This window comes from Lonchura striata, chromosome Z (genome assembly GCF_046129695.1).
Source record: "Lonchura striata isolate bLonStr1 chromosome Z, bLonStr1.mat, whole genome shotgun sequence".
NCBI classification, from domain to species: Eukaryota; Metazoa; Chordata; class Aves; order Passeriformes; family Estrildidae; genus Lonchura; species Lonchura striata.
The window spans coordinates 69,885,261-70,173,618 of NC_134642.1; the positions used below are offsets into that span (position 1 = coordinate 69,885,261).

At 37.2% G+C, this 288,358-nt stretch overlaps 1 protein-coding gene and 2 long non-coding RNA genes across 5 annotated transcripts; 2 read left to right on the forward strand and 1 right to left on the reverse strand.

Annotated features, from left to right (window-relative positions):
* Nucleotides 1–20,153: 20,153 nt before the first annotated feature.
* On the reverse strand, nucleotides 20,154–149,366 carry RORB (RAR related orphan receptor B). The gene is made up of 10 exons (XM_021541521.2): nucleotides 149,158–149,366; nucleotides 59,060–59,145; nucleotides 54,639–54,780; nucleotides 51,244–51,645; nucleotides 36,856–36,977; nucleotides 35,470–35,602; nucleotides 33,169–33,276; nucleotides 31,976–32,086; nucleotides 27,962–28,074; nucleotides 20,154–27,498 (listed from the first exon to the last, which is right to left on the reverse strand). The coding sequence occupies exons 1-10, from the start codon at nucleotides 149,162–149,164 to the stop codon at nucleotides 27,346–27,348; spliced, it is 1,377 nt and encodes a 458-aa protein (XP_021397196.1). The 5' UTR covers nucleotides 149,165–149,366; the 3' UTR covers nucleotides 20,154–27,345.
* Nucleotides 149,367–149,769: 403 nt separating this feature from the next.
* LOC110476507 (uncharacterized) lies at nucleotides 149,770–189,639 on the forward strand. Of its 3 annotated transcripts, XR_002466427.3 has the most exons (5): nucleotides 149,770–150,039; nucleotides 158,735–158,904; nucleotides 160,034–160,149; nucleotides 167,473–167,723; nucleotides 186,805–189,639. It is a non-coding gene; the product is annotated as an uncharacterized LOC110476507 (long non-coding RNA). The 3 variants fall into 3 exon arrangements; XR_002466428.3 differs by lacking the exon at nucleotides 158,735–158,904; XR_013341620.1 differs by lacking the exons at nucleotides 158,735–158,904; nucleotides 160,034–160,149.
* A 67,674-nt stretch (nucleotides 189,640–257,313) lies between these two features.
* On the forward strand, nucleotides 257,314–263,588 carry LOC144248205 (uncharacterized). Its single transcript, XR_013341600.1, has 3 exons — nucleotides 257,314–257,361; nucleotides 257,964–258,028; nucleotides 263,483–263,588. It is a non-coding gene; the product is annotated as an uncharacterized LOC144248205 (long non-coding RNA).
* The last annotated feature ends 24,770 nt before the right edge of the window (nucleotides 263,589–288,358 follow it).

The following is a 288,358-nucleotide window of genomic DNA, read 5'->3' on the forward strand; positions in this document are numbered from 1 at the left end:
AATATTATACACAAAAAATAAACTCTAGGCCAGGCTGGGCCTGAGCACCTTTCATTTCCTTACAAGTTTTGAAGGCATGCACAAATCATTCTTCAGATGACCTTTTCTTGGCAATGCTCCTATTTCCTGCACGAGTGGGTGGCTCCTGCATTCATAGCAACATTTGTGAGAATTCTTATGATGTAGAGCAAGCTCAGATAGATTAATCTTATTTCTTCTTGCCAGTATCTGTCAAGGCAAATACTATATTACAGTATGAAATTGGGGATCCTTGCAAGATACTAATCTGTGTTAAAATGTAGTTTATTTAATTTTGTAGCTATTTAATTTTGTTCAGCGTGAAATATTAAGTGGATGAAACAAGAGAGAGGCATTTCAAATTGTTCCATTGTATATATTTATCCTTGCACTAATTTTTCCAAGTGTGGAGACACTAAGCTGAAGAAGTCCAGTAATTCTGCTGGCTGATAAATTATGCATCACCTTTCTTTTTGCATTGTTGGGAGTGATGATTCACATTTTACTAAACTGTAAACTTAAGTGTATGATTAAAGACCTTCCTCTCCCCCCATTTTTAGTTCAGTAATAAATTATCTTGAAAATAATTAAAAAATATATTTATTTTGAGGTCTTTCTTACTACAAATTCTGTACATTTTTAAAATTGTCTTTTGGTTTCTAAATACTGTCCTTGGATTGAAACACATGCCTACTGAAGACATGAAAAAAACCCCAACAGCCTTTTAAGGTGACAGCAGTAATCACCACTCACACTGAAACTTGGGTTCATGTGAAATGAAAGTTGTGGAAGTAAGGTCCTTTCTCCAGCTGCTTGACAGCTAGAGTGGAAGAGGAAAGCATGTGTGTCAAACGAAACCATAGAAGTTTCTGATTATTAGCATCAATATATGTTTATGCTGAAAAGCACATACAGATTTCTTTTATAATTCTGATGGGTTCAGGGAAAAAAATCCCTGTTTACTTTGTTCAAATAAATCAGGCAGTAAAGTTTTGAGAGAACAAAACAAAACAAAAAAAATCCAACAGAGTATTTATAAGCTCATTTTTTAATGTGAGCTCAAAAGAAGTTTACTTAGGAGTTCAGTTGGGATTATCCACAGCAAAATGGTTTTTTTGGCATCTGCTGTACTGGAGATATAGCTGAACATATGAAAAATATTCAGAAATTGAAAACTCCATACTCAGGAAGGGTTTTTCCTTTTATTCAAAGTTATGGTGCACTTGGTGTTATTAATTTATTGTTAGTGCAATAAAATCAAAAGGGATATTACACCTGTATTTTCTAGAAATGAATTTGTATTTGTTGTAGTTTTGTCACTCTATTTCATATTATTGCTAAAGAATAAAAGAACACTTTCATATTTCTGTTCTTGATAGGTATAAAATGAAATAACATTTCTGAGCACTAAGGGAAAAAGGTGCAACATACAGATAATATTTTAATCCTTAATCTCAAAGTAATAAACATCTATTCTATATCATGTGGTTTCCAGCTCCTCTTTTGTTTTAGTTCTGGAGTATTAGTTTCTATTACTGTAGTTAATATACTTACAGCAAGAATACTTCTACATCTGTCTCATAAGTCAAATCTTAATTTACAGAAGAAGAAAGTAGGTATTTTAATTTACTTATTAGTTGTTCAAAGTAAAGTCTGGGGTTATTTTATTTTTAGTTGAGGTGTGTATTCAATTCTTAGAAGGCTTGGTAAATCTAATCACCACTGCAGATTTTAGAAATATAGATGTCATTACTTTAATATGAAAGTCTTGTTTTTTACTGTAATTTTAGTTCTCTGATATGAAAAGCCTGTATAGCCACAAGTGTAAACAGGGAGCTGACATAAACAGTTTTCAAATCTGCTACCTTTTATATCTGTTTTCTGTTCTTAGGATATTGATGCAAGTCACTTTTAGATGAAAAATGTTCCCAGAGATAAAGAAAAAACCTGTCTGGATTGACCTGGGCCTTCTCATTAACTGTGGTCACACCAGAGTAGTCAGTGCTTCCATTATTGCTAGATCATTTGCAAGATCTGTTATGCTTTTCAGCTTTTCTTTACTGTCTTTGTCATACATTGGCTTATCCTGGAAGAGAGTTTGACCTCCCAGTTCATGGTAACTATTCCTGGGTAAGAAAAATTTCAGACTAAAATTGGCAAAAACTATTTTCCTCTTTGATATTGAAGAGCATGTAAACAGTTATAGTGCTCTGTCCATTTGCTTCCACAGCATTGGTTCTGTTTACAGAACAGAAAATAAACTGGTGCTTTAAAATACCCTAGGTACTTTTAAAAGTGCTTAAGGTTCAAGAAGAAAAATCAGAGAAAAGTTCTGCAAGAAAGGAGTAACTTTGTTGCCTAAAGGAAGTCTGGCTATGTTCTTCCTGTCAAAGATTTAGGTAAATGGCTAAACCCTTCCATTTCTCAGGTTGCTATTGAAAATAGTATGATTTAGGTTTGACACTTTGCAGGCAGCCCAACCTAAGCATAACTGGTGGAAGGGAGGAGGAGATGAAAGAGGAGGAGGACAGAGACGAGGAAGAGGAGGGGAGGCTAAGGCACAGAGAGCAGTCTGACTTCTAAGCCCTTCTCCTGCTGTTTTTCCTGACTGAACTCTTGTCCCACAGAGATACTGCCAATGTCATCTTGTTTCTGTGGTCTGTAGTGTGAAGCAGTAATGTGTACTAAAATGCTTTTACTAGTGTAGTCAGGGTGGCCTGGTTTCAACAGGTATCTCACCTGATGATGAAAAAAGAGATGATTCTCCTCAGATGATCCCTGCTATGACATTTGAAGTGTTAACGTGCCCTCTGAAGACATCTGAGCAGGAAACAGTCAGGTCAGCAACTTATAAGGAGAGCAAGGGTGGTCCAGGGTGGTCAGCTAGGAACGGCCACATATTCCTGCTGTTCTACTAAATGGATATAAGACTGGCCTCAAGTGACTGTAAGGAAATGTGGTCTTGGTTAACTTCAGGTGACCCCTGCATATTAAAGGAGCCCAGGCTGACCCTCAATGATTACCTGGTGTAGCTAATTGGAATTAATTAATTGATATCAGATGACAATCTGCGGGTTAATTTGTTCTGAATAGGACTCCAAACAACTTGTTGAATGAAAACAAGGACCAGTGTGACCTCAGGAAATTTAGTGTGTAAAGCTAACCCCAGGCATTGACTTTAGATGGCCTTAAGCAGATCACCAGCTATGATATTGCCCCAAGGTGACCTCTTTTAACCAATTTGTTAGCATCTTGACCTCAGATGAGGTCAACATTTGAGCCTTGGGCTCAAAAATCAAGCCAATTGGACCTTACAGTGACTCCCTTAAGTTATTTAAACTCATAGTTGCTTGAATTGACCTGTGCCATGACTGTGAGAGTTGACTTTGTATGACCCTGCAGTAAGAGGTCCATCTTTAATTGAACTCAGATGACCTCAGACAGGAATTAAAGATTGTGATTGACCTTCTGGCACCAAATGAGGTGCAGGTTGATGTTAAATGAGAAACCAAACAGTTAATTGGATCTGAGGTTTACTTGAATGACTTCTGGGCACTGAGCAAAGGCTGTACTGATCTCACAGGAACCCCAATAGGGTCTCTGGTTGACCTCAAATGAATCCTGATTGCTTAACTGGATACCAAACAGACATTAAATATTTGCCCCTCCTCCAAAGGAGAGAAGTAGTGACTTTAAAGGACCTCTGTGACATTCAAATGTATGTCAAGTGTCAAGTCTGTGAAGGTCTCTGTATGTCAGGTTGACTTCAGATGATCCTAGGCTCCAAACAAGAGCCTAGATGACCTCAAACAGCACCTTGCATATACCTGGGTCTCATGATGGTGCCAGATAAACCCTATTTGACAGGTTACCTGACCCCTCAGGTTCACCTCAGATGACCCTACAAAAGTTATTTAGCCCACAAGTTGATCCGAAATGACCTTCCTGAGAAGTAATCATAGGCCAGGTGTTTGATTCTCATTTAACCTCTACTGACCCCAAGCAGTTACCTGGATCTCACGCTCATCTCAAATGATCTTTAGAGTCTAACTGTACTACAAGTTGTTTTCCAGTGACTTTTTAGGTGTAAATGGGGCTGATAATTTGCCTAAGTGACCTCCTCTTGGAAGTTAACAAGCAGAGTTACCTATCTCAAACACTGTTAAGGCCACAGAAAGAAGTAATTTGTGACAGAAAGGTGCTACTTCTAGGATGTGCTGGCAGTAGCACATCCTGGCTAATGCATCTAGACAAATTTTCCTCAGAGTGATAGACTGTGTGGAAAAAAGCAACTGGTCATACGTGATCATGTCACCAATCAAACAAAGATCATGTCTGGGACAAGTTATGGGACAGACGCCATCTGCAACCATCCACAAGCTCCCCAAATATGCCTCTGTGGATCCTGGAACTCGGGCAGTATAAAGGCAGTACTGTTTGGGTGTTAGGTCCTAGGGGGAGGTCAACAAGGCTTGAGAAGAAGGATGTATCACTGACAGTGGATAAAAAAAATTACAGAATTAATGGGTCTAAAGGCATTTGTCAGAACTCCCAAGATAAAGAAGAAACTAATAAAGCCAACTTGGCTACTGTGCTGAATCAGCTCACAGAACACCAAAACAAGAAACCCACTGACTTAAGAGAAAGAAGAGAAAGATTGAGCATGTCGACTAATTAGCATAAGAAGTAAGGAAATAATTTAATAACTAGAAGATAAAATACTGTTTAATACAAGAAGTGTGTAGCTCGCTGTCAATAAGAATTGATTCCTTTGTTTGCTAAAATGTATAAATAGTGAAAAGATTTGACAATCCTTGGCAGACCTTGTATACCCAGGATCCCTTCCTGTACAGAACATACCAACAGAAGAACAAATTGGGTAACCTGCTCCACCACTGAGAAGCTGAGGGTGAAGATGGACCACTGGGGTACTGCTGGATCCACAGGTGGTGACTATATTCTTTTACTATCTCTCTCCTTGCTTCTTTTGCTCATTTTCCTACTCACTTAATATTACCAAATAAGGTCAGTGTTAAAACAGCATTTGGTCTAGTTTGCACCCTAATTTGAGCAAAGTCATCTCTCACTCATCAGATTATAACACCTCCAAATAGGTAAGTGGCTCTCATGCTGATGTTAATTGGCCTCAATTGGCTCTCATGCTGATGTCAATTAGCCTTTTTGGTTGCAAATGCCTGAAATTACCTCTGGTGATCTGAATGGATCTCAGGTTCACTTCAATTGACTCCTGTGCGCCACAGAAGGACTTTGTTAATTTCAAATTTTCACCTTGTCAACTGTTTGTGTAAGAAATTAACATCAGATGACCCTGGAGAAAATATGTGGGATGTTTTCACGTTGAATTGATAATCTGGTGGATCTCAGACTACCCCAGTCAAATTCACTGGATTGACTAGACTTTAGATGCTTATGTGATTTATTGTATATATTATTGTCTCTGAGTTTAACCTGAGATGACCCCTTATCAGGCAATGGGAATGAGCTGACCATTAATGATGTTTGTGCACTAATTACATTTCTCATTGACCTCAGATGGTCCTTGTAGACCAAATGACACCCAGGACAATACTTGGCTTTTTGACTAAAAACTAGAATCACAGATACTTTATTTTTTTTCATTTAAAACATCAGGTTACTTCCTGCAAAACTGCTTCTAATCCAGCCTGTACAGCTGCATAGAATTAAGTCCATCCCTCCCATGCACAGGACTTGGATTTTGTCTCACTTAGCATTGCTTCTGCTCATCCTTTTCAGTTTTGTGTCTGTCAAATAGCTGATGCATCATCTGCTTATCCTGATTTGCTACCCTTCAATAACTCAAGGGTAAGAGCACAGTCTTGCCCTATCATGATGGCTGTCTGTCTTTAATTTCACTTTATTTTGGACACATTTCCTAATAGCTCTAGATCCCAACTTATGTACTTCCCCGGTGAAGTCAGGTGAGGCCATGTGGCTGGGCCTGGGACCTATGGACCTGAGGCAAACTGGGGCTTCAGCTGAATTTAAACAACCCCTGAACAACAAAGAAGGAGAGTGGTTTTCTGCAAAGGTCTACGGCGTGTCAAATTGAGGCCAATTTACTTTGGGCCAACTAAACATGGACAGCACTTAAACTAAGAGAACCTCTGACTGGTAAATTGTAGTATTCTTTCCTATATTGTATTTAAGAAGAAAGAGAGCACTCCTGCTGGGCATATGTGCTGATTTTGGCTCTATTTAGCTCAATTTCCTTCACAGTGGCTAGTGTGGGGTTTTGTTTTGGATATGTGCAGAACACAGTGTTGATAATATGGAGATGTTTTTTTGTCATTGATAAGCAGGGCTTATGCAGAGTCTTTTCTGCTTCTTGTACTGTCATACTGGCTATTAAGGTACATGAGAATTTGGGATGAGACACAGCTGGGAAAGGTGACTCCTACTGACCATAGGGATGTTCCATCCCATATGACATTACACTAAGTATGTAAAGTGGAGGGGAGAAAAGAAATAAGGCAGGAATGTTTGGAGCAATGACATATGTCTTCCCAAGTCACAGTTACCTGTGATGGAGCCCTGCTCTACTGAGTGTGATCTGACTGTCCATGGGAAGTAGCAAATTAATTCCTTGTTTTGCTTTGCCTAAATATGTGGCTTATGCTTTCCCTATTAAGCTATCTCTATTTCAAGCCACAAGTTTTCTAACTTACTCTTCTGATTCTCTTCCTCATTGCACTGGTGGGGGAAGGAGTGAGTGATTCTGTGGGGCTCAGTTGCTGGTTTAGACCATGACATCACAGATCTTGTCACCAAAAACAGAAAAATAAACTCCCTGACCAGTTTGTTAGATTAGAAAATATACATTATTCAAAGCTGGCATATGTGAGAATCACTCCACAAAACACATACATCAGTCATCAAAACGGTTTATACTTTTTAGCAAACGAAGGAATTGGTGTTCATTGGCTTACAGGTTATGTAGTTCTCTTCATTATTTAGTATTCTATCTTCTGTTGCTTATTCATTTCTCACTTCTCATGACCATTAGTCCACCTCTTCAGTCCTCTTATCTTTTTCTTAGGCAGGGACAGTCTCATGATTGTTGGTTTCTTCATCTCTAGTTTCTGTAACATGACTTTGTAGTTTATAAATTCAGCATGCTTGGCGTCCCGGTGTCAACAGGAGCAGGCATGATTTCCTTTGTCTCTCCTGAGCTCTCCCTGAAATTTCTTTTGGCTGTTTAATTGGGATTGCTATCTTCCTGTCCATACCTGCTAAAAGTGCTATAATTCCCATTACAATAAGATTGTTACTGTTTTCTTGACCAAACTAAACCTAAACTCTCTCTTAGGGGCAGTGGCAGAATGACCCATTGACTCCCATAAAACAGAAAATCATCTACTATAGAAAAGAAAATCCTTATATTCAATATTCCAAGTGTCACCAAGATACTAAACAATACATGAATGAATGCTTTACTTTGGCAAATATCAAACATTCTCTCTGTCCTTTATAGAATGGTGTATCTCAAACAGAATCCTTATCCTTGGTAGTTCTGCTGCTTACGTGACCTTCTTTTTGTCGAGCCCTGTCCTGGCTAAGGAAAAAAGGGGCAGAATCTTCTAGCAACATCTGTTCAATATTACCCACATCATTGCTGGTGGTGTAGTTTCGGCAAGACAAAGATGGGGCCAACTAAAAGTTTGCCATTTTTCCTAGCTGAGTCTGGAGAGTGTGGGACCAGGAGCAGAACCACTCAGCTGCTGGGCACCAGGAGACAGCCCTGCTGCACTGGGACAGCAGCAGTGCCAGCCCTGGAGACCCCCAGGCACTGCTGCTCCAAACTGCAGAGACCTGCTTGGAGAATTCAGACTGGCCACAGCACTGGGACAGAGCTGCCACACCAGGAGAGCCACAGAGGAGCAAAAAACCCCAGCTGGAGCAGAAGCAGCTGAGTGGACACTACTGAACACAGCTGCAAACAGTGGGCTGGAGAAATCTGCAGTAGGCAACATGGCTCAGATAATCTAAGCTCCCAAGGGGGTAATTTTGTACTAGTTATTTGCTGATTTGATTTTTTTGTTGTTGTGGATTTTTTTTTTTTTAATGGGGAGATGGGGAGCAAAATTTAGGGTGAACATACTTTTGAGGTTAAAACACCCTTTCTCTTTTGCATATTGTTGTTGGTTTCTTTTTTGCTGTTAGTACTCCTGTCGTTATTATGATTTTCAGTAAATTATTGTTCTAAGTTTATAATCTCTCCTAGTGTTCTTCCTTCATGAGAAGGGACAGGGGAAAGGGAACAGCTTGAGTGCTTACTCTTCCAGATGGGTTTTAAAGCACTACAGACCCCTAAAATCTTAAAGGAGCAGCAGACACAGTCCCTTCCAGACCATGAGGGTAACCTGCATGCTTCAGGAAACCTGCTTTAATTAACTAACAAATACCCTAGTAACAAATGGGAGTGCCCATCCTTCAATAATTTCATGAACCTCCCACATCTCATTCCTTCTTTCTTTTTTGTCATCTTTCCTACTCTAAAATTGTTGTAGATAAGACAAGGATCAGACTGGGCTCTTTCTGCATTTAAATCAGGAATAATGAATAGTGCCCTCTGTATGCTGCTGAAAAACATTAAAAATATGATGTGCTCTTCATCACAGGTTGCATTTCAATCCTGAGGGAGGCAACTGCTACACTCAGACATTAATGGTAGGACAAAGTGATTAGATTGCCTTCTGCTGCTATCTCTGTTCTGGAAAGGTAGACAAGCTAAACAGCCACCTCTATATTGAAATAATACAGAGGGTAAAAAAATCCAGTTTCAATCAGAAAATTATACTGATATTGATATTACGAGCATCTGGCAAAGCTTAACCTCTTCATTTGACTCTTCATTTGAGTGCTAAGCCTTTTTGTACTGCTTTTTCAGGATCAGGAACATAGTTGCACTTGGTTTCCAAATATATGAGTTTGGACGTGAACTATGAGAAAACGGGATTACTCTCTTTTTGCAAATCTTATATCCTGTAGTTTCTTGCCACTACATCCACCCAGCACTATTTACAGAATCAGTTATTCCAATAACATGAGTTTAGATTCTTTTTTGTTTTCTTATAAATAGGCAGACTCAATGGCACAGAAAAAAGAAAAGAAGAAAGAGAAAAAAAAAAAACAGGAAAAAAATCCTGTCACAATTGGTTTTGGAGACTATATGCATGTTAGATTAGATTAGGAAATTAGTTTATCAACTGCAAATTTGGCAACTCTCTTTTGCTACATTTGAGTACAAAGCCCTTCTTCACAGATTAATCCACCTACCTTTCCATGGAGAGCAAGAAATTCTGTGGCTCAAGGGCTTGTGTAAAAAGAAACTGTGGAAAGGGAAATATGAGTTTATAAAGACTCTCCTGACTCTCTTCTCCTCAGAAAATATAGGATCAAGGCTACAGAAGAGACATCCAATTGTATCCTGCAGCATCCATGAAGAAGAAGAAGAAATAAGAAATGATAGACTGAGCTGGTACCAGCTTTCCAGTTAAGACATTGTAAAATCAGCTACTTTTAACAAGGGTATATGTTAATTGGAAAAAAAAAAAAAAAAAAAAAAGGAAAATCAAACAAACCTCCCCACAATACCACCTGTACCTATGCCTCAAAATCAGGACAACCCCAGAAGTCCTTATAGATGTTTAGATGTTTATTATCCAATTGTGGAAAAGACAAAAAAAAAAAAAAATACTAAGAAAACAAATTGTGTGGGAGTAGAAAGGTGAGAATCTTTTATTTGTAATCCTGCAACATTAGGAAGCACAGCTAGCTCCACCTGAACCCGAACCCTTCTTATCCTGTAAGTCTGGTGTTTTATACAGGGACATACAAAAGTAAAATTTTTGATGTGGTGACAAAATTTTTGTACTGGCATAAGGATTCAAGCATTCATATTTTCATTAAGATTACTGCAGCAAACTTCAAATAGGGCTAGAGAGGTGTGTTTTTTTGGAGCAGCTGAAGTTTATTGCTTGGCTAGTGAGCTCTGAAATGTGATGTATAATACACAAAATAAATCCCCTTTAAAGAGCAGTTGCTACTTTGAAAAGTCTATTTTCTTTTATTTTTTAGAACTACATCTGTTACCAGAGCATGTCTGAAGCTGAGGATTCAGACACGATAGTTAAGGGAAGTTTAGATGCCCTGTGAGGACATGCCTGCAGTTTGAATCTAGCCTGAGGTCCCAGAAGAACTGAGATTTTGACAGCCTTCTTGATTTTGGTAGTTCCCTCCAGGGCCTCTGACTGTCACAGCCTAGCAACCGCCTCTCAGTAATTCTTGATGTTTGGAATTATTACACTCCTTCTCTCTCCTTGGAAAATCAGAGCTTCCCTACAGACAGATTGCAAAATGGATTATGGAATTGCATGAAGCCTGTTCTAAACATTGTTAGTCTTTTCAATTTTCCAAGCTCAATCTTATGCAAAAATGGCTTCTATGCACAATGCTCTTTGAATCCATGTAATGAAGAAAGAACTCTAGACGATGACTCATTTAAAAGATGCACCATTTATTAGATATTGTATTCTATTTATTCTTCTATCTTGAATTTGCAGTTCTCTACTTCATTACCTAGTGTGAATTCCAAAAATGCAGACACTAACTAGGTATTTCCAGCACTGTGTCCTCTGTTCAAATTATTAGATAAAAGGAAAAATATATTTCCATCTCTTGCTGTTCTAGACCATGCTGAATTGGAACATCTCATGAAACATCCCATCTCTTTTTTTGTTTATCTCAGTACTGAATTCCAGTTCTCACCTATATGTTGAAGTCAGGTTAGTGAAAGTATTATGGCACTGAGCTCCCATGCTGACTCTATGATAGCTTTTCCTTGAATTTCTCCATTATTTGAACAGCTCTGTTTACCAAACCTATTATCCTTCCCCCTTGGTTTTCAAGCTGAGAAAGCAAAAGCAACTACATTAATGGCTCACAGATTGATAATTAACAATTTACATGTCCCTTGTAAGGCTGGTAATCAAAAGAACTGCTTTTGGACAGTGAAAGTACTGGAGAGAAGGAAGTGGGAGTCAACTTATGTGGTTAAGTTGTAGTGCTTCATTAATCACAATCTATCTTTTATCGCATTGCTCAAAGCCAAATCCATTCTGTTTCTTGGGAATGAGTTAGATTAAAATCAAGTGCTCTCAATGCATCTTTGACATCTGGCCTAGCAGCTGGCTATCACTAATACTGCTCTTTAAAAATGTCAGGAGCCACATTTACTGTGACCATTCTAGTCCTTCTGATTTAAGCTGCTGTAGAGGGCAATGAATTACCTTAAAGGAGCTCCTCTGGAAAGTCCTAAGTTTTATGCTGGATCCCCTGCCAGCCTCACTACTTCATGAGTATGAACAATCATACAATTGAACTGATTTGACTTTGCTGCTCCTGGAGTTTCATTGCTTTTAACCTTGGGATGTAATGATGGTAATGCCATGCTAAGTGCCTCTCCTACCTGGGTTTGACTGCTCAAGTAGGGCACCCATTCTTGTTAGCTGAAAACGGCACTGATTTGCAGTGAGAGGGGAAATAGATTGAGTATGATTAATACCACTATGAATGCAACTTATTTTCCTGCAAGACTTTTGAAGGTGGTAGTCCTCCAGACATATTTATTTCTTCATTAATTGTAAGCTCGTGCCCAAAAAGGGCTTGGATTTCACAACCCATCTCCCCTAATAACATCAGCCTAAAGCCCCTACTCCCTCCTTTCCCCAGGCAGACTTGAATATGCAATGCATTAAATCTGGGGGCAATTGTTCTTCTCTAATGAAGGTGCAGAGGGAGGAAAATTTTGCTTTTCCTAGCAGTGAAAGGCAAAGAAATTAGAGTTGGTTAGTGAAACTGTCCATACTACAACTGGGAATACAAATTAGAGTCCTCAGCTTTCCATATATTATGTTTCCTACCTTATTTCTTAGATGTTTTCCAGTGCCTCCTCATGTTACCTGCTTTGACTCTGACTTGGAAAGAAGCTAGGAAATGCAATGAAGTTTGAGAGTCTTTATTATGATTTGGCCATTCTCAGATTGAAGGTTTTTAACAGAGGCACCAACTTCCTCCATAGATGTTGTGTCTGAAGAGGCCATTGTTTGGATCCACAGGAACCAGTTATTATGACCTGCTTTTCAGCAGAACTACTGCTCATTGGCTATCTGGGGCATCTGCAAGGACATTATATACTCTGGAAGGGGCTTCTCTTGACACAGTGCAACCTAAAACCTCAGGTCTTTCCTACAAAATCTCAGTGTGAGAGATGATGAGGTCTTTGTTTTATTTGTCATCCTGTGAAACATAGGTTAAGATCCAGGTATTAACATTTTTTGAGATGTCTCTGCCTGAATGAAAGTGCAAATGAGACATATGCCAAAGTCAACAGGATTTATATTTAGCAATGAGTGTGAGGTAAGAGAAGGAGACATAGAAAGGGGGAGAGAAGCAGAGTCACCAAATAAGTCACCACTACATGGATTCTGATGGTATCAGTCCCGATCCATCTGGGTTGGGGGAAACCCAAGAAACACAGAGTCCACCAGGTTTACATTAGTTCACAGTCAGGTGAAAAAGTTGAGGTGTCTCCTGTGGAGCAGGGAGTCTTACACTAGATTATGTTAATGCCTTGGATCATGGGACACTTCAGGAACCTTTAATGGTTTATGACATCTTCAAAGATGTTACAGCTGCCTCTTGCATCAGCAAAGTTGAGTCAATTATGGCTCCTTAGCAGGGATGAACACCTTCAGGCTACGTGTGAATACTAGAAAACCACAATTTGTCATGGAATAGAATGGATCTGTTCAGTGTGAAGCACTCCTATCTCCACTGCTTTGCTGGACACAGATGAAATACACATTTTTACTAGGAATTGAGAGTAATGTGTCAGCAACCTTCTGTGTTGCAATGCTGCTCCATACTGAAAGGAACAGCAGGTCAGAGATTCCAGTTCAACACATTACTGGAAACAGAATCTCTTGGAAAAAAGCCTTAAATACTCTGGCAAAAGCTTTTAATGCCCCAAATTCAGCTAACAGAGACTAGCCATTAGTTCAAGTGGTTCAACTATATCTATATTGATATTGCTTTGGAGCAGGCACTTGATGGGCACATTTTGGTTCACACTAAGTAGTAAATAATGAGTTGTATACAGTCAAATGACTGAAGAAGTTTAAACAGAACATATTTCAGTTGTCTTCTGTGATGTGTACCGATTCCTTCCATAAAAGACATACTTTTTTCTTTTAAGTGTAATGAAAAAATGCATAATATTTTTATTATTTTCTTTTGCTTTCCAAGGCACTATTGCTCATAAGAAAACTTTGGCCACAGAATTTTGATTACTAGATTAAATACTAATTGCATTTTAATTTTTTTTTTACTATTTACACTTTTACTAGTTTCAGTCACAAAAGCTCTCAGGAGCTTTTTTTGTGCAAATGTCTTGCTTAGCGGTCTTAAGTTCAAAATCTCTAAAAGTGCAAAGCGTATTTCTATTGCACTCATTGAATGTTGTCAAATTTAAAGAAAATGATCACATTTAGATTTCCTTTTGCAGACACAGATTTCTAAATCTATTGATTCAGTTCACTAGTGTGCAAAAGACAGGATACCTCTGCTTTGCTAGTGTTTGGAGAAGGTGTCAATGGTGAATATTTTAGAACAGCTGGATATCCTTCAGTATGCAGCACTGAAGGCTAGGAGTGAGGACTTTAAATCCTGATTTGTGAACAGCCATAGCTTCTCAGCATATTGTTTCAGTGAAATTACAGGACTGCTGAATTTTCCCTTAATGATGTAAAGGTTACAGTTCTGATTAACCAGCACAGAACAAGTCACTCTGAGACACTGGAACAATTGCTGTTCTCAGAGAGAAGAGTGGATTTCATTAATAATCCAGATGGAAGCAAGAGAATGAGGTAGTAATTGCCAAGACAATAGGTGTTCATGTGATAACATCTGAAAATCTTAAAATAAAGATGAAATCAGCACTTATTCTGCAAAGTTGACAAGAAATTGCCAAATATAGATGCAGATGTCAAATTATCTGTTTGCCTAGAAATAAGTAATCCATTATCAGAGTCAGCATCCCTAAAATACAGTGTTTAAACTTGGCAATGTTGTCATTTCCTAGTGGGCCTCTCAATTATCTACAGAAAGGTATTTTGATTTAGTTTTTGGATGTAAAATACAAATTCCTTAAGGCAGTATTTTTCTGCACAAATTTTGGCTGCTAAAATGCAAAGTTGCATGGGTAGCTACACTCACACAGTTACTTAAGCACACATCTTTGTTTTCATGGAGGAGGTAGTGATTTCTTTTCATATGGCATAAGTTAAAAAAGCACACACAAGCTAATACCACTGACTTTCCAAGATGTAATTCGATGACCTTCCATTTGATGTAACAGTGCTCCTAAAATGCATTGCTGCAAGAAAAATTGGGAGAGGGGTGGAAATTACAAGCCCAGTAAATGACTGACCTAATTTCTAAGCCAACAATAAATTTTTTATTGGTAGAGGAATACCAAGCATGTATTTGCTGAAACTGTTAGATGTGTGATATGCTGTCACAAAGCATCGAAGGATTCTTGTCTGTGTCAATCACTGAGTCATTCCGAGGAGCCACACAAAGCTGATCAACTACAATTGCTATTTTAGGGATGCTATCTTTGTAACTGAATACATTTTTGAATGACAAAATACAAAAAACACACTAGGATAGAGGATGCAATTTTTAAAGCCCTCTGATAAGGCTTCTTTTACTACTCTGAGGGAACTCCAGACTAATTCAGAATTTTCTCAAATCTGCTGTTGATTAATTAGTGGAACTGGAAACACGTTACACAACACTTAATTAGGACTGAGCTGAACCTGCTGATCAAGGAAGTGCTTTCTTAAGTTTCATAATGCATTTACTGTTGTGAGGATTTTGAAGTCAATTCAAAGCAACTATTTCCAAACCACTGATAGTGTCCAATCTGTTTACTTTCACACACCCAAAATTCCAGTCATTCATATTAAATATGAATGTTGTGCACCTACACTTTCTATGGACATCTGAACACCAGCACACAGCTATACTGGAGTGGCCACAGGTTATTCCAAATGCCCATGTAATGGAGAAAGCCAGCAGGAAAAGGTCATGTGAGACATCCAAGAGCAATGCAAACAGGACCAGTGCACCTCTCTGGCCAACTGAATTGAGCCCTTACAGGTAGAATGTGCAGGTGAAGGTCTTGCCAAGATCATAGCATACTTTCAATGCACATCTGTAGGGGAAGGTAATATTTTTAATAGACTGTCCACTATAATTGGAATAGAAGCCTTAGGACTAACTGAAGCTCTTACGTCTCCTATAAATTCACTTCTCTCATATATACACTTCTCATATGCAGACCATTAAAACCACAATTAAACTCCTGCAGGCATAGGAAGTTAAACAGACATTTTTCAGAAATGGAAGCATGACCTTTAACACCAATATTACAGCTACACCTCTGCACCAGAACAAGTCAGAGTTTGTCTTCCCAAAACATTCTGCAATCCAAAGGACTTTGCCAAGACGTACTGGGTATGAGGATGGGAAGTGAGATTAACAATTAAGCAGTAAGAAGGAAGAGAGGCAGAAAAATTGTTTACCCAGATTTTGATTTACTGAGTACAAATACTGGAGATGTTGATCACGCTTCACAAGACAGTTTGTGTTACAAAGATGTTGCCTGGAAGTGCATGGTAAGTATACCTCTATGATACATCATGATCCAGGAGGCTGAATTTGCATGGGTTTGTAATTGAACACCTGTAAGTATGTAATTTTTCTGGGACTGACAACTATAAGTATTTAATGTGTTTTGTGTAATGCATTTCACTTTTGTCTTTCTAGAAAGCCTATAATCATCCATCTACCCTCAAGAACCTGCAATGAGAAAAATGTATAAAATAGTTCTTTCTTGTAGGAGATCTGTTGTAGGCCTGCACACACTGAAATATTAAATTACATTTAACCAGCATAATAGTGTAGTAAGTTATGCCTTATAAGATTCTATGTAACTGTGTCTTAAAATAATGTGTAAATGCTGCACTCCATTTACTTCATATGGCTAGTAAACTCTTCAGCTTCATCATATCTGAAATATATATGTTTATATATGAACATATGAACCACACTTGTCTGAAATTTTTTCAAATGTGAAACCTCCAAATGAGCCTTAAATATGTGGGGCTTAAAAATCAAATAAAGCTAAGCTGCACTTGCATTATCTCATAACCCAAACTCATTTACTTGGTGCTGTCACATGTAAAAGGGAGATTTGCCCAAGCCCTCAGGATGTGATCAGCTGTCAGGGCCCCAGGAAAGCCTCAGCCCTGGTGCCTGGCCAGTCTGTCAGCATCCTGCTGCAGGGACCCTGCCCTGGGCATTCGGGGGCTCAGGACGTGGCTCAGGGTCGCTCCTGCTCCTGCAGCCGCGCATCCTCACCCGCTGCTGGCTGGCAGAAGCTGAGTGAGGGCGGCTGTACCCTGAGGCGGGCGGCCAGGGCAGCCCCTGAGATAACCTGGGGCTGGGCACCTGTGTCAGTGACTTTCCCCACAGCTGCTGACACGGGGGCAGGACAGCTCCCCTTCTCTCTCCTGGTTTTAAGCTGCTGGGAGGGTTATCAGCTGGGCAGGACACTGACTTCCCACTTCTCAAGAGTTTTGACAGAGCCTGGCTGTGGTGTCTCCACTGCACCCTGCATTTAGACCCAGAGATCGATTGTGTTGTATCTGGAGGTTGGATATGCTGACTGCATTCCACCCAGGAGCAGCAAGAATATTTTCCCCTGTAATTTCTGTATTGTTATCTTTATAGTCTCAGTCACTTTCCCACAGATGTGAAAAATATTTAAACGTAGCTGGCTTTAAGCATAGACACTGCATTAAGCCTGCTGAGGTCAGCACACTAATAAACATGCGCTTAACAGTTTGCAAAATGAGGCCTTTTGATGTTTTTAAATTTACTTCTGATTTAAATTTAGGGTCCTAGAAATGTAAAGTTAGTATCATTAAAAGGTACTGTTTACAGCCTTGCCAGCTAGACATAAACAGACTTAAAAATATTTGACATATTTACCATTTTAAATACAGTATCTTCTTTAAAATAAAGTAACCCTCTGTTATACTGCTGCACAGTTTGCTGTCACGCAATTGTTTCTATGTTGTTTCACTTTTCTACTAGCTGAAGCTTTCCCCCAAATAAACAGAGAAATAAATCAGTAAGTGTAGCAATTTCCATATTCAAAAGTCACAGCTGTAACTTAAAATGCAAAACAAAGCCACTTTACTATCAGTTGATGTTGCAACATCAATACCTAATGATGTTGCAACATCATACCTAATTCTCCTGGTTAGGAAAACCCCCGAAGTTAAGTGCAGGCACCTGATCATAGAATCTTAGAACAGTTATGGCTGGAAGGAGATTGCGAAGTTGGTCTAGTTAAAACTCTCCTGTTGTGGGTAGGGACACATGATATTAAGGATTATTTTCTCTTTTGGTAAAGCACACACTATACCTTTTTCTGACAGATAAATGTAATTTAAAGGGACAGGAAAAAAAAAAAGCCTAAACCAACACCCACAACAGAATTTCTTTTCTTTTTTTTTTTTTTTTTAATTTTGCATTAAAGAAAGAAACTTCATCAACATTGATTGTCATTTACAGAAAACATTCAAAAATCATGTGTGCATTATTATGAAATGCTAACAGTGTTTAACTAATAATTTACAGATCATGAAATAAGACAAAGATCTATTACATTCTAAAGTAATATAGAACCTTTTCATTTGACATGGATGCTGGTCCTACAAGATTCATGATAAAAAAAAAACCCTCAGTGGTCACTTTCTAAATGAATCAGGCTGTCTTTTTACTCACATACACATAAATCAGGTCAATTCTATTAAACAAGGGAGAAAGATCAGAAGAGAATTGCAGATGTAAAAATGCTGGATGAACTCCTGGCACTGTTGAAACCAGTGGAGTGTTTGCCACTAGTTTCAATGGAGCCAGACTTTTACCCAGTACATCATGATTCATTTGCAGTTCTGCTTTTTGCATCTACAAGCCAGTTAAGATACATGACAGTTATTACACAATTAGGCTTATTAAATAATAATAATAAAAAAATCACTGTTGACTCTGTGAGGCATTTGATTTTAGAAAGGAACTTTTATTTGTCTTTTGAGAGTGATTAATTTTTAGTGTTACTCATTATTTTATTAGATTGTTTATTATCATACTTCTTGACAGGCAATGTAACTCTTGTGTGTTACCAACAGTGGTAAACATGCTTACCAAATAAAAAACAGCACACCCCTAAAATTAAAATTAAACTGATTTACAACAATATAACTACAGCCAAGCACCAAATAGCTCAGGGCTTGGATCCTGGATCCTTAACATCTTATTTCACTCTAACAAAATGAACTGGAAATAGGATAAAAACATTAGATATTTGAAAGTGGGAAGTATATGAAAAATCATTTCTTCTCATAATCCTAAAAGCATTTTCAGGGATATTCCAAAAATATTAGAAAGCTTCATTTAAATCTAAATATCTATCTTAATTAGGTTTTTATTTTTTTTTTTATAAATTGGTAATCACAAAATACTAGCCATTAAAGTCACATTTGGATGCCAGAATAGCATCTAAGTACTTTCCTAATTATTTATGCTCCTGCCTGCATTACATTACAGCTGTTGATAAACTGGACATAGTTTCTTTTTTCCATTATGATCTTTAAAATGTGCATTTGGTGAAGATCAGTTATGGCTTCAGATTACAGCTAATAAGTGACCTGACCTCAAATCTGAATAAGAAATTAAAGGCATACAAAAATATTTTGCTCATTGGAAAGAGAGAAATGTTTCTATTAATATAAGTAATGTCAGAAGGATTCATAAAAGCCATATGCTGTAAGGAAGCATTATTTGCTCGAACAACTTTTCTTGAAATCAGTCAAATGCAGTCTGCAGGAATTATTATAATACTCACTTTACAGACTTGCTGGGATCATGTTTCACTGACAATCTGGCATTTTTTTCCCAATTATGTACAGAAGCATACACTAAATATCAACAGCTGGTCAAAAGGCCTTATCTATTACAATCAGTTTCCATAAAAACTGAAGAGTACATTACACTTACAGGAAACAAGTACATAATTTGCTCTTTGATGTTTTTTCTCTTTAAAAAAAAGCCAACATTACAAAGTCTTATGTTTAAACAGAGACATAGAAAAAATCAGTGTATTCACTGTCCCAAGTTATTTACAGCAAAAATTACAGAGACAGCATACATAGTATCAGACCTTTCACAAGCATATATTAAAAGTAATTACATATGAAAAAATATTTTATTTGTCTTCTACATTTCTACAATACATACTCAGGTTTTTTTCTTCTTGTTTTGTTTGTTTAGTTTTTAAGTAACTTCTTTAGTGTTAATCAAATGAGGCAGAGAGTGCAGTTGTAAAATAAGGGATTTTTTTTGCTGTTATTATTCCTATATTCATTATATCATCCATTCATTACAACTGAAGTAATTAGTTTAACATGGGAATTATATAGATTAGCATAAATCTCAAAATACCCAATGCATTTGATTTAGCTGAGTGTTGGTAACAGCTTAGAGTTCAGTTGTGCTTTATTTGTTGCCACAAGTACAATCACAGAGCCACTCCCAAAAGTGTACTAGAGATCACATGGCAGTCACACAAGAGGCAAAGACTATCATGGCTAGTTTACTGGCTATGCTACTCAGTGGCTTTTTAAAAATAAGTGCACAAAAAATCCCCATATACTGCATGAGAATGTGTGGTCCACACTCTATAGGGTTAAATGATTATTAGCTTTTTTTACTAACAACAAAACACCTTTTTTGCCTGATTCTGACATTGAAGTGACACATTAAAAAATCCACAAATGTAGTGCATCTGAATCTGAATCCCCAAAGTCAACAGCCTAATGTAGTTACTTTGACTTAATTAAGCTGTGTGTCTAATCAAGACAAGTATAAGTGCTTTTTTTTTTTTTTTTTTTTTCCAAATAAGCTGGTTTTATCTGAAACAGTTGTCAAGGTAAAGCTTGTTCTTTCCTGTTCTTGGTGCTTAACCATCTGCTCCTGCTTGTATTTTAATGCAGTTGCATTCCTGTTGCCCAAATAGCGGGCCAATATGTTCCTAATATTGAAAACTAGAAGCCATTTTTTTTTCAATATCTCCAGACAGAGTCATATATTGAATATACTTTACTGCTGTTCATGTATAGTTATAAACAAGGACCTCAGCATTTTCTTGAAGCACAAAAAGTTTTCTCAACAGCAGTATCTTCATTCAAAATTAGCAGCTATATCCAACAAATGAAAAAAAATATGCAAAATCACAATATCTACATTAGTTGATTTTTTTCTTTATGTTATTGTACAGAAGACCACGTGCAAAGCAAACAATTTCTGCAAGTACAGTTACAAAGAAACAATTACAATTTACTTATTGCTGCTATATCCAACGCTGTTTTCTTTCACTTTCCCTGTGTGCTGTGCTTGAATTGCGAGGACGATGAAATTATGCAAATGTAGTACATCATGTTACTGAACTCACTGTCAGCAGTATTATTCTCGCTGCCTGCAGTAACACCCAGGAAATACTCCTTTCCCGGAGCATTTTGTTTATTGCCTTATCATCTCAACAGAAATGCAACGCAAAGATCATCTGGAGGACACACACACAGCTGCCCCTGGACATTCAGCCTGACTTTTGAGGAGAGTTACTGATTTGTGAGCTACCACTGTGGAAGTTTTAGGCCTCTTCTTTTCACAATGACTCTTGTCTGCAGACTGAATACACAAGGGGCTTTTAGAGCTGCAAACAGCTGCTGGGATGATAACTTAGTGGGGCATTGTCACACAGTCATGCAGGGACAACACATGCAGGAACGATGCATGCAGGTACAATACAGCTAAGTGAGAGCATGAAGGAGAGGAGGAAGGAGCTTCCTTTCTACCATCTGGGTAGAGCTTCCCTTGCAGGTTGCAAGTACTGGTCAACTTTGAGAAAGAACGAAGATGAGTCCTTTACTACTCCAAGCCTCATTCACTAGGAGTTAGGAGTAAAAGGAAAAGGAAAGAGAGGCTAGATCCTCTGACCATAAGACTGAATCTTTTAATGGGAAGCTATCACGGTAAGAAGAACTTCAGTCATATGGACATGGCTCCTAGCAACCTGAAGGATTAAAATAAAAATTGCAATGGGACCCTTGGCAAAGAATATGATGGTGAAGATTCTGATGCATAGGGATGCTCTGCACCTCCTGAAGCTGTCCATCAGTCTTCTAGGTGGAGGGAGTCAAAAACCTCACATACTCACTGTGGTGACACAGTGAGCAATGATCATATTCAGAGCTGAAGAAAACCTCTTGGTTCAAGACATGCATTAACTTAATGACTGGCAATGTAATCCACTGCAATTTATCCTTCTGTGTGCATTCTTGTAATGACAGAAAATCTGTGGTGTAAACCTACAGATAAGCACATTTCAAAACTCTAGGAAGTGAGAGTACTTTTCACTGGTACAATATAACGTGGGGTAATGTTTTCTTGGTGTGAGAAAGGGACTAATCATACCATGGAGAAGTATTGCTACAGAGTCGTGGGCTAGCTATGATTTTGTGCATCCCTGAGAGAAAATGGTAGCTGTTAGCCACTTGCTCATGTTTACTTGTTCTTCACAGTCACTTCTCCATGTCCTAGCTCAGTGCTCTTGTCATTGTTAACAAGAATCACTTATTCCATGTCTTCATCTTTCCTCTTACATGCCTGCAGCAAGTCTGAATATGAGGTCATGTTAATGGTACATAAAGTGGGTACTTTGAAACTTTGTCTAAATTCAGTAGCTCATACAAAGCTTGCTTACATTTTGTTCCCAAAAGAACCTTAACATCATGAGAGTGATGGGTCAGTAGAACTCTGCTGACTGTGGAACAACAGGCAAAGTCTAACGGATCAAGCTGAGGAAATACTGACAGTGAATTCAGTTTATAGCAATGTTGCTTCTAATCATTGGCTTGAAAGCCTTGTCTGGGTCATGTTCATTTGGGCAGCTCAAGCCTTGCCCTTCAAAGCCTCTAACATTCTTTACCATATTATCACTGTTATATTTATAATTACTTTCAGTAATGAAACATCCCTGAGTGGCATAGAGTGCAACGTTTGCATCAAGCAGTGATTGTCATTTACGAAGTGTGAAACTTAAAGAGTAAAGATGAGGACAGGGCCTCCAGCACACTGTTCCTCATGGATGTCAGAGATAGGTTTTAGTTTCTAGAGTGGAGACAGAAGGTGCTGGGACAGGCTAGTAGGTGTAAATGCACTACTATTTTATGGCCAGGGAAAAGCAAACTGTTTTTTCTCAGGGTTCCATTTCATATAACCCAAGACATAGTGAATTTGACAAAAAAAAAAGTCTTTTGTGTTTCAGTTTGATCTTATGTGCTATATTCCTGGGATGTTCAAAAGACAATGACTGAAAATAGGAACCACCTTCCGGGCTGGACCTTAGATCTTCTGGAAACAGCACAGTCAATGCAGAGTTGGGAGGGAGGAGAAGGAATGGGGGAGCCTGAACATCTTTCAAATGACGTTTGAAGCACAGCTTCAGAGGGGTGGAAAAGTCAAGAGGGAAAGGAGCCATCAGCTCCACATCTCTAACTAAGCTGCCTGCCCAGTTTGTGAGGCTGCTGCAATCTTAGAGAAGTTCATACAGCCTTGTAGAGGGAGGCCAAGAGGCTAGCACACAGGAGCATCTTTGCATCCCCTTTGTGTAGAAGTTGTTATATCAGAAATCCTGCAAACTGTCCCAAAGGGAACCACACGACTACGCAAGCTGCCACTGTAAAACTGAACAAAGGAAATCGCATAACAAAGCTCATTTTCATGGGCAGCTCTGGTAGCTGCTCCACCTCAGCACCATAACTTGGCACAGGTATTGAAACAGCACTGGTGCTCAAGGTGCAACAGGAAAATAAACTGACCCCTGTGAAACTGGGCTGAAATGAACAACACAGAGCATGAACTTAAAGCATTTAGTAGAGTATCATCTGCCTTCTGCTCAACAGAGCTCAAAAGGGACCTCTTAATGCCAAGGGCCCCCAGTCTTGCTACCAGTTGAGCACCTTCTTGGCTGAAATGCCTCAATTTTTAGTGACTCTAGTTAGAGCTGAGTGTCTGACAACTTGCAGAATCAATTCATTAATGCTGTTCATTCACAAGCCAATCAAAACCTGTATGTTGCTTTTGGAAACAAGTTTCCCCAACTGAGGTGCCTCCTACTACCACGTTTCTTTTCTAGCAATTTCCATTAGAAGGAAATATGAATCTTAGAATTAATTCTTTATAAAAAGAGCAGACAAGAGTGATATTTACAACAAAATGAAGTCTTTGTGGTAGTATAATGAACACTGTACATCTGCTTCCTCAATGCCAAGGGCAATTTAGCATAATATAGTTGAATTACTGGAGAGCAATGCTAGAAGTAATAGATTTAATACATGCTTTAAATATGTTTTTGTTACAGGTTCCAGGTTAATCAATCATTAAAAAGATGTGTCTTATTTGAAAAGTTTGTCACTAAAAAAATCAACAAACATATCCAGTTACTACTGAAAGAAGATGTGACAAATTTAGTTTTAGATACTTATTTGAAAAGCTTCTATCATTTGAAAAGGTTCTACCATGGACTACTAAAAGCCAAAAAAAACGAAAATGAAGAACTAGTGGTGTGAATTATGAAGCTATTTACTAATCTTAATTCTATTTTATCCTCAAAAGTCAATGGATAACTTGAATATGTGATGTCCAATATCAATAATTTGAAATTATGATTCTAAGAGACTATGTCAGCAAAAGCAATACCAAAAATCCAGCCTGTGGCATGGGATCATTATATGTTGTTCTACACTCAGTCAATGAAGGGCAACAGAGGTACTGTACCTATGTGGCCAAGCCCAAATGACAGAAAATTAAACAAAATCTAATTGCAGTTACCACAGCACATTTCCATAAATAAATAATTTTTGAAAATGAATTTTCATTTTCCAAGTAAGCAAGACTACTATCTGCTCAAATCCTTTACTAATAATAACAAAAATTTGTATCAATGACAATGAAGATCTTGTATGGTGGGTATTAGAAGTTTTAGGATAAAAGCGAAGAATCCACTTTTATTTCTAAACTGGATATTTCTACCTTAGTGGTGTCTCACAAGTTACTTAACCTTTTTACTTTCATTTCCACATCTTTAAAATGTGATAATAATTATTACTGATTGGAAGTGATCTAAGAATAGTTCTTTACAGACTAAAGGCCTTGCAGGTAATGATTAGCCATTTTCACTGGTGACCTCTATTTAGTTATCTTGCCTGAGAAGTAATTCAAAAATCCCAAGAAGTGATTAGCTTATTAGAGAAGAAAACAACACTTTCAGGATGCAACACACAATTGTGAAGGTCTATTTATAAACATGACAAACCTCTTTAATAAGCAGCACTATGAACAGTATTATTTATTACTTATTCTATATTTCTATGGGTTGGCTAAATATATACTTTTGATATACTGCAAATGAATTTATAAAATATTTCAAACAGTATGTGTGTGTTCTTATGTTGGGAAATGAAGAAAAACACGAATCCCCTGCAATTAAAACAGCACTTCTAGAGTTCAGTGTAACTCAATTTTTCCCCCGATAAAACTTACATAAATAGTATGTAGACATTGCGTTTTGATATAAACATCAAATTTGGGATATTTTTCTTGGATTTGCCATACAAGAAGGGCTGCAAACAGGTATCTCACCTTATAAAGCAATGTCAGTTTTACAGTTAGAGTGGTATAAAGAAGCATCAAGAGAAATGCTTTATTACATTAATTGAAGACATTTTAAGATAGTCTCTAGAGAAATGTGCTCTGAATTTGGAGCAGAAAAGGTAACTTTAGTAACTGCTGTTCTATAGCATTAAGCAATTTTGAAGAGTATGTCACATTTGCAACAAAATTCTCACAACTAAATTTGCTGGACAGATTTTTTTCTAAGTTGCAATGGATCTGCACAGAAATATTTATTAGCTGAGCATTTCTAATTACTCTTGTAGCTGCTCTGGCATTGCTAAAACAGAACAAAAAAATTGTGATATTCTCTAGACTTGATTCTGCCACAAAATATGTATGCAAACTTGCAAACTGACTGATGGAAGGCAAGGGAGAGCTCCTCAAAGTACTTGAAATAGCCTGTGAATTATCTGCTCATGCAGAAAAGAAAAGCTTGAGACCAGAGCTGCACAAGGAATTAAGTTATCACTACAACAGATCAATTTTCTTCACCCACCCCAGGGCCCACCTGTGGGCTCCCTGTGACACTGCCCCTCCATGAGCCTGGCAAATGGGCAGGTCCTTTGTGCTTCCCCTTGCCTTGCCTCAGATTGCACTGGCTTCTGCACTGGTTTGAAATAAATAAACACATCTGCTTGTGATCCTGCCTTCACTTCCTTTCTTCTCTACTGCCTGCTTCTTCTGATTTCTGCTCTATGCCCTTCGCTGTCATCCCAGGAGGAGACTGTTCTGAAAAAGTTCACAATGGGTAAAAGTGGATATAGAGATGTAACAGAAATTGAATCCCTCTTTCATAGCTAAAACATCTGTGTTTTGTACTACTGGCAGAATGCAGATACATTAATAATTGCTGATTAAACTTAATTAATTCACAATACTAAGTCCATGGCAGCCTTCCGCTCCCCTCTGTGTTTGCCTTTGGTTTTGCAAGGAAATGCACATACAGTCAATTCAGAGACAGACAAAAAGAACGCTCCAATCCTGTGCTCCACTCCTGAAATGCATCTAAAATAAATCCTATATATGCATATATATATACAGTAATATACATACAGATATATACATACATATATGCATGTGTTTAAAACATACACAGATGTATGAGTGTAATGGAAACCATCAGTCCCATCTAGATGATGACTATCAGAAACAGTGACAATTACACTGTTGTTTGTAGTAACCACAGACTTCACTCACTTTTGACTTTCTTCCTCCTTCCCTCCTTTCCTTCCTCTTCAGAGTTACATTTTAGGCTTGCCATGGTTTTCACTGAGCTTACCACCTATCTTTCTAATGAGTTCAGCAAAAAACTGAAGCTACTTTTCAAAGCAGTATATATAAAACAAAATCATGTATGAAATCACAAAAATGTACATATGGGATTGTCTACATTTTTACTCCATGTTTCAGATACTTTACTGAGATCAGGTCCTATTATCTTCACTTTTAAATATGTTCTATCCCTGTAACAGTGAGAAAAAAAAAAAAAAATCCCAATCCTATTCCTCTTTTCACTAAAACCATCCAGACAAGGCTTTTGCACCATTGATACATTCCTGGTGTTAGATTTACACACAGTACACATGCATTACATTACATACATGTCAGAAGTGATCCTGTCATTACACATTGGCAGCTGACAATTTAACTCTGGCAAAGCAAATTTTGATTGCCCAAAGTAATCTAATACATTGCTTGGAGAGTAAGAAATACATGACAGCTGGGTTGAGCATCCTTTAAATGTAGGCATGTGATTTTAAATTATAGCATGTATGCATATAAAGCATACATACATATATACATACATACACATATATATGTGTATATATATGTGAATGTGTGTATCTTCCATATCTGCACCATAATTTCCAAGACAGCTACAAATTTCCACATGCATTAAACTATCTAAAAACATAGAACTAGGCAGTCTAATACGTGGAATTTTCTTAAATTATATTTTAACAATAAACAGCAAGAGTAATACTGCAAAGTACTGCTCTATTATCATGTATATCTACAATAAAATTCTAGGAACAGTTGTCTCCCAAAACATCCCCCAGTAAAAGTAAATTAAAAAAAAAAGTAAAACCCAGTGTCCTATATTTGTATATTCATTGTCAGTTCAAAAATGAAAAAAAAAAAAAAAAAGGAAAAGTAAACAAAAGAGCAAAAAGACATCCCCACTCAGAGTTGCATATTTACATTCTTCAAACTGTAGCGGTGAAAAATAATTCTATTAAGTGCAGGACATTCCTAGTGTTGCAGTAGTGACATTTTAAATAATTTCTTCATGAAAACATTTCTCTTTGTCTTACTAGTGATGCATTCCATGACTACGTGAAAATTCTATTATCCCCTTCACTTGCAGCCAGTTGAATCTGGATTGAAAAGCTCCTTGTATAATGGAGGAAACAGTGTGTTCACTATGTCTGGATGAGATTGCTTAAATACCTGCAGTTTCTCTCCATGCAAGTTGCAAAGTGCAGTAATTGTTGGTATCTTGGCTATTAACTGTAAGACATTGAAACAAACAAAAAAAAAAGGAAGAAGGTGGAAGCATATTTTGTATAAATTACACTTTCCAAAATGAACTATGTTAGCATCTTGCTGAGTAAGTGAAAGTGATACTCTAAGCTCCATCAAAACCCATCCACAGGAATAGACATTGTTTTTACTGTAAGAGCCTATAAACAGTTGCCCCCAAAGTTTTAACTAAGTGCCAAAAATGCATGAAACAAGGAACAGCCTCAATGAGCACATTTTTAAGGCAGTCACATTCTTTATAGGGTATGAATTAAAATTACTGGGATATTGAGTAAGAGGCAACAGGGACAAGAGTCAGATAAGCCTGACTTGGCAAGAACACAGTTCATTTCTTTTAGCTTACATTAATGTGACAATACTTACAGAAATGGCTGCAGAAAGAGAAGAGTCGTGCTTGAGGACTGCTTGGTATTTTGTTTAAAGAACTTACCTTTGTCAATGTCTCCTCGTCGAGGTGGTTCTTCTGAATAACATGCTGAAGTGCAAAGTAAATCTTTTCCTGAAGCTTCTGGACTTTCCTTGGCTCTATTAACCAGGCTCGATCTGAAAAAAAGAAAAACAAAAGTTAAAGAATGCACAGATGTAAGGCATGCGCATGGTACACGCAGGTATTGTGCTGGCAAGTATCCACAGGAATAATAAATCTCATGAGGAAAGACAGTCTTTCAGAGGCAAAGTGTCTTAACCCCTTAAAGGATCACCTGAACATTTAATTAACACATATAAAAAATACAGGAACACAGTGTTGGCTCTGCATCTATTTGTTTAAAACAGGATGCTAGGCATAAAGATGGGAACATAGCTCAACATTTTATTAATTTCTGTTGGTACAATCAGTGTTCTAATTTCATATTGGCTAGGTGATAAACATGTCATGTCATCTTAGTGTCTTAATACATAAATAATAAACTTACTGATCAAAACAGTTATTTGAAAATAAGATCTTGAATAATATAATTATTCGAACATTAATATATCTCATTATTTACTAGGCTAATATTTTGAGAAAAATATATTCTAAATAAAAATAAAAATGCTTTCTTCATGAGAATTTTTTTTCAATAATTCAAAAGAATAGTAAAGTGCAAGTTTCTCATTATTTAAAAATGTTCTCTTAAACAACACAAAATACAAGATTATCTGGAAGAATAACAGCTACACAGTTGTTTTTAAACCTATATGGCTTCTACTGGACTCAAACCCCACTTGCAGGAGGTTGTCCTTACGATCTGTATTTTCACAAGTCATAGGTTCTGGAGACAAACACACAGAAAGAGAAGTAGCAGAATCCAAGACAATCCAAACCCATTAATGCAGTGTGCTTGCAGCACCACAAAACCTTCTGTTTTCCCACACTGCAACTATTTTTTTCTCCCTCAATCCAGACCAATTCTTGGCTATAGATTTTAGCTTTCATATGGGAAATAGGAAGACTTCTTTTATCACAGGCCTGAATCTTCATGTATAAATTGAAAAATTCAGGAAAAACCCCTTTCACTTTTCTTTCACCTATTCCCCATCACTAAAATAAGTCACACGAATTAAGTTAACCACTTCAAAGAACACACATGCCACATAGGCTGGAATTGAGCAACATTTCATCAGAGGAGTAGAACAATTCTGCCATTTGTCTGACTGTCTCTAGGGAGGGGTGTATGAAGAGTTGATTTTCAAGTACTGGGAAAAGGGACAAAAACAAACCTCAGCTACTTAACAGATGATCAGGAAAAGAGAACAATATTTTGTAAATGTTAGAGAACTGTGCTCCCCAAAGGTAAACCAAGGGATCTGGTGCCATCAGTGGCCCTAGAAATACAATTACCTGAGAACACATCCACTTTCTACACAATAAGCACATAGTAATATTTAGACATCAGAGGTTAGGTGCCAAACTTTATGTTATAGCAAAACCTAGTCTTTAAGTAGTGTTAAATTAATGTCTATTGAGGCAGACTGGAGTTAGAATGATTTACCATAGAGACCAATCCCTAAAGGCTTACCTTTCTGTAATAAGAATAAGGTTAAAAATAGACTGAGGTGGCTGAAGGACAGGTTTGTCACTCGCCTGACATGAAGCATGCTGTATATTACACAAGAGTTTTTAAATTCATTACAAGAGCTAGGTAAACCTTTTTAATGGATGCTAAGTTTGTCTTCCAAAATGTGGTTTCTGCCACCTGAACAGCAACTGTAAATTTGGCTGGAATTTTAGAGGTAACTCTAGCTATATTCACAGAAGTGCAGGAGAAAGACAATAGATCATTGACCACTTTTAAAGGACCTAAGAAGCAGTGATTCAATAGTGTATTTTTCCTCTTGAGTTTTGAACTTGTCCATCTTCAAAGAGTATACTGTCCACTAGGCAGTATACAAAACAGTGTACAAAAGAAGATGAGAGGCAGCTCACAAACAGAAGAGATCTGCTTTTTCCAAAAGGAAGATGGGAAGAAGGAAAATGCCAAGTGAAAGTCTCAGGAGAGGGACTGGCACAAAGGAGCAGCCATGTTCCTGTCTTACCACATGCCTCTTTTGTACATTTGAAGGTGGAGATGCCTCTGTAGCCTTTACTGGATTTGTGAAACATTCAGCTTTTGAAATCCCAGATCAAGCTAGAGAATAACCTTGAAGCAGCATGGTTACATCCATCATGAAATGGAAAATCTAGATTTGTGCTGGATCAGATGGAAAATGGACGTGACACTGGCCTTTGCAATCTTTGCAAAACTACTGATGAATATTACTCATAGATGTTCTCAGGTCCCCTTACTCCTAGTGGACTGCTCTGGTTTCTATAAGAGGCCTAAACACTGAGATGAAAGCTGCAAGAATCACCTTTCAGGTTGTGACTTCTGCAGGAAAGAAACCTGAATATGAGTACTTCCTATACGGAATCTTTGTATGCTTGCATTAGTCAATGAAAGGACTGGTGCAGGGATTTCTGTGAAGCAGTGCTTAATTTTTAAATTTTTGAATTTGTTCCCATGATGAAACTCTTTATTGTGAAGAAACCAGGATATCAAGTGTGGAAGAAAGTATTTCTTTCTCTATTGTTTACTGTTACTGTTTTTGTAAGAAAATAAATGGCACATTTCAGCATCAGTTCATCCTGGACTATTTTCTCTGTCTTCTCACCCTCAAACATAGCAGCCCTGATGAAAGAGGAGTTATTTAGGGTTTTTTGTTTTGTTTTGTTTTGTTTTTTTTTAGCTAAAGCAATAGGAGATATTGTGTATCCTCTGGCTTGCAAACTACAGGGACATATGCAGAACTGCAGAAATTAATCAGAATTTTGGTTCTACCTAATTTTTCCAGCAGCTAACACCCTCTGCCACCCACCCAGCTTTGGTCTTTTCAGACTGAGAGAGGAATGATGGGCAGAGACCCATTGGGACATTACAAGTCTGCTGCCCAGAGAAACTCAGGATATCTGGGGGGGGGTAGTGCAGGGGCAGTTCTCATGCCTGCACACAGTTGGGACACCTTTGAGGTGGAAATTGCCAGTGTTTGGAGGGCTGCAGCATTTTGGCATAACCCCATGAAGAGTCACTGGCTTAACTATTTCACTTCTGAGCAGACGGTGGCAAGAACTGCTCAAAGTAGAAAAAAAAGAGTAGAGTCCTTTCAGTAGGTGTTGTTAATGATGAGAATTAATGTGTTGACACCATCTGTGATAGTCTAATTCTGACTAACATAATCTCAAACACAGATGTGCAAAAGCGCAAGGTGACCTAGAAGTCTTCAGCAGAAAAAGTTTGAAAAATCACGGTGTGTTTTTTTGTAAGGCTATTTAAGACGTTAGCCTTAGATGAAAATGTGTGTCTACATTCCCTGAGGCATATTTAAAAAACCCACACTAAACTGTGAGCTTGTATACTAGATCTACCTTCTGAGTCAACTTAATCACAAAACAGACCTATCCTCTGTGGTCAGCCAGCCATCACTCCCTTAAATGCACTCTTGCCTATGTAGAGTTATGATATATGAACACATGAAAAAGAGCATATCACACTTCTAATCACTACCTCTCAGCTGGACCTAAGTTCAGACAGGACTGCTCGCCAATTTTTACTGTTTGCATTCTCATTCTCAAGAAAAAAGCCCATCATAGTTATAGACTATATAACCTACTCAGGGTGGTGACTTTTTGCTCCCAGAAAAAGGTGAGAAATATGCACATTTTGAGTAACATGGTTCTTTTTACATGGCCAGCCTGCGTTTGTTGTCTGCACAATCCTGCTCCACGTTTGTTACACTTTGGATCAATCTCCAGTATATGTAATTCCTGATGGTATATTTGGGTAATTCAGGCATTCTTCCACTGTTAATACATTGCTTAACACATTGCTTAACATTATTTGATGCAGCTTATACAGCTATTCAGGTGTGCAGAAATAGAGGCGGATAAATAGTGAAAAAAAAACCAGTGTTTGGAATGAAAACTTACCTGGTGATATCAGAACAGCAGACGAAAACAAGGCAATCTCCTCCTCAGTCAGCTGTAAGGAACATAAATTCTTTGCAAAGTCAAATGCTTCATTTACCAGATCATCAGAACCTGCAGACCAAAGAGGACAAAACCAATGCTAAAAATCAGCTCTTCAACCAGCAGGGATTGTTTTGGTGTCAGAAAAAGTTGTTACTGAATTTCTGTACTGCTAAAGCAAGTGCTATTTATTAACTGTTACAATTCCACCTAACCTGAAAATGGCACTAAAATGTACTCTGAAACAAAAAAAAAAAATCAAGAATTAGGGTCAAGTACAAAAATTGCATAGACATCTTAGAAGAGAATACTCTTTTCCCTTGCTCTGAGGCAAGAGGTGGTATTTCTAAACAAATATTAAATCTAAGGAGGTGGAAGACAAGCCCTAAATAACTTTCATATATAATGTCACTAATTAACAGTACAAATGTTTATGAAAATTTGCAAAAGCATCATAAAGATAAAAAAATGAATCCAACAATACACATTCACAAATGCTTTAAACTTGTAAAGAAGTTATTTATGACACACACTAAGAAAAAAAAATGTATATGATATGATACTTGAAGGCAATTTCTCTCTTTGAGTTTGGTCTTGAATCAATTTCTGATAATATCAGTCTGATGAATGCCCAAAACATAAACACTTCACTATTAATATTTCAGGTAGCACTAAATATCATGTTGAGAAACCAAGTAATTTTTTCAGTACATGAATCTAAATGAGCTTACTTAAAAGTTTCAGGCGAAGCAGTATTTTCAGCAAGTTGCACCAGTTCATTATTTCAGACTCCTCATTACTGGGGCTAAAATTGCCTTCTGCAGGACACAAGTAGTGGGAGGGATTTGATACCTCAAGTGTAACAGTAGAGATAAACAGCTTGGTTCCTGCCATAAACTCATGGTTCATCAAAACAGAAGGCAAGAAATTTGGAAAACCCTTGATGTTCTCTTTTATTAGAGAAAAACACCTATAATTGCTAGCAGCTAACGGAGTCACCTCTTTTTTTCTTTTTCTGTTCCAACCTAGGCATTTGGAGACTTGGGGATTCAACATTTACTGGAGATTTCCACTGTGGATCACAATTCTTGTAAAGACAAATTTCTTGCAATGTGGCGCAATGCAGTTGGTTGGAAAAAAGAAGAGCAACATACCCAAAGCTTTAAACATTTGCATCCCTCCATACTTTCCTTCAAACAGAACAGTATTGTTAAGTGGGTTGAAGGCACGGCACATTCTCACCAAAACCACTTCCAAGCAGCCTAGCAGACAGACAAAAGAGTAAAGGTAACAGGTATTATTGCCTAACATCAGAGCACAGGAATCTCAAGAAGATATTTACTAAGCCATCAGTCATTAAAAACACTAGAAGGGACAGGCACTCTTTGAAGACATCTAGATTATACATCTGTGAATGCAAGAAAAAATATTTCTGCCTGCTTTGAGTATAGAAAGGGGTCATTTCTGGTCCAGTTTAATCACCTTTTCTATAGGCTGACTGTTTCATCTTTTGCAGAAAATTAGCAGCCTGGACTGAATCTGAATTTAGATCTTGGGCAAGTAATTTCAGTTTGAAATAATTTATCCTGAAAAATAGGCATTTACTGTAACTCATTTTTAATAATTAAACTTTTTTTTTAATAACAAAAATCAGCTTTGTTCAAGGCATATAAAAATCCCAGCTTATTTTGGCTGGACATGGAGAACATCACAAAGCACTTTTAGAAAGAATGTACAAGTTAAAGCACATCTAAGAGCACCCATAAAATACATTTTTCTTCTTGGTTGTTTTTATTTTTCTTTTTTACTGGTTGTTGAACAGAGAAAGAGACATTTATTTTTTACTCCTTATTTCCTAACTGCAAAAATATGCAGTAAGAAAAGCAGAAGAAAGAATTTTAAGATCTCTTAACTAAATCTAGATCTCCTGTAAGATGAACCTTGAATTTGAGGATTCTTCCATAGATATGCTTTTGAGAGAAAAGTCCTCATTTTCTAACTCCTGGTCAGCATTAACAGCAAAAGAGAAAATAAAACCTGACATATTTTTATATGCTACAGGTAAACAATGTTTTCCAACAGTAGAGTGAACTAAATCTTTTCCTGAAGGTGCACTTGTGTTGTTAGCTTTGCCAGTCAAATGAAATTTTCTGGGGGTGCACTGGCATCTGCAGAAAATTCAAAATTAGTATGAGATTTAAAAAAAAAAATTGTGCTATAACTCCCTTTTTCTAGGAGGTTGCCTGTGTGATCCCTGTGTCTCTGCATCATTTCCCTTTGCAGCAGTGCCTATTGCCAGAGCCCAGTCCCTCACCAAGACACAGTCATGGTGCTCGTAAAGCTAATGTTGTGGGTTTGATTCCACTATGGGCCACTTAGGAGCTGGACTCAATGATCCTTGTTGGATCCCTTTCACCTCAGAATAGTTGTTCCTTCCACCAGTGGTTTTGCCACTGAGGCCAGCTCAGTTTGTTGGAGTACGGTGTTAATATTGCCAGGGTTGTGGGTTTGATCTCTGTTTGGGCCATTCACTGAAAATCTGGTCTCAATATCCATGTGGATCCCTTCCAATACAGAATAGTCTGTGATTTCTGTACCTGGAGTGCTAAATCATGCTTTCAGACCTAGTGAAGAGATTTCTCTTCAGATAGAAGCACTTAAGTTTTAACAAGCTGCCTTACACGGCACCCTACCTTTTACACATGGAGAGAGCAAGAAACTGATATGACAGGGCAAACGTAGTTAATTACCAGTCATGGTTCTTGTGGTTCACTTAATCATGCCATTCTGTCTTCCTGGGCTTGGCAGTATTACTGCACAGTCACAATAAATCTTGTCAGGATTCTTTAGAAGGACAGAAATTACTGAGTCCCTTGATATGAAAGGAAAACCTTTTTCCCCATGCCCTTATGCACACACATGCAAACCTGGCATGCAGAGAGAGCATGGCTGGAGTACACTGCTGTAATCTGCTCTCATTTATTCTGAAACCAACTGGCACCAGCAGGAATTTTCCCTCTTGTGCATTGGCTGTAGAGTATTTCTGTAGTCTCATTAAAAAGATTAAAGATGACCACAGAGGCAGGCCCCAGTGAGCCTGCCTTCATTTCATTAATGACAAGTGGGGATTTTGCAGTGTGGAAAATGACTGATTTGACCAGCTCAATTTGCAGGCTCCTTCCACCACATGTCAGGTTGGAGACTGCAGTTTTTGCAATGGTTGTGTGTGTGTTTGTGTGTGTGTACTTAATAATCACAACTGACTGTAGAGAGAAGGTGATCGGAAGGCAGTAACATCATTAATGTGGAAAAATACAGCAAGGTTAATATACTTAATGCAACAGACAGGAATTAGGGATCCTTCAAAATTAAAATGATTTGCAAGAAAAGACAGGAGAGCACATTTCTAGGGTGATGGGTGCTAAACTAGTCTCAAGCCTCTGGTGTTTACCCACCTGACTTAAGAAGGAGAATTTGGTCATTCTGGCAGAGCTCCATGAAGCCTGTTATGCGCTTTGCAAACTCCACCACATACTGGATAGCATGGGTGATCTGAATGGCACACTGCTGCCACAGAGCTTCTCTTGTCTTCCAGGAAAACACACATGGAAAAGCAAAGCGGTGAGCAAGCAGGTACATCAGTGCATTAAGTTCTTCAGGTGGCCTTGCAGACAGCAGCATTCCTCACACTCCAACCCCATACCCAGGCAGAGCTAGCAGCATCTTTTTTTCTCTAGGTACCCAACACTTCTCAAAAGAAGGTTATTTTCACAAGCCATTGTCCCACTCACCTGAACTCTGGCATTGCCTCTTCAAAGGAGCAGAATGCACTGACCAGTGTTAAAATGTGGTTGTAATGCTGGCTTTTGTGCAGGACAGACTAATAGTGGCACAAAAAATGTACAGATTCCACAGTACTCTTAGACAATGGCACAATGCTATTAATAGATTCAACAGAGTATTTTTCCTAGTTTGAAACTTAAAACATATAATTGAAGTATCTGAATACAGATTGCATAAAAATTTTGACTTACTGATAATCATTTTCCTTGGACACACGTGTGTAAATATAAATGGATGTTCCTGGCTTCATGCCACATCTCTGCAAACTGTGGTGTGGTTTTTATTCCTGCTAATACTGCATAGCCCCATAGATTACAATGAACAAGCTGGAATCTTGCCTGTGTCTTACATAACTAACTAATATTCCAACTGAAGTCTGACAAAAGACTCATCACTAATGAAGCCAGTGCAAGAGGCACAGAGGTTTCTGATGACTGTACTATGTGTGAGGATGTGCCAGGGGAAAACAGACTGAACTTGACCTGAGAATTGCAGAAGCAGGACAAAAATGTAGTGTAATGATATTGGTTTTCCACCCAGTATTAAAAATCTTCAATTTAAGAAGTATTTTCAGTTTATTATTATCTACTGTCATGACAGGTGTTTGTTATTCACATAAAAAACAGATGTGTTTTCAAAATTATAAGGAAACAAGGTTATGTTGTCTAATTTTCTTAAAATCCTTACAACAGAGGACCCAAAAATAATCACATTGAAGTAACTGAATTTGTGCATGAGGTTTAGATCTGAGGTTTGGATCAAGCAAAGAAACTGGATTCCATGACCATACCTAAGCTTTAACACTACAAACAGCCCAATATCCTGGAAAGTTGTTGCTTCTTTTTATGGATGTCACTGCTCTGCTTTCAGTAACCAGTTCCCCAAAGATAGTGAAAAGTGTATTTTGACCTGTATGACACTCATCAGTGTATTCTTGCCAAACAAATTACTCTGTTAAGAATTTCAAGCAGAAGAAAAAGCATATTACAGGATTGTACCTTGCTCTGGTAAACCTTTATTTCTTCATATGTGTGGGTCTGCCACGCTAGTTGATGTAATTCCTCCATTGTATATTGACATGTCTCCAAATGAGACTTAATGATATTCTGTGCTATTCGATCTGTGAAAAGAATAAAAAACAACTTACATGAAATAGTGAACAGTGATCTGCAAAAGCAAAGTGCTGAAAACAATGGGGTTGTTGTAAAATGCACATTTAAGAAAATGAATATTTTCTTTTCAATGCTACCGTTTTAATTTTTTTTTAATTTGGAACTTGACTATTGCAATATGTTTCAGTATTCAGCCTAAAGTCAAGTGATCTTGATAAACAGTGGATCTGCAGGTGAAAATAACAATTATTTTTGTGAAACTATACAGAACCTTCATTCTGAACTTGATTTAATATGTTTAAATAAATTTCATTTGGAGACCCTGTTTACCTAATTGCTTTTGTCTGTGACAAACATATGCAGTAACTGGTAGACTCTTCTAGCCTGGAGAAGAGAAGGAACACTGTTGTTGTTAGCAACCCAGCAGGGAACCTGTTCAGACTTTAGGCCACAACCTCTTCATGAAGGCAGTTTCTCCCCTCCTACTGTGTGTAGGTGTTTGCTTTCTTTCCTCATTGTCCATTTCTTTCTAGCTCTACTAAAAGAACTAATCTGCTGAACTCAGTGGACAGCATGTTTCAGAACTGCCAGGTCTCTAAGAAATTGACTGACTGCTTGAACTTTGCATTATCTTGGCATGACTCATAGAAAAAGAGGAAACAGATCTCTTTTTTCTCAAGTTAATTTTAAGATAGATCATTTTCTGATTGAATTTGATGAGCAAGAACATGGAGACTGGTTTTAGCAAGGGGTGAAAGCTAAAAGTAGTATCTTGGGGTTTAGAAGGAAAGATGGAGGACATAAATCTCACACATAGCACTAAGCTACCTTAAAGTTGTCCTGAAACTGCAGCCTTAGAAATTACGTCACAACATGGAATGCAGGACACAAGCAGAAAATGAAGCATTCAGTGTTGCCCTGGAAACCTATGAAACTGTGAGTAAACTTCTTAGACAAGTATTTTAAAGCAGACCTTTGCCCTTAAAGCCACTTGAATGGATTGAAAAAATTTTCACAAAAACTTCCAATATGAATTAATTAGCATTAGGAGTTGAAATGTGATAAAACAGGTTACTGAAAACTGATAATTTCCTATTTTGTAACTTTGTGACTTAAACATCTAATGCAGCTCATTGCTTCAGCCTGGAAACTTTGCCTAAGCCAACAAAGGAACAAAGTTGAAGCCACAAAAGTGAACTGAAGCACTTGCAGCAGAACAAGCAGGGATCTGGAGCCTGGAGTTACAAAATAAATCTGCTTATGTGGCCAAGTACTGACTGAACTTAGCAACAAGCTCAGCCAGCACGAAGGGAAGTTGAAAAAAGAATGCAGAAGTGCATTTTTCCTGTAAACACTGCTAGAGGAGTGTTTACAGTGAAAGACAGTGCTATTCACAGTTAATAAACTGAGAGTCAGTAGAAAGGTGCTGAAGATAAAAAAGTTGCAGATTTGCATAGGAAATATAAAACCTGCTTAACTGAATTTGTGCAGGTATCCATTTATAGGTCAACACTATCTTTAGGCTTCCTAATGGAAGAATTGAGCCCAGCCTAAAGATAACTAAGAATGGGTATTGACAAAGTGATCTACCCATGGTTCTTTTATGGAAAGTTAGATGGACATCTGAACCTTTGATGGTAAGGTGTTGCATTTTATAATAAAAATCTTGAAGATAAATGGGCATCTCTCTTACAATAAATGTCTCACATGATATAATATTATTGTGTAGACAGATTTCTAATCAGATAAAGTGACCTGATGTCAACAATCCGAAAACAAGATGTTTTGATTTCATTGACTTCAAAATATATTTGATTAGCAGTTCTACATGACTGCAAAGATCCTCAGCTCCCCTCCATTTCCTAGCATTTATGTATTTACCTGAGGAATGAAGAGCTGAGAAACTCAGCAGGGCTTTCTAGGGATGGCATCCTGTGTTTTATCCCATGCACCTTTTCCTTATGCACTTATGCTTATGTTGAGCTGACATTAAAAGCCATTTAGATGTGCAAAGGCCTGGGGCAATTGCAGCAAGCAGCATCCAAAGAGGAATCAGGTGCAAGACAGACTTGAGACTCTTGTGCTGCAGGCTAGGCAAGGTTGAGTGTGTGAGGGGAAGGGTACACTGGGTCTCTCAGGAGAAGGGAACTGCTCATTCAGAGCAAGCAGAGGAGGCTTATTGCTTAACCTTTGTGCAGGAGTCCCTGGAAGGAGCTTCATGCAGATATAGCCTACAGCTGGCATGATGCAAAAAATAAAAGAAGTATACACCAGTCTTGGCTTTTCAGATGGTCCAGGAACAGAAGATCCAACACAGGCAGAGCAAAGAATGTCATTCATAAAGGGTTCCATAGACCATGGAATTTGTTTTTTCCCCCAACATTTTCAGATTTTAGTACCTTTTTGCTAATGAAGCTAGAGTTGGTGCATATCTTGGCAAATCCCAAGGAGAATGACACTCCTAAACCATTGGCAACAATATAAATGACATCTGATGTAAACCTGTCTGTACCCAAAATATATTAATTTCTTGGAGACCTGGCAGTTCTGAAATAAGCTGACCACCAAATTCAACTGGTTAGTTCTTTAATAGAACTAGAAAAAAATGGACAATGGGGAAAGCAAGAGAATATCTGCACATAAAAGGACAAAATCCTGTCCTGATTTGGGGCTCCTGCAGAGCCCCAAAGCCTATGGAAGTACCCTGCAGGGGTGATAATCTAATAGCCATGTTCCTCCTCTTATCTAGAGGAGTCCACTACAATTACTTCACATATCAAGTCTGGACTTTCAGCTGATTCAGTTTCAAAAATCTTGGGTCATAGATTTCACTGGTCCCCTATCACTAGGTAACTGCATGTACACAACTAGAAATGTTTGGATGAACTCCAGGGACTACAAAGGACAACTCTGCTCTTGTGATTTCAATGTCAACTGCATTTCTACTTGAAATATTGTCAGCTGCCATTTTACATAAGTTGCAGCTGGTTTGCTTGTATGAAAAGGAAAACAAAAGAGATTATTCTGGCCACACAGGTGTGTGAATCAAAGTCTGCAACATTTTATTTTCTAAGGACCAGTTGTTCCCACTATTGAGTGAAAACTAGTAATTCTAATGGAAAGAATCTGAGCCTGGATGACAGTACACCACCAGCCTGTAAACAGCAGGATTTGTAAAGCTTATCTATCTCTTGCAGTACATAAACACAAATGTAGACTAGGTGCTTTACTCCTCCTCTTTTGCCTACACACTGGGTTTATTCCATTAGGGCTAAATCTCCTATATTGATCAGTTGACACAAGAAAATCACAGCATATCCTGGCAGATTTACTGCAGATCATGGCAGATCATGTCTGAGAAACATGATCCACAGAAAGTAATGCTCCCAGTACCCAAACTCTGGTATACACTCGGATGTGGAAGAATTTGCATTAGGCAGCTTCATTCTATATTTTAGGTTTTCTTAGTATCGGTAACTTGAAATTTTTTCTTGAAAAGTAAACACATTTTCTAAAAAATGCTCAGCTTCATTGAAAAAAAATCTAGAAAGAAGTACTTCCTTCCAGATAGATAAAGCAGAAACAACATACTCAATCAAGGATACTGTCAATAATTGTAACCAACAGATTCAAAAACCAGAAATGCTTAAACAAAATACATCATGGGGTTTCCACTTACATTCCACTTACATTTCCATTCACATTTCATTACTGTCCTGCATGTCTCTTCACTGGCTTTCTATAATGGACCACTATTCTAGCTGTAGAGCCTCATCTGTTCTTAGAGGACAAGGAAGTCCATATGGTGTTTGTTGGCATGGCTAGAGAGCAGAAATCTGAGAGGTCAGGCTGGTCCCCACTCCACACAGCACAGGGCATGATGCCCTTCCTGTAGCAGGGCCTGGTGAGGCCTTGAGAGGTTCCAGACCAATGGGTAGGTAATTTACTTGGAATTTACAATGCAGCAGTTAAAAAATTAGAGAAGTTCAATGTATAGTAGGAGATGTCCAGAAGATGATGAAAATTGTACATCATGAAGCTGAAGAGGACCACGAGAGATCCATGCTGTTTCAGGAAAATAAATGGTTTTTAGATTTGTCTTGGCCTACCTAAAACAGAAGACAGAACCAAGAGACTTAATTCTGTGAGGCTTGCTCAGTGAAGTAAGCTATGCAGTGAAGTTAGTGCAACAAACCTGAATCCCTACAGATGCATCAAATACCATCTGCCATTCCCCCTGTGACCTTCCATCCCTAGTATCTGGTGGGTAACAGGCATCATGCACGTGCACAAGGGACCAGTCTGCTCAGTTTGACTGGTCATCAGCTGCTGCCTCCAGAGGTGAACATGGGACTGGGCATTGGCTTCCTCCTTTCCCTAAAGCTGCCTGTCTCCTTTGCCTACTGAGTAGTCACTTCTACAAAACTTGTTGGAAGTCAAGTGTCTGACACTGCTGCTTCACTTCAGTGGAGCTGGAGAGTAGCTAAAGAATCATTGCACAACCCTGACAGAAGGACTGGGGAGACAGAAAGACTGTAAAAGCTCTATTTCATCAACAAAACAGGCCAAAAGCATATGCTGCAAGAGAAAAACAGCACATAAACTTGGGACTTTCTGTTTCCAGTTTTGTTTGCTCTGGCAGGTAAACGCCCACGTTCTTTTTTCTTTTTCTCCTACTGTACTTCCTATTTTAGATTTCAAGAGTTACCTCACAAAAGGCACACTCCAAAGACTACAAGTGCTCCAACATTTATTCCATCAGTAGAGTAGGAATTACTTAAATACAAGTACATGAAGAAAACTGAACACTGGAATCTAGATAACAATCAAAATCAGCATACCACAGACCCACAGGGGTTTACCATCATCTGATAAATCAGTACTGCCTTTTTCAGGCATTTTCTTGCAATATTCAGAGATCTTCAATTGTAACAGTAAAGAAAAACTCCAGCTTGAGGTCAATTACAATGCTTTGGGGATGGATGTAATGCACAGAATGCACTCAACATTCACCAGCTGTAAATCTGGCCTGCTAAGTGGAACTTATCCACAGCAGCATTTGTTTCATACAGGCTCCTTCCTTTCATTTGCCTCTCTTTTCTAAGGAGTGACTCTAGTTTTTCTCAGCACTTCTTACTTCTGCACAAGGAACTGAAAAGCTTTGAAGTGTGCCTTCTAAAACACTGATAATCTTCTTCAATTAAAATGAATAATGAATCTTTAATTTGCCACTTACCCGTAGGATCCAGTTGGGTAGCTAAGAGCTTATTTCACCTTATATCCTAAGTTGAGCTCTTGCAGGGATCTACTTGTAATTAATGCAGCAGTTACATCACAGCCTTGGCTGGCTGCTGTTAGTATACATAACAAAACTCCAGCCAGGCATTCTAAATAAAATCTCTGTTCTATAACCTAAAAACTTGGCAAGATAGCAATGGATCAACACTTTTTTGTACACTAATTCAAGGATATTATGACTACAAAATGAAAATCTTTGAAAACTTAATCACTGAATTCATATTATTCTTAATTTCTTTGACAGTTGCAGAGACAGCGACACAGCTAATAAAGTAAAAATAGCTCTGTGGTTGCTGTAAAACATGAATAACAGGTCTCATTTTTTTACATGAACTGGATGAAAAGTTTGATTTTTTTTGGCAGATAAACAGGAACATTTTTTTCTGAAAATGGTTGCAAAAAGCTCATTCCATTTCTCATCTGTCTGTGTCATTCTCAATGCAATAATGCATGAAAATATTTCCCTTTAAAAATGGGAAAAAAATAAAACTAGCTTTCATAAAAAGCTAGTTTCATAACCCCTTTTTGTTTAATAACCTTGTAACACTACACAATATGCAGCCTAGGAATACAGTATGAAACATAAAAACACTCATATAAGACTAGAGTTGCTAAGATTTAGTTTAGGAATAACCTGTCCTTATGTTCAAGTTATTGAATGCTTAATGTCATGAACAGAGTGCACAAAGAGTAAAAGCTATGTGTGTGAATTCTCTGTTTCATCTCTCTCCTTCAAAGTAAATCAGTGCTTCATTTGCCTTTCCAAAAGATGCTAATAAATTAATAGAAGTGACAATACAATGGAATGAAGTCCTTATCTTAAGGAACCTAGAAGATGGACCCAGAATTCTGTTAGATCCTAGAGGATTTCTATAAATGCTTAATGGTAGTAATACTTAGTAATACTTCTCCTGGGACTCAGCCAATTTAGCAAAAATTAGAAATCATTTAACTGGCAGCAGAAGCACTAACCAAGAAAATAGCTAGAGTTCAAATGAACTTTAGAGGCACCATATAATTACCACAAATTTATCGAGATCAGCTGTTTCTTAGCTTCTTCCAGCATAGGATGCTGGAAGAAAACAGACCTTTATATTAAAATGAGACTGTTCTGAAACAAGAAAGTGGTTTTATTTTTTACAATTAAGCATACATTACCTGAAGTAGACATTTTTCTTTATTAATCTGAGAAATATATATGGAATAATTAGAATATTACTGTTAATATATCTTTTAGCACTTGTTTCACTGTCACAGTCTTCAAATTAGCTCTCTATGAAGATTTTAAGCAATCTATCTACAGAAACATGTTGAAAAGTAAGGGCAAAATATTCCTGTAGTGTGGCAAATGAGTTGGATGAAAGTGATGTTAATGTATAGTGTCAGAAAGTGGAATAACTTGGTTATCATAAGCAATGACAAAATCTTCACTAATCAAAAGAAAAGCCATCCATGCAGTCGAAAAGGAATAAAAGACAGGGGTCCATGCCTTAGTATCTTGTATTAACTATTCCCATTTACATGTGACTTTCATTCCTTGAAGATTACTGCACTATAAAATCTGTGTTCTGATAATAAGTTTCAGCATTTGTCTTTGAGCCCTGAGTCTTGTCATATTGAATTTTTCCACTGTTCACATCTATGTTCCTCTCTCATGCATTTCTCTTGAATTCTTTCTCATATATTTTCACTCTTGTATAAAAAAATTGTTGCTGTTCTGTGAAATAAAATATCAAAAGCTGAATGGACTGACAACAGACCTCATTACTTATGAAGCTGAAAACAGCACCACAAAATGTAAAACAAGCAGAATTACCTTATTCTCAGGAATAAAGTGGGAAATAGTGAAGTGCATGAAGTGAGTGATGAAAGCCAGCAGACAGAAAGCAAACAGTGTGAAAAACTGGACTATAGCCTTGGAAAGGCAAACTTAGGATGCTGCATATGTACTGCAATAGAAAAAAAGTTGTAAACCCAAACTTTTGATGCCTTTCTTGCACCTTAGGATTAAGGAATGATCAACCAGTGCCATCCAGGATGACAAAGAAATGTAACAGAGACTGCAGGCTAAGCTCTCAGAAAGTACAATTACCTTGTATTTGTTGGGGCTGACTGCCCAGAAACACCAGACAAAAACACTGATGGGAAAGTTGACACCAAGTCCATGAAGGGGTTACGCAGAAGAGGATGAAAGCAACAAGCAACCACTAATTCAGATCATAGCAATTTTGGCAGATAATATGCCACTTCCATATACTACAGTGATTCCTAAAGCATCACTGCCTTGACCTCTTGATTTTCATCTGCAGTTTGCCTCTTTGTGGGCTGAGTGTGAGTCACAACTCTGGAAGACAACATACTTCTTTCACACATCCCAGCCCCTCTGTGTTCTGGCACCTTCTCCAGTCTTCTTTTTTTGAGCATTACTTGCAGAAAGCCATTTCCTCTGCTATTGTCTTTGCTGGTCCAAAGCATATGACAGGGAACCAGCCAGAAGTCCGTCCTTACAACTGGCAGCAACAGTGTGCCTCAGTACTCACCACACCACTGAATTTTCACTGGTCTTTATGTGTGATTTGTAATCTAACAATACTCACAGCACAATGTTATTCCTGAAAAGATTGCCATGATTTATGTTAATATATGGGACATATGATACTGTATTTTACATATTTTGACTGCTAGAAATGGTTGATTTCTAACACCTTTTTGCAGACTCTCAGTAGAATGAACATATTTTATCAACTTTGGTCATGGAAGAAAACACTCTTGTCTTTGGAGAAAAGGAGTAATTTTATATACTTTAAAGGATTAGAAATTTGATCTAATTTGAAATCTGAAAAATGTAGGCCATAGATTAGGTTGTTTTTGATATCATTCTATGCATATTTTTAGCTCACTTGTAAAATGAGCTGAAGTGCATACAGAATTGAAATATGAATGTATTCTGATTGTCATCTTTAAATAGGTAATAATGGTAAGATACAGTGCCCTGACAGCATGTGCGTAAAATGCACACGTTGCATTTTTAAATGCACACTAGATGGCAACATTGCTTCTCTTAAAAACACCTGCCAGGGTGTAGCCAGCAGCCCTGTAAAATTTTGACTGTCACGTTGGTAGAAAGAATATTAAAACATGTCCTGGAAAAAGAAGCAGAAGAACATTACACAGGAATACAAAAACATAATTTCTGTTTCACTGTGAGATGGGTGGTGGCTTTGTAAAGGGAGCATAAACACAGATGCTATTGTCACCTTAGGTATGGGCTTTAATTAGTGAGCTCACTGCATTTTGAACGTGGTTTGGAGTGTCCCTTGAAATAGCATCTAATTGAGCAATACATGTTCAGTAAGCTCTCTGTTAACACTTGATCTGGCACAGGGAACAAACCCTGCAGATAGAGAAGAGTGTTAAGGAATGAGAAATGTATATCACATGGAGAACTGCTTCCAAAACCAAAGCACAGGTTTTTTTAAGGTATCAGTCTGGTGCTGATATGTATTTATATATTGCATATACAACATTAAGTCATGTGAACATCCATGAAGCGTATAGACATAGAGAAAAAAACTAGTTTCTTCTTAAGTTAATTAGAAGATTTCTGCTGAAAGAAGAAAGGTATGGGACAGGCTTTTAAACAGATGTTCAGCAGAGGACTTCAGAATGCTTACAGGTGAAGATCTCCCTTCAAGGAGAAAGAGTGAAATAACTCCTCCCTGTACAAGCAATGGAAATCAAATAACATCACAGAGTATAGAACTGCTCACTGTGGTTCTTGAGATGAATGTATGAACCCAGCTCAATTACAACTAAATTACAAATGCACAGAATGTCATTTGTGGTTACCAAGAGGATTTCTTTTTAACATACCTGTCCTGAGTAAGTTTAAAACAAATTTAAGGCTTTCCTTTACTATCACTTTCCAGTCTCTGTGTCCAGGTCTAAAGAGCTGTGCCTTAAATATAAGGCTCCTCCAATCCACATTAGATATCCGTGCTAGGGAGTTGTTGCCCGCTCTAAGATACACATAGCAGGGCAGGCTTAGAAGGACTGGGGAAAGGGAAGGTCAAACCTAAGCTCACCAACCTTACTATAATTTTGGTAGAAATGTAAGCTTTCCAAGCCATTGGGTACCTTCAAAGAGACATGATGTTGATGAAATGTCATGTAAATACATGTAAAAGACACTTTCATCTGTAATTATAGAGGCTGGGCTATGTGATCTCCTGTACCCTCTAGACGTGTCTTACTGACTACTGACAAATACACAGCTACAGGGCACCCTTAAGTTTAACTTGCAGTGAATGCTTAACCAATCTGTTTTTTCCATAACAGCTGGGTAATAATTTCATCATGTCCTTAAGAAATCATAGGCTGGCAATCTCAATTGCAATTAAAGCAGGGAAGCCTTTCCATCAACTTTTACAGACCAAGATTGGAGCCACATATTTAGAGAGGAAAAGGCAATATGCAGCTCAGTGGCAGATAATATTATGCACATATATTTAAACAAGGTAGTCTTTTAATTTCACCAAGTCTAAAAATAAACCTTTAATGCCTTCTAATTTAAAACCACACTTGGGAGCAAACCATCAGGAACTGGAGCTCCCTTCTCACTTCAGAATTTCCCACTCACCAGCTGACCTCTGTGATTTGCTGTGTGAGAGAAAGACATTCTGAAAATGACAACATTTTTGCTTTTGATATGGCAAGCAGATTTCACCTTATGGTTTGAGCTCCCACTGCATCATTTCTGCCTTCCCAGTTGTGTAGATGGCACAGTGCTCATGGGAGAAACAGGATGATGCTGCCAAGTCCCTGGCAGCATGAGCCCTTGGGATGTGGGTCTCTCCCATGCTGGCAGCATCAGTGGCTGATGGAACACACCTGGATCATGGACAGCAGGACAGGAAGTGACAGAGCCTGCCTAACTCATCTGGTCACTGCACCTCACCTATTTTGTGTTCTGCCCATCCAAATCTGCATTAAGTGCCCGATAAGATGCTTTGAGTTAAGGAAAAAAAATATATCCCTTTAAAGAAAAGGAATCTGGACTGGAAATGCACTTGATGACAAGTTGAGGTTTTGCTCTTGTATGTGTATTTATGAGCTTTGGAGCAATGTCTTTGTGCTTTGAGTCTTTTTTTTTTTTTTTTTTTTTTTTTTTTTTTTTTTTTTTGTAACAGGAAGCGGAATATTGATGAGGGCTGTGCCTAATGGGGAACTACCTGAATTTGTACAGCTTCTCTCCATCATAAGCTCTGACAGTTACATGAGAAATTTGTGACCGTATCTGAAAATGCTTTTTGTTAAACTTAACCCTCTCTTCCATATGAGACATTGCCTATCCTGCTTCTCATAGTTGTATCTAGGCCTACTAAACTCATTTGGGGAAATATAATAATACCAAGTCTATGTGATAGAGCCCTATATAACTTTAATCAGTCAGCATGTCTTTCTCCTACACCTATTTGCTAGCACAGTATATAGATACCAGTAAGCATGCAATACAAGATAAGCTATATTTTCCTTGCCATGCCATTCTAATACTACATGTCAAAATAGTTGCTATGTAAAAAATCTTGCGTTTCAAAACTGTTAAGTTGAACAATTTCCATTTCCAGTACAAAGTCTTCTGTAGATGAATGTATGTTTGTGAAAAAGAACACTTTCACATTCAAATTAAAGCATAGAACTGTTAAAGATCAAAGTAGCTCTAACCATTTAGATTACTTTTTTGGTGGAACTAGAAAATTAACATGTGAAGAAAAGCATGTAAATGATGTGCAAATTATGTCACAGAATATCTTATAAAATATAATTTTTATAACTAAATCAAAGTGACAGGGAAAGGAAGACTTGTGACTTGGATTTTACAGAGAACTTACTGTTGGATAGCAAGCTGAATATAAATACTAAAGTAACATATGCAATTGCAGCAAGTATTTTAGTCAGGTGCAGCAGGGATCATTATAAGGACTTGTTTTGCAAGTATTTAACATTTTTGAATAATCTGAAAGAGAAGATTCATAGCATGCTATTTAAGTTCAGACAAGTCTAAACTGAAAGAAGTCACAAAGCATCAATGAAGACTGAGACATAATGTGACAGGATTGAAAGAAGTAGAAAAATAAAAAAGAGAAAATGAGATTCAAACTATATCTTAATTAAAAAATGCCCTACAAAGGAGAGAAGTGAGTTCGAAACAAACAAAGCATTAACACCAAAGGCGTAAGTGAATTAGATTTTAGTTGACATATAATGCAGAAACTTCACAGACTATTTTGTTCTGAGTGCTTGTGAAGAAATCTGCTCCTTAGAGAGCTTATAGAATCTTTTAGGAACTCAAGGATAAAAGAAGTTCCCAAACATTCATTCATAAGGAAAAAAATACAATGGTTGCACTCAAGATCAGGCAAGTGGCAGATGAGGTTGTGCTTACATACATATATTTATTTGAAGAGTGTAAGGGCCAGAAAAAAGCTAAGACTGGAAATTACTACCTGGCAGAAAATCATCAGTGCAGAAAAGAATCATGATCTGGGATACTTAATGGTTCAATAGATCACTAGACATGTTGGTATAAAGAAATTTCTATCAGCCACAAGGATCAATGCAGAATAGCTTTTCTATCTCCTATATATTCTGTATGATTTCATCTAACAGTTAAAAGCAGTAATGTCTATTTAGAATAAGTTGAGTTTATTCCTAAATGTCATGGAGTGAGATGCAACTCTGCAGTGAAATTTAAGCACACTATGAAATATGAAATCAGTACATCCCAGGACTGCAAGATTGCAGCTCTACAGATGGTCCAACAATCCACAGCAGCATTAAGAGACATTTTCTACTTATTTTTAAACACTGAAAATATCATTTGCCTGTGCACTAATCCAAATATTTTATGGTGCATGTCTTCCAGTTGTGTCAGCTGATTTGTTATACCACATTATCTCTCACTATCTCCCTTACCTCTCTGCTGTAGGTGCCACAAATGACAGACCGCAGTATTTGTGTAAAATCATAGCAATTTAGGAGCCCTAGTTTCAATTTTAAAAGGAAAAGAGGTAAATCCCAGAGCCTCTGAATTTTGCTGTCAGCTCAGACACAGGCCATTTGCTATGTAGCGTTCTTTCTGCTCTGGGTTTTTTCCTGCTTTGTGTGTTTCAGAAGAGAATGAAAAACTTGGAAATGTGGGATGGATTTAGGGCAGGATGGTTTAGAGCTAGGAAAGAAAAAAAATGGGTGAAAAACTAAGAATGATGCATTATTTCTAAGTGAACCTGCAAGAGATAAAAGTTATCTTAAGTTAAAAAGATAAAACTTTGATTGTCTGAAGTCAAAAGGTCCCACTGACTTCAAGGCGATTCTTTGGCCGCTAAGGATATAGTCCTATGGCCATATTGTGTCTTTGCACTCATTTCTGTAACTGAGCACAAACCCAAATTCATAGACTATCAGAACTCTGCATTTCTGGACCTCCCCTGAGTCTCTCTAGAAACACTTCACTTCCCTTTGGTACTAGGTGTGAAGGGAAACAGCTCTTAAGGACTGTTTAAATTGCCTCAGCTGGTTTGCAGCAGGGTGATCCACTGTTGCAGGACTGAGGTATGCACAAGCCACATGTGAGTAATATTCATATGGCCATGAGAGCTGAGGGAGCAAATGTTCATCTCCAATCCTACGCTGTGGGTGTACAGTTTTACTGGACAGTGACCTAGGCCAAATATGATAATAAAACAGGTCTTAATAAACAGAGTGCCAGAAAAGTTTAGCTTTCTCCTGGACAGTTTGTGACTAAAGCACAAAATATGTTATAGAACTACCTACACATGAGCAGGCAAGGGTAGAAAACATGCTATCAATTTTAGCCATAACTTCATTTTTTTACTAGATAGCAGCTACTACTACATATCCCACTACTGTAATCTATACTGAGGGGAGGCCACATCTCCAGTCCTCAGTAGGTCTGAGCACAATCACACATTTACAGATCTCAGTACATCCATGTACATGAGACAGCAAAGTTAGGCCAGAACTATAGGGCTTTTTCATTATTTGAAATGAATTAATTTGTTAAGAGTGCTCTTGAAGATGACTTTTTACCTTCTTTTTTTTTTTTTTTTTATTAAATTCAATTAACAAAGTGTTACCCTTTGATTAAGTTCTCAGCCACAACTGATTCAGCATATTTCACTTGTCAGGTACCTGATTAGGATGCCAACCTTTGTTCATGTTATTTCTTTGTAATGGAACTAGTACTTCCAGTGGCTTTGGTGAAATACAACTGGAAGCATTAGATGAATAGAAATCCTGCTTAGACAAAAATCACCGTTAGTCATTGAGTTTCTAACAGTCTGACTTTATAGTGAGGTCTCTGTCAGGTGTCAAAAATGAAAGCAAGGGACAGGCTCTCCAAGGCCTTCAGGCAGAGAAGGAGGGATATCCACAGAAATACATTCAGAGTTTGAGCACTTTATGAATTTAGTGAGCTTGCCCTGCATTGACATCTGTGCAGCCAAAGTAGAAACTGGTACTTTTTCACAGTAAGTACCCTAGAATTAGCTGCCATGGGGATTCTGGGTGTCGACAAGAATATGGATGGTTGGCTGAAGAGATCATTTAACCCTGCCAGTAATGAGCTCATTTGAAACAAGCCCCTTTCTAATTATCACTTGGTTATGATTGATTCATCACCTGCTTTGATGCTCCTATTTAATAAACAGAAATGAACTGCTGGGTTTAAGAACTGCATAATTTTCAGTAAAAACAAGAGCTGCCTTAATATTATGTCAATTAGTTCCAGACTGGTTTTCTTTCCCATACTCTCCGTATGTGTGTGCACACACACATGTGAACATGTAACTATCGTGTACCTGTGTATGGAATGCCTGTATGACATTTTAATGAAGACAGCACTGGAGCTTAGCTTATAGATACACATTACACTACAGGAATGAGAATTTTCCTTACCGATTTCACTCATGGATATCCCTGGAGCTAACTGCCCGTTGCTGAAAGAGCTATAGGTAAACAAGTTTGGTACAGAGGTGAGGTCATAGATAGGTTCCTGCTTTATCTGTTTGATTCCAGTCATGTCTAACCCAGACTGGTCTGGGGAGGGCTGGGCAGAATCCACATTGTAGTAGCCCTCAGACTTCGGCAGATCGATGACATGCCCGTTGGAGTAGGTGCTGCCAGTTTCGTTATTCAGATTGTTCAAGCCATTGCTGATGCTGCTGCTGTAAACCCTGGTGAGAGCATCTGCCTCACCATTCTGCTGCTGCCGTTGCTCCTGCAGTCGCTGCTGGTGCTTCTGCACTTCAGCATACAAGCTATCCCTCTGCTTTTTGGACATTCTTCCAAATTTCACAGCTGAAAAGCAAAGCACAATGGTAACCATTGTCATCTTTAGATTTTTCTCGATTCTCCTCAACCCTTCTTAATTCTGGTATTAACTTTCAGGGTTAATTTTGCTGTGGAAACACCTTTTTCTGTGGAAATGAGAAAGGATGTAAAGCTTTATATCACATACATCTCATAAACGAAAACATATTGCATACTTGAATTTACCTGGTGACAACAATGACTCCTATTTGACAGGAGGGCCTCACTCAAGCAATTTGATTCCCACTATGAATGTTAAAAAGACCATGCATCCTTTTATATCTCTCTGTTCACTGAACAACTACCCAGAGCTGTATGAATTGTGCAGTCTATAAATTCATATCCATTTACTAATGTTCTGCAAACCTTTACACAGTACACTAGCAAGATTAATATTCTGGGTGAAAACATGCCCTAAAGTGTATTATCACATCCTTTAAATGGGGGGGTGTTATCTTCCTACTTTAAAAAAAAGATCTTACAGGTTAGAACCTAGAGGAAAATAACAAATTTGAAGGTAAAGAGCACAAATAAATGCCATCTTTTCCACTAAGCAAAGTCTTAGGGATTTATGCCATCTCCATTTTAATAATCTTCATGCACAAATCCATACACTCCTTCTGATGAGAAAGGGAGGAAAATAAAAGAGGGCAAACCATTTTCCCCAGAAACAGGGTACACTACATTGAGATTAAAATTTTCAAAGGTGACAGGCTGATTGCTGTGGAACAAGAAGGAGTAAATTCATAGCCTGTATATACAGTAGATCACAGCTGATTATCACTCTCCACTCCCCTCTTTCTACAAATTCTGGTCTTTTACTGGGCTAGATCTTGGGATCTTAGAGCAGAGGCAGCTGTTGATTGTGCTTTAAAACAATTGAGAGGTACATTTAGCAGAATTTGTCAGAACAGGTAAGGGGACATAGCTCCAGAAATATAGACTTCTATGTATTATGAAGTGTGTTTTCTGTTCTGTGTATTTCCAGTCCATCTGAAATTTGGGTCAATTCAGATTCATATGTATTAGCACATGATTCTCATTTAGCCTTTGAGAAGAGTTTGACTTTGTAGGTGTATAAGTATGAAATTCTTCAATCAGGAAAAAGAACAGAAAATGTAGACCATATTATGAAAATACAGTGCCACCAGACCACCACAACAAGGTGTTTTGATTTATCTTCACTTTTTCACTTTTTTTTTTTTTTTTTTTTTTTTTTTTTTTTTCTTTTTTTTTCTTTTTTCTTTTTCTTATTACCAACCTCAGTTGTTTAGCTGCAGCCCTACGCTCAGGCTACAAGCTACAACTCACAAACTCAGCCAGCCCCTAGAATCAGTTCATGGTATGCTGCATACCCGTATGGACAACATACAATGATTGTATTTTAAATAATTTTGAATTATGCAACTGTTTATTTTCTTCAAATTTAGGGCCTCAGCAATAAAACCAATGTTTATCCTCATTATATATTCATTAATTGGATTCTCCAGCTGCTGTCAATTAGCATCCTGCCTCTGCATGATAAAAATGCACTTATTACATGGCTGAGAGGTAAAAATCAAATTAAAGATTTCTGTCAAAAAATTCACACAGCCAATTTTAAATTTGCAAGAGCTCTTAATATTCTTAATCCTAAATAATCATAAAGACCCTTACATCAACTATGAGAGAACAAAGTGATGCTGTTGGAAGAATCACTCATTTTGTCACTCTGCAGTGGTCTCTGAATTATTGGTTGGGAAGACGGCACTGTCAGTCACATTAAAATGCCTCTGTCATACCTTAAATCATTGGAAGATACTACTTTCAGAAGGAAAGTATGTGCTGTTAAATTGTTGAAATGTTACTTCTTTAATCACTGTGAAGAATTAGGACCTAAGGTGTCAAGTAAACTGGATGGTAGGACAAAAAGAATTCATGGATTAAAGGCCCTTCCCAGGTTGATGAGACTGGTAAACAAGTAACTTCAGTAAGATATAAGACAAACTGAGGGTTTAGATGGTCTCGATCATCCAAACAATCCAACAATAACTCAATGTAAAAATATACAGTTTGTGTCAACCTTTTAAAAGAGAAAATTGCTTCAAAGAAAACGGAATTAATAAAAACTGCTTAAAAAAATTAGAACATTTCCCTCTAATACTTTCTCACTATATAAAATATGTTTTTGAGCTGGATACCCCCTGCACAAGGAATAGTGCCCCGGGCATGTCAGCTGTGGGCAGCCTTGCCCAAGCCACCCATTGCCTACAGCTTTGGTGTGATGCATGTTCTCAGCCTGCTGATATAAGCTGATCACATTACAGTTTGAAAGGTGCAGCAGAGCTTTACAAGGAGCACATGATCCTGAGATGGCATAGACTGTGGAGCTTTCCACTGCTATAGGATCCATTTTCAGTGCCAAATTAGGAAACATCCTTTTATAGATCCTTCTATAGTCTGGACAGGAGGCAGTATGCAAGTAAAAGACATGGGGTTTCTTCAAATGCAAAATATTTGGTCAAGTGCACTGAATAAAACAAACAGAAACACCCAATGCTACCAAGGTGCAAATTTGTGTAGAGTTATACCTCCTTACTACCAGTTCTTTAGAGATCTCAGGGAAATGGATGCTTTCACACATCAGTGTTAAATGTTAAGATAAATGATGATGTTTAATGTAATATTTAATATAAACCCACCTCTTCAGAGGTGACCTTTTTTGTGCTTTTTGTGCTTTTGATTAGAATAATATATTTAACTTCTGACTCCTTCTGCTCTAAACTAATAGCGCTCCCCATTTTGTGATTTTCCCCACCCCTCTCAATGAAAATAGCCTTCTTTGTTAACCAGATGGCAAAGATCATCTCACAGCACATGCATTACAAAGCACAGAGCTTCACCTCTCTCTTTTTGCAAAAATCTGCAGGGAGTTTAAGTAAGTCAGCAGTAAAGAAAAGTTTCAAAGGGCTTAGATGTGAAGCACAAATTTGACTCCTTACCATCTCGAGACATTCCCAGGGCAAGACATTTCTGCAGTCGGCAGTGTTGGCAACGATTTCTGTTGGTTCTGTCAATTAAACAGTTTCTTTGTCTTGGACAGGAATAGGATGCATTGTTCTGCTGACTCCTCCGAAAGAATCCCTTGGAGCAAGAGAGCAGGGAAAACCAAGTATTATCATGAGTGTATTTATGTGCGTGAGCATGCATGCAGACAGACACACACACACAGAGAAGCATGCAAAAAACTACAGCAAACCCCTATTTAGTGCACTGCTACTTTTTCTGTGGCTCTGCAGCTATGTTGGTATTGTATTAAAGAGCATTTAATTATAATAAGGAGAACTCTGTACTGTTCTGTAAAGAATATAATTCTGCTTTGTTAAAACCGAAGTTATGTTACAGAATGCATTTTTACTGTGCAATAATGACACTGTATCATCTAATACTTGCTCCTAATAGAGGAAAAACTTGTCAGCATTTGTGAGAGATGACTTCAAAGTACTTGTTTTGACATTTCTCCCTTTAATGAAGAGACTAACTGTAACTGTAGAGGTAACTGTTACTGGATACACATAGCATGAGAAGCTGAAGTCTGCTGTTCACTTCAACTTGGAAAATGTTGATCTGATCTGGAGAGGCATATGATTCAAGAGTGAAGTAATTAAAATTCAGCCTTCACAAAAGCACTAGGATATAATGACTGTATCAAGTAAAGCCAACACACAAAGGAGACAACAACACCTTTAGGTACTACCATGAGAATGTAATGGCCTTTTCCAAGGGCTGTTTGTCTAGAATCTTAGGGCTAGAGGGGAAGTATACACACCTAGATCATTATGAGCTTCCAGCTGCTATGAGGTAGTGCCAAGAGCAGCACCAAAATGCACTGTTATGGTAGAAATGACATGAAGCAGCTGAGGTGACATGAAGAATGAAACCAGGGGGAGGGGAAAAGAAACAAAAATAAATAGATCTATACCAAATAAATTAAAAAAAGAAAAAAAAAAAAAAAGTCTGGAGCATCTACATGTCCAGAGGAGGGGGGGGATAAAAAAAAGTAGAGAACTCCCCTAGCCAGTTTGGAAACTTTAAATGCAAACAGCTGCAGGTTGTGGTGGGAAAGTTGAAGGATAGCCTGGCCACTGGCTATGAGTAGTAAACCAGCAGAAGTATTACTGCAGTTACACCAGTCACCAGAAGTAACACCAAAGTACTTGTGCCCTTCTGGGGTAGCTTGCAAACACCTTGGAATGAAGCCAGAAAGCAACAGCTGACTGCATCAGGAAAATGATGAAAAATATCAGGAAAACAATAGTGTATCTCTGCATAGGCTGATGGAGGCTAATACTGAGCAATGGACAAGGTCATAAGGTGGCAGGAGGCTTCAGCTCATTTGCTACAGCTTATACATGAATTCTCGCTCAGGTCCTGGCGTGCTGAATGAGGGTGGTGTGGGGTGTCAGTAACAGTGACAGGCATGGTGTTCCACCAAAGACATTGCCACTGCTACTTCTTGAAGTTGATCCATTTGAACTGGGTCAAGCTTGTTCTATCAGTGATTATAGTGTATCTAAAATATAAATTGAATTTTATGATTTATACTTTCCAGAAAATAGATATCCTTTGAGGAAACTCTCAGAAAAATTCTGGTGGAAACTTAACTGATCTTAGCTGTCCAAAATTTTCCTGATATGGTAGAGCTGCCTTTAATTTAAGACTAAATGGATACTAATTGCAGATGTCATTGCTGAACTTTATAGCCAATCTTGGTTTTGATGCGGGTTTTCTGTTTTAACTTTTATATTTTAGCAGAATCTATGGATTTCGGAGAAAAAAATAATTCAGTAATGTTAAAAAACCACACTCAACCATTTAGCATTGACAGTGCTTTCTCCTACAGTACTTCTTGTTCCCTTTAAGGTTGATCTCATCTCAGAGGAATTTGTTTCATCTTTGTCCTCCTTAGGAAAAAAGGACCATATTATGTATCAAGGGTTACATAAGAGAATTAATTTAATCAGGTTTTTCTGAGGAGAATTTTATGTTCTTATTCTCCTGCATAAGATCTAAATGTTGTCTTATAAAATAGATATAATCCTCTCATTTTATATTTATGGTATCTTTATATAGATTTGGCTACATTATTTTACATTGGAACAATTCCTTTTTTTTTGTGAAGGAAGATGTATTTCATAACTGAGGAGCTAAAGAGTTAAAGACAGATTTCCCAGTACTTCCAACATGGACAACAAGCCTTTGAACAGATCACTTCATCTACCACCTACAACCAGTCTGAGAAAGGAAATCACTGAATGAACTACTTTCTAATTCATGACAAAACACTGGTGGAAACTTTGCTCTGGGGGGAAGGCACAAGAAATGATAAAAGGCTTCTTAGTGAAGAAGCAGCAGCCACAGAGATAGATGTGATGAAAACTTATCTCCAGGTTTCACCCTTTCTGTAAGAATAGCGTCAGACGTACTCAGCAGGTCCAGCATGTTCACTGCACATGCACATTCAGCATAAGGTAGGCATGCATACAAACCAACAGCAGTATTTCAGATGACCCTTAAGCACTTAGAATATGGATCTGCTGCAGCACAGCTAACATAGCAACACTGAGTTAAAGGATCTTCTGCTCCTTGAAGTTTGCAGCACTGCCACTGGCATCGTAATTTTTGGATGCAGCATCCTGAAATGCTGTGGCTGTCTGGTGCCTGGCTCAACATGTGTGCATGCTTGTGGAGTGATTCCACCCCAGCTTCTTCCACTCATGGCCTCTATTCTTAGTCATTTCAGGTTTCCAACAAACTGAGACAAAAAGAGCCAGAAATGACCAGTATGCAGGCTGAGAGAATAGCTATTTAAATGCTGGGCACTTAAGTGGATAGCAGAGCTGCACTGGCAGAAACAGTGCTTACCTTAACAGGGCATTCTGACAGACTGGGATGCCTCCCAGTGGAACTGACATGAAAAACTGACACCTTTTCTCACACAGGCTCACAAAACAAGATTAGACTAATTGATCTGATACAGCAAAATTGGCACAAACCCAATAGGGTTAAAATTTATAAGTGGAAGAGAATCTCTTTATCTCAATAAGCAGTCTACTCACAGAGCATAGTGGTATCATCTCCTCTTGAGGCACACACAAGGGCCAGCATTAACCCTAATTACTTCTATGGAAGACTATACCTCTAGACAGTCTGTGGACTCTGAGTACTGGGAGAAGATGCTCTTTTTTTGCTTAAAGTAATTTTCTTCTGTAGCTTTTGTGCCAATTTTGAAATATCAGATCAATTAGTTTAATCCTGTTTCATGTGATCATCATAAGAAGATGCTTATTTCTAGGCCAATGTCACAGTAAGACAAAGGCACACTGCAAATTGTTCTGCTTCCAATTGTCAATGTTCCTAAAAAACCCTCAGTCTTTACCAGTATATTGGTTCTCAATGTACTGGCATTAAAGTATTTATTTTGCAGATGGGTGCACTCAAATTTTCAGATTTTTCAGCTGTTCTAATACTTTGTACAGCTTGCAATTTCACACTGCAAATAGGCACCCATTTTCAAACATCCTAGTTTGTCTTCTATGTGCCTCCACATAGAAGAAATCAGAGATGCTGCCTCTCTATCTTTGCAATTTCCCATTTAAAGTTAAAATGGAAATACCAACATGGAGTATGAAACTCTGGTTTGTCATGAGTAATAATGTAATTCCTTAGATAATAAAATCGCAGACAATTTTTACAATTGAAAATTGAAGCCTTTCTTCTCTTTGCTTGGGTCTGATCTGTGTTCTTTGAACTAATGCCTGAAAAAATATGTTGATATGTCTAAACAGCAAGTCTATGCACTTCCCCCACTCCACCCCTTTTTTTAACCTCCAATTCCCAGCAACTGCTCCCTCACTAATGCCTTTAAGGAAGAAGACAAAGAATCCTTTTACACTATTCATAATGTAAGTCATTCTTTCTTTTTAAGATTACAATTTGGTCTGCAGATTGTGCAAAAGGAGATAAAAAAGGACTTAGTCACACCTGTAAGCTCTTAAAAAAGGCTGACCAGCAGTAACATGTTAACTGTAATGCTACCATGGGTTGTATAGGAAACCAGGTAAGAAATGCACTTCTTTCAAAGCTGATTTAAGGTAGATCAGGTGTGACTTACAGCTGCCGGCCTCTGTTGGTGTCAGCACTTACACTGCACCAGACGTAATTCATTCATGTTTCAAACAAGGACGTATTTGATAAAATGGAAAGCAATTGGGAAAATGAGACATGAAATGCATCTTTATCATCAAGAAGCTCTACAGCCTTTGGCACCACTTGTTTGAAAGCTTGTAAGACTGTGTCATTGTACAGAAGTGCCTGAGGCTAATGCAAATGATGATGACTGTGTTTTATTAAAATCTCATACCTTGCAGCCTTCACATGTGATAACTCCATAGTGTATTCCAGAGGATTTATCACCACAAATTTTGCATGGTATCACTTCAATTTGTGCTGAAAGAGAAAACAAAACAGATATTTTGGGTATATAATTGTATTTAATTTCTTTTTTTCTCAAAATGAAATCTTTAGAAATAGAGAGTAGATAACCAGTTGAACCTCAAAAATAGAAAAATACTTTGTATTGTATGCCTGTTTCTGAATGCTTTCATTTGGCAAATTTTAAATGCTTCACATTATGTAGCTTCTGCCACATCCTACAAAACTCTTCAACATTTTAAAATGTCTCACAATTACTAAGTTTCTTTTCATGGTCCTTTTTTTAAAGTTCATTTTTTCACTGGTTAATTTTATAATTATTACTGCTAATGACAGTCAGTAGGAGTCCTAAACAATAATCTGGATTGTTCTTTCCTACATACTTCAGATATTTGTGACTTTCCATTTTTCTAAGGTAGAAATACAGGGTGTGCTTTGATGCCCTTTTAAAAGCAGAGTAGAGATGATGAAGCTTTCACTTTCTTCTAATTACGTTCAAGACATGAAGATACTAATACCACTGTCAGAGACAGGCTGGTAAAAGCTTGCTTAATCTTCCTCTCTTCAAACTGCTTGTTCTAACACTGGATCGCTGGCAGGCAAGGCCCACTGATGGAGTTTAGGTAGCCAGTGGCTGTGTATTGGGAGAGTCAGGTGTAGTCTGAAAAATGTTTAAATATAGATGCGCTTCAGATCCTTTTATAAACACAGTGGTCATTTGATTATGAGAAGGAAAACACATTTCATTATCTTTCAAAATTTTTTTTTGCAACTGCTTGATTCTCTCAATTACTGTGAATCCTGTATCTTTCCTTTGATGATGCTGTAAGAGCACATACTTAGACATGTAAGGAAAATCTGTGCCTTTATTTAAGTCAAAGGAATTGAGAAGAAATGTTAAACTTATTTTCTCTCCCATTTATTTGTTCTTCTGTGTAGGATGCATGCCTCCCTGCTATTCTCCTCCTACTTGAAAGCAGCATCACATTTGCAAAGTACTCTCGGTAGATGTTGTTTCTCCATGCTCAGGGCAGGAACAGCAGCAGTTCTCTGCAACTCAAGTCACCCATCAAATCTTGGGTAGAAAAGCTTTTTTAGTAGAGTTAAGCCCAAGCACAAGGATACGTAACTGTAGTACTTTTAGTAAGACACATTTAACTCCAAAATGGATTGAGACATGGAAACAAGATTATTGTCCAGATGCTAATCCTAAAAAGAGCATCCCATTTCAAACTTGTGGGCTGCTGAAAAGATTAAAAAAACTGGAAAAAAAGTATGCTTAAAAATGTCTGCACATTTTAGCTAAGCACTAAATATGCTCACACAGTGGATACTGTGAAAATATAATCATATAGGCCTGGATTATGCCCTGTTTCTACTTATGATTATCATTTGTCTCTTTTAGCAGAAGCCAGAAATTTCCTTCCTACCACTTCCTTCCTCCAACCACCTTGTAGCTAAACAACCAAAAATCAGTCCTGTGTCTCAGTGAGCCAGCACCACACTTCCCACTGAAAGGTGCTTTGCATACCCTACTCCTTTATCCTCCTATTTAGGGTAGAGGCTTTTAGGGTAAACTGCACCAGGTGAAAGCCTAGCAGGCCCTCTACTTTGGAAAGTCAATTAACGATTCCCTTGGGACAGCATAGTCCAAGGGACCGAGGCAAGAGGAACTTACATGCATGGCTGAAAAGACTTTAGCTCCCCACTGTGAGCTAATTTTCCTGACACACTCTTTCTGATCTAGCATAATTTTAGGCCCAGGCAAGCAATTCAGTTTTAAAACTGCTCCTAATCCATGTTGTACAGAGGGAACTCCTTAACAGAGAAGCACAAGCAGCTCTTTGGAAATTTTTCCAGGATGCTCCTGCTCATAAATTCCTATGCCTTATGCCCACTGGGATAAAAAAACAAAACCCCTTAAACATGTGCCTCCAGGCACTGTTGTTTGTGAGGCTACTTTGGGTAACTGCTCAGAGGTCTCTGCTTGAGAGTCAGCGGATGGAGAAGTTGCAGCTCTGGGACCATGTGCTGCTTTATGTTTCATTGACATATGTCAATGTCAGAGGCAGGAACTACAATGAGAATAGAAATAAATCTGCAGGAAAAGACAAGGCAGAGGAAAAAAAAAACACCACAAAAATATCAAGGTACTTTTAATGTGACTTGCATATACCATTTGTAACTCTGATAGGAAGAGAGAGAGAAGACACTGCTTGCATTTAGCACAGTACATTTTACTATAAGCAAATAATAATTTCATGCATGAATCTCAGTTTTAAGGTATACATTCATGGTATTGGTGGATCAAGTCCCTAAATGCTAAGGCTTTGTGTTTCAATTAATATTAGAGTCGTGACTCTTCAGTTAATTCAAACCTTCATTTGAAAATAACCATTCTATAAATTAGTAAATGCAGGTTTGTCTAGGAAATTGCTACCACTTTTCCTTACTAGAACTCACAGAAAAAATATCTTTAGGACACAGAAAGCACTTGAGTAAGTTTGGAAAAGTGTATTTTGATGCTGTCCCCAAAATTTTTTTTCATAGAACAGAAGAACAATTTCAGTATTCTTAACAGAAATCTTGATTGTACAGATAAAAAATAAGCCACTGTATTCCCATAAGGGTCTTGAGACACTGTAATAAACATAGAGCATACCAGGTTTCTTTTGCAGATATAATCACAGGTCACAGACTGCAGAATATTCTGAGTTGAAAGGGACACACAAGAATCCTCAAGTTTAACTCCTAAATGAGTGGACTGTATGGGGATTGAACACACTGTCTTGGTATTAGTAGTTGACACAGAGTACTACACTTCTTTGCACATTCTGGTTTTTTGTCTACCTATGATCCTATTTTTCTTACTTCCCTCACCTATTAAACCAGCAAACAGCTCAGGGAGCTGTATATCTGACTCTCTTTACAGCTATTATAAAATATGCAGCTTTCTTCTGAACTCTTTAAAAATATAAAATGCACTGACAAAGTGCCACTTCCTAAATATTGAGGGGAAAAATTGAGTGAACAAACAATAGTGGAGTTGCCACAATAATAACTTTCACCAGGACAGGAACAAAACTTGTATGTAGAGAAATCCCAAAGTAATAAACATAAGTAGTAATTACAGCAAAACTACTCAGCTCCACTTCAAAAGTCTTCACACTTGGCTTCTCATCCATTTTTATTCTGATGCTATGAGCAAGAAAAATGCCTCCTTCTTCTTTTCACACAAGCCTCAATCTGAGCCCACTTGTCCAATTTTTCAGTAAGGACATTGAGATGTACCACTCAATAAAAGCCTGCAGAACTACTATCACCCTAATGTCTAAGAAAACATTTATAATATTTGGATATATGTGGCACAGTGATTGCCCCATACCACCAGCTGTAGCATCCTTCCTCAGTACCACAGGGTCATGTCTCTGCATTATTCATATCTTAATTTACACTTAAGCTGAAAATTCTTTAGGACAGGAAACTGCCTCCAGTTTTATGGGATAGTCTAAAAATTGTAATGCTACAATGGAAATTAATTAATTCTACATGACTAGTAAATCTAATCCACAGATTATGGGATAACAACCTGGAATCTAATTCATTCTCTCATGAAAACAGAAAATTAAGGTGGAATTCTATCAAGGAAGCAAATTCAAAATTGTCTCACATATTTTAAATGAACACTTACCTATAAACAAATTGGTAATTAGAAACATCTTCAAACTAAATAACATCTCAAATGCACTGCAAGAAAAATCAAAAGTACACTGAGGTGCTGGTTTTTTTTTCACCAATAGAATATTTACACATGGACATTAAAATCCTAAAGGAATTAAAATAATGAGGTTTCAAAAGTTGTTATATGGGCGAAATTAGGGATTATTCTCTAATGGGAGACGGTTTTCTGAATTCCTCTTGGAAGGAAGGTAAGACTCAACAAGGCATGCGCCAGGTGTGTATTTGTGGGGATTGTCACTCACATGCATATGATGTCTAACAGAGAAAAACAAAGCTGACATTTTATATAATTTTGGTTTAATATCTAAAGAAGTTTACTTGGGAAAGACAGGATTATAATCTCACAGATTTGCAGTTTTGGTTTAAGGGGAAATAAAGACTTGAGCTTTCAGTATTTAGTTCTTGATCAAAATATGATAATTAAGCGTGCCAGACAAAAACTTTGAATAGGAAGTCCTTTCTCCAAATTGTAGATCTAGGAAAGATTGTACTTGGAAACATCAAGGCTAATCAGAGAACTGATAGTGAAAAAATGAGCTGTTTCACGTTTCAAGAATTCCCATCATCCTTTTGTCAGAGATCCTAGAAAATTGCTAGTAGATTGGCCTAGTTCACTTTCATGTTTCTATTCCTAACTGATTTCAAATTAAGTACATTCAGCATTTTTATCTACTTGCCAACTCTGCCTTTTTTATCCTGACCTCTGTGAGCAGGAAATGCTTTTTGTCCCTGCATGTAACTGTCAGTAGAAGTTTCCACGGAAAGTTAGGCTGGCAATGAAATCTTGGCATCCCCTTTGTTGCTGGAATAGATGTTCTCTAGCTTCTCAGCAAGACCTCAGGTGCTTTGCATTTAATAATCTGAAAATATACAGCTGAGGATACTACTTATGTTTACAGCATCTATCATACCTCATGCAGTGAGACCTATATAATTAGTAATATCTCAGCAAGTTAATTAATTCCAGATAATGTTAATTAATGTCTGTAGATACATTAGCTGTCAATCATAACTGAAAATAGCCATTAGAATAAACCAATATGGTGCAGTTAACCCAGAAAAGTAATGTTTTCATAAAATCTTAGCACTTTTGGACAGAGGTACATTAAATTCTGACTGGATTTGTTATAACAATAGAGACTCTCTGAAAAGCTGATGGTTCTCAAATAAACCAGTCCTACTTCTCATGAGCACAGATATATAAATCTCAAGAACCACCAGTTCTTGTATATCTCTGTGTCTCACTGGGCAGAGATATTAGATGTCATCTGTACATAATATATAAAAAAGTTTCTTGAGTATCAAGGTAAACAATAGCCCTAGAATTTGGATATTGAGAAATCTGATAGATCATTGCTCAAAATAGAAATTGGATACATTAATGCAAAAAAAGAAGGTTTTCCCCATAAGTATATGCAATTGTCATGTGTGATTTCTTTCATTGTATCACACTCCTAGCTGAAGTTCTTTTAGTTTATAATCAATATCACTTGGAAGGTTATTTGGTAATACATTTTCTTTTCCCCCTTCCTCTTTCATGATTTTCCAGTGGGGAAAAAATGAACAAAAAAACCCCCAAAACAAAATGCAACTCAACCCAACATAACCCAACCCAACCCAACCCACACTGAATTGTATACCAGATCTCCTTACAGCTCAACTCTGGCTTTTGCATGCCTTCTCCAAAGACTACTGAAAAAGAGTATCTTAAAACCTAAAGTTTTTTAATGGCAAGTTTTTTACTCTGTGCATCCTTATTCTGTGCATTTAAAATCTATTAAATCAAAAGATCAAACCATAGAAATATGTATGATAATGTCTGTAGAGTGACAAAAATTTTTAAAATTTTGTGCTATATATTGCCCTTTTTGCATATGAAGAAATATGCTTATATCTGCACTGTAAATACATACTTTGGAAGATGTCTTCCTGAGTTCCATGGCAATAGTAATGTTTACTGAACATTGTCAAGTTGTTTAAAATAGTTGAATATGAGTTCAAATTATTACAGCTGCTCTACAGATAAAGGTAGTTTAAAACTGTTCATATTCTCTCATCTTTTTGTATCTTATTGCTACAAAGTAATTTTGGAACAAGTCTGGAAAGAATGATATACTTGCCTTTATATTCAGCAGAGAAGGTGAAATTATAAGGAGAAAAATGAGCACAGGATAACAACCTTAACTGCTAATAAGCACTGAAGTAAGAAAAAATGTTTTGTTCAAATACAGTTTTTTTCCTTTCCTAAGTGCAATAAGTACAGTGAATCTAGCACTATAATTTAACAATTTATCAATACCAGAAAGTTGTTACATTTGTGATGATCCAGGGTTACAGATGAGATTTTCAGATATATTTTATATCTTTTATTAGAGCAAGAGATACATTCTTTTTAAAATAAATGCTTTTAGACCCTTAGAATTTTATCATAACTTAGATAGGAGCAAAGGACTTCAATCCTCTGCAAGGCTGGATGTTTCTCTGTGAAGCAAATGTAGTCGTGAGCAAAAAAAAGGTAACAATTTTAAGAGCAGTGATATAATGTTGGAGATGATATATTTTGGATCACAAGATTTTTTATTTTCTGCTGACCTAATTATTTCCATTCGTTAAAATAATCTGTAACTTAAAAAAAAATAAATTTGTAAATTAACAAAAAGCCTGGATTTTCACTGGGTTATTGCAAGATTGGTGATGCAATTTCCTGGACTCCAGAAAAATAGTGTATGCTTTGTTGCCACGAATGTCAGCCCAGCACTTAGTGAAACACTGAGAGATTAGGAATCTGACAAAGGTACACATATTGCTACCTAGAAGCTTGTTTCTTTAATTTAGGCAAAGCAGAGTGGCTGAAGTGCATAACAAGCACAAGTGTTCAGGGCTTTCCCAGATTTTTTGAAATGGTTCACAGGCAAGGATGAAAGCAGAAGCAGAACTGCCTGTATCCTCTGCTGGGCGGTGATGACTAACACCAAGTACAGTCCATTGTCCAGATCCCAAAAGACAGAACTCAGGTACCTTGTCAGAAACTATGGCTCAAAATGTGATCCCTGAAAGTCTGTGCTCATCAAGGTCAGAACGTGCCAGAGGATCAATAAACTCTGATGGCTCACCTAGCACTCTGTAAATCTGTATAGAAGCATTTTCATTGCGTCTCAATGTGAACTTCTCTGCATTAAACACTAACTCTTTTCCCCAGTAAATCAAATTCATGGAAATTATGTGTGAAACTTCAAAGGATGATACTACAGTAACACAAGCCATTACAGAACAAACTTGTTGCCAAACTAATGATTTGGGCTCCGTGTGTGAGTTAAATCAAAGTTATTTAGCTAAATGATCAAGGCATTATCCTGGGCCTCCTAAAGAGCTCAGAAGCTTGCCCTATTCATAGGGAAAGATTTAAGTATATAATATATCCTGAATTATTACGGCACAGTTTCTGTTTCCCTCAAAGACTCATGCAACGGTTCTGCTGATACTGCACAATTTCCCTAAAGAGATTATTATGCTAATCCCAAATATTATACTACCCAAGCTATCCTATATTTGACTTCATCAGATCCAATGTTCTGCAAATAATCTCTATCAGCTTTAGCTAATGTTTATGTAAGCTGGTCAGGATGACTGAGTAGTGGTGACCATATTTTCTGTGTGACACTCTATAACAGTGAAAGTGCACTTGGACAAAAAATAGCAGCCCATACAGAAAATACATAGCATATGCAAAGTTCTTTCCTCTGAGAATTATACTTAGTATTTATTCTGCTAAACTGTCCATCATAATTTCACTTAAAATATTTTATAATATATCAGGCATTTAGCAGGACATATCATCTTCCCTCTCTACTTCTCCTTACTTGGAAAGCTACTTAGAGTGTGCCAGGTATTTCTGACCTATTTTTACTCAATACAACAGTTCATGTCTGCATTCTTTTCACTTCTGAATAAATGGACTAATGAACTCTGTAAAGGAAGAGTTCAGATACCACGATAAATACTTATAGTCCATTTTGCATGTCCAAACTGGCTGAAATGGTCATACAGTAGTCAGAACCTTAAAGGTAATTTTTGTGTTAGATATGCATAGATCTCTGCTGTACATTTACAAAGCTGAGCAACATAGAGAAAGGTGCTGCAGGAACCTGCTGTGAAGACCTGTTTTCCAGGCTGTGGGATCACACACAACCTTATCTTTCCTCACACCCAGCCAAGTGTTACTTCTTGCTGGAGTGGGATGGAAATGAACTTAAAACTTAATTCATCTCGTAGTGGAAGGAGGGTGTAGTGGCTATTTTCAGCTCTGTCTGTAGCAGCACCCTCTTCAGCTTTTTGCTACCGGACTGCAGTTGCAGCACAATGACAATCTTCGCATCCCTCCTCTCCTTCCCTCTTTACCTGCCCAGATTCATTTGAATGTCCACAAATTCCTACACTCTCAAAAACATTCAAACGTAGAAGCCTACACCATGCAAAATCTTCAAGGGAAATGAGGACTATTGCACTGTTAGATTAGAGCAGTACAGCAAAATAAGGTCTAACTTGCATTATACGGGACTTTGTGGGGCTGCCATCACAGCCAAAGGAACAATTTCCAATCCACTTTTCTGCACCACTTTTCTTGCAATACCTTAATTTAGACCCAACATAACTCCTACAAGGCAAAATTATGAGAGACACAAGCAATAAAAAATAAATAGTGATTTCAACCTGAAATGACTGAAATAATTTTGATGTTGCCTTCTTAAAACTTCCTGAACTTCTTCATATTTCATCATATTTTTGATTATCACTATGGATTTTCACTTTTCACATTCCTATTTAAATTTTTCCTCCATCTTTTGAAAAGCATTTAAATCAGCTGGAGATATTCTTGGATTTGCATCTGTTGCTGTTTGAAAAAATGTTGTACTTACCAGCTGTCTACTTACCAATTTAATCTGCCATCTTTTAAAGACAGTAGGAAAAATTAATCTTAGTAAAACTCCAAGTACAGTTCTCTCAAGGGTGGACTTGTACATCGTTTTTAATATCTCCCTCTTTATTTTTCACTGTAATGTCCCATAATGTAAGGAAGTGAAGAATAAAAATATTTCAACTCACCAGCTGCATCAAGTTTTATATTGGTTTGAATATCACACATTTTGTTGGAAATAAATAAGACTTCCAGTAGCAAAACAGTAGTCTTCCTACTAGCCTACTTACTCAGATTTATACCTGTGCTGTTGCAAAAGTGGAGTCTTAACAGACTGCATTAACAAGATTAAATGGAAGAAGTAATAAGGCACAGACTGTTCCATGTCATTAAAGAAGGGAAGAAGACTACTGGAGGCACTAAGTAATAAAAAAATATTTTCTTTTCATACTCTACTAATGTATCATTTCCTATTTAATTCAAATTATTTTAATTTTTTTCCCTGGAAATTCTAAATAAATATCAGCTTTCCTTTGTCATTGGTTTTTGTTTCAAATATATATAAAGACATGGAGGATTAGAGTGGCAGATATAAGATGCCAAATTATTATAGATAAAATCCCCATGTTGTGAAATGTCATGAACCTACATCTTGCCTGCTTTCAACCAGAGTTAAAAAGTAAGTTTTCTTCCAGTGTTTTTAGATGCCTTGTGACTGACCTATCTGAATTGCCCCTCTTGAACCCCAGCTGCCCTTAGATTGTACAGAAAAGGGGAACTTAGGGGCAAGCTCTCAGTATAAATCTCTAACAGAGCTGCTCAAAGCCTGGAACTACCACATTTTCCCCCCCTAGCCTCTATAATGGCAAGAATTGCATCCTGTTTCATAGATTTCATGTGCAAAGACATGCAATGGCTGTTGTGCACCAAATGTGGTGCAGCTGAACACAAAGCAAGATTTACACAGGTTTTCTGTCAAGAATAAAACAAAGCAAAACAGTATGTAAGAAGAGAGCATTTCTACAAGACAGCTAATACATTCATTATATGCACTGCCTGCTACTAATTCACTTTTTCCTTTTGAGTCTTTGTGGACTTCCTGTGCTTTGAAAGAAGTCTTCTCACCTCCCTGTTACATGTTCCCAGGCTTTTCTGCGGCATTGTTACCCCACATCCAGGTAGTTTTTCCTTTTTAATTCATTTACTCGTGCCCTAACCTTTTGCATAAAGAAGTTTTTGGAATAAGGGTTGATTCAGATCCTTACAGTTCTGTCTTGCTACCCCCACATATCAATTTCCTTGGAATTCATGCCAAAGATAAAACAGAGAGAACTTAATTTTCAAGATTCTGTATGTATCAGTTAGCCTGATACATACAGAAGACTGTTAATCATACATACTACTGGGAAAAAAATGCTAAAAATTGCCATCTCACCCATCTTTGCTTTGAATGCTTGCTTAGATAAATAATTGAGGAATTTTCAAATAAAGAAAACAATGCAAGAGAAAGTATTAAGAGAGAGTTCTGAAATTTATGAAATAAGCAGAATTATTGGAAATTGGGAAAAGTACAGAAAACAAGCAAATACGTGAGCTGGGAATAGTGAGGCTGAAAAAAATTTTCCCAATAATACAGAAAACATTGTTGAAGGATAGTAAGGATGAGCTACTTGCAACAACTCATTTAAATTTGCATAAGTATTACGCAGCTATTTATTTTCCTGTCTGTTCCTAGAACCAGTCACATGTTGTCACACACATGTGTTGCTCTGGGTTTATAATCATAAATACAGTCTCCAACTCTTGGCCTGTGGCATTTTGATGAATAAACATTTTCTGGCTTGGTAAAAAACAGTTCACTCTCTATTATTTCATTAATTGAAGCCCTTTGATGTTATGGCACATAACTTTTCCCAGCTGGGTAAATAATTGTTGTATAATTTTCCTTCTGTTAGAACAGTGTTTCATTCTGCTGAAGTACCGAATGCCTATGAAGATTTTTAAGTCTCACTGTTTCATAAAATATTAGAGTTTCCCATTAGACACACCAGTTTCCTCTCAGATAAGAAACATGGATCAAAGAAATGGCCAAAAGAAATGAACAATATTTAAGTAGGTTTTCCCCCTCCTCTTTTCCCTCTGTAATTTGTGTAACTGAAAATTAGTTCTGCATGAGTCAGAAAGAAATCATAGATTGCTGCCAAATACTGTGTATCCTTCTGATGCATGATTTAGTATCAGACTGGTACTGAGCAATGACTCCAGACACACCAGTTTTCAAATCCAGAGCTGCCATTGACTGGCAGCCTAATAAATCCCACTGCATGTCCTGCTGGATATGCTCTGCCTCTACAGGGATCAGGATGTAATGACCTCAGTGAACTGCCTCTAACACTATTAAAACAGGAAGTTCTTGTAAAATAAGCCATCACAACAGGAAGAAAAACACAAATGGCAAATAGGGAGGCATTAATACCAAACCTAAATGGAGATGAAGGTTTGGAATTATCACATTGGACAAATTCCACTGTGCAGACTGTGGGAAGAATGCAGATGGCAACAGGAAGATGCCAGGCCTGGTGAGGCAGATCTGGGTAACCTATCCAGACAAAAATTCCCATCATGGCAAACTGTGAGAAAGGAAACAGCTGCTTGCACACATGCCATTCCAAGTTGTGGGAACAGCATCTATGCCTCATGGATAATGGGGACCTGGACCTGGAAAAGAGGGGTACCTCCAGAAGAACACTTTGGGACCCCCAGCACTGAGCACAACAGTGTGAAGAAGAACAAGAAGAATCCATGCCGCTGGTATCTCTAGCTGAATCTCGCACTCTTTGCCTTCCCTCTCTTCCTGCTATTCCTATTTCTGTCTCCACCTCACACTAATAATGAAATAAAATCTGTACTATTGATTGTGGTCTTGTTCAAACCTTAGTTCAGGCAGAGGCATCTCTTAACAATTGGATCTTAACACAGAGCAGGCAGAACTTGGATGCAGAAATTTATACAGTGTTTACTTTTTGAAATGAGACTGAGTTCAAGAAGAAAATGGAAATATTTTAACTCTTACAGAAATATGATACCATGTAGTTTTTAGTTTGTATTTCTAGAAATGTACCCCACTGACTCTCAGCTGGAAAAATCTCTATGTGGAAAAATTATTACAAGAGCCAAACAAACAAAATGAATACTCCACTCATCTACAGTGCAGGCTACAGCAAACTCTGAAATCCATACATTATAAGCTCCCTTTTGACAATGAAGCTGTCCTATAAGCTGTCCTAATAGGCTGAACCAACATACAATCTCAATAAAAGGCATCACCATGCACCTAGCGTTCTTTTTAACTGTTTGAACACAAAGACATCATAGAATCATAGAATAGTTTGGGTTGGAAGGGATCTTCAAAAGTCATCTGGTTCCAGCCTTCCTACAATGAGCATAGAAAAGTTGTATTTGCACATTCATGACAAAATATTGCCTGATTGTGTCCAAAAGGAAAGAGATTTATTTTTTTAATAAGATAAATATTTTTGAGGTAAGGGGTTATAGAGAAAGGGGGTGGAGTTTCTAGCACTGTTTAGTTCTGTACCATCCATATCCTGGTGGGGATATGGTTTCAGGAGGGAGCCAGGGCCAGTAGTGGCAGGGTTGCCATCCTTTCATGGGCTGAAGGGAGGAGGTATGCAAGTGTTGGGATCAGCCTTGCACAACCAGCCCCTCTCTGCCACAGTCTTTCCTCCATTCCTCTGAGCTGCATCTTTTCTGCTTGGGTGCTGCAAGACAGAAGAAAACAGCAGCGGTGGTGTGGAGCCCAGCCCAGCCCAGCTGTGTGGGGCTGAGCTGCAGCCACAGCAACCACAGCTGCAGCCAGAACCGCCCAGGCTCCTGCTCACACAGTCGGGTCCAGAAGGGTCCCCTGACCTGCTTCAGAGCCCTTGCAGGTCCCACCAGGTTTTGTCTTGTCCCTGTTCTTCAAGTGTTTTTGTGCTAGGGGGGTGGGAAGTTGAGCTGTGACTCTCCCTGACATTTATACTGCCTTTGTTTTCCCAAAAACCATGGGGCCCAGCACAGGACCATGTTGGGAACTGTATTTGGGAAGTGTTTCTGTTTGTTCTCTAATGAACACCCTTTTTTGTGCAAAACACTCTCTCTTTTCTATGCTCTTTTATTAATATTTTTGTGGTTATTGTGGTTTTTTACTGAAGTATGACTCCAGTTTATAATCTTTCCTCCATTGTCAGAAGAGGGTGGGGCAAATGAAGTAGCTTGAGTGGGTTTAATTTTCCTGCTGTGTTTTAATCTAGCACATTAAGAAAGGAAGGAATTTGACATGACTGAACACTTTGTAATATAGCCTTATTCCTAAATGAGTTAATTCTCTCATCAGTCTAATTTGCTGAGCAGTTAATAGCATTTTATAACATCCACAATCACAGAATGAACTACGGAAATGAGGAACGTAAACAATTTATCCCAGTAATTTAGAAAGAAAATAAACTGTAGAAACTTTGGCACAAAAACTGATTATCAAAGTAGAGTAAAAAACTCCCACAAAATGAATAGCTTTCTCCTGAAAGACAAATATATTAAAATTCAAAAACTGACTGAGCACTACTTTTTTCTTGGTAAAACTACAAATACTCAACAACATGGTCTACTGAAGTCACCCTGTGCAATTCTATAGCTCAGGGAGTCCTTCAGCTTCTTGTAGATAAAATCTGGTTTGGTTGATAGCTGAGAGAAAAATAATTTAGCTAAAGCAAAGAAAATCTGGCCATCACTTTAGAGATAATAAATGTGGAGAGCAGAATGGAGGTACAGTAGAATTCACTTCCACCTAGCAACCTTACTTTTGTAAAAAGCAGACACAAGATGCACCCTGTCCTGGTTCTGGTCAGATTATTGTTTTTTTTTCAATAGACAAGAGGGGCCATGGGTAGGTCATGGAGGTTATTCTCTACCACCTTACGTTGTTGCTGGGGGAGGAGGAAAGGAAGTCTTGTCTGGGAGGAAGTGGCTCTTTCTGGTTGAGGGAGTGTGGCAGAAGAAGAACTCAGATAACGCTGGCTCTAAGCTGGAGCGTGCAACTGGGAAACGCTGTTTCCAAGCACTCACATGGGAATCCTTTTCTCATCCTATACACTTACTAATATTGATCTCATTGCTCTTTCCAGTAAATTGCTCTTATCCCTCTCTGCTCTGCACTGAGGCAACCTCACTCTAAGTATTGTGTGCAATTTTGGACATTGAGCTGTCATAGAGCATCCAAAGAAGGGTACAAAGATGGTGAAGAGAGGAACCTGGATGAGGAGCAACTGAGATGCCTTGGTTTGTTCAGGCTGGGAGGAAGCAGAGGGGCAGGCACTTCACTCTTGTGGCCAGGGAGACAACTCAAGGAAACAGCATGAAATTAAGTCAGAGGAGGTTTAGGTTAGATATAAGGAAAAGGGTACAGTATTGAATGGGTATATCATATTCCTTATCATACACCAGCCTCTGGGAAAGCTGAAAAACACAATGGACTGCTAAAAACTACATTGAAAACAATGGGCTGGGGGGACCTTCACACACTGGGACCCTCATTTAGTGAAGGCCACCTGGTTAGCTACCACTAGAGGCTCTACCAATTGAGCTGATCTGGCCCTGCCCAATCAAAACTTTCATTGATCATAGATGAGATAAAGTGCGGTGCATCTGATGAATGTATTAGGGGAGACAGTTTGGATTAGTCCTGCTTTAAGCTAAGACAAAACCATCTACGGAACTGTTTTTGCTCAATGACCATGGTGCTCTTGGTGTTTAATGCAGTTGGATGGGGAAACACAATGTGTACCTGAAGGGAATTTGATTTTTAGTTGAGTGTAATCTGTAATGTTTAGTTGTATAATATTAGTATCTGAATGCCATAACATCATGGACAGTGAGTACGGACTGCTCCAGGCACACTGGTCATGAGCTCATGATGCAGCTTGCAACTACCTGACAGCACACCAGCCCTCCTGCCTGGAAGGCATCTAGGACAGAGAACCCACAGCCATGGACTCAATGAGCTCTACAGATATCTTGGAGGGGCAGATATTGACTGTGGAAATTGTGCTTGTGTATATATCTCTATATACATATGTATGTAGTTGGAAGGTGTAGGATCAAGGTATGGTATTGATGATATAGGATACGGGCTGGATAATGCCTTAGTTACAGTCAGGACGGGGTTCATAATTTGCAGTAGCCAGGGAGGGCTATGGCTAGGGTCCAGAAGTTATTCTATACCACCTCAAGTCATTGCCAAGGGTAGGAGTAAGGAAGTCTCTTCTGGGGAGAATGTGCTCCTTCCAGTCAGGTAAATGGGGTAGATGGAGTGGTCCTATAGCTCTGGTTCTGAGGTTGGGAGTGATTGGGTAACATGCATTAACCATGTGTGAATTGCTTGCCTTTTACATTTTGTTGTTATTATTATTGCTGTTACTGTTAATTTTCTTACCACATTCCTGTTTCCAGTAAATTGCTCTTATCTCAGCCTGTTAGCTTTACTTTTTGTGCCTTCAGTTCCCTTCTCCATCCTGTAATGGGAGAGGGGGGAGTGAGTGGCACATGCAGAGTCTCAATGGGAGCACTAAACTGGGGAGTACCATTCCTAAATCATGCCGCACCCATAGATAGAACTCTTCTGCTGCTGTTCTTGGGAGTTTTATCAAAAAGTATCCAGCTATCTGGATAGCTGTTGGGAAGTGAGAGAAATGTAAAAAAAAAAAAAAAGAAAAAAAGTGTGTTTATCTGCGCACATGCAAGATTACTGGTTCAGAACCTCATTTGCTATGGACTGATGCAGGGTTTCTAAAGTCAAGTAAAGCTGTGCCAAACAATATTAATTATATTGACTGTGGGTCTGCTTCTCTTCTCATTTATTCTGATGTCACACAACAGTTGAAAAATAGAGTGTTATAAAAAGGCTATAGGTAATTGTATTCTTTCTGCCTTTTCCTTCTGAAGGCTGCCTATGATATATCCCCCGGTCCTAACTGCCAGAAGTGTAGAAAATTGAGCAGCAGCTTCTAGACTGTGGCCCTGAACTATTATGAAGAAGGTGCCTCTGTTCATTTATTTTAGGAAGTAGGTATTGTCCTTGGGGAATGTGATCAGATGAACCCCGCTCTGTCTTTTGCTTTGTATATTCTTCAGCCATGCAAGCTCTGATCAACCTTGCAAGTGCCCTTTTGGATGTTGGCCTTCCTCCTTTGCAGATACAGAACAGAAATAAAAGTCTTACTATATCCTGAAATCCTTATGATCTGTAAATCTAAGTCTCTGCAGCCCCAGGGACATTTCAACAATGTGAATTGAGTTCTATTCCACTTGCAAGCTAAAGATACAAAAATGGTGATGCTACTTTCTAGTTTAAAGAAAAATCAATAGAAACTTAAAAAGAATGCTAGTGCTTTAATCAGAGCTGCTATGTATGATAGAATATGGATGGCATAATATATGTGTGACTGCCCCAATCCCAGCAAAAGGATCCCAGAAAAAAAAAAAAAAAGAAAGGGTAACAGGATTTTCTGTCAGTTCTTTTTTTATTCTATTTTATTTTTTCTGGTGAAAAATGATCCCAGTAGACTGCATGAAGGGGAGCCATGAATTAAAAAGAAAGTCTATTAGTCCACTGTACAGTATATTTTAAGTTAAAAGACTTCAGAAATTATAAGAGAGGGCATACCTCTATGTACAGAAAATAAGTATCTTTGGATAACCTTATAACATTGAGGTGACAGGCTTCCTCTGTTGGTATGAACTCTTTAGGGCTTTGAAAAACATTAGATGAATGTTAAGAACCAGGGACCAGAATATCACCCATGGAAAAACTGGAAAAGAAATTATGAACATGTACAAAATCCTATCTTTGAACCACACTAGAAATGGTGAGCTAATAATAGGGTGATCTAATATTATATATCCCCATTTAAACTTGCAAGATCTGTGTGACTTGCTTTGCCTGACACTTTGTGACCACAAAGGGACTGACCACTCTTGATAAAAAAGTCTCTTCCCTGTAAGGGAAGACACATGTCCCTGACATGTGCAAAGATAAATTCACAGCTAAATACATTCAGGAGCAAATCAGGTATTTTAGACTCCTACAGTCCAGATTACAGTTTGTAATGGGCTATTGCTGGGAAACTATTGATTATTTCTGTAGGTCACTTTAGTTCTTCTAGTGGCCAATATGATTTGCTCCATATTCACTTGTTGCCCAATTTATTGATATTTTTACTACAATATAAAAAGCCAGTAAATTTTTAAATTGTGAGTTACCTTATGAAAAGGAATACTCTGATAGCTGCTTCCAAGTTGAAAGCACTGATCTATATTACACACTTTCTACTTGACAGTCTGAATACAAATGCCATAATTTGGACATGTAGAAGTACATTTATTTGCCTGTACAGGATAAATAGCTACATGCCCCAAGTTTTGAAAGTTGTAGGAGATTATTTTGATATAGCTCTTTTCTTTGTCTGTTGACAATAAATTTCAGCTTCCTGCAGCAACAGGACCATTATCTCCTGAGTCTGAACTGTTAGGGAAAGCTGTGCTTTACACAACTTGCATCTCACAAGAGAAGCAGAGATAAATCTAAGGTGGCATTTTTTTTTTTTTTTCTTTAAGCAAGGGTAAGCAAGAAACATCAGCAAACTGAATATTTTTTCTATAGTTACTGAAGTGATCTGAAGAGTAGTGACTACACATTGAAAATAAAAACCAAACTGTAAGGATTTATACAAGTTAGGTAATCAAATAAATTATATGAAATGAAAGCTTTTTCAAGAGTTTTCTAGTAGTATCTAAATGTAAGCCTTACTCATTTATACTTTAATCAAAGTATTAAATGAAGCCTCTTGGTTTTATTCCTATAAACTGCTGTAACCACATTCTGCTTCCTATACTGTGTTTCAATTTAAATTCTAGACTCCATTTTACTATAATGTCTTATTGAAAACCTAATAAAGTGGGACAATTTATCTGTCAGTGATGACAATCACTATGCATAATTCAGGGTGAGACCTCTGTATTTCCACTTTACTGTAAGGAAACAGTAAATTCTCTCTAGGATCTCTTCATTATATGCATTAGCAAATGGTATTTGATTGGCAGCAATGCTGCTTCTGAACTGTACTTGTATTATGTCCCTTCAGTCTGCCAAGCCCAAACACTGGAAATGGAGTAGTGAAATGACAAATATCAGAAATATTTCAGTGGCCATCCTGAACCTAATGAATTTGTGCTCCATACTGCTGGGAGGAACCTTGTGTCTTATGTAAAACTCAGGTAGTTTTCAGGGACAAGAATACTGCCTACTATTTTATAAGGTCAGTCACAAAGAAAGCATTGCTGTTGGGTTTCTATTCATTAATCTCATGCTCATTAATAATACACAAAAGAACATCAAACCCTTCTAAAACATCAAGCCCAGAGCTTTGCTGTTATACCTCTGCCAGCACTTCTCCTCTGCACTCCTGAAGACACATATTATGCTTTAGACAGAAAGAGTGAGTGCTTTTAAGTCACTCTTCTAGATACTACCACAGGCTTCTTTCCAAGCACAGCATGTAAATAATAGATGCAGAATTTAACAAATTTTAAAATAGTGAAAAACAAAAATTATTAACTAAAGATCATCATTGCAGTCAGAAGACAGGTGATAGAGTGAGCATGAACCACTCAATGTACTGTGCTATTTTAGTTATTGTGTTCAACAGAATCTTCAAGTGTATGACAAAGCTTGTGGCGTTGTCCTACAAAGTCCTCCATGAAATAATGGAGATCTCAAACTCCAATCAGTATGACACCTTTATTCAGACTGCTGACATGAAAAAGATATTAATCCATACTGAAATACATAAGGGTCAGAACAAAAAGAATCCCCAAAGAACAGAGACCCCTAAGAATTCGGTACTTGGTACATCTATCTCTTGAGACACTTAAAGTGGGATTAGTAAAGAAATTCTTCTCCTCTATGTGCTTAAATGTTTCTGCAGAGTATAGGCAGTCCAGTGATCTGCCATTGGGTCTGGGGTTGTGAACTGCTAACACACAAATGCTGAAGAAGAGTATCTTAGGTGCCTTGGGCAATATATCTAGGGATGTATTTAATTTTGAAAATTTGCCTAATTTCCTTCTCAACAGCAACTAACTAATAAAACTGTACTAATCACATTAGAATATAGGGGAAGTAGTGAATGAGCTATTTTTATACAATCATTAGATACACCAAAAGTAAGCATTTGCTTACAGTGATGTTTCTACCCCTCTGCCCAAAGTACCTGACATTTTTTTCTGACAAAACTTCAGTGAACATAGCTGTAACTTCATTAAGGCTAAATGGAACACAGCTCTGTCGTCCTAGTTGTGTAAAACATACTGGGTGGTTTTTGTATATTTGTTTTGTTATTGCTACAGGGCAAAGAATAACCTGTTTGTAAGCCCATGCCTAGCAGCCTCTGGGATGTTGCTACATGTGAGGCAAAGCACTATGGCTTGAAGGCCCAAACATTATGTAGAACAAGTAGAGCAAAATGTTGGAGCCACAGAGAACTTCAGGGACTTTTAGGTAATTAGGCAAATGTGAACTGGTGTACTAGGAGCAATGTATCAGGACACTTTCACAAGACATGGTGAGAGGTCTCAGTAAGAACCTCCCTTTCATTAACTGATAAAGCCTATCACTAGCTATGTAACAAAAGGAAGCAGTAATATCAAAAGAATCACAAATACAGTTTCTTGCCATGCTAGCGAAATAATACAATAATACATTCTTGTCCAAAGCCTTTAATCCAGACATTTTAAAAGAAACGAGAACAAGCTGAAAGAAGGGAACAGACCACTAGGAGAACAGTGGTGTTATTGTAACTTCTTGTTGCTGTCACACTACTCCCTCATTATGTTGGGTATATTTTCCAGCTTTCCCTTCCAGGACCTGCCAAAGAATTTAGAGAAGTGAAATATAAACTTTTATAATTTACCTCTTAAATTGAAAAAGACCCTCAAAACCAAAGCTAAGGACAAAATCTAGTTGACTAGTTGTGTTACTCCTTTTCATAAAATATAGAAGTGTACAGCAAAAGGATTCTGATTCATGGTTTCCTAGGCCACACATTATAACACTTTTTCATAGGTTTATATTGATTATTATTGGAAACAATACAAGATATAACTTTCTAATGAGGTGGACCAGCTGATGAAATCTAGGAATCCAGTAAAAAAAAAAAAAAAGTACAATAAAAATATTTTTATTGGCATTTTTTATTCTGATATGTCACCAGACAAGATATATATACTTGAAAGTAAAAAGATTTCCCACTCTGTGCTGAGATGGAGAACTTAATTTGTTTTAAAAAGTAAAATGAATGGTACAACAGAACAATCATATTTATCAATGTTACATACTACAGTATTGTCTACTGTTCTCTTAAAAGTAGAAGTACAGTTGTGTTATTACAGATGCCAAAAATGGAATTGCTTTTAAAAATGCCTTAATGGTACCATATCCTCAGTATAATTTATATTCTAATCACTTATAATCTGCCTATAATCACCTTTCTATTTTTCTTCTCCCCATAAATGCTACTTATTGGGAAAGAAAAGTGTGTATCGTGTACCCCTTCACACAGGTGTCATGCATAAGGTAATTCCTATGATTTTCTGCACCTCAAAAGTGCAACTGCTCCCCATAAATACACAGACCCTAACTCACATTACTGTACAAGAGACAGTCTCTACTAATATAGCTCTACTAAGATGACATTGAAAAACTATGGATAGCATTAGTATTTTCAATTCAGGTGGTTCTACACTCAATTATTAACCAACTCTAACTCATGTTCCCTTGGACACTAATTACTTCTGATCATGTGACTCAGGAAATCTGAGCAAAACTTTAATACTGGTTCCACTGAGAACTACCTATCTAGATAATGGGGGAAGCAATAAGCCAGGGATATAACCCATAAGTGCAGTAATTTGATAATTATTTTTTTGTTGACCATAAGTACCTAAAAAATTTCTTGTCTGAAGTTAATACATAAGTTATAGCTTTTCTTTATAGAGACTTCAAAAAAATGCAAAACAATCAGTAACCCTGAATAACCCTTTTAGAGCAGAATTATGTTTATGCAGTATTTAAGTTACTGACATATTAAAAAAAATATCCTGACTCATGATTACCTGAAACTGTGATGTAATCACTAATTATTTTTACTTTGTGTGTGTCCAGAGTTTCTGAAGTATGTTGACATATTGTAAGACATGCATATTTCTTCTGATAAAGACATTCGGACTGTAGAAAAGCTAACCTGTTACAGACAGGAGAGTATTGAGGTCTAAAGAGTTTGCAGTTTAGACTACTTTCCCTGGCACAAGATCAAATCATATTATTAGCAGTACTGGCCTTACATTAAATGAACAAAATGTGATCTCTTCTACTCCAGGGTTCTTGTTTACTAGGTGTCTGTTAATTATAAGAAATCCATTCTGGAGCCATGAACAATTATTTCCTCTTAGGACAAACTGTTTAGGGATCTGAATGCAGAATCAGCAAGGAAATGGAGATGCTGATGATGATTCCTTTTACCCAACAGATCAGTTAGTGACTGTGGCAGGTTAAGTATTTTATGTTGCCTAAGGGATTTGAAGGCACATCTCCTTTAGGAACCACTAAAAATGCCTCAGCAAAGTCTAAAATGGGATTTCTATCTTTCTCAGAACTGAAGTGTATAAATTTTGAAATTTTCTTCTCTTCCAGGACCTGGGAATTTTAGACTATGTGAGAAGTTTCACATGACCAAAAACATCAAGCACAGGAACAGTCATTTACTTGTATTTTCTGTATGGAAATTTCAGTTCAGAAGACACAAGTACATACTCTAGTATGATGGACTGCCCTTCAGTGCAGAGTGCCTTTAATAAGTCAGTCAGTGTGGTACAGAGGAATCACGTGCCTCAGTCACTCCTACCTGCAATCCGTATGCCGAAAGAGAAGTTGTAATCAGAGTTCAGACAACACTTCAGTTTTGAACATTTAGGGAAAGAACCTTTTCTTTTTTTGAAAAGGACATTGCTAAGTTTAGAAATTTTGAAGTTAACAAAGAACCAGCTCATTCAGAGATCTTAGAAAATTAGTCCAAATTGTTACTGTTGCCATTAAACAGGGAGTTATAGAACGCTAACGAGAATCTGAGTTCTTTCTGACATGAGTATTCAGAATTAAGAGGGATAAGGTGCCTGGAGAGTAGAAATGTGGTAGTTGGTAGAGGAAGGACTAGTTTTTATTTTAGAGATGATGCTAGTACACAAGAATAAACATCTCTACTGAGAAAATATCTTATTCAAACATACTTTTCCTAGATTACATTTCCATTAGTGTCCACATGAAGCCATAAGTTCAGCTTTTTCTTTAACATGGACTCCATTAACAGAGGTTTCTATGAACATTCTGATTTACACGTTAGCTTATCAGGTTCTACAGCTCTATTTGAGTTCTATCTCTACTTTGCTGGCCATGCATCATTGAGAAGCTTAGCACAGCAAGTAGCAAGAGCCATGAGGAATCCTGTGGGATTAATGGAAAAATCTTATTTGGGGTTTCAAATCTATGGTACATATGTGTACAGGTCCCAGACAGAAAAATAACTCCTTAAATCTGTTGCCGGTATTTCTATTTATTTTACCCCAGAGGATGACTTCAGAAAGACAACAGATTTGTGATCTATAAATGAACTGGAAACCATCAAAACTAGCATAATGTTCCAAGGTAGAAGGGGGGACTAGATGTAGGATGTTGGGAATATTTAGATTTAGTACTTAGTATACCAGTTAAAAGGGCTTTATGAAACTATAGAAAAAAAATTCCCTCTTTCCTTTTTCATTGCAAGAGGACTTTTGTTTCCATTTCTTCTAATTGTAGGTCCTGAAATCACAGCAGCTGATAATCCAGCTGCCTCTTTTTTGTTTCATAAACAGTAAAGCATTTATTTAGAAAAAGAACCTTTATTTTTGCCTCCACTGTCTTGTGGTTGGTCTTTGGTGATATAGAAAGTGCAAACTCCTTATCTGAATGGCTGCAACTATTAGAAATTTAACAATCAACCTGCTGAAATACAAAACCAAGGAGAACATAGATAACCCCCTCTCACTTGGTTTGGAATTTACAAGTCCAACAAAATTATAAAAGCTTGAAACATTTCAAACTAAACATTCATTTTGGACTAAAGTTACTATAAAACTTGAATACCTGAATTTCAGCCCAAAGTTTTCATTACAGAGGCTCCAATATAATGGTATTATAAACAAACAAAAAATTACAGTGGAGAATTTATTACAAGAAAGAAAAATGTAAATTTGGAAGACAACATTCTCAAGACTGTAAAAAGTCTTCATACATTACCTAGATCTATGCTATTCTCTATTTATCTACAGTGAACCAGAGGTAATTTTCTTCCAGATTTAGCCTGCTGACTAAACCAATTGTCTGTGATAATCTTGATAAAACTATGAAATAATTTACACAACCACAGTTTAAAAAATGTGTTTTCTGTTTCAGGAGCAAGTTGATCTTTTTAAAATGCCCTGTTTAGAAGGCGCAAATCCCAGGTTAATGTCTTTGTTTTCTCAAAATACATCCCTCTCATTACTCTGATTAACAGTGCTCAAAAGCACTGATGATTATTTTGTTCATTAGTGGCTGATGTCAGTCCACCAGTGGGTTTTTTTGCAGTTTTATTGTGCTGTCACTTTACCCTAAGAAGGATCCGAGATCTGTTGAGTTCCTGAGTCACACATCACGCCCAAGCGTGTATTTGAGCAATACAACCCTGGTAACAGTTTATATAGTGACTTCAGGCAATACAACTGAAAGCTGGCATTAGCCAATGGTGTGCAAGGCTGGACACTCCTTGTCACAGGTAAGTTTTTCACTACTGTTTCCTCTTCTCTGGTTTCTAAAGTTCTAGTTCTAGCGGGGGGTCCTGCTGCCTATAGCAAAGTACATTGGGACTAGTTGATCTTTAAGGTCCTTTCCAAACCCCTAACATTCTATGATTCTGTGATTCTCTAGCCAAACCAGGCCCAGCTACTGCAGTCCCTCCTCACAGGAGACAGTCTAGACCTCTCATCATCTTTGTAGCCCTCCACTAGACCTTGTACAATAGCTCCTTGTCTCCTCATCTCCCTGCGGATGAACCTAGAACTGGACTCCAGATGTTGAGTAGTCCAGATGTGCTTCCCTAGGGTTGAGGGAGAGGATCACCTCCCTTTACCTGCTGGCTACACTCTAGCAATGCATCCCAAGATACCACTGGCCTTCCTGGCTGCAAGGCACACTGCTGGCTCATAGCTTGTTATCCACCAAAACTCCCACCTCTTTTTCTGCAGAGCTGTGCTCTAACAGGTCAGCCTCTGATCTGTACTGGTACTTGGGGCTGATACTCCCCATGTGCAGCACTTGCCCCTGTTTATCCTCACTTGCCCTTGTCTGAGCTCATTAGGATTCTCTCCAGGCAATTTTCCAGCCTATTGAGGTCCCACTGAATGGCAGCACAGCCTTCAGGTGCATCAGCTATTCCCAGAAGAGTGGCTGATACATCAGACTACATGCATTTTTCATTCATTGAGGAGACCCAAATACAAAATTCACTGCTCCAAGATATAATGCTGGTCTGTGAGTATCCAAAGTTCTTTGGAGCCATAAATGGATGAATATCATATGTTCACATCTGTATGCAGTTTATCATCCTTGACATACAGATAGGCATCTTTAAAAGTTGCCCAACTTTTAAAGTTACCTTTAAAGAGGTAATACAGTGTAGGTAACTTACAAAAATTAGAAACATTACACATGGAAAATTTCAGCTTCAATTCAGCATGGTATACTGTATGATACTCTTATTCTGCATCAACAGGTACACCTGGACATCCTAAGTGTAAAATTCTCAATTAGATAGAACATCAAGTTTACACACATCACTGTTGAGGCAGGGACAGAATTAAAAGACTCCATGATGTGCAGAAGGCTTAAAGAAGAATAATCTTAATTAGCAGGAAGCGGCATTACTTTTATAACCAGGATCACTAAGGTGGAGGATGAATGGTCTCAAAGTGAAAACCTCTTATACTATTGGTGCACTATGAGCAGCACACTGTGGAAGAACATATCTATAAACAACACGAACAGAAATAGAGACAATAACTGTTTGCATTCCTTCTCCTAACTTTCCAGCCTAGGCCTGGGAGAATTTCTCTCTTTTCTCTCAGACTGAACTGAGAACATCCACATACACACTGTAATTTTTGAGTACACAGCTCATGAAAAAACACAAACAATGAAGGTGAAATCAGTATTATATCATTTGAAGGTTGTGGTGTCATATTAAAATAATGTACTTCCACTGGAATTACATATTCACTTTGCTAAAATTTATCAACCCTGTATGACAAGATGAACTGAAATAACATACAGCTTAAGTACTGTTTGCACAGGTTGACAAATAATTATATTCATAGGATAATCTTTCATCTCTATGTACCTGAACAGTTATGCTTTTCTTCCAAGCATTTTGAAATAAACACCTAGTGCATTTGGACAATAACTTACGTTGTATTTTTGAAATGGTATTCTCCAATTTAGTAAACCCACTAAAACCACATGCTGCTCCCCTTCTCCCCTCCCCTCCACCCCAAGTGCACCAGAGCAAGGAACTGGGGGCACAAAAGGTAATGACTGCGGGTTGAGGTAAGAACAATTTACTGTAAACAGCAATGAGATAACAAAACAAATAGCAGCTGCAACAATACCAGTGACAGAAGATACAAGAAAAGTAACTTTTCACAAGAATCCCTGTACCCAACAATAGACAGGAGTGGATGGCTCTCTGCCACGTTTATTTGTTTGGAAGAAGCCCCTTCTACTTGGGAGACAGTCCCTTTCCTCAGTCCCTGGAAAATTTGTAAAGTGGTTCAGAATAACCTCCATGTCCAAGCCATGCCTTCTCCTGGCTGCTGCAAAAATTAATCCTGTCCTGACCAGAACCAGGAGAACTTTCCACTGATACTGTTAAGGGATGAGGTAAATCCATCAGCCAACATGGTATACTGTATGATAAATGTATGCATTCTATGCCAAGAAACAGCTATGACCCAGCTAATTCACTTTTTTCTTTAAGCAAAGACTGTGACATAAGTTTGTTGGGGAGCAGTGACCAAGATAAAACCAGAAGGAACAGCACTGTAAAAATGTTTTCAGCTGTTTTTCTTAGACAAAACAACAGAGCAAAGGGAATTACTAACAGGAATTTCAAAAATAATTATGCTGGGGTGGTCTGCTCAACACCAGGGTACTTATATGGAGTGTAAATGAACAGCATTTTCACAAGGAATATGTGCCCACTGTTTATCATGGCAACCTAGCATTGGACCAATATGGAAAATTGACCCTGAGGGAACAAGTCCACAGAGATGCTCTTCTTTATCTGAGACAGCACTGTGTGACTGGGATTGGTGGTACACAAAGCTGGCAAGTCAAGGTTTTAAAAATATGCTGTATTATGCAGCTACCAATAAAATGAACCTAGCATGAATGTTTTCTGCAATACCATCTACCAGCATCACCTACCAGCCATCAACTGGTCCTGCATGGCTTATTTAAATCTCCACCCTTAAAGACAGTACAATAGTTTATTATTTACAAGTAAATTATCTTCCCAAAGAATGAGTGACTAGTGACAAAGCTTGATTTGCAAGGAATACAATTAAAGTAATCAGTTATCCAACTTGAATAAGATACCTCAGTAGAACCCAAATGAGTAGGTACATTTTATCTTTACCCCTCAGATATTAAAAAATAATCTTCTTTACTTTGCTTTGCCATTTTGTTGCAAAACAGCAAAAGCAAAAGCAACAATGGTACTCTTCATTATAAAAACGAAAGCAAACTAAATCAAAAAATCCCACAGTATAGTTATACAGTAACTGCACAGATTCCAAAATATTCATCAGCAGAACCTTGCCCAAAGGGAAGTAGATTGATCTGAAAGAACAAAAGGGAAAAAAAGGTAATTAAAATCATCACTGCATAAATTCAGCTTTTCAGGAAGAGATTGAAAAGTTCATTCTAATGATGACCTGAAAATGGAACACAGTTCATTGATTGTGTCTTAAGAAAATGCTCAAGTGAAATATATTTTAAATTATATTAATTTTAAATTTTCATTTACCCTATAGGTAAACAAATGGCAAGAAAATCCCTTCTGGTTGTGTTTAGCCACACTCCTTAGAAACTTAGAAAAAATCAGAAAGTTAACCACAGCTGAACAGTTGAGGAAACCTGTCAAATGTCTTTTGAACTATTTTTTCAAATAAACCTCTTACAAGGCTTCATTGATAGTGGATGCTTTTCCTAGCATAAACAGTCTATTGTAAGTTGCTTTGAAATGCTATCTAAATAATCAAATAATAACTTAGTTTTCTGTGATTTTGTATCAAATCTTATTTTGAGTAAAACAGATATTTCAGAAAGAAAGATTCTTGTGAAAAGAAGCTTAAGAATTTTGAAGAATAATCTAGTAGATGATGAAGAAATGCTCCAAAATTCACAGCAGGGAATAAATATGATAAAGAAAAATCTTTAAAAAAAAATTATGACCCATAATCCACACAGAAATGAATTAAAAATACCCTACAACCACAACACCCATGGTCTGTGAGTTTCAGTCCTAAGGAAATGAGTTCTAACTACTAGAGACTTTCTTTGAACAAAACAGAAACACATCAAGAAAAGATTTGAGAGAAGGCTCAAAATATTTACTCTGGTAAACAATTTACTCTAGTTTGATATAATCTACAAATATATTTATGGTGTTTATTCCAAAAGACTTCTGAGAAAAATGGAACCTTTGCAATAATTGCAGGTTGCTATTAAAATGCTATTTAGGAACAAATGCAGCTATTTATATTCAATGCTATCTTAACAATAAAATTCTGTTCCATTTACTTCTCAAAGAGCTAAAGCAGACATATTTCTATAGCAAGCAGACAAAAATATGTATTTAAATATAGATATTGAAACAATTTATTACAGCATGTATGTATGTATGACATGAGAATTATGTGCTACCAGTGCCTGCTAAAAAAGGTTGTCCAGAGCAGTTGTGGATGTCCCAACCCTGGAAGTGTTCGAGGCCAGGCTGGATGGGGAGTAGAGACTCTTTGTCTGGTAGAAAGTGTCACTGCTTGTGAAGGTGGGGGGTTGGAACTAGATGATGTTTAGGGTCCCCTCCAACCTAAGCTGTGATTCTATGAATGCACTTGAGACACAATGTAATCACTGGTGATAGTTAGCATGGGTTTACAAGGGAAAGTCCTGCTCAACCAATTTAATTTCCTTTCAGCTTTATAATTCAGAGTCAAAGCTGTGCTTTGATTTTATTGTTCAAATGTATTAAAAATACATAGGTATCTTTAAAAGTATAAAGCAAAGGAAAATCAAGTTCACTGACACATGGAAATGCATTAATTGTCCATGGTATTTATCTACCCCAGTGCAAAACCAAAGGGGTGATGGAAGTCAAACACAGGTCACAAGTGAGTCTGGCTGAACAACCTTATGCATTTTAAAATTTTCCTCTAAGTGTCAGTACTCCAGGGAGAGAAATATAGCAAATGTGAATAAAATGATAATGACAACAAAATATATTCTTGACTAGCTTTATACTTGGACAGTTTTATATAATCTTACATAACTGTTTTCTGTTAAATTACAAAATAGTACCTTCATTTGTGTTCAGTCTTTGATAATGTGTTTTCTCTTGTTGCTGTTGTCACATTCAAGGTGAACTTTATGACATCTTTTCAGACAGTATATTGATTCCTTACAATGCCTTAGGCAACCTTAAGCACTAGTCGAGAATAAACACAAATCTTAGTCCTATCAAGGCCTTTTAGAAAGCAATTTTCTTTTTTCTCTGCTCTGCATGGCATATCTGCCTACAATATTTTTCTGTTATGATGTCGGCTCTCAGCTATGATATTAATTAATAGACAAATGTCATCCCCACATATTTTAAGTAACACATTCTCCTTTATATTTTCTTCCACTGAAAATAATCATTGCTTCTTCACAGGATGTAAATATTTTCTTTACAACTACAGCATGAAACTGAAGCTGGTTTTAATCATTGTGTCAGTGAAATTCTGCTTAGCAATGACAGAGATCTTGTTTCCCCAGTGCAGTAACTGATGATTGCCTTCAGACTGGGTAGCAAAGGAGCAGTTTTGATGGTTAAAATATAAATGTTTACAAGAGGCCCATATTATAGGTCACTATTTTTAAGCAAGGCCAAATTTAAGAGACCTAAACTTTGCTGGAATAGCTAAACCAGCTTATTAAATAATTTTAACTGACTGGCCTAGACTGTACAATAGTGCATACATGAATTACTTGGAGAGCAAAATGCAACTATCTTTGTTGTCTATTGTTTCGCTATTTCATGACAGGTGGAATAATTTGGTTCTGTGAAACATTAAAGGTGAGCTGCTTTATCCTCCCTTTCACACATAAACCTGTGCTATAATAAGAAGCAATCTGTAGATACTCTACTATTTAGCATGCCTTCCTTTGCCACTGGGTAGCTCCTGTCACCCTTAAGCTTCTGTTCACAACAAACCTTATTAGCACTGGCTACACTTGCCAGTGCTCATATATAAAACTTCTTGGAGTTCAGCTTTTCTCTGCCAAAGTTCACTAAAGAAGCTCCACATGAACTTCTTTTCACAATAATCTGTTGCACTACAAGATGAAATAACTCACACATGCACACTAAGATGAAAAGAGCAAAAGGAAGGAAGTTTTACTTCTGACCTTGCAATATATAGAATTCCAAAAGTGGCAGTGGATTGGAGGATGGAATTGCCACCTCTCCAACCACACTGGTCAAACCAACAGTCCATCAATTCTCTCCTCCACAAAGAATGCAAAACAATCATTATTTACATGACAGTGTGTGAGAAACTCAGTAGAAATATGTAAACATCAGAAGGCATAGAAAACTTTTTAGAGAACTTTAAAACTTTTAAAAGAACAGGGTGACAATAATCACCATTCTAGATGCACTCAGTTTAAAGTAAAAGAAGTGAGTTTGTCATTTTCAGCATTGTTTAGCTGTGTTTACACAAACACCCAGAATGTCCTAATGAGTCCTTTTTGTATTGTATACTATCAGATGGACAGTGCCTTTAAAACAGGAGCTTTTAAAGCCCTGGTGACATGTCTATTACAGTCATATCAGATGTCCCACACCCTCCCTCATCTCGTTGTGTCCAGTGCTTGGCATGAAATTCTCAATACTTATGTTAGGTGACACACAGAGATCAAGAAACCATCCTCCAGTTAATGGAATTAGTCACTCAGTATCCAGCCCTCACATTTTTATTGACAGCAGGCTTGACCGTCAGTGCAGTTTTTAACAAAAGAATTTTAAATATCAGTTGCAAAATGTGATACACTTTTCTCTCAGACAGGTGAAATGTGGCTAGAACTATATAAGCAATTCTGCTCTTATCTCTGGGAAGAAGTTTTTTTCTTTAAAAATTGTAGATGTAACATCTAACAAAATGACTTGCATTTGAGCAGTAACAAAAATAAACCCTGGAATTCTGAAATTCAGCAACAGCAGTGACAACTAGAATAGCTTCTTCTACATCTCATCAGTCCTCACTAGATGGTTGCCTTTTTACTAGTTTGTCTCTAGGTCTACAATGAGCAGAGACCTCATTACAGCTCACAGTGCATAGCAGAAGACTCCAGCTTGGTAGGCATAACCTGGTTTTTGTAAAAAATACATCACAATATACTTTGCACTAAAAGATAAAATTTGGATTTTTTTTTTCTTTCATGCAGTGTTATGTCCTATAGAGAATTTAAAAAACATTAGATGTTTGTACAGTCAGCTTTTCAAGAACAGATCATTTTTATTTACTTTCTTCTAAAATGAGGCCAAATCACATCTCTAAAAAAAATTATCTTACACCCATCACAGAAAAATATCTAATTAAATATTAAAAGCAGAAGTCATTCAACTAAATGGTAGTGCCAGCTGGCACAAGGATGCATGCATTTTTATTTCTTGTAACCAGTTAGATGTACTGTAAAAGACTATAATATTTTCATTATTTTTACATTATTATTATTGCAAAATCTGCAAGCCATGACAACTAATCATATACTTGTTGGTGAGTTGTTATCAAACATCACAAGTTGTATATTGAACCTCAGTGATGCAGAAGCCATCCTCAATGATACAAGTGTTGGATACAACTTGTACCCATGTTCCCTCCCTTACACAGGGTACATTTGTACATATAAAAGTGTAAATACACAATGATTTGTCTGTATATCCCTGTGACCACAAATTCAATTCTAGCAACCAATGATTACTGGTCAATAATCCAATGATTATTTCTTTGCATGATTGCTACTTATGCTACCATGCATGCAGAATGAATATGCAAAATGAAATTAGGTGGCAGGCTTGATTCCTTAAACTTACATATTAAATTTATTACATGTCTGTTGGCAATGTTCTGAGAAGTTTTTATTAAAATATCATGAAAAGGAGGCCTGTTTATATTAAATCATATGATAGAGTAGTGGGATGCAAAAAGGATCTTTATCTACCTGACCTATGGACTCTCAGGTACACCTTTTGCTTTCTGAACAACAGTTTCACATGTAAAACAGATAAATAAAACTGTTTATTTTTGAAATTCACTGAAGTACTATCAGGTAATACAAACAAAAAATATTCAAACATTGAACCTACTTATTTTGAACTGACATAGTGACCGAGCACAACAATTTAATAAATTATTTGATTTGAGGGTGTATCACATACAAATCTCTACATAAATAAAAGTTATCCAAGAAGAAAAAGGTTTAAGAAAGCAGTAGGAGAAAAGGATGATAATGATATAGTATATTACAAATTCTTTGTAATATTTCAATACATCCAATGCTGCTTAACAGTACTTCTCACCCATATCATTTAGTATAGAAAATTTATAAAGAACAGAGGTCCATACAGCTCACTTTTGAAAAGTTCTTACCACATTTTCCCTGTCTTAAGAAAAAAGATTAAGGAACAACTCAGTAAGCAACACATTTAATTTTGACTTTACAACATCCAGGGCTTCCTGTCATTCTGCAGAAAAAATAAACTCAAACCTACTCTTTAAGATGGAGTGAACTTTGAGGATTCATAGTATTTGTATAATTAATATTTTATAGGTAATAAATTTTAATAACTCCCAGAGACATGATGGCACAGAACATTCACCGAGGGTGGGCTCAGTCATGCCTACAGTAGTAGACAAATGGGGTCAAGCTGCCATTCCACATTTCAACACATTTGACTTCCTCAACTCAGATTCAGTTCTAATGCACTTCAAAATGCTGCTTAACTTGCTTTTTTTTCTAGCTAAGGAGGAACACTCTGAATTTGAAAAGGCCAGTAAATATGAATTTAATAGTCATGTTCACCTAAACATCTCTTTCCTAACAGGGATCTCCTTTATAGGAAGGAGAGGACACTTTAGATTCGTCCCTAATTCTAAGAGGACTCCCAATCTCTTTAGGCAATTTTTTTGCAAAGTGTGCAGGAATCTGGTGTATCACGTTTTCCAGATCTGTAGGTGGCACTGGAGTCATAGTGGCCTCTCCAATGTCAACTAAACAAGGGAGTGTAAAAACTGTAGAACAGGCAGCACCTAAAATCTCTCTTGTCATTCCAGTATTGATTTTGAATATAGAGTAAAATTTGGCATGTCCAAAACACATGGCAGAGCTTGGTAACTGAAAGGAAAGGTTTCATCTGGTCCACACCACAGGCCTAGCAGAACTGTCACACAGGACACAGCCGAGGAGATCTGCTGCTGCATCTTTCCTCTGACAACCGTGATCCAATTGTAATTTACTTACTTGTTTTTACTACATCTCCATAGATCGCTTCAGCTTCAATTGTCTGGAGAGAGCCTCCTGCCCTATCTTCTCTCCAGACTCCATGCTATATTGGTAATCAGGCATGCAGTCTCAGTGGGAAGTGGGAAGTATCCACACCCCATTTGCAGTCTCGTGTGGATTCAACCACAAGAAAGCAAAATTCAAGTGCCTCTCATCAGCAGTACTAATAAAACAGGTCTATTGACCAATGAATTTTAAATACTTCCACAGATCCCCACTCACAGTATTCACATACCAAAGCCTTTATTTAGAGATGCAAACTTTTTTCCATAGAAAAGTAGGTCAGGTAGCTAATAGAAACAGATTAACATCTGAGAATACTTAGCAGTGAAGTCAACAAGTTAAAATTTCATTTTGGAATATGAACAAAGTCTGAATTAGTGATTTTCCTCAGGGACTGGTCATAAAGAAAAACTTAAAAATTGCAAGAGTGTTTTCATTTTATCAAGAAACTACACTCTCTCAGTTTGTCAATTCTACCTCATTATGAACAAACCCATTACCTTGATTTTGTTTCACAATAGGTGTCTATTTGTTATCAGCATTTTAGGTAAAGAGAAGCAAAGCAGATAAGGAAAAGGATTACAAGGCTTGTATGAAACTCCAGATTCACTTCAGTTCTGGATAAGGAAAGACAAATTGCTTTATTACTCGTATTAAGTAATATACACTGCTGCCTACCTAAGATCAGGTTAACTACTACTACTGACTTAAACCTTCAAGGTAAGAGGATTTAATAGTGAGAAAAAAATCTCTCTAATTCTCTTACCTCTATAAATGGCTCCAATATGCTTATCAAAGGAGGAGCTTCCATCTCTTAACCATGGGTATGCTAGCAATCACATTAATTGCTCCACCTTCTTTCTGCCTTCTCTCACATTGTTACAGCTTTAGATTCACTCAAAATATTTCTATTGCAATGATACAAGTGTTGGATTTCCACTTGTACCCAGGCTCCCTCCCTTACACAGGGTACATTTGTACATATAAAAGTGTAAAAGAACTTGTGTATAAATCTTTCTGCAGAGCCATCTACTTTTGCACACAGCTGTTGCTGTTCTAAACAAGAGTAGCTAAAAAAGGCTCATAATTCATGATTTAATTAATTTATTCTCTGAACCATTTATCTCCATTGGGGCAGTAATGTAGCTAGATCTGGAAGCAGAAAGCCAAAACATGGAATGCTTTGCCACTTGAATGGTTACATAATTTTAAGTGTTAATTACCACCTAGATGCATTTTACTCCTTCAGGAAGACTTGTTGCACCCTTTCACAAATGGAAAGCTCCATTGTACACAGAACATAATACCAGGTTACAATGCACCTTTCCACAAAGTCTTAAAGTAATCACTACATGAGAACAAAACACAGAACTTGGGCTCCAATGCAGTATGTTCAAGGATGGCAGAATGCTATGATTTAATTGTTTTCAATACAACACTTCATATACCACAAACCATTCTCTGAATGGAACAGACGATATTTGAAAGATCATACTAACTTTGAAAAACTGTTGCAAGAGAAAGGAAAATACTTCCTCCTCCTCCAAAACTACTTGTTTTGCCATGTTGTAGAAGGTATAGAAAACAAATACATGTTCAAACTTAATTAGAGAAATTGTGTGAGGACTATAAAATATTGAAATTTTCAATAAAATAATAAATAATATTTATACCTCCTCTAGCTCTTACACAGCAATTTCAGAGACAGATTTTGTTCTGTTGTGGTCATATAAATTGAGTTCAACTCCTTTGTTTTGGATTTAATTACTTCAGGCTTACCAACATAACCAAGATCAGAGGCTGACAAAATTACTCTTCCAAAGGTAATCATAAATACAAAACACCAGAGAAGGAACCAACTGTCTGCAAGACCAGCCCTCCTCTTACATTTGTCGTCAATAATGAGAAATGCAGAATATCATCTGATTCACTAGTAAAGAAAAATACTGTGTTTTCGAAGTGTTCCTGACTTAACATTTAGACCACACTGAACCATCTCATGGTCCAATAGTGTCATCATTCATGCTACAAAATGTGCATAGCACACAAGCAGAAGGTTCAAACTATTTGAAGATGGGAAATACTAGAAATAATTTTCCCCTCTGGTCTGCATGAATTATGATACAGCTGTGATTTACAAGACTCAATTATTTTCTCCACAGAACACTACTTCACATAATACACAGGGTGAGCAGTGTTCATTGAAAAACAATGAATCAATAGCTTGTTTTCTGCTAGTTGTTCAATGTTTGGCCTGGAGTCTTACTATACATATTACACAATACTGCTCTAAAAAGAAAACTCCTAGTTTTCTCATTAGCCTTTTTGGGTTTTTTAAAAATATTCACTGGTACTCTATGTGAATATACTTGTTTTTATGGTATATTAGATCAGCATATGTCAATTTTAGAAGGCAGCAGCTGAGAAATAGGGAGACTGAAGTAAAAGAAGTAAATCTTTTTAGAAGTTTCCTTAATCAGATCATTTACCTTCTAAGATGCTGTTTTGTCAATTATTTATGAAAACAATTTTGATGAAATCTAAAGGATGTGTTTATTTTAAGATGTTTGCCACTTATTGACCATCAAAAGCTACAGAAAAGCTCGCTACCAGGGAAGAATGACACTCAGCTACAACAAAAGAAGTCAATGTTTCAAGTCTCTCTCAGACCTCAGGCAGGCAACACCAGGTGCTGATCAAAAATTCCAAGCAACTAGCCATCCTACTAGCCATGAAGCAGTTGTCTCTACAGTACATATGCAAAATATAGTGCCCTTGGGATGAACCTCCATGATAATGAAAGGATATGTTTGCCTGTAAATCAGTGAACTCTTATCAAACCATTAGTGTTTTACAGAGCATCTCAAGGTGGAAGGGACCGTAAGGATCATCAGATCCAACAGGCTGCTTCTGGAAGGACTATATAAAACTAAACCACACAGCTAAGAGTCATTCAAAGACTACATGAACTCTGGCAGTCTTGGTGCCCTGTTCTAGTTACTGACCACGGTCTCAGTGAAAAACCTTTTATTCACATCCCATCTGAACTTCCCCTAAGTTTCATTCCTTTTCCTTGTGTCCTGTTGTTGGTCCCCAGAGACAGAAGCCAGTGCCTGCCTTTTACCTGCCCTAAGAAGATGTGGATGGTGATGGGGTCACCCCTCAGCCTCCTTCTCCAAGGGGAACAAAACAAGTGACTTCAGCCATTTCTCATGTGGCTGGCCCTCAAAGCCCTTCACTGTCACAGTCACTCTTGTCTGGACAAGCTCAAGGAGTCTGATGTCCTTCAGGGAATGACGCACCCTTACACAGTACTTAGGATAAGGTACTCAGCCTTCAGTGCAGCGCAGTTTGCTCCAAAAGGTGATGGCTAAGGGTTAAAGGGCATTTCCCCCTCTTGCCCCTAGTATGTTAGTATACCTGATGATTTGGACAGCCTGGTGTACAGCAGAGTTCTCACAAAGCAAGTCAGGATGCAGTGAATTGCAGCATGGGGGCATGAATGCCGTGATCAGCTCTGACTTAGAAGAAAACATCAGCTGAAAACAGTGAAACTGTAAATTACTGGATTTTGTTCCAGATTTACTTTGGAACCCCTTCTAAGCTGCCATAAACAATATGTTACATGCACTTGCTAACACAACAGGCATTTCTACACTAAGGGGAAAAGCACAGCAAATCTGAAAAGCTTGATTACTGGGGTTAGCAGCAACACAGTTTAGTTTTGGTCATGACTTCAGGTTGGACAATATGATATACTATTCTCAAACATTCATTCCGTGAGTGAAATTATTTCCTAAAATTTTCTAGGAGCACTTACTGATAAGGAAATCTTGAGTTTTGGGGAAAAAAATTGGTCTAAATTGTTCAAATTTTAAAAAGCTATCATCAGTTGCAACTGGAGTCCTATGATATCAGGATATAACACTGAATTTTATACATACACATTAAGTAAAGCATGTTTGTGCAAACAAATGAGAGCTGTCACATCCACTAGGAATACAAGTATTTTAAAACATTAAATTATCACTGTATGTTAATATTGATACATTGGTAGAGGACTATAAGGAAACAACTCAGTTTGAATGACACATATATAATTTGCTGGAGAATTACTGTTGGACTTGTCAGCCTACATTAAAGGAGAAATTATTACTGTCATTGTTATTCTACAGTTTAAATGGGGACCATCTCATTAATGCATTATGAAGTAAATTTTAACATGCTCTTCCCCACAAAGACCTATATAGACAGGGTCACAAAGTGACCAGTAAATGGAACACAGGTTCCAGAGGCAGCTGAGGCAGACATCACACACTTTCCACCCTGCCCTAGTGGGTGTTTCATGAGCAGAGCTGCTGTGTTTGTTTAACTGCTCACTTGACAGAGCCCAGACCTAGCAGAGGATGAGTGCTGCAGCCTGGCTAAGGCTCCTGGCCCTCAAGGCTCCATGGCCTATGCTCTCAGCCTTCAGGCTACCCCAGCACTCTGCTGTGTGGCCAGCATCCACTGCCAGACCAGGCAGATGGGCAGCTGCCAACTGCACACTCCTGGGATGTGCAGCACCCAGGAGCTCAGCACCAGGGGCAGTGACACGAGGTCTGGGGGCTCAAAGGATGTGCTTCCCACCGCCGTGCTTTGTTCCACACGTTGTCATCTGCTGCTGCACTTTCCACGGCTCGCTATGCTGCAGAGTGGTTTTACAAACCACTTCAAGAGCACTTGAGGACAAAGAAGCTTCTATTTTCTCACCCCCCTTCCAGTAACACACAACATATTTGTTCAGGGATTCATTAGCAAAGTGCTCTTTAGCATAAGTCTAGAGAAAAAAATCCAGCAGTGGTTCCTTAAGCAGTGGCTCCATTAACATTGGGAGTAACTAGTCTGCAGGCTGGAGATTGCAAAATGCTTTGTCCTTTCTACTTTACAAAGCATTATAACTCATTAACAAGCCCTGCTAATTGAATTTGATTTAGTGTCAACACTGTCACAATCACACAGAAGCACACCACTAAAATTTCAATCCTGCTTGCTGTGATCATTAAGTCCCATTGTCAAACAGAAGCTCTGCCTTTGTGGTGAAGGTTGTCAGATCAGACTCACAGGGGCTCTGCATTTCAGCTGCTGTGTGAAATACATAAAAAGTGGCAAAGCTACCACCTAACATATAAGATTAATAGAAAAATTAATTAGTTAAAATTACATTAATAAATTATGCTGGTGGCTGCTTCTTCCATTTCTGATCTCAGTTATCCTCTTCAAAACTCAAAACCCTGCTGACCAACAGAGATTTGAAAGAATGAATGGGCTAGGAAAATGACTGGATTTTTTTTTTCCCCATATAAATCTCCTTTCAAATAAACAGAACAAAATATGGAAGGAAAAAGGTAGATTCAAAGCACATAATTGATAACCACAGAGTTTTTAATATACTGAGCTTGCTGGAAGATTTAGGCTAGATTTTTTTTTTGGCTCTTTGTCCAAATCAAATAGATAAGCAGCAAAAAAAAATGTTTCCAATACTCTGTCTAGGGGCTTTTGGTAAACAATAATACCATTACTAGTAATAGAATGAAAGAAAATAAAACTACATCCTAAGAACAAGTATTGTCTAGATTCTGACCCTTAATGAAACCTAAAAAAAATATTCAAAGTCTGAATGTTCTGTTCCTAGTCATAAAGAATCATTTATGCAACTGATCGTCCAAGCTGACTTTCCACTTTAGCCCATCACTGGCCTAAGGAAACACACTCTTCCTTTTTAAGACTAGTGAGTATTTAATCATGCACATAAGGCAGAGTTTCTTCTCTCTCCAGAGGGAGAGATTCATGAACCACTGAAGTTTCATGATACACCATCACATCTTTTTATTTTAGTATTTTACATGCAGACACAAATCTATCCCTCGCCAATATGTGTGCCTGGGGCTTCCCTACCTCAACAATAGTATAATTAAATCTCTATCTCAAAGATCACATGAAAGTGACATAAATACTGAAAAACTAGGAAACTATGAAGTTGTACTGTTGCAGTTGGGGGATACCTTATCACCACCAGGCACTACTGTGAATCCATTTAAATCCCCTCTGGAATCTCACCTGAAAACTTAAAAAAGCCCCAAACAAGCAAAATAAGCAATCAATCAAAAAAAACCAAACCAAACAAGTAAAAAAAAAAAAAAAAAAAAAAAAAATCAGAAGACTCCCTACAGCCACAGTGGAAATATCATGATCTGATGATTTACCACTTTATGTTGATCCTACTCTTTGTCATTTTCCACAGCTAAGTTCCTGTGTTACAAAAATTCAGTCATTATAGCCTCAATTATAGACTATGAAATTTGTATTACAGAATTTCACCCCATTTTTATTCCTATTATGGCCATGTCTGTTTTCACTATACTAGATCCCAAACATCCTCCAGATTAATAAAGATTTTCACTTTTGCTGTGTCCATGCATCCCTAATAATCATGTCATAGTCATTAATGGAAGTATTCAATAAGGTCAGCACAGAAACTGATGCCCAAGGAACTCCCCTAGAAAAATTATTCTCTTCAGTCCATTACTGTATATCCCTATCAGCAATATATCACTTTGTTTTACATGGAATCCCAAAACCCTGAGATGAAATAAACCCAAGGTCATATTCTAGAATAATCCAGTTTGTCCACTGATAAGTGCCTGTTTATTGTCTACTTGTGTTTTGAATGATACTTATCATACACTGAAAATTAACTTAAAAAATCCCAAATGATTTAAGGGAAGTGTTTCTCTCACAAGAATACACTCTGGGGAGTTATCATGAGCTTTCTGTGAAGAGGTGGAGGCAAACTAGGTCTCCCCAAAGATGTACTTTGCCACACCCACACGTGAAACTTGGCCTGAGCTGAGCACTGTTCTGTGCCGCCTGCACAGAGCCTAAATGTCCCCACTATGAAAAGGTTAACTGACTGATTTTTGCAAGTTTCCTTTCTAACATCACTGTTCATTGGTGTCACACACTGAACACAACTTTCAATTGTCTAGAATTTCTTCTGGCAAGCTACAGCCTCACTTTTTCAAAAGCTTTGGTCATAAGAATAGTGCAGTAGAGTATTGAGGAATATTTTGAAATTCAGAGGACAGTCCACTCAAAAGCTGTATTATATAAGTGCGTCTAAAAATACTTACTGCTGGTCCAACATAGTATATATACCTACTTAATCTTTCAGAAAAATAAAGCAAAACATTTGAGCAATCTGCATGCTCTTTTGTCTTGCAACTCAAAACCTTTGGGGTTAGCTCAATTTTTTGTGTCCATTTGTTGATGCTAAAATGCTATTGTGTGCTTTTTTTAAAGCAGAACTAGCGCCCCTATCCCACCCTCCCCCTCCTTCCCCCCCACCAATCCTAGGAATTTGGTAGTCTTCTTCTTCAGTGTAAAACACATATTCTGATGATCCTGCAGTCAGTCCTTTCCAGATAGGCAATGAGTACAATAACTTGTCTATCAGACAGTTCTTTGTCTTGTCTATCAGATTCCAAATTTCTTTCTTCCCTGCTGGGCTGGAAATGATTCAGCTTTGATAAGAAGCAATACCGTGGTGCTTAAAGATTGCTTTTACCCAAGCTGGCCATTTCCCTCCTCTTTTCATGATTTCTATGGACCCTTATTCTGTGTCTGTGAGAACATCCCTTCCCTATCAGCCTTTTCATGACAAATTGCTGTCACCTCTCCAGAACTGGTCTGTAGAAATTTACCAACCAGCCCTCTCTGTGTTCCCTTTTCCCTCTGATCCACCTTGAGTCCACAGAAATGTGTTCTTACTATCAAAGGTCAGAATAATGTGATCAATCATTTGCTATCTTTTGCCACTATCCTACCCTGTACATAGACTCAAGATGCTTCTGAATTTTTTCTCTTTTCCACATCCAAATCTCTGGGTGGGAGAAGAACTCAGAAACCTGTTTTAAGCATTTGCTCCCCGAATTGCGTGTGGGCTGCTGCCTCACTTCATTCTTGTCACCGTCTAGACTATTCTGTAAAAAAATCTAGTCCTTATGTAAAAGAAACAGACCAGACATCTCAGTTGTCTAGTATCTATTTTTAAATTGTGCAACTTTGTGTCATTGCAGTTCGCAACAACTACATGAAGTATAAAAAGATGTCCATTTTTAAGCTGCTGAAATCCAACCACTTACATAAGACATGACTAATTACCAAGAGGAAACCAAACTTCCATAGTACAATTTTGCTGTTTTAAGTTCTGCACCATTCTCCCCATTGTCTGGCCAGAGGACCTAACTGCCAACTGCCTGACTGGCAGTGCAGAGTTACAAACTTTGGTTAAGATCAACAAAATAATCAGAAAAAAAGCTGCTGTTGGTCATTATTTTGGTTTGATGTTTTCTGATGTTTCTAAGATTTTTTACACCTAATGACTGAATTATCATTATACTACAACTACTGGCATGGCACTATGGTATGGTTTATAAATAGAAAATGGCTTCCATTACATTCACAGATAGTACGCAGCCCAGATTTTTTCACTAGAAATGGCTTTCAAAGAACTGAAATGGAAATAAACTGTAAGGGAAAATAAACAAAAATAAACATCTTTTTCTTCTGTTTTTCCTAAACACACATACCTATATATTTCTTAAAAGGGCCAGAAAGGATCACAGAAGATTTTGAGCCAAAAGGGTCCCACAAGGACCAAATCCAACTCTTAAGTCAATGGCTCATATGGGGATTGAACCCACAGCCCTGATGTTACAAGCACCATGCTCTAACTGACTAAGCTAAGTTATCCCTATTTTCAGAAGGAAGATGAAGAAAACACTATGATATCTCTCCTGGTCTGAAAAGATTTTGCATTAAATGTTTATTGCACCAAAACCTTTTTCATAAGTAAAGAAGATCAGGTATTTACATATACACTTTAGTTATTGTCTCAATAAGACCTTGGTAGTTCAACAGGACAAAAACTCAAAGTCAAAAGTGCAGTAAGTCACAATGGTATGATGCCCTTACCACTGAAACTGATGTTACTAAGACAATTCCTATAAAACCATATGTCACATCAGTAAATAAAACAGCAATTCTTAACAAAGAGTAAGTATTTTCAGACCTGAAATCTTTTGGTTGTGGTAATAATGTTCAAGAAACATGTTAATGAACTGTACTGTATGGTCTAAGCATCATACGAAACAATGAAGATGTATTTTTGCATTCAAGTCTAAGGATCAGATAGCACCATGGAAAACACTTATGTCTAGAATTACCAAATAGTGCAGAAATTTCAAGAGAACTGCAGTATGAAGTTCTACATGGCCGCCTCTCAAGCTATGTACTTTTAAGGGATGTGGTCATTTCTCAAATTTTGCATGTCAACAATTTCGGCATTGCCATAGGGAGCTTCATATTAAAAATATTCCTGAAAGTGTTTATATGTTGAACTGCTCACAACATAGTTCGCAGGTAGCTATCACTTTGGCTCAGCATGACAAACTTTTCAGCACAGCTGGAAGTTATGGTATACAGCTTGTGAAGTTTGAAGAAAGGGGAAAGAGCCTGGAATGACAGATTGACTTATGATTTACAGGAATACCTGCTTAGATGCAAAAAATCCCAAAAAACGCAAATAAAAACATATGGCTTCATCTCTCTAGATCTGGCAAGCATCACATAAATATACCTGTTCTAAAGCGGGGAACAGACACCCAAACCCATCTACAGAATCTTGAAACTGCCGTTGAACTGAGAACTCAAGTTGCAGAAGTTGATCTCAGTCATGCCTGGCCAGGTACCTAGCTTCAGCTACTGCAATCCAACGACTGCAAAGAATTGCTGAAGCTGTTTTAGATGTGGTGGGAAGGTAATTTTCTAGCCTGTGGAAATTTTGGGCATTTGACAGGCCTTCTCATTCTGTAATAGGAAATTACCTCACAATATCATCTGAGCTGGAAAGGACTCACAGGGAACATCAAGTCCAGCTCTTCAGTGAATGAGCCATGCAGGGATCAAACCTGCAACCGGCATCATGCTCCAAACAATTGAGCTAACCTCTGTGGCTTAAATTCAAGGTCTCTTTAGATGCAGTCTGTGAAAAATATGTCAGATATATCAGCTTTTGAACATATCAGGACTTGAGTAAATCACTTCTATGAATGTCATAACATTTAACTCACTGTCCTGCTTGTTCCAAGAAAAGATAAGACTTTCCCTCTTGTAATGAAGATGATCTCTTCACTACTCATCCATTGGCTGTTCTGTCTGATTTAGGGTTATGCCACCTTGAACTAATATTGAAATATTCTTGCAGTAAAGACTTTAACTATTTTACACCAGAAATCCATTTGGCTAGTTTACCCTTCAGCAAACTTTGCTAGCTCTCACCTGTCTTCATGGCTTTTGCTCTAACCCAAGCATTTTCTCCTTGTAAATGTGGCATGCCTCTTGCCATAGACAGTTTTGATTTTGAATATTAAACATTTTCAGACTGAAAAAAAAGGGCAAAAACACAGGATATGTGTCATCAACTCAAAAATTTAAGAATCTCAACCTAACCAAAATCAATTGCTTTTCAAAATTATAGCTGTCAAATTTACTTCAACAATACCAACACTGGTGCAGGAAAAGTGATTTCAACACAGTCTATCTCACTGAAAAAGTGATTTATCTCACTAAAAAGTGATTTATCTCATTGAAAAGTGATTTCAACACAGTCTATCTCACTGAAATACTACCTTATTTCATATCCCAGATTTGGTTACAAAATATCGCAAAATTTAGGACGAATAGGTGCATTAAACTAATTTAGAGGAACATAGGCAAAGGTTCTTTTATTCCCTTGGACTTTAAGTATTTTTTCTACTTGGGTTTAATATCACTTCAATAATGATAATTAATTGTACTACAGCGAGTAGTACTCAGACAGTTTTGGCTCCCAATTCAGTGTTTATCATCAGTGTCTGGTGGTTCTGTCTGACCCCTACAAGTTACTAGGTGACATATACTGTAGCAAATGCAGTTTACAGTCTTCTACCTGCTCTAATTTCCTGCTTTAAAACTAAGCCCTCTGAGTGGCCAGAATACTTTTGTGGTGGGTTCCAGCTTAATTCCAGAACTGACATTATCCCTCCTTCCTTGGGCACTCTCAGAGTTTGGAGACAAGCCCAGGCATATCCAGTTACTTAATTAATAATACATCACAGTTATTTCAGAAAACGTCTCTGATTTCTTCAGGGTATAGTGTTTCTGTTAATTGTCTGGTAAACTATCATGCACCATAAGCCTTAAGAAAAGTGCGGATCATTCACACATTCTGTCTTAATACTATGACAACACAAACATCCACTCCGTATCTTTCTCCCGATGTTTGTTACAAGCAAGAAAAACTAGAGGCAAACCCTTAATAAAAAGACAGGGAAATCTGGCTGTAATTAGAAACTTACAATGGTAAGGCTCAATAAGAATTATTTTTTCACAGATTGGGTATCAAGTAGAATAGAATGTCCCCATTTTAATGTACTCATGAATTTATTACAATAGCTGGATGAAGCTATCAGCTATATGATGAATCTCTGAATCACTATCAGCTGTATGGTGTCATGGGTATTTACACAATCCTAAATGTGAAATTTACCAAACAGCATGTAAAAAGATAATCTGGATATAATTCCTTTATTTACAGTATAATTCTTTGGAAATAGGTCAAGTCTAGTTATAACAAGGTTGTACTTGGCCCAACATTATACAAAGGCATTGTATTTGTTGATTTTTGTTGACTTCTCATGGTGGAAGATGATTTTTTTATGGATATTTTTTTTGTTTGTTTTGCAGTCTTTCTGACGTGAAGTTGTGTGATGCTCTTTCTCTTATACTTATCACCCAGACATGGCCAAGATGCTTGCAGCTGTTGTAACACAAAGCATATACCATCCACTGACCCAATGGGAAGACTGTCTCCATCCAAGTAATAACACAAGTACCTGTGTACTAGCCAGAAAACCTTCGCTGCTCTAAAACTATAGCTCAGTGTGATTATTGATTTCCTGATTCTAACACATATTATTAATTTATTAATCTGTCTGGCTGCAACTTGAAACTAATTGAATTAACTTAAAATTTATTTCCCACAATTACTCTTGTAGAAGGCTAAAACCATGGAAGAAGAGGTCATTTATTATTAATGAATAGCTTCATAAATGTCCAACGAGGATCACTTGACATGGCTTACTACAGTAGCTTGAATACTTTATATTGATACAGAACCATGCTGGAGCCAATCTGGTTCCATCTAGTGGAAGTTACTTGACTTGCTTCTAATTTGAATGCTTATAACAAATTACACTAGTTTACATATTTTGTCATAACTGAATAAATCATTAATAACTGGCTAAACATATCCAAACATAGGCTAAATAACCCACAACAGCATATGAGAAAGCAAAACATTACTTAATATCCCTGGAGATTGAGCTTAGACCCACAATAATTAGTCTATACAGAACTGGGTTCCCTGCTCCACTCTAGTGACAGTCTGAGACTAATGAATACTTCTCAAATGACAAGCACACCATTTGCAGGGAACAACAGGAACATTTTCCTAGAGGTCCTTTTTAAAGACTTGTTGTGCCTCCATTGTAATATTGAAAGACTATGGTAATTTAAGAAAAGAAGACTTACCATATTAATTAGACAATACAAATCTATGTGTTTACATTAGGTAAGAGGTGTGTATGTACCTGTATATAGACTTACATGTCTATAGTCTTTCTTCCCTGCTCAATTGCAAGAGATATAAACTACTGCCATGGATGAGAGTAGTGAGGGGTGGTCTTGGTCTTCTCAGGTGTACACTGCACTGCTTGTAAGCATTCCATACATGTGGAGCACCTTCCAGTACTGGCCTGTGACAGTGAGGCCTGTCAACACCCACCTGTGGTGGTGACATAGGTGTCTGACCTGCAAAATCCATGTAAAGTAAAACTCCACACTTCAGATTTGTACTTGTTATTCAGACTAATATTACAGTAACCTTAAGGGAGCTACTAACTCGCCTCAGCTGAGCACCTGGCCAAGTTTGCTTCTATGACTTTGGATTTGAGAATTACAAGATTAAAAATGTTATTTGTAATTTTTTTTTAAACTGGTGTCAAAGGTATTAAGAAAATCTTGTGTAATTAGTTAGATTAGTTACTTTTGTGTTCCATTTTATATATGGGCTAGATTATTATGAATATAGTCACACTTTTATAGCATACCAGCTGTACAAGGATCATTTTTTAAAACATCTCTGATGACCACCTTACCTTCCCTGCAAACATTCACCATAAAGTACCTTCACAGGGTTCAGAATATGACCGTGACAGCTTGCATGTAAGAACCAACATTTCCTTTTTATCAGAATTTTTCAGTTGCGAATACTCAATGCTGAGACTAATCCACAGTTTGGATCCACAGCATGAATTCCAGAACATCAGAGGTTTAGAAATGCTTGCAATATATTTATTTTTCTTGATGACTCGAATTAGTATTGTGTATTTAGAAAATCCCAGAATACTGAACTGCAGAACATTTCCAATTTGCCTTTTTTTGGTTTTGTTTTAAATTATAAACAGAAGATTGAAAGCTACAAGTTACTTATTATGAAAAGAAATCTGTTATGTTCTAATTGGATCTTCTGGGAAGAACAAGTGATAGTTGTGTTTATAGATACATTCATTTTGTCACTTTCCTGTATCACTAGATAAAATAAGAAATATTATCATGATCATCATAATTATCACATTGACTAATTTCTGTAAAATTAATGTAAATTAATGTTGCAGTCGCAAACAGAAATGAAGCAGTTTTTATCTGATTCATTCATTTTTCAAAAAACGCTGTCTGTGCTGAATTGTATTTAATTTTGCATTCTATCACATCATACATATTCAATATCATAACTGCAGATTGAATTTTGACATGTGTTTCTACAGGCAGAGATAGGAGGACAATGGAGCCGACTGACATTTATCAAAAGGATTAGAGGTTTTTGCTACTGAAACATCGTAAACTGTTTTCCAATTTACCACATATGGTGCAGCTACAGAAGTTTTAACAGCCAAAATGGGAATCACTAGTTAAAAAACTTCTGAAAGCCTTTTATTAGCAGACACCTAATCAGGCATCCTCTACAGCAGATCAGCCAAAAAACTGCTTTCAGTCCCTGCACATAAAATATGATCCTATTGTACAAGAAATACAAATGACCTGCAGTTTCTTACCTTTCAGGATATTTTAACAGGCAAATCTTAAAATGTTTTTTTAATGTTTTGTTAAATGTGTGACATGTTAGATGATCTGGTCATATCCGATTGAAGTGGGAGGGACAATTGTTGGCTGATACTAATCTGGCAACTTTAACCATAATAAAATACTTTTATAAAAGTAACAAGCATGCTATTAGGGATTTGAGAGTAGTTGTACAAGATACATTTTTAATTTTTTTCTGTGAACTGCAAAAATTGTTCCTGCATTATTAAAAAAAATTGTAGATAGATCTGCTAGGAGTTCAGAACCTGTTACCAAATGCAACACCTCCTCACAATATCTTCTACTCTAACACCAGGAAGTAATAACAATTTCTGCATTCCTGTAAGCAAGAGTGACTTGGGCATTATATAAAATTGTGTGCATGCTCCACTGTATATGATTTTAGCAGTAACTTTCAAGTTTAAGGTCCTCAAATGGCTTGGTTTAGTTAAAACTAGGGACCTGAAATACCAGGTATTTCCTAAGACTTGCTCCCAGACAAAATTTTGTGGGAGGAAAAAGAAATAAGGCTTTTGTACTTTGTAGTGCTACAAAATCTATAAAAGAATCAAGATGCAGCTTCGAAATTATGTTTCATTTTTGCATGCCCTGCTTCTTGGTGTCAGCTTAATTTTTTTTTCTTGATAACCATAAAATCTGAAATTGCTTAATAGTACAGCTAAATAAAAAAAATGTACAAGTGTATCTTAAATTCTCTATCAAAGATAATTTAATAGAATTCCTCAATCACTCTTTAAAATATAATTCCTAACCTTCTAACTGCAATAAATGCAGCTGATTTTATATGGCACTAACATTTCTGGGATTATACATTTTGGCCTCAATTGTATGACAACTATATGATGATGTAATTACCACAAAGTAGCTGAAATAACAGGCCTACAGAAATCTTTAGCAATTTGAAATTATCACAGATTCTATAAAACATTTTAGATTATTAAAACAAGGTAGTGTGCAGAAGGCAAATTCAAGGCCAAGTATGATTTTAAAGAAAATAAAAAGGAAGGAGAAAAAAAAACCATTTTAGTTTAAAAAATCCCTAAGTATTTAGAAGTTTTATCAACTTTTTATTATTAAGTTTGTTTCCTGTTTTTTTCTCATTTCAGAACAAATTCATATTTTCCTGCTTATTACAGTAGGTAATTTTCCAGAGATTCTAGTTGAATGTAAAGGCCAGCTAACACTGACCATTATTACTGTGCCATTAGGAAACAGCTGAATACAGTACATACCTTGGCTTTTTCTCTATTAATGTACATGCATACACACACACATACATGTACATAGGAATGTGGGTTGGTGTTCAGACTTTAACCAGTGATTTATACTGAAGAGATTTCAGTTTATGCAGGAAAAACTGAAACATGCAAATTTAGGTAAAAGTATTAATTATGTTGACATTGTCTAACAGACTTTATTTAGCATGACATACCTAATAAAATCATACTACCTTTTATTTTCTTGTTCCCACCTTCTTGAGCAACATTACACTCAATATTGCAATGCAAACATCTCATTCCTTTGTGGTGCTTTCTACCAATTGAGTAATTTCTATTGCTTGATGGAGACATTATGTAGTCACAAACAGATGAACATTAAGTCCCTGAGTGAAAATAACACACCCTAAAGCTTTTAAATTGTAATTGAACACCTGAAATCTTGGACATGCACCTAAACTTAGAAAACACTTAGTGTCAATGTGAGTTAGCATTAGTTAACAGTTACACATCATAGTAAATTTTCCTGTGAAAAATTTATACAATCATCCTCGAATGAGTGTAATTCCTGTCTTTGCTTGAAGCCTGCATAAATAACAGGCACAGGAGAGCTGAATGTTTTTATAAATTGAAGCATTGTAGAGGGATAATCTGAAATTAACTTAACTTCAGATGATTATATTTAAAAAATGATCCCTAAAATGTGATAAGAATTTCAGTATCTCCTAAATGTTGCATTCTAATGTATAATTTCATTTAAGCTTGTGCAAATGTTATTCACCAATTTATAAAACAGCACGTTTTAACCCAAGTTAACATGTTTTAACCCAAGCAAACAACACTCATTTTAATAACCCTGTAATTTTTTCACAGCCTTCCACCTACTACCTACAGTTTTCCCACCATTTTTCCTTTAGATTTATTTGTAATAGAAAAAAACCCAAACATCTGCCTTGCATATAAACATGTAAGTTTATGCAAAATACACTCCTTGCATTTTCACATCTTCACAGAATAACTAACATACAACCAAGAGAAAACTCTTCATCCATTGTTGTTTCATCACATTCATTTGCATTTTCTGCTTATTGGAGCATTGTGTTTAGAGAACTAATGTGTTTGTCTTAGTCCCAATGACTTCTTTGAACATGCTTTTCACCATCCCTAGGCTTAAATTTCTTTTCACTGTGCACATGAACAAAACTTTTACTAATATTCTTAATTAAATCCATATTCAGACTATTTGAGTGTAAATGGGAGCTTTACTGGACTGCATGTTTATCCTAGCTGTCTGCAGAATAATTGACTGACCTGTGCATGCTAAGGATCAATAGCAACATCAGTAGTTTCCTAACCATTTATGTTTGCAACTTACATACTGTAAGGAAGAGCAAATGTTCCACTGGCCAGATAAGCCTTATCAGCCTGCAATGATCAGGAAATCTATCCTGTGCTTCCAGGGAGATTTTGGCATTAAGAATGATAAAGACCCTGGCACAATGTTTTCTAACTAATCTATATGAAGCTTCTTAATGGCTCAGAAATTCAGTGGAGAATTGGTTAACTCCATGGTTTAAGTCTTCCAAAGCACTTTCCTCAGAAATCTAGGTTAAAATGACATATAGGCAGAAGATAGATGACACTTAGTAGCAATACAATACATGATTTCAGCGGAGACTAGCTAAATCTTGGCAATACAAATACAGTAACTGACAGGACTTTTAGGATTAAGTATATATTTTTAAGTGCCTAAACTGTGTATTCAGCACTGTTGGTTTGATTTATGTCTTCTACACAAACTTCTGGTAGGCTTACAGATACTAATTCCTTCTTTATTTCTCACATAGAGAAGCTGCCATGTCAAACCACATTCAGAAGCAGCTAAACATGATATTATAGGCTCTTGTTTACAGTTACATAAAAAAAATTAGTCTAAGCCCTGGTTCAGTTTGTAGTACTATAAACAGTAAAAACTTTCAGGAATTAAAAAGCATAATTACTGAACAAAATACTGCCTCCTTGATCATAAAGTCTTTCATAGTTATGTCTCCAGTTATTAGCTTTAGACCTGTAATTTTTTATGCAACATCTGCTCAGTATTTTGAAAGTAATCATGAAATAAATACAATTTTTTACCTGTTTCTATTTCTTTGCAGCTTTTGTTTGTTCATATGGGGAGTTGTGTTTTGTTGTTGCTTTTGTTTGGTGGTTTTGTTTAGTGACAGAGTTTTACCTTCTCTCTGTACTTTCCCTGGGCTAGTTGAATTCCTCCCGAAACAGCTCCTGAACACGGGTCCTTTTACAGCTGAATAAAGCCTGGTGAATCACAAGGGACAAAGGTCTCTATTGCAGTGTATGTTAAAAAGAAGACAGCCAGTCATATGCTGCATTGAGCAGCATTGTTGAATAGAATATAGCATACAGCCTCTTTGACAGGCTGAAAGAAACCACACGCCAGTTCTGATTTCAGACTTGCACAGGAGGAAGATCATGTTCTATCTTCAGCACATCAGGAAATCAAACAGTCAAAGAAATGAGGAAAAGAGGAACTGGGAAAGAAAGGAAGGTTCAACCTGATTCTGTTTTTGTCCTACATAATATTCCCAGCTTCAGCTTTTCTCAATTTACGTATTCCTCAGAGCATTAGATTTTTTTTTTTTTTTGCTTTTAACATGGTAACATAATGAGAAACTACAAACAAAATTCTGTTTAACACCATTTAACCCAAACTGTCTGGGGAAAACGTCACCCAATCTCTTGTTGCTTAAGTACTTTGCTTTGGATCATCAGAACAGGCAGGTTAGTTTTTCAACTACTTTCTTTTTCTTCTGGAACTATCTGCTTTAGTTCATTCTTTAACAAAAAAGGAACTTATCTACAAGTTCCAATCAGATAAGAATTCTGTGAAAGGAACAATGGCCTGACATTTATTTCTTAAAGATAGTTGAATGCAATTTTCAAATAAGTTAAATGTCAGGTAGCAGCATGTTTTGTCCTCACATTTACTAAGAATTTCTGGAGAGGAAAAATTCAAAATTACACTATCTAGGTGGAACTGTGACTACTATCCTGAACATTCAAGAAAAAGAAGACAAACAGCAGAAAAAAATTTAAAATGTGTAGATGCATACAGGTTATGTCAAAACAACAAAAAAAATCATACAGAATATATTCTCACCCATATAGTCTCTTATGCTACAGGCATAATCAGTGAGCTTGATGGAGAGAGTGTGTGGATTGTTCTTAAGAGTACATATGATTTTCAAAATAAATGTTGTTAATTTTTTCAAATTTTGCATTAATTCCTCTTATATAAATGACTTCTAGATTGAAGCCGGTAACTGATATATCACATGCTGTCAAAGTACCACATGGACAGAATGGCATTTGAAGGTCTTAATTTACCTCCTAAAATGGTGACATTTAAAAAGTTAGTGGCAACTTTTTAGGAGTTTGAGTTGCTCATGCTTACTCCAAGCATGAACACATTATGTATCTAGCATAAAAATTAGCTTAGGTTGTTAACAGAAGTAGTTTATTTCCAGCCCCCAAATAAAATGATAGTATTTGTTTAAATGTATTTATAATGAAGTTGAACCACACTCTAAATCCTAGTTTCAAAAATACTTAGACTTCAGCAAATGATTCAGGAAGCTGAATGAAGATTTTGACTAAAACATTATACAAAATCCTTATTCTCCCTCTCACTGCTGGAGCAACCTTTTGATACACATCTGGATGCATGGAATGTCTTCATTACAGGCATTTACTGGTGCAAAAGGAAAATTGTTAAAGACGTAGCCATACACCTGCAAATGACACTGTACTCACATCTTTTCACAGTACATCTTTTCCTCTGATCACATCCAAGCCTCCTTCCCTGTGCCTGCATTACATATGACAATAAAAAGAACTTCATTTTTTGAAGCCACATTTCATTGGTTGAATTACAGCAAATTGTTTAAAAGTAAGTTGCACAGACAGCAACTAAACTGCATTACACTTAGGAAAGTAGGATATGTCATGCAGGATCAGAGAAGAGAGTCCAACATGCTTGATATCTTCCTTCCATACAGTACAGCCTTAATTCTTTAGGGCAATGTAAAAGCATCCAGAACTTCACAAATCTCAGCCTTAGTTACAGAGCTGGCAGAACCATAGAATCATTCAAGCTGAAAGGGAGCTCTGGAGTCATCTTGTCTGACCTCCTGCTCTAACAGTAAGCTGAACAATGCCTTCCTGATTCACAACACCACTGAGTTGATAAAAGAACATGGAACTTTTCTGATGGCCTCCTGTAATGCATACACACGAGCTATCCATATTTCTGGACATAAAGTAGCCCACTATCAGGCAGTGCTATCTTAATACGGGTTTAGGCTGACCTATCTTACCTATGAATGATGGACAATTTATCTCCATCAGCACATATTGTGCCAGCTCCTGGCACAATATAATGTACTTAAAGGTTTCTACAGATCAGTTCTTTGGTTAGGTATGACTGAATTTTATTACTTCATCTTAGAAAGCATTTCAGCTCTACATGATTCCCTGAAGTTGCGGTCCTGTTACTTTCTCTCCAAATTATTGTTACTTATCTGCAAGACAGAAAGGAGCTAAAGAGAGGCCCTATCTCATTAAAGGTCATCAAAACTTAATTTAACAAGTGCATGACTACAGAAGAATAAAGACAGAAGATCCGATTATCTTGTACCTTACGCCACTCTAAACTGATTTCCTTAATGTACAAAAAGAAATTTCCAATTATTTCCTAATTCATGTTTTTAGGAACACATATATAAATCAGATTTTCAGTTGCATCCATTTACAAATCCACTTCCATTGGTGGTTTCAGTGGAATTAGTATGAAATTTAAAAGAAGAATGTAACACCTTGACTTCCCCTCCCCTTCCCTTATACAAGCCATAAAGCATTTTGAAGCACACTGGTAACTTGATTTCTTTTTTTTTTGCTTTTACTTAGGGATTTAGATTACCAACTATTCATTGACTTATTCAAATGAGAGGGAACAGAAGATATTCTCCTAAGTAAAGCTTTCTGTTCCCTGAGAAAGTTTAACAAGAAATGGATACTTTAGCAAGGGATCAAGGACAAGAGGTGTTTCACATTGAACACAAAAAGAAATCTTTTATAAACAGTTTATGTTCTGTCTAGCACATATCCAATGACAGTTTGATTGTGTACCTGCTATTACAGAGAGGTAGTCACTAGTTTTAACTAAATCTTTGTAGAATGTTCTCACACATTTGCACAATGACTTACAAGACCTCTTCCCCCCAAAAATTTCACACTCTTCAAGACTCAGATCTTGCCCAGGCATCTCCCTGGGAAGACTGTTTTTTGGATAGTTCTGGAGCAACTACTGAAGCTTTAGATCCTGACCAGAACCCTACAGTGGACTCTAGCACTGGTTATCATACCTTGTTTTCTTTGGCATAGCTGACCGGGATGCCAGGCAGAGCTGGTGCTCTTCTTCCCTGAGCACTGGTTGGGTGGCTGTGAGTCACAAACATTGCATACAGTAAATAATCCATCCGGCACAGAGATCTTGGAAGTGCTCTGTATTTCTCAGTCTTACTGCTTTCAGTGCAACAGACAGCACTGTGACAGCATTTTCTCTCTCCCTCAAGTAAAGAATAGATGCAGAAGTTGCAAAGGCACATACAAGAAGCTGCAAAAATCCCAGTGAATCAAAAAGCCCATACATGAAATGTAGTAAAATTACCTTAGAATATCCTTCAGCAGTTAAAGGTGAAGCAGTTAAAGAAGGGGTTTTAACCACCTGAACACCTGAAGATAAGAACTCTTTGAATACATGCTTACCTTTTGAAACTAAGGAGCAACTCGAAAAAAAATTATCTTACTGATTTACCTCCATCTTTTGGAAGGAAACACTTGCAGACTAAGAAAATGCAATTTTGTTTACCTTACTATTGTAATATGAAAGAACAAGATGTACTTTTGACTCAACTTTTATGATTCTGAATGTTGCTTCTGCTGACTTGTGCCTACTTTGCCCCACAAAATGTGAAAAGAGCAGGGCATGTGGGTACCTACTAACAACAGCTATACAGTATTAATACACAACTGCTTTTTCAAGTCTTTCATTATAGCATGCCTGTAGGAAGGGCAAGTAAAGCAGATTTTGGACAGGGAGGCTTGTTGACTAACAGGTAGTTAAGATTAAAACACAGGTTCTCAGAAGATTATGCTTATTTAAATAAGTACTTATGAAAAATGGCTTCACTGTGAACTACACCAGAAATATCATTATACCTTTGAAAGAAAGAACCTATGTGGTCATTAGGAGTCCCACCATTCTCTCACATGCTGCCCTGTGTTTTCTGAAAGCACTGGCATGCAACAAAAATCCATCCCTAGGTCTCTCCTGAAATGATGGTTTCTTTGCCCTATGAAGAAGTATTTAAAGTCCTGTACCTTTTTCCTCACTTTGGACTAATTTTATTCCTCTATCTGCTCAAAGGTCATCCTCATGAACTGAGGAGAACAGGATGGGTAATTCTGTAAATATTCACATACCCTGTAACACCTCTGGAAGCTGGAACTTGCTTATTCACTTTTAACTGCTACCCTCACTAGTGGCTGAATTGCATGTCCCTGGGGTTCTTCAAGTCCTGCAAAATGGAACTCACCAATGCTTTGCAACCCCAACTAAAAAAATAATAATTTTGAAAGTTATGTATTAAAACTGCTATAGAGGGAAGATAAATCGTAGGCAGCTTGCATTCTGGAAACTCTATGGTTTAAATATGACTGCCTTCATAGTTATCTCTTACGATCTGCCTCCTGGAACACCTGGCATGGGGACATTTTGAACATGGCTGAATCAGTTCAGAATTTACAGTGCTGCAAAAATGTATCCTGAGTTTATGTCCTACTTCATATAAATTTAAAAAATCCTTTCATTTTTATTAAGACTCCAGAATTAGGTATATACCAAAGTATGTTGATGAACTAGGTATTTCCATCTGTTATGTTCACTAGAAGTATGAAATCTTTGAGACTTTACTCCGTTTTGAAGAAAGTAAGCCAATGCAAATGTATATTCTCCCTGCTTCACTGATAGCCTAGACCATCATAACAACCAATACCGTATCAGGCCTAGCAAACCAGGGATCCAGAACAATACACCCTGCATAATTACAACATTGGATGGTTTCAAAAGTGCTATTTGAACTGGAATTTTCTAATACCAAAGGTCTGCCTGGCTTCCATGCCAGTCTCAATGACCAAGACTGTGATCTGTTGTTTTATGAGTCACCCACTGCACAGGCTGCTACAGCACAGTGCCATTTTCTGAAATCCTGCACGCTGGCAGTTCAGAAAGCAGCAACTGCCTGTTGAGCAGATAGAGTTGTTTCATGTCCCACTTGGAGTCTGTGATCTCCACCTACAATGAAACAACATTTTCAGACACTGAATGACACTGTAGGATATTAGCTAAGCCCAGATAGTAATATACAAGCTTCAAAAACAAAAGAAAATTCAGATAAGCCCCCCAAGTGCAGTTTCAAGATTGAAGTCTCCAGATTAGTTGCTTGTCTCTAAATTCACACTCAACAGGCTTCAGCTGCTCCAAGGACATTATTACTTTATTTTCATCTAAACAGAGTTTTAAATTAAAAGTTTAAGGCTAGGGCTGAGTCACTATTCAAAAAATCTGAATACCATTTTGGTACGGTGATCAGAGAAAGTCAGAACTATAATATCAAGTGCAATGTCATTAACATACTGACAGTCCCATACTGCAATGTCACAAGCAGATCTCCATTAGAGTCACATCACATGACAGAAAACAGAACAAGACTAACATGGAAGTTAAATAACGTAAAGTATAACCTTATTTACTAATTTTTCTTTATATCCATCTACTCAGATTTCTGAACTGACAACTGATTTAACTAACATTTTCAGAAGGCCATAAGACTGACACAACTAGTCTTCAATATTTTCTACAGTCTTATGTTAGAGAGAATAAGCACATTTCTTTTGTGCCCTATAGCTTTCGTCACTGTTAAAAATGCTTAAAAATCCACTTAATTTTTATACTTATTTATTTTAACTGAAGTTTTATACATTTCAACTCCATATCCCTATTTCTGTGGTTACTAATGGCTTCATTCAACATCAAAACATACAAAATTCATATGTTCTTCAACAGCTCTTTAAAATATCTTGTTTCTAGAATGTCTGGTCAACTGCCTCTAAATGAGACTCACTGACTCTAACTGGGATGGGTTTTCTGGCATGTACAAACATTTTAATAATTCAAATTCTACAGACAACCAATGCAACCTATAAAGCTATTTTAAAAATATGTCTTATCCATGTCACTAATTTCTAACTAAACCATGCATTTCCATGGCAAAGACAGGTGATAGTACTTTACTACCTGTACCATATCTATACTATTCTTCTCACAATGAATTCACAAACCTAAATCTTTATCTCAAGACTGTGGTTTTCAGATTTGTATATTAAAGTAAGTAAGAAAGGATTTCTTTTTAAAACAGTCCTGAGCTTAAAAAACAAAAATATGTTATAGATAAATAAATAAACATTACAGGAAATTTATACTGAAAGGTTTGTTTTCATAACTTCCTTGTTTGACTTCCATCTACTGGGAGATATAGAAGTATATGACATCTTCTTGAGGCAGAATGTCATGGGGGAATTAAGGGGATTAGGTATAAAGCACTGGAATGGAAAAGGCTGCTGTTTTCATCTAAAAAAATGGGATGTTTTACCTTGTACTCTGGGCTTCCAAATTACCAAGCTTGTGATGTGCTGTCACAACTTATGTGTGACTGACTGGTTACAGAGCTTGCTGATATATACGGAGAGGTGAGAATTTGTCACTGTGTACAAGCACAGAGATCAGTCAGATATAGTGATAGATATGTTCTTTGCCTAGGTTTGTATGCTGCTATATTATGGAGGCTCAGTGGCTGCCAAATCAAATTTTAAGCCTAGTTTTGTGGTTGAAAGAACAGGAAAAAGAGTGAGGGATGTCCTGACACAAACACCTGCTGTAGAAAAAGCCTCTTAGAACCTCTGTAGTGCTGTGCTCTATCTTCCAGGGCAGCCACAGTGATCCTGGAGTTACTGAATCATCTCCTCCTGCCCCTGCAGCTCACTCTCTACACAGTCCAGCACAGCACAACGTGGAAGCAGGTATCTACCTCTCCTGGGGCTGTCAGTAATGAAGATATTTTGAACAGCTAAATGTATCACTACTAAAGCACATAAAACAGTACATAACACTGTAAAGGAGAACCTGGAGATGGAGAGCCTTCATGCTGTGTTTGAAGTAGAGAACAGTGATTTACTTGATTTTTCTAAGGCTTACCTTGAAACTGCAGAGACATTGTTGCAAAAGAGCAAGCCCTGAGTCAGCTACTCAGAGAAAACCACCTCTGTCTAGAAGCACTGTTAGTGGGGCCTTCAACCTGCAATCCCATGTCAGGATGACACTGACTAAAAATGTGCAAGCATTGCCATATACCAACATTACTTAGTGGACTGAGATAGTTTATACCTACCCCAGTAGAGAGTTCAGGTAGCAGTGAAAATGAAAGAAAATCACTGTCTCTGCTCAAATCTCACTCCCCAGGCAGGATCTCATGTGATCTGTAAGAAGAAGAGCCCTTCTTGTGTCTCCAAATTTACCCTACCCTGAGGAAATGCTGTGATATCTCAGCTAAGGATGAGGGTTACAATATACAGAAAATGACATGCAGCATCCACTCAAAGTCAAAAATAAAAACACACAGGAGTGAAAGAAGGGATAAAAGTAAGAAGAGGGATGTGCTGTGTGCCTGCATATGTAATGCTCTATTCCTGGCCTCTATCCTCTTATCTGTTCTCTTTCTACTGGTCCTGTGACTCGCCTCATTGCAATCTTTCCAACATGTGCTTTGTCAGAACTCTTGACCATAGGCCAATTAGACCTAAACACTGAAAAGTAAACCTAAGTACTTGAATAAAAAAAGCACATCTGAACCACAATCTCTAGCTGCAATTATCTTGCAGCTAGACTTGCAGAAGTCATTCCCAGCCCTGCTCTGTGCTTCTTCCAGAAGACACACCTGAGACCAAATGGCCTAATGTAGGTCAATATCAAACCCTCTTTTAGACAGTGCTGTCTATGCCCTTCTGTAAAATTTGGCTGCTGGACTCCTATTTGTGGTGGTGCTTTAAAGTCTCAATTATTATTTTTTAAGGTAAAAATAAAGGAATATCTTTAGAAAGACAGTATTCACTCTATCAAGTGTATTTAATCATACTGCTTAAATGATTCTTTTTTGCTGATGAGCACCCCATTTAGAATATAATTTTCCTTACCACTCATCAAATAAATAGTAGTAGAATGTACGTTATCTTTTTTCCCCACTATGTAATAGTGGGGAAAATAGTATTAATTTTCATTTCTAGGGATTAATGTAACTTGTATGTAGCAATTTGTAGTGATGGGAAAAAGAACCATTATTATTTCCAGACTTGACTCTGACTTTTGGCTTGATCTTGGGCAAGGCATTTACAACATCATCCATGTGGACAGCTCTGCTAGGGCTTCAGGAGCAAATTCAGCTGGGAAGCTGGGATGCTTCCCTGATGTCCTTGCTAGTCTTCAGAGGAGAGACTTTGCTGCAAATATAGTGCACAAACTTGGTCATTGATTTTCTAGGTGGTTTGTACATCACTGGGGGACCATGAAATGGGCCAGTCACACACCAGTATATAGCTGAAAAGCAACATAACTCTCTGCTGACAGAGTGAAATAACCACTGCCTCCACACCTGAAACACAATAGTGTTACAAATACAGTATTGCTCACAAGAGGCTTTTTATTTGGAGTTCCACTGGAAGTAAAGGAAACACTGGTTTGTAACAAAATTAGCACAACCCCTGAAACAAACAATAAACAGGGCTCTTCTAGTCCTCCAACAAATGCTGAAATAAAAAATACTGCACATTTTCAGTTCCCCTGAAAGCAACAGCAGCACCAACAAACAGTAAACTTGCAAACAGTTATTGTTATGTGTTGTGCTGTTCCTTACAGAAATGTTTGTTTGTCATTGGTTTGTTACAAAAATGTTTATTTGTCTATTTAATCACGCCTGTTATTCTAGGTTTTAAAGCTTAGTAAATACTTTAAAAATCCACTCTGGTTTTAGAGAGGCTTGTTCTTTGTGAAAGCTCAAATGACTGGATTCATCAAGGGCAAACTTCACACACAGTGCAAGTCTAATCTTTCTGTGTACTGCAGTATGATAAAAACCAAGGTGGCAGGAAGTGAGTAGATCAAGGAGACCGAGTTACCCTGTCGGTGCTGTTGCAGTACTTTCTTACTTTTCTTTCACATAGAACTGAACACTGACAGTAAAATAGCTGTCAGAGAAACTTATTCTTCCTGAACATTACAACTGTGTCATGTTTAACCAGAGCTTACTAAGTCAACACACAAGAATAGGTTCAGCAAAAAGATTTGTGTATAAATATATGTATGCACCCTAAGGGAACATGATGCATATTTTCACAAATACTATGCATGTATGATCACACAACTTAAAAAAGAACACCATTGTCAAATCTATAGTATTTTTTGATTAATGAAAAACTTCCATTATTTTGCTTTTGATCACTAATTAACAGTTCAAACAGAATGAAACATGAGGGAACATAACCAAAACATGACCTGAGATGTGGCTATATAAACACATGTACCTCTCTGTGTATATATAAATATGTGAATATGTGAATATGTATTATATATCTTATTTATAACGATATACATATAAATAGATACACACAAATAATTTCAAGTAGGCCTTTCTAGTATCCTGGCAGATTTTCTCCGAATCTATAATTTACCGGTGACTAGATGTTAGCAACAGAGAATATTCCCACTTCAGTTTTTAGCATTTGCACGAGTTAACATCAGTAGATGTGTTATAATCTCTCTATATTTCAAAATAATTCACATCATGGATACTTGGAGAGATTTCTCTTCAAAATGCATGCAGGATTGACACCTAACTATAAGCAAAGTACTACAACACTGAAATATTATATTGAAAAGTACTATTACACTGGAAGTATTATATATATGTACACACTTTTCTATATATATGTATTTACTCATATACCTGGGAGCTTGGCTTAATTTCCAAATGACCCCGTACCTTCCACTGAAAATGTTTTCAATTAAATAAAAGAGTATCTGAAACCAGGAACATTTGGGGCTGACCTTGCAGTCATTATTCTCTGAAGATTAGTAAACCAATCTGCATTCAAGAAGTATGCTATATTTCACATCTACATTTTTGTTCTATATACTATATATGGTGAGAAAGAAAACTCCTAAAACCCCAAAGCAGGTACTGAAAAAAACTAGTGCAACCACTAGGCAGTTCAGTTTGATTAGTTGTCATCAGCTTGGTAAAATAATTAGAAAAAATGCCAGTGTGCTGCTTGTCAGTTTACAGCTTTAAAGAGGTGTTAGCTCATACTGATAGACAGAACTGCTCTTTCCCAGTACAGCAAACACAAGAGTACACTACAGCAAACCCATAAATATTAATATGTACCATCAGGTTTACCACTTAGGAGTGTCACCTTGTGATTAATGGGCTGAGAGCCTGTGAGCTATAAAGCAAAGCTGAGCTGAGCAAGATGTGCTTGTAGGCTGAAATATAATTCCTATGGCATATTTCAGCACATTGACAATTTCAAAAATCAAATAAAAAAATTAATAACTATTAATCATCATATACAGAATGATTAACTATTTTGTACTAGCATACAGAGGGAGACTCCTGTTACATTGCAGAGAGTTCACTACAAAAATCTTTCATGTGCGGGCTAAATTCTTACTTGCTCTGTGAAGATACTAGCTGCACTGATATTTTTGTCAAAAGCCAATATTTGTCAAATTTTCCAACAGGCAGGCTCCTCTTTCCTTACTGACTGCTTCTTCAACTGCACTAAGAGGTCTGATCAGTGCACACATGCTTATAAAATGTTTACATGAACAGGCAGACTCAAACATGGTGACACATCCAAATTTTGGGAGATCTCCAGAATCTTCTGAAGTCCCAAATGCATGCCATAGGGTGAAGAGCTACTTTATACAGCATGCTTTACATAATACACCCCTTATGAGTCAGGCTTCTCACAATTCAGCCACTGTGTGTACCAGGAACCTGCAGAGGGTTCAGCTTCATGTCTGATCTATTTCATGTAAGGTTTATCTATTTAAATGGTGGGATCTTAGAACTTTTAAGGACTACTATGAGAGGGATTGAGATTATTGACTTCACCACCACAAAGTTCCTAATGTCATGCAAAAGAAATTATTTGTTGCAACAATATAATGTCTTCTTAATATTGCTATATTTGTTAATGGAAAACTTAATTTTGTGTTCCTTTATATCTAATATCTAAGTCTTGTTTTCTACAAAGCTTCCTATAAAAAAGAGTCACAATGTATTCCTGCAATCACTTCCATCTTATTTTCTGAAAAGAAAGGTTAAAAACTCTCTAAAACAAGATAATGCAGAAAAATGAAATAATGATGTCAAAGGACCCAACTGGAAAAATTTATTCTTTCTACTTATTCCATGCCAGCCCTATTGGCCATAACAAACAAAAGCAACCAAACAAACCAACCCCACAAAATAATACATTTCAATCCTAATCACAGCCATATCACATTCACCAAAGCTGATGTGCTACATGAAACATTCCAATTGTTTACAACAATAATGTGAGTCATGTATCAACAAAAACATCTTTTCTAATACATCCCCATATCAATTAAGAACTGGAAAATTCTCCTACTTTATATAAGACAGCAAGAAACATGGAGAAGAAATGTGTTCAAACCCTTTCTCACAGATTTTTCCCCAAGTAGTGTTTCAGCCTCTGGCTAGTGCACTGCCTCGATTCTGGGAGATGAAAAATAATGCCACCACACTTTTTTTAGAACAGGGTTGAAAATAATTACTACTGTAACCTTCTGTTGTACTTCCATGATACTGTTCTGCCATGTGGAAGTCTGATTCAGAAACAAACATTGATTTCTGTAGTTCAGCCTGCATGATACACACCATGCATCAGTGTTTGTGCATGAACAAGATGGAGAGCTAGGATCTGGATTTACACACCTAGACACTGAAATTCAATGGCTCATCCTCCTCCACACAGAAGTGACAGGTATGCATTTGAAACCTAGAGTTCATGCAACAGCAGGGAAATATTTCACTATTAGCAATCTGGAAACAAGAGGATACTCATAATCAGGAATGAATGGCCACACAATCTGCTAAACAAGGAATGGCCAAGGTTTGGTTTACCTTCAACATAATCAGTAAGGAGCTTTATGATTTTACTTTTAATATGGTAAAAACTTTTCCCATCTTTGCATATAGGCAAATATTTTTCCTTCCCTTTCTTGCTTCTCAGGGCCACCTTATCTAGCTGCTATTGATGAACATTGGGGTGAATCAGCTATCTTGGTTTTTTTACCAAGTTATTAAGGGCTCCTCTGTAGCCAGGCTCTTTGTTAATGCTACTCTGACACAAAAATACAGTTACAGTGCAGATACTGTGTAAAGAATTCACTTTAAATGTAGCCTGGAAAGTTGCAGGAACTTTGGATAAATGTCTGTAAATGCAAGCAAAGACCTCACAGACAACTCCTAGGTTACCATGTCAAAATAGACCTATTCTACCTAGATCTCCCCAGTTTTCTTTAGCTCCATAAATGGGTAATTCTTAATTCCTTACAAAAATATCTTCTTGTATCAAAGAAATGCTATCAGTCTGGCAAAGGCAAGAATTTTGTTTGTATTCAAGAGATGATTATAGGGCTTATTTAAACCTCTCATACAGCATTGCTATCATGAGCAATTTTGGGAAGCAAGTTTACAGAATTCTTAATCTTTCTCCTCTCCCTCTAGCACTTAATTTTTTTTGTTGTTCTGGGCTTTTTTCTCCTTCTTTCAGCAACTTCCATCTTTTGAACTAATTTTAACATGAACAGTTTCTTATTAATTTTCCTTAACACTTTTTTTTTTTTTAATTCTATCCCGCCTGGAGTAGTCTTGCTGTCAAAACACCAACAAGCTGTCAAAATACTTCTTTTAGATGTCTCCCGTCCCTACTGCAGCATCATCCTGGATTCTTTGCACTCAAAGTCAATTTGTATGGTAACATCAAACTACATGAGTCTGGACCACAGAATTAAGCATCAAGAGCCATATTTTTAGACATTTAGTTATTCAGTCACAAAACGTGCATTTTAATGACAAAACTAGCATAATCTTACTAAATAATACTTTCAGGGGTAATTATAGAGCATTATTTTAATTATTCCATGTTTTCCCTTTAGCAAGAGTAGGGAAGCAATGATAATATTGAAACAACTCAGGTAAGTTATCTAATTGTAAACTGGCAGGTCTTTGAGCATGGGCAGTATTAAAATATTGTCACACATTATAGCATTACAACAGTGCATTCAGTATTACAAATATTTAATGCTGCAATGCTCATTTTGGAAAATGGCCACATTCTGCATTTTAAAGTAACTTTTTAATGTGGTTATAATAACCTTTCATCCTAGCATTCCATATGTAGATCCCTAAGATTCATGGCAGAATATAATCTTTATTATGAGTATTTTTATACTGATTGCACATGGTCTTTGTATATGACAGAGACTGTATTCTACATTACATTTTTGATGTCACTGAAAATACTTTTGAAGGGGAAAATACAATACTTAACAGGGGATAGAGAAAACCAAATTGCCCCTTAGTATTGACCAACTCAGTTACAGAGCGATGGAATTAGATTCTACAGGATAAAATGAACCTCAGTAACCTGAAGACTAGCAGCTGTCTAAAAACAGGAATGGTTGACAAATAGCAAGCATGATCCCGGTGTAAAATTTCCCTTATGAAAGGTCAGAATCAAAATTTAGTGGGGAGTGTCTAAATAGGAAACCTCACTAAATACATGTAGATGTCAGCAAGGTCAACTGAATTTAGGGTTTAGCTTTGATTTTTTTTCCCCACTTTAGCTTCTTAGCAAAATTCATCTAACAACCAATGTGTCAGTGGCTCAACACAACCCAAGAGCAGTCTTCAGATGCAGAAGAAAAAGACACATGGTTATCTGACTTAAACTAATTTTTCCCTCATGCTATGGGCTTGGACTTGAAGAGGAGAAGGTCACACCCCGCATCTCATCCAAGAGGACCAGTAAGGCAGAGGTACTACATGACACATCACACCCCATAAGATTTTAGGCACTGTTGGCAGAACTGGGCTCCACAAAGGTTAAAAGTCTTTTGTACATAAATAAGCTACCCAAGAAAAGCCTTTCTGCATAAAATGCAATGCCTGCAGAATGGCATGATAAAGAAGTTGAGGATCTCATGATATGGAAGTTAAGGATCTGAGACAGTAAGTTCAAGAATGGATGTGTCCAGCCTTGCTCAAGGTGGGACGTCTGGACACCCAGGTAGTTTGCACCTAACCTACTGGCAGAAGGCTTTTTTTGTGCCTTCATTTGCCCCCGCACACTGTAAGTGAATCAAAAGTATTTGTAGACTTTCATCTGGGTTTTTGTTGTTTTCTTTGTTTGTTTGTTTTTCATAACTGACAGATTTCCTGTTATTTTAAACACAATGCCTGGAGTAAAATTTAGTAACTGTCTCAAGAGAGCTTTTCTTTAATTCAAAGGGAAGCCAAAAAATGTTTGTTCAATTTTTAATAATAATCTCATTTAGATAATAAAGCTACCAGAAAAAATGCTCTTGGGAATGAGCAAGTGTTAGAAATTACTTACAAACCAGAAAAAAACACATAGTTCACAATGTCATGAAAACAGAGCACTGGTAATCAGAACCCTACGACATAAAAGATGTATTTTCAAATAATGTTTCACAAGGTTTGACTACCATCCACAGCAGTGATGGTAGTAATTGTGAGGCTGAAAGCTGCACAGTTAAACTCATGGACATTCCCATGGAAGCTTGGCAACTGTCTTTTTTTTTCCTAAAAAATTAGGCATCTGTATAGACCAGGAATTTTTCTAAGTACAAATATGCATAAAGCAGCACAGTGGGTGTTTATGTCCTTGTGAGAATTCTGTGGATACACCTCAATGGAAATTAGAAGCCCACACTTCAATCAGTTAGAGTAAGACTGTACAGCAACACAGATGGTTTTGCAAAACTCACACTAAATTGTAAATGACTGGAATAGGTATTCAGGCACTAAGTAATCTTTGCCAGTGAATCAAACTAGATTTGAAGCAGCTTTCTTTCCTACTATTGCCCTCAGGTTCTCCAGAACAGCAATTTTGTATGTGCTTACAATGAGCATGGCATGAAGACTGTGCATCAAGATAAGAAAACAACAGTTTTATTTTGCTTGTTTGTTTATTCATTTATTTATTTTATTTCTGTTAAAAAACCAGCAACCCAGCAACCACTGCTGGTGCCAGAAATAGTCTGATATAGCCCCTTTACCTTTGACTATAACTGAAAAATTAAATAAACTGTTCAATTAAGCAAAAGGTTACTAGTCCAGAATTAAATTTAAGGGGTCTAATGGGAACTCTTGTGTACAAGGAGAGGATACAGTGGTAGAAAATATATAAACATATATGAATTACCAGCCTGAGCCTATACATCCATAAAATAGTTTCTGAAGTCAAATGAAACAAGCAAGAAACATAATAGGTATCTGCATGGCTCTGTTGATGATGGTAACAATTATCACAATGCAGATCACAATGCATAAATACTCCAAAGCTATTAGCCAAAACCCACAGATTTTAATGAAAATTCTGAGAATTCCCAAAGACCTTGTGATCAGTTAAGGAAAGCAATGAGAAACTGAATGTCTGTGCAATTGAACTTCAAAGTTTTTAGTATTAAAACTCTGATAATTACAATCATATATATTTTTGGTAAAATAAGAGTAAAATTTAAAAAAGACCACCAATCTACTGGGGTGAAAATTTTGATAGCTTTTCTACATGGTTCTCTTTCAAAATATTAATGGCCTGCAAAAAGGTCTTATTCTGCACTGCACTGAAGGCAAAAAGAGTAAATGAGCCAAAAATGCAGGGAAAGACTCCAGAGCCTTTTTATGTCTAATGAGCCAAATGTTTGAGACATGATCCTGGGAAAAGTCCCGACAGTTTATTTAGGGCAGTACACTAACATCAAGTAAAGGCAATCAGATATCAGATGACTTCATTGTGTGGTTTGTTTCAGAAATATTACAACAACTTTTTAATTTGGCAAATTCTTATTGCCACCCTGCATATTTCAGTAGGAAACTTCTCTCCTTCCCACAACTTTTCCTCTTCTTTTTGTAATCACTCATCATTTGTACCAGTGGGTGATATGGTGTGGGGATGAAGTGGTGACTGTATTCAATTTCAGCCATTGATGTTAGAATGCCCCAAGGGAAAATCTCCTATCTACTAAAAGAAACTTAAAAAAATACCTTGACTTTGATATAACAACGTGCAGATCTCAGAAAGTTAACAACTAAATGTCCCAGGAGTACAGAAATTGTTACTCCAACTTTACAAAGGAACAAAGCTAAAATGTAGCAGGGTAAAGCGCATTAGAAAGTTGTGCAACTTCCCAGTGCTTCAAATTTTATGTGAAAATTTGGACAAGAGCTGGTAAATCAAATACACGTATGAGCTAGAACACATTAAAAGACTCAAAAAGATAAAAATATTTTATCAGCTCAACTAGTTACCAACAGCTCAGTTACCAGTCACTCACTGACATGACAGGAATTGGCAAAGTGACCATGATATGATCCAGCAATGTTAAACAACACATTATAAAAAATATCATAGGGGCTGATGTACATTAAAAGGTATTGGGAAATGGACTTTTCTTTGTGGAGAACTAGGAGGAAAGATAGCCTACTTACCAAGTGTAGTTCAGGCATACAAGTGAATACAGCAAACTTAAGTAGTGGCAAAATATTCATTAAAACTAAACAGCAAAAGAAAATTTAGAAATAAAAGCAAGGGCAAAGAGGTAATAGAAGCATCAATACACTATTATTACAAAAAAATACAGAAAATTGATGTTTTCCAGGCTGGAGGTTCTTACAAAGGGTACGGAACAGAAAATTTTATCAGGCTACTAGAGAAATTGTAACCTTACTATTTCACCTAGTGACATCAGAATTTGGGACATTTAATACATCTCATTTAGTCAGAAAGTCTATATTTTTACCATTATATGTCCGATTGTGTTTTGATTGTTTAGATGTATTTCCCTAAGAGGAAACCAACACTACAGAATATCTTTCAAAAAGTAAGAAAAAGCAGAGCTAGCTGGGTATGCAGCTCATTAAATTTCTTGTGATTTATTTAGTAAATGTTGCCAACATACAGAAAGAGATGTTATCTGCTAGACCATGTATCATCGTAGCTGGAGAGAGACAATTAGGACCATCACAAAAGCACATCTGGGATAAAAGAAGAAACAAAGGTAAGTGCTGCTAACGTAGAGAAAAGATCAAAAGAAACAGACTAGAGACCTAGCAGGACACATTACATACAAGGGTTACACATAGCTAAGTATTTACTACATAGTTAACCACAGTCCTATTGTCTGAATCGGTAAGTGAAGTGTACTGAGGAAAGGGAAATTAAGAGAACAGTTACAGGCTTGCACTGGCAGCGCTGTACTGAAGGGCTGGGAGCAACACAAAATACATGGCCAGGTTTGCATAGATTACCTCAGTGATACCACAGCTATGCACAATCTGAACAACAGTCTTAAGCAATGGAAAGCAGAGTTTTCCTCACACATTAACTAAGTAACAGCAGAAAAGTGATGACTAAATGCAGGCTGTGCTGCATATACTCTAAATAGTTCCCAATAGAGGTAACACTGGCAGAAGAAAAAGGCTTGGGTTCATGTTTATTTCAAACCTCAACAGGTACCCACTGGGGACAATATTGTCCCCACACTGCAGAAACTGCTGCTGATCCACACCACTCAGCAGAACATCTGTACCAAGCCTGAGGTTGTGAACTTTGTGATCATTGTGGATGCATACAAAACTGGGAACTAAGATGCTTTGCCTTGTTACAGTGCAAAGAAAAAGAACTGTGGTAACAAAATACTCCAACAAAACAAGCCATCCTTATGTAGCTTCATTTTTGGGGATGTTGATAATCCCTTGACATCCCAGTTTAATGTTTGGCATTTGAAACAGTATATATAGAAGACACTCTCATCATTCAATTAAAAGTGATGAATTTTTATTTTGACACAGATGTCTTAATTATTGTTTTTAAAAACATTAATACAACTCACCAATTCATGCAAATTATCAGCTGGAGAAAATTATCACAACTTCAGCATTTTCAACAGAATAATGTTGATTAATACAAATTGAAATCCAGACAATTATTTTTACTGCTGCATGGTGTGGTAGCTAAAGCCTATATATGTTGAGGAATGAAGACACTGTAATATTCACCTTTATGAGCTCACAGAGGTTTCAAAGATGTTATGAGGGGACATTAGCATTCTTAGATTTTCGTCATGTCACTGTTCAGTTTTGGACTACCAAAAAGGGTATTTGGTAAAAGGGGGAGGTAAGGTGAAGGTCAAGGGACAATGAGAGAGAGCATGGTTCTTGAGCACTGTCACCAAGCATCCTTAAGAGGAAGATCTTGATTCAGTTCCAGACTCAGTAGCTAGTTTATCCAGTTAGTTTCCAATCTAGAAAATAGATCCAAGATCTGAGTGTGTAATCTGGATGCTCAGTCTTTCTCTCTGGGGGTTAAAGGATCATCTCCTTGCCCTATTTCTGACTCAGTGAATCTTTAAAAGTATTACAAATGAGAAGCATCTGTGGTCAGTATATAGCTTGCTCTGTAAGGTACATCCATGTGTATTTATGGATTTAACCCTCCAAAAAGCACAATGCAGAGGAACACTCTCTGCACTGTATGGACTATGCTGAGAGATACAACCAAAGGCAGCAGAAAATAGGAACTTTTTATTTCTGCAGAAGCTAACTGTGGAAAGCAAATGTCCTCACAGAGCTTAATGATTCCACAGCCAAAAAGGGGCTTTTAGAGTCATAGGTTTGTAGTTGACCACCTATCATAGGTGCAAAACTGAATTTATAATGATTTGGTGGATAATAATCTAAGTTTTTATGGCATCAGAAAAATATAGGTGAATTTGCACCAGCACAAACTTACCTTCAAAATTAGCACTATTACAGTGAAATCAGTAATTTTTTGAATATATTTAACCTTTTTGGAGACAATACGAGCTGTGTAAACCCACCAAAGAGTGGGTATGTCCAGGATAACCACTGACTAATTTTGCAGACACACAACGATGAAAACATTAAAGAAACTAACTTAATCTCATTAGAAAGCCTGAACTGCATGAATGACCTTGGGAGATTCAGAGGTCTAAGCTGTACCAAGGGAAATACAGGTTAGATATTAGGAAAAAGTTTGTTATGGAAAGGGTGATAAAGTACTGGAATGGTCTTCCTGGGGAGGTGGAGTCACCATCTCTGGATGTGTTTAAAAAAAGATTGGATGTGGCACTCAGTGCCATGATTTAATTGAGGTGTTAGGGCATAGGTTGGACTTGATGATCTTGAAGGTCTCTTCCAACCTAATTATTCTGTGCGTGTGTGTGTGTGTGCATGTGTGTGAGATTCTGTGTATTTAGAGAACATGATAATAAAAGCTCTACCTAGAGAAAAGCCGTATTTTTAAGTGCTACAGTTATAGAAGAGGAATAATCCACATACAGGGAAAAAAAGTGACATCTGGAGACTGAAGAGGAAAAAGTAACAAAGTAGAGAAGAATGTAGAAACATCAGTTGAAAGAATGAGACTAGTAAAAGAGAAATACAAGTCAAAGTAGAAGTAAACTGGAACAGATGGCTGGAATGCTTTATCAGAGGTTGGCAAGAAAACATTCTGGCTCTATTTTATCCTTTTCACCTTGTTCTTACCAAGTTATGGTTGGGAAGAAGTCCTCAGACACACAAGCGAAGGACTTAACTTCAGGAGAAACAGTAATATTCTCAGCAGCCACAGATGAGAGTGAAAATGATGAACAATGACCTGCCTGACTTCAGGCTATGCCTTGCAAATGTACACTCCAGAAACTTTTAACACATCTGTTCGTCTTCTTCTGCTTAGAGTAGGTATCACAAAATCATCATGAGATGGTGAGAAGTCTCCTAATGACACTTACTCATTGTTGCCAGAATGACTGTCTTGAATTTGAACTTCTGAAAAACATTGAGTATTTCTTACAGACAGCAGATTCATAGAATTACCTCCCAATTGCCCAGTTTGTTCTTTGTATTTTACTGAGTATGAGAATATAATGTTTGTCAGTGCAGTTGCCTTCTGTATGAACCCTAATTTTGCTTCTTCAACTTGGTAAGTGCTTGACTGATCTACACACATGATAAATGGAGCAGAATTTACAACATGCTGCTATGTGAAGGTCAGCATTAAAATAATACCTACATCTGTTAGTAGGGTTCAGACATACACTGTTTTCACACTGCCTATTTGTCCTTAGACGGTCAGAGCATCTCTGTCAATCACAGATTATTCTACAAGTGTCCCATGGCTCTCCTACCAAGTTCTACTCAGTTTGCAAATTTAAGAGAATCTAAGGTATTATATAGCAGTGTAATGAAAAAGTTAAATCACCAATAATGTTTCTAATCTGCATCTGTATTGTCCTGAGAGAAAACAGCTGGGAAACTTGCTCCGGACAAAATTTTTTCTGTATACTATCTTTGCCTTTAGGCCATTCCTGAAAACACCACTTCCTCAGCATCCCTAAGCCTGTCAAGAAGCAGTCTTCAAAGTGCTTGTCCCAGACAGCTGCTCCATAGATACACCCAAGAGTGATGCCCAAAAACATCTCTGTTCCTACCACAGCTAGTCTTTCCTGGCCTGTCTACAGGCTTCTTGCACAACTGAACACAGCTTCCAGAGGAGGATCACTCAGACTTGCTAGAGACTGAAATATGTCACAAGGAGAAAGCTGAAAGCTGGGCAAGGGCAAGAGGAATGCTGATGTTATATGATTTCCTCCAGTCAAGATGATTACTGTAGGCCAAAAAAATCAAGTCAGCAGTATCCATTTGCTGATCTTCACATCACAATTGCTATGAAACACAGATCAGAAGATATCATACCATTTCTACAAAGAACATAGCAACAATTTTTTAGTGGAGTTCTTAACCTCAGAGATGGAAGGACACTAGATAGCTGCAAAAAGTTATTAACTATTCAGGGATAAAGATGATACAGGGAATATTTCACTTATAAGACAAGAACACAAAGTGACTTCACAACGTATTTTAAAGCCTTCTTCCTCTCAGGTTCTCTCAGAGCACATCACAGAATATTAACAACAGGCTGAACAGATACATAGAAGAATTCTGTGTGTTATTTGTAGCTACAGCACCCGATCTGACTCCACTCCTGATCTTATTTTCCACCCTGCTATTTCTCCTCTCTTCCTCCATCTTTTCTGAATAAGCAAATAGCCGATTCACAAGACTTTAAAGGCTTGACCACTACATCAGCATATCCTAGCCTAGTGTTTTTTAAGTTCATAATAATTTGGCCTGCCATCTCAGAAGAAAAAATATGTCTATCCTTTCCTCCTATCTTGCTATAAATGGAGGAAAGATGGTATGTGGTATTCCAGACAGTGACTGTCCTAAGATATGACCAACACAACCTCTAAAAATATTTCCCTAGTACAACTAATCTGGTAATGAGCTAGACAATAAACATGTAGGCTGGGAACACTCCAATAACCCTCAAGTCATTAGAAGAGTTAGCATGTAATGTTTTTTTGGCAGGAATTGTCCTGGTGGTTTTTTTACCTGTCCAATTGTTTTATCCAGATTTAGTGTCTGGAAAATAAATCATTATTCTTAAACTGAAGTGAGATACATCTTTCTTTGATGACAACGGGGTTTTTTAGTATTTCCTAATTGTTTTTGTTTTTTTTTACTATTTACTAATGGGGATTTTTTAGTCTTAACTGTTGTGGACGCAGATGTGCAATTAATTTAACAGTCTTCTCGCAGAAGACCATAGTGGAAGATGCTTATTTTGCTATGATCCATTTTCTGCTAATGTCCATTTCTCACCTTATGGTCTTGGTGGCTTCAGCCTCATCTTTTAGGTGCTGAATATCACAGCACTACACAATACATGAACATACCACTTCTCCAATACTTTGAGCAGCTTTCAGAAAAACAAACCTAAACCAGCAAAACGAAAACAGACCTTTAAGGAAAGGCAGTTTTTTTGTTTAGCTTTTTCTTTTTTGATGTTGAGAGGAGTTGTAGTGAGTCTTTGCCTACATCCTGAACAAGGAGAAACAAAGCACTTGATCATTGTCAATAATAAGCTTTACTGGCCCTTGTTGAGTGTTAAGTGAATACATTATCCTCTCTTCTGATTTAATGTCATGGTAATTTGGCTTTAAATTCCCCATACTGCTCTATGACAAACCCTTTTGGTGCTTCTGAGTTTATTGATATCCAAAGGGTTACCTGAAGTCCATGTAGGGGGGCCAAGAAGATATTAGGAACCTCCTAATGGTGGACAATGTTATTAAATCAGACAGCAAAGACACAATATGGAGTGGATCATGGAGGTTTGTATAGAACACCAGCTTTGGGTAGCACTGTGATGATCTTGGTGGAGATGCTGGGAAAGATCATTAATTAAGCCCCAGAGACCATCTCTGGTAACTAGAAAGAGTGAAAGAGAACAAACCTCAGGAATTCTTTAGGAGAACTAAAACTATTTAGACATGGTTATTTAAAAATGGACACACAGCATCCACCTCTTTCTTTGCTGAGTGAAAGAACATTCTTTGCATTTGTAGAGAACTTGGTGAAAAAGCAAGCCCTTGGAAACAATATAATAATAAAAAATAATAAAGCAACACTCCACAGAAAATCTCTACAGTAACATTGGCAAATTAGGGAGAAACTACAGAATTGCATGCTGGCAACAGAGATCAGAATACACATAGTAATAAATTTTACTGCACTGCTGTGAAAAACCTTGCAAAATGTACTGCTCACTCTGTACGATCTTACTGCCTACTTTTTTCAGTAATGTTTCTCAATAGAAAGACTAAATAATAGGTTAGGCCTATCCATTATCAGAATTTGGATGAAAACACTAGTGCAGTGTAATTCTGACAAGCATAATTCTGTATCACCTTTGGAAAATGTATGTTAAGAGAGTGTTGAGGAACAGAACTAGAGACACATTTCTAAACATGAAGTAAATGGCTAAATTCTGGCTTACCTGCCCACAAACATGATGTGCAATAGTGAAGTATTTACATTTTGAGAGTGCAAGATAGCTGCATGTTGACAAAAAGGCTCCTTCAATCTCTGCTTCAGATTGTGTAACTAACTGATTTAACTTAGTTAAGACGGCACAACTAACCAAACTTTTATCAAATGACACCATACCAAAACCTGCTTTTGTAACTTCTGGTTTTCCAGCCATAACACAGCACATGTAATTCTACTTCAATTTCCTTTTCATAGATTCTGAGTTCCCTGCTAACTCCTAAATACAAAAAAATAGACTTTTAAAAACTTATTTTAGAATGGCAAGGCAATCTGTTAATCCCAAAGCTTCTTGATTATTCTAAGTTTTTGCTTAAGATTTAATACTTCCAACCAGATCCCAAAATGTTTTTGAAAATGTCAAATACGCTTCCTTCTTTGGCAGAAGAGAGCATTGGCACAGTGTCTTTGAGGAATTCCTAATTGTACTGTAGATTAGGATGGGATTTTCTGTTTGTTCATGTTCCATTGTTTTTCTCCTCAACCCACCACAGAGGGGATAAAATCTATTTTGAAAATGAGGGAAAAAAACAATCAATGCAAACACTAGCTTCCCCTGCAAGTTGATGTATACAAGAGAAAACAGAAACAGCTCAATTACTTGTTTAAATATTTTTCTAAGGTATCCAGAGTGAATTTACTACAGAAAAACTTACGGAATCCAGCTGTTGCACAGCACAGCTCTTGAAACCTTTCCTTTTACTACTGGAGCTGACCAGCCAGAGAAACCAGCTGTATGTCCAGATCTTTAATTGAAATCTGCTGCTGAGGGGAATTGCTCTGTGCTTTCAGCTGATTTAAATGGGGCTGCCTAGCAACTGCAGAAACAAGTTTCAGCAAGGCGGGATGACAAAACCAATGACCGCCTTTGTGGGCACAAGTCTGTTGAAGTGCATTTAATAGTGAGACCTCTTCAGACACGGAACAAGAAGGAAGAAGCAAGTCAAAATCAGATGATAAAATAAAGTATAAATATGATTATATTACTAATATGCATTTTTAAACGCCTGTTTTTGAGATTACTCAAATCAGCTTTCCATATGTTGTTGACAAACCCATGTTTTATTTATCAAATATGCTTTGACTGAAATGTTAATGTTAGATATGGACCTGCAGGACAACTGGATCAACCATAAAAGTACCAATAAAACTTCAAGTTAAATCAAGTGATGAGAGATTTAATTAGTCTAATTTTAATCAAAATTGGATCACTGCATCTGTCTGTAACTCTGAATATCAAAGCAGTATTTCTGTGTTGACAGCTGAATGCTACATTACTCTGAAGTAAATTTCCCCCAGATCTGAATTTTTCATATCCTACTTTTGAAACAGCCACAATATACATTTGTAGAGTGGTAAAATTGAGAGCTGATGTCAATACTCAAGGGTATTGACATCAAGGGGTAAAGGGTCATACTGGGAACATTCATGGGGGTACATGAACACATAATACAACTTCATTCATGATGAAAACATACGTGCAAACTACAGGAAAAATTTATACATAAACATCATGATACCCCTAAATCTAGATGGCCAAAGATGAACTTTGCAAAATTATGTGCTAAATGAGGGTAATACCATTCTGAACCCTCAAACACAGAGAAGCTGCTCAAAGAAGTAAGAAATGTCATACAATGAAGTTTTGAGACTCCTGAGACTGAAATTCTGTAGTGTTCAAAGAATTAGATTCAATATATATACTTCTAACAGTATGACTTAGTAAAAAAATTGTATTTTCAGAAGCAAAATTATTTAATACACTTGTCTTTAATGTTATTCTACTTGTCATTTAAGAATAATAAAGGCATTGCTCCCCTAAAGCACACATTTATACTATCTCCTCATTATCACAACTGGATAATGAAACAGTATCTAAAAATGAAACCATATAATCTCTAAATTTCAGCCCTCCTTTAGCAGAAAATCCAAATTAGGAGCTTTTCTTTTAAAGGATTTACAGAAGCAACTAAAATACCAATATTTGTGGTGCAAACTTGCATCTTTGTTCTGCTGTCTCTTGATCACTCTTTTTGAATTTGCTATAAAAGCTAAATAAGGTCTCAGGGGCACTGTGCTACTAAACAAAGGTCTCTTCTAGCCCATTGTGATGGAAGTAAATGTACTCAGGAGGGAGATGTACTGAGAGGCTAAAATGTCTTCCCCAATATTCCCTTATTTTTGCATGGAAGTCTTTACTCTACTTCACAAATTCATTTGCACCAAGTCATACACTTGCCCCTCCTGCTTCTAGTCTTATCTCTTTCTCAGATATATAGCCACATGAATGTAATGAACTGGAGTAAATGGTTTTTGGCAGACTTTGCTAAGATATTTCAACACTTACATGATTCTTTTTATATATGTATTGAAAATAACTCTTTTCTAATACTTAGTCTTTTTGGAACTGAGACAGCTATTTCAAGAGGATATGTCCACAGTTGTATCTCAGCCCTATTATGATTTAATAACAATCCAGTTCTGCTCTCCCTGTGCTTTCCTGACTGCTACTGTTAATAATAACAAAGTTTTAATATTTCCTCAACTTCAGCTTCACTACCACATGGTCTTAAATTGCAGACATGCTTGTAATACATCTCACTGTAAAGGATCACAGCTTTCACTGAGTGGGAAAAGAAAAACAAAGCAAAACCTAACCAAAACCTGAACTGTATAATCTATTTCCTCCTCAGTTTTGAAAACAAATAAATAATTTAAACTTTTAAAATATCAAAAATATTGCAAAAACAAAAAGTCAAGACTGTTGCATTGAGCTGACAAGTCTACTACACACCCTCATATATGTCACTTGACATTTGGCATTAGAGATTTTAATAAACATAGGCTAGTGGGTACCACTTCTGTTGGACACTAAGAAAAGCTTGTTCATGCATATTTAAAAGAATAAATAACAATAAAAATAAAATTAAAGTAACTTTTCATCCAACAGAAAAATGAAAACTGTTTCAGAGTTACTGATTTAATCCTGGGCTCCACATAATACTAAAGAACAACTGCATTTTCAGCTCAGTTTTCTATCTCCAAAACCCTAGAAGTTTATGGTACATCTGAATATGTTTAAGTACTTTTTACAGAAAAGCCCTGGTAAACTAAAGACATCCTAAGATCACTTATGAGATGTATATAACAGAACAGAGATTCTCAAGTTTCTGTAGTAGTTTGCAAAGCTTTTTGTAACAGGATTCTCTTTGCTTTTTGCAAAATTGTAATGCTTCTGTCATTCCTGCTGTTCCATTTTTGTATGCCTGGTTAGTTCTTCAGAGTTTTCCTAAAATTTATGCATTTTGTTAGAGCAGAGCAGCATCTAACCACAGGAAGTAAATTGAGATATTTTACGTATTTGTTACATAATACTATGCTTTATTACAAATCTTACTTCAGAAGCAAACCCCTTCAACCAACTACAGCCATTTAAGATAAATGGGAGACACAGAGATGGTATACAGATTACACATGAAGGTTCAACATCAGGTCAGGAGTGACTGAGCAAAATAAAAATGCCATGGCATTTGATGGTGTGCACAAAGTAATCTGGTGGTGTCAGTCCAGTCTTCAATGGACTTTGTTCATTAGAAAGGAAAAACAAACACCATCACATAGCATTAATTGGCACCCCTGTTGTCACTGTCAGTGGCTAGGCCAAGGTTATAACAGCCTTGGGAAAAGGGTCCTTCAAGGTCACCCTTGCGGCACCACAGGGAAACAGCATGGGAGAGAGAGAGCTCCAGTGTCATGGGCAGTGCAGCTCCCTGACCTCCACTGTGTCTGCACCAAACAACATCAGCCTGACAAGGCCATTGCACACCACCCACCCCACCCATGCAAATATCTGCATGGCACGAATCCCTTCAGGAACAGATCCTAAACCTCTGCAGAGTACAAAAGAGGTATCAATCTGGCACCTTTTTCAGTTAAAGAATATAGTATGTGTGAAGGCACTTAAGAGCAAAATGCCCAAGAAAGTTCCAATTTAACTGACACAAAATTTTGTTGTACAAAAGGCTTCTGCATAATGTACAAGATGCTGACCATACCTGCAACAGAAGGGGAACTATCATCTGTCACATCGGTAGAAACCATCATGCAGAACAAAGCAAATTAAACAACATAACTCAGTATACTTTCTTGGTTTTCTTGTATATGAATAGCTGCTAAATGCCGCTAAAGAAAGCATTAATGAGTGTGTGTAGATATGGAGTACTCTGGTATGGAGATTTGTCTTCAATCTGCCTTTCTAGTGACTCTAATGAATTATGTGGAAGGATCATATTCCAAGTTCACCCATTACACCTCAATAGTTCAACACCTCTTGTTCTATTGAGTCTGCCAGTATGCCTGTTACAGAAGCAGGTCACAAAATTAACAACCACAAAGACCAGAAGAATATGAAATGTACTGAGAAGTAGCCAGTAATCAGAGAGCAGTGGAGATGGGAGTTTAAATTAATGAAACACAAAAGATCTAACAACGTTAATTGCAATAAAACCACAAACCAATAAACACAGACTGTGACAAGAAGTTAGCTCTAAGAGAAAAAATCTGATACACAAACAGGATTGGAACATGGCATATTATTTTCACTTTTAAATCGTCATTATAAACTAAAAATTATGTAGATATTAAAGTTTGTATACTTACATTATTTTGTGCATATATCTCCTACTGTAAATGTTTTGCTGAATTCACATAATAGGAAAATAACATCCCTTAATTTTTAAGAGACTGACCAATACATAAAATGTATCAAAATACCACTTTTACCCTCAAAAAATATGAAACATTTCTATACACATATCTAAAATCCAAAGCCATTTCAGTTAATTTCCTGAGCAGCATGCAAAATATTGTTTAATGCTCCTTAAAATATCAAGGCACATACAAAAATAGCCTTAATCCTTAAGTAAAATGTTACTCCTAAACAACTCATATTATTCCTGACAGTAAACTAAGAGTTCATCCTTTGTCTTGGTTCCACAGTGAAATGTATAAAAAATGCTATTTTGGACATTATGAAAAATCACAATATACATTTAATAGCATTTGTTTCCTGGAATTGTTTTATACTGCTGCTCATTTGTGCCCAAAAGACAATACAGGTTAAGACTGGCTCAAAATCAGATGCATTCCTAAACATTTCAGTAATAGCATAAATACTCTGAGACATATACTCTCCTCTAGCTCAACTGATCCTGTGAGAGGATGAAATAGATGTTAACGGATGACAGCTTGGCATTCTGCCTGTTTTATGCTTAGGACTTACAGAAAATTCCAGGAGGGATGTGGGAAATCAAGAGACTTCATATAAATGTACCTCCTACACTTTCCATGTAGTTTTCTGAAAACTGAGATCTTTTTGGTCATGGAGACTTCTGCAATTGCTGTAATAAACTCTGTGGGGCTGCTATAGACAGAAAAGTTAGTCAAGGGCATATACTGAAAAATCACCCTGGTCTTGGAGAAATGGAGAGCATTGCAAGAGCATTTTCCATTTCTCTTTTTCTTCTGAGCATGGAAAGAAAATCTGAAGATGTTTTTTCTGTCTTACAAAAAAATTTTATGCTGCAATCAGAAGGGACACTATTTCTTTATTGCCATATATTTTCAGCATCCCCAAAAGCTAAAATTTAGGTAACAAATCTATGGTTTTCTTTTTAAAAATAACAACAAAAAACCAGCCAAACCAAACATCAAAAACCACCAAAACCCCCAAAAAATGCTAATCAAACAATCCCTCCCCTCAAACAAGTAACAACAACAAACCTACCAAAAACCCCCAACACCCCACCCCCAAAAAGTCCACAAAAACAAACCAAACAAACAAACCCAACAAACAAATGGAAAGATACCAGGATATTTGTTTACCAGACAGGAGAAAGAGCAGGTGCTGGCAAGCAAGAAGCAATAGGGAAGCAGAGAATCAACTCTCAAGCACCTCATCTATTTCCAAGACTACAAGCATAATCTCATAGAGGTACCTCATGGAGATATAACCTGGCCAAGATTTAACTAACTGCTTATTTCTTTGTAGCAGCATATCCCAAGCAAAGCAAAACAAAATAAACAAAAGGTTAGAAGGAACAAAATACTCTCTGTAACACACAGAGATGTATGATGTGTAATTTAGGGAACCAATTATACATTTTCTAACAAGTGAATGAATTTCAGTCACAAATACCTTCCTGAGTGTACAACTTTTCAACAAACATGACTGAAAAAAAATCAGAAAAAGGTGATCAGAAAAAATAATAGAAAGATAGGGGAAAAATATAACCAAACCTAATCTGGTTTGATCCAGAGTTTAAAAAGATCCTTTTTTGACATGTTTTGCAAATGACATTTCAATTTCACAAATAAGTAACTTGGCTGAAATGCAGTGAATGCCAAGCTTGTACAGACAGCTTACATAACTGTATATGTGATGCCCCAACTTGCAGCATTCCTGAGTAGCGGAGCTCTGGATATACACATTGAAATAAATGGATGTCTAATGTTAGCATTTAGCTGAATACCAAACAGTTTGAAGTCCCATTACAAAAAATTTACATGCAACACCAAGGAACACATTCATATTGTATTTTGTTCTTTTCTTTATTTTTCTTCTCTTTTTCTGTTACTTACACTTCTCTCTTTCTCATTTCCAATAGCAGGCCCATTGTAGTTAACTCCACCTGCAATGAGTGGAAATTGAGAAGTCCAGCACTTTGTAGTACAGGACTGTTCACATCAAAACCCCCTTCCATCACCTCACTCTTCTCTTTTATATTGTTCTTTTCCTTTATATTTCTATTTACTTCTTGAACATAACTCTATTTCAAAACAGCCTTTCTATTCAGTTTGTTGCCTATACAAATTCACCATACTTTTTTACCTCCCCCTTTTCTCTTTCCCCTGATTAAATTCCCTCTTGAAAGCATACATTTCTCTCCGCCAGTTTTGTGATGCATCTGATAGAATCTTTTTCTCCCTAATTCTGCTGAAGCCTGAAAATAGCTTGCTGCAAAAGGTCTTATTTAGTGTTCTGTTTTCATGGCACTTCCACTAGAGTTCTTAGGAATGCTGATTTAGAACACATCTTGGCCAATCATATCTTTAAAAATAAATATTGGAATTTTGGCAAATGCAAATCCAGGATACATGAAGAAAGTGACTTTTGCATAGGCACCTGAATTAGGATGGCACAAGTTCTCTCCCCTCTTATCCACTAAACTCAAAACTAATTAGCTATCCCATTTTCTAAAAAAACAGTGGACTGTAAATAACCAATGAGAACATACCGTACCATGATTTTTATTTAAACATCCCAACAAAGTCCGTAGGGAATTCTATTCCAAAGACATACAACTCTGCAGACAGATTTCACTCAGTTGATGCAATTTACTGTAGTATACATTTGCTTGAAACATTATCATATATAAACAATTTATCAAAAAAAAAATCTTTATTTCTCTAAATGTTACAGCGAATATTGCATGCAATACCTTTCTTTCAGTTCTTTTAATAATATATTAATTAAATTATGCCTAAATTATGGAGATTACTAGATACTTTTGAAGTTTTGCTTTTAATACTCTAACTGTTGCTACAGCACTGGTAATGCCTTTTTTCTCAACTAGGTATGAATAAGGATTTTATTTTCATAAACATGTAGAATTGTTTTATGAATTGTAGTGGAACATGATGACATTCTTCAGGCCATGGAATAATCTGTAGTTTAAATTACTCTCAATGGATGTTAATCAACCATATTTTGCCTGCACTGACATTGTTGTTTTAATCTTCCTCCTTATTCCAAGTACTCATGTGGGAGAGTAATTCATTCAAAAATTGACTATGGCTACACAGAAACTAGTATTCAAAATAAAATATATAGATTTCTGAATGAGAAAATTCTGCAAAAGTGTTGCTAATCTTTAGTTTTTTTCAATACACTGTTAATTTTAATTGCTAATGTCTCAGTATTTTAGTGGGTATGTCTAAAAAAGACATCTGGTGCAGTACTGTGTATATATTACCTATAATATATATTATACTATTGGTAATATATGTGTATATATTACCTATAGTACAATATATATTATAGGTATCCATACATTAAACACAACAGTTAAGCTGGTATTTCTTGTACCACCCTTCCATTTTCATAAGTATTCCTACATAGAGAGTGATTTGTTTAATTAAAAGGAGAAATCTGGCTAGCTGACAGACACTTCTAATAACAGCTTACATAATACACAGAAAGAAAACAGTAACAGGTTTAATATAATGTCCTAAACAACCTAAATTAATTTCTCTTTGGCCACCAGGGGAATTATTTCCAAAAGTTAAGTGTCTTTTCTTCACAAAGATGATATCAATGTATGGCATTGTGCCTTATTAATACATGTGTTCTCTAATGCCATTACGCCTCTGTGCCACTAGACTGTGCTGCATTTGTTTATATTTGTGCTGCCACTGCATTTGAGTATCTGGCCTCAATTCTTGTGCATGGTCCCTCCTTTCAGATTATTCCAGTTACTTTCAGTTCATTCTAATTAATTACCAAATACAGTTCATTGTACAAATATTGTACAAAATCCCCCAAACAATGCACACTGAAGTAAGCAATGCTTTTCATAGCCAGCTGATGCTTCATTCTTCTTCCAGACTGACAAATATGAAGGACAACAGACCACCAGTTTCACCACTCAGCCAGGACCTGAAATGTAATATTTATTTTCATTTTCCGTCTTGTTTAGAAAAGCAAAACCAGTACTGCACTGCTGACATGCACAAACGATCAAGGAAAAACATGTCAGCAGGGAAGTCTTAGGATTTCCAAAATGCACTTCTGTGGCAGGTTCTCAAATAAAAAAGCTAACTGGCAGAAATTTGCCCTTACCTAGTTAAACTAGACGTATTTTCCAAGAAGGAAAGAGAAGACAACACACATCAATGGCTCTAAACAGCACTTTTTATGAAAATATGGTTCTTAATTTTCTTAAATTCTGTTTTATACAGTTCATATATAGTAAAATTCCTAAACCGTCCTTCTCCAAAAGATCCTTATTTCCAATAAATCTTCTGGAAAAATATTTGCTGAACAGTTCTCAGTATTCTAGCTAACAGATACATGCCACCAGCTTTGGACTGAGACTAGCTTCCAAATCTCTCTGAAAGAAGTGTACACTTTCAATGTGTAATGCACACTAAATAATCTAACCTCTGAAAACTATGCAAGTACATAAAGCCTATCACTCTTTACCTCCTGTTGTAGTGGGAATAATAATTTAAGACTTGCTTATTTATAAACAAGCTGTGTCTTTACATTTTACATTTGAGGTTTATTTTAGGAGAACCATAATTTCACCCAAAACCAACAAAATGTAATATGCTATCTACTTGACAGCTCATTATTTTGACAGTAGACTGAACTTCAATTTAATTTTTTTGCCTTCTTTTGATCTGACTGTTTTTGTCCCATGAATGTCTTCATTAAAAAAAACCAAAAAAACCAACAACAAAAAAACCAACCAAACAAACAAAAAAAAACCCCAGAAAACCCCCCACAAAACAAAGGGAAGAAGCAAAAATGAAAAAACACCAACAACTGAAACCTGTAACAAATGGATTGCTTGTAAAGATGTTTTTCCTCTAAAGGATTGTTTCAGAGGGGGGGGAAATTAAATGTAATGTGAATGCATGTCTTCTTTAGAATTACTACTCTGAAGGATGACCTCACTTACCAATATCATGTATTAATGAACAAGAAATACGACTCCTAAAAAGAGTAATTTTGTTATGGAAGTAGCTTGCTTGTTCAGGAAACTTAAGTGACCATGTGTAATGAAAATAAATCAGTTAAATGAGAAATAACCTAAGGAACATCTATAAGTAGACAGACGACTTTACAGACTGATTTTGTAACAATAATCAAAACTGCCCTTTAAATTATATTGCTTTTTAACCATACTAAAATATTTATTACCCTATGGTGCAGATTCATGCATAAATACAATAAAAATATAAGTATTTTCCTAATCTTTACTTAAAGATCTTTCCAATCTTTGCTTGGCCACTATTTACTAGCAACAACACAGCAATGAGCCTAAGCATAACAATTAAACAAAGTAGTTTATTGGTAAATTGGCAGAAGAACAATATTTTTGAATACTTTTTATGTGTCAGCCTCAGCAGATAAAACATGTGGCATGTCCACAAACACTTCTTTCCAGCAAATATTTATATAGCAAAAAGCTGTATTCAAACACTGAAGAACAGCAGACAGTGACAACTGGAAGGCGATTTTACTGAAATTTCAGAGCAAGAAGATTTTTTGTAATTTGGTATGCTTTTTATGATATTGATTCCCTGTGGCCTTTATAATAATTTACAATCTTAAATCATCAAGTTTCCAAGGGACACATAACAAGCACAGCTTGCCTTATTTCTGTGAATAGTCTTATAAACCCTAACTGAGCTACACACATATACAAGGCCCACGACAACTCTTCATAAATGAGTTCGTCTGTCAAGCAAACACAATTACTTGATGCTTACTCTTTAATAAGTATGTGGTTTAAAATGGCCATGATCCAGATAAAATTAAAATGTAAAGTTACATTAAAAAAATTATTGCATTTTTGTGCATCAGTAAAAGAGTAGATCCCCCATAAAAATTGTATACATGCATTTTAATTGGCAATTCATCAAAATAATTCACAATTAAGAGCAAAGTAACAACATTTATGTCAAGCTAAATTAGCGTATATACTTGTAGCAGAGGCAGAAACAGCTGTTATGCTGTTTGCATAAACTTCCAGCAGAATGTGTCTGGCAAAGTCAAGCACGAACATTTCTGCTTCACAAAAAATAGTTCCAAGACTGAAAAAATGCAGAGGGCCAAATATCTCATTAATAGGACCACTCAAGTGAGTAAGCATTGTTCAATCAAATAAGGACCAAGCCATCACAGCTGTACTGTATTCTCAATCCTGTGCATAAATTAGAGTTTTTAATATGCTCATGAAACCAATATTAGAAACAAACAGGGAAATGGCACAATCCAAAAGGCACCTTCTGTCTGCCACCCCCAGTGACACTGTGATGTTTTATTCTCCAAGCTGCACTGCAGACTTTGCCAGACTGCATACAGAATTGGAAGAAAAAACAACACTGAACTTTTTTAAACACAGAGCACAAAGAACAACATTTTGACATCTCCAGCTAGTCTATGAAAGTCATTATGGAAAGCCCCAACTGTGCTAAATGTACAAAGCTGTTAAAATTACTGTTTAAAGAAACTGATTTTAAATTCAAATGCATCAGTTTTTTAAAATTTACACTTTGATTTAAGTTGATATAACAGGTTTATTACTAAGCTCAACAGCAAGTGATCTAAGACAGCAACTTAGAACTGTAAAACAATGTATGACCACTAACACACTACTGTTATCTCATGATTGTGTAGCAATGCTCAGACTTTATCTTTTTCAATTATTTCAGTTTTGAAAGTGGAGCAACTAATATATGTAGCAAAATTTACCATAAACATAAGACCTGTGATTTCCCTCATTAAAAGCAAAATTGACAGGGTAATGGATGAAAGGGCAGTATATGGACTACACAACACTAGTCATTATACTGCTGTACTAATAAAGCTCATTTCTATTCACCAGATGATAAGTTCAATATTTCAACCCTTTGAACAGTTTTTCTGTTTCAGGTAACCAGTGTGCACACTACCACAGACCCTGGGCCCTGGAATTGTTTAATAAAACTCAGTACTGTTGAAGGTATACCTTACCCACATGTTTTTGAGGAGACAAACGTCACTATGATATATAACCATATCTTCCATAGCACCCTAAAGACTTTCCACAAATTATCACAAGTACATTCTAAACAGGAATTACGACTTCCAGAATTCTTATCTACTCAGACAATTTTTTTCCTGACAGATTTACTCCTCAAAGGCCAAAAATAGTTTTTAACCATAAAATACCATTTAAATGACCTCTATACTGCACTGTCAAATTAGAAAAATCATACCAACTTACTGCTTGCCACTGGATTTGTAAAAGACCAACAGTGGAAGTCGGATATTTTCCATACCACAAAAGAGAAATTATTCCCAGACAGTGCACATGGTATTTTTGTATTTTTTAAATTAACTGTCACCACACTTCCATCTAAGAAAAACAAATGATAACTTAAAAAATAATTATATTATTAAAAAGACTCTTATATAACGTCTATATGCTATTAAATCATATTGTTATCAACTGATGAACTTTCATTATGTGCTCTCCTTTGATCCCCAATACTGTAGCACATTACAAGTAAAGAAAAATGGAAGATACCGTATGGAATGTAAGTATGATCCAACGCAAAGTAAAAGTATTTCTGAGGTACAAATGGGCACTCGTGCTTTCCCTTTTACTTTTGTTCATTCTAGAGGGGTGTCACTGTTTATTGACTATATACACCTGTATTTTTTTTTTTATGTGACACAGTTTATTACTGACTTATGATTTACTGACATTTATTAAATTTTACCTGGGAACACCTAACATCAGAAACTTGTGCTTTATCACATATCAAGGCATCCCAATGAAGTCAAATAACATCATTCAATTAAGGAGTTGCTAGATGCACTACACTCTAAGGACAAATTGGTTTTACAATGGTGGGGTAAGATCCTAAGTCCTTTCTTTAAATACTCAGTGCCATCAATGTATTTTGGAATATTAATGTTACACATTACAAATAGAGACATATTTACTTTTCCTGGAATAAATTGCAACATAATTTTCCTTTGAAGGTGATGAGTCTATAAAGATTCCCTGCACTCATCTACTCAAGACCTTCTAAGCGAGCCAGTGTCTTTGTATGTGTTACTTAATAAGCTCACTTAGAAATACTGCATATAGAATTTGTCTGAACACTTCTCTAATTTCCTACAAATATTTCAGTCATGCTAAGAAAATGGGATAGCTACATAACATCATGCAACATGCCTTATTGCTTATCCTGACAGCAACAATAAAAAATTACCCAGAAAACTCACTTAAATAACTTGACTTCAGGGGGCTGTGGTGCTCCTTTTTTAAAAATGTAACAAAAATGCTTTTAATAACATTTTAAACTAAAAGTATAACTATTACTTCTGTAATAAGTGGAGTACTTGGGTACTAATGTCACTTTCACAACTCAAATCGTTACAATTGCAAAATTGACTTTTGTATGTGTATGCGTAGCATGTTCTCTGTGTAAAAGTAGATATTTTGACACTTTTTTTGCCACAACTTTCCACATTTGCATAACAGCTGCATTAAAAACAGAATTGACTAACTTTTAATAGCTTTAAACTTTACAAATCATTTTAGTAATAAATAAACTAGAAGAAAAAATGTAAGTCTTCTTTTTAAGTTAAATAGCACAACCATTTTAGTTCTTTTTTTGTTCTCTTTTTCTAAAAAGTATACTGAGGTACACATACTATGTTCTTAACTCCCTCACAGGATGTTGCTAGGACTGGGACAGATGGAAGGAAGACTGTGATGAACACTCACTGTAAATTTCTTTTACACCTATGTTTGCCTCCATAAAATACTGGTATAAAAGTCATCACCTCAAAAAAAATTCCATTTTCCATTCAGAAGGAAATATCAGGACCTCAGTGTCCTGTATATTGTTCTGCTGTGATTCAGTGTGGCAACATATACTTAATGGGGTTGAAATCAAGGTTTGAAGTGAAGAAAATGATTGTTTTGGATAGAACATGACCAATGACTGTAACAACAGCTGAAAATGTTAGCTTGGCTTCCACGGAATGGGACAACTGACAGTATGTGACTGGCCAGGGCTTTGGAATTCAGCAGGCAGTAACACAGGCTGGGTATTTTCAGGAACTTTTTGGCCTCCATCTCCAGTGTGGAGCAGAAATGAACCACAGCAGCCACTACACATCCCAGGTATGTTGTGCTAACTGTACCAACTGCAGCTTGGAAGGATCCCAGTAAGCTGGGAAAGTTTGGGGGAACAGCTCACATGCTCAAGACTGAGCGCTTCCTCCTTCAAAGCAAGTGCAAATACAGCTGAAAACAACTACACTCTTACAAGAAGGCTCACAGCTCTCTAAAAGCACCAATTCATGGGAGCTCATAATCTGTGAACTGTAACACTCATTTATTTCCATTATTTGGAAAGCCACAAAGACAGATGCTCTATTAACATGTAATGCTCCTTTTTAATTGAGGTGTTGTGAAGCACTGCTCTTGCCTGCACACACCCCTGTTGTAAAACTTCACTTTACTGACTTCTTGCACATGAGTTTCAAAGAAGAAAAAAAGTTGCCTGTTTTTCTCCTCCATCCATCCCAGCCCTTTTTCCTCCCACCTGTAAACTCCCTATTGAGTAAGCATAAATTCAGTGCAAATACTAGTGTACATTCTAGGGGCAGGGCTGCACCTCTTCACAGTGGCTGAAAGCACAGCTAAAGGGGTGGTAGAGATGGCTACGGAGCTGGGGCAGATCTGGCAGGAGATGTAACTAGATGTGCAGCAAGATCTGCTTCCCTCTCCCTGCCCAGCACAGCTAGACCACTGTGGGCCTTGTTTAGAAGGAAAGCATCTGAGGAGATGGAGGACATTACTCCTCACCTTTGTGCAGGCCACAGCTTGTGAGGATGAACTGCCCACAGAAAGGGGAGTTGGGACTCCTGACCAGGGGTCACTGGATGGGCACATTTTGAAAAACAACCCCTGAGACAATGACTGGCTTTAATCAAACTGGAGGCGCTCTGGTGTGCAGAAAAACAAAGAACGAAAAAACCCAAACAAAACCCACAAATATTACCAAAATCCACAAAAACCCATACTCAAACAAATAGAAAACCTCCAACCCAAGCCACAAAGCTGCAACAGGGGACACTTTACAGAATTGAGTGTTTTCACTTGTTTCCTGTTGCTCTTAAGAAAAACAAACATCTTTTAGCAAGTTATTGCCAGATGCCCCACAACCAACAACCTAACAAAGAATGCTGGGGGAAAAGAAGGTCTTTTTAACTCTATCTGTGCAAATGTCATAGCTACAATTCCTTTAAAGCCAATAACACACGTGTGATTTGTTATTGCTGTTAACACATGCTGTTACAGGAGATGACATCAAACAAGCTGAAATTCTAGCTAGAAGTTCTTTATAGTCTGTGTGTCCCGTCCTTAAACAGAAGATCAATAAATCCGCATGCAGCGCCGCCGTCAACGCCGAGCGTGTCCCAATCCCCATAAGCCCTTCTCCTCCGTTCCAACACCCTGGTAGAGACTACTTTTTGTCCCTTATACCAAGCCATGGGTGAGGCAAGCAACCCCTTTGCCAAACTGGGTGACAAAAGACAAAGTGGAAGGTGGGGAGCGGAGGAGCTGTGTAAACCCCGCGGACGCACGAGGCTGGCAGGGGTTGTTCTTGCTCCGGTGTAGGTGCTCGCCTTGTCCGGGGATGGGGCCCGGGGGAGTCTGGTCCTGGGAGACACGGAAGCAACGCATTCCCATGTCCTGCGCTGCCCTACGCACCCACGCGGCCGCCCGGCGCGCCAGCACGCAGCCTCTCCAGCCGCACCGCACCAGCAGCTCTCCATGCCCGAGGTGTCCCGCCAGCGGCGACACTCCGTTCTCCGGCGGGACCCTACCGAGTGCGGCTGCAAGCCCCGGAGGAGCCCCTCCCGCCCCCCACCATCGGGCTGTGCAGGCAGCACCGGCTCGGGGACCCCAAGAGACCTGCGGGCACGGGGTTCCCGGGCAGCGCAACCCTTGCCGGCCAGTTAGCAGCCCGTGGGGAACAGGGGCCTCCAGGCGACGTGCCGGTTAGGGAACAAAGTCCAGATAACTTTTGGGGAGAAAAGGGCAGCCCCTCTCCGTGCTGGCAGCGACCCGGGACCAAGCGCCAGCGGGTTCCGCTGTATGGGACGATGTGCCGCGCCCCGCGGGCAGCTGCAGGTGCAGATCTCACGGCACCGACACTGCCCACCACCCGAGCCTCCCTCCCTTCCGCCCCCGGCACGGGCCAGGGCGGCGGGGGCTCCCCGGGACAGGTACGCGGGGCGTCCGCCACCGGCTGCCCCGGAAGGCTCCTCGGTCGGGATCACGGCCCCGCGGGTGCGGGAATCATGCCGTCAGTAGCCACGCCGGCGGGCGGGCACCACCCATCAACTTTCTCCCCCGGACCCTCTCCCTAGTACGAAACCACTTCCCCAGCGCCTTTCTCAAAAGAGAGCCGCCCCACCGGCCCGCTTACCTCGCATGGTGTTGGTTCCCCGCTCCGCGCAGTCATGAAGCTAGGAGCCCAGGAACCGCACCGCACAAGTCCCGTCTCAACACCCGCGAAGGCGGCAGCCGCCGCAGCTCTGCTCCGCCGGGAAAACCATACCTCCGGGGCGGCTCCGCGGGGCGCGGCTCCACGGGCTTCCCCGCGCCGGGCGCGCTGCTCCGGGGCGGCCGCCCCGAGACTGCCCGGGCGGAGCCTCCGCGGGGGGCGCCTGGGCGGCCGGGCGGCGGCGAGGGGCTGAGCAGGGGAGGAGGAGGAAAGGAGTTACGTTAGAAAAAACAGGAAAAACACGCGGAGGCAGAAGAGAGGGGGGTGCCGCGTGGATGGCAGAGCATGTGCGCTTTCACATGACAACGGCGCCCCTGAGCAGCTCCCTGTTGCGGATTTCCACTGCGCAGACACAGCAACGCACGGAGCGAAAATGAGACCCAGTGAGAAAGCGGCAAAGAGGCTTATAGCGGGGGCTGGGCGGTGCCGCCGCCGCCGCCGCCCCGCCCGCTGTCAGCGCCGCCGCCAATCGCCGCGGCCCGCCCGGCTCCGCCGCTGCGGGCGGCCCCGTGCGCCGCCCCGGCCCGGCCCGGCCCGGCCCGGCCGCGCGGGCTCCGTGCGGTCCGCGCCGCCGCTCCTGCTCGCCCTGGCAGCGCCGGTGGGTCCGGCCCGGCTGCGAGGATGGGACCGGCGTGCAGAGCTCCGGAGCTCGCAGAGAAAGGCAGCGGGCGCGGAGAGTCACCCCGGGTGGCGTTGCTTGTGAGGAGGCGGTGTCTCCGGGGAGAAAGGCGAAAGCGCTCAGTCACCGCGGTGTGACCGTCATCGGGAAACTTCATTTTCCGACGGGAGCGGGAAAGTTTGGTGGTGAGTCATTTTCTCATTAAAGAGTGAATCTGGACGTCGAAGGCAATTTGTTTTCTGGTGCAAGACTAGGACAAGGTTCTGCAGAAACTGGTGTGTACTGCGGCCGGCAAGATTTTCACGACTCAGAACTCTCCCTCTGATTAACAGATAGACAAACTGATGTTTGTCCCCGAAAAAAACAAAAAACCCAAACAATAACTCCCCAAACAAAAGAAACAAAAACAGGCAACAAAAAGCACCCAAACAAACACAGAGACTACGAGATCTTTTCAATTACTGATTTTTTTTTTCCCCCTGTATGATAGCTCATGGAACAAAACCGGAGCTCAGTAAGACATCTTAAAACAATTCCCTATTATCAAGATTTACACTTCCTATCTTCTAAAATGAAAAAAACCCTTCTGATTTAACTAAAATGTATGTATCCATACAAAGTTACTATGTCGACCTCATAAATCAAAATGGGATACATATTTCATACTGTTTAATTAAAAATGGACATGCCAAAATGGATTTATTTGTTACTACATGAATTATCAGACTAAGTTCGATTACGTCTGTTTTGCAAGAAATCATACGTTTGATGACTTTTGCTATCTTACGATTTATTGTAGGAAAGATACAAAGTGAAATGTTAGTGCAAACTGGCAAAGCTTTGTTCTTGGTGAACAAGGTTACGGGGTTTAGAGGAAGCAAGTTCTTGTGGTTAGCCTCTTTCAAACACCTGTTTGAATTGCAACTGACAAAGACATGAAAGAACCAACTCTGCCAGTAATGCAAATGTCTAGATTTACTTGACCATGGTGAATTTTAACTGCACTCACTGTAGTGAAGACAGGGTCAGTTAAAAAAAAAAAAATCTTAATTCGTAAAATACTAGATGGTATTTGTATTCTTGACCATTGTATTTGTGCAGTTTATGTACTGCATGCAAAGTTGTTAATACTTACGTGGGCTGTCATCCAGAAACTTTTACCAATTACTTGGCTTTTAGTCTACTTATATCAGCACACCTTTCAGTAACAGTTATGTGTTCTCCATCATTTCACTTCACAAGACATGGAATTTACAGTGGCATGTTTTCTTTTTAAGTGGGATTTTAGCAGATGTGGTTGGTGGTAGTTAGGCTTGCCTCCAGGATTCTCTTCGATGGATTTTCCCACAAACCATCTCTTCAATCTGTTCTTCATGTTCAAAAGTTTCTGAGGTAACTGCACTAAAACAACTCTTAAGCATCACTTTGCAAACCATGTTAGGAAATCTCGTCTCATAATAGGTATAATTTACCTGGTATCTAATATGGAATTTGGTGAATAGTGCTTATGGCTCTTACAAAAGCAACTAGGAGAGATAGCAGAGATTCCATCTACTTGTTGTATTGGAACCAGAACTTTTTTTCCCTACTGGAGATTCACCAACAGCAGGAAAAAAAGACAGATGAATTTTAAGATGAGGCATGCACTCTCTTTTCATATTGTCAAGACATCTTGTTCTTGCTTATGCCAATATGATTTTTAGATTTAATTGTTTTCAAGCTGCATCTTAACACCAATCAAAATTTATTAGGTAAATAACAAGCTGTCTACTTGCTATGCTGTGCATTCAAAATACCTTACACTATTACAGTGGTTCTGGGTCATCTTTAGATGGGATTTGTGTGGTGCTTTTGACAATGGAGAAAAAAAATCTCATTATTCATTCTTAGCTTGATTTTGAGAACAAGATTTTTTTTCTTTTTTCTTTTTCTTTTTCTTTTTCTTTTTCTTTTTCTTTTTCTTTTTCTTTTTCTTTTTCTTTTTCTTTTTTTCTTTTTCTTTCTCTTTTTCTTTCTCTTTTTCTTTCTTTCTTTTCTTTTTCCTACAAAACCCACATAATTTGGCCCCTGGAATTCATTTACATTTCTCATTATCATACTGAGTGGCAATTTTTATTTATCCATTTTCAGAAGCCTTGGTAGACTTTTAGTTTATTCATCTTTCTTGTTCCAATATAGTATACGTACAATGATGTCTGATATAACTTCTTCACTGGCTAAAGAAGATGTTAAATTTCATTTTAAAAAATATTTATTATTAAATATTGTCTACTAAGTACTAGTAAGGGTGGTGAAAGAATTAGACATGTTAATAACATATGTGAAGAAGTGTGAATTTCACTGAGAGCCAGAGAAATTACAAACACTGTATTTAAAAACACAAAGCTACTTGAAACTGTTATATATTGAAGCAGGTAAATGACACACAAGAAAGCCACATGATCTGAAGTCATACAGAAATTTAGAGAATATTTAAATACTGAACACATATTTTCAATAGTTAAATAAACGGAGTAGTACAATTTATCCCACTATTCTTCAAAGATGTTAGTTATCCTAGGTTTCAAAGAGAGCCTTTTCAGGTTTTTCTCATTTCAGGTGAGTGATTCAGAGAAGTTTAGAAAATGTCAGACAAATATAGTTTAAATATAACAAATAATTTGTTTTGCTTCAAAATATAAACTAATGTTTTATGGCTAAAGAGCTATATTATTGCTATTATATTTTCACTGCAAAATAACAGTGAGGAATTGCTTTTCAGAATATTCACTTGTATTAGCACCTTTCCAAGGCTCTTTGGGTCACAATCTTCTAAGACAGTATTTAAGGCTACCGACTTTTATCATTTTAATAATTTTTTATATGTTCATTATAGCTGTAGCAAGTTATACCTAATTTAGTTGCTTTATTAAAAAGTACTGAATGAATAGTCAAAGCAAACTGTATCAGGCAGGTCCCATTTCATTCCCCTGGGTATCAATGGCTAATTTCTGTTGGCATGAAAGAAAGTCAGATGCACCATATAGTCAAAATTTATTTCTTAGATTCAATAGGACTAGCATTGGTCACAATTTTCTTCATTTCTTTTGTCTACATCTTCATTGCCAAATATTCCTAACGTCATGTAAGTAATAAAGATTTTCCAGTTTTTCATTTTATGACTTTTGCACAAAGTTAATGATGGGCTCAGGAATATGAGCTTCTCTCATGCATTCCTCACTTTAGATTAACTTTCTGAAATTCTTCCTATCTCATTATGCTGCCTGCAATCTGAAAACATGCACATTAACTATACTGCCTTTGTTTCCTATAAAGACTTATAAGCATTATGCAATTTCAAACCGTTTCCACGGAATATTATTAAATTCAAAACTTTGCATTTACTTCCAAACTAGTAAAACTATTTCAAAAGCAGCCCTAGAAAATCCTGACACAATAAAGAATAACATTTAGCAATTGAAAAATCTTTAATTATTCCAATTTAATTTTAAAAGCTAAGAATTTAATGTATTATGCATGATAGGACAACTAGAAACTTGAAAAAATTAAATGAAAAACCATGCTTGACTTTTTCCTCTGTCTTGTGAAATGGAAAGCAATCCCTAGCCACAAATAAAGAAGCTCAACTCCTGTAAATGCTTCATGACATTTAGTTCATTCTCTATATTCTTCCCTGCATTAATGGCAGAAATTGTATTGTGACTTCCCCTGCTTTACATGGAGTGTCAATCACTGGATCATGTTATAAAGTGTCCCAATTAAACATATCTTGGAACAGAAATGGATACTAGCTGAGATACTAGATCCCATCACCATCTCACCCCCTGACAAAATGTTCAGCATGTGAAAATAGTGTCTGATAAGGATATAATTGTTGTATTAAATGTAGAACACAAAAACTTCGAAATTATATTTTGGATTCTAAAACCTAGCCAAGAAAGGAGCTAAATTCAACAGTAGTACCTATGCCCAAGTGACCTGAAGTTTGCTCTGGAGGAACTACAGCATATTCAAACACTGATGAGAGAGGAGGCAGCAGTGAAAGACTGTCTTCCTGCAGAAAAATCCTGCCAAGAGGCAGTGACCTTTCAGGATTTGCATCCATGTTCTCCATCCTTGGAAGGTCCAAGGGTTCCTCACTTGTTTTGAGGCAATCCAAGACCAAGAAGAGGCTTTAATGAAGGAGATAAGAAAGATAAGAGTTGGAAGGAATATGTGAACAAAAGAAAGTGCTGTAGGAAAGAAGCATGAGGCAGAAGACCCGCCTTCAGATCAGTGCTTCAGATCCTCCAGGCAGCCTCTAAGGCACTAGATACTGTAGCCTGGGAATGAGACTCAGAGTATCTTCAAATGTATATTGCTCTAATGAAGTAGTTTAAAGTTTAAATGTGAGCATATATTACAAGCAAAAACTTTTCTCTTTAAATGGATATTGACCATCCAGCTAACTATTCTTTTGGCCTAATGGAAACAGTCTGATTTTTAAAAAATTTTAATACTTTTTTACTGGAAAATTATAAATCCAGAATAAAGTTATTTTATTAATTAGGGAAGTAATTGATTTTCTGGTGGAATCTCGGAATTCCTATTCTTACTTATGAACAGTTTTACATTATAAAGTCAAAGAAGTTCGAAAGCTTTATTCTAAATTATTTTTCATTGTATGCAAAATTGATAACTATTATTTCTGAGTTAATATCTGTTTAGAAAATCATACTATTTAGTATATCAGAGCTATTTGCACTGTTTTTTTAACTTGATCCTTTGCTATGAGTAACATGTAAAAGCATATGCATGTTAGTAATTCTCTTCTAAAAGAGGTAAAATAAAGGCAAACAAATATTGTGTATTCATTTCAAAACAGAGTATCACTGAAATTGGAATCTTGGATAATGGATAACAAGAAAATTAAACAGAAAAATTTAGAGGACTTAACATTTTGGACTTTATAGGAACGATGAAGCATATTGACTGAGTAATTCATAACATTCTCTTGATCATTCAGTTGTTTATTATTATGTTACACTAAGTTAGTAGTACCTGCAGAACAAGCCTGGTGGTAAAAAGCTAATTTGGACTAAGCAATTTTAAAAAGGCTCTATTCCATGATTATCAACTGATAAATATGTATTTATTTCTAATTTTGACTCAATTGAGAAATATTTACGTTTCAATATGTTGCCCTTCTTTCAGCTTTTGGAGAATTCATATCTGGTGTATACTGTTTTAGACTTACCTCCTGTGCACATTGGGTCCACTGCTACAGACCATAGCTTTAGCTGTAGCTCATAGCAGCAGCTGAAGTCGAGGATGCTTAAGGGCTCCTCTTCAAATGTGCCCTTTCTAACTTTTCTTTTCCTTCCTTCCTTCCTTCCTTCCTTCCTTCCTTCCTTCCTTCCTTCCTTCCTTCCTTCCTTCCTTCCTTCCTTCCTTCCTTCCTTCCTTCCTTCCTTCCTTCCTTCCTTCCTTCCTTCCTTCCTTCCTTCCTTCCTTCCTTCCTTCCTCCCTTTGATAAAGAACCTCTCCCATCACATAATGTGCACCTACTCAATGACACTATTCCTGATTTCCTGATTTATATACAGTTTTTCTTTTTTTCCCCTGCTATGTTTGTAAAGAATAACTACACCAAATCCATATAAACACCATAGGGAATAACTGCTTCGTATTTGCATTGTAGACACTCCAAATACTTTGAAAATTGTATATGTCCATTACCTCCTATTTTTAAAGCAAAGTAATAAAATTGTTTTCAGCATAGCTAGCTTTAAGATTGATATCCCAAAGTACATTTATTTTCAGATAGTTGATAAAAATATGCTTAAATAAAAACAATCTGGCCAGGAATATTCAAAGTGCCTATTGTTTACCTAGTTTTTGAAACAGATGAAATAGAATCAGGTTTTTGAAAATACACCTATTAAAAAGCAGATTTTTTTTAAATCTTAAAGTATATTTTCAAAGAGAATAAAAGAACTTACATATTGCTTACCCCTATTTTTGGCATGATATATTTACAGTCCAGTGCAAAGCAAACATGATAGTTACCTCAGATAACAAAAATAATTGCCAAAAGCAGAAATTACTGTTGATGCTCCCCTTTCATTTAAAAGAGCTGTTTCTCTTATAAAGCTATTAGCACCACTTTAATTTATGCAGTTAATTTTTCCATCCAGTTCAGAGGCCAATCCCAAGAGGGAAAAAAATGGCCCCAGCTCTATCCATTATGTAAGTCAGGCAGATTTAAGAAGACTTTATTGAGAAAGTAATGCAAATGCTTAGGATTAAACATGTGGTTATGTGCTTTTTTGAATTAGAATCTGTGTCAGAATGCTTATTTAGCTACAGTTCTGATATTAAGAAAATCTTCTTGTGTTGGCTGACCTGATACAGAAAGTAGCATTTTTTTTGAATCTTCATTTTATTTTATACATTTATGGTGAGATACATTGAGTATAGAAATATTTGTATGAGAGACATAGATTAGCTAATAAACATTTTGTGTCTTATTTCCAAAATTATTTTTTGATGCCTACTGTAATATGACTATGACTAAGACCAAGAGAAAACTTCTAGATACAGTGATGTAAAAACTCCAAACCACTAATACTTGTGAACAGATGTGCACAGATGAGTTCTCATAAGATATATTTGAAGCTAATAAATGCTGGTATAAATTGAGTTCTTGGCACATACACTACCCCATGCTATTGTTACTGTGTGTCACTACAGCATGAAAGTAGAAAATATTTAGATAATTCAACTATTAAAACTGTTCCAACTATTAAAGATGTTGAAACCTCCAGCCATAGCTGGCTCATGGGCTGATAAATGCACTGGTTGGACAAAAATAAGCAAGACCAAGGAGCTAATATTCCTTTAAATCTCTGTTCTCCAGGATGACCACTTGCACCTGACAAATTGCAAATGTTCTCCACTGGTATCTTCAGTTTAAATCCCTGGAATATAAATGCCCACCAGGACAGTGTAGCATAAAGACACAATCCGGTTTTAAACGAAGTATTTTGGGTATTGGCAACAGTCAAGCTGTGATAGCAGAAAGCTTACTCTGTGCAAGAAGTTTATTCTGCTGCATGGGCATGTTTAGCAGCCTGTTCTACACTTTGTGCTATTGTGAGGTGGCTGCTATGCAGTATTTTCCATAATACCTGGCATGCAAAATGTATCCAATAGAGCAAACACACCTGACAAAAACCACTTAACTGGGCTAGAACTACACTGAACAAGAATAAATATAATACAATTAAACATGTAATTAAAGGTATATTATACACTAAAAAACTATAAATGCATGGTTTATTGTAATAATTTCTGCCTATTTCATTATACCACTTCCCCCTTTCTCAGAACTTTTCTGTGTAAAATGTGGCTGGTCTTGACATGCGTGCTCTCTAGAAAGAAAACATTCACATGAAAGAAATGAGGCATTTCAAAAGGAACACTACTTGTTGTGGGTCGTGTGAGCAAACGAAAAGTAAATCTCCAAACCTACCGATACTGCAAGACTCTCAGATGAAATTAACAACTTCAAGACTGCTGCTGCTAAAAGGACACAATGAAAAACCAGCAAATGTCTCTCTTTGCTGTTAATGCCAGTGACAACAAGATCCTGGATCCCCTAGGCCCGTGGTAGCTTGCCACTGCATTGCAGGGAGACAGCTGATGTGTCAGAACGCATTAACTTTCTTGGTAGGTGGGCAAGGAACGACTGTACAAAGAGGTATTAGGTGATTAAGCAGTATGAAGGCATGATAGTAAGTTCAATTAGCAGAAGGATATAGAGACATTTGGAAAATGTTCATGTAACAACAACAGGGACACAATTTTTAATACAAAAAAAATAAGAAATAAAGGATAGGTTAAAACTCCTATATTCACAAATTAGGGATTGTAAGCAATGATTAGAATTAGAAGTGGAAATAGAAAAGTACAAAAATAATTGCCTTGTTAACCACAACAAATTGAAATTAATGTAATGTTTATTCTCCTGTAATCTTTCCAAATGTCTACCAATTCATAAATGCAGCCATTTAGGCTACACAAAGTAGGTGATTTACCTTCTGTGCAATAGAGACTCACACTGCTATCCATTATGAGTATTAAAGTCACTTATTTACAAGAACAACAGTAGAGAATAATGAGGAAGATAAGTACCAACAGACACAGGAACAGAAATTAAAAACAAATGAAATTAAGAAATATCCTTAAAACCACTGTAGGATACCTTGATGCCTTACTTTATGACATCATGTTTTGTATAACATGATTTTGTAACTTTGCCCAGAACACTGCACACAAGAAGACCAGAGAGAGGGAATACAGAAGGGGATGGAGGCTGCATGATTCTTCTCATAAATATTTTGGGTTTTAGAAGAACTTGCATACGTTACACAAGTTCTTTCTACTCCGTGCAATGACAGTAGTCTGACCAGACTAAAAATGCTTGGAATCTACAGAAGTAGTAATTTTTTTGAAGGTTGATAAATGTTAAATTTGAGAAAAGATCTGAAAGCTTTTTCTTTCAGCTCATAAAAATGTCTGTAAGCTATTAAAATTTTTATTTATTTGCAAATAAAAAGTACAGTGTGTATAATTTTTAGAGAATAAGTATTTTCTTAGATCATTGTATGATAAAGTATGATAATTCCTATACTTCTAAAGGCTCAATAGAATGCAGAAGTACTATAAGACTTTATATATGTCAAAATAATTTTTATAAGCTTTATCTTTTTGGGGAAAATGTTATGTTAGACAACTTCAGTAGTGTATTGTCAGCATCAGTTATGTAATTGTTATACATTATGGACATTTTTATGTCTATGACAGTATATAGATTGTCATATTCAATGTTTCTTTTAGATTGGAAGATACTAAAACAAGAGAGTCTGCTAACAAGAAATAAAAGCAATTAATGTCAAGCACTTCTAAACTTCTTCAAAATTACAGAAAATGTCAAAAGAATGGTGAAAACAATATTCAAATGACAACTGTAGAAACATGCAAATTACAATCATGTCAGGTTGTTCCAGGTAAGCTCTCAAAGTCATAGTAAGTTAATGTTTCTTTTTATTTCATTCAAAACAAACAAGCAAACAGACAAATGGAAAAAAAAATCCACAACAAAACCAAAACCAACCAAACAAAATGCATACCAAAATTTCAAAGTAAAAACCCATTTTCATTACTTCTTTGTGTTAATGAACTATGCTACTGAGACAAACATCTTCTTTAAAGAAGCAACCACTTTTCCAAATATAGAGAATCAAACGCCAGACAAATAAACAAATCAAATCACTCCTCTGTGCACATCCCTCTGGCCAGCTGGATTGTATGCCACATTTGGAACCAAATCAAACCTTTCACTCTCAAATATGGTGCAGAGAAAGCCAAGGGCCAGATTTCAGTTCCAGTCTTTAGCTATTTTGTTTCAGAACAAGATCAGAAGTCAGCATTGATAAATACTGTTTTGTCCATGGACATTGCACTCTTGCTCCACTAAATCTCTTTTCAAACTGTTAGGTCTTTCTACAGCATTTTAGAGATATTCATTCATGCCTTTGCCTTGCCTGTTAAACTGCATCTCTGTTAGTTGATGCCCGACTCATAAACTTACCCTGCACAAGGATCAGTTTTATTTCACTTCAACTCCCTACATAATTTTATGTAAAGGAGGACCTAAGTGCTGGCAGCAGACAATGTGGTGTTCAGCTCTAGCTGTCCTACATCTTACTATGACCTCCAGCCTGGCTAGGAAGGAATGAGCTGGTCAAAACCAGTCAAAGTCCAGTCCTATCTGGAAATAGCAGAGAAAATTATTTCTCATTAACAGTCCTGCAGCAGTGTTCTGAAAGGGAACATTGGTTTGTATGCAGTGTATGGCTATTGATGGGTTAAACCCGAGCCAAAAATATCAGTTTAAATACTAGTCAATAATGTCTTTATACCTAGGAAATTCCTTCCAGTTCTACCAGAATTACTTCCTGTGACTGAACTACAACCAAAAACACAGTTGAATGTAGAACCATTGATGACTAGGAACTCCAACTTAGCCAGCTGTTGTATTTCCTGAGTGTCTCAGGTACCACAAACAGAGGGACCTTCAACTGGTTTCAGGTAGAATTTTTGATTTTATTCAATGACTCTTTCCTATATTTTTAGGTGATCCCAGATACTGAGGAGACTGCTGAAACCTGTGGAATGATGTATGTGTTCTTTTACACAGGAGAACTTTATATGATAAGCATACGTAAGTGGAAGATGTAGACTACAGACAGGTACAGAGTTTGAAATACATTTCTTTATCAATAAGGACCATAAAAATTTGTTTCCTGTGAAAACTATATTTTTCTGAATCTTCAATTTTTCTATGCCTGTAGCTATATTACACCACTTCTCCTCCCCCTTTCACTTCCCCAGTTCTTTACTCTGTAAAGTATGCTGTTTTGATGAAATGTTTCCACCAGCTATCGGGGAAGGGGAGGGGGAAGGGGAGGGGGAGGGGGAGGCAAGGCAAGGCAAGGCAAGGCAAGGCAAGGGGAAGGGGAAGGGAAAGGGAAAGGGAAAGGGAAAGGGAAAGGGAAAGGGAAAGGGAAAGGGAAAGGAAAGAAGTATCAGGACAAAATGAAAACCATATGTGATATGGTCAAGCCATTTAAGAACTGGCAAAGCTAAAGACTCACCTTAGTGACATTTGGGGATTTACGCAATTGTCATCCCATATTTTATTCTGATGGCATTTTAAATTTAGGTTCAGCTAAACAAATATTAATTGGTGAAACTGAGAATTAATGTTTAAAATGTGGTGTCTTAGGAAGAAAAGCTGTGAAAACATAAATCTTCATAAGTGAAATAAAGTACAATGCCTAGAGGAAAGAAATTGTGTGACATTTGGAAATAGACCTCTCTTTTCCTTGGTACTTTCAGCCTTTGAAGCTGTTACTTGTGTAATTTTTCTGTAATTCGTGTGCACCTTCCATACCTAATATTGCCTTGTAAGTGTAATCAAATGAAAATTAAAGAACAGATTATATAGGGGTTTGGTGTACTTGCTAAGATTTCTTTCACATATCAAACCAGAATTTAAACAATGCCATATACTAGTTATATTGAACTGCATATCCTGCATTAAAAAATAAAAATTATTGAATACCGAAAACAAAAACATATATACCAAGGAATTCTGGATTTGCTGTACTTTATGTTATTTTTTTTATAAAAAGAAGAAAATCTGATCCTAAAGATCAACTTTTGAATATAAAACAGACCCTAAAATTACATTAAACATTATGAATACTAATAAAAAAAATCACTGAGTCAACCACATTTGACTAGTTGACTAGCAAAACTAAAGCAAAAGACTTTTTCTTTTCAAAAATTAGGAACAAAAGAATGGAATCAGCATTCATTAGATATGATGAAAAAATCTGCAGAAAAACATATTTATGAAGTATACATAAAGAAAGGATCATTACACTGACTTGTAATGAAATACATACAGTTTCCACAGGGACTTGTTTGAATTAAGGCATAATTTTCAGACAAAGTAAGACTAATTTGAAATTTATCAGCAGTGAATAATTTACTTTGTCCTTTTCTAAAGCACCAGTAGCAAAGTTTTTACTTATCTTATTAGAAATCTAAGATAAAATCTCCAAAGACAACTCACACAGTGTGAACTTACTGGGGCTTTATGTTTAAAACCTAATCTTTCCATTCCCGTCTTTCTTAGTGTGACTTGCTGTGTATCTTTCTCTACAAAACATGTTACAGAGCTGGAAATGGTCTGTGGCATGGAAGTTATTCCTGAAGTCCTCACTCAGTGAAACACAAGTTTTGTGCAAATGGCTTTTCCGTGAGGCCAGAAGTCTTTGGGACAAAGGTGGTGCAGCAGCCCCAGCTCTGGCTCTGTTGGCACATCCTGGTTACAGCAGTTCTTCCAATTCACAGCAAGTGAATTCATAGCAAGTGAATTCATAACAAGTGTAGCAACTGTGCTGAATTTATTGGAACTGCATTCTATAGAGATGAATTTGGAATAATAAATGTTTCAGCCAGGCTGTGTAAAAAGTGTTAGTAGGTATTTCCTTTTACCCTAGCATGAATTTAGGACCATCAGCTTTTATTCTCATATATACTTGATGCAAGATTGCTAAGAAACATGCTGAGATTTTATTCTGGCTTTTGCTTTCTATATCTGAAAATAAGAAGTGATAGCAGTACTCTCAGTAAATAAATATTCCACCTTAACTGTATTCTGAAATGTAGATATGTGCCAATTTATTATTTAGGCAAAATTTTAAAAATTTAAAAATTCATCTGTATTAAAAAATTATGGGGTTTTACATAATATTCTAAGGTGAAGCCAAGGATATATAACACTCTAGCAAACTGGCTGTTAACTTCATTAATGACTCATTTCCTCAAGATTACTATTAGAAAGTAAATTCAGTGGCTTAGAACAGAAATTTCATCATTTCAGTCGCTCTGCCCTCCTTTAAATAAGCTGTAGCATGATTTGAGGCATATTTGGAAGAGCAGCTGATTTTAGTTTAGACTTTCAGTCTTTATCTTTAGTCTACCTCGGACTGTGGATTTTCAGCAAAAATCCTAAACTGGTAAATTGGCAGCATTAGTAAATCCTACTCTAGTAAATTCAGCTAAAAATTTAAACATTAAAATAAGGCAGAGAAAGCACAAAGATCTGAAATTATGTATACTCCAGCTTCAATATGGGTAAAACTGATGGCAATTAAAATTCATCTCCAATCTACCCAAGAGTATTTTCCCTGCATCTGTTAGGAACTTTTCTTTCACCACTATTAAAAAAGAGAAATGCAGTCAAATGGAAACTAGTGTAAACTCCATGCAAACAATTCATACAGTTTCAGTATTTCTCTATTTTACTGAAGCAATGCAAAGGATTGTACTAAGCACAATGCTTAAGAGGCAGCAGTAGATTTTGAATAAAGAGCTCTGCATTCCACTGGCAGCTGAGATCAAACAGAAAATATGCCAGCAGTATAGACCAATGCATTATCACCCCCTCCTTCTTGCTGCATAACTGTGCTTCATAATGTGCCATAACATTGGCAAGCACAGTTCAGAGCTTTTTAAGAACACAAGGAAGCTCATGAATAATGGTTGAATCAGGAAAGTGATAATTAAATGAGACAACTGAATGCTGGTGGAGTCCCCAGTGGAAAACACTGTTCAGTGAAGATCATTTTCATTTTCCTGGGTTTAGTGGGACAACACTAAAGATATTTTTCAAACCAACATTTTAATGAAAATATTGAAGTTCCCGAAAAGATAGGAGGTATTTTCTTGTATGTGAACTCTGTTTTAAAATGGAACATATATGATGTACTTCAAAGAGGGAAAAAAAAACAAGGAGCTTTCATTCTTGATTCAGTGAGATAAAGTATTTTGCTGGTTTACCAAACTGGTTGACACTATTAAATTTATATTATAAAATGTGGCAACCAATAATGGGTAAATTGTAAGCATCTTGGCTTAAATGTTTGCTTCGTGTTTCTCCTTGGAGGTGTTGGAGGTATAGTTAGTTTTGTTCCATCTCCAGTTTCACCTACTTCATGACCTTAAAGCAAACATGGTTCGCTGCTCTTTATCAGTGGCCAGTCTCAAATTTTTATACAATAAGCATCTCTACTGTCTCCCTGTCCTGTCACCAGGCCACGCTCCTCCTAAAGTTGTGCTGCAAGGAAAGGCTGCCATGCTCCTTGTGCATTAATCAACACAGAGTGTGTCTGGGAGCCAGGAGCTGTAAGCCCTATGCACAGATCTTTTTCAGTTGTGTACTCTGCAACTAAGTGCTCTCCCACAGTTCACCCCTGTGAAATGAGAAATGAGTCTTGTTATGGAACAAAAAATTGCTTTTTGTAAAAGCACTAAAAGTCAAAGTGATTAAATAACTTGACATTAATGTGGACATGATGGCAAAATCTGACTGGAACACAAGAGTTTTTGTGACTTATGATGTAATATATATTCATTCATCCATTTTTATTTGAAATAAAGCCATAAAGTCTTGTTCCTTTATCACCTGACTTGGCATTCTTGGAAAAAAAAACAAAACAAAAAAACAACAAAAGCCAAAACTGACTGACAATGGATCTCAAGGTTGGATTTCAAATAAATTCAGAAGTTCTTTTTAATTAGCCATTTTTATATATCTTTTTGAAAGGATATTTTTAGCATCTGAACTGTCTGAATTAAAAGATCTAGAAAAATTATTTGGGGAATGGTTTTGTTAAAACACCATACAGACAGCATTTATCATATTTATGTGATTTTTTCAGTAAAATTTCAGTTTCAGTTTTTGCTATGCTGGTAAATGCAATGGAAGTTTGAAGAATCCTCCTACTACAAAGGATAAAAGCTCAAAAGCTGTTATCCATCTAAATCGAGGTGGCAGAAAAATATTTTTTTTCACTTCCAGAAGGAGGATATACAAGCAGTGAAGATTATTTATTCACAGACCAATGTGCTTCACAGAACCTTAATCCATTGTAATCAATGTTCTAGGCTGGGTATATAAAAACATGAACTGCTCTTAGCTGACACAAGAATAATTAATAATACAAAATTTCTTTTTTTTTTTTCTCCAATAAGGAATCTTAAGAGTTACTCTTTCTCTCTTGCTTTGCCAGGTGCCTCAGAAAACTTGGCCAATGCATATTTAACATATAATAGGTGCTCACATATAGTTTTAGACTCTCTTAGTTGTTCCAGATCCAGTTTATGGTGCACAAATCCAGTATTTTTCTACCAGAGGAAACTGAATGTAGTGGTGGCCTGGTTGCAGGGACAGGGGTGGAGGTTTTTAGTGCTGTGTGGGTGTGATCACGGTGTTCATTCTGTACCACCAACATCTTCACTGCATTCAGCAGGATAAGCTGGGCACCAGAAACCAGAAGATTTTCTGACCAGATTTGCTGGAGCGGAGTGGACTATTGACTTAAAACCCTGGTGAACTTGGTTCCTTCTGCTGTCCACCTGCTGTTCCTTCCTGCTGCCAGTCTTTCCTCTGGAGCAGGATGGTGCTGAAATGGACAGCTCTGAGGCACGTCTGAGCCTCCAGGGACAGCATCCTGGCAGAAGTGTTTCAGACACACACACAGACCCACAGAGATTTGGTGTCGTGAGAACCATCTTTGAGAAGATTTTTTTTTTCTTTATTCACAGTGGTGAATACCCTTTTGTGGGTAAATCACCTTCTCTTTTTTGTACTCTTGTAATTAAAACTGCTGCTATTACTGTGGTTTTAGTACTAGTACTGTGTACTAGTAATTTTTTATTTCAACTCATAATTTTTCATTTATTGTCCCTTCCTTACTGAAAGGGACTGGGAAAGGGAGTGGCTTGTTTGGAATTTTATTGCCCTGCTGGGACTAAAATCAGCACAGGCTGTGGAACTTCATATGCTAGAACACCATCCTGAAAGTTCTGAAAATTCTGAATCCCCTCAGTTCTCAGGAAAACAGAATTATGTGGAGTGATGATTTAAAGGGTTATTTTCCAGCCATATTGGCTCCCTGATCCACTCTGGTGGCACACAAACAGTCTGGTGGAACAGCAACTGAAGGTTCTTGCTTAGGATGGCATAACTACTAAATGCTTGCTGTCCATCCCACATACTAGAAATTAAATAGTTGAATTAAAAACTTCCTAGGTTTTTGTTTCATTTTAAGGATTTTTGCAGTTATATTTGGTGAGGGGGGAGGGGGGAAAGTGAAAATCACTAGGAAGCAATAAATCTGAACTCTTTTATTCCATTTAGCTGTTGAACTAAAGAAGAAAGAGAGAATACAGTCTACTCTAAGAGGACACCATCCTGGGTTGGCTGTATGACGCTTTTATCCCCAATCATCTGTTCTGTTTATGTTGAATAATAAGTTTTGCACCTTTAAGACTGGTTCCGAGAGCAAAGAGGGGAAGAGAAGAAGTGCACAGTTTGTTTTCAGAAACTGCACTCGCTCCTCCACATTCCTGCTCCTGGACTGTGCTCTCTGAGGACAGACAGACAGCGAGACAGAGCTCTCCTTTGCTTTACTAGTTAGTTTTAGCTAGCAGAGGCAAAAAAAATGCTTGGGCTGTTTTTTCTCCTTTTCTTTGGATCTGTTCAAGCCTGCTCTGGACCCAGAAGAGCAGCAGCAGCTCTCACCTGTGGCCCACTGGGCTGTGCCTGGGCCGTGGCATTTCCAGCACAGGAGGGACTGATTGGAGACTGAGTGAGCCAAGCTGCAGCCCAGGGAGGGGGGATTTTTCTGAGTTTGTTTCTCTTTTGGACCAGCAAGAAGTATTATTGTTTAATATTGTTTAGGCTTCCTTCTTTAATAAACAGGTCTTTTTCACTTTTCTCTAAGGAGGTATTTTTCCAAACCAGCTGGGGGAGGGGCTGATTGAATCTGTCTTCTAGAAGAACCCCTTTGGGAGTTCCCTCCCAAATTTGCCCTGAACCAGGACAACACCCTAAATCATGTTTCATATTTTTTCAGTTAGTGCATATGACACTGGCATTATGGAAAAATAGACAGAGATGAAGTTATGCAGAGTGATGTTGCCAGCTACACATTAGAGATGGGTCAGATTATTTATATGTGACTTCACAAGGGTAGTGTAGAAAGCTCCTTATAGCTTCCCATATGCTAAACTGTAGAAAAAGTGTTGGGAAAATGTCTTGAAGTGCAATATAAAAGAGAAATTTAAAATTTTGGTCTTGTTAATAAAGTTAGAGGTATCAATAAAAATAATACAAAATTTCCTTCCCTTCTAAAAAAATAAGGTAGCTTTGTTGCCATCGAGTACCAGAATTTATTTCAACCCTGGTGTTTGTACCCTTTAGAGGGAATTATTTTTGTGGTGAATAGATTATTGTTGTCCTCTCAAAGACATAAGATTATTGCCCACATTTTGTCCCAGATTTAGCTAAAGAATACTTGCTTTAGGCTGGGATGTCAGTGAGAAGGAGAAAAAAAAATATGTGAAAAAAAGCAAATACCAAAAATGGGTAAGCACCTTAAATAATCTGTAAAAGGTCATTGTTCATTGTGAGTGCATCTTTAAAGCTGTGTGGCATTGTTTTAATTTAGATCACACGTGAAAAATTTTACAATTTAATTCCTGATGCCAAAACAGATGAAGAAATCTGGAAGGTGTCATAGTCTCATAATCTAGTGAATTAGGAAGGATCTAAAAACCACAAAGCTTTGAATTACTACCTTTTCTTTGCCACTACCTTTCAGTTTAGCTTGAAGCATCTCTCTTAAATGGCTTCAGTATTCACAGGTGTAGGAAAGACATGACAATTTTTAAGAAATTCACAAGTTTATCAGAAGAAAAGATAAATTTCACTTGGGAGAGAAATATATAGCTGAAAACCATCAAATGACTTTTTCTCCAGTTTTGCCCTGCACTGAGACTGTGAGTAACAAGGCATTTTAATTCTGACAAAAAATGAGTGAAAAAGGCCTCAAAATTATTACCTTGTCTCTTATTAGCCAAGTGTTTGGGGATTTTGTATTCTTCAGTTGTCTTAGAATAAATTTTATAAAGGGCCAATCTTTTATTTCTTTCAGATACAGAGAAGCCTCAGAGTTGGAAAAAGTCAGAATTTTATGGATTGAGCTCTTTACTCCCAAGGGTTAACATGTGCCATCGTGGAGAAACTCATCTTGGAGAAGTTATGAATCTTTCTGAAGTGGAAGTTATCACCTGGCTAAGGAAATATTTGCAAGAGTTTAGTAAATAAAATCTCCAAAACCTGCCTCTCCTGGGATGTGGCTTGATCACTCTTTGCTACACTTCACAGCTGCTACCTTCAGGAAAGGTATTCCATTGATATCCATTTTTAATTAAGGAGACCTATGCTAATCCACACCGATTTTAGGATCTAGCGTCATATTAAAAACTTTATGGAGGTCTTCTCTGTCAAAGAGCAGGCAGCTGACTTTCTTATTTAAAAGTATAATTCCTAATTGAGACAAAAATCTTCAAATCAAATTAATTTTAAAATTATAGCACTTACTGGTACAAAAAATAATTCTGAGGATCCTGTTTCATGCATTTCACTTTATAAAAATCAATACAATAATGACCTTTTTGCCTTCTGTAGTAGATGTGGTGCATGGTGAGCTTCTGGGCACATCCTGCTCCCTCACTGAAGTGACATGATGCCGTCAGATTGCCAGCATGCCTGTCTGAGGAGCACTGCTGAGGAGAAAAAAGCTATGCCAAAGGCACAACAAATGAAAGTAACACCTGTTTACACAATCCAACACTACAAAATTAATAAAACCACTAAACTCAGGATTTCCACTGATCAAAATATCCTTTGACTTTCTTTTTTGAGTGCTAAATGTAAAAGAAATAGCTAAGAAAACAGAACAGAAGAGAATGGGGTAGATGTCAAAAAACTAAGAAACCTAGAAACACTGGATGAGGCATTATAAGAAAAAAACCAACCCAACTTACTATCCAGAAATATAAACCAGGAGCTTGAGTTAAGTACATTTCTTCCTCGTAGAAAATGCAGGCATCTTTATGTGCTTAAAAATACTGACCCAAGTGGCGCATGCAATTAGCCAAGGAGGTCTGTGAGCCAGAGAAAAACTTTGTTGGGGTTTGGGTTTTTTCCTTTCCTATTCTTTCCTTGTTACTTGTGGATTTTTTCCTGTTGGGTTGCTAAGAGGCACTGATGGCTGGGTGCTTGAGGCAGTGGGGAGGGGGAAGTCCTCTGGGTTTTGGGAATTTCTAATATTTTGAATTTTAGAAGTCTTTTTATTATATTCCATGGACCATTTTCAACACCACAGTATCTAACTTCAATGTGTGCAACTGTTCTGTTTTAAAAAATAGCAATTAAGGTCTTTACCTAGTGATTCAGCATAAAATATTTTTGCCCAAGTGGTGGATTTTTCTCAGCTCTTAGTCCATTTTATGGAATATGGATCCATTGAAACTGTTCTACAGACTTGAATAAGGCATCTGAGTTAATGCTCCAGTAATTATATTATATTATATAATATTAGAGAGTTGATTTCATAATGCCTTAATTAAAGAATCATGTTATCAGCATGTACTTTCAGGGACTAAACACTTTAATTATTGCGCCAAATTTGGTAAAAAGCTGTCAGTTGATTGTGAAATTAAACTAGAAAATGTTTCAAGTAGTGTTTTGCTTTTCTCTTCCTTTTTGAAGACACCTGTTATATAACAGAGAACAGGATTTTAGTAAGCCTAAAGGTTCTTTTCTTGTTTTGGTGCATGTCCCTGTCTCCCATTAATTTTGCATGACAAAGTTGCAAGCACTTCTCTGAGACCTAGAGACCGAATCTTGTGGTGAGATGATCTGGTTTGTAAGGTGTGACTTTTATAAATGTAATTTATGTGTCAAAAGTATTTTCTCATTTATGGCCTATTTGCCCTGTAGACCAGGCCTCATACTCTGCTTTGCTTATTCATCTACCAACTTTAATCATCATCACTTTGGAATACTATCTGTCAAGTGAGATTGATACTAGCAGTAGATTTTAAAAAATTATTGTGGTTGGGAAAACACACACATTCCAAGTGCCAGCTAAGATAAAGAAGGCCAGTCATTCTAAAATGTGTGCAGCTAAAATGAAAACTATATACATTGAAGAATGGTAGTCCCTGAGGTTTCTCATTTGTTACTGTAGCAAATAAAGTAATTTGGTCTGAAGTAATTCACACAATCCAATAATTACCTTTCTAAACTCTTCCTCTGGTACACTGAAGTTACATAAGCACATGCTATGACTTTGGTAACACCAAAGAGTCAAACAGCATCAAAATCATATTTTGTAGACTGAATTTTACTCCATAAAAGGACCAATTTCTTTTTTGAAAAGAAAAGCTCCTTCTATAAACTTCTAACACTCAAAATGTTGTCTTTCTTCTGCTGCAGTTGTTTTTTCACTACTATTAGTGACATTATTAGTTCACAGTGCACTGAAGAAATATATAACACCAGCTTTAAAACATCTGATTAGTTTGCCTTTTCCAATGATCATTTATTCAAAGATGAATGTTCTCCTAACACATAGTGAGAAAGTTACAGATGAAAGGAGCAAAAGATTAAAGCATTTGTTCTGTTGACCCTCTAATTTGCAAGCAGCATTTGTTCATAAAAACAGGTCCTGTCCCATACCTTCATTCCTTTATAGCCAACCACAGATTTACTGAAGGCCAAAAATGAGGAAAAAAAAAAAGAAGAGAGCTGAATGAAGCATATATATCACAATATGCCATCATTCATGCATTATTTAATCTATTACTTTATTCTGATTCATACAATCATAGAATATTAAGGGTAGGAAGGAACATTAAAGGCCATCTAGTCCCAACTCACCCTATGAGCACAGTCACCGCCTACTAAAGCAGGCTTGCTTAAGGCCTTATCCAACTTGAACACTGCCAAGGTTGGGGCATCCCCAGGCTGCCTGGGAAGTCTATTCCAGTGTCTAACCACCCTCAAAATAAAGAATTTCTTCCTATTATTTTTACTATTCACCCCTGAATACAGGTCACCTGAGGTTCTGGTCAATCAGTCACTTGGGGAAGATTTGAGTGAAGTGACACTGAATAACCAGCATGTACATGTACATGTATATGTATATGTATATGTATATGTATATGTATATGTATATGTATATACATATGTATAATCGCTCTGAGTTGGAAGGGACCCACAAGGATCATTGAGTCCAACTCCTAGCCCTGCACAGAGTCATCCCAGAAAGTCAGACCATGTGCCCGAGAGTATTACAACATTTCTTGAACTCTGTCAGGCTTGATCTGTGACCACTTTCCTGGGGAGCCTGTTCCAGTGCACAACCACAATCTGGATGCCTCCATTGTAGTGGAAAGGGAAGATATCACCACCTCGTGGATCCAGCAAGTGACTTGATTGTTGCAATTTAGGTGTCTTCTGATCAAAGTGATAGTTGCAGTCTTGATCTGTGGGTGTGGGGGAAGCCTCTGTAAAGTAGACTTCAACAGGTTAATATAAATTCAGGTTCAGGTGAGAGCACTCAGGCACCTCCCCTGTGGGAGTAGTTTTACACTGTCTATTCCAACACTGGGTTGTGCACAGTCCTGCAGTGGGAAGGCCCTAGAAGTCAGTCAGGATGGTCTTGGATGGTTTATGGTCCCTTTTAAGACATGAGCTCTGTTTCTCTCATCAGCGTGGTTAAGCCACTTATGCGTATCAGAGGAAATACCTTCAGGCCTATGTGACTGTCCCAATACCTCCTTCAAGAGAAAGGTTTACACCTAAGACAATTGTGCAAGGGAGGAAATTGGCCTGATAAAACGCATTATCCCATCTCCACAGGATCTGTTTCTTACCAGCCTTTTCCTTTATTTGCTTCAACAAACAGTTCCTTTCTGAATAAATGTTGGTTTGTCATTCTCTGGTGGTGGGTGCTCACTCCCTCTGTACCTGGGCTGTTCTTATGCAGATAAGAACACCACACACCCAATCCACACACTCATCCTTCCTCTTCTTTTGCTGGGAAATGCAAAGCTGCCCTTAGCAAAGTGCCCTGCCATTTTGCAAATAGATTATAGTTTGAGTACTTAACTGCAAATATTTCGGTCTCCCACAAATGCCTAGCCAAGATTTTGTCTCTTTCCATTTGTACCCGTTGCTTCTTTTACTATCACTACAGTTCCTGATGAAAAATCCTTCCCCAGCTTCCCTGTAGTCTCCACTCAGATACTGGATGGTTGCTCTGTGGTCTCCATGTAAACTACTCTTCTCCAGGCTGCACTGCCCCAACTTTCTCAGCCTGTCTTCATGGGGCACATGTTCCCGTTCTCTTACCAATGTTATGGCCTCCTCTGGACTTGCTCCAACAGTTCCATGTCTTTACTTTGGGGACAGCAGAACTGTGTGCAGCACTCCAGTTAGGATCTCAAAAGAGCAGAGTAATGGGCAGAATCACTTCCTTCAACCTGCTGGCTACTCTCCTTTTGATGCAGCCCAGGATGGCTTTCCAGGCTGCAAGTGAACACTTCCAGCTAGTATTGAGTTTTTCATACACCAACTCTTCCAAGTCTCTGTAGGACTACTCTCAATAACTTCTCTACCCAACCTGTATGTGTCTGGAATTGCCCTAGCTCAGGTGAAATGTCCTGGTGCCATCCAGGACAGGGTTAACTTTTGGTGCAGCCAGGAGGGCATGTCCAGGACCTTGAGGTTATTCTATACTACCTCACCTCATGTGCAGGAGATGGTGAAGGGGGAAAGGTTCTTTTCCAGTCAGACCAGTGATGAAGCAAGTGGTCAGGACAGCACCAGGTTCTCCATGGTGATCACCTGTGTGTGGGTCATTCATTCACCTATCTTGTAGACTCTGTTGTTGCTACTGCTGATCTTCTTATCTCATTGCTGGTTTTGGTAAACTGTCTTATCTCAGACTGTGATCTTTACCTTTTGTGTCTCCAGTTCTGCTCTCTGTCCTTCTGGGGGAGGGGGGAGGGAGGCGAGGGTAGGGAGGGAGGGAAAGGTGTGTGTGGTTGGGTGGCTCATATTTTGAAGTGCTTTGGTGGGAAGACTAAGTTGGAAATAGCATTGCTAAACCATAGCAAGTAGGACCTTGCACTTCACTTTTTTTGAAGATCATGAAGTTTGTGTCAGCCAAAGCATGTTCTCTCAGGGTGGCATCCCTTCCTCCAGTGTGGTGGCTTCACTAGGCAGAGTGCTGCTGTCAATGAATTTGCTGAGACTGCACTCAATCCTACTATCCATGCTGGTCACAAAGACCTTGAAGAGTATTGCTGCCAACAGTGATCCCTGAGGGACACCACTCATTGCTGGTCTCCACGTGTACAATGACCATAACTCTCTGTGTGTGGCCATCCAGCCAATTCTTTTTCCACCAAGTCAAATCCACATCTCTCCAATTTGGAGACAAGACTGTCATGTGGAACAGTGTCAAATGCTTTGCATAAATCCAGGTAGATGATGTCAGTTTCTCTGCTCCTGTCCAGGGCTGTATCCCCATCACAGAAGATCACCAAATTTGATGATCACCAAATCACCAAAAGGCATGATTTCCCCTTTGTAAAGCCATCTTGGCTGTTACCAAGCACCTCTTCATTTTTGTATGCCTTAGCATTGTTTCCAGGAGAATCTGTTCCATAATCTTGCCTGGCACTAAGGTGAGACTGACCAGTCATGAATCTTCTGCTTTCCCTCTTTTATAAATGGGAGTTATATTTTGTTTTTTCCAGTCATTGATGACTTCACCTGCCGGCCACAATTTTTCAAAATTGATGGAAAATGGCTTAGCAACTATGACAGCTCCCTCAGGACCCTTGGATGAACCTCATCAGATCCTCCCATGGACTTATACATAATGAGGTTCTTTAGGCAGTCTTAAACCTGATCCTTTCCCACAGTGGGCTTCGAGTCTTCATTCTCTCAGTTCCTGATTTTGAGCTTGTTCCCAACTTCAGCAGTGTGGCTGGAGCACTTTCTGTTGAAGACTGAGCTATAGAACCTCATAGGGAACCTCACTCTTCTCTCTGTCTGTGGCAGTCAGGTCTCCTGTTTCCTGCTGCAGAGGGCCTGCATTATCCTTAGACTTTCTTTTGTTTGCAACACACCTATAGAAACCTTCTCTTTTATCCTCAATATCCTCGGCCAGGTTCTATTCCAACTGGGCTTTGGCTTCCTTAACCTTATCCCGTAGTATCCTGTACAATTTCACTGTATTCCTCCCAGGCCACCTGTCCTCATTTCTACCTTCTGAAAGCTTCTTTGTTTTTGCTTGGAGTTTGCTCATCAGCTTCTTATTCATCCATGGAGGCCTCCTGACATTTTTAACCAATTTCCTCCTTGTTCAGATGCATTGCTCCTGATCTTGGAGGAGGTGATCCTCAAATACCAGCCAGCGTTTTTGTGCCCCTCTGCCCTCCAGAGCTCTATCCCAAGTAGGTCCATGAAGAGGTCAAAATGTGCTCTTCTGAGTCCGGGGCAGTGAGCTTGCTACATGCCCTCCTACTGCTGTGAGGACCTCACCACTGTCTTGTGCTCACTGCAGCCAAGGCCATCTTGGATCACTAAAACCTCCACCAGCTCTTCCCTGCTGGTGAGTACAAAATTCAGCATGGCAACTCTTCTTGTTGACTCCTCTATCACTCTGTAAGGAAGCTGTTGTTGACACATTCAAGGAGCCCTCTGGGGTTGTGCCTTCCTGTGTTGTCCCTCCAACAGATATTGTGGTGGTTGAGGACTAGTGCCCCTGTGTGCCTATAGAGGGTTTCATCAACACCATGCCCTCATGGTTGGGTGGCCTATATCAGACACCCCACTACAGTGTCCCCCATCCCTGCCCTCCCTTTAATCTTGACACACAAGCTCTTTGTTGGCCCTACATCCTTCTCCAGGCAGAATTCCATACACTCCAGCTGGTCATTGACATAGGGGCTATGCCTCACCTTTGTCTCATGAGCCCGTCTTTCCCATAAAGCCTAAAACCTTCCATTCCAATACCCCAGTCAAGGGAGCTATCCCACCATATCTCTGGGATGCCAATGATATCACACCAATACAGGTGTGCATGTTTCTAATTTGTCCTGCTTGCTCCCCATATTATGTGCTTTTGTTTATGGGCATCTGAACCAGATGAAGGCCCCAGATGAAACCAGCTCACAGGCTGGAGTGCCTGTAATGCCTTCCAGGCATCCATTACAGGTATTTGCAGTCAGTTGGTAGGATTGGGATGGATAGGTGCCCCCAGTCCCTTAACAAATCTGGTTTAAATCCCACTTTACCTGTTTGACAAATCCCTGACCAAAGATGTAGAAGATTGCTTCCTCTCCAGGACGGTTTGGGTGAATGAAGACAAGAGATCTCTCAAGGCTGCTCTTGGGGAATGAGGTTTATTGGGGATGCAGAAAGGTCCTGCCTCATGCCGCCAAACACAGCACGTGGCAAGGCTTAAAGATGTGGGGGAGGGGAGAGACAAAAGGATGCTCTAGGAGAGGGGGAGTTCCAAGAGAGGGGAGGGAGTTCCAAGAGGCCGTCCAGCCCCTCAGAGCCCCCTTTTCAGGGGGCTTCAAGGTCAGCTGGAACAAGGCATGGCCAATGGGGTTACAGACACTGATGTTTTAGGGGAGGGATAGAGGTGCAGGGTGAACCATACATCTTTTGTGGGGTGGGATGGAACAGTCCATTTCACCCCAGGACCCATCTGTAGGCAGGGGTGTTGTCAGTCCTATATTCTTTTTTTCAGCATCCTTAACTTGCAGTCATGGGAGTAATTTTTTCTTACAACCATTATTATTTGAGGTTGTCGCTTGCTGTCACATTCAACTTTCAAGGAGATGCTGCATATCCCATTTAGGTAACTATTTGATTTGTTATTCAAGTTGTCTATTCATAGAAAAAAACACCAACTTCAAAAACATGAGAGGCTTATCTGTAGCTGTGAAGCAGTCCTCAGCCCTGCAGAGAAAGGACATTCTACTTCCTAGTGGGCTAGGAAGCTGCTCTGAGTTTCAGGTAAGCAGTACTCACTTTCTCAGCAGATTGCATGGTCCATGTGCCCAAAACCAAATGAAACATCAAAGAAAGTTGATAGTCTGTGGTATCATGACATGAAAGGCTCACCAGTTCAACCAAATCCTTGTAGGGAAAGAAGAATATAAGTCTGCCAACTTAATTATGTAAAAGGTGGAGATTAGCATATTTCATAATTATGTTCAACTATTTCCATTCCATTTGTTTTTCCTGTTTTTTGTTTTCATGAATAAATTAATTTTACCACGAGCAGTGAAAGACAGTATCAAAGAATTTCCTTGTTTGGGACTTGAGCTTGTGTGAAAGAAACTGATTGCTGTCCAGGATAGAGAGGAAAATTCCTGATCAGTCAGGAGTACTGAGTTTGAAGTGGTACCTGAATCTGGAATACTGGAATACAATAGATAGCTCTCATATTTTCACTGTTTAGACAATCTTCTATAAAAAGGCCTTATAGATATAGATGTAAGCTACTCAAAACTCAGTTGAATCCTACCCTACTTTTATGTCTTTTCTTTTTTAAACAGATTTTTTCCCCTTATTAATTTTAAAAATAATACAGCATTTGCATGGAAAGCACAGTAATTTTTATTGAATAAAAAATTTCTAGTGGATTTTTTTTCAGAAAGACAATTTTCCAGAATTATTCATCTAGACTCTCTCAATGCAGTGGAATGCTGTACTTTGAAAGAAAACATCCAGCCAGTATTCCAGTAAAATCTTGGATATAGAGGTTTTATTAATTTCTTATCATATCTATCACAAGGCCTGTAGCTATTATTTTTTCTCTAATTTTTTTGCTTCATAATTTTTTACCAATCCCAATTCCATGACTCATTACATTTAATAACTATGTCCCCATTACATGTATTTCCAAATATTGCTTTTCTGTCCTCTCTCCATATTACTCTTAATGATTTATTTTTAATACTAAAAGGACTAAATCACGAATTTAATCTTTTTCCCCACTCCCTTAGGCTGTGAAGCTGAATTAAATAAACCCTACTCAAAGTAATAAACCTCTTCTAGCTGTGCCATAGTGATATCAGTTGTCAGAATGTCTAAGGGAATGTGAGGACTGAATTCACTGTCACTGCTATTGAAGGAAAAAGAATCAAAAAACCCAAAAAACCATCAACAGCAGAAGTCCCGTGTCTCAGACCTGATGCAGAAAAATCAGTCTTCCTAAGAGAAATACATATTTGCAGTAGCCTAATGGAAATTATTACTGTCAGGATCAGGATTTGAATACATATTCACAAAGCAGGTGCAGCATTCCTGATGCAAACATACTGGACATTGCAAGAAAGATGATAACCTCCCCCCAGACAAAACTCCAAAACAAAGAGAAGGAATCGCTTCTTCCAAGCTCTCTGGGATACTGCAAGTGAGCACTGTAACATGGCAGAATTTATGAGTGTGACTAATACAAGGTGACAGCTCAGTTCAGATCTCTTTGCCTGTCTTTAGTGAGACCATTTTAATGAAATGTTTGTTTACTCTTGAAAAGCTGAGCTCAGCTTGCAGGGAGTGCCTATTTTGTATTTATGTGAGTCTGATCTGGAAGAGCTAAATATTTAAGTGACTAACAAACAATAGCATTGGTGAGTTGGCCTCTTATGGGAACAACTGCTCAGAAAATAACTGCTACCTCTTCACTACAAGTAGCAGATTCTTGCCTTCAGGAGAGCTATAGCTGTAGGAGTTTCCAGAAGAATGAACACAGAAAGGATGAAAAAAGATACTTTAACAGGGATTATTTGCAAACAGTGGTGGATGGGCTATTTTCAGCAGTTGTTATAACAAATTTACACAATGTTGTCACCATTCCCTAAATAATATAACTATTGCAAAATGCTCATAACAAGTAATGGTAGAGTACAGTTAAAAGAAAAAAAAAGTGAGAGTTTTAAGAGAGCAAGAATAATAATGGTGATATGTAGCTGCATACAAGAGCAAATACATTTTTATTACATTTAACCAAAAAAGGAAAAAGGGTTCTGAATTGGACAAGCACATTTTAATACTGGAATGCTTGAAATCTAGGTGAATTTTCTTTCTTTTTATTTTTCCTGTTGGATTTTTTTCCATGACAAACTAGGGACAAAATATAAGTGAAGTGAAGATATGCTGTGTTCTGCTTATAAACCCACAGGATTGTAAATTAAGGGTCCAAAGTAAGACTAAGAATTAAAAGGAGAGAAAGAAAAAAATCACAGGCTTTAAAAGCACGTATTTTTCCCAAAAGACTGAAAAGATGTTAGTCAGCATGGCATCTGAATTTTTTCTGCTTTTGCATGGGAGAAGAGAAAGACACACAGATTAACTATAGAAAATAGCACTGCATGGGGTACTACTGAATGCTCCACAGCTTTCCACTACATTCATAGCATCACAAACCTTTGCAGGCAAGACCATCATTCTCTGATGCTGCCACAACAACTTTCCAATAACTCTATCTGAGATCTGCAACCATGCACCAAGTTTTACACCTCTCTCAGCTTCACCATCATGTGTCTGCTCCCTCTGGGGCACAGAAAAGCAGTCAGCATGAGCTTGTCCCGTGAACTCCAGCTGTCCACAGCAATGTGGAGGTAGTGGCTTGGTGTCACCTCCCTGTCATCACACGCAGGTTTGTCATTTCTCCCTTGCAACACAGTATTCCAGCACAGGCTAGGCTTCTGAATTTTTACACCGTTAAAATGCTGCAACTCACTGAATATAATTGCTAAAGAATATAGTATTTTGCTAAATTCTCACCATCCCAAAAGCCATTACTAATGCAGACAGATCAATTTCTGCTACTTTCGTTAGGAAATAGGCAAATATGAACTAGATTCCAGACTTAGTAAAAAAAGGGTGTAAAGACACTGTGACATTCATTTAGTCATTGATGAGTAGTCATATAACACTTATGACAGCCAGTAACAGTCACGGTAGATGCAGGAAATATGTCTAAATTTATTGGATTGTTAGGATATAGCAATCTAATAAGAATATAAGTTGCCCTGTTCTTTTAAAAATTTTAAAGTTCTTCTAAAAGTTTCTATGCCTTCTGATGTTTACATATTTCTACTGGGGTTTATCATGCACTCTTCATGTAAATAAATGATTGTTTTGCATTCTTCTTTGTGGGAGGAGGGAATTGGTGGACTGTTGGTTTGACCAGTGTGGTTGAAGAAGTGGCAGATTCATCCTCCAATCCACTGTCACTTTTAGAATTCTTTATATTGCGAGGTCGGGAATAAACTTCCTCTCCTTTCCCTCTTTTACATCTTGACTTAATACTCGTAATGCGACAAGTATACCTAGAGTTTAAGACATTAATTACAGACTTTGTATTAAGTATTCTGCATGAGAGTTACACATTTGATTGTTAAGTCTCATTAATTTTATCACTGTCATTGCATATTACTATGAGGTACAAAATTGAGGAAGCATATTTTGTAAATATTTTCTAGTTAAACAGTTTGCTAACTGGCAGCATGACTTATTTTAATCACTTGTGAAGTGGGGTCCATTTTTGATCTTCAAAAATGTTATAATTACAGCAGTTTTTTGATTTGAACATAAATCTGATCTCCCTCTATGCGGTGGTGTGTTTTTCTTTCATTTAATATTTGTTCAGTGTCTGTTCACCCCCCAACCCCCCAATCTCCTCCTCTCCCCAGCTGTCAATCTCCCCAAGCTCTTCCCTAACCCACTCCTCTCCAAGTTGTCAATCCTCCCTTTCCCTGCCCCTTTCCCCAGAACATTCCCTGTCATTCCTCTCAGCCTCCTCCCCTGCTTCCAGACCATTCCCTGTCTATTTAGTGAGGCTCAACACCCTATTGGTTACTTTGTGTTACTCCACTCCCCTGTTTCCCCTGATAGGTTTGTGTTATGTTAGTCCTGCCTTAAACTCCTCCCCAGCCCTACCCTCAGTGGTTGTTGTTTCTACTCCCCTCCTCTTGAGTTCTGTATAAAACCTTTGTTCACCCTCTCCATAAGGTCTTGGGGCTCACTGAATAAATCCATCTTGTTCACCCCCAAGTCCCGTGTCGCCTCCCTCTGTTCCCGCGCCACCGACTGGGACAGCAGAGCACCCCGGGGGGAGCGGCTGCCCGTTCTCTTCCCTCTCGCCGCCCAGCACGCCACCGCTCGGGGTATCGCGGCGAGGGGGGGCGCATGCCGCGCCGCGACACCTCTAAGCTTTCCTTATTCAATGCAAACCAAATTGTTATAATTTAAAAACTGTGTGACATAGAACAATGTTTAGGCTTATTGTTCACATTTCATTCCATAACCTTCAAAGATAGCATCTTGTGCTGGACTTATGTGCTATTTCTCTATAGACTAGGATTTCTAAAAAGGAACCTGAATAAACACAATGTCATTTACTTATGAAGGCATTTAGAGCCTTCATCTTCTTTCATCCAGTTAGAATAAAATGTGATAAATATGCCACTTTTATCACTCACCATAATACCCTCATAACACTAATCAGCAAGAGGTGCTAAAAAGCAAAATTAGCTTAATCCACAGAACCTTTGTAATCCGCAGAACCTTTGTTCTTATCCAGTCCTAATTTCCTGTCCAAAGGTGGGTTTAGAAACACTTCTAAAAAGCACTATTTTCCTCAAGGAAAAGAGGAAGCAAATTAAAAAATTATTATTACTTCTGAAGTACTATATCATGCCACTGACCATATAACTGAAATAATTGCTCACATTATCAACAGCACATCTGGAAGGGAAAAAAGTAAAATAAGGCGTGTCTAGGGCTATATCAGGCCTTGTGTACCAGAGCTGAATTTAATTGTCCACCTTTAAACTCTTCAAAAAATCCTTGTTTTTTCATCCAGCTGTGGTAGATGCATGTCGTAGATGCATGGGTTTTGAAAAACTGTGATCTTAAAGAAGATAAAGGGATTGATTCAGAACAGGTGTAAGTCAGAGATTGTCTAGATAATGAAGACAATAAATTCCCAAAACAGGCTATCGTGCCAGCCTGAGATTTCCAAACCTTACAAAGTTTTAGAATAATTTCTTACTGTCAGAAGGTGATTAAATTGTGCAGCCTTAACACTGAATATCTTTCTGTGCCATTAAAGTTTGCTCTGAAAAATTCCAAGATGGGGGGGATAGAGTTTAACAGATTAGATGTGATAGGAAATGTTTCATTGTCACATCCACACTTTTGGGTTAATTTCAGAGACTTCATGGAAATAGCTCTGGGTTTAGGTCAGTGTAACTGAACATATTCATAAATCCCTGTGATGTTTAAGCTTGTGATAAATATATGCTCCAGGAAGATGATTAACAATTTCAAACTTTTGAATACTACTTTGTGAACTGTGATGACGCAAAAGGTAGGGTGTGCACAAACATGGTAAAGAGACCAGCTTTCTGTTGTGAGTGAAAGTGGAAGCTACACCATTATCTCCTGGAGCCTCTCTGCTGTCTTTAGCTGTTAGCCAGACCTGGGAATTCTCAATGCTTTTATAACTTGACTTCAGTAAGTATTATATGTAAAGAGCAGTACCTTTAAACACTGAACACCAGTACAGAAAAAAACAATATTCTGAATACACAGGTATCAGAAGGATTTTAATAGAATTTGAACCATATGACCATTTTTGAGATTATTATTCTCCAAAACTTGAATGTGGATTCCTCCAGTTATACTCCTTAAAGGAAGAACTTCCTTAAGATATACATTTGATTGGTTATGGTAAACCTCTGGATAGATGTGAAACTAATTGTCTTGCTTACTCCTTGAGTAAGGAGGGTCTTACAATCATTGGTACAAAATCCCTACTGGGTTGGATAAGTATAACTCAAAATTCAGTTGAGATACACCATGATAAACAAAAAGAATAGATGAAAAATGAGACATAATGAACTTCTGGTATTCTGAAATTCATGTGATTCTCCTTTCTTGCATAGGCTACATTCCAAAACCAGGCCCCACTTTTACACAGGAAGGAATTATGTCTGGTTTTGTCTAGTTCTCATTGGAGTTTTCCATAGTCCACACACACAGTGACAGATTTATTTCCTGAATTAAATACAGCAAGAAGAAAATGTAGTCCATTTTAACTTAAAAAGCAAAAGCTTCAGTAAAGTACTGGCGCATTCAGTTCTCACACAGGCCTGAATAAGTTTTCAAATAACTCGTCACTATGATAATGATTCATTAAATATGCATTCAAAAGAAAACAGCTTATATTGGCACATTTTTATGGAGAGGAGAGGAGAGGACACTGCTAAATCAGTGATCCATACTTAAGTAAGAGGTGATAATATGTATCTTTCATTCTAAGCAATGCCTTTTTCTTCACTTTTTATAGATAAATGGGCTGGAAATATCACACCTAGGTCAGTTAAGAGTAAGATGTCCCTTTACTTTGTTAAACCTGAATCAAAGTTTCTAAGCGAGTATTGTGCGAGGAGTACAGGGGTCAGTGAGGAAGGCATCAAGTCTTTTCATCAGCGAAAAATGATGCTATAAAGCTTGAGCTCCTTCGAAGGCTCTCATGTAAAAAAGTATGTTCTGCTAAAGGTAAAACAGAAAGAAAACCAGACTACCTCCCTCTCATTATTCATCACAATTGAATAATCAGAGAGATACACATATTTGACTGGCTATAGCATATTTTGGGGTTTGTTTTGATTTTGGAAGACCTAGTTAACCAGGGCTTTTGATTTTTCAGTTTCAAAGGACTAGACTCCCACTGACCATGTGAATCCATGATGGAATATGATTTAAACTCACAGTTAGAGATGGTATTGATTATTTTGGCTAATGTGAGGATAGGATGTCTTATATCTATATTTCCTTGGTCTAAAATCACACACACCTCTTCTTAATCTACCTTTCATATGCTGTGAGTGAAAGTGTTTGGTTTTTAGGGTAAAGGAAAAAAAAAGTATTAAAATAATGAACACTTAATGTGCAATTATTAGATTGTTTGGGCAAGGGAAATTGTTCTTGTTAGTCTTGTTACTAGAGAGCAGAAGATGGGTCAGACCACTACACCTTTTCTTACATTCTGTTGCATCGGAATACCTTCAATACCTCAGAGATGATCCTGCATACATATTGCCTTCCAAAAGTATGATATTCACAGATGGTGGAGGTCTCATAAACTGGAAATGCCTTCCCTGTTATTCTCAATATGTGCTCCTAAAAAAAAAAAACAACTCGCCAAAAAAAAAAACCATTATGGAGAACAAAGGATTGCTGCACCTTCTCCTGCTACTGGGAGCACACTAACAGCCTGCAGCTGTGATAGCTGGAGATTGGGGGGGAGGGGGTGAAATCGAAATTTGAGTGTCTTTTTCCTTTCCACTGATCTCAACAGCTGCTTATGGAAAGGATGAGACAAAGTTCCGGTATTTGGCCACCATTAGCTTCTCTGACAGGTTCATGTAAATTCAAATTCAATACTGACTTTACAAAAAAATAATTCATTCCAGTTTTCCAACCAAAACCTCTGCATTATGAAGTCAGTTTCTGTAAAAAATATTATGCTTTATTATATTTGAAATTTGGATGATATATCATGTTTTCAAGGTGGCATTCTTTATCATATTGTTTTCAAGGTGGCATTCTTTAGCATCTCCTGCATATAGGAATCCATAGCTCTGGAGATTTTCAGTCAGGCTACTGACTCTTACTTGATCCAGTATCTTATTTTCCATTAAAGTATTTCTAAAACTGCTGAATGAAATAATGCTTTTATTCTCTTTTTACATAGTAAAAAGAAACTGAATGTATAGTAGCTGTTGCAGTTATCTGCTCTTCTGTTTCTAGACTGTTACAGGACTCTTTTATCCACTTCACAGAGACCCAGCCTTCTTGCTTTGTGTAGTATGCTATATGACAGTTTTATATTTAAAAAATAATACAAATATTAAATTATTAAATTATTAAATTATTAAGATCATAATTGAAGTATATCAGTGAGATGAAACTGCATCCATCTTTATGATAAAATTGAATGTTTTTACCACACAGGTTTCTCTTTAAAAGGTTACTCTTTAAAAAATAAATTTTGTATGTGTTGTATTTAAAACCCACAAGTGAAGTGTCTCTGAGAAATAATCTCTGTTAGTTTCAAATTTGAAGGTAAAGAAATTTGCTGTTTCTATACTTATTTATGCTGTGAATTCAAGTAGGAACTGCTTCAAATGGGAGTCTCATAAAAGAAAAAGCAGCTTCTCTATTTTAGAGAGTAGTGTGGGGTTTTAATTTCCTTTCCAACTCTGGAAAAGGGCTATAAGAGCCTGAAATGACATTCACAGAATTTTTAAGTGTCAGTCCATCTTATCTTAAGATAAAAACCCTATAGACACTGAACTTTCCTCCAGTTGCTTCACAGTATACAACAAATGGAGGTAATCTGTTTATTTGAGACAGGTGTTAGTTAGCTCAAACAGACTATATTGGTTGCTCAGGAGCTGTCTATTACTTTCAGTGTGTGTCAAGAATGAGACTGCTAGTCATTTAGCTATTTATTTTAATTTAGCTAATTTATCTATACCAGCAGTCTGTTCTGACCTGAGTTTGGTAGAAAAGCTGGTTTAAATGACTCCTGTTACTGCAAGCTCAGCATATCTTCATGAGAATATTCAGTCTTAATTGAATTTGTATAAATAAACATATAGGTATGTGTATGTGTGTGTTAATTTGCCTTTAGAGAGTGATATTTCTTTACTTAATGTCTTTATTTAACAGTTTCCTATGTAATTTTAAGTTCTCATGCTATAAATTATTATCTTCCAATAATTTTAGCATTATTTAATGATTAGCATTATTTTATCCAGTAATTACAATTTTTTCATTACACAATTCTTCTTTTGAGTCCTTTCCTCTCAAAAAGAAAGCTTCATAAATAGTGGACTTTTTGGTCCAAAATCTTCTATTGTTGTTGTTGTTATTTTGCCAATTAAAATATTTTTCAAGCTAAATCTCAATTATTCCCATGAGTGTAAAGGAAAAGGCATTTCATAAGTAAAGAGAAGATATTTCCACCATTATTATTTTATCTAACTCCCAGCACATTAACTCTGCAGCCCAAACAAAAAATATGTCCCAAACATAAATTTTAGTCCTTCTTTGCTTCAAGGCAAAGATTTGAGCCTGATTTGTTGTATTTCTAACAATAAATAATTTTCTAAATCTTCTAATTTTATGAAAAGTTTAGGTTTTTGTTGGACTACAAGGAAAGAGAACAATTAAAAAATGTCACTGCTGAAAATTCCTCTCCTGAGGAACCCACAATTCCATAACTTCTCCAATGAACCCCTATTAAGTATTGGGCAATGCACAGGTGGCTACACACAATATACAAGCTGTCTCCACAGGATATAAATTTTCAGCAAAAATCTTTTTATAAAGTAAGTCAGTAGGGAGTTAGAGTCCAAGTCTTCCTTCACATGTGTGCCTTCATTCACAAATTGCTTAAGGACCACACAGCTACACATGCATTAACTCAGCCTTTAGAGGCATGTAGGAGAGAGTCCAAAGGGCAAAAATTAGAATGCTTGTGGGTTGGGGTAAAGCCACTTAAAGAAGCTAAAAAAGAGGAAAAGGAAAACGTGCTTCAAATTTTGCAGAAACTTAGTCTCTCACCACCAGAGCACCCATGCAGAAGAGACTTTGGAAGAATTTCTACACCTCTCCATTCTTTATTGCTGAACATGACATTCTAGGGCATGGGATAGATCTCTGATTAAGGCAGTTCAGCTGCCTTGGCTGTGTCCTGTTCTAGCCAGCCTTCTCACTGAGAAGAAGAGGACGTAAATAGAGATGTTGTCCAGGTACTGTTTAGCAATAACTAAAACATCAATAACTAAAACATTCATGAGTATCAACAAAATTTCTGTCACATAAGCCGCAGCACCACATGGGATGCTGTGGAGAAAATAAGCTCCTAGCGATTACAATTTATACCTTATTCCATACAATTTTTATTGTGCTCAGGTACTACATGATTTAATTAATTTTCCTAAGACACCACCATACTCTTCCCTACCTTTTAACATAGTTGTAGATATAATTCCCTTAATTCCTTTCATGGACCACTCCCATTCAAATATCCATTCAAATGTCGATTCAGTAATCTAGTCCTTGACTTGGGTTCCTCAAATTTTGGTGGTAATTCAGGACAGGAGAGATGGTGTGTTAGGTTCTTGCTGCCTTTGTCCAATTCCTTATTAGGTTCTACCTCCATGTTTTGCATGACTCTTGCTTTGGTACTTCTGACATATAACTATGACATCACACAACAATGGCAAAATACAACTGAGACCACAGATGATTTTCACCCAAAGTAAAACGTCCTCAGGGTGTACATGGGATTTCTCCATTGTTTTATTATCCACCATGTTTCTTGAGCAAAATGTATCTTGTGAATGGGCTTGCCTTTTCCTAATTCATACTTTCTCAAGTCATTAATGTGCACTATAGTAACTGTATGTCCTTCTAAAGTATGTAGGGATTTTGCTAAACAATAAGGTTGTTTAGCAAACCCTCTAGTGTTAATCATCCAAGTGACATCTGATAGATTTGTACCCCAAAAAAGGTCCCAGCACCCATCACTCTAAGTATAGGTTTTTAACTCTTCGATTAAATATTTGGTGTGTGATATGTCAAGGTGTCTGTGACTACAATAGCCTGATTTGGTTTATACTGGAGTACTTTCTTGCCTTAAGGTTTATTTTCCAAGGTTCAGAATGGTGTTTCTGGCAGTGGTGTTGGTCACATCTCAAGCTTTTGGCCATCTGGTAATAATTTCCACTGTTGTAAGTGAGTGGCAATAATTGTGGCATGTTCCTGGTAGTGTAGGCCTCTCCATATTAGGATCTCAGCCACCATTCTCTGTATGGCCAGAAAGTCAAGCTTTGCCTGTTTGGATCTTTTAATTATGGCATATTTTGCATTCCCAGGATAACCTGTGCAACAAACTCAATTAGTAATATTCACTCTACAAATGCTGCATTCCCTCCTTGGTGTCCTGATGCATCATGGATGCATTGAATGAAGTGATGCTGTCCTACCCATCAGTGTTTTCACCACCAGTCTTTAACACAGCACTATAAAGAGTGCTTAATTATGAAGAAAATTACCTCCATCCCAACCAAACACAGTGCAATAATAGATTAAGATGAGCTGACATGTATTTCTCATACCTAGCTATTCATATGAAGCAAAAACCACCAAAACATAAATGGTAAAACTTTTCCCATAGAGACTACCACTTTAGGGAAAATATTCAAACTATAGGCTAAGTTAACTTTTTTTAAAAAGACAATGGCAACCCTAAGTTTGCGACTCTTGATCTTCCTTACATTGTTTTCCTTTATTGCAGATATTAACTGTGAAAATAGTGAGGCACCAAAACAGGCTTCTCCACGGTGTTCTGGATGTTCCATCCCTGGAAGTGTTCAAGGCCAGCTTGGGCAAGCTTTGGGCAACCTTGTCAAGTGAAAGGTGTTCCGGCCTGTGTCAGTGGGTGGTTGGCACCAGATGATCTTTAAGACCCTTGCCAACCCAAGCCACTCTATAAGCTGTGAAGGGCTGTGATTGGCTGGCTTTTGTTCTTGTTTTTATTTAAAGCACCTGTTGGTTACCTTTCAAAGATGGCTAAATCAAATAAAATCAAATTAAGACAGTAGAATATTTAATATAATTTTAAATTTGGTTCTGCTCTGCATCTGTAGATGAATCTGCCAGATGAAAATGCAGCTTTTCAGAATAGCAAACTGTATTCAAACAAAAGATTAAGCATTAGGCTTTTGGTAGATATAACTCAGAGAAGAATGTGAAAGGAAAAATGTAACTATGCTATGCTTAATCTGTAACTTAGACTGAATATTTCACTTCACTTTGATTGCAAGTGCAAGATCTAGCATTAGTCACTGATATGAGGTCTTAAGTTAAACAAGTATAAAAGCAGCATCCTTATAAAGTGGGAAGAAAAATGATTACTTACAGTAAAAGGAAAAAAAAAGACTTTTTTAAAAAAAGAATGGCTTTCATGTTTTTGTGTCTTTCTTTTTCCTGGCTATAACAAAAAGGAGCTACTCTGAATTAAGAGATCCATAATGTCTTTATAACTGCTCATGAATTATTTTTTTTCTTTAATAAAAAAAATGTTTTTCTTCTTAACTACTCATTCCATATAGCCTCAGGGAACATGATTTTTTCTCTACAAAAACTGAGGAATTTGTATAGTTTAAAATAACCATTGAAATGGTCTTTTCAATTTCCTTTGATAACTTCACAAACATTAACTTTTTCAGCATTTATACATTACAGGAGGAAATTTCCTAGAAAAATATCCAAAACATCCCAAGTGACATTTTAATTTTTTTTTTTTTATTACTCAAACTGTTATTTGCTCTGTTGACATTTAGTGATGATTCTATCATGATTCACTTGATAATTTTATTTCTTTTTAGAAGTAGGTAGGGTTGGAACAGTGCTCCTGTTTCATATAGCATCTAACCCAGTTTGAATGCTAGAGAAATAGATTCAAACAGAAATCAATAATAATAATGTGTGACATGGGCAGATCACAGCTGTAGGCAGAGGCACATGAATATGCAATGACAGACACTTCATTTTTCTCTTGTGAATTCCCAGTATATGCTTACTGGCCAAGTGAAAAACACAAGACAAGCACTGGAAACAATAGCAATTTAACATAAGATCTTTGAAAGCTCCTTACTGTGACTTGCACCTGGATTGCAAGGCTTGATGTTATTATTATCATCTGACAGCAGGGCCAATCTTCAAAATGTCTCTAAAGTTGAGTTTTACACTAACAAAGAATCTAAACCTAAATTGTTATGGTTTTGTGGGACAGCATGGGTTCAACCTGTCTCATATGCTATAAACACGTCTCCATTTCCTCCTGTAACTTCAAATTATTATCATTAACTATTATTAATAATAGGAACTATGAAGTGATCTTCTTTTGAAAGTCCAAGACTCACAAAGTCCTAAAATTAGCAGCCACACAGCATATTATCCTAAACAGACATGGGGTTTTTACCTGCCTCATCTTGAAGTCCTGTGGGACTCAGATTCAGTCAAAGGAAGAAATGGAGAGTTTCTATCCAGGTAGAGGCTTGGGAAAGAGCTGGGAAAGAATGTAAATAATTCTTTATCTCTCTTGTTTTTCACATTGTTTATAGTTATGTTCCATTACTGTGCGTCAAGCACTTTGCACCAATGCTTTGAGCTGTTTTAACTTCAGAACCAATGAAGTTGGTCCTTGCGGAGCTCTGTATAAAAGAGCAGTGCATTTTGAATAAACGGGAGTTTTACTCTCACAGCCTTCTGAATCAGAGCCTCTTCATTCTCGTCCTGCCTTGACAGTGACAAAGTCCTGCCTCCAAGATTTTTTAGTTTATTAGATTGACTGATTATAAAACAGACAAGATTTCCTCCTGGAATCTTGTTCTTTGAGCCTTACATTTCAACATATTCGCTATTAGCTAATGGATTAAGAAATATATAATTAAATGTGAAAAGTCAAATATGAGTGAATAATAGTCCTAAATGCAAGTCACAGAATTTATCTCCTAGTAATAGTAGCATATTATTTTTATTAATTTTTGCAAATGAAAAAACATGCACTGCCTATTCTATCGTGCACCCTTTATTAATACGATTATAGTAGAGATCAAGCTCTAATGAAGGTTCTAACCACATGCAGGCTAGGAGGCCTTAAAAATGAAAATTATCCTCCTCCAATCTCTGCTATCATTTCAACAGAAAACACCCTTTGCATTTGAGTCAGGACACAGTGCAGTGAATAACTCTCATGGCGTTTTATTCATTATTTTTTCATCTTTGGGATTTTGTGGAATTGAATCTATTGAAAATACTAACTGCATTCTGATTTGTCCATGTATCATATATATTACATTTCTAGTTCTGTTTCATATTACATGTAAAACATTTCTACTTTGGTTATAACATTTTTTCATTGCTTGTAAGATTTCTCTTTTGAGTGTTGGAGTGACTAGCTTTGGAAATATAACCAATTTGCCCCATAGACCAAATATTCAAAACAAGAATATACTATTCTTTTTGCATGTGTTTGTTTCTGTGTGTATATACACCTGTGTGTAAACACACCATTATTATTTATAAATATATTATTAATAAATTGTTTCTTATTTCTGTTCTCAGACTTCTGGTGTTTTCTTCTCTCACAACTGACTTTGTCATAGAAGGCAACACAGAAAATTCATTCACTGGATGGGAAGATTGAAATTAATTTGCCACTTCTTTACACGGTCAAAATAAATAGAATCCTTACCATAAAAATATCGTTCCTTAAACTTTCCTGACATAATATGTCTTCTTGGCAGTCTTGTGATCTGAGACTTAGCAGTTCAGTAAGAAAGAGAATCTGAGATATTTCTTCTAGGATTTTACACTCTTTCAGAGAATTTCTGGAGTCTGTCTTTGAATATTAGGAGGTTACCATTCTAGGAACATACCTCTGTGAGATCCATAGGACTTTGCTTTCCCTTACAATAAAAATGGCATAATTAATACTCTATACATCAAGAATCAGAGACTTGTCCAAGCCCTCAAGTTACTGACACCTCTGCATGTAAAATTTCACCAATTAGAAGTTCAGTGGATTTCACTGTGCTTAGATAGTGGTATAAAATTTATCAGCTAAATCACCTTCCTTGCAGAGCTGGGGACCATATTGAACTCTTTGACCAAACAACTTAACTAAGAAATATCTTCATATCACAGAGGAAATGTGTGTCATGGTTTAGGGATGGTTCTCCCAAGGTCCGTGCCCCCAAACCATGTTCCTCTCTCTTTCTCTCACTCTCCTGTCTTCCTGTCCCTCTTTCCCCTAACTGGAAACAACAATGAGATAAGAAAACAAACAGTAAGAGCAGCAATACTAATGACAGAGGGTACAAGAAAGAAAAGATTCCCATGTAACCCATTGACATACCAGACAACTTCCTCGGCCATGTTTACTTGGCCATACTAGAATCCTTTCTCCCTAGAAGAGAGTCCCTTCCCTGTACCCCCAGCAATGACATGAGGTGGTATAGTTTAACCTGTGGATTCTATCCATGGCCCCTCTGGATTCTGCAAGAATTAACCATGTCCTGGCTAGAACTAGGACAAAATCTGTCAGGGAAAAGACTACCAGGGATGTGAAAGAACAGATGTAGTTGACATATGAACAATCGCACAACACAAGTAAGAAGAAGATAAAAAAGAAGATATATAAAAGAAAAAGAAAACAAAAAGAAGATATATAAAATAAAAAAAAAACAGAAAAGCACAAATAAGGGAGGAAGAACAACATTCTAAAAAAATGATTAAGAAATTTTGAATTTTTTGCCATATTGAACAAATATATTCCCTTCTGAAACTACATATAAACTGTGGTTTAGGAATATTGTGGCAGAATCACCAAAATTTGAAATCAGCATACTCAACAGGCTTCAAAAGAGCTGGTTGATACCAGCCATCAACATGGTATATTTTTTACAATCTTTCTTCCCTAACCCAGCTTCCAACAGCATAAGTGTAAGTTTGAAGCGAAATACAGTTCCCTAGCTCTCACCCAACTTAATTCCTCTGACACTAATGTATTACATGTCAAAACTGAAGATGGTAAACATTAATTGCAAAAAAGGTATTTAATTTTATGTAATCTAAATATATTTTGTTTACTTTGATCTTAGTTCTCTGGGTGCTTTATTTTACAATGCAATAAAAGCATGAAAATTCTTCTAAGTGAAAAATTTATCCTGCCTTTCTAAAACAAAATCAAGACAAGCAGTTATTTAGAGGTAATATTTACATATTGCTGATTCTTATTTGATTTGATCCTTTTTAGTGTGGACTTGCTAGTGCTTGGAATACAGAAATACAGATGATGGGAGAGAAGAAAGTTAAGAAACCTTGTCCCCCTCTGAAGGACTGATATGAGATTCATTGCTTTCCTTCCAGAGGACAAGGAAAATACATTGAGTAATTGTACCAGGAATATTTCATGTTCAGATGAACTAATAGAACAAGCAGCTTCCATTTCTCTGTCCTAACTCACTCTAGGACAAAAACATCCAGTTTCAGGTTTGATTTAAGCAAACCATCTGTCATGGTTTGACATGGAAAAAGAATTTTCTCGGAAGGCAGAGGTCAATTTGGATATTGACCAATTGAAGGTGGACACGCCTCTGAGAACACAGAGGGGTTAAAATCAGAATTCCCAGGAGAACTGGCTCTCTTTGGTTCCGGTCACCGTGCAGTGCAGGACTCTCCCCTGCCCGGCCGTGGCTGGGTGGGGAGGGGGAGGCCCATGGCCTGACTGAGGTGGGCCCAGGGGTGGAGGGACTGGAACCCCCTGCAGATGGGAGGGTGGAGAAATCTGGGATGTCTCCGTTACCCCCCCAGAGTCTCTCTCTCTCTCTCTCTCTCCCTCGAAAGAGACACCAGCCGTTTGTCAGCAGCTCACCATGGGGAAGGAGAAGAGCGGGGGGGCCGCAAGGTGCCCAGCCACCTGTGGGAGCCGGAGAATCTGAGCATTGAGCCATCCTTGGGAGTCGGACTTCTAACCCTTCCTGAGAAATGAAAGTTTTGTGAAATCTTTCTCCTCCTTGGTTTGAAAGAGAGGAAGAGAGACAGCTTGGACCCTGGGATGTTGGAAGGAGGAATTCTAGATGGGAAGGGATGACAGAGTGGCTTTTGGCTGGACTTTTTCCTTGGTAGCCATAGACTGAATCAGTTTTCTCTTTCAAGAGAGACTGTATTTTAGGAGGATGCCAGTGAGCTAAAGGGACCTGCTTCAGCTGGGAAAAGACAGAAGTGGAGCGAACAGAGAAAAGTTAGGAGGTTTGTGGTGGTGCCCCCTGTCCTCAAAGAAGGAGAAGAGAAGAAGATCTCTGTTCTTGGACCCCCGACCCCAGGGTAAAATAGGGGGGACTGTGGTCCCAAAAAATGAGAAACTGAACTGTTGTTTCTTTTCCCCCTCTTGGCAGGGCATCCTTGATGAAAGGAAAATCCTAAAAGCAGTCTGTCCATGCATTGCTGGTGAGAGCACTGTGCATGGAAAGGAGAAGGGTCACCATGGCAAACTTTTTCTCTGGGCGGTGCCATGTGTGACATGGAAACAGGATGTGGCAGCTGAGTTTCCTGGGGGGTCTGTGGCACAGGAGAGACTCCTGTTCCCTCAATGGGTTGTTTGGAGGGTGGAAACCTGATTGGGATCCAGATTGTGTCTCATTGTGGTTTGTTGGAGTTAGGTGGTGGGAGGAGGAACGCTTTGCAAGGTTTTCATTTTGTCTTTGTGTGTGTTTTTTTTTCCTTTCTTTTTTCTTTTATAGTAGTAGCTTAATAAAGTTTTTTTCTGTTATTAAGCTTGGGCCTGCTTTGCTCTGTTCTCGATTGCGTTTCACAGCATTCAATTGAGAGATTGCATTTTCATGGGAGTACTGGCATTGTGCCAGTGTCAAACCATGACACCATCTCAATATATATTAATGGAGACATAGAGCCCATGCAGCCAATTTGCCTTATCAGAATTGCAATATCTACCTCTACACACTTGGAGCACAAGAGCATCCACCACATGAATTGTTTCTTAAGTGATCATGCATCAGGGCTCTGGGAGAAATTTGGCTCATAAATGATATTTCAGGAATATCAGTCCTGCTTGTTGCATCTCTTAAGCTACACTGCAAACCTATCTGCTTAATATTTAGAGAGAAGAAGATGTGCTTTAAGTCTAAATGAAAATTATTTCTGAGTAAACCGAAACCTAATTTGCCTCTGAAATTTGTCGCTAAAAACCATAGCCACAGTAGTTTGCAAAGCCACATACAATATCCTGCAGCCAATATTTTTAAAAATTTGATCACTATCTTTTATAATTTGATCTATATCCTACCTGATTTTGTATCTCTGTTGCCTGGGTACAGAGACTAGGTGGTGAAATTTTTAGTGATGTTTTTTCAACACCACTCACATCACAGCAGGGAGAGGGGGTGTGTTGTTTCAGCAGGAAAAAAGCTGGGACTGGAAACAAAGTTTGCCATTTTCATCTGATTCTCTTCAGGAAGAAGGTCCTAGTCTGATGGAGCTAGTCTTTTGGAAACATTTTTGTTTGTTTGGTGGTGATATTTTTTTGTGAGTAAAATACCTTGTCTCTTTTGTACACTCTTTTTCATTAATATTATGATTATTGTGATTTTCAGTAATCTGACACTCCAATTTATAATCTCTCCCAGTGTTCCTCCATTTTCAGAAGGTGCAGGGCAAGAAGCGAGCAGTTTGAGTGGGTTTAATGTTCTAAATAGGATTCAAAAGCAGCATATTCTCATATGTTTTTTGTAAAAATTTTGGTGTATTTTATTTCCTTGCTTATTCCAGCCGTAAAATAACTTAATTTTCTACAACATTCATTCTCTAAATACCAAAATCAGCAATTATAGCTGCAATATTCAAAATCCTTACCTTTTGGGAATACATTTTTGCACAAGTTTTTTTTTATGCTGAAGACTGTAAAAACATTCTGAATATTCACAGACAGTTTTTATGCTTGCATCTAAGGTATATCAACAACCATTACAAAAATGATGATTTGTGATTGAAAGTTTATGATTTTGAAATGGAGAAAATTTTTTTTTCAAGGAAGTTTTCTACCTGCTTGTCTACCAATGTTTTAATTTAATTGCTTACATTTGTTTGCCTGACTTTAAAAAGGCTTATGTCTAAGCTGAACAATACAGACTTCTCAGGGAACTGTACAGCCTATCTGCTTTATACCAAAATTTTTCCTAAATATAAGTGGTACTTCAAATAAGTGTTTACTACTGTTTCATATGAATGCTGCTGTATATATCTTTTATACAAATTTTCTGGTTTTGCTATTACCCATTTCCTAATCTTCATTAGCAGTATTTCTTCTTATTTGTTTGGCATTTTTATTTTTCTTTGTTCAAATACAGCTCTACTAGTAATCTTTCTAGTTTAGACTTCTAGTTAGCTGTGTTCTTTCTACAGTTCTACACCTTCCCATTCAACACACATTATTCTACCAAACCTCAATATCTTTCATCATCACTGTATAGGTGATTTAAAACAAAGTAAAATGTTTAATTTAAAAGCATTTGAAGAATGTTAATCTTGAAGAAGAATCCCATGGTTAATTAGAGGAGATCATTCTAAAAAAAAAAAAAAAAAAAAGAGGAGGATTTATGTTCCTTTACTAAAATTTTTCTAGTTATCCTTGCTAATTCCAGCTGTCTACAAGATATTTATCATGCAAAGCGTTTGACAGATTCATAGTATCACTGAATGTGTAAGGTTGGTAGGGCCTATAGAGAGTCATCTTCTCCAACCTCCATGTTCAAGCAAGGTCATCCTAGAGGACGTTGCATGGAATTGTGTATAGATCTTGAAGATCTCCAGTGAGGAAGACTCCACATCCTCTCTGGATGATTTGTTCCAGTGTACAGTCACCTGCACAGTGAAACAGTTTGTCCTCATATTCCGATGGGACTTCCTGTGCATCATTTTCTGCCCATTGCCTCTTGTCTATTGCTTGGCACTACTGAGCAGAGCCTGACTCCATCCTCTTGGCATCCTCCCTTCAGATGTTTACTTTGATGAGATCCCCTCTCGGTTGTCTTGAGTCTGAACAAGCCCAACTTTCTGAATCTTTCTTCATAAGAGAGATTATTCAGTCCCTTAATCATCTTTGTAGGATTCATTTAGACCTCCAGGAGCACCCTGTCTCTCTTGTACTGAAGAGCCCAGAACTGGACACAGCAATCCAGATGTGGCCTCTGGAGAAACCGTTCTTACTAGGTTGACTAGAGGGGCAGGATTACCTCCCTCAACTTGCTGGCACTACTCTTCCTAGTGCGCTCCAGGATATCATTGGCCGTTTTGGCCACAGGAATGCATTGCTGGGCATGGACAGTTGTCGTAAGACAGTTTGTTGTCCATCAAGACCTCCAGGCCATTCTCTGCAGAGCTGCTCCCCAGCAGGTCAGCCCCCAGGTGATACTAGTGCCTGTGGTTATCATTCCCCAGTTGTAGGATCCTGCATTTGCTTTTGTAGAACACCAGGGAAACCTTTGCCCATTTCTCCAACCTGTCAATGTCCTTCTGAAGGGCTGCACAACACTCTTGTATTGGCCACTCCTCCCAGCTTTGTATCACCAGTGAACTTGCTGAGAAGGCATCTTCCCCTTCATTGAAATGAGTAACAAATAAATTAAACAATACTGGGCCCAGTATTGAACCTTGAGGGACACCTCTAGTGACAGGCTCTCAAATAGACCCTGTGACAATGATTTGGACATCAGAATTTGATGTCCAGACAATTCTCCATCCACTGCCCGCTCATTCAATTCACACTCCCTGAATTTGTCTATGAGGATTTTGCAAGAGGTGGTGCTGAAAGCCTTTCTAAATGTAGACAATATCCTTTCTAAAGGTGTACAGTTGCTCTTTCCTCATCATACAGATAGTTGTCTCATCATAGACAGCTATCAGAATGATTTGACTTCAGTGACTGGTCCTGATCACCTCCTGTCCACATGGAGAGAGACGGCATCCAGATAGCTCTCCATCACCTTTCCAGGATCTGAGATGGTTGGTTGTTCTCTGTGCAGTCCTTCTTGCCCTTTGACAAGGGCACGAGACCAGTGACATTTGCTTTCTTTCAGTCCTCAGGCGCCTCTCTGGAACTCTATGACCTTTCAAAGATGATCGTAAGCAGCCTTGCTATGATTTCCATCAGCACTCATAGCACTCAAGGATGCATCCTGTCAGGGCTCATGGACTTGTGGATGTCCAAGTTTGCCTAGATGATTCTAACCTGAGTCTCCTTGACTGGGAGTTAACGACAATTGGGTTAGAGTCTGTCTGTGTTCCAAGTTTCCTTTACCCTGGTCTCCTGGGTTAAAGTTTTTTGAGGAATGATCTTGTCAGTGAAGATTGATGCAAAAGAAAGCATTCAGTATGTCTGCCTTCTCTGCATCTTTTCTTGCCAGGGTTCCTCCACTAGTAACAGGCCCATATTATCCTTTGTTTTCCTTCTATTATTGATGTGCTTGGAAAAGTACATTAGTACAAAAGTGCTTCTTGTTGTTCTGTATATCCTTGGCTAGATTTAATTTCAGGTGGGCCTTGACCTTCCTTGTCATGTTTCTACATATTCCGAGAACCTCTCTATATTAATTCCAAGTGGTCTGACCCTGCTTCCATCTTCAAGGTGTTTTCTGTTTATGCTTGAGTAATGACAGGAGTTCTGTGTTCATCCATGCAGGTCTCTTGCCCCTTTGTTTGGTCAGGATGCATCGTTCTTGAGCCTGAAAATGATCCTTGAATATCAACTAAATCTTTTGGACCCCTGTCACCTGCAGGTTGCTCTGACCCATAGGATTCTTCCAGGAAGATTCCTGAAGGTGTTAGCTCTCCTGAAGTCCATGGTTACAATTTTCCTTGCTGTCCTGCTTCCTTCTCATCTGATACTGAACTCCATATTCTCATAGTCCCTTCAGCTGTGTCTGCCCCCAGTCTTCACTGAACACTGAGATGTTAGTGTGAGATGTTAGAGCACATTGTTAATAACACCAAGGCTGTGGGTTCAATTTCTGTACAGATCATTTACTCAATAGTAGAACCTGGTGATCCTTGTGGGTCCAACTTTGTCTTCCAACCTTGTCTTCCAGCTCAGGATAATCTGATTCTTCAACAAGGCCTTCCCTCTTGCTAGGATGAGGTTGAGCAGCACATAATTCCTGGTGGTATTCTCCCCTATCTGAAACAAGAAGTTGCCATTAATACTTTCCAGAAGCATCCTGGATTGCTTGTACTTTGCAGTGCACCCTTAAGTCCAGCTGACATGAGGGTAGAAGATACAGTGTCTCTGACTTTGAGATTGGTTTGAGCCACCTGTAGAAGGCCTCATTCATCTTTCTTCTCTTAATCAGGACCTGTAGCAAGCACTCACAACTTATTAGTAAATGTCACCCTTATGAGTCCCCCCTTTTATCCTACCCCATAAGGTCTCTACTCACTCTTCAGAGACAGAGCTAAATATATTCCAAATGTTGTCTCACGTGGACAGTGAGACAACTCCACAGTAGGGCATAACAGCCTTTGTGATACAATTTTCCTTTCTGAATTCCTAAAAAGCAAATCTGAAACCAAGTTAATTACATCTTCTGCCTGCACATTTATCATCATAAACACAAATTTCACATATATTCTGGTCTTTCAGCAACAGTCTAATGAACTAGGTAACTTAAAAATATTTGCTTCTACAGGGAGACTATGAAGATTGAGGAAATCCCTTCAGTGGCATATATTGATCTATTTTAGGTGCAGTGACACAGACATAATTTTAATACAAATAGTGCTCAGTACTTCTATTATTATGTTAAGGATGTGCCATTATTCTCACAAAAAGCAATGATGACTGCATTAACAATGAGCAATACTCCCTTTTGATAGAGATGTTAATTGTTGTAATATTCATCCTACAGTTTTTGTTAAGTAATGAGATATTTTTCTTTGCTATAACCAAAACTGAACTTCACAATCAAGAAAACATGGGTTGTAGTATTAAGTTGTTTGGCTCAGATACACATTTCTTTGAACCAGGTATGAACAATGCTTTGTTTATTATGTCAACAATATATATTTTTGTATAGGTGTAATTGTTTCATAACTGTAATTTACAGATTCACAGAGGTTCAAAATCCTCTTACTTTTAAGCATCATGTTTCCTGATGATATTTTAAATATGTTTTAGTTCATCTTTTTTAAGAGACAGGAAGTGAAGACAACCTTAGCAGAAAAAATGGTCTGTCTTATTACCTTCAACCCAGCAAGGTTACCTTAGATTTCATTCATACAAGGTCTCTGACATTTATGCTACTTTAACCCATAGGCACTTACTGAAAGTATAAACTTTAAAGTAGATCCCTACTAGTCAGAGGTATAGTAACTCCAGAAGTCAGCCTGAAACTGTTAAAAGAAGCCATTCCAATCAGCTAAAAATATCGACCCATGGGTATAAGTGTTTCAGCTTCTTAGTTTTATCTTCTTTCCTCCTTCTTCTCAATCCAAGAAAAGTAAAATGAAGACATCCTATTTTAGTTATTGGTTAAACTCTTGTTCCTTACCATAAGAATTTAATAACCTGTTACATGGTGTCTTAGTCTAAGACAATTATGAAAGGCAAAGACCTCTCATATATCCCCTTTAGTTTTAGCCACTAGTAGATACAAAGGTGCTCAATCATCTGGTCACCTGGGAACTAAGGAAACAAGATGGACAGATGACACTCCTCTCAAGATGGTGGCCATATTGGCAGACCATATAGACCAGAAGACAAAGACAATCTGGTGGAGAAAAACCTCCTGGCTCAACGCTTCCCTGGAACAAAAAACCCAGAGGCCTTACAAAGGAGTTCAGGGAGCAGATGGGAATTGCTGTCATTGATGGGTAGGTTTGGCCCCATGGTGTTGGTAAAAAAATCTGCCATATAGAAAGTTTCTAACACAGTTTTGAATATTATAAATCAAGCATTCTTTATTGAAGGACACTCATTACTCAGAGGATCCTTCCTCTAACTGAGTACCCCAAGCATGAGGTAAACAGGGCTTTTATTATATACAGTGATTATGTATGTACTCATCAGATATATCCACTTTACTTGATGTATATACATTACTTTGTTTTACATAGTCACACCCCTTATCAAAGTCCTTATGTGGTTCTTTGGGGTCTTCAATGTTGGGTGTCCTTTTCAGGTGGCTGTTCCTTGAGCCCCACTTGTGCAATATCATTTTTTTGCATAACGTCTGCTTTGTCAGGCTTGCAGAGCTAAACTGGCATCCTGCTTGCATTTTGCCTGAGTTACATCTTTCATCTCTTTCTCCAAAATAGAATAGTTGTGCTGTTCTGTTCTAGTTCTACTGTCCTTATTTGTGTCAGTCCTGCTCCCTTTTGGCAACCATGGTGGCTCAGAGAACAACTATGTGTGTGTGACTATGTGTGCATAAGTGGTCAGTGCTTCTGCTTGCTGCCTCCTCCTGCCACCCACTGACACCCAGTTGGTGTCAGTGCAGCTTTGGGCCACTGCCACGATGCTGAGGAGGTGTGGGAAGGAAACAGACTTGCTCGTCACTGAAGGACCGTGGCCCTTGCCCTGCTGGTCCCAGCTGCAGTTCTGGAGCTGTCACTTCAGAACCGTTTGGCTTGGGAATGGCCCTGCTGCCTCTCCTCACTGCCTTGTCCTGCAGATGTGCCCTGGAAAGGCTTGGAAATAGGAAAAGATCTGCTGTTTGTACCAGGTCTGCCCTTCACTTCAGTGAGCCAGACAAAATGAAACCCTTTCTGGTTGTGGCCATGGCTTTTTCCTTGCCAAAACCACACTAATGGCTGTGTGTGGTGTGAATGGTACTTGAACAGACAGCACAGAAACCCTCAACACTCTTGTCTCTGTACTCAAGACACATGGTAAAGAATGTTAGTGAGTTAAATTTTCATGTATTTTGTGCCCTTTTACCCTTATATCCCTTTTTCTACCATAGTATTTCAGTCCTTAGCAACCTCTTATCATTTTTGACATTGCCAATGATCAAAGTGTCTTGCCATGCTGGGTGAACTGCCAGTGCTATATTCTTCTTGCTTGGCTATCCAGAAAGCAAGGTGAAAATTAAGAATGCGATATCTGATTTTCACCCAACTTGTCCTCAGTTAGGGGTGTTACAGTGTTGCTGTCTAGCCAATCAGTGATTTTTTCTGTATTCAGAGAAAATTAATTGTCATTGAGATCTGTCAAGTTTGACTGAATTACTCAGTAGAACAAAAAAGCATGGGGGTGGGAAAACTGATGGATGTGCAGAGCACTGAACATCTCATGTCTTACCCAGGTTAAGAAAAATATGAGAATTATATGATTTATTTTATTGCCCAATTTCATAGCATAGATTAGGAACAGTTCTATGGTCTGATACAGTTCTAAATGTCAATGAAACAACAAAATGGCTTTTTAACCTAAGTACTTGACTGTCTGAAATTCCCAGTTTGATGATTACATGTTTCAGTTCTTAAGAAAATCTTCTCTTCTAGTGTATAGTGAAGGACTTTAACACTCCTGTGCATGGCTCCCTCAATTCTGCTTGGTCACTGATAGCTGAAGTGAGTGAGTTGATGGCTTTCCGAAAAAAAAGAGCCATTAGTCTTCAAGTGAATTTCAAGCCTGTTTTAACTATAGGCTGATTAAATTAACTGAGATGTTATAAATGTTTCTATAAAGAAATAGGAGGAAAGCACATAACCATCTTCTTACCTGATCATTCTATTTGCCCAGTCTTTAAAAAACTTAAGTTTTATATAATATAATGTTGCAAGTATTTTTGACTGTTTGACAGCATTACATTACAATGCTGAAAAGGCAAATCGATGCACTCTATTTCCTAGTGACAAAAGTACATGTGTATATATATATATTTACTATGCTAATTGTATATCATTAAATCAAATATCAATATTCAATATTGTTTTAATCCAGAGAGGACTTTTTCAGTCGAAGCAACAAAATTTTCAAACTGTTAGCAGCCTGCATTTTTTGCCAGTTTAGATAAGGAGAGACATTTCTTATTGCTGGAGATCTGAGATCAGAAAATAACCATATTTAGGCACCAAAACTCAGCAAGTAAATCTGAATTTATTCTGTCACACTTTCCATTAATCTCATAAGTCCCTAATGGACTCAGTGATATATTGTGCTGATAGTTCCATCGAGCATTTTATTTATGGCTAAATATTGTCTTAAAATTTTGCATAAGAAAAGGGGAAAAGTGAGTCCCTCAAACCATTTGAAAGCATTGACCCTAGTATTTGCCTGGTTTGTTGTTTTTACAGGTCAAATCCATTAAAATGAAAAATCCCAGTCTATAAATTAAAAGCTTAATTAGAAATTTGAAACTGGACCATTTGGGAAAGTATTTTAAAAAGGGCTTGAATCTATAAATTGAAAATCCCTGAACTCTCAGATGAGAAACATCTCAGGTAGATATGGAGCTCTTGACATAGATTTCTTAAATGCCTTCTAGGTGCCAGGAACATTTTTGGATAAAATCAATTGCTCAGCTGCTAGGTAAAAATACTGCTTGAAAGCATCTATGAAATTGAATCCTTCTTGCATTTGGAAGCTCTTTTCTCTGAAGGGATCCTTTCCCTAGAGAAGTAACAGTTTTAATTTCTGCTTTCATCTCACTAGAGTTTCCAGTTATCTGTTTGATCACATTTATAACAGTAAATATTTTCCCAGTTTATTTACTCACTATTCCTTTCATATAAAACTTCCCTACTTAGTCTTGTCTTGGAGGCAAATCTTTTGAAGCTTTAAGGACAGTTAAGACCAACATGAATCTACAAGTGGCAAATTTCCTCCTCTTCTCTTCCAGTCTGTTGAAGGGATAAACTTCCTTCAGGGAAACTACCTGGTGTGCCCAGGTTAGTCCACTGCTTTGAAGTGTCCCTGGAAGAAGGGGTACCCTGTAAAAGAATTTCGTTTTGTTTAAAGAAATTCATGTCTCTGGAAAAATAGACTTTCTATTAAATTAATGTTTAAGGATGAGTCTTTTGTTGGTGATGTCTCTGTATTTGCTACAATGTTTTCCAAAGAACACCCTTTTATTAATGACATGTTGAATAGGCAGTGTATTTATGGATATCATCATTGTCTTCTGTACATTTGTTGAAAATATTCTTAGTAAATGCAAAATTTACTAAGAGTGCTGGACTCTTCAGGAATATGTGTATGTGGTTGGACAAAATACTGTTTTATAGTATTTTTGTAAACACAATTATAGTTATTGAGGTTCAAATTCTCATAAAGTATCTGTTTAATTCTTGATATGATTTTTAAATTATTCAATATTTCATGGTGCTCAGATATAGTCAACAAGTAAAACAATAAATTCAGGTTTCTTTCTGTTATCATACTATTTGAATAAGTTTTTCTGCTTTAAAAGAAATACAGAGAGCACTTTTGCCAAAGCTTTTTACTTTGTACTTTACAGGTGACATCCAGCTACAGAAACAGACTAAAAGATTGTCTAAAAGATCTGTTTGTCTAAAAGATTGGTATTAACTGATACATTGTCAACAATTAAGTAAGTGGCTGACATGCAAAGTAATCAAACATACAGCCTCACTTTAAACAATAGATTATATTTTTTGTCTGAAAGCCAGATACACCAATGCTCATTTTGATGTAACTTTTCTTATGCAGTCAAGAACCAGGCAGAGAATCAGCTGCAACTACCTTCAATCAAGTCTAGGAGACAAACATAAAGTGTTGTCATGGTTTAAACCCAGCTGGAAAAAGAGCCTCATGGAACTGCTTAGCTACCCCCACCCAGTCCAGTGGAAGGGACAAAAGGCAGAGATCCAGAGTTAATAACCATTTACTGCAAATAACAATAAGATAAAAAAAACCCAAGTAACAGCATGGATATTACAACAAAAGTTATAAAAAAAGAGGGTGATTTACATACAGGAAATGAACCTGGTCTGGTGCCATGTGTCCCTCTGAGACAAAGAACAAAACAACAAAGAACATGTCCCTGTGAGACAAAGAACAAAATGCCCTCCCCACCCTTCCACATGCATGTTTGTTCCCTCCCAATCTAGGACAATGAGAAATAAGATGAGACAAACTACTCCATTTGCCATTCTGTCCCCCAGAAAAGGGTCAAATGCCCACAGATCCCTCTTGAGCTCCTTTTTTCTCGACCCAAAGTCATACCTCCTTCTTCTCATAAGAAAATATCCTTTACTTCTGCTCCCCAGTGATGTGAGTAATATTGGACAAGAACCTAGACATGTCTATATGGCTGAAGGCTCTGTCCCCTCACATCCCTGGCCAAAACACATGTATGTACAGGACAAAGAGCTCTGATTGCCACAGGAAATTAAAAAGTTAGAAGGTTCATTCATTGTGTTGCCTTTACTTAAGTCATTTTGCCACACCATTGCATTCTGAAGGACATGGCAACTACTGCAATATACCAAACTGAACCACATCTCCTCTTACTCTCTTGCTTATAGACCTTCTGTCTGTTTCCAAAAAGGTTGATTTTATTAAGAACACAAATGTGGTTGAATTGCTATCATCAATTCCTGCAAACATTATGTGCTGTGGCTCTTGATTTCAATGAAGACCTCTTTTTGCTGTACTGGTGATAAAACTCACCAGAGCTAGCAGAAAAACAAGCATAATTGAAGAGTGACTATCAGCCCAGTTGCATGAACTTGCTTAGCTGAATTAAATGGCAAATATAATCTATTGTCCTAGAAGCAGAGAAAGCAGCTTTGATTTCTTCTTATTTCCCTTCAAAAAATGTCAGCTTTCTGCTACTATTGTGAGCACACACTATGCCCATTTGAGACACAATTCTGTCAGTTATAATTTTACTGGTATTTGTTGAAGGTCTCATTATGAACCTTTGCACACAGCCTCTCATGAGAACCTTCCCAGATGAAGTCAGCAAGGCACTCGGGGCTCAGGCACAAAAAGGTGAGCACCGTATAACCTGCTACTGTGTTAGTAAAAAGGCATAACACTTATGCCAAGACATATGAAACCGTGAGGGCACCACAAGAACACAAGAATTCATGTCCAATTAAAAAGACTGAATTCTGCTTTAAAGGACTTAGCTGTGTATTCAACACTTTGCCACACCAGTTTTTGGCCCAGTGTTTGTTTTCTCATTAATAAGATGCAAGTACCTTGAGAGGTATGCTCCAATACAGAAGCTGGAGTAATTGATAAAAAGAAAACAGTTCTCCACAATGGTAAAAATCCTGATAAAAGGAAAATACCCACAACAGTAAACTCCTGATTTAGCAATATATCTACATATCTAGAGCCACATATTAACACACGACAGGAAAAAGACCTGTCTTTTCAGTCAAAGGCTTGTCACAGTTTACTAGAGATCAAATATATACCCTTATAAATTACTCGGTACCATTATAAATTTACTATGCTTCTCTATTCTCTACATTCTCCACAGGAATTCTATTGTCACAACAGAAATAAATTATTGTCACAAAATTTAGAAATTGCTTATGGTCATCTACGCAGTCATTACTGATGTTCTCAAGGGTTGCACTAGGCAAACAAGGGATGAGAGAAAAATGCTCCTGAAAATGTCATGAAACAAGTCTATGGGTGACACAACTAATTTTGACTGAAAATTTGATTTTTGCATTTGCCAGAGGAAACACAAAAACCCTTTCAGGAGGCATTTTTTTTAATGTCATGGAAAAAAATGTCAGTTAAAAAAAAAAGAAGAGAAATTAGAATCATAGGCATATGACTACAAATTTTATTCCTAAATTTTCAATGGGGTCAATATTTACTGTATCTAAATTTTGGAGTGCAGCCAAAGAGCCAGGGAGGGACCACAATAAAGACTGAATGTAAAGCAGTGATATTGAATCAGTGTCCTTTGCTTTCATTGGTAAGCTTTTCATTGCTGCTAAAAGAACTCTGTTTTTTTCAGTGTACAGAGTAGGATACACTGATCAGCTTGGGTAGTTGTATCCTCTTACTCCTTAATTGTTGAGTTGCAAATTAGATATAAGAAAATAATGAAATTTGTTGATGGTTTACTCTTCTTATCAAAGGAATTTTGTGAAATGATAGTAAAAGGTCCATGGTTATCTTTACTAAAATAACTTCAATAATATTATTATCGAAATATTAAAATTATTAGACAGATGTGTCTGCCCAAAATGAGGTGCAAACAAGACCATATGCTGAAGTCAGTAGCAAGGATTGTTACTTAACATTAACTGTGAAGTAGAGGGAGATAGAAAGAAATAGGGAAAAGCAAGAGAATGAATGAAACTAGAAAGGTATATAGTCACCATTCATTGGCTCCTACAAAAAGACTTGGTGTTGCAATTGCAGTGTCTGGTGGTTGCTGTCCTGCTCTGTCAGGGGTGGGTGAAGTGGTGGAGTAAATCCATGGAACTGAGGGTTCAGGTTCAGGTAAGAATGTCCAGGTACCCCCCCTGAGGGGTGAGGAGCTGAATCAGGTGATGTTGTGTATCACAGGACTGCTCAGTGACCCCTTCTAAGGCCAGCTGCCTACATCAGTGCAGTTGAGTCAATCACAGCCCATCATGGCCCATCAGCAGAGTTGAAGGCCTTCAGGCTATCAGTGAGTGTCCCAGTACTTTTCTGGCAGGGGAGTTATAACAGCTGTAAGGACAAAGAGACAGTCCCCCACTTCCAGAGTTCTTTCCTCATCTTGCTCAACATTGAGCTTGCAGTCTGGGGTGATGGGTGTGCTTTGCCCTCTGCACCTGGGTTTATACTTCAGTAGCATTTATACATCAGTAGCTTGACTCCTGATTATTTTAGCCATCAGCATTCCAGGAAGCCTGCAAGCCACCTTCCCAAGACTAGGTGGTGTGTGGCGGGAAGTATTTGTTTAAGGAATAGAATGTTTCTCTATTTCTGTATGAGGTCATGAGCTCTTAAAGACAAGAGATATTTTTCATGAGCTTGGATTATACATTTTTACACTAAACAAGAGAACTTGATGACTTCCTCCGTCTGGGAGAATGTCCAAACTAAAATGACTATCAGTGATGTCCTTCCAACTTTGTTGGGTGTTTATTTTCTGGTCAGACTGTCCTTCCTGGATATCCTTTCCTCATGTCTTCCACATAGCTGCCTCAACAGCAGCACATTACCTTCAGGGTGGGAATGAATTTTTCTGGACATGGCCAAAAGTTTTGCAAAGCATGAGCAGAAGCTTGCTTTAAAAAATCTTTTCTGTATTAAAAAGATTTATAAAGTTGCTATGAAAAATGCTAGCTTCATCCTCTTGAAAAATGATTCTGTTGTCTACAATGAGGATACCCTGTATTTACAGTGGTGGATGTCAGCTGTACTGTTCTCAGTGTACAAGTCAACACTCAAAAGCATACAAATCTTATTCATTACTTATTACACTGAGATATTATAGACAGTGTTATGACAAAATGCCAATTAAGATATTTTGATACCTAAATTTCCTTCACAGTTACAGCTAAGTATTTTGTACTTCCTTATTTTCTGTCTTGGGCTTTCTGTGATGAGGACTGGCATCCTAACAAGAGGGATGGATACGGTGTAAGATTGTGGTTTGCCTGCATTAATGTCTCCAGGACCATGAACAGATCCAGAAGGTTCCTAAAAGATTCCTAAACACCTGAATGATAAGCTCATAGTAAACATACAAAAGGAACCAAGTAGGAAAGGTGTCCTCCTTGATTTGTTATTTTGATTTAATTTGATAACAGAGAAGGTCTTGTGGCTGAAGTGGTTATTGGTGGATATCTTGACCACAGACATCATGAAGCAATCATGTGTACATCTGGTGGCAACATGAAAAGTGTCAGAAAAATTTTAGCTCTGGATATGAGCAGAGCAGACTTAAGGCTACTCAGGGAATGACTTAATGATGTCCTCTGGGAAAATGCTTTTGAAGGGGCTGGGATCCATCAGTGCTGCTCACTTTTTAAGCCCCACATCCTAAGAGCAGAGGAGCAGGGAATTTTAAAGTGTCAGAAGTCAATCAGACAAAGCAGAAAGCTGGCTTGGATGAGCAGGCATCTTCTTCTGAAGCCAAGGCAAGAAAACAGAATTAATGACCAGTGTATGCAAGGTCAGGTGATATGGGAGGAATACAGAGATGCTGTTTGCCACTGCAGGGAGAAACTTCATGGAAAGTCCAACTGGGACTGAAGTTAGCCAGTACTGTGGGGGACAAAAGAAAGTGCTTTTTAAAATAAATCAATAGCAAAAGCCAGTTCAATAATGACTTTGTCATGTTTGAGGAGGATGAGGATGGTGACTTTATAAACAGGGACAAGGCAGAAATATATATTGCTTTCTTTGCTTCTGTTGCTCAAAACTGAAGATGGGCTGTGAGAGTCCCAGTGTACTGAGCTGAAGGATGTGAGAGTATGAGGAATATGTCCTGAGCTGAGGCTGTGAGAATGATAAACAACCAGTTACTCCTGAACTTGTGCAAGATTTGCCACTCCAGATGGTTGTTGACTGGTCACTTGGGACTCCCCAGGGCTCCATCCTAGCACCAGTTCTCTTTCTCCATCTTCATGAACAACTTGGAAATACAACTGCAAGGTATACAGACTAAATTTGCTGAGGACAAGAAACTGGGAGGAGTTGTCCACTCCCTCAAAGGCAGAGAGGCCCTGTAGAGAGACCTCAACAAATTATAGGCCTGGACAATCAGCAACAATATAAAGTTTGGCAAAGGCCAGTACTGTATTCTGCACCTAGGATGACACAACCCTGGATGTGTTCATAGACTGGGGAGTGAGAGGCTGGAGACCAGTGCTGCAGAGAGGGACCTGGAGTCCTGGTCACTGACATGAGCCAGCAGTGCCCTGGCAGTCAGGAGGGCCAAGCGTGTCCTGGCGGGCATCAGGGAAATCATTTCCATCTGGACACGGGAGGGATTGTCCTGATCTGTTCTGCACTGGAGCAGCCTCACCTTGAGTCTGGGGGCAGTTTTGGGTGCCACAACATAAAATAGATATTGAGCTCCTAACATCTAAACAAGGATGGTGAAGGTTTTGGAGGGGAAGCTGTATGAGGAGCCGTTGAGATCCCTTTGTGCAACCTGGAGAAGAGGGGACTGAGGGAAGACCTCATCACAGTCTTCAACTTCCTCATGAGAGGAAAAGAGTGTCAGGGATCAATCTCTTCTCTCAAGTGACCAGTGATAGGTCTTGAGAGAATGACATGAAGCTGTGTCAAGAGTGTTGGTTGAATATTAGAAGAAGATTCTTCACCCAGAGCATGATTGAGCACTGAACAGGCTCCCCAGAGAAGTTGTGACAGCACCAAGCCTGCCAGAGATCAGAAACATTTGGGCAACACTCTCAGGCACATGGTGTGATTTTTGGGGTTGTCCTGTTCTGGGCTAGGATGTAGACTTTGATGATCCTTGTGGGTCGCTTTCAAATCTGGATGTTCTGTGATACTAAGATTCTGTGCTTCTTTGACTTTTTCTTTTTTAAATACCAAAATGTCATTTTCTTACAAAAGAGATGTGCTCAGATAAATGTCAAAACAGATCACTTTCATTTTCCCCTTTGGTCAGACATATATCCTTCTCCAGGAGCTATATACCACAGAAAAACAGATTCAAAAGCCTCAAGCATTCAGTATGAATCTTATCTGATCCTTAACCAGTGGCATTGCTTCTGTGTTCTGTAATAAATAAATGCTACATTGTGACTTGATTGAAATGCACTGTAGTTTTCTGTCATGTGCATTATATATTTTATATACAATTTGAAGAAATCAGATACCAATCACAGACCATAGGGTTATTGTACTGCCACTCTTAAATCACATTAGTAAAGCCCATGGTGGACATTTCTATTAAAATTTCTGTTGGTCTGTGCTCGTCAGCAGCAAAATATTACTAAATTTTAAATGGATACCAACACAGTGGTTGTGTAACAGTTTCATGTTGTTAATTTCCCTAGCAAATATAATACATTTTATTCTTCAAATGCATTATGTTTGTCTATCTTCTTGTAAAGAAGGCATATTTTGCATCATATTTTTAATGGGACGGATAACACTTTAAGTTCACCTGTTAGCCCTTGCAGGGGCACATAAAATAATAGAGAGCTGTAGGATTATGAAGATTACGTCAGGAAGAAAGAGAAATGCAGTATACATCACCTGTACAACAAATTAGTAACAGAATCTGAAATTAGTGCTCTCACCGTGGAATTATGGTACAATTTCATAATGTAGGATACCTCAACATCATTTTTGGTGGCTAGGTTCTGCCTATTTCTGGTCACCTGCAGCACCAAATAAGTAAATATTATTTCTACAAAAACATTTACCAACTGGTTTAAAACTCTACTGGCTGTTGATTCTTTCAATTGATATTTTCAGAGAGTTTTGTGTAGGAACTAAACAATAATAAAAAAAGCAAATTCTTTTAGTACTTCTAGGAGGAGAAATGTTAACTCAAATTGGATTTAACAGTTAAGGAGACCTAGGATCTAATTTGCTTTTTCTCAGCACTACCAATATCAGTTGCATTTACTTCTGTGCAACATTACACTACAAAGCCTTAGTAAGTGTTTTTTAAAAAGGAATTTACATGTATCTTTACATGTAACTGGCAAGAGATATTCTGTCACTTTATATGGTAGGCTTGTTTAGATGGATAACAAGCCAAGTAATTTTCAGTGCCCAGGGCAAATCCTAGTACGTCCCCTATGCAAGCCCTTTAGGTTTTTCAGTAGATGCTCAAAAGGGAAATAATTTATTCTTCCTAAACTTGTTCAAAACCCTTGGTTTGCATTTTCATTAATGCAACTTGTGGTAAGCTCATAATGGTTAAACAGTAGAAAAAACTGAATTATATTTAAAACTACTCAGAGAAAAGGTTTTTTCCTTCAAAAATGTGTTCCTGATCAGCAGCATTTTCAGCCAGTGCAAAAGAAGAAGATGTTATTGTGTACATCCTTGTGGAAAACAAATACAGGCAAAAATTCTACCTAAAACCAAATTACCTATTACTACTGTGAGGCTTGGGGGAAGATACACTTAGATGTATCTTTTACTGTAAATTTTGCTTCAAAAAGAGAGAATACTACCTAGTCAAACCCCAATGTCTGTCACTATTGCAAGTGACTGATCTCTTAATCACAAACTATTTGTTTCAGCATGGCTACAGGGTTTAAACCAATGCCAATAGTCTCAGAAATCCCTTTAAAATGCAATTTTATGTGGATCAAAAAAATGACCTTTTTTTTTTTTTTGTCCAGGTAAATTACAGAAAACAGGCTATGCTGTACAACCTATAGCATCTGACACCAAGAGTAGGTGGTGACATGGTGTTTTCTGCTACTCTTTCTCTGTAGAAATTCTGACTTCTTTTCATATCTTTGTCTTCCAGTAGGATTTACTGTATCAATAGGGTTATTTTTTCTTTCCTTCTTTTTTTTTTTTTTTTTTTAACGTTGACTCAAGGCTTGAACTCCAGATGTTTTATTATTTTCATCTCAAATTGCTGGCACTTGCTTTCAACCCACACTTGTAAAGCCACGCATTTCTGGCTTATTGGTTCCCTGTTTAGAGGCTGTATTATCGTTTGCTTGGCAGGGGTGGCTGTAGGCATGTGGGATGGGTGCTGCTGCATGGGGATCTGCAGTTTTGGAAGCTGTTCATCAGCAATTCTTGGCAGCCCTTTCTGGCTTCAGTAATGTGCTAGGACCCCACAGGCATCTTTAAAGATGAAAGGAAAGAGCTTAGCAGTTGTCTTAATTGCCAAATCCTGTTTGCATCTCAGGTCACACTGCTTTGTTTCTTCATTCCTTCAGTGGAGACTAGAGTTTTGACTACCCAGTTATCCCCAACTAAATCCTTTCCCTTTCTCATTTTTGAATCACCCAGTTGCCATGTCCCACTATCCTGGTATTTTCCATGTGCTTACAGAGGTTCTCAGGCACAGCACACCTGACACTGCAAAATATAGCATGGACGCTGTAAAGCTGTAAAGCTACTGAGCTACTGACCAGCACTATATGGTGCCTCTAATAAGGCACAGTAATTGGAGCATGTGTCCAGGAGGCTTTGCCTCCTGTTCAGGTTACCAGAACCATCAGAGGTTAGTTACACTGGAAAGAAGGAATTGCTGAATAGCAAGAACTCATGCTCCACCAGAAAACATCAGTATTCTTATTAATACTATTGCAAATAAAGGCAAAGGAAAATGGAATGAAAGGAATTGCTGTAATTTTCCCTAATATGTAAAATGAGTGCAGTAAAGAAACCACATTGTTACAGCTGGCAATCATTAGCACTGGCAACACAGGCTTGTCTTGACAAAATTATAGTAGTAATAAACAATATCTTGCCTTAAATAGAAATCTGCTTCTGAAGCTTGCTGCTTTTACTTATACAGGAAGTATGGCTTTGCTAGTTCATTATTGGATCCAAAGTCTTTTGTTGTGTGCTACTAGGATTTGGTGAGGTTTTTTTGTCAACATTTCCTCCTCTAAAATGTACCAAATTTAGTTAGTAACAAAAAGGAAGCATTTTTCTGAGAACATATTTGTTGCTACAAAAAAGAGACTGAGAGAAAAAATGGCAAAAATGATAAAATTTTAAAAATAACCATTTTCACATCATATTAATTACTGGCATTTCGTACTGCATTTCAATACCTGAAATGCAATGTGTTTAATGACTAAGATTCATGGTAAGCTCAGGGTTTCTCAGTTGTGGAGAGATGAATTCTGCCAACTCAAACAAAGGGACTGGTATATGGTTGGAGCTACTCTTGCTATAGGGAAAGCAAAGGCATCAACAGGGAAACAGAATGGGTGGGAGTGAGGATGATTTGTGGTATATGGCACTTCCAGCTGCTCTCCAGTAAGAACAACAGTAAGACTGACTTCTGTCACTGGGGAGAGCCAAAGAAAGCAAGAGGCCATACTCACTGTACTCTCCATGTCCACTACCTGCAGCTTCAGGAAGCAAGTTTATGCCCTTGCTCTGATTGCATGATATGTTGCCGTTTCTTGGTGGCTAGCTAAAGAAAGAGTCATGGTCAGTGGATGCTAACATCTTCATGTCAGAGAAATGTATAAATCCTTTTTCTGACAAATTCTAATCATTCCTTTAAAGAAGAACAGATATTTATAGAAGGAAGGTGAGAAGGACTATATAGATATTTCATGATATATGAAGTATATATGAACTTATATGGGATCTGTTTGATCTCTTGGTTTTAGGTTCTGGGTTTTGGTTTTTTTGTTTTGTTTGTTTGTTTGTTTTGTTTTGTTTTGTTTTGTTTTTATTATTTATTTTTAATTTTTTTTTTGATCCAGCACTTAGACTTCATTTTTATTACTTAGTAGCCTCTGGACAAACTAAACACTGGTTATAGATGAACCATTCTCTGAGCTTTTTCTTTTCTCCATATTTTTCATTTTTAGAATTATGAGGAATTTAGCTACCTCAACTTGTTTCTGTTAATAGGCAACAGAGTTTAATTCAGCATAGGCCTGGAAAGCATTTTCTGGTTTAACCACTTACTGTTGTCAGCAGAGATACTAGGTTGGAATTTTCAGCAGTGACCACCTGAGATCCACTTCTCCATAGTGTTCTAAAATTGACACATTTGACATGTAAAAGAGAAGAGCTGTTAGCAGAGAGTTTGAGAATTGTTTGAACCTGAAACAAGTTCTTACTGCTCATCCAACACCATCTGAATTTGATAATTCCTTTTTTTTTGGATAGATATGTTCCCAGAAACTACTGGGGTGATAAATTAAACCTCTTATTTCTGATTGTCAAGCTGGGTTATTTGGTTGGAGGCTTTTGTTTGTTTGTTTTCTTGTGTTTCTGTATTTTGCTTTTTAAGAATAGCTAATTTCATTCTTTTGCCTATAGCTGCATTGTCATTTAGGATTCCCTCTGTGATATTTTTTTTCTTCTTTCTTTAAATCCTAACTCAAAAGTAACCAGAAACAATTACTAAGTATATTTAAATTTCAGTGTGATCCAAAAAACATGATTGCGGATAATTCCTTTTCAATCCTATGGCAGAGGACTTTCTGAAATGCAGCAACATTCTGAATAAAGAACCAAGACAGAAAAACATAAACCAAAAATGACAAATATTTAAACAATATCTTAGATATGGAATATTTATCTTTAGTTTTGGAAGTAACTAAGGAAAATGGACCTCTCTTAGCTCCCAGTGGTGAGGACCTATTACAGCACACTGCCACTCATTCATACAGGTTCACAGTATTACTCTAGAACTTTTACCACCGAAATTTTCTCCATGGAGCCTAGTGTGGGAAAGATTGTTCCAGGCTGATATGGCCTTTTAAATTGCTGTATCAAAAGCATATCTTGAAATGAAGAGACTAACAGATTTTGTAAAGTCTCAAGTGTTGTCATGTTCAACCCTGGATGAAGGGATGGGATGTACCCTCAGCAAGTCTACTGATGATACCAAACTGCGGGGAGTGGCTGATCCACTTGAGAGCTGTGCTGACATTCATCAGGACCTTCATAGGCCACATCAGGACCTTTCAACCCACACTTGTAAAGCCACGCATTTCTGGCTTATTGGTTCCCTGTTTGGAGGCTGTATTGCAGATTTGGGTGGAGAGAATCCCAGTGAGGTTAAACAAGGGTGAGTGTAGGGTGCTGTGCCTGGCAAGGAATAACCCCAAGAACCAGCACAGGTCAGGAGTGACCTGTTGGAGAGCAGCTCTCAGAGAAGACTAGGAATCTTCATGGATGACAAGTTGTTATGAACCAGTGGTGTGTCTTTATGGCTAGGATAGCCAAGGGTATCCTGGGGTGCACTGCGAAGAGTGTGACCAACACGTCAAGGGAGGAGATCCTCCCCTTCTACTTGGCCCTGTTCTGGGCTCCTCAGTGCAAGGAAGACAAGCAGCTACTGAAGAGAGTCAGGTAGAGGCCATGAAGATCGTGTAGGGTCTGGAGCACTTCTCTTCTGAGAAGAGACTGTGGGAACTGGGCCTGTTTAGTATGGAGAAGAGAAAACAGAGAGGAGATGGTGTTAATATATATAGGTATCTCCAAGGTAGGTGTCCAGACTCTTTTCAGTGGGGCCCGGTGACAGGACAAAAAGCAAAGGCCATAAACTAAAACACAAGAAGTTCCACCTCAGTATAAGGAAGTACTGCTTTACTTTGAGGGTGGCAGAGCACTGGTACAGGTTGACGAGACAGGTCATGGAGTCTCCCTCTCTAGAGACATTCCAAACCCACCTGGATGGGTTCCTGTGTAACCTGCTCTACATGACTCTGTCTTTGCAGGAATGTTGGAGTAGATTAGCTCTAGAAGTCCCTTCTAACCCAAACAGTTCTGTGATTCTGTGATGTGTGTGGGTGAAGGAGACATGCAGTGAAACCTATGATACATTATTTTTCCAGTTACTCAGCAAATCATAAGAAATATGAAAAGGAAGGAGAGAACCTCCAAGTAAAATACTACCTGGTTTATAATTGGTTTTGGGTTTGATTTTTTTTCTGGCAAAAGTGGCTTGGAAATATATATCAAAATTGCTTCTTACAGTCTAGCATATGTTCTCAGTATAGTCAAATAAAAAAATATAGAGAAACAAAGCAAATATGTTATTTGGAGGCAAATGTGGAAGAGATTATAAACAAGGATAATTAGGAGGTAAATGTAGTGCAGTTTTTCTCCAAAGGTTTGTTACCTATTTAGGTCTGTTCAAAATGAATTAGAGACTATATATGCATATATGCAACATTTGTACAATCTTACTAATACGAACTACTTGCTTATCATCACAAATGATTTTGTTCTTTCCAGGAGCCCTTCAAGTTTAGTTATGAGGATCACAGACTTTTCTATGGGATCAAAGAGGACGTCCATTTTTCAGACGATAAATAGGATTATGAGTGTGCTTCTATTTCTACCCAAATCAATGCTAAATCTAAGTATCAATATGCAGAAAACAAGCTAGTGATCACATGGAACATCTGCGGCAACTGAGAAAGGAAGACCACTTCCTGACTACTACTCTTGTGCTTCAACTACAAACCTCCTCTATACCTCAAATTGTTGCTCCCTCACTTGCACAGGAAGTTACACAGAAGCTTCACTAGGTCCATGACAAAAAAATACATAGTTCTGCTTTCTTTTTGCTTTTGTTTATTTATTTAGCTGGTCAAATGGAACAAGATGATAAGTGATCAAACAAGACTAAGACAGAGAAATGGTAACATTCCAAAAGTTGAGGCTGTTCTACAGAGAAGCTGTCAAATGTTTGCAGCTAGACAAATTAATTGTTTCTGAGAGAACACTTATACACTGAACTTGGCAGGCTGTGAAATGGTAATGTATTTGATCTAGTGTATTTATCAAAATGTACTCCAAAACAATATCTAAGTGAGGAATCACAATTCCTGCAACTTTATGAGCTTTCTGAAGTGCCCAATGTAAGATTTTATTTATTCATCTCTTCATTGAGTTACTTCATTTTTGAAGAAGCTTTTTCCCCCCGTCTTGTGGATCCAAAGATGCTCGTTGCCAGACACTTTCTGTTGCCAATCCACCTTCACAAAGAGAAAGCTCATTTTCATAAGAAGTTGTATTTTTCCCTAATGTTGCATTTTCGGAGTTCTGCTCTCAAGTCTACATATTGCAGAGAATATGATTATAAGACTTGTCTTTTCTCTAGCTAAATAAATCATAACAATTACTCCAACACTTTCCTAGTGAAATCTAATTAAAATTTATTTTGACTTGTTTAAGTTATCTAGGTTGGCTAGGTCATATATTGCTTGCAACTCAATATTCCTTTATTTCATGTTGCTGCACAAAAGGTAACTGGGATTTTCTGTGTAAAAACTGGAACTTGCTTACACTTGTTTTATATTAACATTTATGTTAAAATAGTTAATTTTATATTAACTATTAGTAGTAATAGGCTTATTGCATTCCTGGAAGTCACTGAAGTTTTACTAAAAATGCTGAAAGCAAATTTAACGCTGAATTAAAATTACTTGTTCAATAACTTATCTAGAGTCCCTTCTAAAAAGGAGTCACATAGAAAAGATGAGAGAAGATGGGTACAAATGACTCCTGGGGAGATTCTGGTTAGACACAAAAGGAAAATTTATTTCACAATGAGAATTTAGAATGATCTCTCAAGGGAAGTTCTGTATTCCCCAACAGTAGATACTTTTGTGCAATAGTCAGATTCCAGACATTGTCCTTGAATCCTTCTTTTAGAGAGCATACAGCAGTTCAGGATAGCTAAAGGTGAAGAAAATTGATTCCACATCACCCACAATTTAGTTTATTGAAAATGGAGCTTTCTATGTGATGTGGTATCATACATGAGCAAAGCATGGGGCAACCAGCTGAAATATTGACCAGCTCATCTCCTTCCAGTGACACATCTTATGTGCTGCGTCTCTCCCTCGAATCCATGGGGACAGAACCCCCGTGGAGCCCGGCCAGCTGGGCAGTGGGGCGAGGCGGGCAGAGGGAAGGAACTTCTCCTTGGATCCCGGGGGGTTGGAGAAGCTCCCTCGTGAGTCCAAAGATGAGCTGGTCCCACAAGCAAAGGAAAGAGGCGCAAAGTTTAATGAGAGCCTGGAGAGTTCACAGGCCACATGTAGCTTCAAAGGACCTCCCGAGAAAGAGAGAGAGCCCCACCCAGAGCAGCCAGATATAGGGAGGGTGGGGAAAACCGAACAGCCAACGGGAGAAGGACATGGGAGTGGCTCTCGGGGGGCAAAGGAGGGGAAAACTGGGGTAGATTACGCAGGTACAAAGAGGGCATACGGAGGGATAAACCAATATGAGGGGATATACATTGAAAACACAACTCAACATCTCCTCCCTTTAGATATTAAAAAAATGAAAATGGCTTAAACAGGGGTTGTCTTTGAGTCCATTTGATCTTCAAAAAAACACAACTCAAGACTTATGGATGCTACAAACTCTTTTAGATACTGTACAACTTCACTATGACACCTGAGGTCCTGTTCTGCATTGAAAGTAAAGTTGCTGCTTCCTTCCTCTCTTCTCAATTTATTAAAAAGCCTAATCAGTTAAAAAAATGAGTAGAGAATTCAAAAAGTGAGTGTGAAAATAGAAAAGTATGTACATACAACAGAAAACATACGCAGAGCTGAGCTGGCACAGACTACAAAATTTTGGTACTGTTTATGATGCACTATTATAGTCTGTATTTTGAGTTGTATTCTAGGTTTATGAGGACAAAACCCTGTAACACTTTTCAGGTTGTGGTACACCAGTTGAAAGTAGTTAGTAAAAAAATCTGCAATAATAAAGTCAGAAGGTCACAAAAATATAGAACATTATGGGCAGACAGTGTCAGCCAGGCTACTATTATATCTTTTGACAAGTCAGTATATGTTTTTAGCTAAAAAAATTAGTGAGTTTGAGGGAGTGGGAAATTTATTTTCAAAAGTCTCTGTGCCTCTTGTTGACACTTAAAAAATGAAATAATTTTACTTTCTATTTTAAAATGGATTTTCTATTTTAAATGGATTTTCATCTCATTAAAAATAAAAAGGAAAAAAACACCTACATGCTTGGCCCAAAAAAATGTCAACAAATAACCCTGAAGCAAAAAATGAGCCAACGATCAGTAATTAATAATTCTGACTTCAATAAGTGAAGAAAACTGGGGATAGGTATTGCTGATACTGTATTGCTCTAGTGTAGTAAAATCTACAAACCCATCAGGTAATTGCTGTTCAAAAGATTTAATGAGATTTTATAGAAATGCTAATTTAAATAGTTAACATCATTGAAAATTGCCAAAATCACACTTTTTCAAACAGTTAATACGTGATGAACTGTCAGATAATAGGCTGACTTCTGAAGCTTATATTTTCTTAAAACAAGACCTGCTCTTGATGCTCACTATGATATTTTATTCTTCTGTAAAGTGACTACTCAAATATGGAGGCTAAGCTGTTAGTGACTCAGGTTCAAGTAAGGTAAGTCTAAACACTTTTACCCTGTCATGAACCTAAATGTTTCATATTTTAATTGACAACATTCACTTCGTTGAGCTTTTCCTTTAGACTTTGATAAAATCTGCTCAGAAAGGCAGATGGCAGGTTGTTATTTTTAATTCACAAGCAGTGTTAAATATATGCCATATGTTATAGAACTTTTCAGGCACAGCCTTTTGAATGCTACCACAATAAACTTACAAAATTACATAAAAGGGAAATCTGATAGAGAACAACACCATTGCATTTTACACTTTTGAAAAAAGAAATAAAAATGACCAGACTTCCTTCTTGCTAAAATATAATTATTCAAATCACCAAACAATCTTTGGAACATCAAAATTCATGCAGAAGGGAAGTATTTGCGGCCTTCTGTTATTTGTTGTTCTGCATCTAGGAAAGAGTCTCTTCATGCACTACATGCATTAACTGAGATGTTTTCTTGTAAAGAAAACATTTGTGATGTTTTACAGTACTGTATGTGGCAGCTTCATGTGTAGGTTAGTAATGAAAAAAGATAGGCCAAAGTAAAAATAGTTTTTTGTGTACTTTGAGGTCACAGCTATTGTCAAAAGAGACATTCCAGGTATAGCTTCCCTAGGATGGGAGCTGTGGAAACTGTAGCAGCACTTGTAAAGCAACTCTGAAATATTTTATTTTTTCAGAAAACATAGCTAATGGCTATATGACAGCCCACAGTCTGCTGTAGCAAAGAAAAGTATACCAGCTTCAGTATCTAGTGGGAGACCCATATTAGAAAACAGTGCTTTCAGTGTGTTCCTGAATTGCACATGGACTTGTGGCCTGTGAGTTTTCAGGAGCAGCTCAAAGAGACAGCCAAAGCGGTGTGTATAATAACAACCTTTTGTGTTTATGTGATACACACAATGAGATGTCTCCCAGGGAGGGAATAACAACCCTGTAGGTCAAAGCTGGGGAGAATGATGTCTTAGAAATGTTTCTGTGTGTGAGCAGGGGATGCAATCTCACAAATCTAGTGGTTAGTTGTGCCTGAAGCTCTCCCTGGAGAGTCCAGCAACCAGGACTGAAAAGGGAGCACATTTATCAGCTCTTGTGCTCCCATGATCAGTCTGGACTACCATGGTGAAAGTGTCATTGGGCTGTCATGAGGAAGCATTGCTTACTTGGTCTTCTGTCTTGCATGGTAAAGTTGCTGGGATCCTGAATTTATTCAGCTGCTGAACACTGCTTGAAGCCACTGGAAGTGAAGCTTTAAAGTAATGGTATAAATGTATGTGCAGAATGCCAAGAACATTTCTATATAGTGTGGAGAAGGATGAATTATTCATGATGAATTATTCATAACACATTTTTTGACATTTTGCTGGAATAAATTTCCATTTTTTTTAATTATTCACAATATGCCAAATAATTTCTGAACTTTTCATTACCAATCACCAGAATACTTTTACAGATTCTTGTTTTCTTTCTTCATTACTCATCTTATTCAATTACACCTAATTAATCCAGCCACTTCTGTAATTTTTAATATCTTAGGCCCAAAAACCTAATGAAAAAAATAACTTATGAGATCCAGCAATGCAATGAAGGCTGTTAGAGAAAGTGCATAATATTTATTTTTTAGAAATATTTCCTTTTGTATAAACAGATTCACAGAGGTAAATTTAGTTATAATAGATAGGTTTCTAGAACTTGCAGTAATATTGTTTTTCAGTATTGTCATTGAGACAACTACCAGTCGAAGTGGTTTCAGAAGTACTGGTTGACATTCACATTTCTTAAATGGAATTGGTCTAAACCTAATTTTCAGGTAAATATGGGATTAGTTAATTATACTCAGTGAAGACATATGACTGCACAAGCTGAATAAGAAATAAATTAATTCAGAATCAGCGCCCATCTTCAGTTGTGTTCAGCTATAAATAAGAGGAACTAGTATAGATTCAGAGCTATACAGTGGTTAGAGTCTAGAAATTGCATGTAAAGCTCTACAGAAGAAATCTACATCTTCCTATAATCCCTCTACTTGGTATGCACCTAAGGAGCAAAACTGCTACTAAAGCATGAGAGTTTTTGAGACTTACCAGTAAGCAAAACCAAAAAAGGTAAAACATATCACAACAAGTAGCTCCAGTCAATGAACTTTAGGTCTTGTGGCAGCTTTAGACTACATCTGCTAAAAGCACCAATCACATATAAACTCCTCTAGATGCTCTGGGCTAATTCCTATTTTTGCAAGTTAAGTGGTTGGGTGAATAAAAATAAGAATTAAAAAAAAGATAAGAAATACAACCTTTTCTTGCCCAGTTTCCATGGAAATGAAAGTGGAAAGACTCCTAGCAGTCAGTAGCTGAGTGTGAGAACTCTCACTTGCAGATGTCAGTTCCTCACTCTTCACTGAAAACTGCAAGTGTTGGTTTAAAAAATCAGCTGCAAATGATATCTTCAAAGCTCTGTGGATTTTTTAAAAAAGTTGATAAACTAGTTTTAAAATGGGATCATTTAAAATGTAAAAGTCTTTACATTTCCATCCACCTGGCTGCTGAGACACTTTCTTTTATAAGCAAAAAAAGCAGTGACTACATTTTCAGATGCTATCTTCTGGATTTCCCTTTGTCTCAACAGTCTGAGTTGATCACTTTGCTGACTGTGCTGAAAGCCTTCCCCACGTAGAGGAGGAACATGATTTCTTATTGGTTTCATAAAGCACTCATGGATTCTGTTTAGATATGGATTCCTAAGATTTACATTAATTTAAATATAACAGGGAAATGAATGGATCTAGTTTTAATTCAAGATGTGGTTGGTTGCATATAATATTTTTCAAGTAAAGAATACAAACATATTTCAAATAAAGACTGAGAAATTTTCTCAGTGTCTTACAAGAGTCACACAGTTTGGACACAAGTTTACAATTGTTAAAATAAACTGTTTAATGTAAAATAAAATAAATAAATATTTTTCCTTCATATTACAAAAAAGATCAGAAACATGTGTTACTTATACAAAACCTACAAAACCTCTCCTTAATGCATTTATTCCATTCTGTATCTCAACAGGCAGTTTACTGCTCTTAAATACTACATGGAGAATAATGAATGGGAGGGATTTACCAGAAGATCACAGTCTTAAAGATAGATAGGATGTTTTTTATGTCATACAATATTTATTATAGTAGTGCATAATTTTCCCTGGAATGACTGTCGCTAGTGGGCTAAATGAGTAAGCAAGTAACTCATTCACAAAGAGCATCATTAGGAGCTGAGGTAAATAAGTAGCAATATTGCTTGTTCTGTACACTGAAGCCTTGAGACTAGTTTTCCCCTTCTTCCTTACACATTAATTCAATTTTTGTGACTGCTGTGGCAGGTGAAGTATTTTATATTCTCATCTTATTAATCAGGTGTGGGTTACTGCAGAAGCTCTATAAATACCTGTTCAGGAGGTTGAGACAGTATAACCCGTAGCAAACCAGCTGCAGCACCATGAGGCTGCAATGGAATCAAGACCTTGGTAACACACTCCAAATATTGTGAGGCATCTGTGAGGGAAGCAGTATCACTTATGCAATGAACAAGGTTATCACTTAAACCAGGTAAATATAAGAGCATGGAAAACAATACTGTAGTAAACTTTCTGATTGTATGGCAACAAGTATAGCAGAGTTTAATACACAAAATCTCCCAGTCTCTGCTTTGTGGTCTCAGAAAAACTATTGTTTTAATTCTGTCTACTGATGCAATACACAATTACACATTTTTCTTTTTTTCATTTTAAATTATAAAAGAAAAATAGAAGCAAATTTTCTTCAAGTTTCTCTTTTACTTCCCTTTTTAGCTATACTGACTTCAAGCTACCAAGATTAATCGACAGTTGCCCAGAAAAGAGATCTAATTAAATAATTTTATGCTTATTTGGTTGTGGGCTTATGTACTGGGAAGCACTAGAAATGAGAATAAAACCACTGCAGCAGAGCAGAGGAACTTCACTAGTGGGGTTCTGCAGGGCTCTGTCCTAGGGCCAGTTCTCTTCAGCAACTTCAAAAAGAAATTGGATGAAGAACTGTAAGTAAGTTTGCTGATGACACTAAACTGGGAGGAACTGTCCACTCCCTCAAAGGCAGAGAGGCCCTAGAGAGTGGCCTGGACCAACCAGAGAGATGGACGATCACCGTATGAAGTTTAACAAGGATAAGTGCTGGAATCTGCACCTAGGATGAGGCAGCCCTGGATGTTGCCTGAGGAATGAGAGGCTGGAGAGCAGTGCTGTGGAAAGGGACCTGGGGGTCCTGGTCAAGGGCAAGCTGAACATGAGTCAGCAGTGCACTGGAAGCCAGGAGGGCCAAGCGTGTCCTGAGGTGCACCAGGGACAGCATTTCCAGCTGTACAAGAGAGGGGATTGTCCTGCCCTTCTGTGTGCAGTTTTTAAAACAGACATTGACCTGTCTTGAGATCGAAGGAGGATCAAGAGGATAGTGAAATATCTGGAGAGGAAATCTTGAGGAGTGGATGAGATCCTTTGATTTGTTCAGCCTAGAGTAGAGGATACTGAGGGGAGACCTCATTGTCTTAAACATCCTCATGTGGGGAAGTGGAGAGACAGACAATGGTCTCTTCATTTTCATGACCAATTATGAGACTTGAGTGAATAGCATGAAGATGAGTCTGGGGAGTTTTAGGTTGGATATCAGGAAAAAGCTTTTCCCTTAGAGGGCTGTTGAACACTGGAAGAAGCTCCCCAGGGAAATCGTCACAGCACCAAGCCTGACAGAGTTAAAGAAGTGATTGGACAACACTCTTGGCCACTCTTGGCTGAGATTGTTGAAGTGTCCTGCACAGGACCAGGAGTTGGACTTGATGATCCTGATGGTTCCCTTCCAACTCTGCCATTTTGTGGTTCCTGACACATTCTGCCTGCAAAAGAATGCTCTGAGGGTATACAGGACAGCATAATGTTTTTGCTGTTTTTTTTACTAAACATCAGTACAGCAGGCATTTAAAAGATATTTTAACATGTATGAACTTCCGGTGAAAGGGATGAAGCTGCTAAGTGATCTAACTCGTCAGGAGTGGCATAGTTTTAACCAAGATTTTAACCAACCTTTTTTGACTGTAGTCAAAAAGCAGTTTTCAAAAAGGACCCAGGGATCTCCTTCTTTTTTCCACCATACACTACCTCATATTTACCAGTTCTTTACCCATGCCTTGCTATCATTTTATGCCTGCTCTCATCCTTCCTACTTCTTCAGGCTTCTAGTCCATTCCCTTGCAAACATTCTTTTAAGTGATGGATATGATGAGATAGATCAACATATCTACTCCTGTTAGAGTTTGTGGAGATAGGTACAATTAAGAAGTATGGATCACACTGACTTTTTTAAACTGTATTTTCTTATAGCAAAGATGAAGCTCACCTTCCCTGGGTAGCTGAGTTATGTCATTGTCCATAGTAAGACCAGTCACGGTAAGTGATTCAGGCCTTTTTTTCTTTCCTGAGGCTTATTGACACTGTCTTTACTCTTGAGTGTTCCCAACTAAAATGCTCTTTTATCATCTCCTCAGAGTGTCTTCCAAACCATTTGTAGTTCCTCCTCATTGTCCTCTCTCTCTAGGCCCTTTGCATTTCTTGTTTCCTCATACTTTTTTAGCAAGAATCTTGCATTTATGCTGTGGCAGTTTTTTTTTTTTTTTTTTTTTTTAAATATACCTTTTATATTTTCTCTGTATACATATATACATATTTTTAGCCAGATACTGTAACTTAGTTCTGGTATTTCCCTAGGCAGGAGGACAAAATCTTCTAAAAGTCTCCCTGTTGAAGGCCTTATGCTATTTTTTTTCTCCATAGGAACCAATGTTGGAACCAGATCTCTAGGACATATTTTTATAACCAGGATACGAGCCTCATCTGAGAGGGAGAGATGCTTGAAATTGCCAGAATAGGGGGACATTATCTATTAAGCTTCTCTTTGGGGAATCTTCGTCAGGTGTGCTAATTTGCAGTCTATAAAAATTGTATATGTGTTACATACTGTATTTTCAGCTTATATTTCCGCCTCGTCAAGTTGTGCACTATAAAGATTGTTATTAAACAAGGTAAATGCTTTTTATCCCCTTAACCATATCTGGCTCATAATTCTAGGACCAGAGAAAAAGCCATCACCATAAATTAAACCTTAGTTTGAAATATCCTTCTCTCAACTGATTTTTAGGAGGTTTTTCACAACCTGAGTTCAGGAAACTAAGGAAATGCAATCTGATTCCATGCTCTAAGGTATGAAATGACTTTCTGCAGGTGCTAGGGAATAGCCCACAATCTCCAGCTTATGCTGTACAATATTTCTTGTTTAACTAAACATAGCTTTTGAATGAGTCTGCAACAAGAGACTGTACAGGGGGAGGAGACATGACGAGTCCTCACTCATCATGTCTTACATTTGACTTCAACCAGGGAGTTGATACAGCACAATTTGTTATAACAGCTTGTAGAGCTTTTATCATTCTTTTTAGGGCTTTCCAATTTACCTGGCTTCCCTGTTTCCTTCAGTATAATCAGCTATTTGCAGAGGGGGTATTGCCAGCCGATGATACTGACGCTTGGCTCGTGTAAATCAATTTACGTCACCAGTCTGATTCTTAGTACTGTGTTGCCCTCAGAACACTGCTATTGGACAGTGAGACCAAAAAATGAGATGAAATTCATTGTAACAAAATAGTAACTTCCAAAAAACATGATTTCCTTATTTGTACATAAACTTGTAGTTCACTTTGACCATGAACTACACTTAATTTAAGAATCAGTAAAAATTAAGCATATATTGCAAACCAAAATTTTAAGGTACTTATGTGACACATTGGACAATTTAAGCTTTAAGTTAATATCTTATTGCTCCTATAAGCACAGTGCCAATATGACAGAAACCCTTGAAAATGTGGTGATTCATAAGAATTCATATTCACCTAGCATCTGAGAGGAAAGGTCACAACACCAAAAGCTCTGTATAAAAAATTGTGAAATAGCATCATAGTACTGACAGATCAAAACTTCCAGGTTAAGTGGGTACAACCATTGATGCTTCTGTGGTCTTCCATACTGTTCCTTCCTCAACTTTTAATTCATATCAAATCTTTCATACATCTGTAAAGTACTAGATACCTCCATGATCAGACTGGTTATCTACATGATGGTACAGCAGCAGAATAAATGGAGTTGCAATTACTTGATAGTATCAATATGCAGTTAATAAATACTGGGCTGTTTCATATATCGACAATACAATTGTAAATTTTTTTTTAATTCTAGCAACATATACACTAATCAGGTGCTTTTTTGTTTTTTTTTCTGACCTGAAAACCTTCCCCTTCTCCTTCTCTTTCAACATTCCAGACCATGAAGACCCACACAACACTGAGATCAAAGGAAGATTTCCATTGATTTCAGTAGACTTTGAATAGAACTAAAAGAAAAAAATTATCACAAGTATGTCATAATATAGTATATATTTAAATTTTAATAGAGATGGAAAGAAATGTTGCTCTTATTTATGTTCCATAACCCCTATCTCCCTGAGATAGTTGAAAACATTTTCCTTACTGTTTCTTTTATGGGGACTGTGGAGGAAAAGGGAGAAACAGAAAGATTCCTTTGAAATGCGCATCTGAAATCTTGGAGCCCATTAACAAGTCATTAGTGAACATAGGCCCCTGTGATGAAATTTTACTTAAAAAATTGTTAATCTGAACTCAGGAGCTATTTGATTCCCAGCAGTAACCACTGCCAATTTGAACTGATTGGTAGTGCATAGTTGTATTACTTTTTCTGTTTTCTTCCAGCTAGTTCTATCTAATTCCTCAGATGATTCAGGCTTGTATAAGTTTTGGAAGTAACCTAGCTCCATTTTATTAAGAAGGGAACTTTAAAATAGTACTTTGATTAACTATCCATGCCTTCCATCTTCAAGAATTCTTCTGTCAAATGCTCCATTACAAGCCTGCCACTGTGGCTCATGACTGTGATGAAATGTCCTAGTAGAAGCTTCTTTAGGCAGGCAGGATCAAAACTACATCTCCTGAGCCAGTGCACCCAACCAGATTTCATGCTGACCTTCCCCCAGGAAACAGAGAACTTTTCTTGTAATTTGCATACAGCTGCAAACTGTCTCTCAGTGCAATCTTGAAGTTTTCCCCATCAGCACCTGCAGCATTTTAATCAATAATTTCTAATGGCAAATGACAACAGAGAGACAGACCACTCTGCTAACTGTAGGAATATCATAAAAATTGAGAAATAAACAAGAAATATCACAAACTTTCCAGTGAATGTTCCATGACATACTGTTTGTGTTAGACCGCTAATCAGTCTTGATTCTATGATAAATTTGAATACTAATCCCTTCTGAATAGGGATTAAGCTTCAGCGTGTAGAGGAGGGATTCATTAGAATTCATCTCATCAAGACACAGCTTGAAAAAAGTTGCACAGCACTCTGTACCTCAGACCTTTCAGTGCTGACAACCAATTGCCAAACCACCACTGAGTGGCTAAAATCAACAAATTATAACTTATGAATGCCCATATTTTCTCAGTCAGAAACAGATGATGAGTTGTGTTGTTGTCTAGAAAGGACTATCTTTAGGCAAAATATTTTCTGGTTAGTTACACTAGACAAACCATCAAACAGTCCTGAAAAAGATGACAATAAGTAAGGGAAATTCAGTGGAGATCATGTTGACAGAGTATGAGCATGAATGTTTTGAGGCCCCATCTGTTGATTTATGTATCATTGGCCCACTAATTTCACTATTGTGCAGGCTCACAATAGTGAAATTACTTCATTGATTCAACATGAATCAGACTATGTATTAATGCATTGCTGGAATGCCCTTTCCCAGGAAACATACACACTCTGGAATAGCTTTGACCTTCTCCAAACCGTACTCATGCAAAGGCAATAGTGGCTAATGCAAGATGTGGTGTGTGCTTAAAAGCAGTTTCTATTTCTTTAGCTGCAGAGCAGAATCAATGAGTATTTTGAACACGAAATTAGTAGGGCAAACTCTCCAAACATTTAAGACTCTTTTCTCAGGGTCAACTAAACTGGCACAGCTTTGATGAACACATGGATATTTTCTGATCACATAAGCTGAATATATTTGCAGTAGTCCCCAGTACACTCTTCTGTTACAGGGAGAAATGTCTGCAGGCATTCATAGCTAAAATTCTTTGTTTACAGCAAATTGTGCATGGCTGCACATCATTTATAGTTCTGCATACTCTGCAAGTACAATATAGCCATATTCAGGGACTCTCTCACAAGTGACTCCCTTTCTCTGTCTGTCTGACAGTACCTCAGCACAACAATAGATGAAGAACGAAGGGCAGAACAAAAGGAACCTTGAGACAAGTCATTATCCACAGGTGTCAGGTTGTAAGGAGCACTTCACAGTCCAAGCCTCATTCATTATAAGCAGCAGAAGTGTTAGCTAATTATTTTGAAATGTGTGTAAAAAAATCAAGCAAGAATTCAGATGTACAATCCTAACACTGTCACACCAGCTGGTGTTGATCACTTTTGTAGGGACTGCAAGCTTCAAAAATCAATGTGCTTATCTCGCTGACACCATAATGGGGTTTCTTCATCTGGAACGTTAGATATTGACCCATTTGGATTTTGTATCTTTGACACACTCTTCAATATATTCCCTTCTTTTGAAGGCAACTTCAACCTGAAAGTATTCTTTCAAAGAAAGAAAAGTAGCCATACAGTATGCACATCTGTGTGGGAAAAGAAGAAACATCATAGTCTTTGAAAATTTCCATCCACATCACTGTAAAGCTGTTCAGAAGTGCTAGTACCAAGAACCATAACATGGCTGATGCTAAAGTAAATGGTATTACTAGATAGTAACTTTGATAATTTTAGTTAGATTCCTCTTATAACCTGAAGCTTTTGTGCATAATGCACTGATATAGAATTTTGGCTTTTTTGGTCAAATATCACTTATCCTCCCCAATGATTAAAATTTTAGGGTCTATTTCTCATGTATGTGACTCATGACAGAATGACAGATTCTCTTTGAAGTTGGTTAGACAGTGTTATTCAAAATGAAATGTACAGCAATGTCGAATATTAAACAAAAAAACACAAAACAACTGGAAAAAGTGTGTGTATGGAAATCTAGACTAGTTGCATCCAGAGATCTTGAGATTATTGAGCAGAGGTAGGGATTCTATGCTTTGAATGTCCTAGCAAGAACATCTGTTTCACCCAAGACCATCCCCACATCTGGATGCTGTATATAATTTTTAAAATAATTCAGTCAAACATTATGATGCAACTTCTGTTTCAATGTTGTGAAGATTTTTCCTCACAAATTCTTAAAATAGGAAGCCTAAAAACTCTCTACCTTGAGAAAACATCTTTAAAGGAAACTTATTATTGAAAAAGTGTTGATTTTACATGAAAATTCTGTCTCACAATGCTTGCAATATTTACTTATTGTGCTGGATTTACCTTCCAGAGTCCTAAAGCTAACTAAAGTTTTGCATTTTATGGAAAAAGCAGCTACAAAATTGCAAAGGCCCTTAAATGGCACCTTTTCTGGACAACTGGAACATTCTCTATCCTACAGATTCAGTGCCAATAAGGGCCCAGCTGAGGGTATGGAGAAGAAAGTCCAGGAAAGGTGTGCTATCTGGCAGATACAGGGCCAAGGGTCTGCTCTGTTTTAGCAGTGAAATATGACTTGTCAAATATTGTCACAAGTCACCTCTGGACCTTGTGATCAATTCAAATTCTGGCTAATCACACAAGAGACAGACAAGAACAGTAATTTCTTCTGCAGTAAAGCCAACCTTTCTCTTATTATCAGAGATGAATTGTAAAAATTTTCATCCTCATTGTATTAGCTTTCTGGTTATCCTGTTGTCATCATATAATTCTAGTGTCTTTCAGAAAGCACACATATGAAACTTTACATTCTGTGTAAGTTTTACACTTGAAATTTGATGAATTTGTTAAACTACATTGAACAGAAGTTTTGTTACAAGATAGGAAAAATAATTGTGTGTAGTACATAGGAGGGGTGAAATTTAACGTATGGGAATGAATTTTAAACAGAGATTAAGAGATTGGTTTGAAACGGGAGTTACACAGCTACCATTCCTAATGGAATATGCTTCAAGGTGTATCTGAAAAAATAATCCTTCCTTATCCTACATTGGCATAGTAAAAAAAAATCTTTGTAGATTATCCAGTTTTTTTCAGTGCTAATACAATATGACAATGTTCTTGAGAACCTCACCAGTTCAATATAAATGATTTATATGTTGAAAGGTTACTCTTGGGAGAATTGCAATCCACCAGATGTCACTTCCAGAGTAGTGTCCCTGATCCTGATCCTTCTCCCAGCTTTATTCTAATACCCTTAAATTAGTTATGTTTCAAAACCTGTGAGTAACAACCTCAGTTCTGTCACAGTACTTAGAATATCTATTGGTCATAATTATAATTTAGCACTTATTCAGTCAAGCTATATACAAGCAGCTTGTCAATTCTCCCTTATAATCCTCCCCTTATTGCCCTGCTCTTCAAGCTGTTTATTCACAATTCCCTTCATGTAGCAAGTAAGTCTCCCAAAGTGCCTGTAACTAGAGGTCTATAGCCACTGTAAGGTATTTAGGATTATTTTCTCTATGAATACTCATGCATATATTGGTCAAAATATATCTGTTTTTGGCTGTGTGTTTTTCCACATTAAAGCATGGCTAAGCATCTAATCTATTTTGGAATGGTCAAGGTGTTCTGTCCCACCACTAAATTATCTTGGAATTAAAATATATGGAAGTGGTTATCAGCACTCAGAAAAGCAGCAGACCACTCAGGTGGCTGTACACTTTCCTTAGATCTTAGGAAAACCTTTTGTTTTCCATGTAATGGTAAAAATTTGAAAGTAAACTCTGTAACACCCTAGATTTTCTATCCACACATGAATATTGTTTGTTTTGCCTTTTCTCCCTTGCACAATTCCTCTGGGCTGTACCGTATTGGCCATTTCCATGGAAGAGGAGTCTATTAAGCCAGTTCAAATAAATACTCCATACAGATCAGCATCACAACTATTATTAAAAAGGGGTTGAGACACAGAGGTGAAGTTATATGCCATGGTGACGAGGTGAGATTTAAGAGCTTCACTCTTTCCTAGTGGTACTCCTTGTGACTAATACACACCACTTGTTCTGTAGGGACTGAGATCCTGATCGCACTAGGAAATGAATTGGTACAACTGTAAGCTTTTACCATGAGTATGTATATAAAGAGGAATAACCTCCAGCTGGATGGAACATGTCTGGGGACAGGATGGGCATCAGAGGTGCAACTTGGCATCTGCAGCGTGCCATTCCTAATAGTGGCCTGAGCTATCTCTGGGTGAAAGTCACAGCCCCTCTGGTGTCTGTATACAGGTAATGCTGTTGCCCAGGGAAACACAGAGCCACACAGCAAAATGTGAACAAGTCTGGTCTGAAGAACATAAAAGGCAAGTGTATGTGTCTGAAGTAGAGACCTGGAAAGGAATAAGATATTTTTAATCTAGATGTTTTCTTGATATTTTACCTGTTTGACAGATCTCAAAGGGCTCAGTTTCCAAGTATTTGTCCACTCTTTGTGAAACTCATGTATGTTTCTTGTATTCACAATACTGTTGCACAGGTTTACTGTCCAATCTAAAAAGGTTTATGTTCAATTCTACATGTTTTACAGTAGATACATACAGCTGAAATTGCTGACAGTAATTAAGTTTATTACTGCTATTTTGTGATTGGTTTGTAAATGCTTCTGAATTTCCCACATGTTAGCAATTCATGCTGAAGTGTTTATTTTTTAAAAAATTATATTCAAGAAAAAGTCATGCTTGCTTCAACAAGATTTATAAAAGAACAAGTATAAGTCTTCACTCAAGTTAAGAACAGACTGTCAACTATTGAAAAAAACAAACCATATAGAAATTCCATCTTTAATAGTGGGCCAAGAAAGATGGCAGATAGGGAAGCATACACTTTGTGCCAGACATAGGGAAAACATGCTTTCACATACAGTGACAATGAAACATATTTAAAAAAATAAATATGAAGACAGTCGGTAGGGAGTTGGCAGCTAAATCATAAGTGCTGAATGAAGCTGGGGTCTGAGAGGAAAATAGATAATATCTGACTGTGTAATTAAGGTACACACATGTGGGATGACCTGGTGTTGACCCTGTCTGAATGTCAGGTGCCCACTAATGCCCCTCTATCACTGCTCAACTTATCAGGAAAAAAAAAAATAAAACAACAAGCTAATGGTTGTGGTAAGGACATGGAAAGAGCACTCACTGACTGCCACCATGGGACAAACAGACATGACTAGAGGAAACTGATTACCAATATATTATCAAATCAGAGAAGAGTAACAAGAAGTTCTGTCTCTCTGTCTCTGCTGCTGTTTGCTTGTGTGGAATACTCCTCACACTCCTTCTCTGCTCCAGTGTGGGAGAGAGTCTTCTATGGACTTATCCAATGTGACTCCCCCTGAAGGGCTACAGTTCTTCACAAACTGTCCCCGCATGGCTTTCCTGTGGGGCAGCAAACCTACTCCAGCATGGGCTCCCACCTCCGTGGCTATTCAGGTCTTGCCAGGAACCTGTTACAGCATGGGTTTTCCATAGTGTTGCAGCCTCCTTCAGGCAGCCACCTGCTATGGCATGAAGTCCTCCAGGGGTTGCAAGAGGACCTCTGCTCCCCCTTGGGCTTTCTTGGGCTGCAGGGATGCAGACTACCACACTCTGGTCTTCACCAAAAGTTGTATGGGAATGTCTTCCCTGGCACCTGGAACATCTCCTGTCTGTCCTGCTTTGCTGACCCTAGTATATGCAGGGATGTTTTTCACTCTCCTCTCCACTGCTCCAATTTTTTTTTTCCCCATAAATACATTATCCCAGAGTTACTGCTTCTGTTGGTGGTGGGCACAACCAGTCCAGCAGTGGTTTGCTTTGGAGCTGTCTGGCTCTACAGGATAAAGGGAAATCTTCTGGCAGCTATTCAGAGAAGCCACCCTATTTACCCCCAGAACCATGCCATGCAAACAAATATGAATAAACTAATTGTGCACATGCCACTCTTCTCTAGCACTTTTCCTTGCTTTACTTTACTTAATTGTCCTGTAATGCAGTTGTGTTGTAATTAGTAAATAGCTGTATGAGTCCAAGGCTTGCATCCTTTCCTCAGTGTTTGTGAGAAGACATCTTTGACTGATTTTCTATTTGCCTCCTGTCATTATTATTTATACAAAGCAATTATGGTACCTCAGCGGTAAAAATTGTCCTTACATAGCTAGAAGTTGCTTTTACTTGTGATATCTCCAGCCTTCTGTGCATTTTCTACAGTAGTGATAGAGAACTACAGCAGAATGTAACATTCTTGAAGATTGTGCTCAGTTTGTCTCAAAGAAACACTGGAAAACACAACTGAAAGTGGAGGAAATAAGAATATTTGAGTAATTTTGTAGCTTGTACACTTCTATGCTATCCAACATGGATGATTTTTGTAGACACACATGCCCAGTGAAGTTCAACATCTTCACTGAAATCTAAACATATTTCTAGTTAAGCTACTTCTAAAGCTTAGAGGAAGACAATACAGGAAAGATATTTTTGTTGGTGCTGTATTCATGACTTTATTCAAGTATCTCAAGCATATTCAGAATTATTTAATATGGGGCTCTTTCTCATTCATGCTATTCCTTGGTCAATAGCAAGACATGGCACAATGTCTATAAATTTAAAGCCAGACTACTTATCTAGACTCAGTGTGCAATGTAGTGTTGCAATCAAAGTTTTACAATGCCACCCTTTGGATGATTTATAATACAGTGGCTTTATTAGAACATTTATGAAATTTCTGGGACAGCTCATTTTCTTTCCTCAGAAAGAAAGACTGTTTCTCATCAGTGTGAAACTGCATGATTTTGGAGAAGAAATACTGTCCACTACTAAAGATAAAGCAAGTAACAGACAGCATTTATTCCAGGCATAGTATAGCAGTGTTACTGTTATTATTATAAATAATCAATTGAAAAATATTTACAAATATTGGAAAATATTTTCATGTAGAGACAATCTTGGAATATATAGAAATGAGAAAATTTGTAGCAAATATTAGACAATGCCATTAGGAGGCAAGGGCCAGTAGTTGCAACATGACTGTGGAATCAAAGAGGTACAATACTCTGCTAAACACTACTTATTTGCTGAGCTGATTGAATAACCAGATAATGCACAGGAAATGCATAATCTCATACAGATAAGTTAGCAATGATTCTTATGCTCCTACTTTTGAAGAAAGTTTTAAGAGTGCACTATAGAATTATGCAACCAGTGAACACCACACAAAAAGAACAATTGCAGAAACCATTAAAAGGAGAATGGAATACAACCAAGATGAAAAAAAAATATTTTTTACTGTTATCTTATAGCTTAACCAAACAGTGTTAAATATCTTTATAAAGGTATTTCATTTTAGATGCACAAGGTATATTTAATCTGTTCTTTTTACCTAATCTGGTAATCACTGAGTCCATGTTACTTAACGTAACAGTCATTAACCATCAAACACTTCCCACTATCTAGCAATTCTCCATTCCCTACTTTTCTATAAAAAGACTTTATTGTAAGAATCTACACTGCTCCATCCTGGATAAAAGTATCTTCACTCTGGTTCCCAAGGGCAGGTTTACTTGGCTGCATGCACACCATTGCTGCCCCATTCCCCTTTTCTCTTTTCTTTGAGTCACCTTAGAGCTAACTTTACATTGGGAATTCTTTGGGGACACTGGGATGAGAAGAGAACAGAGTGTGACTGTGTGTTACTACATTCAAATTATTTACTCCATAGAAGACCTGTAGTGAGTTGGGGGCAGGAAGATAATAATCTTTTGATAAATAAAAAATAGGTACATGGAAAGATTCAGTGTAAGGTTTTTGTTTAAATTGGCTGTTGTCTGTCAAGCCTGTAGATTCAAATTTTTGGAACATTGGACCAAGCAGTCTGCATGTTATCCTAGTTTTACAAAGTCAAATGGATAACTCTAAAAGTGGTTAATCTGAAATCTATAGAGTTCCACAATCAATAAATTAAAAAGGAACTGTAGGATTCTAAGGAGTCTCATCCTTTTTTTTTTTTTCTCTTTACTTATGAAGCAATAAACCAGTGGACAAATGAAACAGATATATCTGGAATCCACTAGATTACTAATACCAGCTCTGTCGGGCTGCTATTGTAAAAGAATGATAAATGTTAATGACAAAACAAATGAGAAAAACTAAAACATGCACACAAATTATAATCTGCAATACTGGACTTGATGATGTTGGAGGTGTTTTCCAACCTTAACAATTCCATGAATACTTTTCTAACAATACTATGCACACAGTACTTATGGAAATTAATGGAGGTTATTCTAGATGGGAAATAATGGTGACAGGCTTGTTGTGCTAAAAACATCAGGCGATTCACCTACAACCTGTGGAACATGGGTAGAGGGCAACGTTTTCCAGTGTGCCACTGAAATGGGGTAGAGGACGCTACTGTCACAGAGGGCAGGACCATGATGGGAATAAACTTAGTATCTGTCTGAATAAATGTGATATTCATTGCCAGGCCATGGATGTGCTTGTACAGAGTTTATGGTATCGGGTATTAAAATAAATAATGAGAGAGAAAGTGAATAGTCTGTGCAGGTCATGCAGCTGTATGGTAAAAATACTGGCATTCATTAAAAATTTCTTTGTCTTTGCTCATCCCATGCAAAAGGAGACAAAAGGACATGAGATTTTTCTACACCCTCTTAATTTTGTTGGGGAAGTACACATTTTGTCACATTCATCTTGACATTTACATCTTCTACTCTACCTGTAAGCAAGAAGATAATTTTCTATGGTGTCACTGTTGAGGTACCAAAAAATAGATTAACAAGACCTATTGTTTAATGGGTTTAATATTTCCCCACTTTGCTCCCAATGTATTAAAATAGTTTTGTAGGGTAAAAGGCCAAATTCCAGCTATCAATGATCCTTATTACCATACAAGTTCAGAAGACTACTTACCTCTATTAATTTTTCTAATCCAGTGGGAAAGGAAAGGTGAAAGAGGTAGAGAGAGATAGAAAGAAACAGGAAGACAGGTGCAGGGGGCTGGGAAAAAGAGCATGAGAGACATTAGGGAGAAAGATAGTCACTACCACATGAATCCCACAGTGTCCAGCTGATCCTGGTCTCACTTGGGTCTCCTTGGTGATAGGGTTTCTAGAGCTGTTCTTTTGAAGGCCCCACATTTCCACAGTAAAAGTCCTGGATGTCTATGGGGCAGAGATGCTGTTCCCACAACTTGGGCTGGTGGCTTCCTTCCCCAGAGTTTGCTACTGTGCAAATTTTTGTCATGATAGGTTACCCAGATCTGTCTCACCAGGCCAGAAACTAGCATCTTCCTGGTTTTGCCATCTATACTTGCCTCAAGTTCTCATGGTGATAATTCTTTGTCAGGCAGTTTATCATATGGGAAGTCCCTTTTGTGTCCTTGACAGTGCTTGAGACAGGTAACTGCATATTATTACAGCAAAAAGGCTGTTCTCTGCTAAAGGTAATGTGCACAAAACTTACAGACTGCTTTGGCATTTGCACTGAAGAAGAGTACAGGAGCTTTCACCATTGGAATACTACACATTAAAAACCAGCAGTGAGTATAATTATACTATTTTTCTGTTCTAGGGAATGACTGTCCTTCTGTGTGTCCTGTTTTACATCTCATAAGTTTGGAAGAGACAAATCTGATGAAAAAGGAAGTACAGTTGTATCTATATAACACCTAGCTTTTCATTTGAGGACTGCCAAGATTATGATAAATATGACAGAATCTTCCATGGAGAATGACTTAAAAAATATTATCCATCTAGTCCAGGAAAATGCAAACTGTGAAAGAGGATGTCCTTGTAAGAGGAGATGATTTATTTATTTGAGGTCATGTGTTGACTTTGAAACTTCACCACTGGTAATGATGGGAAGACAGAAATTTAGCCACATAGTCCTGCAGTCTTAGAGCTTTTTACTTAGTTATGGCCTTTAGAAGTTGTGGAGAACTTGATTTGCATGTGGATAAATGCCACAACTCATAGTCTAGGAACTATGAAGTTTATTAATTAATATTGTGAACGAAAGGCTGTTATTCAGAAAAATAAAAACATTTGTTGGATATAGCTTGTTTGCTTTTGTCCTCCCAACCTTAGAGCCTTTTGCTTTGCACTATTTTTTGTGCTAGTATTTTTATCCTTTAGGTATCTAATCCATATTTTTATAGTCTGTGAGTCTGAGGCAGTCAAATCTATAGCCTTGTTAAGTTCCTGAAGAAGCCAATAAGATATTTGGCTCCAGAGGGCTTCAAATAGTGTACAGAGGCCTTTAATAACCAGATAATTAGTTGTTGTTCTCTTTCACCAAATCGTATGTCAAAAGACTGTGGGAAAATTTCTGATTCCATTTACATCACTGAGAAAACTCACTAGGACCAAAATCTGACTGCGTGTAAATCAGAAATGATGTAGAGAAAGAACAGCAACACATAACTTTGTGTATAGCACTAGTAACCATTTCAAAGCACTAGCGAAGCAGTTATCTCACTTCTCTACAAGAAGAAAAGCACTAAGAATTGTATCAGTATTTTAAAGGACTACAAACTTTGTTTCTGCCCTTGCCATAAATAATTTGTACTCCTAAAATCTTCAAAACTTTTCCATGAGTTTCTTAAGAAAAAAAAAAAGTGTTGTAAAGTATTTGCTGACTCTGCCTCTTTTTCAGTTGTACACCCTTGAGGTGTGTTAGTGAGACTGTAGTTGGAATGTGAAGTGTAGGCTTGAAGAATATGAAGACCAATAGGTCTTCATTATTGTGGTGTAGTGAAATTCAATCATGTTTGAGCAGAAAGGATGAATCAGTGCCCAAATAATTTCATTAATGAGCACTAAATATTTCCAACAAAAGCTGGACTTAAAAATAAAAGAGAATGCTTTAGAGAAAGAAAGAGAGATATAACTCTTAAATGCATTTAATTTTGGAGATCTTTCAAGATCATCTCTGAAGATCTAATATCAACACTGTTAACAACTTCAAAACTGGGAGATGTAGCTTCCCAGTTGTAGCTTCTCTTTCATTGAACTAAAAGCCTAAATGGCATAAGGGCAGCAATTATGCCATCCAAACCCATCATGACAGAACTCTAGGGGTAGCAATGAAGCAGGCTGGAAAAAGGCAAGAGATATCAAAAGTAGCATAAACTTTATTTCATTTATTTCTTTTTTCTTCCATGGGGTTTTTGTGGATCTTGGGATTTAGAAAACTGTATTGCTATTATTTTCCCTATATTGTTACAATTATACTCAATTAAGGTAGGAAATGCATTTTGGGACAGCAATAGTCACTAATAGGCATGCAACATATTCATAGCAATATTTTTGGTGGAGGTTTTGAAAAAGCTAAAATTTTATTTTTAAGTTGATTTTATTAGAACTTTCTGTTTCTAGGTGACCTTTTTGTTTAGTCAGGACAAGTTACTTATAAATATTTTGAAGCACATTTGACAAAATAAACAATATTATCTACCATACTAATTTTAGAGGAAACATTTTAATGCTTATGGAAAATTAAAAATGTGTTAATGTCTTTGCAGAGATTACACAAAATTAGCTCTTTTCAGATGATTAGTCTCATTCCTTTTGTAATTTGTGCACAAAAATGTATGTTTGGGAAAAATTTGAGCCTACAAGCAGTAAATGGGCTTAGGATACTGGAGAGCTGCAGGGTACAAACAAAACATCCTCACAAATATAATATTAAACAAAACTTATCCTACTTCTACTCATTGTAAGAAAGAAAAATAATAATGATCATTATGAGAAAAAAACAATAGTAATTAATTAATCAGATGGAATAAGACTACATATATGTTAGTTGGCTAAAGTAGAATGAGAAATGTGTGCGATGGACTTTCAAGAATACTGTAATTCTGTGTGCCACTTTCTCCATGATTATTTCAGCATCACCAGAAGGTAATCTTATTTAAATTACTTGCTATATGGAATCTTTAATGATGTCAATGGAAAATAACCCCACCAAGCTAGCATTTTTGGGGCACTAGCATTTTTGGCAATTTTGAAGTGTGAAAGAATTCCTCTAGACTTACCTGAACTGAAACTACAGATTACAGAACTTGACAGTATCTCAATGTATTTTCTTGTCTGTTGCTGTCTTTCAAGTCAGGCTGTGTTTGAAAAAGGCATTGTTTCATGGTGGCAATACACAGGGCCACCTCAGTGATGTTTTCATTGTTTCTGAATTTCTCAGCCAGTCTTCCCAGCTGAGCAGAGACAGAAGGATTATAGGATTGCTGAGGTTTGAAGGGATCTCTTTAAGTCACTTGGTACAGCCCTCGTTTTGAGTAGTAAGTGAGAGTTATTGTCCAGGTCCATGTCCAGGTGATTTTTACTATCTCCAGGGGTACTATATCTGCAACAGCTCTGGGCCACCTTGACCAATGTTTGGTTGCTATCATGGGCATATCGTAGCAAAATGTGCCAAGAAGCAAGTGCTTCATCACTGAAGTCCACACCCCCAAAAATGCTTTCTGGATTTCAGGAAATTAGACTGGGAGTTAAATCATGTGACAATTAAAGATATGATAAAGGTGAGACTAATGTCCAATTATCTCATGTCTAAGGTGATGTAACTCCTTGGGGAGGAAGAATGTATCCACAAGAAAAGCCAAACATTGGAGCTGTGTGGAAAATCAGCTCTGGCTGGGTCTGGGTAGGGGAGGCCATAGCCCACAGACTCATCTGCAGAGGCTAGATTTGCACACACACTCTCCCACAGCTGAGCTGGGGGAGGAGAGTTTTTGGGTGTGTGATGGTGAAGCCTCTTGTCCATGTAAGACAGAGGGGATGAACACCCACTCGTGGAAGCTATAACCAGACACTGTGGAGATAGAACGGTGCTTTTTTAAGATGCCAGATGTCCTCCCTTACAAAAATCTATCTTGGCTGTAAAACTCACAACCACCCTGGGTAGGTCATCTTCACACAGAGCGCTCATAGCATGTCTTAGGTGGTGCTATAACCCACTAGAGAAGCCCAAGGTGCCTCCCAGACTCATTCCTGAGGCTTTCCACCAGAGGGCTGTGCCTGATCCAAGTGTTGCAACAGATCCACAGTCTGTTGCAAAAGACAATGTAAAACTTCCCTCTACCCTGAGGAGACAGTTGGGTGTTTCCATTGTACCTGAACATATATTAACCTGCTGAACTCTGTTTTGTGGGACCACCACCACCAGAAGACCAGAAGTGGAGGAGTAACCAGATGCACAGGGATGGTTGGTACCTTTCTATTAAATCAGTCTCTGTCACTCTTTCTCTCCCTGCATCTCTATTTTTCTGTTTCTTGCTATCTCCCTATCTCAGATTTACTATTAAATAAAGTCCACACTCTTGACTTTGACATGCGGTCTTGTTTGTACTTCAGTTTGTACAGAAGCATGTCTCTAATAATGGCAATAATTTAATAATAAAATCCTTTTTGGAAACAGGAGAGTTTCTTAACAAACTTGGTCTCTCTACTCCTAAGAGGAAATGTCTGCAAACACAGTTTGACTTTAAAAGCTTGAACGTTTGGTGGCTCCAAATAACATTTTCTCTGTATTTTAATTCCAATTCAGGAAAACTTCTGCATTTTATATGACTTAAGTCTCAAATTAAGGTATCTGAAACACTAAATATTCAAACCAAACCAATAAACTACATCCCTTGTCCTCCTGGACTGGCATCTTCCACTTAAAAGTGTTGTGTCTTTGGTGTCCAGGAGTTAACCTCAGCTAAGAAAACTTTTTACATTATTGATATTTAACTAATTTGATATTTTGAAAGCACCAACATTTGCCCCAGTCCAGACACTACTACAGAAAAATAAATTACAATAATCTCTACAGTAGTCAAAGCGTAGTGAACCATTAAAGACAAACCAGCTCAATGAACCAGGCAGCAACAGCAAAATAAATGCACAGTGAAAGCATGCCTAAGGCAGGACCATTTTTTTTCCCTCACTCCCATCTCTGCTACTGACTTTAACAAAGGACAAAAAATGTCCAATAATTTATTTGTTGGCTTTCGTGTCTGGACTTCCAAGACTTTCAGCCAAATTTTCAGCATAGCCTCTTGGTTTGACAATCTCCACCATAAGGTAGTCTTATGTGAAGGTACTGATTGCTTTCCTTTCCATTTCACCAGATGATGCATTCAGGATGAATGACTACCTCCGATAATTCTATTTGTGTGTGTGGATACAAGTGTGAGCATGTATATGAGATAGCTGCCTACTTACCACAAAAAAGAGACTTTCATTTAAGACATTATAATTGCAGCTCTAATGCACTGACCAGAGTGGAAGACCCTCTTGGATAACTTCAGAAAGCTGCAGTTTGAAGTTCACTGAGCTTGCAACCTTCAAATTTAGGTATTCTTTAGTCTGTTTAGTCCAAGTCTATCCAATGTGGAGATGTGCCATGCAGGTCTGGTATATTTTTGACTATGATGGAAATTATTCTCTTTTTCAAACTCTTCCATAAGTAGCACCTGTCATTATCTAGAACTAACTGAACACAAAGTCATTGGTCAGCATGAGAATTCATACCATATTTTCTGTAAATTTGCGGCCATTACCATTAGGGACAAAACTGTTTTGTTTTTTTTTTGTGTGGGGATCCTGTTTGAAGAACAAAAAAATCCCATTGCCTTATCTGCCAGATTCTTCAACAGGGATGTATAGAGTTGTTTGGCTGTGAGACCTTTACCATCCTTGAGAAATATGGAATTGGATTTCCCTGAGATGCATGAGAAAACTGACTAAACAGATGAAATATGGGTAGCATATTATCAAAGCCTCTGACATGGTGTTGAGATTTACCTCCTTCTCTCTCACATGTAGTTTGCCTTTCCTGGTAGTCACAACGAGTACTAAGGTTAGCCAGCAGTGATGGTAACTGCAAGAGTGCTGAGAAGTAGCTGGTGGTGCAGAGAAATTGAACTGCCCAGCAGAAGTTTTGCTCCTCTCTGAATTCTGTTTCCCAAAGTAGCCAAAAAAGAAATTAATCATGTTATTTTATAATGTAACGGATTATAATGTTATTTTATAATGTAACAGATGAGCTCAAGTGAACAATGGGTTCTTCTTCTCTCCTGGGATGTCTGCAAGGTAGACACCAGACTGGTAGACCTATTTCCTATGTTCCTCTGTCCTTCCTATTCAGACAGTTAATACAGGAGAGTTGTAACTCTTCATAAAGAAAGAAAAGACAGTTTTAGCTGCTGATGTTTCAGAGCAGAGCTTGAAAATGCAGAGCAGGTAGAGTCTAATGGCTTCTAAATCAGGTGGCAAATACAGCAATGCTGACCTTGCTATGATTTTAAAAACTTCTTATTTTAAGCTGAGAGCCAAACGTGAGAGAGGACATAGGATGCTACTTCTGTGCTATGCTTTCATCTCTAGGGCTTCACAGATGATGCAATGGCAATTGATATGGAGCTACATGACTTTTGGCAGTATTGATCACGTCTGCACTATCAGACATGATCAATAGGCTAACTGGCAAATGCCTATCCCAGCATACATTAGGTTTTAGCAAGCAGCACGGTCAGAACCATCTGGGGTCATTTTTGGTTTTGGTTTAGGAGAACTATGAGGGATTTATTGGTTTCTGTTTGTCAAACTAGTATTACTAGTATTACCCCACAGCCATACGAAGATAAAAATAAAATTCACAAACAGGTTACACAAGTGTCACATCTTTGTCTCAGTGTTCCCCATATTTTAAAGATGAAATTTTGTTTATCCATGTTCTCACTTGGTTTTTGACTTGAAGGACATCTGAGAACAATGTGGGGGAGTAAGAGCCAGCTGCTTGTGGCAAATAACTTAAAACATCAAGAGTTAGAAGTAAAAATAACAATGTGTTCAAGCTATTAGCAAAAAAGGCCAAAATTGAACTTTCACTGAAGTCAAAGCATCCCCCAAACAGGCCAGTGTACAATTCTACCTGGTGTGCATTTTTAGTTATTCACAAAGTTGATCTAAACACTGTCTACATTTATCAGGTACAATCACTTGCAGAAAACCCACATGTGACCCAGTATATTACCAGAAAATTGCATGGATATATTAAGTTCATATTTGAAAAATTAGTATTGTGCTTAATAATATTTTTCAGAATAAACAAAAGTGCATGTGAACATTATTCCACCCACAGTGTCAGTATTGTTCTGCACATCGCAGCTCTCAGAAAAAGCACAGGTAGCAAAACTTCATTTCCCCAAAATGCACTTCAATATATTTTAAGTATAAAAACCTAATTTAAAATAATGTCAGCATCTTTTGCCTGTAGAATATGAGGCTCAGCATCTTTAAATTATTTAAGAGTTCCTTAGAGAGTCAGTTGTGCTTATAATGTCAGATTTGCTCAAAGAAATGGAAAGAGCAGAGCAAAGTGTTGAATAAGGACTTCCTGTGTGATTTTACCAAGTTATTTTTTACTGCCTATAATGGAAGCAGCATTCACACCTCACACCATTTTAGCCAAAAATATATGTTGTATAACTGTAACTTGTTCTACTTGGTTTTGTTTATTTTTATTCCCCTGTTTTATAAATAAGCTAGCTCTACTGAACTGCTCTTTTCCCCATTGGGAGTCATTCACAAATAAATGCAAGCTATATCAAGACTCAATTGAAAGTACACTTGTAAAGGGGCTTACAGATTTTATGAATGTCTACTAAAAGCAAAAATACAAACTATAAAGGAAAGAGTTTACTATTATAATCACTGATATATTTTGTTTCCCTTATTGTGATAGAAGGACCAGAGCTACTACTCATAAAGCCACATTAACAGTTTTTATTCAAGCAAATTAATATATTCAAACAGATTAATGGCAGGATTCGTCATAGCTTGCCATTATATTTTCAAGATATAGCCAAAATCTTTATTTTAGTATCAGCCATAATACTAGGTTAGATGAAAATAAAGATTTTTGTTAGTATTGTCTTTTTCACTTTCATGGTGTTATCTTTTTTGCTAGGCATTTTGGAGACCTCTACATGAAACCAAATTTGTGTAAAGTGTGTTATAATTTCCCATGCTTAAGTCCCAATTTATATATATATATATTTTTAAATGTCATTCCCAAACACCAGTGTTTTACTAGTAAAATAGATTAAGGATGTGAGAAATAAAAACTAGAAGAGTTCCAGGTACATAATTTTATTTAAATACTCTATACACTTGTCACATTGCCTTAACATAGATATCTGTTCTAATTTAATGAGATGTCACAATTCCTAAAACCAAATGAAGAACTTCATCCATGTATTGAACCTGGCTTTAAAACAAACATTCAGTTGTTGCAACTAGAAATCTGGCCTGCACTTAATTGCATGAATTTACTGAGGAAAATTTGCATAGGGATGCATTGTTTTCTGCAGCTAGCTACACCATCATGCTGATCAGCAGCACCTCATGTTCTTTCTGCAACTGAGACATTTCTTATGGCTCTGTAATTTAAAAAAAACCCAAAAAACTACCTATCCATCTTTGCTTTGAGACTCTTTCAGTACTCATGAGGACATTAGAGTACACAGAGAACGTCTATTATAGCTAGAACAAAGGGAAAAGGCCAGCTCTTACTTTACCTCAAAACACCTTGCATCGGCAGACCATGTACCGTCTGTGCCTGAAACACTTTGTATTTGAACTAGAGCACAAGTTCCCTGGGGAAGTGGTGCATAACTTCATCTGATTTTGATCTGAGTTCAGTCATTATTGGCTGTCTGTACACAGCAAAAGGGATTGTAGCATTTGTAATGTTAATATTCTGCAAAAGATTTCTCATTAACGGTAAAAATAATGCTCCTTTTAAGCAAAAACAAAACAAAACAAAACAAAACAAAACAAAACAAAACAAAACAAAAAAAGACACTCTGAGTGTATTCACACAGTTTGTATAATGTCATTCAGTGATCATAAGCTCTGACCCAAGGAGCTTTGAGCAGCTATCATGACATCTGAGCATGGGCCTCTCTGCTTTCACACAGGTTGCCAGGTGACTTGCATGTCAAAACTCAGCCAGAGCCACACTTCACCTCTGCTGAAGTACAGCCACTCCTGCAGACAAGAACTTCTCTCCAGGTCCACCATCCCCCTCAGCACTACTTGGCAGCTTGGCTCTTCATCTGAGGATTATCCTTTACATAATAAGCTGCAGGCTGAATATTTTTAAATGGATCTGGATATTGTGAATTACAGAGCAGCAGCAGGAGCAAAATGAAATTAAATTACAGAAATCTGTGTCATTGTCTCAAGTATTATATTCACCATGGACAGATTTATCTACTATCTCTTTTCTTAACTTTTACTAACATGTTAAGTATTTTGTGCCCAGTGAAGTGCAATGCAATCAAATAACTTGTTATGAAAGGTAACATTTTTTGCTTTGTAAAGATCAGCCAACCCACAGCTGCCACAGGCTGCTAGATTAAGGAGGTACTGAAGACCCAGTACATGCACTACTTACTCATGTCTTGCTCTCATTCTCTGACTTTGGTATACAATTTGAGATTATATTGTATGGAACTAAATAGCTCAAGGCAGGTGCTTACCTTTAACCTTCCAGTTATACATTGAAAGCTTACAATTGAAACAGCACTTTATTCACACAGAAGTTGTAAGTTGGGTAGATCTGAAATGATTAATTATGTCTTGGGAACAAAAATGCATCATATATTCCTAAATTCAGTTTGACCACTGTTTCTTGATTCACACTTCAACTTCCTCCTTTTCCCTCAACAAAATGGTTTTGTAACACAGGGTAAATGGGAAGAATTATTCATATTACAACATCAGCCTTGGACTATACTATTTTGCCTTTCCTTTTTTTATCTCTCCCACCTTTAATTATCTCCTCTAAGTCTTGTGTGAGTCTCATCTGGCACAAAATAGTGAAGCTGAACTGAAAACCATGGTTCATTTAGATAGCTATGGATTCCTTAGCCTTAATTTTCCTTTCTGACTTCAGTTGCTGGAGGTTCCTATGTCCTCTACCCTACATTAGTATGCTGGCTGTGACACCCCCTGTCTTGGCATTGCAAAAAGGATTCCTTCTTTGTCCAGATTACTTGCAGAAGTGCTTGGACAGCAACTGGGCCTTTGAAGTAAATTCATGGCTTCTTCCAAAACCTTTCTGTATTTCAGAAAATATATTGATTGTTTTGGTAATAAGTTCAGTGATTAATTTCTCTTGAGGTTGCAGGAAAAAATCAGAGAGGAAACAAGTTAGAGATGACAGCAGAAGAAACATTTTGATTTATTCTATTATTTTGCTAGATTCATCTTGCTATTGCCATTTTTTTTCTATCAAAGCAGAAGACTATTCCTATTGTAATCTATTACTACACAATACAAAATAGCTTTTTCTTAGTTATTGAATATTAGCTATGTCATATTTTATATGTATTCATTTTAACAATGGTGTCAAAAAACCTTGAATATGTTATTGAGAATTATTCAAGGGTTAAAGGCAAAGCGACTTTCAGTTTGAAAATGACACTTGAAAAAAATTGCATAATGTATGTGGAATTCCCAAAATGTATTTTTAGATGTCTCCATCAGCCTACACCTTGGTTAAGTTGAACTAATTTTGTTTATATATAGTAAAACATCTTGAGAGATGCCAGAACAATTTTTTTTTTCTCCATAATGAGGAGACCTAAAAAGTACTGAATGAATAAGAAAATCCAAGAGTTAACAACTGCACATTTTGGATGCCAGCCAATTTTTAACTCAGTTTTAGGCTGGAACAGAAATATGCAATCTCCCAGAGGTAGTTTTAAGATACGAGTTTACAAGATATATTCTAATGACCTCATATCATAGCTTAATGTTTAATGAAAAAAAATTATTTCCCATATTCAAATGAATCTATTTCTAAACTGTGCACAAAAGTCAGCAGATTCCAAGTAATCTTTATGAGCTTCACCACACAGTGAATTAGAAATTATTTAATGTGTGCTACACATTAGGAGTCATAATCTTTAGCAAAGAGCACCACATACTGATTTCACAGATTGCAGAGCACATAACACAGAAAAAAAGAGTGGAGGAGGCAATGCAAATCCTCCCAGTTTAAATGAAACAGTGAGCATAAACATGCATAAGGACTAGGTGCCTATGACTTCTGCATCTCCAAACACTGGCATAAGTTTTATTCAGCATGCCTGCAAAAAAGTTGTGATTTTGAAAGAGATGAGGAGAAACACATTAAAATATGTAGTTTGATTTTGCTTATGGAATAGCATTTTAAACTGCTAGTTTGTTTTTGTAAAGGAACTTTTTCCCAAGAATGTACCAGCGAATAAATTCTTCCCCAAAATCCCACAATGTGTCTTTGCTTTTGTTTTCTAGACATATTATTTTGCCCATAAGATTGTGTCTTTCAGATATCTATATCTATACCATCTCTATCTATCTCTATCTCTATCTATCTCTATCTATCTCTATCTATCTCTATCTATCTCTATCTATCTCTATCTATCTCTATCTCTATCTCTATCTCTATCTCTATCTCTATCTCCATCTCTATCTCCATCTCTATCTCTATCTCTATCTCTATCTCTATCTCTATCTCTATCTCTATCTCTATCTCTATCTCTATCTCTATCTATCTCTATCTCTATCTCTATCTCTATCTCTATCTCTATCTATCTCTATCAATCTCATCTATCTATATATCTATATCTATATCATATCTATATCTATATCTATATCTATATCTATATCATATCTATATCTATATCTATATCTATATCTATATCTATATCATCTATATCTATATCTATATCTATATCTATATCTATCTATATCTATATCTATATCTATATCTATATCTATATCTATATCTATCATCTATATCTATATCTATATCTATATCTATATCTATATCTATATCTATCTATATATCTATATCTAATCTATATATATCATCTATATCTATATCCATCTATATAATCTGTATCTATCTATCTATCTATCTATCTATCTATCTGTCTAATCTATCTATCTTTCTACATATAGTTTTAAATTATTTTAATTGTGAAACTTGTAATGGAAAACTCTTTCAGAAAACCTCTGGCAGGGGAGACATCCTACTGATTCCTCACTTCTGTGACCTCATGACAAAAAAGCATTTTTTTTCTTTTTTTGTTATGAAATTCATATATATGTTGTATAAAATATTGTTTTCCCTTCATGCTATTTGTGCAAGAAATCTATTAATAATATGCTAGTACATTTCACAATTAATGTACAATTTTTAGCATAACATAACCTGATTTTTTAAGTCTTCTTTGTGGGACTCTCAATCAGATTTTGGTCTTTGTTGATGTCTGGAGCATTCTTCAGTTGTATGGTAGGTATTCTGGAGATGCCTACCACAGTCTCTGCAGCATTAAACAAACTAAGTCTGATGGGAATATACTGAGCTAGCCATCTCTCCTGAGCACGCTCACCTTCCACATCTTCATTACCTGGGTGAATTACTGTAAAATCTTGCTTGTGCTGGTGACACTTTTTCTCTTACTTTGTCAAAATGGTGTGCAAACAATTTGTAATAGTGGTTCTCATGAGTACACATATATACATACATATATATATATATATATATATATATATATATATATATATATATATATAATGTCCCTGTAGATCGTCCAGTTGTCCAGTTCTTTTTATGTACCCTGATACACCTACATTTTAATTTTATTTAAAAATCCAGCAAGATAATGTCCAAAATTTGTTTTTGATGTACTCTGTTCAGATTTTACAATCTGAACTGAAAGAGAACATCTTGAACAACTGTTGCTAATTTTGCAGAAAACTTATACTCCTGGTTCAAATTTTGATCCCTTACGTCTAACCTAGATAATCATTACCCTATACACATGCTATAGTGTTTTTACCAATGCCCAGACTTCAGATTGAATATTATTGCAGTTTCTTCACCTATAATTTTATGAAAAATCAGTAAGGTAAAATTGGAGTCCTCTGTGATGATATATCTTTTCTGAAGAGGATTTTTTTTCATTATAAATAATCTGATAGCATAAGTTCTATTTCACATATTGCATGTCTGGAAATATTAATACAATTTTTTTCCTCTAATCATTTCTTCATTTCTGTATGACAGAAATTAGCTGAAGAGTCTTTATCATAAAGTGCTATTTGTCAAGGTCAGAGAAAAGAATATGAGACAGTTCTCAGTGGTAGGAATGTTTGAGAAGAGTTAACAACATAAGTACATGTGAATTTTATAGTTTATGTTATGGTGTCCTGTGGAGGCTTTGTGCATATTATACAAAAATATAAGTGATGCTTAAAATAGAAGAATAGTATTTTCTAATTAATGAATGACCTTAGAGGTAACTATTCACTTTATATAAAGATTTTCTTTGATGAAGATGGTTCTGTAAAAACAAGTGTGCAAATACTGTGGAATATCAGTACCTGAGAGGATTTTCTGGATTTTAGTACAATCATTTGTTTACTGGAATGAGGATAAAACATATTTTCCTTTTTGAAAACACCTAAACAATATAAAACTTGGAAATAATTTACCTGTTCTAAGAGTGAGAGTACAAACAAGCATTAACTGTTAATAAAACTGTTAATAAAAAGTTAACATGAAATACTGAACTATGCCAAACAATATAAAGAGGAATGACAAGGTACAGGATGTAGTATTCTGGTTATTTACACTTCTCTCATCAAATACACAGCAAGCTCCTTAATCTAAGTTACAGTACAGATGACACAAAGATAAATTGAATCCATACCTTTTGAATGAGATAGAGTTTTCTGATTTTGAACCTTCTTTCAGGACCATGATATAATTTAATTACTATGATGCATATAGGAAAAAAATAAAATAAAATTATTTTTCTGTCTTAGGTGCTATATTTTATTCATTTTTCCTACTAAATGTTTGACAACTGACACTTAATTCAAGCAACTATAATTCTATATTTCTGTTGTGCTGATAAAGCATCTGTTTTTCAGGACTGGAATCACATTCTGGAGAAGCACACAGCTTAGATTTTTTCCTCATAAATAGTCATTAGTGTTATAGTTTTAGAGCTGATTTTATCCTGCCTTATTTTCATTATAATCTAAAGGTATTTTAGCACCTAATAAGATCTGCTCTCTAGAAAATGTTGCTTAAATTTTCAGCTTCAACCAGAACACAATAGGCTGAGCCTAAAATGAAAAGAGAGAGACATCCTTTTTTCTTCTGGGGAAACCCCTTATTTCTGTTTTTTGGAGCAATTCCTTCATAAACAACACTAAGAAAGCTCCACTGATTTTAAATAGTGCTTTCTATTGGAAAAAGTACAGCTAATTTATGCAAGTACTTGTTTCTCAAATGAAGGTTTTTAAAACAATTTTTATTCACAATATGGTAGATTTTTTACAGGGAATGGTTGTCTAGTGGTGACTACCATATTACTGGTCTTTCTTTTCTTTGGTATGCACCAAGAGTCCTGTTTAGAAGATCACTGCAATCAGTGAGTTTTCCCAAAATCTCAAAATTATTCATGTATTTCAGTGGTTTGTTGGACTGAGGCCAGAATTCCCATCACTTGCAGCAGAAGCAGACTGAGGGCATGATTTATTTCATGCTGACCTCTTGATACTTAGTGAGGATAGTGCCTTGTACAGCTGCAGCTGCTGCTTTCCACAGGTCTACAGCTTGCATGTTTCTTCCCCCAGTTCAGGACTATTATCATCCAGCCTGCTTTTAATGGTTTCTTTCTCATGAAACCAGTATAGCAAACAACTTTGGCAAGAAAAGGTACTGTTGTTCGACATCTTTTTCTTCTGCAAGCATGAGAGCATCTTGTCATGCATGACACTTCATCAGCCTTCTGATAAAATAGAAGACAGACTATTGATACTGTACATAATATTCATTAAAAAAAAAAAGCATGGATACCCCAAGTTTATTGAAAGAAAAAAAAAGATGAACATCTGGTACTGTAATAGAATTTTTCATAGGCTTATCAGAATAAACCAAAATGGAATAATTTTTAATTCTGTGCTATAAGGCATTTTATTTGTTCTCAGAATTACTTATAAACCAGAATTAGAGTATCATGACAATGCACATTTGGCTCCAAGTTTAGACTGCATGACCTAATTTGAATATCCTCAAGAGAACTGTTTGATGCTGAGCATTTTGAAAATCTGAGGTTCACATGTAGGTATATTCTTTATCTACTCCACTATCATCAAATTAATAATTTTCCTCTTCAGTGAATTGTGTCCCAGAATCACATTTCTAAAGTACAACTGAATTTCTTCTGACTTTCAGACGATGGATGTTTTTGTTAGCCTAAGGGATATGCCATACTTCTTATTAAGATGAAATGTATATTTGGGAATGCAAACAACAGTGTTAATATTTGAGTAAATTTTGTAATACAGGAATTTCTGCTGACATTAAAAGCTATATTAAATTGCTGCTTGGTTTATTTTGAGAATACCTCTCTTTCTAATATGACAAAAGATGACTTTGATGACATCATAAACCTGAAACATGAAAACATTAGCAATAACTGCTTCATAAAGAGTTATTAGCCTGCTATCAGTGAAGCTGTTCAGACAGGGTAAAAATTCAAGCTAAATACACTGGACAACTTCATATAATTCTAACCAGCAGTGCTGCAAATTTGATACTAATGAATATATAAGTTAAAGAAGAGAGAAAATTTTATTTTTTTGTGCCAATATATTCCATATAAATATTTTAGGACAGGGAAATATTACACACCTTGTCAAATCCAGCTACATCTGAGAATTTTCCTTCCCTAGCTATTACCATGGAACTTTTGTTCTATGTATTGTCCAGTCCTGTAATTTCTTATTGGAAATGTGACAGATATTTAGTTCCATTTATCCAATGGAATCCATTGCTTTAGGATCTTAGTGTTTTTTAAGACACAGAGGAACTATCCTCTGTATTTCTTTTCATTAATTATTTATCTTTCTGCAGGGTAAAGTACTTCACATATTCTATTCTTTCCCCTCTAAAATGCATAGTGGTCCTTGTAAATATGAAGCACCTGAAAATACAGACTTAATTGCAGGTAGGATGGTAGTCATTTTCTTGTGGAGGTGCCTGCAGAAAAGCTTAGAGAAATGTTTTTGAAGATGACATTGCTGTTCAAAGGCAGTAGATTCAAAACTGTCACGTACTTTTGAAGGTCAAGAATTGCTCTCATCACAAACTCCTTAACATGTTTTTGTTGGTAAAGATTTTAGGAAAATAAAAATGAAGAATCTTGTTTTCATGCAGTTTATACTTAGATCCGGATAACTCTTATAGTTACAATCTAAGGAAAAAAATGAAGCATTTTTTTTCCTGGAAAATACTATATATGTTTTTGGAGGATTGAGACTATTAAATACTTTTTGCTTGAGTTAGAGTAATGCTTCCTTTGAAATGGCAAATAATGTCTTCATAATATATACAGAAAATGTCCTGCAATTACTTCATGGGACATAGAGCAACCTACAAATCTCTTTCTGATTAAAGAACCAAAGAAGATATATACTTAAAATATTAGGAGCTAAAACAAAGACTGTGAGCAGATAGAATTTTCTCATTGAAACTACTGGAAGCAAACATGTTTCCTACTATTTCCTGCCATTTTCATATTGTTCCATTCTCCTGTTTCTCTCTTTGCCACTCTGACCTCCCCCTGCCCCAGCCTCAGTCAGTTTACAGAAGATATGGTACATTATGAGGGAATTGAGGTAGCCCATGAAGAAATATTTGACTCACAGAGATGAGAGTGTGCAGGTCAAACATAGAGAAGAACCTTGTCCTGGGAAAAGGAATGGAATCATATAGAAGAACATAGCTTTGAGTATTATTTATATGGAAAATTTACAGTGCTCTCAGGATTATTTGGATACAATTGAAGTGATAGGTAGACAGTGATTTGCAAAGTTGGCCAGTAGTTGTCATGCTGAAAACTAGTCTGGCAAAACAGTTTTATATTCATCATATCCATGAATCTTGCAAACCTCCTAGATTAAAAGTTATTGGACCAAAATTATTGGTCCATATTTACAAGTCTGATAGCAGGTGCTTTCTGGTTTAAAGGTCACCATGAATAGTGCACGCAGTATAATTGAAAGCAAGCAAAATGAAAAAGGATGAAGGGGACACAATTGCTTCAAGTCTGGGGTACTGTGGCAAATCATAGAGCTCACCCTCATGGTGTACTCTAGACAGCAACCACTAGAGAGCACCTAGTTACAGCGACATGAGTACCTGTGCTGTAAGGTTAACACACTGTCATTAAGTAAAAAATGAGAAATACCTTTTCCTTATTTCTTAGCTCTCAGGGAGTTTGTGAGCCAAATGGTACTCCGAACACACTCACCCACTAAGGAATATCTTTTAAAAAGGGCAAGAAAGTAATTTGTTCATCACCTTTTTAATTTCCCCAGCCAGCTAGAACTTTTTACCAGGTGAGGATCATAGCTCTGGAAGGTCTAGGTTTTTTTCAGGTTCTGATTAAAGCCACTTATATGAAAACCATGGTAAAACCATCCCCCATTGATATCAGGGTCCCATGAAAGGTGGAGGTCAAGGAATTCAACCTTATAGTGGTCAACTATAGTCTTTTACCTATTGCAACAGCTCATCAAAATATCTGCATGGTATGGGACATATGACTAACCTCTGCAGAAGGCACTTAACAGGCTTGTTGGATTTTCTCTGTTGCTGCCAGTACAGACAGACAGAGTCTGGACTAGAATTAGTAAAGGTACCAGCTGGACATTCCTGCTAATTGGTTTAGATACTTCTTAGTGTCTTTCTGAGACAACAGGATGTTTAGACTCCAGGTTTTCTATTAAGAAGACAATGGTGATGGCTTGCTGTTTTCCTGCTTTCTTGTGCAGTGAAAGGCAGAAGCAGAAAGTAACCTGACTCCTGCCTTTATTGTATACAATATCTGCTTGTATTTAATAACAAACACAAACACTTTCCATCAGTTTGCTGCATGAGTAGAAGACCATTCAGACATATGGTTTCATAGAATCCTGATGGAAAACTTGAATCATTATTACTTCCACACACAAGATCCTTAACATATTTATATTAAACAAAAACTTGTCTGGAAACCAAATTCTAACTATTATTTTAACTTTTACAGCATGTTTATATGCGATGCGCTGAAATGAATCATTCTGAGAAAGGCAAGAAGGATCTGCTTTTTAAGACTTACTAGTCTCAGCATAGGAGATGATTGAAGTTTAGCTGGTTTACAGAAGATAAAATTCACAAATTACTATACTTTCATATACTTAATTAAGATAAGTCCAGCCTAAACTACATCAGTTTTTAAATTCTTCCAGTAAAAGGGCAATTTAGAGATAAAATGAAAGGGAAATTAGCTAGCAAGGGGAAATCAGTTGGACCAGTATCCCTAGAATCTTTAATCTGTAAGTTAAAAAAAAAAAAAGACAAAAAGCCCATTCAAAATTTTTGTGATGACACATCTATTAACAGTACTGCTAAAAGAACTGACAGAAGATATTTCAAAGTTTAAGTTAATTTGTTTAGAGCATTTAAATTTTTCTAGCTCTCCTCTCCTATGTTTTTTTAATTCAGACTTCAAATATTTCAAAATTCCTGATAAATGCTGCTGATATTGATGCTACAGAGACAATTCTGAAAGGATGCACAAAATCAGCAGCAGGCAGACCTGCTATATGTGTAGACCAAATCTAAACTGAGCAGCCATTGAGAAAACCGTTTCCCAAGGTATACTTCCCGCATGGGCAAAAAGTGATTATCTTTTGCCCATGGTCTTCTTGCAGCAGTGGAACAACACTGGAGAGCCCAGATGAATGCCATTGCATTAGAAACATCATTAGACATGAGTGTCACAGGAAGGAAAAACCACTGTCTTTCTCTACTTTGAGTGTGAATCCATTGTATGGGAGCCCCATGAAAGCTGCTCTAGATCTTATTCCATGTTTAAAGCTTTAGCCTGGCTGCTGTGATGGAAGACTGTGCCCAGTCTTTCTCCTGCTTCTATTCTCCAGTACAGCATTGCACCTGGAAAATTGCACACATTTCCCAGCCTTCTCAGAATACTTTTGGCAACATTATGCCTTCACAAACATAACAGGTGCAAACCTAAGTTACTCATACCTAGGGAATACTGATTCATGCACTAAGACATTCTTCTTGTGTGGATTGAGACCTTCATTACTGTGATGTGAGTAAACCAAAGAAAATCAGAGCAAAATGGAGGAAAGTAAAGGAACAGAAAATAATCCCACTGAACAATTGAGGCTTGTTGAGGTGAACACACCTGTATTTAGTCTGAATGTAAAACAGAAGAAAATAAGAAAACGAAATAAAACAAAAAATATTAGTAAAAATAACAGTGTGAATAGATAAGCAATGATAAAGAGTAGGAAGCCTAAAGGTCCATAACACTTATTTTTTTTGCCTATGCACAATGAAAACTATAGAAATGAAAGAAAGAGAGATTTGGAAGGAAATTATGAAGGAAATCATTCTCCCAGGGTCTGAACCCCAATAAGCTGACTCTGTACTGCACAAATCCATCACTTTCTTGCACCAGCCAGAGAAACATATTAAAAATGGTGATTCTGCTATGTAATTTCAACTCTATTTTAGGTATGTAGCTCACTGCTCAGTGGATGATTCCAGCCTGTGTTTTGTTCCATTTGTGTTTACTAGGTCTGAAAGCTCCCTGAAGATTAAAAGAGCCTTTGGTGAAGTTCAACATGTTTTTTTATCAACAACCCTTATATAAATACAATGTTCTGCGATTATAAAGTGGGGATAGTTTCTATTTTCCATTAACAAAATAATCCACCAAATTAATTTTTCAAATACTAAAATGAAAAACAAATACCTGAAAATTAAATTCTGAAAAGCTTGGTGCTTTTATTTTTCTGTGTTTGGCAACTAAGTCCTCAACAGTTGTTGAGGACTGTTGTTTCAAATACTTTCAGCTATTAATTATGTTTCTAACAATATTCTGGATCAAACTCCACAATGAATTTGTAGTTTGATTTCTTTTTTTAGTATGTGATTACAAACTGTAAACAACTTCCCTTTTCCCTAAAGATTATATAATTTTATAAACAGAGAGAGGAGGCTGGAGGGTGTGGAAAAAAAAAAGAAAGAGAATCTATTGAAGTAGAAATAAAAAAGAAATGTGTGGTATCATTAATAATGACTATATAATGGGTTTCACTGGGATATGGAAATACATTCCATGAAGAGAGCAAAAACCTGTGTGAAGGGGCTCAGAGAAGGGCAAACTCAATCTGTTTTTATTTCCCATATCCTTGCTGTTGGTGTCACCAAGCCAGGCAGTAAGGACAACAATAGTTGACTTAGGTCACCTGAATGTCTCCTTAGGAGTTAATGTAGTTAGAGGAGCAAATAAATGGGCTGATTTGCTTCACAGGGTGATGGAGAGAATAAAAAGTAGTAGGAATTCCATCCAATTCTTGCTAATAGAACACAAGGATAATTGAGAGACACTATTGAGAGACACTGTTGACATTTAATGAAGATGTTCCACGGAATATTTAATTTTATTAATCTTTTGTTGAGTGCTTTCACCTTATTAGTGCTTGTCCAACAGACTATTGAACATCTGACAGCCTGTTGGTTAGAGAGCCTCTAGAAATTTGTGTTTGCCTGGGACAATAGTGGGTATGCCAGCCTCAGGAAGCCAGAATGTCTCACTTGTCTTAGGTGATATAGTTTTCTTGCACCTAAAGTTTTCATTATGTGGGCTTTGAGAGGCAAGGAGTCAAATTACTTTCCCATTTTAGGCTCCTTATCAATCTGTGTATGAAAGTGATTAACCCATAGTGTTTCTGTTTTAGCTTAAAATATTGTTTTGTTTTTTGAAATGAAATGTTCTAGGTCTTTTTGTGCACAATGTCTTGTAGCATTAAGAAGAGGCGTAAGTTTATTAGTGACTGTGTCAAAGGCTTTGGTACAAGTGACTCTATGACCACACATGCTACATTTGAAAGATTTGCTTAATGCCTGTACTGATTAGAGGTTTTCTTTTTAAATGCAAGATTTTCACTGTTTGTGTTCTTGAAGTTATCATATCATACCTAAAAATCCCTTTCATTTAGAAGAGTTTATGCAAAGAAAAGTAAATAAATATTTTGTGATCCTTTAATATTTCATGTATTTATCAATAAGTAGATTGTTCCCTTTTCAAGCTAGGCCATTTCATTATCAATTATGCAAAACTTGGCCTTAAATAATACCATAAAAGAACTTTTAATGGAATCAGGCAGAGGACATGGCTCATTAAAATCTCCCATAACTAACCTTGTGACTTTCTAATACAGGCTGGCTCCCTTAACCTCACCAAATTGAAATGCAAGCAATCTTTATATCATCATTTATCTTGGAAATCTAGCCCACAAGAGCACTTTCCAATTCTCTCATCCAGAAATGTGTCAGAATAATTCACACTTGCTTCTTTCACTGCCTTTGACAATTTGTTCCATTATTCAGTAATCCTCTGCATAAAGAAATTCTGTCTGAACTGCTTATAGATTAATCCTTTCTTTTAGATCTATCTATTATCTCTGGTTTTGTGTAAATTATTATCTCAAACAGCGCCTTACTGACAGGCTGGTTCTCTTCCTTCAGGATTTTACATGGGCCTAATTAAGACCTCATTCTGCTAAGATCTATGCTCTCTGTGTGTCTGAGTTCAGACATTTTTGACTCCATTCACCAACAAATGAAAGTGCCTTTTTTTTTTTATCTCTTACAGAAAAAAAGCCAACAACAAAACCACAATACCAGAATCAGAGGCAGATTCTTGTTTACACCAGTTCAGCAAAACAAAACATATTGAAAAAGCCCTCAAGTTTGACAAAACATCTTAGCACGCAAGGAGTTTCCTGGCCAGGCTGCTCTTAATAAAATTATGACAAAAGGAGATTTTCAGGAGTCTTCATCTGCAATATGTGTTCTCCACTACACGGCTGTAGTGAACTGGGAGAAATGCAGGTACTTGTTTCATCTCTGTTAGCATCAACAGGACTTTAGACAAGATTTTATGACATGTGTTTTGTCTTTCTGCAGTAATGGAAGTAGTAATTTAGTGCTCTACTGTTTTCTGAACAGTCCTCCATTTTTTTTTGTATATATATTTTTGTATATATTTTTGTGCCATATCCAGATGTCAAAACAATGAGCAGGGAGGGGGTGGGTGTGTGAACGAAGTAAGTCAAGCACTCAACACAAATATGAATTAGTGGGTTATGTTGATGGGCTGCCTACTTGCATAAATCTCTCTATATATTTGTCCCACCCCCACTAAGACTTTGGTTAATCAAATAGATTCTGCATTATATTGGTTTTGATTAATCATAACTTTATAAGCTTCTTTGAGAAAAATGTATAGACCTGAATATCTACATAAAACCAAAGTTCTGCAATTCTTTATAAATATTGTACATCAATGCTACTCAGCTCTACTACTTCTGATTTTCCTAGGTAAGAAACATTGCCAGGAATCTCTGCTGATGCTGTCTTCTCTTTTATTATAGTACTTAAAACTTTTACTGCACTTTATGTGAAACACTGACTTTTGATTCTTCTATTTACAGTTATCCATTCCTTGAGGAATTCTGCTTGGAGAAGTGTTGCATCATCTTGGGCTTGTTCTGATTTGGTAATTAATTGCACAATGTTGACTGTGATAATGCTGCTATCTATTTATAGAATGCCTGAGGTAAAGCTATCAAAAATACACCTCTTTTTTTTTTTTAAATCCTAAATGGCAAAGATAATTGAGGCTCCACAGGCACATTCCTTATTACAACCATAAATTTTCTGCAATATCTGCTATTCAACTTTTAATTTGTCCTAACTTTAGATTACAAAAATATTGAATTATCTTTGTTAAGGTGAAAAATTATTGTGATTTATAAAGAAAGAGATGTCATGTTTTAATTAGGCATTACGTGTTCAAAGTGGATTCTTAATTTGTCAATTTCACTGCACTATATGTAAACCGTTTACTTTTCCATAATGCTGCACTTCTGCTTGAGAGCTGCATTTTTTTGTGAAGTTTTTGGGGTTGATAAAAAAGAGAAAGAAACCAAAGGAAAATGCCCTTGCTACCACTCAGAAAAAGCATGTTTCATGTCTTCCCCCAAAAATTTTGATTTTTCAACAAATGTCTTTTCTATTAACTATAACAACAACAACAAAAATCCCATTCTTTTCTATAGCAGAATTCTTATTAATATCTTGCGCCATAGCTGTACATGTTATTGTATTTTGGTTTCTCCTTCATGGTTATCTCACCAACACTAATAACAGTTGGTCTTTTCATAACAGTGAGTGGAGGTTAGGGGTGAGTAAGAGTAATTTTTTGTCTGTGTAGAAGTATGAGTCTAAAGACACCCAAAAAGTTTTCAGTCTAAAAACTTTCTAACCTAAAGTCAGAAGACATGTTGTTATTATTGACAATGTTTCAGAATAAAAAAGACAAAATCTATGGATGTTTAGCTCACTGAAAAAAAACAATTTTATTGCTTTCCATTTCTTTTCCTTTTTGAACATCTTAAAGATTTTTTATTTATATTTTTTCCAAGTTTTAGATTGAATATTTAAAATACAGTTTAAGATTAATGCATTTTTAAGTTATTAAATCCTCATTTTTTGTTTTAGAGAAGCTATTTAGAGAAAATGTTACTTAAAATTTCTCCAACCAAAAAATTATTCTTAGTTGTTTCTCCTCTGTTAAAAAAATCCTAGTTCTATTGAATTGAATAATTTTCTACCAAGCCTCCACATTTTGCCAGAAGAGACAAGGATGCTGTGTAAAACTGCTCAGTAATTTGATACTTACAGGAAGTGGAGAAACAAAAAAAATATTGCACTGTAGACGTTGTATTCCTTTTGTAATATTATTTGTGAATTGAACCATGTTTTCTTTTTTCTTCTTTTTATTGTTTTTTGACATGAACATGGTTCCCTGCTGACTCATATTTTCAGTGGATGTATTTGAAAAATGTATTTTAAATATTTTCAAAACTTCCTGTGTTTTTAAAACTTATTGTGCCCTGTTTATGTCTAAATAAACAGATAGGTGAATGAGGGTGGACATATACTTGTATAAATACTCATGGGATGTCTATACTTTCATCATCCTACTTTAATATTTTACATTTGTGTTAGACTAATTTGTTTCCTTTAATCCTTCTGTGAAGCAATATATTGCAGATCTTTTTACTTCCTGCTGTGCCTACTACTAAATAGCACAACTTTTCTTCTACCTTTCTGTTTTCTATAAGGATTATCCTACCCAGGTCTTGCTTCCTGATTTCATACTGTGCACAATTTTTTTTGCAGTCATTCTACAGCATTGTCAAAAGATCGTAGACTCATATTCTTAAAGAAAAAACAAATGGAAATAAGCCACTTAACAAATATTTAACTTTTTGGTAATAAAAATCCTACTTTTAAGATTCCTTTTTCCCACCTTTCCTTTGTTCATGTGCCCAGAGATGTGGTAAAACCTCCTACCTCAGCACAGACAAAACCACATTCATGCATACCAATAGATACACAATGAACTGAGGGAGATTTCAACCAGAACACAACCATGATGATACAATAATGAAATTTTATTTGAATCAGGATTTTCTGAAGTTTCTGCCTGCAGACAGTTTCCAAATTTGCTGCAAGGCACTTTTTTGTGTGTGCACTTTAAACCTAGTATTTCATAGGTTTCTGTCATTGAAGAAATGTATGCCTGCTTAGGCATTCTCTTCTCTATTGAACACCATCATCATCTATGCTGTTATCTGCTGGCCCAAACATTTTATGCAGCTATATCATGGGTCTTGAACAACTGCAGTCTTACTTGACTAGAGCATTTCAGAGAAACTAAGAAAATAGAACATTATCCATTGTTTCAATTATGAAGAGCAGAAGAATTGTGCCCACAAAAGGGCAGCAATATATTTTTTTTGCATTGATGAGATAAGGTCTAGACTTATTGGTGGTAAATGTACACCTATGATATTTTCCAAAGGCAGCTTTAGCATAACTACCCCTTCCCAGACACAGTACAATTTTGCTTTTGTAATCACTTTCCCCAGGCACTCCCTCAGGAGGTAAAACCCTATTCCCTCCTGGACTGAAGTAGATGACATGCTAGGAATATCAAGGAGATGCTCTCTCAGATTATTAACTTGACACAATTCTGTTGTTGTTTTAGTTTTGTTGTTTTCCAGCTCTTTTAGAATTTTCTTCTCAGGAGAAGCCTTGGTTTTTGTTGTTTCTATACACCAGATGGAACAAGAATATAAAAATCAGCATTTTGAAAAAAATTGTCTTTGCTTAGTTACTTCACTGGGTAGATTCCTAGAACTACAGAATCATAGAATCATAGAATCATAGAATGGTTTGGGTCAGAATGGACCTTCAAATGTCATCCACTTCCAAGCCTGCTGCTACAGGAAGGGACATTTATCCCAGGTGAGAGCATTGGTGTTCCCAACGCCCACACTCTGCCAGTGTGGTGAAGCAGCCCAAAGCTGGGTCCTGTGTGCTGCAGAGCACCTTCAGCTGTCAGCAGTCAGACCTGCAGCAAACTGCATTACACCAGTGAAGCTGAAGCTTATGAAACACAAGTCTTATAAGGAGTGGCTGAGGGAACTGGGGCTGTTTAGCCTGGGAAGGAGTCTCATGGGGAAAGTTTACTGTTCTCTACAAGTGCCTGAAAGGACGTTGTGGCAGTCTGGAGGCTGGTCTCATCTCCCACATAACAAAGGACAAGGGGAAATGGCCTCAAGTCACATCAGGAGAAGCTGAGATTGGATAATAGACAAAATTTCTTCATTGTAAGTTTGTCAGGCATTTGGAAAAAGCTTCCCAGGGAAGTGGCTGAGGCACCATCCCTGGAAGTATTTGTAAGATGTGTAGATGTAGAATTTAGTGACACAGTTTAGTGCTGGAATTTACAGTGCTTGGTTTACATTTGGACTCTGTGATCTTAGAGGTCTTTTCAAATGTAAATGGGTTTATGATTCCACTCTAAATGTTCAGTGCTGCCAGGATGGAGCCCAACAGAGCTATTAGGAAATATTAGTTTTCTTTCCAATGTCTTTATTTCTTACTTACAATGTATTTTTATCATGAAATAAATTCTAATTAAAGGTAAAAAAATGAAAATCTGAAAAATAAAAATAATTGGGAGTATAAAATGTTATTCTGTGCACAGCCTTCTAATACATGCAGCAGGTATATTAATATTAGTATTCAAATCTGTAGGCTGAAAGCAAGTGAAGAGTTTTTAGTATTATAAATATGTATGACTTTGTAGAACAGTAAGGAAATGTATTCTGGTCAAAGCTTTCTTAATGTTGGACATTTTAATAAAACTTACAGCATTTTTCTACAAGTGCTATAAATTATCCACTTTAAAATTAGATAAAAACTATTTGAGAAATAATTATGGGTATATGTTCACTAGATTAGAGTTGGAGGACTGAGAGATAAGGGCATTAGGTCAAGTCTTTCAATCTGCCTCCAGATACTCACTTCCACTATAATACCTATAAGCACATTATGGCAACAGAATATCAGTGTTTAGAGAATTCTAATTTGTTCCTGCTCTCTCACTGCTAGACAGTAATTCTTAGGCAATATGTACAAAAACACAAACAGAGAATTTGAGTATACTCATAGCATTCCTCTCTTGCCCCTTACTGCTGCCCATACTTCTTCTGCCTTGTCCTCAGACTGCCTGCTGAAGACAATCAGCATGCAAGACTTATCAAGCAGTTAGTAAATGTTGATTCAGACTGCACAATTTGCTTAATAATAGCATTGCTTTATGCTTGCTTTTAAGTTAATCACAAACAAACCTCCTTCAATCCTTGCCAGGAAGCCCCCCATAAGTCCACTGCAAATCACAGACATAATCTGTGTAAATAATTAATCTGCTTGAATCTTATGCCAGCAACACCTGCACCAACACTGATTACCAGATATGTAATTACATTTTGTTTGTATTTAAATAGATTTGCCTCTGCTTTCTGTAATGGAAAGTGCCTCACTTCCCCAGTGATCGAGGGCAGAATTTCTTGACCTCCATTTGGTTCCCTGATGTGAGTGGTCACTGAGGTAAACAAGTGATGTCAGACCATGAGGTTGTACTTTGTTTACTTCCCTCTGAAGTTGGAGGTCAATGTGTTGATCAACAAGGGACAAAATAAACATCTCACAAACTCAAGTAATACCAAACAAAGGGATTGTTTTTGTGTGACTCCACGGTGTTTTCCATTGACTCAGAAATTACCACATAACTGACCTCAGTGGTGGGTTTAGTTGGTGTCCATCAAGCTGCATTATTACTCCTTTTCTTAGCAGTATATAGGGGAGAAAAAAGTTGGAAAAAAAGCCTTGTGTGTCAAAATAAAAGCAATTTATTAAAGCAAAAGCAAAGGCCACATGCAGAAGCAAAGGAAAGCAAAATATTTATTCTCTACTTTCCATCAGCAAGGGCTCACTTCCTGGGAAGCAGATGTTGGAGGACAGACACTGTAAATAACAAATTTGTGTGTCTTCCCCCCCACTTTTTTCTTTTCTGAACAGACATATACATCATGTTGTTCCATTTGGGCCAGCTATCCTGGCTATGTCCCCCCCATTTCTCATGGCAGTGTGAGTTTAATGTTTGGACCCAATGGCAGTAGAGGTCTATTTCAACTGAAATGATTCTATGATTCTGTGATCCTATATGAAGTGTTCTGCTTAGTAAATCAGTACTAGTTAATTTTACTCACAAACCTGTACAACCCACTGCTTTTATTCTGTCCTACTTCAGCATTTATTTTTCTGTTGTTCTTCCAGACCATCTGTTCATGACATCTTTCTTGAGAGGCAGGAGACCAACAAAGCATGTCTGCTTCTATATAGTTACAGATTTTGTCTATAGCACTTCTCTCTGAAAAAAAAAAAAAAATTAACAAAAATGAATACCATGACTTCCACTGTTGTTTCAGACTCATATATAATGATTTGGAGGCATCTTTTCTTTAGGCATATATTTTATCTTTCTCAACTGAAAATGTTCTATGTAATAATATTGTATTTTTCCCCATTTCAGGTGATTGCATAAAGCAAAGGGATAAACTAGATAACTACAAGGACTATATATTTCCACACAGATTTTACAGATGACCTTAACCTCCTGTTCTCTACACAAAGGCAGACCAAAACAAGCTAATTTATAGTTATGGGTTTGGAAACTTTCTGAAGTAATAATATAAACTAAACCCACAAGAATGTAGGCAAACAAGAATATCATTAAATCGTATTTTGGATTGACACCCATGAGAGGCACAACTTCATATAATTCAAGAATTATTTTCCTCTGACAAGAGAAGGTCATATATATCTTCATTACCCTAAGTAATGTGAAGAAAGGTAAGTATTATCCTCTGTAGCAAACCACATATTGAAGTGTAACAGTGTACCACTTCTACAGATATTTTATCAAAATGTTGCCATCTAAAGTCTAAGCAGTCATAAACAGCTGTCCTAGCATATCCTTAACATCCTCTCACAAAATAATCAAAATATGGGTTGTGAAGAAGGATGAAAGAGAGCCAATGGGACTAAAAACACATTGTCAAAATGGCTGTGATTAATTCTTCCAGCTGAAGAAAATATGGCAAGGCATTGGAGTGCGTAAGGAAAGAAAATCCAAGGCAGACAGCAGTGAGAATGGAAGCCTGTAATTCATGTGAAATTTAAAAAAACTTCTGTAATTAAAGCTACGCAGGGAGGAGAAAAAGTGACCAAAAGTATAGAAATGGAATGGCAACATGATGCCTTAAGTTTTAGCTTTCCTATTTTCCACATTCTGTACTGCATTAGTATATAACTCTGAAATTCATACAGAGTGTTAGCAAGTTCTCCTCACCATTTAGTTAGATGACACAATCATTTTCCAGCCTGAGAACCAAGGGCATTGTTGCAGATTCAGGCCTAAAACAACAGCAAATTGAGGAGAGCAATCTGGGAGGATGAGACTTCATAACCTGAAGCTGTAATAGGACAATTAACCTCAATATGCAAATGCACCAAAACTTATAACAGTGTGAAAAATCTTGACTCAATGTCCATCTTGGGTGGAGCCATGGCCGGGCTCTTGTTCTCCCCAAGGTGTATCCTTTGAAGGCTTTTTAAATAAATACCTACTTTATTCCTTTAACACTATATAGCCTCTGTTCTAGGTATCTTCTCAAGGCATCAAATATGTTCTGTTACTTTGCTTCCAGCATGCACTCACCCATGAATACTGAATACATAACAATCAACAGCTGAAAGAGAGGAAAATTGCAGACATACCACTGATGCAAAACAGCATTCAAAGCAGTTCTAGATCAGTCTTCCTTAGAGGCTTTGAGCCATCTCATACCTACCCATGTGGCAAGAATGAGACCATGCCAGAATCAGTGGCTGCTGACAGCACTCAGGGATAGTTAACAGTTTCCAGTTCTAAAATATTTAAAGCTGGTTATAGCACTTCAATTTTGCTTCATTGTTTTCAATAAATACAGCCTTTCTCTGTGTTGAATACTGTTGCAGTTCCATGACCCAGCTGGATTTATAGGCTTTTGCTTGTAATGAGGACTACATTTTTCTTCTACTGTTTTAAGATGTAAGAGAACCATGTATTTCCTGACATTCACTGAATTCATTCTAGAACAAGATAGAATACTGATGCAAACTCTATAAAAGATTGTTCTCACACTGGAAAGACATGAATTACATAAAATAATTAGAATAAGATATTCCATTTTGGTTTTAAGTCCAATTTTAAAATTTCCCTAATTTATTATAAAACCCATCAAAGTTATATGGGATATTGCAGCTTTCTGGGCTACAAGCGCTTATTGATGGCTTACATCTAATTTTCCCTCTAACAATATCACTAGGCCCTTGCCTGCAGGAATATTCAATCTAGTCATCACAGAGCCTCTAGTGATGTTGAGAACTGACCTCACCTAGGCACAGAACCTTGTAATTTGCTTTGTTGAGCTTTAGGAGGGTCACATGGGCCCACTTCTCAAACATTTCAAGGTCCCTCTGGAGAGCATTCTTTATCTCCAATGTTTTAACTACACCACCCAGCTTGATGCCATCCACAAACTTGCAGAACATGCATTTAATACCATTTTCTATGTCAATGATCAGGTTTTGTAAAAATATTTTTTGGTTCCAATAAGGACCCCCGAGTGACACCAGTCCTTACTGGTTTCCACCTTAATATATGGATATTTAGTCAAGATATTAGATATTAGGATGTGGCTGCCCATCTATCATATTTCTCTGCAGTTCAGAGGTACAGACCATGTCCAGGGTCTAGCAGAAGTCCAGGTAGATGACATCTGTAGGAGTTCAGTTGTCGTCTAATTCAGTCCCTCTAATCTAGAAGGCCAGCCGACTAATCAGGCACAATTAGCCTGTGGTGAAGCCATGCTGGCTATCTCCAGTCTTTCATATGCATTGACATATCTTCCAGCAAGACCTTTTTCATTATCATAATGACCACAGGAAAGAGGCTGACTGGTCAGTGTTTCTGTCATCCTCCTTTTACCTCTTTCAAAAAGAAATGTGATGGTTCCCTCAGTCACATCACTGGGGACTTCACCTAGCTGCCCTAGTAGAAACAACATATTTGTCTGTGTCATATTCCCATATTTTGAGTAACAAAAAAGAATAGATGATCACTCAGATTGCCTAGATAACTGGCAAAATAAATGTTAAGAATTGGCCTGTTTAAAAAAAATAAAAAAGAAAACCAAACATGAAAGCAAAAATCTAAATTAAACTCTAATAAAGAATTTACTAATTCTTTTCCAGTTAGACTTGTGAATGTATACAGTCTTAAGCAAAGGAGAGAAAATATTACTAACAGTCTAATCAGTAAAAAAAAAAATAGGAATGCATACTTTTATACACATACACATACACAGCTTTATACACAGAGAGTTGCATACATAGATGCTCACACAGAGACCTTGAACATGCCTTGTCCATGTAGATGTGTAAAGAGAAGTAGAAATTATGAGAATCATATACAATTTCAGCCTGCATGTGTTTGCATGTTTTTGTAGATACTATCCAGGCCAGTCTTTGTACAAGCTGTAAGAAACAACTCATCCCTCGTTACATTCATGAATTACTTGGCTTTTTAGGGGTACATTTTGTATGATTTACTGATGATGTTTATTTCATGAGTTGTCCCATCCTCAGTTATATAAAAGCAAAAAAAAAAAAAAAAAATTTGATAGAATCAGCTGACAATAAAGTGGGTTTTCTATATGCTGCGCTTTAAGATGAAGGAGGGGACATGAGGACTTAAACTATCATTCCTGGGACAGCACATTTCAAAGAGAGTGAAAACAACTGAGAAATTTACAATTAGCAGCAAATACATTAAAATGAGAGTGGTTCTCTGCCCAGGTTTCTGCCATAAAGTTAATTCATTTCAGTATATGTGGTAACACTTGACAGGAATAGAAATCCCACTGCAGTTTTGAGTGGAATATAAAGGTACACACAGATATATACATACACACATACTGCTTTGTAAAAGTTAGTTATTTTTGAATATTGAGACATACGGCCTCACCAAATCATATAGAGCTTTTCCATATAGAAGTTCTCTCCCAGTCTGTTTAAGAGAAAAAGAGAAAGGATTTTGTTCGGCTTCATATGCAAGTGAATTCTAAATGCTGAGGGAGAAAACTGCTATAAGAAGTCAAGATTTTATGTTTAAATATCTGATGTATCTCGCTCTTAGATACAACTCTCAGAGTTGATAATGACAATTGAGTCAGTTATAGACAGCCATGACAGAGAGGCAGTGTCTGTGAATTTAACATTATGAACATCCTCATGGTGAAAAGTCAAATGTATGATATAAAGGAGTCAGTATTTCTGCTATGTAAGATTTTCCTAAAAAACTTTTCCAGTTCAGCTGAAAAACTAAATATGTGAAATTTATAAGTGAAAACAATATAAAGAATTTTGTTTGATTTAAAAAAAAAAAATCTTATTTTTTGAAGTTAGTTCAGCTTTTTTTATAAAATGTAATTAATCCAGTTCTAATCTAGGAGACTATTTGAACAAACCCTAAAACCATGAAAAGCAAATATTTTAGAAGTTCTAAAGATTTTTCAATATCTCCAGAAAACATTTTAAAGCAATGATTTCCAGTTAAGAGCTTTGAAATTTCCTTCATTGTCAAAAAAATTTGTGTAATGAAAAATCCTTGAGAGAGAGAGCACATAAAATGAGTTGTGTGTATATTGCACTACTGTTTTCTATTGAGTTTTACTTGCAGAGTGCATTTTTAAATTTTATCTAACTGTTACTTTTCTTCCCTTCAATAACTTTTAAAACTATGTTAATAATTTTTCAGTTCTGGAGAAGAAAAATCTGTAAAATAAGGATATTACTGCTATATCTGGCTCATCACCTGGTCTTCCAATTTCCGATGCTGGACATCAGACTAAAAAAAACCCCTCAAGAATGTGAAAAAGCAAAGAACAACTTACGAAGTAAAATTATGTTTTGATTCAAACTTGTCTTTGATGTTTTATCTAATAATGTATTCATTAGTTTTGAAAACATATTTATATGGAGCATAATCTTTAATGTACATTTGTACATTATCATATGTATCATTCTATAGAGCAGTAGATGTATATTCCTATATGAAAGGTTGTTAGGATAGTTTTTATTTTCAAGAGGGTTATTTTTGAATAATAGCTGGATACTTTCATGTAAGAACTGAGAACATGAATACATACATCCCTTTGTCTATCATGATGCCTGCTAAGACAGTTTAAGGAACTAATTTGCAGAGAGTTATCTGTATATATGTATAGTCATCCATGCATGCAGTTATGACACTTACTGAAAAACAAAGGCAGCAATAATTCTTTTATTAGTACCTAAGAAAAGAACCAAGAAAATGAAAGGTCTTTTCCAGGAGAGGAATCAACCAATCAACTACACAGGGGCACCAACTAAAAAATAAAAATTGAAAATATTGGAGCCTGAAAAACCTCTCTGGCAAAGGATCAGTATGCAAATGCAACAAAAAGCAGTGCTCAGAAGAGATCAACATCTTGTGAAACATGTTGAGTATGTTTTATCTCTTTTATCAAGAGATAAAAGCTTTTCCTGAAAGCAATTTCTTAAATTAAGGTATAAAAGTAGGTTCAACTTTTAAACACCAGCATGAGGAACAGCCCTTGATTTGGGAAACAAATCTTCATAAGCAAATATATTGCATTAACTATCACTATTTAAGTCTCTCACCTTGAAAACGAAAACAACATTAACTTCCTCCACAGCTCTCCAGAAAGGTAGCATGCTACTAGAAAAGATTCCATGTAAGCCTGGTATCAGGCTTACATGACTTCTGCTTTGGAAGTGAAAAACTGAGCTGTTCTGCAGAAATTAAATGAAAAGACAAATGTGGATAGGATGTTCAGCACTACAGGTGAAAGGCTACACTTCAATTTGGCAAAATATGTTTAAATTAGGCCTTATAATAGGTTGGTTCCCCATTATTTTGTGCCATTAATTTGGTTTTAGAAAATACTTTAAAACATCTTCACTTGTGAAATCTTTCACAGACAGCTGATTGTCTCCCTAACTGAGAATGGGAGGCAAAATGTCAAGAAGAGCAAGTATTACCTTAACCTTGTATTGCACTGATCAGAACTTGTCTCAAAGTCAATGATTGCAACTTGTTCAGAATAACCTGATGACTCAGACTCTCAGAATGCTAATCTTCAAATTCAGTGCAGGGGACAAGGGGATTAAAGCCACATTCAATTGTAATAAGATCAATCATTAAAGGCAAAACAGAGTCCATTGACATGAGATGTTGAATCTGTGTAAATGCTTTTACTTTAAAATTTTCATTAGGGCAAGGATTTAGAATCATTGTTCTGTCATTATATATTGCCTATTATTTTCACCTTATTCTTATTAGGTTCTTAATAAAGCCCTCAATTTTCTGCAGATACTTGCATTGGAGCTTCAATTTATACAGACACCAGGGATTTTTTTTGTTTGGTTGGTTTTAACGAGAAAAGGAATCTGACTGCATAGCCTCTTCCTATTATTCTTCTGATTTTTTTCCTTTTGAATGTTTGAAAAGATTCTATCATTCTGAAACTTGCTTTTCCCTGCTTTCTGTAAGAAAGAGAAATAGAGCTCCCTATTCCCCTCAGAATTATTCTCTGTGTCTCACCAATGCATTTACAAACTGGATTGGGCAGATGCAGTCTGCTATTGGATGATGCTCTGCACCTGCTCTGCTCCCACACCATTCCAAACTTCCAGGGAGTTAAGACAAGTGTGGAGCTTTATGCCTTTGAATTTTTTTTTTTTGGAGTATAGTACAAATTAGCGATCTTCAAATGCTACTTTTTTTTTTTTTTTAATGTTTCACTTTGCTTTGTACAATTAATTCAGAGAAAGTAAAATGTTTCATTTCCAGAAAGCAAATTGTTAATTTTTTGGTGTGGGGAATAGCAAAGGATAGTCTACATGAGCAGTTAGCCAAGATTATGGGCTAAAGGCAAGCAAATAGAGAAGCAACAGTGCCAAACTGTACATGATTCCCATTCACATTGTCTAGGGAAAACAATACAGCTTCTAAATCCACAACTTTTGACCAAGTCTTTGTTTATTCACAAGGAACAAATTTTCATTTAAGCCACATAGCAGTTTTTTTTAATCATTGAAACTGAGAAACAAACTAATAAAAATATATGAAATGCGAGTAACAATTACAAAAATGCCATTCTACGGCATAAATACAGCAAAGATATTTACTTTTCATTTTCTTGCTATGTTCCTTTTCCCCTTTCTTGTGTACACTGTACATACAAGCATATCTTTTGCATTTGTGGATATATTTCCTTAAAAAATACATTTTGAAGAGTGTTAAATGAATAAAAGAAGCAGGATTCTAAGATATTTGAGGTATACTACAGGACCCTTAGGAGCATTGAAGCAATCAAGACAAGCTTGGACACTTGAAATAAAATAGTATTGTAATATTTTCCCTGTTTTGATGCAAGTTGGCTTATTAACAAGGTACAGCTCTTAATTCCAATATTCTTTAAGACTCATCTCAAATCCAGTGTTACACTGCAATTTTATATTTATTACTTCTACATAACAGTACAAAACTGCTGTAATTAGAATTACCTTTGCTTTCAGATTCTCTCTCTCTCACACAGCCTCCCTGGAAAGTTTTAAAGCAAAATAGCTAATAAAATGGGTGAGTGAATCCTGTAACATAGTGTCATATGACAGACCTGAAAGCATAAGCAGCAAATTCACTACTGAAGTTCAATGAATGAGACAATTTCACCTTTATGGAGTCTAAGACACCAAAACAGAAATGAAAAGTACAAATCCAGATATTACACAATTTTTGGAAGTGAGAAGTGTTTAATGGAAAATATTTTTAGTTGCAAGTTGTCTGGTTTTCCTGTCTTAGGTATAGACTCCATAAAAAGTTATTGCATTCTCAGATAGTTTCCTGAATTTTGATTCTGTCTCAGGTGAGGATGACAGAGGCAAAGTGGGGAAGAGAGGACAGAAAGACAGAGGAGGAAAGACAACAAGAGAAGAAATCACTTTTGTGGAGTGATTGCTAAGCTAAGTGCCAAATACGCATAACACAAAACGTAGACTGTTGCTGTAATGTCATAATTATCAGCTGGAATCCTGCCATACAATATGTAAAAATATCTATGCGCCATCTGGTAATCATTTTTTTCTCAGGCAAAATGGAAATTAAGGACTATGGCAAAGTTAATCCCTTAGCCTTGGGACAGTGTCAGAACAAGCATATACCACTTCTTTGTATATTTGTTTCTTGGCACATCCCTTGATATTAATATAATAACTCTGGATCTAAGGCAGTTTATAAAAAGAACAGGACATATCCATCCATATTGACAAATACTAACTACACTTCTTTGGACTCCAGCTTTCACTCTCCTTTCCTGTTTTGAGTCTATTGTTCCAATGATGTTTTCAGTGTAGCTCTAGGATACCTGCTCTTAATATGAAAATCACAACTTTAAAAATTGAGTTCATTTATACATGCTAATTTACAGAGGATCATGCATGCAAATCTCCTAAATTAATTCACATTTATGATAGTATTAAATATGTTTTCTACCTAATCTGAACAGTAATATATTTCTTCGTTTTTATAAAATATATAGCCTTTCCACATAGATTAATCTTGTTTGTATTTACACATTTTGCTAGGCATTGTATGATTTTTACTTTAATTGATTTATATATAACCTTTTCATTTGCATTCAGGTGAACAGAACAGGAGGACAGTCAAGAATAATAACAAATTATGCAATCTTTCATTTACTAGCAACATACCTTTCTCATTAGCCAGAAATTACTTGCAGAATGTATGTGAAGACCTTAATATATTTGTACTACTCCAGACCTTCATCTAAGTTATGTTTTCAGGGGATAAAACCTTTCATAATTTAACTAATGACAAATTTGCTGTGACTAACTGCTGTAATTGCACTTATAACTAAATGGCTGCATCCTAAGTGCATTGGCTTCCTGACAACCCAGTTCTACAAGTGCTGTTTTTGTCATTTCCCAAGCCATCCAGTATTATAATCCTAAGGATTGCCATGTCTTGAAGAAGTTCCATTAATTTTACTTAGTTTTTATGGCATTTATCACTTGTATACAAGGTTCTATTGTCATAAGCACAGAGAAAAATCACACATGAGGCATTTTAATTTAAAATGGTTTCCAAGCATGACTTTCACGAAAATATTTTGGCTTTTCCAGTGGCCTTTTAATGGTCTCGTGCTTCTACTCTCTGTGAACAGAGTATGAGTTTAACCAGTCTTGGCAGATAGCTAAAACTAAATTCTTTCTTCTTTCCAGGCTGAAAGAAGTGTTGTGGATGTCTTTGACATAGTCTACAGTACATCATGGGCCATTATTAGCCAGTGTAATCCCCAAATTCATGGATTCAAATGAAAGCAGCGCCTTTGCTGATACCTGTTACAAGTGCCTGAAGGATTGATTCCTGAGATGTATTTCACAGAAAATTTGTCTACAACAGTGTTTAACATAAATAAAGTATCCCCACAATACTTATATCAATGTTTTTTCAGGAGCTGCAGAAATATTCTAAGTCTTGTCAAAACAAGGAGTGCTGACCTTACTTTAGCTCTCTGTTCCCTATTCTTGCCCCACAGTCCTTCAACCTATTTAAAGCAATAGATAGAAATCTCATTATTTCTTCACTTTTCCTTTAGGAGCCAGAAAGTGCAGATTTCTTAAAGTTGTATAAACTTCCTGAATTAATAGTCCATACTCCATATGAGAAAGATCTTAAAATGCCTGCAAGTCTCAGAACTCCTAGGGACTGACCTGTGGGATCAGTCTTGTTTCCTCTACCTGGAATTTTTCTAACCATACTGTTTTCTGCACTGAACTGAGGGTAAGTCTTGCCATTTGAAGGCAAATCAGAGTCTTGCAAAGGATAAGGTGTTTCTTCACTGTTAGAAAAAAAACTCAGTTTTCCAGGACGGATGCTTCAATTTTTGGTCTTGATTTGAGGACATAGAAAATTAAATTTCTTTGTGAAGTGTGAATGTTACAGACTACCATTAAGCTTCCCTTAGCAGGCACAAGATCTTGAAATTGTCTGTTTTCTTCTTCAGAGGTAAATTTTTCTTTGTTGTATGTTACGACAGTCCTGGAAGTTGCTTTAAAAAGAACAAAACCCCTACTGCTTCCTTTTACATGGTTATCCCAATGTTAATTAGTCCACTAACATTATTTCATAGCTAGGTACTGAAGGTGTACCACTACATTAGGTACAAATCTGCTGTTTTAAATAAAGATACATGTTGAAATAACTGTACCTCAGTGAAAGTTCAAGGGGGAAATGATACATTGTTCTTTTTATTCTGGTTGTCAAATATTTTGACAGAAATGTCAGTATTTCCCCAACACAGAAATATTGGCCAAAGCAAGGAACTCCTGAGATAATTGGACAGAGCAATAATTACCTTTTAAAGTATCAATGCCCTAATTTTCAAAACAAATACACTTTTTTATTAGCACATATCATGGGTGCCAAGAAATGAAACACCAGCATTTCACCAACCACCACCCAAAAAAAAAGGCAATATGCCAACATTACTCTTTCAAGAGCACTGTATCAACACTGGACATAGTGAAAATTTCTTTGACGTGAAATGACATAAAAATATTTTCTGAAAATTTATTTAACATTAAAATATTTAATATTTCTCTCTATAAGAAACAAGAATATTTTGTATTTTTAAAGACCAAAAATAAAAGCATTTCTCATGTAATCATTGTGAAAATTGAGGCAAGAATAAATTGATGGAAATTTCACTTTTGTCACCCTTGCTATTCTGTTACCTTACAAGTCACAGATATTTCTCTCAAGTTGAGCTGTAACTATATTAGATGGGATATTCCAAGTTGATTATGCTACTTACAATTTAGAGGCAAAATTAGATTTTCAAAGGGAATTGAAAAGAACTGTACAGCAGTTTTCCATCACTTTTGACAAGATACCATAGTAAGCAAAGGAAGATAGCAATCACTGAGCATAGTTTGCAGGAGCTTGTGTACACACCGGGATGGAAAGGTGTTGTGCTTGTTTTGAAGATACCTTCCCTCTGAGACTACTTAAGATGATTTCTGGCTGGTGCTAGGAAATGAACCATATAAGAAAACTACCACCTCCAAAGCAAATCAGCAGCGAAAGATGCTGGAAACCTTGAAGGCCCAACTGAAAATTCATTATCATAACTTGAATTTGCTTGCAAGAAACCTTTTGACTATCACGTTGTGGTATTCACATCACATAGTAGTACATTTATGAGAACCACAGTAGTTTGACATGAAAGCCAGATGTATTTTGTAGTTCCTCTGCAAGTGTCAGGTTTTGGTCTACATCTTTAATATTTTAAGCACATTTTTTGAAACAGAATACAAATTCATTCTTCAGCATATAAGAGAAATGGAAACTCAATAACGAAGGCAATGAGTGTGAAGTATATTTTTTTAAAAGTAGGCCTCAGGTACAAGTAAAAAGCATTTGTAATCAATTCAGAATTATAAAACATTTCATAAATATCTTATATTAAATGTTCATTTATGGATAGAAAAGTTTTGCTAACAGTTTTTCCTTAAAGTAATCTTGTATAATTTTAGGTCCAAAAAAAAAAAAAAAAAAACACAGACAAGAAGTCATAGGTAGGCAGCCATTTAGCCAAGAATCAAGTTGTTTCATTTTTCTGTGGGAGCTAATATAATCAGATAAAGATATTAATTCAAAATTTTAAACATGCCAAAAAATTGTGTTTTACTGATGCTGTCCAAGAGAGAGTTGCGAACTTCAATGTGTACAGGCTCGATCATGTTTCTATCTAGAAGACATCCAGTTGCATTGCTATGTTAAATGTGTCCAAGCTGGCATTTCTCACTTCTCAGACGGGCTCAGAGATTGAGGTCTAATGCTTCACTGATTTATTTTATCATCTATCTGACACCCACCTATTCAGCAGCAAATGCCCACACAAGAAATACTTGGGTAAACTAAGCTTTTAAGGAGTCTATTTAATTTATTTTCTTCCCAGCATTCCAATATTTAGACCAACATGGCTTCCCATAGATACTAGGTTTTGCATTGTAATTCCTTTTCTAATTCCCAAAAATTAAACCTGTTTACAGGAATTTGGCATCTACTGGAGTTTTATTCATGTCTCTTTCCAGAAGCCTCTCTAGTCCTTTCATTATTTTAATTCCCATTGGTCTCTGCTTGCTGAAAACAGCTCTGTATATTTGGTTTATGTGCATGGTTTAGGTAACGTGGGGGACTACAGTGACAGGGGTGCCAGGTGCCAAGGCAGAGATTCCCCTGCAACCTGTGATGAAGATCATGGTGAGGCAGCCCATGGAAGTCCCCAGGGATGCAGAGATCCATCTGCAGCCCATACAGGACCCCAAAGCAGGTGGATGCCTAAGGGAGGATGTGACCTTGCAGGAAGCCCATGCTGGAGCATACTTCTGTCAGGATCTGTGGTCCTGTGGAGAAAGGAGGCCACAGAGGAGCAGGTTTGCTGGCAGGACTTGTCTTATGGGAGAGTCACACCAGAGCAGGCTATGCCTGTAGGACTGATCCCATGGAAAGGACACATACTGAGTAAGTTTGAGAAGAACCGTGGCCTGTGGAAAGGACTCATATTACAGAGGTTCAATGGAAGACTATTTGCTATTGGAGAAACCTGACACTTGGTCAGAACAAGAGAATAAGAAGAGAGTGGCAGAGACAATACGTGATGAAGAGACTGCAGCTCGTGTTCCATGTCCCTCTATAGGAGTGGTGGGGGAAGACTAGAGAATTAGGGGTGAAGTTGAGTCCAGGAAGAAGGGAGAGGTGGGGAAGAGGTGCTATAGTATTTATTTTAACTTCTTATTTTCCTAAATTGATTTGATTTTTATTATTTTCCCCAAGCTGATTCTGTTTTGCCCATGACAATAATTGGTGACTCATCCCTCCCTCTCCTTATCTCAGCCCCAGAGCCTATCTTCATATTTTCCCTTCTGTCCAGGAAGGGCTTGATAAAGTATCTTGGTGGTGGCACCTGGAAGACAGCTGAGGCCAACCCACCACATTACATTTTGGAGAAGACAGAATTCCAGTTTTTTACTGTATGACAGCTGAGCCACACCTTTTTTTTTTTTTTTTTTTTTTGCATTGTTTCAGCACTGGATGGTCAGCTTACATAAATGTTCTTAAGAAAGAAATTGCATATTTGATATCCCTTTCATTCTAATAAAGAATAGAATATTGACAAACATATGGTAAATTAAAAGACTAGTATATAGATTGGGCTATTCAACTGCATAGGACTATTGTGGCAAGTATTTTCACCATACGAAGTAAGAGAAACATTCATCAGGAGTTGCGTACAACAAAAGCAAAAAAGTTACAATTTGTGGCAATCTACCTTCCACTAAGTAAGGATCAAATTTGATCTCCCAGCCTTTCTTCATGAAAATCTTCATCAAATTTGGTGTTCTGCTTGAATATACAAGAGAGGAGCAAGTGTAGAAGACTGGAATGTTAATGGCTAATGACTCAAAACACTTGGCCACTTGCAAAAGCAGTGGGTGCTTTTCTGAAGAAATGCAACTCAAATTCTTTGGTGCAGAGGGGCTGCACATCCAGCACCAGAGGTTACAAGCTGGTATCATGCCACTCTCCTCCACTGTGTAACATGCTCACGCGTGAAAACCTCCCTTGGGAAGTACTGGCACATTAGCAGTTGGCCTGAAGGTATTTATCCCATCTAGTTGGCATAATTGAGTCAACTGTGCTGATGTCAGAGGCCTGAAAAGAGACCCTTGAAATGACCCATGACCCACAGCACTAAATCACACAGTGTAGAACTCCCCATCCAGGGGAGGTACTTGGGTGTTCCCACCCAGCCTGAGCATACATTAACCCACTAAGCTTTGTGTTTTGTGGGTTCTTCCCAGCCTAAATGGATCAGGACCACAATCATTGTCTTGACCAACAAACATTGAAATTGCAACAATTGTCTAGTCACTGGATCCATAGGTTTATCCATTTCTTTACTTTATCCCTTTCTACTCTTTCTTTGAAAATTAACTTAGACAGCTTTAACTTATCCAGACAACAAGACATTTACTATAGTGGTTTTTGAATGGAATTTTTTGATTTAGTTCTCTAATATATTAACCTGTGCATGATACCACATCAGTAAATTATGTCTAGGTGTTCAGATTAGTGTAGAATGATAAATCATATTGCTATGCTTGCTGCCATTGTTGCTTTTAAGGATTTGTACTGTGTACAATCTGTTCTATTACTACAGTTATTAGGCATAAAACCCCCTTTTAGTCTCATAATAAAAATGAAAAATTTATGATAGTGTGAAATGGTACAATCCATGTCAGAATACAATCACAGCAATTTTTATCAATGACTGGAAGAGCTACAGACTACTGGATGTACTAGAATGAAAAATTGATGAGAACATTTAGAACAACTCACTCTTGATCTTTCCTTTAAGCAGAAATAAAGTATTCTGCACACCAGAACTGGAATTGTAATTTTTAAAGTGCTGATCACTTAGCATTTTGTACACCTCTTCTCTTGATCACACTACTAGTATAGTGTTGATGGTAAAATAAAATATTCCCACACTTTCCCTGAATTTTAGTTATTTCAGTTTTACTGTCTGGTTTTCACTGCATATCAATTAATAAATGAAATCAATAGAAGAAATATTTGTAAGCAATATTTCAGCCCTGAAGATGGATATTTTGCTACAGATTGATGTCAAAGATGAAAATCATTTATAGTGATTTCTAGTGCGTAGTGTGATTTAGAGAAAAATAGCACTTATGATTAGTGTGCAAAAATATCTTTCAGCATTATTGTGTCTGCAGAAGTCAAACATGCAGAAAATAACCTGATTCTATGAAGAGCAACTTTTTTATTAATATAAGCATCTGTAATATAAGCATCTGTGGATAAACTTCAGATTCGGAAGAGTATTGAAAGATTCATAATACTTTTGTTCTGGTACGTATCTGTCCAATATTATCATGTACTAATCAATCCCATGCCAGCCTTATGATTTATGCCATATAAAATTTGCAAAGAAATATATTTTTTATATCCTCTCCCTATAAATATTTATGTTCTGTATTTTTTTTTGCTGACAACAATGTGTAGACTCTTCTGGGAAAAACCTCAGAATCTGAAATATTTTAGAAGTTACTGTTTGTAATTATATGTGCATCATATGGGTTCTGATGATCATTTTCTGCTGCTTTTGAGAAATTTCTTAATTCTTGAGAAAAGGGCTTTGGACACTGTAGGTAAAGCCAGAAGGTCTCCTGTTGCTGAGATTGCTGTCTTTTATAGGCTGATAAAACAGCAGATCCACAACCATCTGTTGGCAAGCTTCACCTTGGTGAAAAAAACAAAGCAAAAAAAGACCCAACCAACCCTCCCACTCAAAAAAAGTAAAACAACCTTCCCAAAAAAGTAAAACACCAACCCCATTTGATATTATAACCTAGATTTACATTCCTATTTCATGAGGTATCAAAGCTAAGGAAGTGGCTTATATCACTTCGAAATAGATTCAAAGGATGGGTTAGCCAAACTTCAAATTAAACCTCAGTGAAGTATTTTGTCATTTCCATGGTGCCTTGTTAAATCACAATAGGACTCACAGAGTCTCATGACTTGGTTAGGGCAGAAAGGCATCTTAAGCAAGTTGATCTAATTCAAATTGCTATTTATTGGAAACATTAATTGATTTTCCATTTGTCAACAAGGAACTGCATTCATTTCTGCATGTTAGGATAGAAAAGTTGGTGTGCACTTCTATGATAATGGATGTAATGAAAGTGAGGCTGTAAGGCATTGAGAGTGATGTTAAATCTTTCAAGCCTTTAACATTGACCACTTTGGGTGAAAAAGCCTGGTAAACAGGAAGAAGATAAAATTTTCTTTTGCAGACTGAGAAATGCAGACAGAACTCACCAAACTTCTCCTGCAAACATGTATACCACAAACTTGTCCCAGGCCTTCCACACTCTTTGTACATGCTGAATGTGCAAGACCCCCGTCATCAGTGAATCTAGGGACACTGTCTAAACAAATGTCAGCACAACTCTTATACTACTAAAACCTATTATTTGCAAGGGTTTTTGTCAGCACTGAGGGACTCCAATGGCCAGGCTTTACACTGTGTTTACTGCTTTGTGTGGTATGGATGTAACATTTATCCAGCTGTAGAATATGCCTACTACACAAACTAAAATTCAGCTTCTTCTTTTCCTGTTGCCACTAATCAAGTCAATAAATAATTGCATGGGTTGTTTGCCTGGATAAGGATCCTCTCTAGGCCTCAGAGTGCTTACACAGCTGGAAAAAACTCAGTTAAAAAATCAGGTCTCTTTATTTTTGCAAAGTAGAAACATTTCTCTTCTCATTTTGAGGATACATGTAGCGAAGAAATGAAAAGTTCACTACTCATTAAGAAATCATTGGGCTCTGGGGTCTCTTTTGGAAGCTAGACTAAGTAATTTAAAGGAATCTCTACTTTGTGCAGTAAAGATTAAAATAATTGGTACAGGTGCGGGAGTTTGTAAGATCCTGGGGAGGGATATGAAGGGGAAAGATTTTTTTCAAACCCATTAGTGATTTTAAAGGCCAAATCTAAGCATGGATTCTGCAAAATTAGTGAGACACTTGACTTCAAAATGAGAGGGGCTTTCAATTGCAGGTAATTCTTTTGCCTCTAAACCTGTGAGAATGGGCTGAAAATAAGTGAAGCTCACAGCAGACCAGGGACTGCACCAGAACCCTTGCAGGGAGCAGAATCTAGGACTGCCCATGCTACCTGAGCAACCAGGTCAAACATGTCCCCAGTAATTCATTACTATAACATGCAGCCTAGCACTGTAGATCACTTTCATGGTCTCCAAAGTAGCTGAGCAGTTATCAGTAAGGTTCAAAAATCCACTGGAAAGTCATTCATTTCACTTTATAGTCCTAATTAGCCATTTGTATAGTTCTATAATTAAATATGCTCCTTTCTCATCAAGTTTTTCACTTTAGTAATGATACCACTGTGCCACAAACAGGCCCCATGCTGTTTGGTTTGGGACTTATTCATAGCTTTTAATTGGTCACCCAGTGGTTAGCCAATAACCCCTTCTATGGGAAGCAACACTCCGAATGCTGTTAATGGGCTAGAGGCATAGTGATTGCCTCCTGGTACCCAGCAGTACTGGGAATAAAGCAATTTCCTCCACTGTGTTGTGTGCCCAATAGCTAATCCTCTCCACTCCTGAAATGTACACTATTTGGTTATAAGTATTTGTACTGGCTTACTTACCGCTGGGCTGTTAATAGGCAGTGATTCTTCAATGCTCCTTCAGTGAAGTTATAGTCTGGTTGCTAACTGCTAATTAAAATAAGTTTGTACTCTAACACTGCAACTAAAAGGTAGCAAGGTCATAATATTTAATGCTGCAGATTTTATTTAACAGCATTTATACTGTACTTATTTGTGCATATTTTGCAGACAGGCAAAACTATTATTTACCCTGACAATATAGCCAAAATGATCCACAGACTTATCTTTCCTTCCTTGGAGTATGATCACTAGGCTTTCCCTGCCTCTGAGTACTCAGTTAAAAAACACTGCATACATGCAGATTTCTCCTTCAGTCTACTTCTCAGCTTGGAAAAAAATATTGGTAGATGAGCTAACAATGTTAAAAAATGACTCAATCTGCCAGGAGTCTTTATAGAAAAAAAACATATATTTATAAGCACTGGAGTAGTTCTTAGCCCAGTAAGGTTGAGAGAGCAAAGTTATGACTTTCAGAAGAAAATTTTATTTATCACTTTTTTTACTACTGATTTAAAATCCTGTTTGAATAGGAACCCTAAACATCAGGGTATCTGAATATAATATTCATCTGTTGCATGTGACTACTTTGCTTGCCTTCAGATGACAAGCTCTCTCCAGCAGAAGTAACTGTGCTCCATTTACTTCTGCTTTCTACTTTACTAACAGGAAGGCCACAGAATTATTCTTAACCATAGACAGAAATAAAAGGTTATGCCTTTTTAAAAGTTGCTTCCAATCTTTTACTTCTCCATATAATAAAACAGAAGTTTACATATCTTCTGTCTCCAACACAATGTAAAGCAGTTAAATTTCAACAAGGTGCTAGTACAATCTGTATTTTGGTTTTAAAGATTTTTCAGATATTTTTTTTTCCTTAAATAAAAGAGGTATGCAATTTGGAAATTATTTCAACATTTATGGAAAGCTAATTATCAGGGAACAATTACCATTTTCCCTCCTACCCTTCAATTCTAATATAGACATTCCATGCCAATCTAAGAATGACACGCTTTCTCGAGTTTACATCAATGGAGAATGTACACAGAGTATTGAATTTCCTCTAGTCACTCCCTGTAAGTTGAAAGAAAACAAAACTGAAACAATCTTTTTTATACTCTGCTGGCATTTCTTAATACAGGGCTTTATCTAGTAGCACTGACAGGCAGCATGCTGCTCAACCTCCAACTGATTTTACAGTTATAAAGAAATTCATGTGACTTCACTTCTTCTTCCTAGTCTCTGGAATAGAGGTAGTAGTTATTAATTAGAAAAAGAAAAAAAAAATCAGAAAAGTCTCAATTACTTGTATGTTTGATATTCACAGAGTTTCTGCATGCAATTTTTGTTAGAAATTTCACTTCTCTGTGTGATTTTTCTTCACTCTCTTAATTTGTTTCTGTTTTACAGAACAATAAGACCTTATTAATTTCCAACTCAAACAGAGCACATTTTGTATGCTTTTTAAGGGACAAAAAAGAACACCCTCAGGCTTTTGAGGAAGGCTGATGGTCAGGGAACTGTTCAAAATTTATTAGCTATGTTTTGTGCATGAGGCATTATTTTATTTCTCCTTCTCTCATTCAGGAAACAATTGTGCATGACAGTAATTTCAGCACATTAAATCCTGTTCAGTAGAAACGTTCACAAGCAGAGATGATTGCATATGTTTCTCCTGAGTTTTGATAGACTAGGTAAACTAGTCTATCTACTAGACTGGGGAAAACATTTAGATAAGCATCCTTAAATATTATATTGAATAAAAAATGCAGGATAACATTTATAACAAACTTTACATAGTACTGTAGACAGTATAATTTATAGGGAATTATTTTTGTGATTTTGGTATAATTCACAAGATCCAGATAAGTATTAACTGAGGAACCCTTTGTGCAGAACAGAGCCCTGCTGGAGGCAGGGGTGAGAGCAAGGAAAAAGGGTGCCTTTTGTCCAAAGCTTATCTATCTACGTTTCAACACTTTTTATCAGTCAACATGTCCATTATATTTTTCTATTCGGTTCTGTTACTCTTTTAATCATCGTCATATGATTAGGAAAATATCTAATTAAAAAAGGAGATTTTTACAATTAATATCCTAGCTAGCATTTCCTCCTGTTGCTCAACCCTCCCAAACCCTGCCCTACCCCCTCTCAATGGATCTGTACAGCATCTATCACCTCAGGTCATTTGGTAAGAAGTCATTTATTCTCCCTCACATAAAAAAAAATACTTGTTGCATAAGAATATTATTAATTTGTTGGAAAAGTCAATAGAAATATTTTGATTGATTTTCTTAAGTCTTGAATCAGACTAATAACAAATAGTAATTTTGAGTAGCCATAGGTTCCATCTCTGCAAAGGTGTGACATTGTTCTGTTTGTTTGATCTATAAACACTAAAACTCAGAGAGATTAAAGTAATTTACTGCCATTTTGTTGGAGTCTATTCTGGAGACTGAAACAGAAGCTGTAATTACTAAATCTCAGACTATTCCCCACCCACCAAGCATAAGGATCAATATTTTTGTATAACAATGCAGTTCGCTTTTAGTATGTGAGGCATTAATAGCTGCCATTATTAAGTTTTTGTTCTTGTGACGAGAAGATGAATATGCTAAAATCCACATGAACAGTCCCTGTTCCCTGTAAGTGGAAGGAAGGTGAATTCTGTTTTAAAATGTGACTAAACCCAAGAAGTTTTGCAGGAGAGAGCCCCAGTAGCTGGAGCACAGATTTCAGACACCCAGCCGGGGTTTGCTAGTGGACGTGACTGTGCTGCCAGCACAACCTGGTACAGTCACTTAGTGCTGCATTATGGCAACTCAGCTGAAATACTCCTGCTTGGCTGTCTGCAGTTCAGATGTAAGGTTATTTTATTGTCTAAAGTTGCACGGTGGGCAATCGCTGACAAACTCTGGAGAGACAGTGTTCATCTGAGTGTGTTTAAAGACACCTGAAAACAAAAAACAATTCTGCATGTCTGTGCCAGCAAGCAGGAGGAATATGCATACCATAATTTTGAAAAAAAAACCAAAAAACACCCCAAACATATCCAAAAGGCAGTCTTGGGGATCTTGTGTGCAAGAAAACTGCCTGCCATTTTTTATTTCTATTTTTTCAAAAAAACAAGATGAGTGTACTCTTTGCAAATAAACTTGAGTACCTCAAAGAATATTGTAGAAACTTTCTTTCCTAATGAAAACAGATCCACAATATTGACTGTTTGGGCTAGAGGGGAAATGATGTTATTATCACCTGGTTGGAAGAGTTAATCTACTCCACCATGCATCATAATTTAATTATTCCTAATTGATCTTAATAGATGAATTTCAAGTCTGGCCTTGCTTGGCTTCAATTGTAGCAATTTTGCAGGCTCCCTTGTAGCAGATCTTGACAAATATCTGATGATTTCTACCTGTCTACATTTATGTTGGAGCACTTCTAGATAAAATTAAATGCTACTTGAAGATTTTATGCATTATGGCACCAAGGAGAAAGTTAATGGAGATTTTACAAGAGATATTCTTTGTATATTTTTTAATCCATTTCTAGTATGCAATGTTGGAGCTGTGTTAGTTGCTCCTCTGTTAGTAGCAGGTATGGAAGTTTTAAGGGAGAATGAGTGAAATCAGGCTTTTAAGTCACACATGTTTGTTATGAGTTATGGTTTTTTTTTCATTATAATTTGCTGGAATATTCATGTACCACCACCTAATAAGAAAGAAAGGTTTTTCATGAACTAAGAAAACAGTTCTCTGACATGAGTTTTTTATGTTGTTTCTTTTTTGGTGTCTTTATTTGCATTCTGAATGAACTTTAAACCTTGCTGAAGCTGGCTATTCTAGTGGCCACTAGAAGATTACTAAAACAATATTATAGAATTATAGAATGGTAGAATATGCTGAGTTGGAAGGAAATAATCAGGATTACTGAGTCCAACTCCTAGCCCTGTGTAGGACACTCCTAGAATCACACCATGTGCCTGAGAGCATTGTCCAAGCACTTCTGAAACTCAGACAGGCTTGGTGCTGTGACCACTCTCCTGGGAGAATGTTCCAGTGCTCAGCCACCCTTCAGATGAAAAATGTTTTCCTGGTATGTCCCCTAAACCTCTCCTGACACAGCTTCACACTGTTTCCTTGAATCTTGTCACTGGTCATGAGAGTGATTTGCACCTGCCCCTCCACGTGTCCTCGTGAGGATGTTGAAGAACACAATATCTCCCCTCAATCTCCTGTTTTCCAGGTTGAACAAACCAAGTGCTGCTCAGCTGCTCCTGTACCAGGTTGTGAGAGACTGAGATGTTACAGTTAATGGTTTAAACACTGTTATGGAGGATATTTTGCCCATTATGGCAAAGCTAATAAGGAAGCTGTAACCACCAAAGCCCACCTCTCCCTCAATATGCCTTCTGACTGGATGCACAGAGTGGGGTCATTTTGTATTTAATCTGTCTCTGTCACTCTCTCTCCCCATCCCCTTTTCTATTTTTTTCTATTTTTCTCTCCCTCACAAACATTTACTGTTAAATAAAACCCATACTATTGATTCTGGCATATGGTATCATTTGAATCTTAATTCAGGCAGAGTCCCCCTTCTACTAACTTCAATAACTGGATCTTAACACAGATCTGGCAGGTCCAGAATCTGGCATTTGTCCTTTTAAATTTCATACCATTGGGGACTGCACATGTCTTTAATTTGTCCATGACTTTTTGCCAGGCCTCTCTCTCTTGAGAAAATCAAAAGCTCTTCCCAGTTTACTGCTATCGGTGAATTTAATTAGCATTGCTACCAGTCCTGTGTCCAAAACATTAATGAAGTGCTGGAGAGAAGTGGGCTGAGGATGGAGTCCTGCAGAACCTTACATGTGAGGAGGCCCCAGTCTGATGTCACCCCACTCAGTATAACACTTTGTCACCAACCTATGGCTAGCTGCTTGCCCCTGAATTATTCAGCTGTGTGCTGAACAGTTACCCAGAAGGATACTGAGAGACTATCAAAAAGTTTACTGAAGTTTGGCATTGCAAGATTAACTAGGTGGGTTATCCTGCTTTAGAAAGAAATCATGTTTGACAAGTAGGATTTCTCTTATATAAACTGAATAAGCAGAAAGAGGTTTCAATCAAAACATTTTTCTACTTTCCCCCTTATTACTATGCTTTCATAACACTAGATCAACCATAATTGTTAATTTTCTTGGTGTGTGAGGAAAAATTAAGCATTCTATTTTTATAACTATTTTTGCTAAGCATTCAACACTACTGAAAACATGCTGAATTAAGGCAGGAAAATTGACAATCTCTTCTAAGACAACACTATCTGAGTACTATCTGGTACTATCTGAGAAAAAAGCCAGTGGTCCCATTTTATGGGGTATGTGCTCATAGGAAAATGCCATAATTTCTTATTATACATCAGAGGGCTGTAAATAGTCATCATCAATAAAACACAACATAAAATTATGTCTTTTACCTGTCCTGTGAAAAGGTGAAAGCCCAAGATGAAGAATTATGAAGTGTTAGAGAGTTAACTATAAATAATCCTTAAATATGACTAGAACATAACTAGAAAATTAATTTGGAAGAAGCATGTATAGACTTTGAGTAAATTCAGTTGCTTGCATTCTCTGATTTTTTGTCTCTGGAATAATTTTGGTTGGACTTCATCATAAACAATTTTAAAAGGAAAATTTTATAGCAAGTACCATATTATGCAAGTAGGTGATATTAAGTATACAGTAACCCAGTGATCTGGTATAGAGAAATTCAGAAATTTCAAGTATATTTTGACTATGTCCCTACAAAATTTCTTGTCATTTGCCAGCTAGTCATATAGATGAATATCTTAAATGCCAACAGATGAAAAAATATTGGTCCTATCAGGATTGTAAATGCTCTGAATATTTGTTCTCAACGGCACTTACAGAACTTGCTGAAAGAGCTTCTTTTTCAAAACAAATATATCTACAGTAAACAGAATGCTGGGTGAGTTGGAGATGAAAGAAAAGTTTATTGGTTGGCCTTTCAGACAGTGTTTTCTTATTTCAAGGAAAGTGGTCACTAGAAGATACAAGGAATCCACCACCATAAAGTCTACAGCCATCATTTTCTAGTTACCTTACAAACTCAGTAAGCATTTAGGACACAAGTTAAACAAAAAATCTAACATAAAATATTTGAATCAGCAGCACAGGAGTCTTTTATGTCTTTGAAATGAAGATCTGAATTGTCCCTCAGCAGCTTGGTTCTAACATACACTGTGCTTGGAGTTAGAGAAATACCAAATGGCTTTGATGTCTCTGTTCCCTCCACACAGAGACATCACAGCTTCAGCTCTGGGATGGAAAGTCATGCCATAAGGATTTAAATGCATCCTTCCTCCACACCAGATCTTCAGCTGCATCCAATGATAGACAAAGCAAATATATTTGTTGATCTATTACTTTGTCCATGGGCATTTCTGCTAGGGCTGTGGCCATCATTGGAAATGTATTTCACTTGGCTATTTGCGCATATTGACTCTAACAAGGTTTTGGTATTTCCAAGAAAATGACCTTCACCTCTTTTGGTAGCAGATCAGTTGTTTAAAGAGCTTCTTTTGTGTACTGCTGAAAAGAGTATATATTTGAAGAAACAGAATGTACTTCACTGGAAAGAAAAAGACATTACTCAGCAGACATGTCACTTAGGCCTACAAGGACTATAAAAATATATTCCAAAGCTAAAATACTACATCTTCTTTGCACTTGAAGGGACCAAAAATGCTTTACTGTTGGCAGGTTTACTCACTAATATTCAATTGGAATACTTTTTGAGAACTGTACCAGTGCTATCAATGTCTCATTGGGGAGTTGTCTAACTGACAGTGCCACATAAAACACAGAATGAAAATCAGTGTAAAGGCAAGATCTCCATTCTCTAAATGTATCCCATATTAATCAGGGTTAAGATTCGCCATTAGCAGAATATGAAGAGGCATGGCAGAGGTGAAAACTGACAAACGTGTTCCTTTCATGCTCTCAGAAAAATCCCACACCATATTTTTGCTTTCCTCATTAATGTTGACACTTTATCAAAAAACCGGGAAAGGAGCAATTGGAGGGGGGAAAATTCCATCCTACTTTACACTGAAGATCAAGGAATCTCTGAAGCTTTTGCAAGGCCTTAAAACCATTTCTTGCATGGAAGGATATCAAACATATTTTTTCTATTCTCCGGTGCACCTAACTGCAGTCTGATACACTTCCCTCCAGTGATGAAGCCTTTTATAATGGTACATGTCAGTTAAATTAGAATCCTGACAGATCCATGCCTACTGGCCAGATCCAAAGTCCTTTAAAATCAATTAATATATTCAAGCCACCACTGCTGCCTCCTGCCAGCTTTTCTGTGTTTGGGATAGACCACAGGCTAAAGAGATGTGTTGGTAATCATCAGACTGCATACCCCATCTGAATAACTTAGGAAGAGCCAACAGAGCCATGCCTAATTAAAAAAAAAAAAAAAAAAGAAAAAAAAAGAAAAAAAAAAAAGGAAAGAAAACTAACAACAAAACCCAGAGGGAAACTTCCAGTTGGTTCTATTCAATAGATCCAGACAAGTTGTTCTTAATAACCAGAGCAAACTGTTTTCAGTGTTAGAACCCATTCCAGAGGATTTGCAAAACCAGCAAATCAGCAGCTCATCTATTCTAACATCCTCATCCTAGTTCTGCTGGATATTTCAGTGAAACTAAACAATTTCACAATTCATCTAATAATATAAATCTACACAACTGGGAATGTCTTTTTTCCCCTTTCTCAGCTGCTAATCAGAATATGCCCTGAAGCATGAGGATTGGTTGGAGTGAAGATAAAAGCATAGAAGATAATAACGTAACTTATTGAAGTATTGCTTTAGACTCTAATGGATCCCACTACAAATTAATTC

Bases quoted from the DNA above. Each gene is read 5' to 3' on its own strand.
- RORB (XM_021541521.2), bottom strand. The intron at 51,646-54,638 runs GTAAGGAGTCAA...TTTGCTTTTCAG, and splicing joins CCTGGGAATGTCTCGAGATG to CTGTGAAATTTGGAAGAATG. The intron at 27,499-27,961 runs GTAAGTTCTTTA...AATGTCTTACAG, and splicing joins ACGAGGAGACATTGACAAAG to TTAATAGCCAAGATACCAAC.